Consider the following 203,657-nt stretch of genomic DNA (forward strand, 5'->3'; position numbering starts at 1 on the left):
GCTCAAGGAAGGCAAGTTGCAAGCTTCTGGGAGGAGCATCTAGCGATGATCAGAGTGGTGGGGTTCTGTCTAAGATGCCCTGGTAGCAGCTGAGACCCAGAAAGGAGGAGGGAACAAAATAGGGAAAATGGGGCAAAGCTACGTACCCAAGACAGAAATGGGAAATTCCAGGCCATTTTCCTGGAGAGCTGTAACAAAAATATAGATGGAACTTAGGCCTCAGGGAGAAAAGATATGGGGAACAAAATCCCCATAACTTAGCAATATTAAAAGCTGCATAAAAACATTTGGAGACACTGTGACTCCTTTTCAGCGTGGGAGCGAGTATGAAAGTTGATGGATTACATTAGGGTCTTCTGTGGCCTGATGCAGACTCTACTCTGGAAGAAGCTTCCACGAATGTCCCTGAAAGTATCTGGTCTCGAGGTCGACCAGGTGGCCCATCTGACCAGCCAGGCTGATTTATTGGCAAAGAGTAGTGAGGATGTTCATTTCAGCCAAGGCCAGGGACAAACGAAAGTCAAGAGCAAAGGTGGAGCAGAGGCATTTGTCCAGGAAAAGCAGATCCTGCTAGGGGTGGGGATTAGGGCCTCTGAGAACCTTCATCTTGCTCCAGTTTGCCCAAAAGGCAACAATGATACAAGGTTCTCAAAAAACAAACAAACAAACAAATACACAGAATGGGGCAATGTTGGAAGTGCATTGCAATGTAAAAACAGTGATCATAAAGTCACTTGTGCTGCAAACACTTTGGGAAATGCCTTGAGGAGTCCACCAAGGAAGGGCCTTCTGTAGAGTGACAGCACACGGAGACCTGAGGACGGAGTTCTGGGACACCCTGTCCCTCCGGGCACTTGGCAAAGAGCCACATGGGACGGCCTTGTCAGTTTCGGGGTCGGTTTGACTCTGGGCAGTTGTGGCCTGTATACAAGACTAGATACATAATAAAAACTGTCTTATTTCATTATTTTCTCTCTTATGGCTCCAATCTGCCACCCGCTTTTTCCCCCCTGCTGTTGTCACAGTGAGATTCACAGCCTGAATCCCTTCCAGCTTTCTGAGGCAAGGTCTGTGGCTCTCATCTTGAACAAGGAAGTGTGACTTGGCATCAGACTTTTTTTGAGGAGCTGGAGCTAAGAATGTGTGGAGGAGGGGTGAGGAGAAGGGATCAAAAAGCTCAGAAATGAGAAGAGAAGGACGGGTGGAAGCAGAAACACAAAAGGACATTCATGTAACTGGATTTCCTTGTCTTCATTTCCTGTTTCCATGTGCTCCGTTCTACTGTATTTCCTCTTAGCAATAAGAACCAAATTATCTCCCAGCTCACATATTTAATTAATTTTACCAATTCAACCTTGGCGCCACACTCATAGAAAGGTAATAGGGTTAATGCCTCAGGGCGGCTTTTTTTTTTTTTTTTAAGCTACATGTTAGTGATATTCGTCCTGAAACAATGTTTGGCACTTAAACCCAGGCACTTGATTTTTCAGGTTTTCACGATTACCCCACCAAAATCAGGTTGAATGCAAACTGCTCTTGTCTAACACGGTTGTGCAGACGGTGATTGTTAAGCAACTGTACTGCTACATTTTGCGCCACACAATTTCACTGAAAGGCAGATTGATAAAAATCAGCCCAGCCAGTTTCTCTCCCCCAACAGGACAGGCCTTCAGGGCGATCTGTACCTTTCGGCCCATCCCCCCAGGGGCACTCCACGACCTGGTCTCCCAGGAAGATTCGCTGGCATTTGTCTAGGACAGATACGTCAGGAAGTGACATGGCCAGAGGTGCAGGTGGGGCCTTTGCTTTGGAAGAATAGCTGCCGGGCCATGGGGACCACCACGTTGTCCCGGAGTCCCAAGGAGAGGGGACTCTTCCCTCATTCAGCATCTCACAAACACGGGTTGCAGGACCAAGCGTGCCTGGCCAGGGGCTCTGCCACCACCCAGATGAGTTATCCTGGGCCTGCAGGCTCCCTGGGCAAGGAGGCGTCAGGCAGGAAGGCAGCTACAACCCAGTGTAGAAGACGCAGAACCCAAAAGGAGCCCAGACTCCATGGGAGCACATCGGAGCAGAGCCTGCACCAGGCTGGGGTGGAGCAGGAGTCAGGGAGGACTGCCTGGAAGAGGTGAACTCCGGCGCCTCCATCCATTCAACTGAAATTCAGTACTTATAATGCCCCTCCGCTGCTCTGAGTGGTGAGATAGAGCCGTGTGCCTAACACTCAAGGTCCCCCTCAGTAGAAACTCACTTTCCACTGGTGGGCAGGGGATTGTGCCAGAGAGCTACCTTGGGACCAGGGAGGCCTGAGGAAGTGATGCATAAGCTGAGGCCTAATGATAAGATGGAGGGAAGGCTTTTCAAGCAGAGGAAATGGCCTGCAGCGACCAGCGGCAGGTGCTACTGGAGAACCAGGGGAAAGCCCAGAATGTGGTGGGCAAGGAACAGCAGGTAGGGACTCAGGCCAGAGAGAAGCCAGGCCCAGATCACACAAGACTCCATGACTATGGTCACAAGTTGAATTTGATTGTATGCATCATGGGAAGTTCAGGGTTTTAAGCCAGCAGCAGACATGATCAGATTCGTGTTTTAAGGGATCATCTCAGCTGCTTGGTCAGGCAAGAGCACGCACAGGAGAGAGTGCTTGAGAGAAGCAGCACGTGCAAAGGCCCTGGGGCTGAGGCCTTGCGTGTGGCTGGGGCAGAGATACAGGCTAAAGCCCGACCACCAAGGTGCTCACGTGCCACTGGAGGCCTCCACGCAGGGCTGAAGCAGCCCAGATTTCCTCAGCTCACCCGATGGTTTTCGGACTGGTGGGTGGGATTAAAGTCATGGATTCCCCAAACAGCAAGGACCCAGCGTGTGGAATAAATTCTACCTTCAAAGACCCAAAACGTACAGTCTTTCAGAACTGCTAAAACAGATGAACAGTTTTTACTTTCTTACACACAAACAAGAGTTTTCTCATCCTCCAGAGTCCAGTGGGTAAAGTAGGGGAGTAACGACGTTGTGATTGATGCCATTCTTTTATTGATATTGTTATTTCTTTTATTTGCATTCACACTGATCACTCGCCTCTTTCTTCACACTCCAGGCTACTCTGATTTTCTATCCTTCTTCCTTGTCTGCTCCTTTTCAGATTGTTTTCCCACCTCCTCTCGTCCTCTCATTCCCCTGAGTCTGTCAAAGCCCGGTCTCCAGCTACTACGTGTCTAAGGACACGTCCAGAACCCTGCTCTGTGGCTGCTCGATGTGGTGTCACATGGGCATCTTGGACCCGTGGGGTCAGACTGCTCACCATCTTCCCCAAACCATTTCCTTCTTCTGAAGTTCTCCATGGCAGAGCGGCCCCCACTCACCCAGACCAGAGCCCCCATCATTCTCGACTCTTCCCTCTCCCTAGACCTCCACGCCCACTTGGTCAATTAAGCCCCTTCTGTGCTAGTTCCTCAATGTCCTTGGCGTCTCTTCCACCATCCCCTCCCCACAACCACCATCCTAATTACAGCTCTCACTCACCTAAATACGCCAGTCTCCTCGTCTGCTGTATTTACTTTTTTTTAAATATTTATTTATTTATTTATTTATTTAGGCTGTGCCAGGCCTTCGTTGGGGCCCCGTGGAATCTTCATTGCAGCACACAGGATCTTAGTCGCAGCATGCAGCGTGCATGCAGGATCCGGATCCCTGACCAGGGATGGAACCCGGGCCCCCTGCACTGGGAGCCCAGAGTCTTCCCCACTGGACCACCAGGGAAGTCCCTGTATTTCTTTATTCTCTCAAACTCCCTAAACTCAACTTATGCTTCTCAAAGTAAAAAGCCACTAGCTTTCAGTTTTTTCAGCTTCCATCCCAAAATATGAAGCCAATGAAAGTGTGGAACAGAAGAAACAGCAGCAGGCAAAAGTCTAAACCTTAGGGTGAAATCTAAATATGTACTGTGCACATGGTAGACGATTCCCGCCTGACCTACTGAGCACTTAGAAATGGGCCTGTTCTAAATTGAGGTGTGCTACAAACGTACAATATACCCTCTACAGACTTTATAGAAGAGAAAAGAAGGTAAATAATTTTTATACACAGTACACATAGAAATAACACTACTGTGATATTTTGGGTTAAATAATACATATTCTTAAATAAAACATTATTAAAATTAATTTCATTTGTTTCTTCTTGCCTATTTTTAACTTGGCAACTAGAAAATGTGAATTACGTATTCAGCTTGCATTTTGACGACCACTGTATTTCAGTTAAACAGTGCTGTCTAAGTAACTAGGGACCTGTGGCAATAAAACTTAACGCCATTCTGAAGAAAGTATTCCCAAGGAAGCAATGGAAGGCAGCAATGAAAAGACAAATAGCCCAGTGGAAAAAAATGAGCCAGGGATTTGGACATACATTTCTCCAAAGATATAAAAGAGCCAACACGCGATATCATTACTCATTGGGGAAATGCAAATCGAAAAGTCACAATAATACACTGCCTCATACCCACCAGGATGGCCCAAAATTTTTTTTTAAAAAAGGAAACTTATAAGCGTTGGGGAGGATGTGAAGAAACTGGAACACGTGTACATTGTTGGTGGGAATGCACAGTCCGGTGGACACTGTGGAAAGCAGTTTAGCAGTTCCTGGAAACGTGACTCAGGAACTCTCCTAGAGAGATGAAAACGTACGCACACAAAAAGTTGTACAAGATGGAAATCCCTGGTGCTCCAGTGGTTAGGACTCCATGCTTCCACCGCAGGGGTTTGATCCCCGGTCAGGGAACTAAGATCCTGCGTGACACACGGGGCGGCCCAAAAAAAAAAAAATTAAAAAGTTGTACAAGAACGTTCACAGCAGCCTCATTCATTATAGCCAATAAGTGGAAACAACCAAATATCCATCAACTGATGAATGGATAAACAAAATATGGTATATCCATGCAATAGAATATTACCTGGGAATTTTAAAAAATGAAGTACTGGGACTTCTCTGGTGGCACAATGGTTAAGACTCCGTGCTCACAATGCAGGGAGCCCGGGTTCAGTCCCGGGTCAGGGAACTAGATCCCACACGCGTGCCGCAACTGAATTCACATTCCGCAGCTGAGGAGCCCACCTGCCACAACTAAGACCTGGTGCAACCAAATAAAAATTAATTAATCAATTTTTAAAAAGTGAAGTACTCATGTGCTACAACAAGGATGAAGCTTGAAGACGTGATGATCAGTGAAAGAAGCTGGTCACAAAAGACCACAGATTTATGATACCTTTTATATGAAATGTCCAGAACAAGGCAAATCTAGGAACAGAAAGTAGATCTGTGTTTGCCTAGGGCTGGAGGAGGTTGTGGGAAAATGGGGCGTGACAGCTCATGGGTCCAGGGTTTCTCTGGGGATGATGGAAATGTTCTAAAATCGATTGTGGTGGAGGTTGCACAAGAAACAGACTGCACTTGTTACTTCTGGGAAGGGGAACTCGACAGCTGGGGGATGAGGGTGTCCCTATATACATATACTTTACTATACGTCCTGTGTGCATAGTGGGTGTTGTACCTCAGGCATAATAACCTTTTCACAAACATATCAATGAAATAATATTGTCAAAGAAATCACATTAGGAATGACAAAAGGGTCATAACTACAACAAATCAGAATATATTTGAGAACCTCTTTGAAATACATAAGCAAATCTAGAGGTAAAGGGTAATTTTTAAGAAAATATACATGTCAAAAACTGACTCATAGAAAGGCAGAGCACCAGACCATGCTGATGGCCAGATAAGAAACTGAACGATAGCAAGAAATATACCTCATCCCCCTCCGCCTCCAAAAAAGCATCAAATGCAGGCAGGATTGTAAGTGAGTTTTTCCAATCCTTCAGAGAAAGATAGTCCCTACTCACAGGATGTTTCCAGGCATAGGAAGAGAGACAAGGCTTCCCCATCATCTCGTGAGGATAAATATTACTGTCCTAAGAAATGCGTGAGGAGCAAACTGGAAGGAAGGAAGGAGGGAGGGAGGGAGAGTGGAAGTAGCCCACTAGTGGCTTTCCTGACCCGCACGGCTGGCTCTACCTGTGAATTGTAATTGGCTGAATTTGTTGTCAACATTTAAAAACTGGGATGTTTTTAGGGAATTCCCTGGCGGTCCAGTGGTTAGAACTCGGCGCTTTCACTGCCGGGTCCCTGGGTTTGATTCCTGGTTGGGGAACTAAGATCCCGCCAGCTGTGTGGTGTGGCCAAAAAAATAAAAACAAAAATAACTAAAAACAGGGATTTTTTTCATAAAAATCATACTGACATAAGATATATGTAACAAATGTAGGAGAGGATTAGCAGGGTAGTTGTGTGTTTAATTCCTATAAATCAGTAACAACGGTGATGGTTATGACTAATGTCGATCAAGTAGCGCAGTTAGCATTCACCAGGATCACAGAAGAAGATGCCAGAATAAAAAGCAAAGGATATAAAAAATAAATAAAATTTTTTTAAAAATAAAAACTAAAAAAACTAGATACTAGTCCCAGATTCCAAAATTAAAAAAAGACAAGAACTAAAAAGGAAAAAAAAAAAACAAAGAATATGAGTAGGCAAAGACAGATATCCGAAGAGACTCACCTTCCCTAATAATGAGGGACGTAAAAATTCAAACCAAAATGGGATGTCACGTTTACCCGTCAGAGTGGCAAAACTTAAAAAACCAACAATAGTGAGTAAGAGTACAGTTTAATATTTTTATTCTCCACTGGAGGGAATGTTAAATTGGTGTGACCTTTGGTGGGACAGTTTGAAACTACTTATTAAAAATGTAAATGTTTATACCTTTGAACTCCAGGAACTCCATCGCTGTCTGTTCCAGAGAGAATGTATTCAAACAGTCACAATACTGGTCTTCTGTGGCTGCCTAAAAAAATACCACAAACCTAGCTTAAAACGACACAAAATTGTTATCTCACAGTTTCTGAGGGTCAAGAGTCAAGCACATTTTAATTGGGTCCTCGCCCAGGATCTCGCAAGACTGAAGTCAAGATGGGGCCCCCCCTCCGTACGCTTTCACCTGGAGTCCAAATTCCCTCTGGTCAATTTGCTTCCTGGAGCTTGTAGGAGGGAAGGTCCTGTTCTTCTGCTGGCTGTCACTCTCAGCAACTAGAGGTCACTCTCGGCCTCTTCGGCCCCACACTCTCCACATCTCTCCTTTAAGGGGTCCCTGTTTACACCAGGCACACTCAGGATAACCCAAGCCCATTAAGCCAATCGCAGGAGTCCCATCCCATTTTACGTGTGGATTTCGCCCACGCTCGAGGGAAGGGGATTACCTGGGGCAGAGAAGCAGGGGTGGGCATCTTGGGGCAATCTCGGAATGCCACCTGCCACACCCGTGGTCAAGGGTCTTCCTGCCAATAGAGTTTGTAAAACTAAGACAATAAAAGCAACCTAGAAACTGTTAAGTAAGCTATGAATGGTTAAAAAGACTGTACATCCACGCTACAGAAAATTGGGCAGCATTATTCATTTGAATGAGGTAGATCAATATGGCATAATACTTTTTAAAAAAGGCAAGTTATAGAAGAATGCATACGATAGGATTCCATTATGTGTAAACAGATAAATACTGACTTCCTGCCTCCACTCTTGTTCTCTGTAATTCTCTTCTGCTGCCAGAGGCCTTTTCAAAATTCACATCTGATCCTGTCACCAGCCCTGCACCCACCCTGCCCCCCAGCCTAAAACCTGACCTTGGATACCCGTCATTCTCAGAAAAAAGCCTAAACACATCCTTATACTGCTGCAGCCGCAGCTCCCTGGGTGTAGGGCTCTCCCTCCACCACCGAGCCCTCACCAGCGCCGTCCCTCTGTCTGACAGGCTCCCAGTCACCCCCTTTCACTCAGCTAACTTCAGGTTCATTCTTCAAATCTCAACTCAAATGACACTCTGCCTTCCCCAATTCCTCCCTGTCCCCCAGACCAGCCAAGGCCCCTCTCACAAACTCTCCCCACGACCCCCAGTAGACACAAAGTTCCACAAAGACAGGACCTAATCTGGGTTTGCTTATCATTGAGTCCCCTGGTGCCGGGTACACTGCCTGGCCCAAAGTAGGCACCCAATCAAGACTTGCTTCATGAAATAACAAATTCCCTTCCCCAAGTCCTCCAGATTCCCCTTCTCATGGAAGCTTCACCTTCCTATGTATGTCCATCAGACATCCCCTCATCCATGCGTGTATGTCTCCCAGCTGTCAGGGTCCTCCCAGCCTTTGCCCACAGACCAAGCTACCTTTCCAGACCATGAGGCTTCCCCATATCAGGGACTTGGCGATGAGTGAGCTAATGGAGCACAAATCTGCCTCTCCCCTCTCTCCACTACCCTCTGCGGGTGTCGTGTTTGGGGGTGGCCTGGGCCCAGGAGGCTCACTGCAGGGGGCAGGCGCTCTTCCCACTGGGCTCTGAGAGAGCCAGACCCCTGAGGGGCAGAAAGGGAGGGAGTCCCTCTCTGGAGGAAGAAGATGGTCAGTGGCATGTCTGGCAACAGGCGACGGGCAGTCCAGCATCATGGGGGCCCAATGCCAAGGACAGGACATCTCACCGAGAGGAGACCCTGTTCTGAGTAAGAGATCAGGGAGGGGTCCCATGGGGCCCGTCTCAGGACAGGACCCTGCACTGCTGCCCACTGGATCTCAGGCCAGATTCCAGTCCTCTCCCCACCTCTGCTAATATTGTCTCTGCAACTAAAATGGCACTCCACATACCCGAGTGGGTGACCTTGAGGAAGGCGTTCTGAGGTCAAGTCCGGCCAAAGAGCTTTGCTTTCCCAAGACAGTTCAGAGCAAGGAGGAGCCTGAGCCAGTTGGAGAGAGGACCAAAGTCAGTGCCCATGTCTGAGTGACCCACCCCAAGGGCCAGGCTGGAATGCTGAGAGCTGAGAGCGAGAAATTAGTGGGAGCAGGCAGCTCAGAGGGAAGCGTGTGGATACAGCCCTCAGGCTGGAGCTCTCCATTACGTGGTCCCTGATGCTCAGAGGGGAGGCTGCTTGAGGGCCTGGTGCCATGCTGGGCTCAGTTAAGCCTTCCCTGGTCCTCGGCAGGAAACATCTCCCTTCTCTTTCCAACCATCAGGTGGAAGCTTATGAAACCACTGATGTTCCACCGTGTTTGTCCTACAAGATTTCACATGGTTCAGTCAAACAGACCGGGAGCTTTGGACAGCAAACCCGTCTGTTGTTTTCTTCTGTTCCTCTGTAAGCCTTACTGTGTAGTAGATGAAATACATACAAACCAAAGGAGTTGTTGGTTTTATGAATTTAATTCTACTTTGCCAGGTAACTCACTAAGTCATTTCTTAGCGAGTTATTCTAAGAATAAACCTCATTGTGCACAGGGGGCAGGGGGTGGGGGGAATGTTGCAGGGAGGCAGGGGGACACCTGCCATCCAGGTGCAATAAATACAAAGAGAAAGGGAACTGAGATCAGCTAAGAATCGCTGGGGCCACTGACTGTACTTTTATTCACTCTTTCATTGACTCACAATGACGGTCTCGAACGGAAGATATTATTGGTCCCTTTTCAAAAACTAGAGAATGTGCCTTATAGAATAATCTTAAATAAAATAAACCACACGTTCCTTTTTTTTTTTTTTTTTTTTTCTAAATTAGGGAACTGAGGTTCCCAGATATCAAGAAATATATTAAGCACCACACAGTTAGCAAAAATGACAGTTCTAATTCAGGTCTATATGGTTCTAAGGGCAATGATCTTTCAACCCCGCCAGTGAGGAGCGTCTTTTATTTCATTCATACCTAGTGAATGAACACACCCTGCAAAAGATGCTTGTTCAGAGGAAAATAAAGACACAAACACAAAGTTTACAAAGAAGAAATCACCAAGAGTAAAAAAATGCCTCCTTAAAGATTCTGATAGTATTATATAGTTGTTTTTTTTCCTTTTGTAAAAATGGTCCATTCCAGGATAAAATGTGTATGACTCCTGTGACCCGTGTCATTGCTCTGTATCTGTTCCATGTGTTCCAATTCCAATTTGTGCGGTTTTCCTCCTCATTTTCTGGTACTCAGGAACTACAGGCTCTGCATGGGTTTCTGGAGGCACCTTTCAGGGAGATGTAGTCTAACCTGCCATGCACATGGAGGTGCTTTGACCAATACTGATGCATTTACACATCAGGGCCTTGCTTCTGAGGCAGTCCACATTTTGGCATACATTAATGTTGAAAAAAATATACCCCTAGCAGCAAGCAGCTCTCTCCTGCTCACTAGCGCCTGTCTGTGAAGGACAAGAAGTGAAACCTTGACCCTGAATTGGAAGCCCTCTTGGCCAGTGTTTTCTGAGCAGTTTCCCCTACCCCCTCCTGGCTCCGTATCCTCTTCCTCCTTGGCTGCCGGAATCTGAGAAATGAAGAGCCACGGGATGGGGCAGGATGTAAAAGGAAATGATCAAGTTCAGAGAGGAAAACCGAGAAATGGAAAGCTGCCCCGAGAACTAGAGAGACTGGCCCCCTCCAGTAAGGAGAGGCGGTCAGAGGCACCCAGGCAGGAGTTCAGGATCATCACTGTGCCCACACGGTTACTGGGCACCGTGCATCCATGTGCGAGGGCCCCTGAGCCCAAATTGTGGGCCCTGGATCACGCTGTTCCTCTCCACTGTGATGTGATGTGATGAACTCAGGTCCATCTGACTTGTGAAATCTAGACCCAGATCTTACAAAATGAAAGGAAGGCAAAAACTAGGAAAATGCAACGAAAGCTATTCAGCAGAGGTCTCAACATAAAAACTCCTCCTGAACAAGTGTGTTAGAGTTTTCAAGAACATCAACCCTTGCCTTTACTGCCTTTATGCTCAGAAGGGAATGTGTGGCACCCACCGGGAAGCATCTCAAGCAGCTATACCGATTGCAAAAGAAAAGTCACTGCCCAGTGATAAAGGGGAAGGAGAGGGGAAAAGAGCATTTCAGCACTTTAAAAGCACAAAAACAAATCACTGTCCCCACCCGCCTTGCCACCATCTCTAAATTTCCTTAGTAAAATACAGTTGGAATTAGAGTTAAATAAACCCATCCCAGTCCCTCCCCTTGTTTGGTCTATGCCACATAATCCATTTGTTGCCTGGGATCATATCTGAGCTTTCTGCTTAAGTTATTTGCATGGGGATAAGAGAATCAAAAGAAATTTAAGGTCTGTGTTGAAGTTTCTGGAGTTGTATGTAGGAAGCTGGACTTCATTCCTGCAAAATAAAGTAGCTACTTCATTTTCTAATAAAAAAAAAACTCCCTTTGGAAGCATTAAAAGAAAAAGAAAAACACCAATGCTTTGGAAAATAATGAAGCACAAGAAAGAGCCTCAGGAGGGCAATGTAGCAGGTGAGTTGGCCTGGGAGCCGACCTCAGACACACCCCACACGACAGCCCTGGGGAGGAGGCGCCCAGGGATTCCTGGGCCTCATCTGGGTAAATCTCATGATTTCCAGCATCACCTCTGGGATTTGTAATGAAGTTCTAGCCTCAAATAAAATTTTCCTTAATTGGCTTCAATTAAAGAAAAATATTGGCGGAGGTGGAGTCATTCATAAAATGGAAACAACATGACAAAGAAACTTCACCCAAATTGGGAATCATTGACTTATTTTGTGACTTCTTCCTCAGATGCTGACACCCACCAAAGAAAATTCCCTTCTCCTCCTGTCTTTCCTTATCCAAATAGTTCAGGAGAACACCTTTCACCTTTCACCTTTCACACTCCAGGACTCATGCAACAAATATCCAATCTCTGTCCACTCCTAAGTTTGTGCCAGGGTCAGGCAAAATCTAACAGGATCCATCTCTCTCTCTCTCTCTCTCTCTCTCTCAGTTGCATATGTATAGGAGAGGAGTCTCCACTCAGCTGATCTAACGGAAGCAGTTCCACCAACACAGCATCATAACCAAAAGCTGACAGTAAGAACCTTTCTGCAAAATACCAAGAAAATAGCACATGAGAGCACACACACACACACGTACATACACACACATACACACACATACATACACACACATACACCACAGACACACACATACACACACCACACACACACATACACAGATACACACACCACATACACACACACACACACACACACCCCCCACCTTAATCAAACTGTCAGACCGCTCCCAGCAAGCTTTCTACTTCAGAGAAACAAGTATATATATATATATGTAGTTGATGTATTATTTATTTATATATTATTATTAAATATATGTATATACACACACATACACATGTATTTAATCATTTGGGGCTGCTGATTGAGGATATACAAATGAGGGAGTGTAGATCTTCAGCTGACATGGGTGATAAGGAATCTTTTCAACTTGCCTAACATAAAATATAGGACCGGATGGTAAGATAATGGCTAATATTTTCTGAGCACTTGCCGTGTGCCAAGGTCCCGGTGCATCATCTTATTTAGGCCTCACGACAATCCCACGAGGTGGGCGCCATTATCATTCCCACTGTACTGCTGACCACCTGAGACGTGAAGCATCTAGGCAGTGGCAGCCGCGAGCTGTGCGCCCAGACGGTCCTCCCGCGGAGCCCACCTTCTCAGCTTCTAAGCTGCCCGCCTCCCCGTTGAAAAGAGGGACAGAGCCCAGGGTAGACGTCAGGAGCCTGCCCTGGCCTCAAGGCCTCGTCTGCTACTCGCCACCCCCTTGTTCTAAGACACTGAGTAAAGTGGAGAACGAGCTGAAGATGTTGCCCAAACAACGTTCTACCACCGTTTTCTGGCTCTTTCATTCTGATTTTCCAGAAACCTCTGACTTCCCTGAGTCTTAGGGATTTCTGGGGAAGGAAATGAGGCAATCTGTGCAAAGGAACATTACGAAGTAGAAAGGGCTGTGTCAGATGCTGGCAACCTATCAAAAATGAAGTCAAGGTTGTGACCCTTGATACAGGGCCTGAGGGACAGGACCAGGGGAGGGAGGAGGACCACGGTGTTTCCCCAGCTCCCAGCCAAGACAGCAGCACCAGCTCCTGTGTGTGTAAACTGAATCAACTAAGTGCACAGGCTCACACATGGCAGGCTGACCTACACAGTCTGTTAACATTTATTCAGCGCCCAGTATGTACGAGGCTCTGCACTAAACATGGTCCATCTCAGCTCTGTCTTCCAGGAGCCGATGATCTGAGGACATATGGGACAAATCATTGTGTAAAGGCCTCCAAAATACACATCAGAAATAAAAACAAGAATGGACTGTTATTAAAGCTCAGGGAGGGTAAGGGGACGTCCCTGGTGGTCCAGTGCTTAAGACCCCACACTTCCACTGCAGGGGAAGCAGGTTCGATCCCTGGTCAGTGAACTAAGATCCCACATGCCGCAGAGCGTGGCCTAAAAATAAAAATGAAATAAATTTTCAAAAATTAAAATCAAAATTAAAAAATTAAAAAAAAAAAAGCTCATGGGAATGGGAGAGAAAGAAACAATGGAGCTGGGTGGAGTTAGGCCAGGAATCCGACAGCCTTAAGGCAGCAATGACAGGGCTTCTGGGGTAGGGTGGCCCCTTGGTCTTTGTCACACACACATTTGAGAGATGAAGCATCAGTACCACTCCTGCTGTGCATTTTCCATTCTCCCAGGGGGATGTTCAGCCTTCTTCCAGCCAGAGGAAGTAATGCAGTAGAGAGCACTCAGTGAATATCCGGCCTCAATCAATGAATGGGGGAGTCTTGTATCCTATGGGTGCATGTCTTCAAAATCTTTTCATTTACTCAAGTCCCTTTTAAAAATAGGTCCACAAATTCTTTGATATTCTTTGCTTCAAAGAGTGGAGGCTAACTTTCCTCCCATCACATGCAACTGTTCTGCGTCACTTTTAGTGTATGCACTGTGGCCAGCGTGGCTGAAATCGTGGTCCACCTGAGATTAGGACACACGCGGCACCCGGTTTCCTTGCTCTTTCTCTCTGATCACTGCCTCTGGGGGAGATCCCTGCCAGGTCACGAGGGCCCTCAGACAGGCATTTGGAGGAGCTCATTGCGGAGAGGTCGGGGGGGGACACCACAGGTCTCCCGCCAGCAGCTGTGAGACAGAGCCTCATCACGGCTTCAGATGCCTGGTGACATCATGACGGCAGCCTCCCAGGGGAACCACCCAGCAAAGCTGCTCCCAAAATCTGGACCCGCAAAACCTGTAGCACCGTGAATGTTCTTCGTCTCAAGCCAGTAGGTTGTGGGGTCATTTGTTATGCAGCAGGAAATACCTGATACAGGTCTCTACCCTGTCATCTGCAAAGATCTGGAGATATAGTGATAAGATAATTCTCTGCTCGCAGGGCTCAGTCTAATTAGTAGCACAGACAGAAAAACAAGCAATAGAGAGTGGCACATGCTCTAATACAAAGCGTGAGGTACCAGGGAGAGGGAGGTGCAGGGGAGGCTTACCTGGCCATTCTAGGAGGTCAAAGCCAAGTGAAAAGGAAGTTCACATCTAGAAGATAAGTAGGCGTTATCCAGGTGTGTTCGTATGCTGGGGCTGCCGTAACAAAGGACCACAGACTAGGGGGCTTAAGCAACAGAAATTCACTATTTCTCAGTTCCAGAGGCTGGAAGTCCAAGATCAGGGTGTCCACAGCGTTGGTTCCATCTGAGGCGGTGATGGAAGTATCTGGTCCAGGTTTCTCTCCGTGGCTTATAGACGGCCACCTTCTCCCTGTGTGTCTTCACATCGTCTTCTCTCCATGCATATCTCTGCATCCAAATTTCCCCTTTCTCTAAGGACACAAGTCAAATTCGATTAAGGCCCACCCAAATGACCTCGCTTTAATCTGATTACCTCTCTCCAAATAAGGTCACACTCTGAGGTACTCAGGGTTAGGACTTCAACATACAAACTGGGGCTGGGGGCAGGGGGGAGTGTGACGATGGAGGACACAATTCAGCCCGTAAGACCAGGTGAAGCCATGTGAGGAGAGGGGCGAAGAGTCTAGGCAGACGGATTAGCGTGTACAAAAGACTATACAGGCAAGATGGGGCCCGTGAAATTGGAGAATTATGAGTGCGAACTGCGGGAATAGAGCAAAAGCTGGGGCCAGATCCAATAGGGTCTTATCAGCCCTGTTAAAGCATTTACATGTGGTCCCTAGAGCAGTAGCAACCACTGGAGAGCTTTAAGCAGGGGAGTTGCATCATGAGATTTGCATTTTGGAAATTTCACTCTAGCTGCCCGGCTGAGAGTGGACTGGCAGAGCAGAGATTCACGAAGGGAAGACCACTAGAAGGTGAGCCAGCACCTAACTGATGATGGTGCGTGAGCTACGGTGGTCGTGATGGGACGGTGAAGAGACTGGAGTGCTTCTAGAGTAAGAAGCAACAGAACTTGTTGGAGGAAGAGCTGTTGTGGGGAGAGGGAAGGGGAGAATCAAAGACGGCGCCGAGTCCCCGACTCAGACAAACGGGGGGCCGGTGGTACACGTTCCAGAGGAAGGATGCGAGAAGAGGGTTCCGGGAAAAGAGGACAAGCCTGGTGTTGGATCTTCTGAGTTGGAAGTTACCGTGAGCCACACAGAATCGATGGGTATATGTTCCACACCTTAGAAGAAAGATCCAATCTCGAGATAGAGACCTAGAAGCATTCCTGTCAAGCTGATCACCTGGTCATGAATAAGCTCTCTGAAAACCACAGTGTCCTGGACCAGAGAGTGTGTATTCAGACAGCACCAGCACTGAAGACACAAACAAACTGCCCCGAGAGAGAGGAAGAGGACCGGAAAATCAAGAGAATAGACTCATTCGAAAGACGGCTGTCGGCCTCACATTGTGCTGCAGGTCAAATAAGAACCATGATGTGCCCTTGAATGTAGTGACAAGGCACAGTGCTGATGACCTTGGGAAGCACCTCAGCCTCAGGGATGCTCATCGGGGGTCTACGTACCCAGTAATCTTAACAGTCTTAGGTATGCTAGAAAGATTTTTTTTCTTTATAAATAAAGGGGACGTACTCAGCCACTGGTGTCACCCCAAAAGTCCCTTTGTAAGCAGGTACCCCTTATTGGATTGGCAGAATAGCTCAAAGTTTTCCCAAAGTCCAACAAGAACTCCCTGAGATGTTCCTGAGTTAGGCTGGTCTCAGAGGGGCCTAGTCCTGAGGTTTCAATGAGCTTCAAAACACAGCATCCAGAAGGGTGGGGATATGGGGATTTATGTACAAATACAGCTGATTCACTTTGGTGTATCTCAAAAATTGGCACAACAGTGTCAAGCAATTATATTCCAATAAAGAGCTTTAAAACAAAACGAAACAAAACAAAACAAAACACACAGCATCTCCACGCAACGTCCTCCCAGAACACAAGAAACGAGTTCTTCACAGGGAGACATGGGGCAGAGGACTTCATTTCTAGTGCTGTCCCACGTACAGGCAGGGCCCAGTCCAAAAGGGCCCCTGGCAAGCTTTTCTTTCTCTGCACAGCACAGCCTGGCTGCCTAAATTTGAAATTAGCTAGCAACCCTGCACTCAGGACTTAGCCTCTCAGGACTCTACTCCCTCCCTCACCAAGGGCGAAGTGAGGATTACATGAGATGACCTAGCACAGTGCTTGGCACATGGTAAGCGCCCAGAGAAATATTTTTGCTTTAATAAATAATATCCTGCTGTTGATATGATGAATATTATTAGTACTAGTTCCCAGGCACCTTCAGAAATCTTTCCCCTCGCACTGTCACTTATGAGTCTGTGGGTCCTTCTCAACCCTCCCCATCACCACCTGCACCTCCACCCCATGGCTGTGCCCCCAACCCTGCTCTCAGAGAACGGAACCCAGTCTCAATTTCTACTGAGACGCCCAGCGTCTAGGGTGCCTGGCATGTGCTGGTAAGTAAATAAAGCTGGGGGAATGAGTTAATAAATTCCAAGTGTATCTACCAACATGTACTTATGAGAGCAGAGAAAACACTGCTTCCAGGAATGGGAAAAGTGATCTATGACAAACCACCAAAAGGTTGGTCCAACAGAAGAGGGAGAGACCTGAGGTTTGCACCCTGTTCTGGGTGGGAGGCATGGAGTGCCACTCTTCAATGAAGTTCAGAAAATGAGCAGAGCAGCAGAGCAGCCTGACCGCACAGCAGGAAGAAAAGATAACAGCCCTGTGGGGTTTTGTTGGTCTTTCACCCTCGCAGGGGAACTCCCTTTAGAGGCACCAGAAGCAGGAGAGTAGTAACGACAAAGGCATATCTCTTGGTAAACGCCGAAGGCTGCAAATTTCTCACACATCATTGTCAGGAGGGAGAAGTGGCGGTGCTGGGAACACCAACCAACCAAAAAACCCCCAACCTAATCCAGCAAAACCCAACAAATTACATGACATTTCAGACCCAGCAGGAGACAAAACACAGACCCCCAAAGAGGAAGTGATGTATTCACCGTGGCCAAACAATGAAGTCAACACTTTGAAAGGGGAAAACAAAATCAAGTACAAAAGGACAGTCGAAACTCCTTAAAAGAACATGGAGGATTGTGTCTGAATGAGGTGCCCTTAGCAGCACCCCAGCCCTTTCCAACAAAACTGCTCTGTCTCTCATTTGCACTTACAAGCTACCAGGTTCTGAAATGAGCAAAGAGAAATTAAAGTCTCCTTCCTCTTAGAAACAACACTTCCTGCAAACGACATAACTTGAGGTGTGTGGAAAAAGAGGGGAAGGGGAGGTCACCGAGTAGATAGGTGGATAGTTGGGAAGAGGACCCCAAAGACTGAATGCCTTTTATTCGGTGTATGCCTAGAGTTGGCCATAAAGATGTAATCTTCCAAGTAAAGATGCTCTGCAGTTCTAGGACCTCTTAATTTATCTCCAACTGTTTCACATCCAAGAAACATAAACATGAATTAGGTGTTCCCAGCGCCTCTAGGGGAATTCCATTTCCAACCTTCATTTAACTGAGAAACTGAGGTACCAAGAAATGAAGGAAAGGGCCTCCAAGGTGACAGTGTGAGTCAGCAGCTGGACCAGGAAGCCGGGGCTGTGACTCCCCACTTCCTGGTTTCCTCTATAAATATTAGAGTACATTCGCACCAAGAGGCAGCTTTCCAGGAGAGCAGGCACGAAGATTCAGGTCTTTCTGGGGAGGGGCAAGATACCTGACACCAGGGCCCCGGGGTCAGCTGAGATGGGGCTTTCCCCTTCCTTCACCAGCATCATTCAGCCTGGAAAAGCAATGTACCGAGATGCCCTGACTTCCTGCTCCTTCAATGAGCATCCTTCCCCATCACTATTCTAAAGCAGCGTCTGCACAAATTAGCCACACTCTTTGTCCCTAGAGCTCAGGAACCCGATCGTGCCCCAGCGTGTGCCAACGGCTTCCTCTGTGTGCCGGGCATTGTAAAACACTGGCATGTGCTTCGGCAAAGAATTGTGCCTTTCTTAACGGCCACCAGAAAGTTTGTTTGGCGATCTGTCCCTCTCAGGCGAGAAAGGAAAAGAAAGAAAAGCAGAGGCTGTGGACTGCTTATTATCAGCTTCCAAAGCTGAGTGGAAGTTTAACCAACTTCAAGGAAAGTACACATACGCTAAGCCCCGAACTGTTTGAGGACTTTCCACTTTTTAAGGCGCTGGAGCTGGATTGTGGAGCAAAGGGCAGCAGTGGTTATTCTAGAAGTTATGTCATAGATGGTGCAACATTACCTCTGCCTACTGGGATCTTATCAGCCATGTGTGTCTGCTCTATTTTGAGACCCATCAGAGCCTGCTACCTCGGACATGGATCCTGTTAACAAGTCAGCGTACGGCTGACGAGGGTGTAACCTGCCTCCTCTGGGCAGAAGCAACAGCCAGAGCAAGCTGTCTCCCAGCGGCTGACTTGTGGTTTGAAAAACTGCTTTTTCTTCAACATGAAATGTACAGGCATAGTGTAAAACCAAATCAACCAACAAGGGATAAAAAAATACACAGACACACCTTTTGACTTCGAGCTCTTTGTTATTCAGGCAACAGGACAAACAGTATTAAAAAGTTGAGCTCTTTCCACAAGGCAGGGCTGAGAGCTGGAATCCCAGGCAGGCAGGCAGGCATGTCAGGCCCCGGGCGTGCAAAACTTCGGTTTGCTTTCCTGGTCTCCTGTATGGGAGACCCTGGCTTCTCTCTTTGCCGCTGGCGGGCAGCCAGTTCTCAGGGCTTACCCTCACGCTGTATTTCCAGCTATTTCCATAAAGCATGCAGCCTCTCGGCGGGGTGAAGGACGTCATCTGCCTTCAGAAGCAGGGCTCTGGTCTTCCCCTTGTCCAGTCCCCCAACCCCACCACAGCCCCCGCCCCCAGGGCCAGCACAGGGCTTGCTACCTGACACCTAGCACTTTCTCTCTGCAGGGCTGCTTCCTCAGACCCAGAAACTGCTGTTTCTGGTCTGGCTGAGACATGCCCCTCCCTCCCAACTCCCAAATGTAAGTGGCTTCCTCTTATTTTTGTACCAAGGAAGTGGTGACGGAAGTCCAGTGCACAGGAGACATTGTAAGATGCCAGCCTGTCCTCCTGCCTGCCTCTGGTTTTTGTCTTCCTAGTAAGAGAAGGCGAAGAGTTTATTTTAGGCAGACAATCCTATTGGATTTAAAGTAGGGGTGGTGGGAGTTCCCTGGTGGTCCAGTGGCTAAAACTCTGAGCTCCCAATGCAGGGGGCCCAGGTTCAATCCCTGGTCAGGCAACTAGATCCTGCATGCTGCAACTAAAGATCCTGCATGTCGCAACTAAGACCCAGCGCAGCCTAATAAATAAATATTAACAGAAAAAAAATAAAGTAGGGGTGGTTAGAAAGGCTTCATCTCCATCTATCTCCAAATGAGAGGTACACTGAAAAAACGACCAGATAAAGTCCTCGGCCGATGGTAAAACGACTTGGGGTCCTGAGAAGAGTTTAGAAGCCGAGAGAGAGTCCCACATCCAGACACCCAAGAGAGGCTAGGGGTGAAGTACAACCAAGAAGATGGCCCATTTTTTTAGCCACCATATGTGTCGAAAAGGGGGACCATTCAGCTTCCACAGGCCATTACTGACTTAATAGCTTTTGTGTGCAAATCCTCTTAATTAACTTCCACTTAGACAAATAATAAATAAGCTCCACTTCTGCAGGAAATCGAGGACTCATTTGCCTCGAAAATAATTTCCCTCTCCTTTAAAGAAGTAAGACCTAAATAAGTCTTTCAAAATCTGTCCCCCCCCCCATGACTATTTCTAGAAGTGAAAAGTTAGAAAGGGAAGAATAATTAGGTTAAGTCATAACTAGCCCAGTGCCATCTGTGCATAGAATGTGCTGATGATCTTGGTAACAGTTAAGCCACTTACTAACCTCCTATTCGCTGGGAGGGTTGAAGGAAGAAGTGACGAATGATGGATGGTCCAAGGAAACAGCTGTTGTTATTTTGGTTCAGTTTACAGCAATTCTTGCCTTTCTAAAGATAAGAAGAGGCAGGTGCTTAAGGCTTTGGACCCGAGAGCTGGTAAGGGGGACCCACAAGAGTTTAAACTCCTCTCTGAGAAGGAAAGTGAGTAGTCTGTGCCGGTTAAGGGTTTGGAGCCATAGACCTAGGTTCAAATCTTAATTCTGTCACTTAAATAAATTAACCTCTTTAAGTCTCAAATTCCTCATCCGCAAAATGGAAGAATAAGAGTATTCGGCGGGTAGGATTGTTGTGAAGATTAGCATAACAGGCCAGATGCAGGGTAAGTGGCAAATAATTACGGGCGAATAAATGAAATGAAGAGGATTTGTTAAAAAATAAGACTCTTCCAACTAATCCCACCTCCAGTTATGATCTGGGAGCTCAGTATATCATCCTTCACCCTGGAACCCCACTTGGCCACAATGCCATCTGCTTGTTTGCTGTAATAGTCTAAGATTAGAGTCCAAGAAGGAAGGAAGGAAAGAAAGAAAGAAAAGAAAGAAAGGAAGGAAGGAAGGAAGGAAAGGAGGAAAAAAGCGAGGGAAAGTGATAAAGAGCAAGTAGAGAAATGTAGAAAATAAAAATTCACTCTGTATTGAGTCTTCCAAGACATTCCGAACAGCATTTGTGTTTCTGACAAGAACCACTCAATTTTCAGTTTCCATTCCTGTGAAAAGTTCCTGCAGAGAGCTATATCCTGGGTCATTCAGGCCGATGATGTACACAGATCGTGAAAGGTTTTCTTGGCTTTGGACCCAAAAGTGAGTATGTTAGGTAAGTATTAAAAAGTGGCAAAGAAGGTATACCTAGAACTTCCAGTTCTGATACCAAACGATAAAACAAATTGGATGAGGGCATTGAACCATCCACGGCACCATGTCCGCTCTTGTGTCACCTACTATATAATTAATCAACAACAAAAAAGTATTAAATGTTACATAGAAAAAGGCTAGAGAGAGAATTTGCTTTACCAAAGTGGCAAAGAGCCTCTCACCTAGAGAGCAGGTTCTCCTTTTTAACTCCCTTCCAAATATAATAGTTGTACTTTTAGTACTCATTAATTTAAAAGATACATAAGAACGAAGTGATACTGTAAAATTAGAAAAGCTTTTAAATGAGCTTGTAGTTTATTCGTTAATGACAAACACATACATTTGGACAGAGTACTTTTCTACGCCAATCATTTTCTTATTCAGTCTATGGAAAACATCTAATGCATATAAAGCATCCCTTGCAATAATTCAGTATCCCCGAGGGCATATTCAGCCACCAACCGGGAACCACTGACTTAGAGCAGAAAGCTGGATGGCATGTTCAACACCTCCTTACAGTGTTTTTGGAATTTAAGCAAGATGAGATGAAATTACTTTCCCCTAAACATCTGAGCACATGAAGTTAGTCTCATCCTAAAATTAGTTTCATTCCTATGTGCTTGGAAATCCCACCCATGTTACAGTTATTCAGCTCTCTACCAAACAAGAAGTATTGGCAATAAAATGTTTATTGAATGATAGTGAATTTGCTTATAACCTCTGGGGTGTCTACCCCCTTTAATTCACCGCATCCGTTGTGTTGTCGTCGTGAGATTTTGATAGTTTCCAGATACAGGTATACCTTATCGAATAGAATGGGGAAAAACCCCAAAGTCACTCAAAAATAGAACCAAAACTGCAGTTACTGCATGTGTTTTAAATATATTACCCATACAATTAAGAATACAGTATTATAAACCAGCTCTATAAATCTTACAATAAAAACAGTAACACACCAACGCCTCTTAGCCACAGAGAGGCCCTTTGTAATAGCATAGATTCCATGGTGATGTGGCTTTGGGATTGACTTAATATTCCCTGGGAAGAGCGTTAATTGAAATAAATCAGAGCACATCTCCTTCTGCATACCTAAAACGAAAAGGAAAAAAAAAAATCTTCTTACAAGGCAGAAGCAGCTCAGCATGGGCCTGGCTTCAGCGTTTCTGGAAATCCTTCAGATTTTTACTGCCATTTAAAAGGGCTAAGAAAATCTCATTTTCAGACAGGGCTTCAGGCATTGTTTTGTGGAGAACACAATTGAGATCCTTTGCCTTTCAACTTCAAGCCCAAACTAACCAGGAGTGTGACGGAAGATCTGTGTAAATTGTTTGCAAACTGTAAGGTGCTAGCCTATGCAAATGTCAGCAGTTAAAACTACTGATCAGGCTTCTCCCTAACCTTGACTCAACTGTTAGGAAAATAACTTTGTGAAACTTACCGCAAGAAGGCTATTTCAACATTAGGAAGAGATTTTTTTTCTTGGGGGTAGAGGTTGGGGGAGGAGGACGAATAAACTTTTCTTTTATAGAGACTGAAAAAGTCTTTCTATTTTGGATGATTCTGAAGACACACAAAAGTGGAGAGAATAGAAACCCTCACATATCTACTTCCTAGTGTCAGTATATGGATTCAGAGTTTTCATTCCCTCTCGTCCCCTACCCCCCCACCCCAAAACTGGATTATTTTAATCCCAGACATCATATAATTTCAGTGCAAATATTTCACAATATACACCTAAGACACGAGAACTCCTTTTTGGAAACAGCACAATCACAAATCCACTAATGGTTAAACCGGTAACAATAATCCCTTAATATTCTCTAATAAGTAGTCAGCCAGTGTTCAAATTTCCCCAAATGTCCCATATTTACTTCTTATCATATACCTCTTCAACTTTTAAGGATCATGGCTGTTTTTAAGGAACTCGCATAGCTGAAATCCCCTTGCAGTTCCTCTTAGAAATATTTCTTTAAATAAGTGCTTAGTCATGGGGTATTTTATCACAGATTCAACAAGCATCCTGGGCCTTTATTGAGATGGGCCCACATATTGTTCCACAGTGTAGACAGGCTCTACTAAGACTTTTCTTACCACCTCTTACTGTAGGGAGGCACCTTATAGTGTAAAGAGCTGGGACGCAGGAAACCTTGATTGTAATCTTAATTCGGTCATTATATAATTGTACCACCTTGAGCAAATCCGTTTTCTTCTCCGTCTCAGTTTCTAAGCCTGTGGAATGAGTGGGTTAGCCTGTGTAATCCCTACATTTCTTTCTGGCTCTTAAGGTTCAACATATTTGATTTGATGTTTAATTCACTTCAAATACTCTATTTTCATGATGTGGTTTGCAGGATGACAGCATGTCTATTATAGGAGAGAGCATGAAATCATAAGACCACTCAAATCCTGACTTTAGCTTCCTTGGGTAAGTCATTAACTTTTCTAAGCCTCAAAGCTATACTGTATTACAATTATTTATTTTACTTATTCATCTGTCCTACCAGAGGTAGACTTCCACAGAGTGGGAATTTCTCATATTCATCTTTCTATCATCGAAGCCTAGTGTCTAGAACCTGGTAGGAACTTGTAAAGGAATGGTTGGGTTTGCAACCTGAGGGTAAGTGACTGCTCCATCTACCTTGCAGTATTGTATGGTGAAATGCGCTAATATATGAACATGCACCTTTTATATTACATACTAAAAATATTAAATGTCATTATTTGTATTTGAAACATTCCAAGTAGAATATTTTATTTACTTATGAAAGTCTGACCTTGTCTCTAACCTTTGTTAAGGGATGAATGGTAGGCTTTTTTTTTTCTTTCCTACGTTAAGTTCCATCTCTTTGGAAATTTTTATATGCCTCTTTCTTTCCTTCTTCTTCTTTCTTCTTTTTTAATTAAAATTACACTTCTAGGTACTCATCACCATTTTTTATTTTTTCCGTAATGATCTTTTGGGGGGATTTTTTGGAGTAATTGGTTAGTAGCTTAGCACCAATCTAATTTAAATAAGGCATCTTTATTAACTTCTACAAATCAAAATAATGCAGGAGGACTTCCTAGGTGGCGCAGTGGGTAAGAATCCGCCTGCCAATGCAGGGGACACGGGTTTGATCCCTGCCCCACGAAGATACCACATGCCGCGGAGCAACTAAGCCCGTGCGCCACAACTATTGAGCCCATGTGCCACAACTACTGAAGCCCACACACCTAGAGCCCGTGCTCTGCAACAAGAGAGGCCACTGCAATGAGAAGCCTGTGCACCACAAGGAAGAGTAGCCCCCACTTGCCACAACTAGAGAAAGCCCGTGTGCAGCAATGAAGACCCAACATAGCCAATGAAATAAATTAATTAATATTAAAAAAATAAATAAATAATGCAGGAGGTAGTGTAACAGCAGTTGTATATATCAGATACATGAATTTTCTGATGAACTAAATGTTCACTGAATTAGTTCCCTAAAGATGATCCTGATTCAGTTTCTACTACAGCTGAAGGGGAACAGTTCTGCCTATGATTTCCTTAAATGGGCTCTTTCTTTTTTGTTTTGTCACTGTCTAGTTTATCACTGAAAGATTCCTGATTATCCTCAGGCACGATTTTGAAATGTGAACATTTCCCTTCACAGTGTTCCAATCTGGGACAACCCCTAGAGCAGTATTTCCTGAAAGGAATATGAGTCCTCAGCAGTGATGCTCACAAAACCAGTGATTGGACAGATACATTTAAGAAAGTCTGCACAACCTCTTCTTGGTGATTCATAAACACCTTAGCACACAGACTTGAGAGGCCTTGCTATAAAGCTATGTGTTGCATTTCTTGTTGTATAATAAATAAACTTGTTTAACTCAGCATTTCTCAAACTTCCTAATTTCATGTTCCACTAAAAAAAGTGCACATTAAACTAGGACTCAGTGATAGATCAAACAGGACATTAGAGAAGTCAACATGTGAAAATACATGATGCATCTTGGAATAGATGAAATGTGAACCTTTTTTCAAACATCACCTATGGACATACTGAGGATCTAGTGTTCTCTGGAACACTTTGGAAGCTATGCTTTTACAATTATTCCAGAGGAAGACAGTAAAAGGTTATTTTTTTTTTCCCATTAAGTAAAAGAACTAAAAATTTTGAAGTTAAAAAAAAGAAAGATGGGACTTCCCCGGTGGTCCAGGGGGTAAGACTCTGTGCTCCCAATGCAGGGGGACCGGCTTCCATTCCCAGTCATGGAATGCTGCAATTAAAGATCCCATATGCCACAAGGAAGAAGATTCCATGTGCCGCAACTAAGACCCAGGCAGCATAAATAAATACATATTTTTAAAAATAAATAAATGAAGGTGATTTTCCATGAAAGAAAGACAACTGGCCCTCCCTGTAACCTGTGGATTCAACCAACTTCAAATAGAAAATAGTTGAAAAAAAAATTCCAGAAAGTTCCAAAAAGCAAAACTTGAATCTGCTGAAGGCCAACAACTATCTACAGAACATTTATTGTATTTATAATTATTTCTATTACATTAGGTACTATAAGTACGCTAGAGGTGATGTGAAGCGCAGGGGAGGATGTGAAGTTATATGCAAATATCACACCATTTTACATGAGTCTTGAGGATCCCTGGATTTTGGTATCTGCAGGGGTTCCTGGAACTAATCCCTGGATTTTGGTATCTGCAGGGGTTCCTGGAACTAATACCGCTGATACCAAGAAACCACTGTACTGGTCACTCGTTTTTGGTGCAAAATAGACCTTGTTCAGTTAAAAAGTAACTTCCGGGTCCACATCAGAATCTAACTGTCCTGCTGTCCTCAATGAACACGTAAAGCTCTTTAAATTAAAATGGCACGTAATTAAATCCTCCAGCCGGTCCACAGGTAGTTGACTTTCACTCGAAGTCACCCCTTTGCCTCTCAAGAGCCCCACACCCTGAAATGACTCAATTTCCTAACACCACCATTGAAATCCCTAGCACTTTCCAAGCAATAGGCCTGGGCGTAAAGCATCAGTAACTCTACAGTGAGTCAGATGAAGGTTGCGAGCGTCGGGGGGGAGGTTGGAGGATTCGTACATCGGCTTCCAGAGAAAGGGTGCGGCGGCCGGCGGGGCACTGCAGGCTCCGGGTGCAGGAGGGTAAGGGCCCGGCCCAAATCAGCCCGTTTACATCCTTCCCCATTTTGCCAATCCGCCTCCGGAGGGGGTGAGGGCAGGGCTTCAGGGACGGCGTGTCCCACCCCGGGCTGGCCCAGGCGCTCCATCTCCGCCCGATGCCCAAGTTCAGCCCCTCCGACTGTCTGAACTGGACGAGTCCGTCTCTCCGGACGCGAAGCTGGGGCTTTCCCCGGGTCTCCGGGCTGGCGGGACCGGCCGGGGCCTCGCGCCGTCCTTCGGGACCGGAACAAACAGCCACTGCCCCGGGAGGCCGGGGTCACCTTCACCCCGCCTCGCCCCCATCTCCCCTCCCGGGGCCGGCGTCCCCCGCCGGGCTCCCTCGGGCCGGGAGGGACACCCGTGCGAGCTCGGCCGCGCTTCCCGGGGCGCCGCGTCCGCCGCCGAGATGCCGGCAGCCCGGGGCGGCCCCGCGCGGCCCTCTTCCTCTGTGTCCACCCGGCCGTTTCCATGGCTCCGCCGCCATCCTCCGCCCCCTTCCCCGCGCAGAGTCCGGCGGCGGGGGGCGTGCGCGGCGCCCCCACCCGCCCACGCCTTACCCCCGGGGCGGCCCGGGCCCGGCCCCCGGCCCGCTCCCCGCGGGGCGCAGCGCAGCCCCCGGCCCGGCCGGCGGCGCGGGGGAGGGGCGCGGCGCGGGCAAAGTTGCTGAGTCGCCCCGCACGCTCAGAAGTTGCAGCTGAGACGGCGGCTGCCCGCCCCCTTCCTGGCCTCGGCGGGTCGGAACACACACCCCACCCGCCCCCGCCCGCTACCTGCCCGCGCGCCCGCCGCCCCCGCCCGGACTCGGCAGCATCCCCTCCCGGCGCCCGCGAGGAGCCCAGGTGTCCAGCGACGTCGGGCCGGGGGCGGGCGCGCGCCACCTCCCCGCTCCGTCCGGGGGAGGGGGGAAGGGGGGAGGGGGGGGTCCAGGATCCCTTCCAGCCGATCGCCGCGCGGCCGGGGCGCTCTTGCACTAAGCAGAGCTGCGCAACGGGGCAGGGGTCGCCCACCGGCCCCCGCGACCTCCCCGGCGAAGCGGGCTTTGCAGAGCGAGAAGCGGGCAGTGTTCCCATCCCCTCCCGCGGGGCGTGGGGGGGGGTTCGCCTGGGCAGGCGGGAGGGGCTCCGCTAGGGGCTGAGGTCGCCAACAGGTGCTCGCGAGCCCATGTGACGGGGGAGGGGCCGCGCAGGGGAAGCCGGGGTGGGGGCGGGGGCGGGCTCCCTTCCTCCCTCCCTGCCTCCCTCCTCCCCCCCCCCGAGTCCCCCGCAGAGCCCGACACAGGGTGCACCCCGCCCGCGGCGGTCCAGGGATTGCTCGCGGGGGGCTCTCCGGAGCGCTGGTGTCCTCGAGGCCTGCCCGGGAGGAGGAGGAAGAGGAGGGGGAGGGAGGGGATGCGAAAGTGGGTCAGGAATGTAACTGGACGCTGCGCGCCCCCACGCACCCCCCCCGCCCGCCCCCCCCCCCGCCCCCCCCCCCCCCCGCCCCACGCGGCCGCGGCGCCCGCGCCAGCCTTGGAAAGCGAGTCTTTTGCTGTTGTGGTTCCCCAGCGTTATCGGTGGACGGTTACCAGGGGATCCCGAGGGATGTGTTTCCCTGTGCCCCTTTGGGAAGAAAAACTTAGTTGCCTCAGTAACCGAGTTTGGCTTGGATGCGGTGATGCAGGGAATGCTGTAGGTGAGCCTGGCCGCGAGGAGGCTGCCGCTGCACTGGGGGGTGAATTAACTCTTCTTATGACTGAACCGAGACGTGAAAGGAAAGCTGGAGAGGAGGTGGGTTTTTGCCCTGTTTCGTGTTTGTTTTCTTACCGTCTCAGAGAACATAAATTCAGCGTTTTCGCGCTAGGGTTTGAGCCTCCCACATGCAGGCCCGAGCCGCCTTACATTCACCAAAGTTCTTCACAGACGCACCCTCAGTGGGTACAGAGGTTTGAAGTTGGGATCTTCGAGATGGAAGGCGCAGGGGACAGTTGCAGTTTTGTATCTGGGGAAGGCCCGTGAAACAAACATGAAAAGGCCTTTATTAAAAGGAGAAGAAAAAAACGAGCTCAAGCCCCCCCCCCCCCCCCAAACTTAGCCCTCCTCCAAGGAGGAGAAGTGAGAGCAGCCCAGTGAGTTCCCTCCCCAGCCGGGTGGCACCTCACACCCCAAGCATGTGATCAGGAGAGGGAGGATCCACATTTTAAAGTGATGGGCTTTGAGTTTGGATGCTGGTGGCACAAGCAGAGCCAAGGAAAGCATGATAGTAAACGATGAGACTGCTAGAGGGAAGCTTAGCATTATTGAGTTTGCAGCCCAGACTTCTTGAGCACCCTTCCAGAGCGTTGTCGCATTTTTCCTTCTGCTGGTTTTGTCCAGGGGACCTCAGTTACAGAGTGTAGGGCAGGGCTGCGGAAGCAAGGCCCAAAGAGCCATGAAGCTTCAGACCCTGGAAGAAACTGCTGGAGTTTTATTCAGAAGCCAAAAGGGGTGTGTTATCCTCTAAAGAGATCTTAAGAGTTATCAGAAAAGCTCTCTGACTTAGCAATTGATGTAAATTTCTGTTTCCAAGACAACCCTAGATAAAGAAACCTAAATTGAGGTGCATTTTACATTAAAGAGTCTATATCCATAGGAAGCAAAAACTGATCAATTGAATTTTTATAAATTGAATCATATTCTCCGTTTATATGTAAAAGAGGCGGTTTTGTGGTGAAAACTTTTGTGGAGATCTAACCATCCCTAGTCTATTTTTATTTTATCTTTTAACTTCACTGAGCTTTTGCATTCGTAAAATGGGAGTAAGAATAATAATGGTTGATCTGCTTTGGGGTGGTAGACTGGACTTTTTGTATTACTTTCTAGCTAGAGGATCTTCAGTCCAACTGGCAGAAGTTTTTATTTTCGCTTATGGTGTTTTCCTGAACTGTAGAACAGCCAAAGTTGGAAATGGACCAACTCCATACACTGAATAGTCTTGCATTTGAATGAAAATGGCAGAGTCATACAGAACTTTTCTGGAACCTTGAAAAAAAATGAAGACATTCATGATCTTAGATTTGGTCACCCCGTTAGGGAGCGTGATTTCCTTCTGTGTGAGATAATGAGACTTTCAAATCTTGGTTCAAACCAGCATCGTTGCTATAGAAATGAACTGAAATTTTAAGTAGAAAGTGAAGTGGCAGACTTCCTTTTTTCCTCCCATCCCTTCTCCCCACCCCTCAATTTCTTTTGCATTCAGGAGACATTTCTATATAGGGTGATCTTCATTTTAGTTATAAATCAGATTTATGAAGCAAGTTAAAGAATAAATATCTGTTAAAGGATTAACAGTAGAGTCCTTGATATTGTGTGCTCTTGTATATTTAAAACATTTGTTATATAATTTGGGGGGCAGTTTTCAAGATATTGCCTATGTTGTAGCAGGTTTTCACATAGATTATTTTGGACAATGCATTTGTAACCGTTTACTCACTGCCACCCCCAAAATATTTTTTTCAATGAACATGTGCTTTAAACATTTTAGCCACCTACTTTGTATAGAACCATGTTAATTTAAGCACTGTGGAGATTACAGAGAGACATATTCATGTTCCTAAAAAGACTCAAGTCTAATATGTTTTAGTTGAGGGGGGGAGGGTCACAGCTAGATGACAAATATAAGGAGTTTGTTCAGGAGTTACATAAAAACACCAGTAAAAAAATATGTGCCTGTATGCTTAAAAGATGATGAGTTCATAGATGAAAGTTAAAATGAGTTGAGCAGTAGAGTAATGAGAGAGTTAAAAAAAGGTTTTTTCTTCTATTTGTTGTCTAAAATGTTATCAGTGAACCTGTATTGCTTCTGTGTAAGGATGATGGTTTGCTCTTTTTTAGGGAGATGTTGCCAGGCAGCTAGCGTATGATTGACCGTCAATGGGAAGTCAGTCATCAAATGCTCGGGAACTTCTAGGGAGGGGCAGAGAGCAGAGGGTGAGAGGGAAGGTAAAAGGGAGAGGGCACACCCTTACGTAGCAAAGGCTCAGATGTGGCAGGGTGCCAGGCATGTCCTGGGAGGGTAGCTGTGAGGTGGCAGCCATCAGGAAGTGCTCCTGAGGGAGTTGGTAGAACTTGAACTTAGGCCTTACAGGATGTACACGATTTTTATAGCTAGAGAGAGAAAGGCATTCCTAGTGGTAGAAGGAAGATAAGGCACGAGGCAGGAAGTTGCAGGGCACGTTTGGGGAATTTGAGTAGATCAGCTTTGCTGCTAGAGATAGATCAAGTATGAAATTTGTCATTTGAATGATAGATTAGGGACAGACCAATTAGGGACCTTGAGTGCCTGGGCCAGGTTTGGTGTTAGGACTTTATCTGCAGGTAATGGGGGATCATGACAAGATTCTGAGCAAGGGAAATACATGGTCAGAGTTGGATTTGGGGAAGGTGAATCTTGTGAGTTTGGTTGGTGTGGGAGTTTAGGGACCACAAGTGGCTGTTGGCCACTGGGACCCAAGGGCCTGGACAAGGGTTGTATCAGTGGGACCTGGTTGGAAGGTGATACTTTGTGAGTTGTTATAAAAGGAAAATTGACAGTACTTTATAGTGTTTGGATGTGGACTTGAAGTGTCCAGGATGACCGAGGGTTTAAATCTAGATGCCTTGGCAGGTGGTACTATCAAGAGAAATTGGTACAGGAAGCCAGTGTTTAAGGTAAACTGAAGGGTTGATTTCAGAAGTGGAATTGGAAGCCGTGATTGGCAGCTGGGTTTAGGTGATTTAGGGAAGATGGATGGGTCTTGGCTGAAAGTAGAGTTGTGAGTCATCTACATAGAAGTAGGTGATTATTGGCCCTAAATTTGAACTTGGTGGCAAAGGACCAATTTTAGGGAACGATTAGAATTTATATATATATCTATATATGTATGTATACATTTCAAAATTCTCCTGGGAATTCCCTGGTGATCCAGTGGTTAGGACTCTGTGTTTCCACTGCAGGGGGCACAAGTTCAATCCCTGGCTGGGGAACTAGGATCCTGCAAGCCGCGCAGCCAAAAAAATAGAAAAAAGAAGAAAAAATTCTCCTCCTTCCTCGTAAAGCACAAGAAGGTACTCATTCCTGTGGCTTTAGTTAGAGCCAATCTACTGAATCAGCATTGTTGTAACTCAAGTGCTTTATGCAGTAGCTCCCAAACCCAGCTCAACAGATTAAGGGGTCCCACCCCATAGGCACTGAATCAGAATCTCCTGGCCTGCCAGGCTGTGTTTTACGTAAGCATTACAGGCCACTCTAATATAGATTCCTCCGGGGAACCAGTGCCTCCGCCAGTTTGTTCTACAGTCTGAGACCTCCCCAGAGCCTCCCGTCTCTCCCTGGGAGAGCAAGCGATCTTCCTTTTCACGTGTTGGTTTCAACCTGTTCTTGTGCTTTTGTATCTGATGGACAGCCATTGATAGGCAGTGCTGGAAGTTGTTTATATCCAGAGGACCTGCTGCTTTCCAGATTTAGCACAGGTTTGGAAGCCTAGATGGATGTGTCAGAAGAACTCTGCCCTGCTAGGTAGGAAGGAGGTTTGGGTTGAAGCACGGTACACGGGGCTGACTCACACTCGTCCATCAAAGTATGTTGAGGTGATGCAATAAACGGGGCCCCGGGCAGACCACTTCCTGTACCTTTGGATACGCAGACCCAGGGCGTGGTGTTTGGCAGTATTCTCAGGAGGAGACTCAGGCTGATCCTCTTCAAGGGAGCTAAGTAATCAGAGGTGAGGCCAGGCAGGCTGTAGGCTCGAAACACCAGTCTGGAGTTTAGAGAACCAGCCTGCAGTTGAGAGAGATATGGACAGTCAGAAATTCGGGGTTGGATTTCTCAAAGGCGACGACCATTCACAACTTTTTGAAGGAATACCTGTCTACCTGTGTATCTCATTGCTTCCTTGTCACAAAAAAACAAATGGTGCTTTTGAGCAGCAGCAAACATGTTGTCACTTTCAGTTAACCAGATGCTGAGTATTGGGCTGCAAGTTGTCATTTGCTCTTTATTTTCCTTTCCTGTGTGTAAGCTATAAAGAGACAAATTCTCATGTCCGATTACATCTGGTGGACTAGCAGGCACGTGCTAATAATTAAAATCGATGGCAGAGTTTGGAGGGGCAGCGTCCTCTTCCCGCTTACCCCTACGTACAGAATTTAAACTGTCTGTATTTTTAAGTCTCTAACTGTTAAAGCCAATGGTGTGGGTTTTTCTTAACTCCCACCAAACAACAGTAGAAAATGATAGAATCTGGGTTTTGTTTTTTTTGTTCTTTCATTGCGGTAAAATGCATATCACATAAAATAAACCATCTTCAGCATTTTTAAGTCTGCAGTTCAGTACGGTTAAGTACATTCACGTTATGCAGTGGAATCTAGGTCTTGAACTTCGTTTACAATATAAGGGAGGGGCTTCCTAGGTGGCGCAGTGGTTGGGAGTCTGCCTGCCAATGCGGAGGACATGAGTTCGATCCCTGCTCCGGGAAGATCCCACATGCCGCGGAGCAACTAAGCCTGTGTGCCAAAAAAGAATATAAGGGAGTATTCTAAAAATATCAAAATGAAACCCAAGGTACCCAAGAAACTGTGAGTGAGAGAACATAGGATAAAATTCAGACCCTTGGAGCACTCAGGTGAGAGGTGAGAGATGGCAGGTCAGGTGAGGATGGCACTTCTGCAGGATGGGCTTGCCCCAGAACATGCTTTTCAGCAGCTAGTTGTGAAGTTAGAGTACGAGGGAAAAGGCAGTTTTGTGCTTGAGATTTCTTTAAGAAGCCAGAAATAGGGCTAGCATCTTGGTACACAAATTTTAAAGTTTTCTTGAAGCTCTGACAGCAGAATGAGAGAAAGATTTCAAGGGAGAATTTACAGAATTTAACTTACACAAGTGTGTAGAGTCTGCAGAGTTCGCTTTGTATGCTCTGTGGCATGTATAGAGTTTCGTATGTTTTGCCCCCTCTTGCTGTACACGGAGGGGTAGGTAGTAGGTACTGCTGTTATCCTGGTTTTCCTAGTGAAATGTATCGTATTATTATTTATGAAAATATGGGTATCAACCACCAAAAAATATTTTATTTTATTTATTTATTTTTGGCTGCATTGGGTCTTATTTGCAGCACTTGGGGTCCTCATTGAGGCACACGGGATCTTTTGCTGTGGTGTGCGGGCTTGTCTCTAGCTGTGGCCTGCAGGTTTTCTCTTCTCTAGTTGTGGCACGCGAACTCAGTAGCTGTGGCACACAGGCTTAGCTTCCCCGAAGCATGTGGGATCTTAGTTCCCCGACCAGGAATCGAACCCGCATCCCCTGCAGTGGAAGGAGGATTCTTAAGCAATGGACCACCAGGGAAGTGCCACCAAAAAACTTCTAAGTGAGCAGGAACCTCTCAGTTGATGAGCATGTCAGTGATCGCATGGTTACATGAAACTGTTTTTAAGGTGAAATAGGTAAGATTCACAAGGAGGATCGGACACATCATTGCTGTTCATTGAAGTTCTTACCAACCCAAATCTAGTAGCAGTTCACGGCTTTTTTCTTTCCGCATTAGAACATTTATTTTCACAACCCCTTACTGTTTGCACTCATTCATAATACCCACAGAACAGGTTTGAAGCTACTCAGTCCAACAGGGTGTCAGCTGCAGTTCCAAAGAAGCTGTGGGTTCATGTGTTACCAAAGGAGAGATGCTTTCATTTCTCTCTCACAGCTTTGGAAAATGATGGCTTGTTTAACAACCCTCCATCGAAAAAGTGCTGCTGAATTTGAGAAAACTCACAGGATGGCTCCGAGTTTATCTTATTCGTAACTGCTTTAGTAAACTTTTGTTTATCAGTCCTGAGAAGATGTGTTAAAACCAGCTTGGCAACTTTTTTTTTTTAAAATATAGCATGCTAGAGGGCCTTGAGGAAAGAGTCTTGAAACAATATCAGCATTGGAACTAAAACGGAATGGTTTTAAACAAGAATCCTCATATGTTCCTCTGCGTTTGGAGGACTCATCTTTTTAAAGCCAAGATTTCATGGTAGGACTGAATTACCAGTGGAAGGTTTTCCTATGGTAGCAATAACAGGCAAAGGCAATTAGAGTTTCACCAAGAACTTGGAAGATGGTTCCTTTTGTGTGGATACCTACATATTCATAATCCTATACCCATGCATAACTGCAATGTAATTTACTGAATTCTGTTTAGAAGCAGTCTTTATATAGATTTTTGAATACTTTGCACTTTAATGGTCTAGAAATACAGATTTCAGATGAGAGCTCTCTCTGAAGGATTACTTTGAGAGTCACGGAGTTATTTTTTCTAAGGTACAGTCACAATTTGAAAGGTATGAATCAACAGTTTTGTATTGCAGTTTTAGAAGATGTTTGTCCTTGAAGCCATGAGCTTCAACTGATTTGCCGGAGGAAAGTGGCAGTTAATTCATATTGCGCCATCACCAGTCTACAGAAAATGAAAGTTCAGATGGTCCTGGGAGGCTCCCATATCTCAATTGTGAGTTTTCTCTTAGAGCTGAGTTCTTATGTCCGCCTAGAAAAATACTGCAGCTTTTAAAGTAAACGAGCCAGCAATCGACAGGTGCCTGTCTTACGGTGAAACCCTGTGAGGGCGAACGTAGGACGTTTCTGTGCCGGGCATTAGTGCAGAACCATTTGCTCCATCACTGTGCCCTTTGCTTTGTTATTTCTGTATTGAGCAGGGCCTTCTGCCTCCTGAAATGTCAGCCTAGCCCTCAAACTCGTGTGTGTTTTCCTTTTGGTTACCTTGGTTCTGGGCCAGCCTCGTATGTGACACATCCAGCACAGGCAGCAGAGTTGCTTCTTGACGTCGAGCTGTTAATCTTTTTATTATTTCTTGTCATTTCCTGTCACTTCTCCCCATGATTGATCCTCTTGAGCCCAAGGGGAGGAAAGCGATGAGAATGACTTTGAAAACAGCTTTGAAAAGGAGCATTTTACGTTGGACTTGGGTCTTACCTGAGCTCTAAAATGATGGGAAAAGCGGTCTGCTTTGCAGGGCAGAAGCTCAGCCCTCGCGCCGAGTGAGCTAGATTCGAATGGGCACTTTGCAGGAGAAGTGAAGAGGGCTTTCCTGGTGTTTTTGCAGTGACTCAGATGTCCAGGTGTGTGGTGTGAGGGATGGTGAGAGCTCACAGGTGGTCTGCATTTAGTTGGATGGAAAGGCTACGGAATGGGGTCCTCTTTCCTTTGGAATTAAAAATACAATTCTTTTTGAGTTGTAGGCTTTCTTGTATATTCTCTCCCCAATATCCCCTCTACCTCACATGCAATTCACTAATTCTTGCTTTGGTTTTGGAAGCTCTGCCTCTGCCCCGCCACCCAGCCTTGGAGCATACCAATTCACCCACTGGAATTTGAGAAGAAAATAGAACCTCAACTGTATTTTTAGCTTGTCCTCTTTTTTTTTTTTAACTTTGTTAAAATTGTGGTAGAAAGATATAAAATTTGCTATTGTGATCTTTTTTAAGTGTACAATTCAGTGGTATTAATTACATTCACAATGTTGTGCAACCATCACCACTGTCTATTTCCAAAATTTTTCATCACCCCAAACAGAAACCCTGCACCCGTTAAGCAATAACTCCCCACATCCACCTTTACCCTCTAATCTATTTTGTCTCATATGCCTGTTCTAGATATTTCGTATGAGTGAAGTCATACAATATATGTCCTGTGGGGTCTGGCTTGTTTTATTTGGCGTAATGTTTTCAGAGCTCATCCATGCTGTGTCATGTGTCAGTACATCGTTTGTTTTTATGGCTGAATAATATCCTATTATATTGCCTATGTATACTATACTTTGTTTATCTGTTCATCAGTTGATGGACATTTGGGTTGTTTCCACACTGGCTATTTTGAATAATGCTGCTGTGAACATAGGTAGAAAAGTGTCAGCTGAGATCCCTGTGTTCAGTTCTTTTGGGTGTATGCTGAATATATACCTAAGACTGGAATTGCTGGGTCGTGTGGTAGCTCTGTGCTTAACATTTTGAAGAGCTGCCAAACTGTTCTCCACAGTGGCTGTACCATTTTATATTCCCCATAACAATGTATGAGGATTGCAATTTCCCCACATCTTTCCCAGCCCTTGTTCTTTTCCATTTTTTGTTTATAGATGCCCGTGTGGATCTGAAGTGGTATCTTGTGGCTTTGATTTCCCTTTCCCTGACAACTGATGATTCTGAGCATCTTTTCATGTGCTTATTGGTCAGCAGTATGTTTTCTTTGGAGAAATGTCTATTAAGTTCTTTGCATTGTCCGTTTTTGTATATGTTTTATAATGCCTAATAGTAGTATATAGTTTATAAATTAAAATATACATATGCTTGGATATATGCAAAGTGTTTTTTAAGATGGGAGATGTACTTTTTAAAAGTCCATTGTTATGGACTGTAACAATGATCTCTTTTATTTCTTAGTGCCTAACCTTAGCAGGAAAATGCTGATGAAAATTCCTCAGCTTTCTGGGGGAGGGGGGCGGAATCTTATTTGGTCAAATATAATGTGTTTATTGGAGCCTCCATATGAAACTAACCACAGGGCCCCAGGACTATCTTTTGGGATGCTTTCTGTTGGCACTTAAGAAAGTAAATCTCCTTGAATGGTTTTCAAGTTAGACTTGCCTATGCTCAATCCTGTTTTGTGGTTAATAATGGCATTTCAGGGTTCTAGTGTATGTTATGAAGAGGTGGAAATGGTTTTCAGGCCATGTCACATAGGGAAGCCAGAAGTCATGGAATGAATCTAAAGGGAGAGGCTTAGCTCTAAAATAATAATAATGATGATGGTGGTGGTGATAATTATTATTATGTCATTTATAAAACTAATTTGACTGTATAAAGCGATTAGCTCTGGGGGGATTGAAGTGGGCTATTTAATGAACCAGTAAGAGCACTTTAGGGCTTCCTAGGTGGCGCAGTGGTTAAGAATCCGCCTGCCAATGCAGAGGTCACGGGTTCGATCCTAGCTCCAGGAAGATCCCACATGCCACAGAGCAACTAAGCCCGTGTGCCAAAAAAAAAAAAGAGCATTTTAGACCTTGAGGGTTGGTTTTTTTTTTTTATACAGATTGGTTTTCCCATTGTTCTATTCTCTGAAAGTAAACTTTGTGCAGTTACCCTAAAATGCCAACTTCTGTCAAGGGCGTGACATCACCATCCTAGCACATCCTGGTGTATTTCTTGGAAAGTGTCCACACTGGCAGGCGTTTTCCAAATAAAACATTTGTTTCAGTAAACAAGTGTTTTACCCAGCAGCCCAAGTGGAGAATTTTAAAACCAGTGTTTGTTTTGCCAGCAAACATTTTGTTTCAATCCTTGCAGCTAAACAAGTGGGTAAGATTTAAGTGGCCTCCTAGTTAAAACAAATGTAGAACCAATCTCAGAAAACTTCAGCTGAGCAGAAATCTATTTGCCGTTAGAGTGTGAGTTTAGACATTCAGGGAAATAATTGGTACTTTCTGTAGAGTTCTCTACTTAGTTTCAGTCAGAGTGAAAAGTCTTAGGTTTGGGTAAGGGCTGTGAATTTTTTTTTTTTTTTATTAAAGGCAAAAGAAGAAGTAGAAAAGAATCACTAAAAGTATTAGTTTTGCATATTTAAATCTTATAGCTTGCCTTTAAAATGTGACTAAACCATCATCAGGTATTTGCTCTGCATTCGTTACCTCTTTTCTAACTATTTTGATGGCAGTTCCTCCAGTGTGTCCTGTAATCCAGCATTCACGTTAATTATCAGCATTTGTCTTTTGACTTTTATAAAAACGGTAGCGTAATCAGACTTTGGTGAGCTGTTGCTACTTTTATTTAGGGTTCCTTGTAGTTGAACATTCTCACTGTCTTTAATGGATTATATTTTGAAATATATCTTTGAATTTTTTACAGTTGAAAGTTTGATTATGATGTGCTTTTCTTCTTAAAAATCAAGCCTCTTTCCCATTCAGGACACAGGTGGTTTTGCACCTTCTTAAGGGGATAATCAGAAGTTATGAAATATAGCATATATGCAGAAGAGTACAAAAAATAGATAAATATATATGCTTTAATTAGCAAGTGGACATGCATGTAACCCCCATCCAGATTAATGGGGGTTAATGGGGGTTCTAATTAAAGAAATAGAACATGACCTTAAAACATCCTCTGCTTTCAAACCACCTCCCTTTTCCGTCCAGCTGTGTAGGTATCCTTAAATGACATCATTTAGTTTTGCAAGTGTTTGGTGTATATTTCATTTTACTTGTCTGTTTTCATCAACGATATAATCACAAGACTTAGCCACGTTGATGCCTGTACCTGTGGTTCATTTGTTGTCATTGTCCAGGGTTCCTGTCCTGTTGATGGATGTTTGAACTGTTTCCAGCTTTTGGCTCTCATGACAAAGGCTGTCCAGAACATTCTTATCTATCTATCTATCTATCTCCTAGTATAGTTGTGCAGAAGTTTTTCTGGAGTACGTGGGGTGTGGGCGGTGGATTGTTGGGTCACAGGGTATTTGTATTTTTAATTGTATTTAAATGTATTTAATATTTTTACGTTAACTCTAATTCCAACCTGTTTTCCAAAGTGCTGGGTTCAGTTTGTGCTCCTTCTAACAGTGATTGAAGTTCTTACTGCTCCACATCTTCACCAGAACTCCGTATCATTAAACTTTGTCATTTTGGCCAGTCTGGTGAGTCTGAAGTGGTATCTTATTGTGGTTTTAATTTGCTTTTCCCTGATTAATAATAAGGCTTATTGGCCATTTTGATACCCTTTTTTTCTTCCTTTTTTTTTTTTTTAAAGATTTATTTATTTATTTATTTATTTGGCTGTGTTGGGTCTTTGTTGCTGTGCGCAGGCTTTCTCTAGTTGCAGCAAGCGGGAGCTGCTCTTCGTTGCTGTGAGCGGGCTCTAGGCGCGCCGGCTTCAGCAGTTGTGGTGCACGGGCTTAGCTGGTCCATGGCATGTGGGATCTTCTTGGACCAGGGAATATTATTAGTTGATTATAGGTGTTGCAAATAACTTCTCCCATTTTGACTTGTCTTTTTACTCCATTTATGATGCCTTTGGATGCTCAACAAACTCTTAATTTTAATATTATTAGTCTTTTCCTTTATGATCAATACTTTTCTATTTTGTTGAAGAAATTCTCCCCTCTCCCAGGTTCGCGAAGCTATTCTCCTGTGTTCTTTAGAGTTGTGCCTTTCCCATGTGATTTTATTGTATTTTATTCATCTGAAACTGATGTTTGTGAATGTCATAAGATAGGGGACTGTTTTCGTTTTTTGTCTCATGGGATGTTTGGCTGTGCAGGCACGGTTTCTCTATTTATTTACGTGTCCACATAACCTGGAATACTCACTACCTGTCACCAGCCACGTGGCCACTGGTGCCACGTCTGTTTCCATGCTCTCTACTCTATTCCACTGGTCTCTCCGATGATCCCTTAATTATCACAGCCTCACAGCGAATGCCTGGGAGGGCATGTGCTTCCATTAAGCATGTCTTGGTGTTCTTGGCTTTTTGACCTTCTATATAAATTTTAGAAACAGAGTAAATTCCCTAACAGAACCTGTTGGAGTTATTATTAGGACTGCACTGAATCTGTAGATCTGAAGTGCTTACAATAGCGAGTCCACCACCTTGGAAGGCAGTGTGTAGTCTTTAAAGAAGAGTGCCCAAGATAACAAAAAATAAAAATGAAACGAGAATGGCGCCCAACTTCCTGCATTCAGATCCCGACCCCACCTCTTTCTGGCCACGTGGCCCTGCAGCACCTCAGTGAGCCTCAGTTTCCTTATTTGTAAAATACATAATAGTACCTACCTTACAGGGTAATTGATTAAATGTGTTGCATATAATATGTGGAAGGTGCTTAGAATACTGTCTGGCACACAGTAAGTACACGTTATATACATATTATACACGAGTGCTGATTTCTCCATGCTTATTTATATCATTTTCAGCGTCCCAAGAAAGTTTTATAATTTTCTGTATAAGATCATATATAATATATAAAAAATACATTGCTACATATGCACATAACATATAGAAATATGTGTAATAATATTCCTGGGAACCTTAACTATTTTGATGCTATTGTACATGGTGTTTTAAAAGTCTTTTGGGGGTGTACAATATTACTGTGTTTTTCTTTAGTACATTTTGTGAGCTGATTATGGTTATTTTTGATGAAGAACTATTAAGTGTTCGTGTTGCCTAAGATACTGCTTGGAGCAGGCAAGAAATGTGGATGCTTCCATCTGGGTGATTGCCTGTCACTCTTGGTCTCATGGGATTGAACATTTTCCCATTTTGCATAATTTTATTTTTTAATTTTTTTTAACTATGACTATCTTTATTCTTTCAGACTTATTTATTTTTAAATTTAATTAATTTATTTGGTTGCACTGGGTCTTAGTTGCTGCAGGCGGGCTTCTTAATTGCAGCACGTGTGCTCCTTAGTTGCAGCAGGTGGGTTCCTTAGTTGTGGCATGCAAACTCTTAGTTGCAGCACACATGCGAGATCTAGTTCCCTGACCAGGGACTGAACCCAGGACCCCTGCATTGGGAGTGCGGAGTCTTAACCACTGCACCACCAGGGAAGTCCCTGTTTTGCATAATTTTAAACTGTTATACCCCCATTGACATCTGTTGTTGAAACCCGTGTGAGAATTTTGGCAGTCTGGTTCATTTCATCGTGCGTATCAGGCTGCTTTCAGTTCATTATATCTTTTCAATTTACAAACTCATTCTAGTTCCATACTTGATTGTGCACTTGAGACCCTTTTGGGTTTTATTTCCAATGCTCTTTCTTTTCCCTAAATTCCTAAAGATGCCACAACCTTTGAGATTGGAATCCCAGCTTTGCACCTTGACTTGCATCCATTATATGAAACAGTTCTCTGGATGAAACTCACGTTGTCCCTTTGCTGTTTGTCACATGTGTCACACACATCTCTGAGGAGTTACAGTTTTTTTAGAAAGGAAAGGGAAAAAGATAATATATATGTGTATATATATAAACAGGTTCCCTTCAACTTGTCTTCCTCTGGTTTCAGTTCTCAGCCTCTGGTCACGTGGTGGTTCTGCCCCATGTGGGAGGCGAAGCCCCAAGCTCTGTATGATTTCACTTTGTGTCGCAGGAGGCAGAAACTCAAAATGAAACCAGTGAGAAAACCAATGTGTTCTTAATGGTTTTTACCCAAACCATAAATCCGTCTCTTGGAGGGAGAGGGGAATCACCCAGCATTTGATCCGGTTTCTCTAGGGTGCTCCAGGCGCTATTGTCGGTTCAGTGATTATCTGCTGGGACTCACTCAGGGGTTTGTTGAAAATGCAGATTCCTGGGCCTGACCTAGACCAAGGGAACAAGACAAGGGGGAGGAGGAGGGGGCAGGGATTTGCATATTTCAAAGAATTCCCTGGTGGTACTGACAGGCAGATGAGACCTGGTAGCAATGCTGATGGGGTGGTAGGTGCACATTTTCATTGATCACCTCCCATTTAATGGACAATTTCAGAGAGATTTAAGAGAAGATCGCTGATGCCTCTTAGGTCCCATGTGTCAGGTACTTCATGTTTAAACCTATGAGTAGACCACTCTTATTCGCCCCATTTTACAGAAGAGGAAATGGAGGCACAGAGAGGTTAAATAACTGGCCCGGAGTTACACATCTGATGCGGAACTGTCATTGTCTTTGTGGATCCTCAGAGCAAAATCCTACCCTTTGTTAATTACAAAATAAGCTGGACTCCAACAGAAGTGGAGCCAAGGGGTCTGTTTGGATCAGAACTGTGCCTTGATGTTGTGTGCTGTGCCTTATAGTTATTCATTCCTGTAGCAAGTCCTTACAGGGCATGTAGAGTCCCCGTGGCTTGGGTGGGGATGCCACGAAAGGAAGGCTTATACAGGAAGTGACAGTGTATCACACCAGCTCGTAACATCTTAGCAGACGCCTGAGGATAGATGAGAGGATGGTGAGGTGGAATAGAGGGGCTACTGTCCACTGTTACCTGTGCCGGGCTCTGTGCTGAGTATTTACGGGTAGTTTTTCATTTATTCCTCACAAGAACCCTCTTCATTGGCTTCTGTTGATCATTGATTGAACAGACTTAGCGACATAAAGAAACTTGCCATGGTCATACAGCTTCTAAGTTGTGATAGGAAGATAATGCCTACCTCTGTCCAGAACCAGCTTTGAACCACTGTATACAATCAAATAGGATTTTCTATTTTCTAGAGGAGAATTACTGTCCATCTGCTAGTGACCCAGACAGTCCAGCGTCGAAGATCACTCTGAGGTTTAAAGAGACCTTCTCAATGGCTTGTAATGTCATTCATCATTTACTTGGCTTCCCCGCTTTGTCCCCTGGTTCTGTTGTCATTGCCTGGCCCCTGGGCCAGGTGAGAACCCTTCAGAGATAATATGATGCCCAGCTTCACGGCTGATAACAAGATTGATAGATGTCTGGGCAATGGAGGAGGCCCAGGACTAGTTTTTGAAGGGACATCCTAGCTTTGCCCATAAGTACACCATTTGCTGACCACTGTGTGGGGGCGGGGTGGCCTTCTGTGCCCTGAGCGGGCTCCTGAACTTTCATGAGAGGATGTTCAATGTGCCACATATGGGTGGGTAGTCAGTGTGATTGTTTTTGAGCCACTTCACAATTGTAGAGTGTTTGGTCACAAAGAAACCTTAGAAATCACACAGCTCAAGTTCTGCATCTTGCTGAAAAGGGAAGGAAAAACCTGCGTGTTAAGAGACTTGTTCCTGGTAACTGGTCAGTGGCAAATCTAGAACCCAGTTCCCGGTGCCCAGCAGGGCACCTTCCTTCCACCTCTTTGATCTGATTTGATGCGGCTCTGCCCTCATCACGCTGAATCATGTCGTGAGTAAGAATTTCAGCTTCAAAATGATTCATATGGTAGAGCTTTCTTTTTAAAGGCAGACTTACCTTCCTTATTATGTATTATTTAGGTTAGTGATGAAATTATGTTGTGTTTCTAACTGTACGATGGTGCATGTTGGGAGAGACTTTCTGAAACATTACCAGGCCTGCTGGAGAGCTTCACATCCAGCGAAGTGGAAAATCTCCCTATGGGTACTCCATTTGCTTATACAGGTTTTCGGTGGAGAAGAAGAAACCCTAACAGAAAGATCATAAAAGGCAGCGGTACATATCGTTATGTGGACATCTTATCACGTTTTAATCATCTACGCCCCTGACCTTATTATCAAGGCCTTAGACGCACAGGTGTGGGTTGTACCCTGTGACCCCAGTGTCTTTGGAGAATGGGCATGTGAGTGGAGGAGACCCAAGAAAGAATCCGTTCATTAAGTTCACTATTTCATTCATTAAAAATGATCCCGCCAGGGACCTCCTGGTGGTCTAGTGGGTAAGACTCTGAGCTCCCAATGCAGGGGGCCCGGGTTGGATCCTGGTGTGGGAACTAAGTCCTGCAGGCTGCAGCTAAGAAGTCTGCACGCCCCATCTAAAGATCCCGCATGCCACACCAAAGGATCCTGCGTGCTGCAAAGAAGACCTGGCATAGCCAAATTAAATAAATAAATGAATAAATAAATAAATAAATAAATAAATAAATAAAGAAAGTTAAAAAATAATACTAATCCCACAAGCGTGGACCAGTTAATACAGTAACATCAGGGCCCACGCCTGTGACTCTTCTGCTTTTCTTCCATACGAATTTTGTCATATGACCGTTGTCACAATGACTTCACACTGAGCTGTAGAAGAGCCCATGGCCCTTTTCTTTACTTTTCAACATTTCGTTGAAGTGTACCGTGCACACAGAAGAGTGCACGTAGCATAAAGGGACAGCTCCCTGAATTTTCACCGGATGAACACCCCCGCCCCCGCCGAGAGCTTTTTTTTTTTTTAAGAAAATTGAGTGTTGATCTTTTTCTTTTTTTTCTCTTTTTGGCTGCATTGGGTCTTCGTTGCTGCTCACGGGCTTTCACTAGTTGTGGTGAGCGGGGTTTACTCTTCGTAGCAGTGTGAGGGTTTCTCATTGTGGTGGCTTCTCTTGTGGAGCATGGGCTCTAGGCATGTGGGCTTCCGTAGTTGTGGCACGTGGGCTCAATAGTTGTGGCTCACAGGCTCTAGAGCGCAGGCTCAATAGTTTTGGTACATGGGCTTAGTTTCTCCGCAGCATGTGGGATCTTCCTGGCCCAGGGATTGAACCCGTGTCCCCTGCATTGGCAGGTGGATTCTTAACCACTGCGCCACCAGGGAAGGCCCCCCCCCCCCCCGCCCCCGAGAGCCTTTGAGGACCGCAGACCTGCTTTCATAATCTGCTGTCGCCATTTACCATCCGTGTCACCTTGGGCAAGTTATGGGACCTTTGTGCCAGTTTTCTCACCTGGCAATAGCTTTTCATAGGTATTTGTGGAGAGTAAAGATAATATATGTAACTCACCTAGAGTTCTTGTTCCTTTCCTCTAATCCCAGGAGAGCCTCTGCAAACCAACACCCTCAAAGTGGGTTACGTGCGTGGTAGTTGGAAGTGTGTAGTGTAAAGTAACCACTCACGTGTATCCAGACACGTCGTTGACAACATGGACCATAGAAAACAAATGCCTGTGACTGATTTTGGCCCAGTCTCTTTGAGGGCTCATTGGAACAGCTTGGTTTGAAGTAGGTTAAAGTTTCACCCAATTTACTTATTCACATATACCCTGCTTCATTCCAAATAGGGATCATTAAAAAATGCACAGTTCACTAGTATTCGAAATAAATAAGGAGGTAAAAATGAAAGGGAGGGAGAAAATTTTTTTTGTACTTTTAAAAGAAAAAAGAAAAAAAAAAGAAAATATAAATGAATGAATAAATAAATAAATAAGGTGAATCAAGGCTAAAGTAGAAATGTAAGGTAAAGCTTGGGATGAGGCCTTTCTCACCTTCTGACATGGCCCACACTCTGTCTTCGGAGTGTGTTTCTCTCTAAATAAACTCTAAATAAACTTCTTATCTATCAAAAAAAAAAAGCTTGGGATGAGGTTAATACACAAAATGACGTTATGAAATCCAGAGCATTTGCTAGATGTGGCCTCGAAGCAGGCTTTGGCTGCTGAGCCAACGGGGGGTTGATTAATAGTAACACTTCAAGGGCCCTTGTGATGTGAAAACAGACCAGGAGAAGCATGAGTTTTTCCTTGGCGCCAGGTTGTTCCTTCTGGGGGTCTTCACAAAGTGAGTTTGATGTAAAGGGGTGGGATGCCCTGTAACTGATCAAGTTGTCTGCTTGGTGATGCTGTCTTAGCCGCTGCCTCGCTATGTGCAGGTGGCACAGAGCCAATGCCTCATTTAGTAGAAACAGTTTTATAAATGACCAGAAACTTATGAAATTCTATTCTCCGATTTATTTCAGTGATGCAGTGAAAATTAATACAGGCTGGTTACACATAACCGAGAAATCCACTTGTGAAGTTTCTAAACCTGCCAAGCAGCAGTATGGTTTAGGCTGGATGGAGCAAGAAGAATTGTCAGTTACTCTTCTGAAGAGGACTCCGGGGAGGGAGCATGATTTTTAGGATGTGCCTGGGAAAAGGGGGTAGGAGAAACTGAAGTGAAGGGGACTTTCTCAGTGTGAGCTGCAGTCTGGGAGCCAGTACAGGCCTGGGCCTGCAGGACTTCACTTTGGAGAGAGGAAAAATACGCTTCATTGGAAAAGTTATAGACCCTTCCCACCCACCGAGGAGCAAGTGTGGGGCTAGGATGAAGAGGTCAGTTTGGGATAGGTTGGGTTTGCAGCCCCCCAACTTGGGAAGTTATATTTTATTTTATTTTATTTTTTTATAAATTTATTTCTTTATTATTGGCTGTGTTGGGTCTTTGTTGCGCACCGGCTTTCTCTAGTCGCCACGAGTGGGGGCTACTCTTTGTTGCGGTGTGCAGGCTTCTCATTGCGGTGACTTCTCTTGTTGCGGAGCACAGGCTCTAGGCGCTCGCAGGCTTCAGTAGTTGTGGCACATGGGCTCAGTAGTTGTGGTACACAGGCTTAGTTGCTCTGCAGCATGTGGGATCTTCCCGGACCAGGGCTCAAGCCCATGTTCCTTGCATTGGCAGGTGGGTTCTTAACCACTGTGCCACCAGGGAAGCCTGGGAAGTTATATTTTACACACACACAACACACACACACTCACACATTCACTCTCTCTCTCTCTCCCTCTCAAATACGATCCTTATCATTATATTAAGTAGAGTGTCTGGTAGATTCCAGGCAAATGAGGGCATATACACAGAGGCAAATGATGAAAAATGGGGTTTAATTTTCAAATTTGAAACTCAGATGTTTGTCAAATAAAACCACCCTTAATAGTAGCAGCACATATGGTGTTTTCTTGTCATTGCTGGTACAGCAATGGGTCTCAGAGTCTAGTTTGGAACCTTGGGCATCCGTGATGTCCTTTCCCATGGGTCCATGAGGTCAGAATTATGTTTATAACAGTAATGAGATGGACTTTTTTCACTCTGTCTCTCTGGACTCACCCAGAGGATAGGTGATGCATGATATCCCTGCAGACTGCAGAGAATCCTGTCACCTCCTAAATCCAGGCAGTGCAGGAGATGTGCAAAAAATGTAAGGCTATGTACTCTTCTCATTAAATTTTATTTTGGAACATACGGTTATTTTTCATAAAAATATGCTATTTATATTGATGTAATGGGCTTATCATTATTATTTTAGCTAATTACTTTATCCTGTTTTAATTTCTAATGTGGAAAATACTGACAACTATAAACCTACATAAACAAAAGCTCTTTGGGATCATCAATAATTTTAAGACCAAAAAGTTTGAGAACGCCTATATTAGAAACATATTTACCATAGACATTTTTGGTTTTTTTGCCCGCGCCATGCAGTATGCGGGATCTTAGTTCACCGACCAGGGATCGAACCAGTGGCCCCTGCATTGGGAACTTGGAGTCTTAACCACTGGACCGCCAGGGAAGTCCCTACCATAGGTTTGTTTGTTTTTTTTTTCTTTAAGAGCTTTTATTGAGATACAATTGATATACAATAAACTGCATATATTTAAAGCGTACAATTTGATTTTTTTTATTAGTAATGTATGTATGGCAATCCCAACCTCCCAATACATCCCACCCCAACACCCTCCACTTTCCCCACTTGTTGTCCATGTGTTTGTTCTCTACATCTGGGTCTCTATTTCTGCCTTGCACACTGGTTGATTTGTACCATGTTTCTATATTCTGCATGTATGTGTTAATTTACAATATTAGTTTTTCTCTTTCTGACTCACTTCACTCTGTATGATAGTCTCTAGGTCCATCCATGTCTCTACAAATGTCCCAATTTCGTTCCTTTTTATAGCTGAGTAGTATTCCATTGTATATATGTATCACATCTTCTTTATCTATTCATCTGTTGGTGGACATTTAGGTTGCCTTACCATAGGTTTTTGATACCATGTGCTGATAATGGTACACAAAGTGTATACATCACTGCCTGAACACAAACCTACAAGTATACACACAGAATTGTTCCAAATAGTGGTGGCATCTCTGCTTTATTGACATGTTCCTACCACAGATATTTAGTTGGCACTGGGGTTACGGCAATTCATAAAACAGACAAGGTCTCTACCCTCATGGAACTTACTTGAAACTGTGTCAAGGAATCAGAATTGTTAAGGATTTGCAGCACGTCAGAAGTCAGTGTATACTGCAGCTCTGGAACCGGTAGAAAGTGAACCTCTGAGGGAATGAATATCACTCTTTGCTGTGGGCAAGGCCCTGTGCTGAGTGCTTGCGTGTTACGTTACTTCATCGCAGTCTTACATGGTACACATCGTCATATGTCTTTACAAGTGGAGGCAGAAACTCAGGTTAGATCGTTTGTCTGTGTTGTCAGCTGATAAGAGATAGAACCAGGGTTTGTACATTTCTGTAGTACTTTGTGTTAGATAGTCTTTCTTTTTTAAAGGAAACAAGCGATTTGCCCTTTCTGTCTCCCCACATCCACGTGGGAGGAAGGGCCCGGCCTTGACCTACTGCTGCTGTGCATCTCATGCACCACGTTCTCGTACAGATGCGGAGAACAGTGGTGAGGAAGCCTTCACATCCAGGCTGGGACTCTTCCACTGCAGATGCAGCCAGGTGCATTGTCCTGACATCATCTACAAAGGAGTTTTGGACAGTGCGGAACGCACCAGCCGAGCCCACCCAGAGGGTACCAGACACCCATAAAATAACCACGGCAAGGCCTGTCTTCTTGTGCCATCGTTCTGCATAGCCAGTTAAGACTGCAAATCACTTCTTTGCCAGGACAGGTAATTGCTTAAGTGTCTCCTAGAGATGACCTTTCTGGGCCTGTAAATGATTTAACTTGGACCCTGATAGGTGGGCTGGGCCTAATCTAGGGGCCACCTTTGTGGAGTCAAAGCCCATTTCAGCCACTTGGGTTTTTGTGGCAGCTGCCACGGTAGGTATTTCTGGTCCTGAAGGAGCTTCCTCTGAGCTGTGTGATGTACCACACCCTTCCCCCTTGCATCCTCTCAGAGAACTTTCCCCATCAACTTCCAGAAAGACTTGTGACCTGTGGTCAGAGCCCTGCGTGGTGACTGCTTGGTGTACCAACCCCTCCAGAAAGCAGTCTAAAACCCTGTGCACGATTCTGGAAGCTTTCAGAGGCCTCAGGAACTGGAAATAAGTCTCTTCTAATGGAGAGCACGCATGCATACACACCCACAAATAGTCTTCATTTCAGGATTGAATCAGGGCCTCTGCCGGCCAGATTTTCAAGTTGCATTTTAACTACCCTCTTGTCGCTCTATAATTTGAAACACCCACCATTCGTGCAGCCGGCGAAGCCTGCAGAGGCCACGGTTGGCCATGCATGGGAAATAACCATTGATCATCTCTCTGAATTCAAAACATGCATTTCGACCAGTTTCCTCTGGGTGGTTTCTTCTCTTGAAAAACGACTTGCTTTAGGTAGCTCTCATTGTGCAAGGACTTCTCACATTCCTCTCCTTTCCCGGGCCTGCTCCTCGCAGCACTGTAGAGCCGCAGCTGTCTCAGCCTCCATCTCTTGGCCAGCTCATCAACCGTCCTTAACCTTTGTCCTGTTATCTTGGTGGAGCTTTGGTGCACTTGTGGTGCAGCTGGAAAACAGTACTTCTGTGCTCAGAATAGTGGTTCTCCAACCTGCTGGTAACTCTTTCCACTGTGGGTTAAATCAGGGCCCTTCCCCAGCTTTCTCCATGTCTTGGTTTTTTGCCTTTGGGGAAAGAAAGAAGAGCCATTCCAGGTGGGTCTTTCCAGCTGAGGGTGTTTTCAGCTGGCATCTCAGAAGATGGGTTCCCAGCTTCTCCCTGGCCACACCAGGCATTTTGTAGTCCTCTCACTTCCTGTCCTCAAGGCAAGGCACGCAGACAGGGTGAGTGGCCTTCAGCAAAGCAGGGCACTTCAGAGGTGTCTGAACAGAGCAAGTTCAATTTGTTGCTCAGTTTTAACCTCCGCCCCTTTGAAGAGAGTCCAAATCCTTATTTCAAGTAGAGGACAAGCTAGTGAGAGGGAGCCCACTGGAATGATTTCGGGAACAGCAGTGATAAAGCAGGGACTTGGGAGCGAGACAGGCTGACTCTGACCTTGGGAGATTCAACCCCTGCTAACCCTCCTTCTGCACCGTGGGAGCATACATCTGCCTCCAGGGGCGGTGGCAAAGGTGAAACGCCATCCTGTAGGCAAACTACGTGGCTCAAGATGGAGTCAGGGCTCTCGGGACATGTGTAACTTTCGTTTGTACCCAGCTTCATGATCCAGACCTGTTTCCATGCAAGCTTCTGTGGTTCTGAAACTCACTACAATCAGCATTAAAGCAGTAAAGCTGTGGGGTATCCTCACAGGCAGGCACTCCACGGCATGCTGCCGTGCTCCCAGCAACGTGCGTCACCCGGAGAACTTAGAGAGGCCGGAGGCAGAGGGGAGGCAGGAGGAGACTGGGGCAGGGGAAAGATCTGCATGTGTTTGCACCCCAGCCTGCTGGCCGCCGAGGTGCCTTCTCTCTCCCCGACTTCTCTTACCGCCGGACAGGCTGCCGTCAGACCACTGGGGAATCTGCATCCGGGCCCCGCCTCCGGATGACGCAGCAGCTGCTGGTGGTGCCTGCACGGCCACGTGGCCTTGTCAAGTGCCTTCTGGCTGCTGTGAGCGCCCGGGAGGGCTTTCAGATTTCAAGAAGTGAGAATACTCAGCTCTGGGAGCCGGGGGAGGGGCCCCGAATGCAAGTCCCAGCCTCATGTAGCTGTGGACCTGCAGCCGGTCACTCTCTGACCCTAGTCTCCTCTGTGCATGAGGACTGGGAGTTGCGTGTGCATGTGCATGTACGAGACCCGCCAGGCCCCGAGATCCTCCCCCCCCCCCCCCCCCCCCCCGCCCCGGGGACCGAATGCGTCTGAAACCAGCTCTGCAGGCCTCCTCCTCCGAGGCAGCACCACCTGCCAGGAGGAGCACCTGGGGAGCGGGCCCTGCCTGCCAGCGCCTCTGCGGCCCTGACGCGGCTTTGAGAAGTTGCCATTTTTGGACCCTGTTCTACACAACTGTGAGCAAGCTTGCTGGAACAGCTCAGCCGTTCCCGGCACAGCCCGGGGACCCCACTGCTTCTCACGCAGCCCAGCCTTTCTCAGCTTCCACCTTGAACCTGCTTCTCCTCTGCCGCACGGTCTGAGAGCTAGAAACTCATCAATGAATCTTTCACTTTCAGTGTGCCCTTCCTGAATGAGTCCTCACTTGGATTTTTTTTTTTTTTTTCTAACTTTGCTCTCTGATCTCAAGGGCCACTCTGACAGAATGCTCGTGTTTAAAAAGAAAAAGGCGGGGCGGGGGGGCTGTTTTTTTTTTCAACATCTCTTTCTCTATTAATCAAATGACTCTGGTTTACCCTAAACGCCTTACACGGGACTCATTTAGAAGACTAGAGCCGTTCGTGAGAAAGTGAAAGTAGCTGATAATCCTTTTTTATATGTGAAAAAAACTGGCGAGCCATTTCAACCTTTTTCCTCCTGGTAACTCAGAAAAAAAATCAGCCCAGGGACTTGAATTTTTGTCACCTTTTCTGTTTCCCTCCTTGTGCCCAAGATAAAGATGTCAGAGGAGATTTTAGGTGCCACCGTCCTGCTCAGCTCCTTAGGTAGGAGGAGTAATTGGCTTTTTCCTTGAGAGGAAGGCAGTACAGGCTGTGTCTGAGCTATTCTCTTGCAAATCCCCGTGGGTGCTTAATGGTAAAGTCTGACTAGCTTCTAGTCTGGACCCTCCTCCCTTTCCTTTGAACAAGGGCAGTGCGTCGCTCTTTTTCTGCCCAGCCCTCACACTGAAAAAATCCAGTAGGTGGCCAAAGAGTCTTTAGAAGACTGAAGACAGAGCCACTGGACCGGGTTTTAAAAAGAAAAGTGTGCTTGGATCTTTGTCCAGCGAACAATGCGGGAGGCGCTGAATGGGACCCCGGCTTGGGGACAGGTGACTTAAAGTAGGCAAGTTCCCAGCTGACATGTCTGACTGTGGCTAAATGACTTTCTCAAGATAATCCCCAAGCATGGCGCTCGGACGGCTGAAGCAAGTCCTCAGACCAGACCTCTCGGCTGGCCTCGTTTCAGTCTCTGATGGTTGATGTGGTGGTATCCCCTGCAGCCCCACCCAGGAGCCCCTCCAGAAGGCTCTGCGGGACAGGGAAGGACTCCGCCGGCTCTGAGGGAGCCCAGCCCCGGGAGTTCTGTGGGCTGAGAACTTTGCCCCTCTGTGAACGCCTTTTGTAAAAAGTTCTGAGCTGCGGAGATGGCGATAAGGCAATTGCTGTGCCGTTTGATGGTGCCAGCGTTCAGCTTCCTGCAGTGTCCCGTGTGCCCCTCAGTCCTGTGAGGCCTGAGAAGCTAGCATGACACTGTCCTCGGTCACCTGTCCGGGGTCTGGCTTGTGTGCGTCCCGCTTCCCCAGCCACAGGTGTGTGCTGTGTCATGAGGGATGTGCCCAGGGGCGATCCTCCTCCAATCAAAGAGTCCCTGACTGTCACTTGCCTTTAGCACTCGTGTGGCAATGGTCTTTATAGATATGGTGGTAAAACACACGTTACGTATAATTTACCATTTTAGCTGTTTTTAAATGAACAGTTCAGTGGCAGTAAGTACATTCACATTGTTGGGCAACCATCACCACCATCATCTTCAGAACTTTTTCATCTTCCTACACAGAAACTGCTTTAAACACTCACTCCCCATCCCCCTCCCTCACCCCCTGGTAACCCCCATTCTGCTTTCTGTCTCTAGGGATTTGACATTCTAGGGATGTCCTATAACTAGAATTATCCAGGATCTGTCCTTTTGTGACTGGCTTATTTCACTCAGCGTAATGTCCTCAAGGTTCCTCCATGCTGTAGCCTGTGCCAGAACTTCATTCCTTCTTGAGACTGGATAACGTGGTACACATAGACCCGTTTTGTTGATCCATTCATCATCTGTGAACACTGGGCTGTCAGCTTGTGTGGATGATGGGTGTCCAGATATGTTTGAGATTCTGCTTTCAATTCCTTGGGGTATAGATGCAGAAGTGGAATTGCTGGATCATAGGGTAATTCTATTTTTAATTTTTTGAGGAACTGCCTTACTGTTTTCCATAGAGGCTGTTCTGTGTTCCATTCCCACTGGCAGTGCACAGGGGTTCCATTTTCTCCACATCCTTGCTGACCATTGCTGTTTTCTGTTTTTTTGGTACTAGGCCTCCTGATGGGTGTGAGGTAGTGTCTCATGGTGGTTTGGGACAGTGGTGGTTTTAATGTTGGTGTTTGGTGGCATGCAGAGCTGAACCCCCCTGCTGTGTTTCTGTGCCTTGGAACAGGCGACAGGAGAAGGCTCCCTACCCTGCCCGGTTGCCTGGGGCCTGGATCTGAGCCCTCGCTCTGGTCGGCTCTAGCTAAGCCCTGCGGCTCTTTGGGCAACTGCAGATAAGAGACACGTGATCAGGGCTGCTCTTAGCTCCATCCTGGAGGAAGGAGGTTGTAGCCTTTTGGGGTGGGTTGGGATTCCTTGAAGATCTTTCTTCCAAGCATGTGCGCAGAAGCGGAGGCACTTACTTTGATCAGTTTGCTGGGGCGTGTGCTTTCGTTGGAAGGCTAACTCACCACTGACACATTTTTTAGTTTTACAAAGATATCCTGCTCCTCCCGCTACTTTTTTAAAAAGAAGCTCACCTACCACCAAACCATTAGTGTTCAGGGTAAATGGAAAAAATGCAAGACCTACTTATCACAGGTTTATGTTTTAAGTGGAATGATTGCTTCTTAGATGATTTTGAACATTGTGGCTCCAACCCCGATTTCTGGTTTTATAAAATTCTTTGAGATTCTGTAAGATGAGGAGATAACATAAAGTTCATGCAGGTAAGAATGTCTAATTAAATTAATAAGATAATAAAGTGATGCAATTACATAAAATTTGGGAAATAGAAAAACTAGCACCCATTCTCATCACTTTGACAGTCTCTATCATTTTGGTACATTTCTTTCCAGTCTTTTTTACTTACTTAAAAAAAATGATTGTAATAATATGTACATAAAGTGTGTAAATAAAGCTTTCCAAAAGGTTTTGCCCATTTACAGTGCCATTAGCTGTTCAGCGTGTGAAAGCACCCTCTCATTTCGTTGTATCTTGGTGGACTTTGGGCATTTCTTTCCCCTAACTTTATAGAAAAAAATTTTTTTAACTACTGGGATTATTAATTTATATTTCTTTGATTTAAAAAAAAAAAGTTGATGTTTTTCCTGGTCTATTTTTTGCTGTTTTAATTTTGACACGGAAAAGTTTCATATTTCTACGTTGTCAAGTTATCTATGGTCTTTTTTTTAATGTCCCTTTTATTTCTAATTTTGTATGTGTCTATCCCTTATTTGCATTCAAGTTTTAAAGTTTCTTTCCCCTCCAGTGGTATGATACATTTTTTTTTCTCTCTAGGAGTATGACAAATTTTCTTTTTATCTTATTTTTCAGATTTAAAAATATACCCGTATTTAACTAGTTAATTCACGAGGAATTTATTTGGTTGTATGGGTTGAGGTAAGAATTTACCTATTTTCCCCTGTATTGCTAACCAAATATTCCAAAAATTACTAGTTGCTGAATAATTCTGTCTTGTATCATAAACTGACTTCTAATCTATTCTGTTAATTAGTTTTTTTCTTGCACAGTTCCCATGCTCTCTTAATTATAGACATAATTGTTTCAATATCTAGTAGGCCTTCTTCCTGTAGTTCTGTAGCAAAATTTTCTTTACTATTCTTACATGCTTGTTTCTTTTAGGCTCACATGGGAACTGTTTTGTTATGTTTCTTCCTATAAACTATTTTGTCCAGTTGGGGTTTTGATCAGAATTGCAGTTAACATATAAATTAATTTAGAATATACATTTCAAAAATAAAATTTTAGCCTATCTAAATCTTGCTTCATCTCTCTTTACTTTTTATTATATCTATGCCTAGGTTATGTCTAGGTCGGTTTTTTTTTTCTTTTATTGATTACACGCAAACCTTGTTGAATTTGTTGGTTTCTAAATGCTTTTTTTTATTTATTGTTTTTTCCTTTTAAAAAGAATTTTATTGAGATATACTTGACATACAATAAACTGCATATATTTAAAGTGTACAATTCGATATGTTTTTTGTATCAGTCATCTATTTTATGTATATTAATGTATATATGGCAATCCCAATCTCCCAATTCATCCCACCACTTCCCCTCCCCTTGGGTTTTTTAAATTGCACTTTTTTTTTTATTGTACTTTTTGATGGTTATGGCTTTCTTATAGGAAATGTGTGTGTGTGTGTGTGTGTGTGTGTGTGTGTGTGTGTGTGCATGTGTTATAACTGTTCCCTTACAGAGCAAAGCAATAACATATTGAAAAGAACGGTCTTTGGAGTCTTTGGAATGAATCAGGCTTGGGTTTGAATCCCAGCTCTACTACTTACTAGATGCCTGACTCTGAGAATATAGCACTGCTGTGTTGATCATATAGGATCTCAGTAAATGATAGCTACTTTGATTAGATTTCTCTTGAATATAGTTTTCCATTTATTACTTTGGGCCTTCTATTTACACAGTGTTATCAACAATTAATGATAATATGAACTTTTTCTTTCCAGTATTTAAATCTCTTTATCTGTTTCATGTCTTATTACATTGGCCAAAAAAACTTGTTGAACAATACTAAATAATTTTTTTCTGTCCTGGAGAATTTTGTTCTTATTTTTAAAGAAGTTCCTCTAGCTTCTCATTTTGAAGTATAATTTCCTTACGAAGTATATTAGTTGGCTGTGGTTGAAATGGATACTCTTTATATGTTGGAGAAGTATATTTCAGTTCTTACTATTTAAGTGTTTTTAAATTAAAAATGAGTTATCTTAGGGACTTCCCTGGTGGTCCACTGGTTAAGGCTCCATGCTTCCAATGCAGGAGGCAAAGTTTCAATCCCTGGTCGAGGAACTAAGATCCCACATGCTGCACGGCTCAGCCAAGAAATATTTTTAAAAAATCAGTTCTCTTGGAAGATTCATACAATTCGAACAACTTTATCTACAAATTACAATATTAATGTTACCTAAGAGGAAGATAGAAATTAAGGATCAATCCTGTCTTGAACATACAGGTTATTATTTCCTGCAAAAATACCTGTCTCTGTATGAGGTCTTCATGAGTCCTCATGGATTTGAATACTGAAAAGCAGTTAACCTCCTTGAGGATGGGGTGGGGTGGGGGACGGCATCTTTCCTTTAGTGGCCTAACTACCAGTTTCTTCATATATAGAAATCTGTACCTTGCTTTTATATCTGGTTTGGGTTCCACAGGAACCTTTTTATCTTTGATTCTTACTTTGAATTCCCATGTATACCAAAACTTGGAACATGTAAGTTTTAAGTAGAAATCATATTTAAATTCTGCATCTTAAACTAGGTATTCTTCTGGTTCAAGTTTATGTATTTTAATAATAATCGTTTTCCCAGTGTAAAGTAATATATATTCATTCTGGAAATTTCGAAAAATGTGGACAGCCACAAAAACAAAAATAATGCATACAGTTTTATAATTTTTTCACTTACTATATTTTGAACATTTTTCAGTCTTAAGTAGCCTTAGACTTCATGATTGCTAATGGTAATATGTTATTCTATCATATGAATATTTTACCGTTTATGTACTAAAGCCCTATTAGGAGACATTTAGCTTGTTTCAAGTTTTTCATGATGGCAAGTGATCTAATAACAACCATCTTTATACAGATATCCTTGTATATATCTCTTTAGAAAAGCTTCTCGAATTCTTTTTTTGGAAGTGGAATGGCTGATTGAAAGAAGTACACATTTTTAAGGACATAAATTTTCAAATTTCTCTTCAGGATAATTGAAAACAATATCATTGCCACAACAGTGTATATCTATTTTCCTCAGCTTTGCCAAAATTACATGTTGGAATTTAAAAATTTTTTTTTGCCAATTTGATAGGGGAAAAAAATCTTAACTACAAGTTTTGATTTGCATTTCTTTCATTACTATAGATGTTGAACATTAAACGTGTTTATTAAGTATTTATATGTTTTCTTTTGTGAGCTGCTTCTTCGTATTCTTTGTCCCTTTTGCGGTTGAGGTGTTCTTTTTATATTGACTTGTAAGAGTCAGTAAAGCATAAAAATTAAGAGTAAAAGCATGAAACTCAGAAAGAGTTCTAGGTTCATATCTCTGTTCTGCTACTTATTGGCTATGAGACCTGGGGTATGTTACTTCTTAGCCACTCACTGTCTCCACTTCTTTATTTTAAAAGTGGAACTAAGTGTATCTCCCTTATTGGATTAGGCTGAGCTATTGTGTGCAAAGCTAACACATCTTATACACCTAATAGTGTGGCTTTTGTTATATTGAGGCTCTTTACCAACTCTGCTGGTAAATATGCTTTTTTCCTAGTTTGTCATTTCCCTTTCATTTAGCCTATAGATTTTTTTTAAATGTATTTAAATTTAAAATTGTTATGCAAATGAAAATGTGCATCTTTTCCTTTATGGTTTCTTCCTTTTCCCTAAAAACCCTTCAAACCCCCCTCCGCAGAGACCAGGCAAATATTTACACAGTTTTCTTCTGATTCTTTGATCATTGTATGTTTTACATTTAATTCTTTAATCTGTTTGGAATAGGTTTTAGCCTTTGGTGTAAAGTGAGTATGAAGTTGGTATTTGGTGTGAATTTTTTTTCCTTTTCAGTTGTTCCAACTCTGTTGACTCAGCTACCCTTTTCCCCTTGCTGATCTGAAGTGCCATCTTTATCATATACCAGATTCTTCTAGGTTTTCTGTTTGGTTCCATTGATCAGCCTAGCATTGCATTGGCACTGTGGCATAGGATGGAGCACACCTGCGTTAGGTATGTTCCAGCTGTACTGCCTGCTTCATATCTACATGCACTTATCTCACCTCCCTCCTATTTTTTTTTTCAAAACTGAAAGTTTGTTTCTCTGTGCAACTACAGACTTACAGCCTGATCAGGATATAGATTTTCCTGTCATTCTAGAGAGTGCATTAGAAAACACTTGGGCTCTAGGCTCGGAGGACCTGGGTTCCAAACCTGCTCCACTCACGAGCTGTTCAAGTCAGGCATATTAAATACTCTGTGTGCGTCGGGTTCTCTCTGAAGGAACCATGGGAAAATCAGCACTTATCCCAAATTCATCTGAAATAACAGGACCAACTTGACCAATCAGAGAGTCACATCACTCAGGTCTATCTCTTTCTATAAAAAAAGCCATTGTTTTAATGGCTGCAGGAAATTTCTAACTCAGTATTTCGGTTATTTTATCTTGTCTTTTGTCATCATAAGATAATTTCAATAACATTGAGCAGCTTTCTAAGTACTTTTGTATATACACATGCACACGCGTATAAATCCAGCTATATAAACATACTCAGAAATGGATGAGTATCATGTAGCAGTCAAGAAATAATGACCTCGATGTGGACTATTCTGTTTTGTTTTGTTTTTTTAAATAAAAGATTACGTAGGGAACTTGATGTAACCTTAACACTTTCATTGGATTAAGACGTGCGTGTTTGATTGCAACATGTAAATATTAAGCATCAAATTTTAAAATAAATAATAAGAGCCACAGTTTACTGCGTACCTACCATGGGCCAGATGCCTTTTTTTTACAAAAATATTTATCTATTTATCTATTGGCTGCGTTGGGTCTTTGTTGCTGTGCATGGGCTTTCTCTAGTTGCCAAGAGCGGGGACTATCTTCTTTGCAGTGCGAGGGCTTCTCATTGCGGTGGCTTCTCTTGCTGTGGAGATGGGCTCTAGGTGCGCGGGCTTCCGTAGTTGCGGCGCACAGGCTTAGTTGCTCTGCAGCATGTGGGATCTTCCCGGACCAGGGATCGAACCCATGTCCCCTGCACTGGCAGGCAGATTCTTAACCACTGCGCCACCGGGGAAACCCCCCAGATGCCTTTTTTGAATGCTTCATGCGTATCACCTCTTTTGATCCTCCTGGCTTTGCCCGGGAGGTTATGACATCTGTTTTGTAGTTGAAGGAGCTGAAGTTCTCCAGAGTTGGACACCTGTACTAGTGACAGCTGGTGAGTGATGGAGCCAGGATGGTACCCAGGGCTGTCTGACTGCCCACTTCACGCTCTTCACACTGTAATGGGCCACTTCCAAGTATATTTGCAGTCCTTGTCTTGCTTTATAAAGTCCAACTGCTAAGAAACTGGAGAAGAAAGAAAAGCTCTTCTTTTAGTTGAAGCCTGAAACTTGAGTTCCAATTCAGGAATAAACCATGACCCGATACACAATGGAATGGCTGTAAGGCATAGGAAATATGAAGAACTCTTACAACTATAGTATAAAGATAAATTGTGGAGAAGAGAAATGGATCTGATGTGGAGAGAGCTCATGTTTTAAAATTTGAGTTGCCCATATTGTCTATCCGATTCTGTAGATGATTGCTTCAAATCCTTGACTCTGATGGAGACATTGAAGAGAGTGACCTTAAAACATAACACCCTTTAGCCTGTAAGACCCCCTGGGGCGGGGATCTTGTGGGCTGTATTGTATTCAGAGCCTGGAACATCATCACTGCACCCAATCGCTGGTTGAGTAACGGCTGTCAAGTTTCTGTGGTCACATGAACAAGTAACAAAGTCAGCCCACACACGCTAAAATATCTTATTTTTTGAGCATGGACTCCATTACTTAGCTGAGGTGTGCCTATGAAAAAGTGCCTGAAATTGCTAAGTCCATTGCCTTGTAGGAGACAGAGGCAGTGGGTAGAATCATCCCAAGCACCAGATATGACTTTCTTTCTTCCCGAGGGAAAGAGAGAGCATTCTCTGTCTGTTAGGATAGACACGTTGTTTTCAGTGTTTGCAGCGGTCAGCATCTTTCATGGCTATCTAGTTGTGTAATGTAATGCAGCTTCTGGAGCACTTTTTACAGTTGAAGACTCGCTGATCCTTTGACCTGGGAACGTGGGGACCTGGTCCGTGAACAGGAGGACCAGGGGTCAGTGTTATCAGAGATATCACTGCACCGTCGGTGGGCTCCACTGACAAGTACCGTCTGGGGGTCAATGTAACGGAAACTGCAGAAGTTTTACGTTGCTTCTGCCCCCCCTCAGGGGAAGCCACAAAGGTGCACATACTCACTACTTACTGGAGAAATATTGATTTCATTTATTCGTACTCTGGTTTGTGACGAAAGAGCGCTCTCTGACAAAGAGACAAATGTTGAACGCTGAGTACATCTTTTAGGGAAAGAAAGAATCTGCATCCGGTGAGAATAGAGTCGTTTTTTTCTAATATCTGCCGCGGGCCAGAAGGAGGGATGACCGGCCCTTTCTGTGGAGGGGGTGAAGTTAAATCATTTAAAAATTCCATAAGCAATAAACGTATGTCATGGAGGAAAGGTTGACTGAAAAGAGTTTCTTAACCTTCCCTGATATTATGATATCGTTGAAACAACTTTAATAGTTTAGAAGTATGCTAACAATGCATCAGTCTAACACCCAACTGAGCATCAGGACATCAGCACCTTTTGGCTTCTGGGCAGCAAAAGGAGATGCTGGTCCTTTATGCTTAGTTTGGACACATTTCTAACAACCTTGGTTATCCAGCTTCCTAACCACGTAGATTAGAAATGATCAGTTAGAAAGGGAAGAGGAGGTTGCTACGGGCCGGCACACTGAGTTCAGAAAGAAGGGACGAGACGCAGCCAGATAGTGAGGGAGGAAAAACAACTAAAAGCAGACACAGTTCTCAGATAGGAATGTCATGTGGAGGCCCAGGGGTTGCTAGCAAATAGGTAGTGCATACCTGTTGAGGTGAACCGTTTCTTGAAGATGGGACCATCTTGTGGCCTAGTATAAATCTTGTTTATAAAAAGTTATCTTTATTCGACAATCCAATAAAAGATTTGAAGCTTATAATAATATCATTTTATGCAGATATTAACTTCCTGACTTTTCAGAAAAGGAAGAAAAAGTGAGGCGGTGCAGAATATGTTTTAGAAAAACTTTCTGCTCCAAATGGTTAACCTGTAAAGGGAAAACTGTCAAATGCCAGATATCGTGCATTCCCCGAGGCATCTGGGTAGCTGAAGTAATAATGTACTGGGGGTGACGGAAGTTGTGTAAAGGTGGCCTATCCCTGTGATGCTACACGGCTTGTCTAAAACGGAGCATTTAATTGGCTGCATTACTAACGGGATTTGGACATTTGAAATGACATCTCACCCCTGCCTCTTAGCCTTCTGCTCTCCTTGCCAATCCTAGGCAGACCTTCGTCCTGCAATTTCCCCTGTGCTGTCTCAGCCTCTGGGCTGAGTGCTGGGGTAGAGGAGTCATTAGCTAAGACAGGCCCCGACTTTCAGGGCACCCCACGTGCATTGAGGCTGTTCACCCCTTGTCCTAGGAAACTTGAATTCCCGGGCTTCTCCACAGCACTGCCTCTACTTCTGCACCTCGATGGAAACTTTGTCCTTAGAGATGTCACTTCCTCCCAAAGCCCTTCCTCAACAAGACTGGTTCTCCCAGTTCACGGGGAGGCCGTGGGGTCTCTGGCGTGTTTTCTACTCTGCTTCCGCACCAGGCCCCCCATCGTCTTTGGGTCTTTGGGTCCCTCCTTCCTGTATCATTCAGCTCAGGCTGCTGTAACTAAGCCCCGTGGACGAGGGGGCTGGAACAGCAGGAGTGTGTTTTCTTGCAGTTCAGGAGCCTGGAAGGTGGCGATCAAGGTGCTGGCATGGTTGGCTCCTTCTGAGGTTTCTCTCCTGGGCTGGAGATGCCACCTCCTCCCTGTGTCCTCATCTGGTCATCCTCTGTGTGTCTCTGTGGCCTGATCTCCTCTCCTTATGAGGACACCAGGCCTATTGGACTAGGGCCTACATATATGACCTCATTTCACCTAATGACCTCTGTGTCGGCAGTACCTCTCACATGCTGAGGGGCTGGGGGCTAGGCCTTCAGCATATGAATTTGGGGGGACACGGCTTTGCCCATGCGGGATTCCTCCTCTGACGTTGGTGTCACCTGTCAGCACCTGCTTCTTCTCACCTGCACCCCTGCCACCTACAGAGCCTCCTAGACAAGAGCCCAAGTGACCAACTTCACATTCCTCCTCTCGCGCTCCGTCCTGTCCTCACTCTCAGTGACAGGAGCCTCCGTGTCAAGGACTCGTGTCCTGTCCTTCCTCTGTGTCCTCGACCCCACGAGTGGGATTTCTCTCCATCTCACGAGAGTCCCGTGCTTCTCTGTCTCCCCTGAGGTCTCCGTCCCTGTTTCCCACCCCAAGACCCCCTTTCTCCCCTCACCCGTCACCTCACCCTCGTGGCCACCGAACCTGCTTTTCTTCCTCTGCCTCAGGGCCCTTGGCCACTCCCTGTTCTCACAGCCTCAGGCCCCTTCCGGCGTCATCCCCCTGTGATGGAGTTTGCTCACTTCACTTTCCAGCTGTCAGTAACCCCTACCACGTGTTTTGTCCCCGCCGTGGCTCCGCGGCACTGAGGCTAACACAGAGCTGAGCTTTCCTGCCACCGATTCCTGACTTCTTCTCGCTTCAAGCTTCAGCCCCCTGCCGCTCCCCTTGCTCTGCTGCCCTGCTGCTGTCCACAGTCAAAGCCATCGCATGGGAACTCCTGCCACCTGACGCAGTAGTTATGTTTCTACTGTCTTTTCCCCTTCCCTCCTCCTGTAGGCTGATCTCTGTACTAGTTCTCCTCTGCCATAGACAGACAGACAGACAGGCAGGCAGACACACACACACACACACACACACACACACACACACACACACACACCCCTTCCTTCAAAAGCTGTGTTCTGTTTCATAGTTCTGTATTCTCTCTCTGGATCTGCATTCCCTTCCTGTTGACATAAATGTCTATGGAGAACAGAAAGGGGTTTGTACCCGAGGTTTAAGTGCAGGAGGGATGGTTATAAACCAGATTAGCAGTATGGAAAGCTGGCCATTCGCTTACCTTTCCAATGAAATCCTTGTTAAACAAGGGCACAGACAACAGTGGCCCTTCTGCCAAACTCCAGCCAACAGTATTTTATTCAGGTTAGTCAAGACAGTGGGTGTTTTTTCTTAGCAAACTATTTAATTCTCCATCGACTAACAACAGCAGGGGTGATGACAACAAGGCAGTGGGGTCCTGGGGTGTGCAGCTCAGCCCCGCGGATCCCAGCCAGCCCAGCCCGGGGACCCTGGGACTTCTCGTCGGTTCCATCCGTTGCAGGCTGGGGGTGGTAAGGGCACCGGCCAGGCTGGAGGACTGAGGGGATTAAACAAAATACATGGGGCGCTTATAGCCGTGCCTGGAGCACAGTAGGTGTTCAGTACTTACAAGCTGTGTCATGTTGCTGTTGTTACTTTCCTTTCTCACCCCTCCTTTTATCACCTAACTTCTCGGCCTTCAGGCCTTCACTTCCTCTTCTGCCAGTCACTCCTTAACCCTTGCTTCCTGGCCTCTGCCTTCCACTCTCAAGTCAGTTTACCTTCTCAGATCTCACCCCCTTTTCAGCTACTTGCCTCGATGTCTCTGTGATTTAACACCACTGACCACCCTTTCTTTTTTGGCAGCGCCCCCACCCCAGCTGTTTGCTTCTTTAGAGGAAAGGGACCTAGAGCTCTTGTCACCCCCTCCTCTGCATCCACCTCCTGGCAGGCGTTTCCCTGGGGTCAGCTTCTAGCCTTTTACCGCCTGTCCTCTCGGCCCCTCAGATGCCTCTCCAGGCCTTATTCCTGGGCCCAGCCTCCTCTTGTCTTCCACACATCACCCCCCACTCCTCACCCCCAACAATGCGCAGACCCACAGGGCACAGGCCCATCCAGGGTCCCAAACCGAGACCCGGGAAGCCACCTTCTTCAGGTCTCTTCTTGCTCCACAAGCAGCTGGGACCAAGCCCAGGGGAGTCCATCTTCTTCACCGCCTCCCACCTCGAGTCCCTCTGTCTGTCCCCCTCCTTTTACTTTAACGCCTGCGCTGTCGCCTGTCACTCTACCGATGCTGCAGTGGTTTTCCTTCATTTGATGCCACACCCCACAGTCAGTGCTCCAGAAGCATTTTTTTACTCTCTCCCACATCAGATGGGTCAAATTCTATTGCAACTGTGTCCTAATTGCATCTCACATCAATCCATTCTTCTCCACCTCTACAGCCAGCAGCTGACAGGGTCCTTATTATTTCTTAGGTGGGCTCTTCTATTAATTCCTAACTAGCCCTGTGATCCCAAGTCTTCCAGACCCTTCTCCATGGTCCCACAAGGGAGGCTCTGTCTCCCTCCTCCTTAAGTCCTTTCAGGTCAGCTGCGAGGTGTACACTGAGCTCTAGGCTCTCCGGCCCACGGGCCATTTCTCCAGCTCCATCTGTGGCAGCCTCCCCTCCTCCCTCTACTCCAGCCACAGAGTCAGGTGTTTGCAATTCAGAAAACTGACCTTGTTTTACGCCTTTGTGCCCTTGTGCTTACTCTCCGCTCCTTCTGTCTGGAGCGCCCTGCCCCCTCCTCTTCCAGGGTCGGGGGCAAGGGGACACCTACATGTCTCGTGATATTCAGCAGATTGGGTCATTTTATCCCAGGGGCATTCTCCCAACATCCACATCCTTTTTCTCCTCGATTCTCTTCCACGGCATAGCTCTGTGGTTCCCTTATTTCTACCTCCAGCTCAATGTCACCTGCTCTGTCACCTTCCACCTACAATGGGCTCCTACCTCTGACTTTCTCATTAGTCATTCGTTCTCTCCATCACCCAGCTGGGACCCAGGCATCATCTTGGCCCTCACTTCTTCACCCCCCATCCCCAGCCCACCAGCTGCTTTTCTATCAGTTCTTCCTGTGAAGTGGCTTCTGATCATCTGTTCTCCATTCCTCCCCTGCCCCGCCCTAGTTCAGGCCCTCGTCTCTGAGGTTGTCCATGGACGGTGTTCCGGGCTCTCTGTGGGCTAGCCTCAGCCCATTGACTTCCACTCTCATCACCTGCTCTTCCCGTATGTGTTGTGATCTGGCCACACTGGAATCCTTACAGGTCCCTGAACAGGACCCATAACTTGCTGCCCCGGTGCCTTTGCATCTGCTGTTTCTAATCCACAACTCCATCTGTGTAATTTCTAGCCATTCTCCATGGCTCAACCCCATTGCTTTCTCCTCTGTGAAGCTTTCCCCAATGACTCTTATTTGAAGTGCTCACTTTTCTTGGAACCTCTGAATTTTGTACCTATTTAATGATTCTTGTTACATGTTGGCTTGCATTTCATGATTATTTCTTATGGATGCAGAGATACGCCTATAAACTCTTTTAAGGCATGGATTATAAATTATCCATTTTTGTATCACTTCTCCACTATAGAACCTAGCACAATTTCGTATACGTATATATATGTATGTATGTCAGCTTTGTTGAGATATAACTGACATAGTATGCAATTCACCCACTTAAAGTGTACATTTCAGTGGTTTTCATGTATTCAGTTTTTTGTTGTTGTTTTTGTTTTTGTTTTTTATTCAGAGTTATTAAACCATCGCCACAATCAATTTTAGGACATTTTTATCCCCCCCCAAAAGAAATGCCATACGCATTAGTGGTCAGTCCCTATTTCCCTCTAGACCCTCAGCTCTAGGTAACTATTAGTCTGCTTTCTGTCTCCATAGATTTGCCTATTCTACACGTTTCATATAAACAGAATCAGGACAATATTTGTCCTTTTGGGTCTGGCTTATTTCATTTAGTATGTTTTCAGAATCGATCCATGTTGTAGTATGTACTTCATTCCTTTTTTACGACTGAATAATACTCCATGTGTGGATGTACCACATTTTGCTTATCTACTCATCAGTTGATGGTAATGCTGCTATGAACATTCTTGTACAAGTGCCCGTGTGGATGTATGATTTCATTTCTTGTGTTATGTACCTATGAGTGGAGTGTCTGGGTCAGATGGTAACTCTGTGCTTAACATTTGGAGGAACTGTCGAGCTGTTGTTTAAAGTGGCTGGAGCGTTTTACATTTTCACCAGCAGTGTGCAAGGGTTCCGTCTCTCCACTTCACACTTGTTATTATCTGTCTTTTTTATTACAGCCCTCCTAGTGGGTGTGAAGTGGCATCTCATCATGGTTTTGATAGCATGACTCTTTTTACCTATTAGATGTTTGATAAATATTTGTTGGATCAATGATATTTATATGTAATATGAACAAACAGACCTTTGGATGGCTTGTTTGACTTCCAAGTTTATGAATTAGCTAGAGAAGATGAACACAGAACTCAGTATCTTTAGAAGTCAACTTTCAAAAGTTACTTTTAGACTGTTTTCTCAACTAAACAGGTTGCCAGTATTACCTAGGTGACATTATCAAGGTGATTTGTCATGAAAATTCATGTAGCATTGCAGGTTTGAATGTATTTTACAGAATAAGCTAAATTACAAGCAAAATTCCAACTGTTGTATGGTTCCTACTCAAAACCTACCACTGAATGGGGGGGCCAGGAAAGGTAACTCCTGAATGGGGATATGGGGTGGGGGTGGAGGGGAGGCTTAGAAAAATGCAACTGCTGAAGTTTCTTTGGGTTGAGTTTTCCTCAGTAAACAGTAGACCCTGGGAAACGTAACAGGTTCTGAAAACTTAATTTTCATGGCTCTGGACGTCAGAGAAACACCAGCTGAATCAGTTCCCTCTTGGGCAGCTGATTATCTCAAGTAAGAGGTAATGGTCCCACTGCTTTTGCTTGGTTCCAGGGAGTTCTGTGTTGGCCAGAACCCATCCATCTAGTCCATCCCTAGGTAGACACTTCTGTCTGCAGCCCTGAAAGCCAGAGTTGCACTGAAGGTCAAAAATTAAAGGCCCAGGACTGGGCTTACAACTTTGTATGGTGTGCAAGTGTATTCAGAGGAGCTGGCATGGAACAGGGTCAAAGGTCATAGTAAGTAGCTAGTGACCAGCTTTCCGTATGTATAACATCATCTTGCTTAACAAGCCTCAAACGCATAATTGTGCAGTAGCATTCTCTGCACCTAGTTAAGAGGCCCCCGTCATCCTTAGAATTTGGGGTGTGTGGTGTTTGTTTTCTACAACCACAATCACCCTTATCTGTCTGAGGATGTTTCCAAAGGCTGACAACAGGCCCCTTTCAGAAGCTCGGTAGGAAAAGTATTAACAGTTGGAAACATGTCAGCTGCTTCATGGAGGAAGCACACCCCAGGCCTGGTTTCTCTGGGCTCGGTGATAACTTGGGCTGCCCAGCCAGGGCGAAGCTGGTGGCTGGAGCCCTGGAGATGGCGAGCAGCTCGGAGGAGGGCCCCTGCTTTGCAGAGTTGAAACAGGAGCCCTCTGAGAGAAAGAGATATTGCATGTGGCTTCCCTGATGCCTCGGAGGGCGACGTGGATGACACAGCATCAGCCGTGCCATCGCGGGGTGGGGACACAGTGGCGGCCCCCTGGGGGCAAGGCAGCCCCCGCTTAAGCATCAGTTGTGGAGCGTGGAGAAGGGAAGGTGACAAAAGCCGAGTCAGCGTTGAAGTTGGTGGAGAACACGTTCCCGGGGCGACAGCCCCAGAGCGACAAGGACGGGCCCTGGGCGAGAAACGGCCCGAAGTTGGGGGCGGGGTGAAGCGCCAGTTCCTTAATCTCCAGCCCCATCGTCTGCTTGTCCCACCTGGATGCAGAGCGAGGACCGCGAGGAGAAAGAACCGCGCGGGTGGGGTTTACCGGCCCATCTGCCTCTGAGACCAAGAGGGGCGGTGCTGGGCCAGAGAACCCCCCCCACCCCCCAGGGTACCCCCTCCCGGCCTCCGAGGCGCCCCTCTCGCACCTCCCAGGCATCGCTGCCTTTCCCCCTCCTGCGTTGAAATAGTGAAACAAACCACTGAGTGAAGTGATGGAAAGCCAGGGGCGGGGAGTCGCCCGCAGCGAGGGGCTGGAGGGGAGGGGGCGCGGTGGTCCAAGAAGGTGGCCGGCCGGCGATCGCTGTGCTGGTCAGGTCGCACTCGGCTGCGGCCGCCAAGACCCTTCCCCCGGGGCGGCCCGGCCCTCCCCTGGCCCGGGGCGCCTGCGGAGGGCGTGGGGGCAAACCTGGGGCTGCGGTGGGGGTTGGGTGGGTGACTGCACCTCCATCCGTCCCGGGATGGGAGCTGCGGTCACCCGGCTAAAATCGGGGCGGGGGCTGCGGTGGGGACCGGCGGGTACCGCGGTCCCCCCCCACCCCCCCCAGCCGGAGCGCCGCCGCCGCCGCCGCTCAGTAACACGTCCCCAGGAGACTCGCAGGAGCAACACGTGATGTGTCTACTTATCAGGGTGAGAGGGGGAGAGCGAGTCTCCGGGCGTGCGGGCGAGCAAGCGGGGCGGGGGGCCGAGGCGGGGGCCAGGACGACGGCTGGGGCGCCGGGGTCGCCAGCTCCTCGCCCACCTCCCTCCCTGAGGGAGGAGAGGAGGAGGGGAAGTGACTGCGGAGTTGATGAACTTTGCACATCCAGAAACGCCATTTTGATTCCTTTTCCGGAACAAGTTTGCATCTCTCCTCGTTCTCTCCCCGAAGCCCACCGGTCCCCACCGCATCATGCCTGGGAGCCAAGCGCCCTGCCCGGCCGTGAGTACGCGCCCGGGGTTCCGGCTCGCGGTCCCTGGGTGGCAGCGAGATGTCTGGGGCTGAGCGGGAGCGACCTTTTAAAGAACTTTTGGGGATGGGGAGGGTGAAGTCTGCAGAGCGCGTCGTACTTTTTAAACTCAGCGTTTCCCGGAGCTGAGGACCCGGGCGCCCAGCGCCGCGCTACGTGCGCTCGGGGCGGTGGGGCCGGCCCGGGATGAGCTGGGCAGCCCTCTCCCCTCCGGCTGCGCGCCGGGCCGCTCCTCCTCCTCCTCCTCCTCCTCCCCCTCCTCCTCCTCCTCCTCCTCCCCTTCCTCCGCTCCTTTTCCCCTTCCCGAGCTGCCGGCTCTGCCAACCAGCTCCCAGCGCGAGCCGCCGCGGCCGCCGCACCGCCCCGCCGCCAGGACCTGATGCGCATCCGTATTAGCCGTCCGAGCGCAGGAATCCGGCCCGACCCGCGCCGCCGCGCCCGCCGCGGAATTTATTTTTAACCAGCACCGCCGGGACTCGGATGGTGCGCGCACCGCCGGCCAGAAACATCTTCCCAGCGCTGCTCTCCATCTTCCGCCCTCTCTCCCCCGACATCCTCCCCCCCATGTGGGAGGGGAAACTTTTCTCCTACATACTTTCGAGTCCCTCTTGGGCCGAGGAGCGCGGAGATGACGGCGCCCGCCCGCCGCCGCAAGGTATCCGGGGGGTGCCCGCGCGGGGTGCCCGCCCGGGGTGCTGGCTCGGGGGTGCCCGGCGGGGCCGCGCGGTGGGAGCATCCGCCGCGCCCTGCTCTGCGGACTTTGATCCTCCCGGGCGGACGGCGCCGGCCGGGAGGGGGCCGCGGGGCAGCCCTGCGCCCTCGCCGTTCCTGGCTCGTGGCTGGTGGTCACGACGACCCCCGCCCCCGGGGGACTGGGCGGAGGGGGGGGTCGCGTCCGCGCGCATTGTTCCCTTGCCCTTCCGTTGGCGGTGTACGTGTTTTCGTGGGAGCCATCGGTGTGGAGCGGAGCCTGCATCGCTGTGGGGGGGGGGGGACCTCGGCGCCCGGCGCCGTCACGAGCACAGGAAGGAGGCCGGGAGCATCCGAGGCGGGGCCGGCCGCCGGGGCCCTTCGCCGCCCAGCTGTGGAGCGCGCTCGGAAACTTTTGTCCGCCGCCCGCTGGACCAATTTTTTTGCGAGCTGTGGGGCTTCGCCGCCTCCTCCCATCCCGGCCCACAGAGCCGAGCAGGGGCGGGGTGGGGGGGAGGGCCGGCGTCGAGGGTCTGGGGACCCAGGGCGCGCCCCCCCCACCCCCCCGCCCCGCCTCGCCTCGGCCCGGCCCCCCGCGCCCCCTCCCCGCTCGCGGTCTCTTAGGAAACTGCGACCTTCACGGTTGCTAAGGAGCGGGGAGGTCCTTCCCGTCGCCGGCCCCCTCCCTGGAAGCGGCGCGCGTTCTGGACGCGGCCGAAGGTCGCGTCGAGGATGGGGGGGGACCCGCTCCCCGCCGCCCGCCGGGCCCGGGAGGCGCGGGAGTGCGGGACGCGGCGGCCCAGCCCGCTCCTCGGCGTGGCCGCTGTTCTTTCCGGGCGGGGCGGGGCGGGGTGGGGGGACCCGGGGGCGCGGGGACCGGCCGGCGGGCGGGCCGGTTGACAGGCGCCGCGTGCAGCTCGTCCAGCGTCCGCGGCGCATCCGCGATGGGTTATAAAAGAGGAGGAAAGTATTTCTCCTTGCTCAGCACATTTGCCCTCCCTCGCTCCTCACTGGTTAGAAGATAGAACGTGAGCCCAGATCCGGACGAGCAGTTCACATTCCATTACGAAATTCTACACGGCTTCAGAGCCAGCGGCAGCACACATTCGGGGCACTTTGGAGTTTTTTCGGCTTCTTTTTTGGGGGGGCTGGTGGTGGTGGAGAAAGATAGAAGGGTGAATAAAAAACATAACTTTGGGGTATGCTGAAAAACCTGCCGGAGGGTTCTCATCAGCAGAAAAACTCACCCTCGTGCTTGTTTTAGCGTTTAGATTTTAGATTCTAAAGGCAGTGGAAATAAAGTTTGCCTGTTGCATAGGGATGCTGGAAATAGCGAGGTATTTCTGTCTGGAAGAGGAGACTTGAGGTGATGTCTGCAAAGGCTGAGTTGTTCATGTGCATCCTGCATTTCTGAGATCGTTTTCTTTTAGGCATGCAGTGGTGTGTGCACGCGCGCGCGAGTGTATTCTGAAATAAATTTAATTGATGTGGAAAGTGGAGACAAGGGAACTGCAAAGAAAAGAATGGTTTTTGTTTTGGTTTGGGTTTTGTTTTGTTTTGTTTTGTTTTCTTCCTTCTCCCCATGGTTCTTATGGTCCTTAAAAGCATCTTCTAGGTCTGGTGCCTTTTCGAGTAGGCAGGTATGGTTCTAAGACATAATGTAACCCGGAAGTCTTAAGTTAGAGGCTGGAGTCTTGGCTGAAACTTCTTTTTTTCTCTCGCTTTCTTTTTTTAAACGTTTAGTTCTTTTCTTCCTTCAAGAGTCATACAGACCTTTTGAAGGAATGGGTTCAAATTATTCTTCAAGTAATTTATGCAAAGGTGAGCCACTAATTTTAGTTTTGGGGTTTTTTTTTTTTTTTTTTTTCTTTCTTTTACCTTTGCCCTTCGGAGGGAGCTTCTGGGTACCCGCTGATGGATCTTGCTTTGATGTGTTTTCAGCTTTGGTTACACTGATGAATTAAACATTTGAATGGCTTTTATCAAGTTTTAAATGTGTGAAAAAACACCTTCCTTCCCACTCCCCCCCTTTTACAAAAGAAAGGGAGAGCCCTTTGATTTGGTTATTTGTTTACCTTGTGCTCCATTTTAGGTTGTTAATGAACTTGCACTGTTTTATTCTTCTTAAAAGTACTGCTAAACAGGTTGCATTTTAGGATGTTTTGTTTTTAAAGAGGATTTGCCGGTTGTGTGATACTCTTAAGAAATGCTGGTGACGTTTATTGTCATATGGTGTATCATTCTCTGGGTTTTTTTACATAGCACTTGACTTCTCATCAGAAATTCAGAGCCTCAGCCCTCATGGCAGACAAGTGTTTGTTGTGTGATGGGGAAGATGGGTCTGACTCAGCTGGCACAGGTGGGGCATCCATTCCTAACTGTTTACATCATCTGACAAATGGGCTTTTGATGGAAGGGTCTTTTATTTTAGATTTCTTCAGGCAGGCTCCTGAGGTCTCATTCGAAGGGTGCATTCTGTGTCCAACGTGGGTACAGAATGTTGAAGGAGGAAAATAAACCTACCTAGTTAGTCTGCATGCCATCAGTAGTTGTTGATTGGTTCTCTGCTGTATGTCAGGCCCTACAGAGTTGGCATTACGTGGCTTGCAGTTTTACTTAATTTTGAACTGCTGTGCTGGTCCACTTCCTAAGATCACTTCGGAAATTTTGCTGGCTGTGTTATGTCCAGTTGTTAATGTCATTTATTACCTTCAGTGAAGGAAATTTCCTGGTTAATGAAATTAAGAAAAAATTCTACCCTTTTAGGGTTTTGTATGGCATAATTAACATAAAACTTAACTTCTACAGAAAACTGATTAAATGTGCTCACCAGAAGTAGTCAGAAGTGAATCCTTTTGATGTTTCTATTCATTACCCTTCTGAAAAGTAGGTGGTGCTTAAAAGGTCATAGGATAAGGGTTGCTAAGCAGCTAAACAGAAGGATGCTAAAATTAACCAAAGCATTTTTGAAAGGGAGTCCTCCCCTGTTTTACATTATTTAACTAGATTTAATTAATTTCTGAATCCTCCATGTCCTTTGACCTAGGAAAGTAGGATGTTAAGTTTGTTTTGGTTTTGTTATCATATTTAAATAATCTCTCTTTTGTAAGTGTCTTTTAATTGAAGTTCATGCTCTCTGACCAGCTCTGGTGTCAGATGGCAGCTCGTCTGGGTGGACGTCTTGTCTGTAACCTGTGTGTTCAGGTTAAATCCTCCCTTCCCTAGGGAATGTGTATGTAACATCACCTTATTTCATTTATTAACAGATTGTTTAGTTTGTTTTGGAAAACCAACCTAATCCGTGAAGTGATGTCTTTATTTTGCTCTTTATTAAACCGATTTGTATTCGAAAGATAGAAATGCAGTAGGGTATCAATAGAATGAAGGCAGTATAGTCTCCTGATCACAGGACAATGGTCTTCTTCCCTCTTTACTGAGATTAGATTAAGTTTTTATAAGGCTCCTCTTCACTCCACCTCCCCATCTCAGTTTATTTCAGCCCACTTGATACCTTTTTGAAAACAATTATATTAGGTGTAGAGTATCTTTGGAACCATGTGTTGGAAAGCAACACTGTAAGGATCTTGGAGTTTTTCAGTGAGATAAAGGGTTGCAGTCTAACCGAAGCCATGGTTGGTAACCATCATTTCTTGGTTGAAGAGTGAGCTCACTCTAACTTAGAATTTACCTGCGTCAAGGTTACTTGTGTATATCTGACCTACTGAACAGGCAAAGTTGAGTAATATTTTTTATATCCAAATATAATTAAGAAATTAGATGGGTTTTTTTTGGCTGGGGGGGGGGGCAGGGTAATTGAGTTTTCTTTCTCTCTTTTAGACTTAGAAAGTGGTCTTTGAGTAGAAATAGCCCTGGCTATTTCTTCAAAAAGCAGGGGTCAGCCTGTGATTTCCACACCCTGGGGGGGCCTCCTCATAAATCAGAGGTAAAAGGTGTACCATCTGAAACACACAGGGAGGCATACGATGTGCTTTCTGAAATGCATCACTTATTTTTAATTTCCCCCGCTCCCATGGAAGGCAGAATACAGAGAGGAAGACCATCTGCAGTGTTTTCATGATGACTGAAGTGGGAGAGTGAGGAAGATGGGGCACAGAGGTGACAGGCTTTTTCCTTTTCTGGTAGCTGTCCTCTGGGACAGGGTCATCACTGTGCTGGTCTCCGTTTCCCTTGTCACCTTCCCTGGGTGTCACTGTTGGTAGAAAAGGAAGCCGAGTGTAGCTGGCGTTGGTTGGTGGAGATGGGGTGGGGCGGGGAGGGGTTGGGGGGCTAGCCCGGAAGGAGGGCGTGAGGAGCTGTCCCTTCCAGCTACTGGTGCATCTTGTTTCTGATGGTCCTTGGGCACAGGTGAGGCAGTCTGCCCATCAGTAAAGGTGGCTGCCAGTGAATAGGTGCTTCAGACAAAAGAAGTGGGAGAGGGTGGAGACTGTTTGTTCAGTGTGATTCAAGCAAGCAGTGCTAATAGAATTTGAAAGCCTCTGTAAAGTCCCCGAGTCTGGGTACGGGTTGCTTCTGCTCCTGTGGGATTCACCTGAGGCCTTTCAGACTCAGTGAGGGCGGGTGGTCCCGCTAGGGTGGAGAAAGCCCAGTCAAAAGCCCCACATTCTTTGTCAGCTGGCCAGACTGCAGAGAAAAAGTCTCAGTGGGGGTAATTAGATAAAGCTTTTAAATGGCTCTATTTGTTTTTTCCCTGGCTAGCTTGGTATCTCATCTCTTCTACCCCCTCTTTGAGAGACTGCAGGGTAAGATGGTTTTAAGAATGTTGGCGGCTTTTAGTGGTTTCATTACTTGTGAAATTTCATTTTTCATCAGGGCGGACTCTGGACAAAGTTAACGTCACCCTGCTTTTGTGAAGGCCTTGAACAAAGATTTGAATTTTATCCTCAGGGCAGCTCGGTGAGGGCTGGGGGGGTGTATTAACCCATTTTCCAGCTATGCCAATTTCCACCCGAAGGCTGGTTATAAATCAGGCCTAGGACCCAGAACGCCCAGCCCCAGTCTCACTCCAAACAACACCTGCTTTTTCAAGTCAGCTTGGCCTGGGAAGACAGAGCATTAAATATACAGGGCCTGTTTATCTGTGTGTGTGCTTTTTAAATGAGACCAGATCCTTTCACAATCATTCTGTGGTTGAATTTGAAGATGTAAGGCAATTAAAAAAGAAACTTTTTAGCCTTTGGCAGCCGTTTTTCTTGATGAACATGATTATAGACTTTTTTTTTTTTTTCAGTAAGTTTTCTACCTCGTGGGATCATTGTAAGGATAAAATAAATGTTCCAGAAAGTCGAAATCTATATATGGAAGAAAGTGGTGTATTTTGAGTTCAGGAAGCTTTGTGGGTATCCACTCTGGATTTCCTTTCCAGAACTGTGCACGATTCCAATACTCAGGCAGAGTTTATGTTTGCTTTGAGTGACGAGAGACAAACAGGCTGGCAACTTCTTCGTGGAGTTCACGTAGGGATGGATTTTAAGGGAAAGGCAGGTGGTACACTTTGGATGCCCCCTTGAACTCAGTGGTTCTCAGCTTGGTGGTTTCCCCCCAGGGAGCATCTGGCAATACCTGCGGACAGTTCTGATTGCCTTGCTCGGGAGAGGGGTGCTATCGGCCTTTAGTGGGTCGAGGCCAGGGATGCTCCTGCCCATCCCACGATGCACTGGAAGGCCCCACAACAAATGATTTTCCAGTCCCAAATGTCAGTAGGTGGAGGGTGAGAAAAGCTGCTTTAAAGGTACAGAAGTCGAGGCCTGTGTCATGTGTGTACACAGCCTGGCGTTCTCACTGTCCTGCGTGTGGCGTATTTGGGGATCTGGAATTTCATAGAGCAAGTAAGCTCTCCTTACAGGCCTGTAAGGTGCCGGGGTTGGCAAGTTCAAGGTTTCACAGAAGATTGGGGGTTGGGGAAACATTTAAGTGGCATTACATATATTAAAAAACCCCATAGTAAATAAAAGTTCCAGAACTCATCTGCTTCTAAAACAAACCAGATACATTGGCGCTGGGAAGCTGCTCTGGTGGGTGGCACTTGTTCACTTATTTAGGAAACTAGCTCCGGCACTGTCATCCACCAGTTCTCCCTCATGTTTTCAGTTATGTGGAGGGTACCCCCACACCCCATCTCTTTTTTGCCTCAGTGTTTGAACTAGCTCCTACTTGCTTGACAGTTCATGTTTTTGCCCTTGTAGGCTCGCTTATTTTGTTTTCTTAAGTTTTTGCAAAATTCTTATGTAACTCTCCACCCTTTTTATACAGCAGTGTTTGGGAGCCTGGTTTTCTGTCCATACATCTCCTCTTGAGCAGGTGGCCTGCAGGCTGCTGCTTTACCAGGGAGGGATGGGGAGGGATTCGGGGGTGGGGGAAGAGACAGTGGTGATTTTTATGTTTTGGGGACTTCCGGAAACAGAAAGGTGGTTGATTTAAAGAAAAAAAATTGTGGTATACAAACATTAAACTCCATTTCATCAGACCAGACATGTCCAGCACAGTGGCAGGAGCCATCTTTTAGCCACAGGTGCCACTTGCCTGACCCTTGCCCTGGTCCACCCCACCCCCCATCTCACAGGCAGGAGGCCAGGAGGAAGTTTTGGAGCAAGAAGAAAAGGCAGGAAGAGGGGGGACGATTCCAGCATGGGCAGGGGTGCCTGTGGTGGGAGGTGACAGTTGCCCCCAGAACGGTCTGGGCTCCCACTTACCTAAGAGAAATGTTTAACGTTTGCAGGCAGCTTTCTTTACATCCTAAACCAGAGGACATACTGTCAGGGTCCCGTTCACGTCCCTCTGGGCTGATGGTGTCAGCGACCGGCTCGGAAGCTGCCTTTGCCATCCCATGCCTGGGTGGTAAGAGCTGTGCTTCTGGTGCTTTGCTGCCCTCTCCTCCAACCTATAGAGCGGCCACTCCCCGCTCCCTCTCTCCATTTACAGCTTTTGCCAGGCTCGGGATCACCTACAGGTGCATCGGAGGGAACTTGCAGGAAGAAAAGTCTGTCCCCCAGTTCTCGAGGGTGAGCTGAACGTCAGCATCCACCCAGTCTTCCAGGCCAGTCCCTGACTCTGGTGTCTCTCAGCTGCCAGCAGTCACCAGACCCTCCTTGAAAGCCCTGTCCAGTCTGACTCCAGTGTCGGCTGCCCACTGTCCTGACCTAGGCCTTCATCATGTCACAGACACCTCCCAAGTCAGTTTCCTGCCACCTTTGTGTCCTTCCTCTGGTCTGCCCTCCGCTCGGCTCAGAACACTCTAGCTGCACATGGGGTTGGCCTGCTGAAAAGCCTGTCTTGGCTCCCTGTCGTCTGCAGGAAGAAATCCAAACTCCTCGACTTGGCACACGAGCACCTCCATCGGCAGTTCTCGGACTGTCTTCTTAGTTTCAGTCGTTCCCACTCTCCCTCCCTCCAGTTTCAGTCCTTCCCACTCTCCCTGCCACACTGAAGGAGCTCGTCCTGTTTTAGCTTGTCTGTGGACCCTTCATTCTGTTTTGTCCCCATCCCCTTCACCTTGCGAACAACATTTCTTAACTCTTCTTTCAAGACCCATCTCAAATACCACCTCTTGCAGGAAGAATCAGGTACTCCATCCAGAATAACCCTTAGCCCATCAGGCCGGTCCGTCTGTTGTAATTTACCTGTTGGCATGTTTTCCCCACCTGGAGAGTAGGCAGTGACTTCATCTCCTGTACCTAGCTCAAGGGTCTCATAGTTGATGCTTATTAATTGTTGTAGGATTCATTTCCAAATACAAAAAAAAAAAACCCAGAATTTTTCTGAAGAGGTGCGTGTTATTTTTGGAGAAGAGCACATATAATTTGGAAGATAAGTCCCAAATATTGGTACAAATTAAGAGAAGGAAACAGAAGTAAATTAACATTTTTCAGCAGACCCATCCTGCAGAAATTGGATGCTAAGTGCACACTGGTGGGAAAGCAGTTTGAATTACAGAAATTTAAAAATAAAAGTTTGCTCAGCTTAATTTACCCAAAATTAAAGAGGAAAAAAAACGTTGTTAATGCCTGATTGCACTAAAAGCTGTCACACTGGGGCCCTTACTAATTATAACCACTTTTCATGGCTCTTGGTTTGAAGTTTATATTAAATAGGAGAGATGGGCACACAGATCAAAGACCAAAATCATTTCAGAGCTCCAATGTGTGGGCCCATTTTCTCTGCTTAGTTAGATTTTTGTTTCATTAGTGGTATGAGTTAATAGGAGTGTTGGTCTGTGTATAATTTAACTTTTCTTTTTTCCGTTACTCCTTGAATTTTAAACAAAGTGCCAAACCAGAAACCTACAGGGTACAGATCTTGCTTTATTTGTGTATGTGTTCGCAGTATACGTACGTGATAGAAATTGATTATAGGTCATATTTATAGAAAGAATCATTTTCACTGTTTTAGGGGAGGTTCCTTTATGCTGAGACTTTATTGTGTAAAAAAAAAAAAAAAAACCCGAATACACAAAATCATCTCAAAATCTTTTCTTGCCTTCCTTCTAAAAGAGGTACATATGTCTTCAGAAATAGGGGAGATATAAAGATGGGGTGAGAGAGAGAGGGGTTTTACTTATGGACCCTTTTGTACCTTTATGTTTTTAACTGTGTGGATAGGTTTTCTTTTCGAATAAGGAATTAAAATTTTTTTTCTTTTTAAATTGGAAGGTCTTGGTACCCTTTATACAAGTTAAAAGCCTAGTTGATTAAAAGTATATTATTGCTGTCTTTAAATATTCCTTAATGTGCTTACCTGATAACTAGAGTCTAGGCTCAGATCTGGCAGATACATTCATATAATATTCATATAATATTCCAACTTCATCTTATTTCTAAGGAGGCATGTATATTTTCAGCTCTGATGTGAAAAACAGATTTTTTTAAAAAGCCATTTTCTCTTGCACTTTAGAGCTTTTCACTGTTTTGAGGGATAATGATATAAAACTGGTTAGTGAGCATCTTAAACAGGTTTTCATGACTTGGTTAGTTAAACCTGTATTGGATCAAACGGTTCTACTTAAAAATTTAAACCAGGTATATTTTAAAGGCGGCTCAACTCACACGTCTCTAAATTAAATTTGCTTTTAAATCATGAAAATAAAGTTTCTGAAAACCACTTGTTTGAGAGTTTAGTAAAGCTTTTACAGCCCCCCTTTCCTGAAATATTGTGTCAAGTTGGATTCAGTATCAGATTCAGTCTCCTTTTGGAAAACAGGCAATTTCCACCCCCACATTTGCAAACCTCATAGTGGGTTGTGTTGTTGTTTTTTTTTAAACCGCTTATAGATCTTTATTTATAGATTTTAATGTATGCAACAAATTTGAATTTCAATGATGGGCTGGCTCTGATAAGCACCAGCAGAACTAGGAGGAGAAAGGGAGACAGTTGCTAGCTTCACAGACATGGAGAGAGACACTGGACCCCTAAGTTGTCTCCCTCTGTGCTGGGTGTTAAGTATGACAAGATCATGTGATGTGCGCTGTGGGGGAGGGGCGGAGGATGTTGGGAGGCAGGTGGAGGGGGCATCCCCCCCCCCCCCCAGTGGCCCCTGAGCTAAAGCCTGAAGAGAAAGAGTGTTGGAGCACAAACAGCGGGTCCTGAGGCCCTGAGGTTGGAGAGGAGTGGAGCGTGTGGAGGGAGAGCAGTCCCAGGCTTGACGACGCGCATGGTGAGGTGGGTGGGGCTAGAGCTGCTGCTTGTAGCTCACAGGTATTTGGAGGTTTTCCTTAAGAACTCTGGGAAGCCTTGCAGGGTGTAAGGCCAAGCACTGGCATGATGGGATTTGTGTGTTTAAAGATCACTCCTGCCCAGAGTGGAGAATAAATGAGAGTAGAAGGGAGCAACTGTCTGCCTTCTGTGTGCAAGATCCTCGAGAAGGTTAGTTTCGCACAACTCTGAAAAGCAGTGGTGGCTGGGAGTGGGTGGCAGTGGAGGTGGGGAGCCTGGGTGGGTTTGATAGAGATGGAGGCCAGAGGAAGGAGTTGAGGCCGGGTGGGGGATGGGATGGAGGATGGGCCAGATGATTTCCAGGTCTCTGGCTTCCGTGGCGGATGGCTGGCGGTGCCTTTCTCTGAGATGAGATTGCTGGATAAAGCAAGGTTTATGAACCAGGTACATTCCCTGCCCTTTAAAGAAATTATGTTTCTGAATTTGATCAGCACTTTCTACTGCTTTCATTGGTGAAAACATACTATACTTGGTATAGCTAGCTCATGGAAAGGACTTCTATAAAAATGAGAAACAGAAGTTAGGTTCTTACCTATGCCCCCCCGCCCCACCACTGCCCCCTTTTTTTCTTTCTCTCCTTTTAATTTCCTGAGACCACAAGAAACATGGAAGAGTTCTCTGGTGGCCTGAGCTTCTGAATGGTTTTCAGATGAGACATGCTGCTGAACTCTTAAGCATATTTATGTTTCTGTTTGTTTTAGCGATGCTTTATCTCTTTGACTTGTGAGCCTGGGGCTCAGGCACAGAGGCTCTGGGTAAGAACCAAGGTAGGACACTCAAAATTGCCCCAGCCTTCTATTGGGCTGGCCAAAAAGTTCGTTCAGGTTTTGCCATAACATCGTACAGAAAGAGCCGAACGAACTTTTTGGCCAACCCAGTACTTAGGAGGGTCAGAACTCTTCTCCTGACCTGATTTTCCAACTTATTTCTTAGTTTCTCAGTGGTCACTGATGCTCTGAATGTCCTAGAACCACATCAGTGTTTTGCTTGACCAGTAATCTGTGTGAAAACAAAGTTCCTTCAGTAAACAGAACTTGCGTCGTATCTCTACGGGTGCCACAGGAAGAGACTTCATCCTTCCACGGGGCTGGTCTCCACTGAGCCGCGGTCCAGCTTGGGTTTGAACACTCTGGTGATGGCCGACCTGCTCCCCACCGCCCCAAGGCAGTCCTTGGGTTTTTACTGCGTTCATTAACTTTTTTTTTTTCCCTCAAGGCAAACAAAATCTTTGTGGAACAAGCTAGAAAGTGGTGTGCTTTCCGCTGAGTTGGTAAAAACTAGGAGCTGGAGTGCAGGCTGGCTGCCTTGTGCAATCTGACCCCCAGAGTCCATCGGGGAGTGCCACCCTCCCTACTTCCTCCTGCACTGGAATTCCTGCTTCATGGGGGCTGGGGGGTGGGGAGGTCCTGCCCCACTTGCCTGCATGGCCATCCCCTTGGGGGTGAGCTGGGGCACCTTCCTTAAACCATCTCTCGAGAAAGCATTAGCAGTGCTCCTGGATTTGGGTAAAGCTTTTCTCTCACGTCATACAAATGACTCATCAAAATTTCAGGTGAGCCCAGGATGTTCCCCCAGATGCTTCTCTTTTATATGGCATCAGTACTGACCCAGGTAACCTGACCACTGGTCCCCAGAGAGCGCTGCCCACCTTGGGGAGAACATGATTTAACATCTTTTGCTTAAAGAGCACGGATGTTGCCGCATCTCCTCAACCTCACATCCCATTTGTACAGACGCCACACTGTATTCCAGCCCTACATTTGATAAGGTGAGCTGATGAGGGGAAAAAAGCTCAACAGAGACCTTGCCCCTCCACTTCTTTTAGATCATGCAGCTTGGTGAGGGGATTCTGGGAAGGGAACTTGAGAGACTGGGTTTACACATCTTTTTGGAAAATTTAAATCTTAAGGTACAATGCACACAGCTCCGTCCCTCACCTCACCGTGATCCAAGCAGAAGTGCAGACTTGGAGATCTAATACATTTGTTGCAAAAATAGCTTACTAGGGATGGCCTTGTGATAGTGAGTGTCCAGGGTTGGTGTGGGTAGGATGTCCAGTAGCCAGTTTCTGGTGACAAAGGTGTATATATATATATATGTATGTATATATATATGTATAAGCTCACTTTCAGATAACACACCCATAATTGCTGGATAGTGGTGACAAGTCACACTATCTGTTGGGTAATTTCTTTCTTTAAATGGTTGTGTATTTAATCCCTGGTGTTGGTTCTTTTTTTTTTTTAAGAACTTTTATTGAGATACAGTTAACATACAATAAACTGCATATATTTAGAGTGTACAATTTGGTATTTTCCGGTGTTGGTTCTTGAAGCGTTTAGGGATGGTGAAATTATTATACTTAGAGAACGTGACCAAAATGGCCCGGCAGCTTACTTCATTGTCCTCTTTATGGCAGATGGCGTTCGGGGAGGGCTCCTTTGGCTTGTCTCCGGGAAGTCAGGTTACTCCTGCTGTATCTACAGAAAAGGGCAGACATAGAAATCCAGCCGCGAGCAGCAGAAACGATGACCGGGTTCTTCATATTATAAACGAACCTACCGTGCCTCCGGAGACCTTCGTGTTACAGACTGCCCTTGAGGAAAGCATCACTAGTCAAAGCCCACCTGTATTTGCTTTGTATCAGAAAAACCAGACGTCTTTTCCATTTCTCTTCTGCCCGTGTTAGACTTTATCCATATTTGACTCCAGTCTGATAAGTCAAACATCCCAAGTTATTGCACTGTTTCACCCTTTTGTGGTTGTTAGGCTTTTCATCTGGAAAAACCCTCAGTGCGAGAGTGGTGGGGGAGGCAGTAATGTGAACTAAGGTTATCGAGCGCGTACCCGTTATGTCGTCCTAAATTCTTTTTAAAAAACTGATTCATTAATTTTTGGCTGCGTTGGGCCTTTGTTGCTGTGTGTAGGCTCTTTCTAGTTGTGGTGAGTGGGAGCTACTCTTCGTTGCGTTGCGTGGGCTTCTCATTGCGGTGGCGCTTCTCATTGCGGTGGCGTCTCTTGTTGCGGAGCATGGGCTCTAGGCACATGGGCTTCAGCATTTGTGGCACGTGGGCTCAGTAGTTGTGGCTCGCAGGCTTTAGAGTGCAGGCTCAGTAGTTGTGGCGCAGGGGCTTAGTTGATCCGCAGCATGTGGCATCTTCCCGGACCAGGGATCGAACCCGTGTCCACTGCATTGGCAGGCGGATTCTTAACCACTGTGCCACCAGGAAAGTCCTGTCCTAAATTCTTGACGTGGGTCATCTGATTCATTCTTCACAACAGCTCTTTGCCCCTGTGATATAGGTATTGGGTTGGCCGAAAAGTTCGTTCCGGTTTTCCTGTAGCATCTTACGGAAAAACCCAGACGAATTTTTTGGCCCACCCAATACAGTAATTATCCCCATTATTCAGAAGAGGAAACTGAGGTGTGGCAAGGCAGCCAGCTGGAAGGCATCAAACAGTGCAGCCCGGCCCCCAGAGTCCATGCTGCGGGCCACTGCTCAGCTCCCTCCTACGGTGACATAACACAGTCACCAAATAAATATCCCCTGAAAACCTGCTGTGTGCAGAGCCCTGCGGTACACAGCCAGGGGAAAGACAGGAACATGTGTGCGGCGAAGCGGCGGGCTTAGCCTGGAAATAGATTAAAACTTAACCTGTGAAGGGGAAACACTAGGAGAACATCAGTTGAGTGATACTCTCTGGGCAGCTTGAAAAAAAAAAAAAAAAACTTAACCTGTGAAACAGGCCCTTCTATCTGGTATTTGACAAAGTGAGTTAGAGTATCACTTCTGTGGAAGATCAAGGGGGAGGGGAGTGTCGCTGGAGAGAGGCTTGCAGAGGTGCTGTTGGTTGACACATCAGCCAGTGGGAGTGACTGCCCCGGAGCCCCCGGCGCCACGGAGACCCTGCGAAGAGTCAGGGAGGCCCTAAACATCCTGCTGGGGGACACAGTTTCTCCCACGTTCCCATCAGAGGCTCCAGGGAACAGAGAGGGTGGGCCTGCACTTGGGGCTTCTGCTCTGTGTGGTGGGTAGTGGGGTGCACTTCTGCCCCTCAGCTTCTTTCTTGGGGACACCCACTTTTAACCTCACTGAAAGTGGTGGAGCTTCCTTTCAAAGTAAGGCCACTTGGGAAGACCCGGAGCAGTGTAAGCTCTGAGCGTCTGCGGGGTGCGGGTTGCCTTGGGTTTCTTGGAGGGCCAGTGCCTCAAAACAGGTCCCTTGTTGTTTGATGTTATAATGGACTATTATTTTATTTAATATATGAAATCAAGATTTTGCCTCAGAGTTAGTATTGGGGGTCAGGATCCGTGAGCTAAGAGGCCCAGTGGTCTGTGGTACCAGGGATGTCGGTGCAGTAATTGAACTGATCTAATTACTAAGCTGATGTTTGAGTTTGTCCATATTCAAGGGAGATAGCCTTTAGGAGGTGTTTTTTTGTTTCGTTTTTTTTAAGCAGTAGGAGCCACATGGCCTGCAGGACAGTGATGGAGGATGCCCTGTCTCCCTTGGGATGTTTCTGGGGCAGGGGCAGTCCCATGTGCACTGTTCCTACCCTTTTGTGGGGGCCCCCAAGCAGGTTGTGGAACCAGCAGGTCTTGAATTGCCATGAGCTGAGCCCTTGATGGTCTGTTTCCTGTTTCCTGTGGGTCTGTGGAGGATTGTTTTGAAATTTAGTAACAAATAGAAAATTTCAGCCTTGTGTGCTACCAGCTCTATTATAATGGAGCTAGCTTCCTCTTACTCCTGCTGTTATTGTTACTGTGGTTATTTTGCTCGTGGCAGTTTAATGGGCCCAGCAGAAGAGCAGTGAACGAAGTCTGGGTTGGAGGGCCAGCACCTCGTGCTCTTTCTCTCTCGTGGCTGCAATGCTTCCGACACCTCCCCCAGGCACTAGGCTCCAGGGAGGCAAGGAAGCATAAGGTGTGGTCCAGCCCTGAAACTCACCAGTGCGTCATAACCGGCAGAGACACCAGGACAGGCCGAGGACCTGGCAGAGGGAAGTGATCAGGAAAAGAGGAAGTGATGATGCCCTGAGATGTGCAGGGCTGGCCACGTGGAGAAGGGTGTAGGGAAAGGAAAACGAACTTCTAGGCAAAGAGCAGTGTAAGAACAGGCCCTGGGGAACGTGAGGTTTATCTGGGGCAGCGGGGGTGAGACCAGAGAGTGGGCTTGGGGTGCTGTGTTGAGTTGGGTTGGAAGGGGGTGCTGAGATGTATCTCTGGCAGCGTAGATGGCCAGTTGTGGAGGTAGTTGTGAGCCGGGAAGTGCTTTGAAGCCAGGCCATGATGTGAGCAGTTCTGTCCTGCTAATAACCCTTTAGAAAAATGAGGCCATAGAGGAGATGCATCCAGCGGAATGAACTTGGACATTGGTGCCATATTGAACCAAATATTTCTTCCCCTTTTTCCAAGAGATTTTTTTCAGCTCAGGACATGTGCGCCGCTGTCTGAAGGAGTGTTCAATGATCACTGAAAGGTGGAACCTTTGTTTTCAGGAATTAGAATTCAGCTCAACAATGTTTAAACTTCCTTGGTTGTGTTTTTACTCCTTGGTGCTTACTTAAGCTCATCAGGCAGGGAATTACAGACAGACTCATTTCTCTTCCCTGGAAAATACTGAGGATGGGCGCTAGGAGCCCGGGGAGCCACTTACTCATTAGGATCACCAGGTTGTTGGCCAGAGCGATGCGGGCAGGGAGGGCTAGCCCCTGTGCGGTCTTGATGAGCCTGTGGGTGAAGGTTTCTGGGAGCCATGGCAGGAAGTAGAATCTGCTCACAAAGGCAAAGCTGCCTTGAGCGGGGCCGTCTAGTGCCTGCTCTGCTCACCTGGGTACCGTCTGCCCTCCCCCAGGTACTGCTCTGCCCTCCCCGTGTTCCCAGTCCTCTTGCTGGGATGCCACCTCCTCCCACAGGTGAGGTCGGGCAGGAGACGTGCGCTGTGCCCACAGGGATGCGGGGTGTGAAGGCAGGGAGCGGGCCCCAGAGACCCTTGTGGTTTGTTAATTACCCTGGAGGCACACACTGCCTTTTCCTCTGGGGAGGACAGATCCGTGTTTTAATATGCGTGACTTTATGCGTTTCGAGGCCTGTACTCAGGGACTGAGGGACCTGGCTGAGAGGGTTGTGAAAAATGTGGGAAGGTCCCTGCAGATTGGGCAGGTTGGACGGAATGCGTACCTTAAAGTTAATAATTTCATCACCTAAAACTGATTTTTATATGTTACGATTTTATGAACTGCTGGCAACCTCTCCTGTTTCGTTTTGTTTCTGACCAAGTTCTCTCACTAGAGCTGGAATCGTGCGGGAGGAGGTGGGATGCTGTGAGCTGGGGCGGGGCTTTGGGGGGCCAGGCTGGGAGTTGGCGGCGGAAACTGGGGGATGGGGTGGGGGGGTTGTCAAGTGTCAAAGTGCTGAGTGGGTTCCTTTTGCCTGTGACCAGCCAGGTTAGACTCACTGGGGAAGGAGAGCCCCGCTCGGGCCCAGGGCCTTGGGCTGGGTGTCAGACTGCCAGTGTCAGACTGCCAGGAAGCTTTAGGCTATATCCACACTATGAAGGATATTCTTTGGTTATGTGGGACCTCATGACACCTTGGTAGCTGGAGAGCTCCCAGCCCAGCAACTCTGAACCTTGATTTCGTTCATTTGTCTTCATTCTTTAATAGCTGGCTCAGATTTAAGCACGGCACCATTATTTGAGGGCCCCTACGTTTAGGACACTAGGTGTAGGCATGGGGGAACCTGGTGGTCCCTGCCTTTGGGAGTTTACATCATGAAAGGACGCAGTGCAGTGTGGCCCCCTGAGCTGTGCATACATGGAAAGGCTGCGGTCCCAGCGGGAAGGGGCAGGCTGGGTTTGGAGCTTTGGGTGCCTCTTGGGGTTGAGGACCACGTCCTGGAAAGTGGTGGGGTTGCAGGGCTCCCTGGGGCGGGGTGGGGGTGGGGCAGAGTTGGAGCTTTCCCACTGGCCATGGGAGGGAGTCCTAAGGTTTTGCGTAGAAAAGTGACAGGTGGCCTGATGAGGCTTTGGCAGCGTCCTTGGGTGGGGCAGCGTGGCCACGGCTGTACCTCGGGGGGCTGCTGGGGCTCCTTCACTGCTGATTTCTGTCCCAAGGCAGAGGGCGCATCCCCGTCAGCGGGTACAGCGTGTCTGTCGCCCAGAGCCAGAGGGATGTACGCACGTGGGGGGCTTGCTTTCTTTACAGCCGAAGACTTGTTTAAAAGCTGACTCACACACTCTGGCTTAATATTTGACTTCTTAGTTACCAGCTCCATTGAGCCGCCTTAAGAGGGTGAAGGGTGCCCAGGGCAGCAGGAGCCTGGTCCCAGTTTGGGCCCCGACACAGAAGATTCGGGTTTAGACCCCTGTGTTCTGGCTTATCTCTTTTGGGGGCTTGTCCACTGAAATCATGGGTCACATTTATAATGTCTGCCTATTGATTTATATGTTAACGCTAGTTTCCTGAAACTAGGGCAGAAAGGTTTTCCTGAGAGGTGAATGAGTACCTGCCCTGGCCCCAGGTGTTGCAGCCCAGGGTGGGGCCTGAGCCCAGGATGCCGACCCTTCCCCCGCATCCAGTTTTAAAGTCTTAGGCTTTCCATTGAGGTATTTGCCACAGCCCAAAAGGTGCCCTTGCCTCCCTAATTTGGGGCAAGGGGAGGTCTGGGGCACACTCAGCACCTGTGCTAGAGGCAAAGCGCTCTTCTGAGTCTTCTAACCACCCCCCGTGGCCTCCCCAGCTCTTTTCTCTTGAGCTCTGGCCTGGGGATGCCATCGTGGCCACCTCCCCATTCATTGGTGCCGCTGACATTTTGAAGAAGCAAATCCGGACCGTCACATGTGGCCCTGTAAATGCTTTTCGTGCATTTACATTGTTACATAGTCCTCACAAAAGCCCACCAAGCGGACGTCATTGTGCATATTTTGCAGGTTTGGAAGATGCTGCAAATCATACCGGGTCCCCTTAAGGTACAGAAAGAGGCACTGTGCCCTCCACTTTTTGTACATTGTGTCATTTGACCTTTGCATCGACCTTTTGAGGTCTTTGTTACCTCCATCTTACAGATGGGGAAGCTGAGGCTTAGAGAGTAAATAACTTGCCCAAGGCCACTCCAGCATAAGTGACTTTGAGTCCAAGCGGGTGTACTCCAGTGCAAGTGCTCTTAATCTTTACTTTTCTGTATTTGTTTATTAAGTAAAACTTTCTAGTTTGGGGCTGACTTAGAGCTGAGGGCTTCTGTTGGATTTGTTTTCTAATGCTTTTCCCATTTCTAAAGAGAGGAGGAGGGGTAATGTTTACCAAGCACCCTCTCCGTTTTGGGCATTATTATTTATTTTTCCTTGTACCAGAGTATAAGCTCCATGAGGGCTTTTTGCTCCTTTTTCTCTCTTTATTTATTCACCTAGGATCCCAGACGCCTCTCCCTGCGCCTAGCGCAGCCTGGGTGCTCAGTCAGTATTAGATGAATGAACGAGTGGGTCATTTTACCCCCGTCATAGGTGGATGCATTCCCACGTAGCAGTTGGGTGACTTGCCCACAGGCACAGATAACTCACACCTCAGATCTCTTGTTTTTTCAGTAGACCTTTTTTACACACACAAAATTTCGGGAGTAATCAGATCTATGTCATGGGATTGGAGGGCATGATATAAAACACTATAAATACCTACCAGTGTCTGGCACTGCACCAGCGTCCTACGAGTGGCGAGTGGCGTTGCGTTGGTTGTTTCAAGCCTGTTGTCTGTGTTCGCCTTGCTTTGGGGCAGGGTTGCCGTGATTAGGCAGGCCAAAAATGTGCTGGCCGCTGAAACTTTAAAAAAGTTTTTATTCATCTAATATTGCTATCCTGACTGTACTGTCTGTCAAGCGATAGAAGTGGTGAAATTGGTGAAATCAGTTTAAAGATACCCTGGGCAAGTGGTCACGACTAGCAAGATTTTGATTAAGCTGTATTTGCATCTTCTCTGTTTCTGATCAGAATATTGTACTGGAAGGGGCCTCGGGGTCCTGGCCCAGATTGTCTCCTTCCACCCCCTTAGTTTACAGGTGAGGAATGTCGGGCCTGGCGAGATGCTGGGGCATGGCTAGGGGAACCTCCGTCTTACATGGTCAGCTCTCTTCAATGTCAGCGATCCTGCCAAGTCCAGATGGCTGGAGTTTTGTATTGGGGTGGGGGTGGGGGGGTCGTCTGAACATTTCTGTGGTTGAGATACCATTATTCTTGCCAAGGATGTTAGTGAGTAGATGATATCAATACCCCTAAGTATTAACAAAGGTTTTTCCCATGAGGTTTTTTTTTTTGCACATTTAACTCATATTCACCATAGAAAAATTCTAAATGAACAAAAAGGAAGGAAAATCTAGTAAAGCACAGAAGAAAGTAAAATTACTTTCATGAGCCATAAATCACCTTGTATATCTTGTTTATCTGGCTACATACACTTACTACAAAAAATGGGATTTATTACATTTGTAGACAATAAAAAGCCCATTTTTGTACATCTTTGAATTATACTGTGTCTATTAAAAATTTAATGTGATAAGTATTTTCTGATGTATTCAAATGTTCTTTGCCGTGAAAATCACTTTATTTTGATGTGGCATAACTTGAGGATGAGGGGGTTGTAGTTTAGTGTTTTAATTATTTTGCATTCCCTGGGCACTCATCAGTCCTATGTTAAATGAAGCCAATCTAGGGTTAAATTTTTTACTGTTAATTATGAATAGGTAATAGGAAATGGATTTATTCTAAAGAGGAAAATGCTGAACTGACAAAATGTATTTATTTATTGATTAGCCTGTGATCTGTCATCCTATTGCTCCAAACAAACAAGAAACACTGGTGAAGAGCAAATTAAGCAGTTCAAAAGGTCCTTCTAAAAGGTCAAGTTCTCTTGAGAAGGAGGTGGGTTCCATCTTGTATAGGACACTGAGGTGAATGTTACGTCTGATGGGATGTGTTATGTACCTGTGGTTGTATTTTCAATTGGATGTTTTACTTTAATCCATGTCATGTTATTTGGACATTTTAGTGTAGTTATTCCCAGTCTTTTCTAATATAAGGACCTCTTTTAATGCAAAAAATGTTTCTAGAGCAAGCATAAATTTTAGTTATAATTTTAGATTCTGTTCGGAAGCGCTGATAAAAAGTTCTTAAAGTGGAATTTTTCTTTATTAATTACAACAACATCTTCATACACTTGCCCAATGATAGTACATGTGTGTACGATTTATGAAATTCGTAAATGCTTGATGGGCCTGTGAATAAGTGGACCCTCTGAAATAGCTCCTAGGAGGCCCCTGCCCTCGAGGAAGGTAGAGCCTGCATATGAATCACTCTAAGGTCTAATGTTAGGAAAATAACAGTCAGATCCCTTCGGGCAAGGAGAATTCTCTAACTGCAGGAACAACTGTGTAGGTGGAGGGTCCGAAGTTAGGAAGATGCATTTTGTTCCCACCTGCTCACTATTGAAGTTTCCAGGGGGGTCCACCCCACCTCGCTCTCCTTATCATTTCAGAGGGAGGAGTGTTCTTGGAGAAGCAAATTGAATCAGGAACACTTCAGCAAACCTGGTGAACTATCTTCCTTGGCCCTTTTCGTGAATTTCATATGATCTGCTACAGAGAGGGCTGGATTTGTCAGCTAGGAGACTAAGGTCCTAAACCCAAGCCCAGCCCTGCTTAGCGTTAATAGAAAGATGTTATACCTTCTGCCTCACTTTTTCGTTCTGTAAAATGGGCAGTATCTCTTTCTTTTATCATATTCTTAGGAGGTGACATAATGATGTCCCCAAGCTGCATTTTCTTTCTTTTTAATCAGTGAAAGCAAACCGGAAAACCTTTGTGAGGCTAGAAGCTATTGTCTTTTTATATAAAGGAAAAGTACCGTAAAACTAGGGAAATTCTAAGCATCCTAAAAGCTGCTTAAAGGCAGGGCAGCAGCCAAAGACCTGCCAGTGGAGTGAGACCTTCCTCAACCTAACCTCCATTCTCCTAGTCGTGTTTTTTCTCTCGTAGTAATTGTTATTCAATAGTGATGCCTCTAAAACACTAGTCTTCCGGCTCTGAGAACAAAGTTCTTGCACTGTTTAACCATCCAAGATATGGGTGGGAGAGGAAGCTGCCTCATTTCTGATGTGTCCATATTATCTGATGAAGAAAAATCATCCCAATATTCACCTTTTTTAGGAGTGAGGTCTGGGAACAGGTCTGCTTAAATTGGTTTTGTTTTTTTATTTTTGTTTTTTTTAAGCTTTTATTTATTTATTTATTTAATTTATTGGCTGCATTGGGTCTTTGTTGCTGCGCGTGGGCTTTCTCTAGTGTCGAGCCGGGGCTACTCTTTATTGTAATGTGTGGGCTTCTCATTGTGGTGGCATCTCTTGTTGCGGAGCACAGGCTCTAGGCGCGCGTGGGCTTCAGTAGTTGCAGTATGCGGGCTCAGTAGTTGTGGCGCACGGGCTTAGTTGCTCCTTGGCATGTGGGATCTTCCCGGACCAGGGCTTGAACCTGTGTCCCTTGCGTTAGCGGGCGGATTCTTAACCACTGTGCCACCAGGGAAGGCCCTCTGCTTAAGTTTTATGTGGTGTCCGTGTGTTTTCAAAAAACATTGACCATCATCTTTATTTCAAGCTTCTATAGCCTTACCAAGTTACTCTAGAAAATAAATCTTAAGCAGTTTCTTAGCAAAACAGGGTGTACAATAAGCCCGTATCAGCTGGGCCTGATATGGAAGAATTGCTTCCATGAAGTGGACCTGGTGAGAGTGTGAGTAGAGTCAGCTGGCCTCAGCGACAGGGCTGTGGCCACTGGTAGATTAGAACCAGCAGTCACCACAATGAGGCTCCCAGGTATCCCTGGAGGGCGATGGTCACTTCGATGGGTGAGGACCTCACAGAGGTTTCCAGGGGCAAAAGCCCTCCAAACATCATTTCAAGAATTCCAAAGCAGTTTCACAATTCTCATTCTAAGAGACCTTTGATTTGGAAGGGGACTCCATCAGCACCTTCTCTTGCCTTTGATTTATAGATGTTAGTGATTATCTTTTCGAAAAAAATAGAAGTGAGTTACACATTCTCTCCTAAAGATTTTAGTTTAGTTTATTGTGAAGAATTTTTTTAATTAGCTGGGGTTTTCTCCCCTTCGGTAGCTGCTCACGATGACTAGGCAACATGGAGATGATAGGAAATAACTGAGCTTTTTGTAAGAGGTGTTACTTGCGGAGGAGGTTATGAGTACATACTAAACCTAGGAGTACATAAGAAAAGTATTCTCTGAACCTGCCTTCCTTTTTGAACAGGAGAAAAGATGATTTTTAGGCGTAAGGGTGCACAGAGTAATGAATAACACTCTCTGTAGCCACCGAAATCTATTAAAGCATAAATATCTTTATTCAAAATGGACTGAGTTCTGAACCCTGATGCTTTCAAGAGTGCTTTATTATCAGGCGGCTTGTGAAAAGCACATTGTTAATCAGACCTGTTGTGTTTCCCACAGAATTTCATTCAAAGGTGTGCATCACTTCACATACCATTGACAGAAACTTGGTAGAAATCCTGAGGTGGGGGGAGAAGATAAAGCCACCCTGGCACCTGGGCCTCCTCCTTTTCCTTCCTTTCCTAAGTCTGCCTCTTTGAGATGATCTTTGAGAAGATGGAGGAAGCTGCTTGAGACTGGGTTCATCACCCTGCGTCTCCCTGCACCTCTGGATCTGGGGACAGGAGTGGCTCGGTACTGGAAGTCCTTCCCAAAGCCCTGTGTGCGAACTCTTCCTGTCCCTGACTTTCCAGAGGAGGCCTGGGAGGCCGCAGGAATAGGGAGGTGCCAAGAGACTGCCTCCCCCGTCCCCAGGTCCCCCGGGGAAGCAGCCTCCTTGTGGAATAGGGTGCAGGGAGGGGGAACCCAGAGCAGAGGGTGGACAGGCAGGTCATTGTTTTGGTCACTGTCATTGTTTTGGTACGGACCAGGCTGTGGTTCGGAAGTCATTGTCTGGCTGTTGGCTTTTCCTATTTAGAAGCTGGCATTCATGCCATACATTTATGGTTTGCTAGCACTTTGAGTATTACATGCACATACATTTTTGGAGTATTGAATAGGCAGTAAAATGAAGGCAGATAAAACTAAGCAGGCAAATGCTAAGATAGTTGCTTTCCTGATAAACTGAAACTAGCCTAACTGGCCAAACTGTTTGGACTCATTTGCCCAAGCTACTCTAGGTGGTAATTTTTGTTTGGTGTACTGAAAAAAACAATGACTCGGAAAGGTGCAGTATCAGAGAAGGCAGTGCAAGGCTCCCATCCTGCTCTCTGTGGTGCTGGAAGGGAAGGATGGAGAAGACTCCTCCTCTTCCTCTCCCTGCCCTGGAGCCGCAGCTTCAGTTTTGAGAGGCTTGGTCTGGTGCTACGCCCAGCGGTGGTATTCTAAAGTATTTCTCAGTCGTTTTTAGGATTATCGGTCATTGCTTGCAGGGTTCCTTTTCATTTTCAAGGGCATCCAGTCTAACCGTTTAGCTCCCTTTCAAAAGCCTCCCTCCCTCCCTCAGGCCCAGTCAGGAAGATTAATAATGTTAACTGATTTACTGTCACTGCAAAAAAGCATTAGTTAATTAGACTTTTACACCTCAGTCAGATGGCATTAGACCCTCTTTGTGCACTTTAACTCAAGGATGTTAAAGACCTAAATCTTTGAGAAAAGAGAAAAGAAAGGAAAAGGACAGGCACTTTTCCAGTTTAAGCTGCATGTTGGTCCATGTTAATTAGGCATTTGTCCCTCAGTCTGGAGGTGACAGAAAATGCCAGTTACTGTGGTATTTAACTGACATCAAACTCCTGTCCAAATAATTCAGTTGGGTTCAGCCTTCTCTTTTAATTGGTGGGAAGGAAGACTTAGGCACACACCCAGAATAAGGAAGAAACTGTTACTTATATTTAACATTTAAAAATTTCATTCTGAAGGATCTGAAGAACACTTGTGTATGTGTGTGTTTAACTATCCAGTTGAGCTTTTTAAAATCAATAACAACAGAATCTCCTCTCACACTTTAGCTACCCCAAATGATTAGCCCTTGTAAGTGTTTAAGAAAAAGTTTAGTAATTGCTGTTATCCAAGGTCAAAAAGTGGTATGCTATTATCTAGGACCCTTATGGATTCATACATGATTGGCACTGTTTTAAAAAATTGATATTTAAAAAAAGTAAATAATTGATACTCAGTTTTCTAGCTTAAAGTCAGATTTCTTTATCGATACTAGAAATTCACAGGAGGGTTAAGGTGCCAAGCAATATACATGTTTTAGAAACCAACATTTACTGGCATAGTAAAAGAAAAATGACATGATGGTTTTGTAGGAGTAATTAGATAAAACACGCTTTCTTTTTTTTTTTTTTAAAGATTTTAAGCAACTTCTTCCTAGTTGCTGGAGAAGGTAATTCTCAGTGACAAGAGTGTAGTTTACCTTATTCATGACGTTTGTAAAAACAATTCCAAAAATAATGAAAAGATTTTCTTCTAACTAGGGGTAGCCTTGTTGGACTTTCAGCCTTCCTGGCTTTGTCTTTGGTTTCTAGCCAAAGGTTCACACGTTTGAGAGCGCTTCATTTTCAGTACTGAACTACTTTTTCGTGCACTGAATGAATGCAATATGTTAACACTCCTGTACGGCCCAGAATTGCTCGGCTGCCCCTTGGCCTGCCTGCCTGGTACTGGCTGAAAAGGTACCATTGTTTGTTCTGCAAACACTGGGTGATGTTTGTTTCCAAGGTGACTGGTTCTATTGCTGCCCTTTAAGCAGGGGGGGGATGGGGAGAGAGAAAGTTGGCTTTAAACACCTGAGAGCATCCTGTTCAGGATACAGTCTGTGTGTGTGTATGTGTGTAAGTTGAAATATTATTTTAATTGAGGTAATGGGAGGAAAAGATAGATTATCAGTAAGTTAAAAATATCAGTAAGTTCCAATACACAACAGTATACTTAGAGTGAAGGTAATAGTATAAGAAATATTAGAATTAAAGATCTGATTAGACTGAAATTAACTGTTTTTACATTTGAAAAAGTAAAAAGTCAAGGGAAGAAAAAATATTTTAGATGACATCCATTGAAATGTTAAATTTATTTTTGCATGAAATGTTCTTCAGCTGTAACTTTTGAGCAGCTATTCAAATGAATAAATTGAAAGTAATATCATTAAAATTGGTTAGTGATCAGGTAGCTGGACCTTCCAAAAGTCAGAGAGAACAAGAGATATAAAGAGATTGGTTTCAGTCTTAAGGTCTGTAAAGAAAAATCTGGAAAAATCTTAAATGGTCTAACTGTATTTGTGTCGAAAATTTTCCAGAGGGATAACAAAAAAGATGAAAAGCATCTTTGGGTGATGTATAATTGAGGTATTCATCAGTAAGAGATTTTAAGTTCAAATTAGAAAGAAAGAAAAAAAAAGATTCCTCTCTTCCTGGTCCCCCACCCCCGTTTTTATTTTTTTTATTGTGCATGGATGCTGTTAACAGAACTTTGCCTTTTCACTCCTATCAGGTTTAGTACAGTTCATGCCCAGGTTTCAGTAAACATTAACTACTTTTATCAGGCCTTGCAGTGCAGTGAATGGCTAGCAAAGAGAGTGTACTGCAAGAGACAGATGAAAATGAGAGAGTCCAAGGTCACATGGATGTTGAATTTTTTAAAATTATCGAGAATTTAGGAAAAAGACATCAAGTTTCACACTTTCCATATCCTCTCTTCAGTTACGTGGGCCTGAGACAAGACTATTGGTCTGGCCTTTCTATGTCCTGGGATTAAAACAGATTTCTTCAGATGTCCCCTCTGAATGGCAAGGCAAGTGATTTAAAACATAGTATTTTCATTCCTTTCATTAAAAAAAAGAAACATCCCAGGACTGCCTTCTAGGATGAAAGGTTCTCAAGGTCCCAGCAAAGCAGTTCTGTAGCATATATCGTGATAATTCTGACGCTCTCTAATTTTATAGGGATTTCCTTTTTTGCTGTTCTCAAAGATTATGTGGAATTGCCCTCTGAGCTCTAATTCCACTTCCGGAGTTAGCACGGTTAAGTCTGCTAGATGACATATCGCCACACACAGAGTAGACGTGCTCGTCTGGGAAACCATGTAAGATTCTAAAACTTTCGCCCTTGTCTCCTTTCCGAAAATAGGGATGTGATGTGTGCTTCTTTCTAGCGAAAAGGATGTGCACGTAGTGAGAACTACAGAGACAGTGAGAACTGCCCTCCTCCCATCGCAGGCTGCCCCTGGGCGTCGGTGGCAGATACTGAGGGTGGGGCCGCGAAGCGCGCCCGTGGGTCGCGTGGCCTCCCCGGAGCGAGGCGCCGAAGCGAGGCCGGCAGGGTGGGTTTCGGTCCTGGGCTCCCGGCGGACGCAGCGGAAGGCGGCCGAGCAGCCGGCCCACCTCGGGCCGCGGAGCCTCCGTGCAGGGGGACCGCCTCAGCACAAGTGCGTTCGTTCGCCTAGCAGAGCGCGCGGCGGCCGTCGTCCCGGGGCGCGCCCGTGCCCGTCCCGCCGCGGCGACCGGCGGAAAGCGGGCGGACGACGGCCGGGCGACGGGGTCGCGGGACGCTGCTCCAGCCCGGGCCTCCGCGCCGCCCGCCCGCCCGCCTCGGCGCCCGCGCGGGGTTGCCGCGTGAGCGGGCGGCGGGGCCGTCCGTCAGGGCGCCGGGCGCCGATTGGCCGGTCGGCCGGCGGGGGCGGGGCGGGGGGCGGGGCTCGGCCGCCTTCCCGCGGGGCGCGCCGGCGTCGCTTCCACGAAGACCTTGACGCGCTCTCCTCAGCCCGCGGCGGCGGGGCGGCAGGCTCGTGGACGGCTGGAGACCTTCGAAGAGCCCGTCTAGTAATTGAACTCGTATTTAAAAAATGGGTTCCCCTCAGGGAGAGATTAGAAAATGTGTGCGCCCTCAGTGAAGTCCTCCCTCTTTTTTTCCCCCCTGGTGTTCGTTTCAGGCCATTTAGCCTGTGACCTCCTGAGTTTCCAGAAGTCTCGCATCGGCATGAGCGTGCCCGCTCGCGCTGTGTAGTTAGTGCGCAGAGGACTCCACGGGAAAGGCTTTGGTTTACCTGAGGGCTGTTTTAATGAGAACAGCGTGTGACTGAAAAAGTGTCCGCAGAGCCTGGACGAGGAGGAGGAGGATGAGGAGGAGGACGAAAGAGGAGGAGGAAGAGGAGGAGGACGGAGAATGAGGAGGAGGACAGAGAATGAGGAGGAGAAGAAGGAGAATGAGGACGAGGAGGAGAATGAGGAGGAGGAGGACGGAGAATGAGGAGGAGGAGACGAGGAGGACGGAGAATGAGGAGGAGAATGAGGAGGGCGAGGAGAAGGAGGAGGAGGGAGAGGAGTGTAAGGACAGGGATGAAGAGGAGGAGGAGGAGGGTGCAGCCCGGCTGGGGGACGGAATGGGTGGAGGGGCAGGGCAGGGGCAGCTTCTGTGTGGTGGAACAACCGGGGCTCCCCGGAGAGAAGCAGGGCGGCGTCTGGTCCTTTCTCTCGTTTTCCGAGGCTGTTGTCTCTTTCCGATGTGACCCGCCTCCTGCAGATGGAGGCCGACGGGCAGCACAGAACCAAAAAAGCCACCTTGGCCTCAGGTTTTACATCGCCCTCCCAGCAGTGGCGGGGCAGACGCCGGGCCCCTGTCCACCCCCCAGGGTCCATCCACATGGTCATAGTAGGGATCAGCCCACTTAGTTGGGGCGCCGGCTCCATGTTCTGTGCTTCAGGCCCCCGACGGGGGCCACGGCAGGGCCTGTGGGAGCGTTGGGCCTTGCTCCTGGGGGCCAAAGGCCACCTGCCACTATGCCCTGCCAGGTGTCCCTTGGGTCCCCGCAGGCCCTGCCCTGGGCTGACACAGTGGGCATGGGGGTGGCCCCTGCCTGCACCCCTGTGCGGTCTTGAGGCGGTTCATCCACCCAGGGCACTGGCCCTCCCTCCATGAGCAGCTCAGTACCCAGAGCACTTCCGGTGAGCCTCCCGCTCAGTGACTTGTCTCGTTTTTGGTGTGCCTTCTGGGGTGATCACTTTACACTGGGCTACAGCGTCCAGAGTCTTAGGACCAGGGAATTCAGATTCAGTAGGTCTGTTGTGAGGCTGGGGTTTGTCCATTTGAAAGTTTCCAGGGTGATTTTAACGAGGATCCCTAAAAATCAGCTTTCAAAATGGTATTTGTAAACAGGTTACTGGTACGTTTATGTCTGATGAGACGAATGCATTTGAGGCACTGGGATTTTTTTTCTTTCTTTTAATAGAGTTAGGAAATGATACATAAACCTTGAAATTCTGCTATCTGATGCTTGCTTGTTGCAACCCCGAGTTTTCTATTAAGGGAAGTATTGTGGTACCTGTGCTAGACCCCTGATAGGCCATCTGCGCTGGCAGGTGTAAATGCCACTAATTAATTTTTTAAGAAGTTGGCGCTCTGACAGAGTTATCAGGGATGCTGAGTAGCTGGTACCAGATGTTTCTTTTGTTAAGGCCGTGGAGAGGTAACGTCACACACAGGTAATAAAGCTGCGGACGTTTAATCCCTTGGTCTGAGGCTGTGGATTTAGGGATGCTGAATATTTTCTTTGAAAAGGGTGGATGGAGGAGGGGAGGGTGTCGTCCTTTCTGGTTTCTACTGCCCACCCGCCCCCCCCCCCCCATCCCCCACAGCTCTTGCAGTATTATCTTTTGTAGAGGTGTTTACTCAATTATCATCAGTCCCAGCTCTTGTTAGAAGAGGGTAAATGGTACTTGGGCCTCTTTATCTAGACCCTCTTGCTCACCATTTTGCCACAGCTGAAGGGACAGCCTGTGCCTCTAACTGAATCCAGTCTTTTTTTCACTCCTTGACTGTGAAACAACAGGAAAGTCGGCCGCTCATCATTGCGTGTGCAGACTTTACAGCCTCTGAACAGCCTCTGCTCTCGCAGCTTATGAATGCACCATTTGTTGTTTCGCGCACAACTGTTAGATACAACTGGCCTTGCAGCCCACTCTGCCTGTGACCAGAGTGCATCACAGTGGCCTTTTTTTCCCCTTTCTTTCCTTTCCTTTCCTTTTTTTTTTTTTTTGCTTTTGCATAGGCCAGATTTTTGCTTTAAATACCACCATTTTGTCCACACTAGTTTCTTTGACCCAGCTTACATTTTTCAAGTGTAAGTTTCAGAAATAAGGCTTAATTTGCTCAAACTGTTAGTATAGGGGTTCTGAATAAGTACAAGTATTTTACTTTATTAAAGGAGGAGATTATTTTTGTGGCTTGGTTTTTGCATATGTGCTTTCTCTCTTTTTTTTTTTTACAATATCAAAGAACCGTGTGACTTTGAAATTTTATTTTAAATTACATTGAAGTTAGAAAGTTTGCTTTTTTCCTAGATTATTGTATCTCCTAAGCTTTACAGAAGATCTCTTTGTCATTGAGTATTGTCTTCAGTTTAGATTTTAAGGGAAGCTGTTAATACAATGTAGTTTTTTAGAGTATTTGAATATTATCATCACAAATGACTGTTTATCACTCTTCTGTTCTTGAAACAGGGTTCCATCCCCAAATGATACCATTAATGTTAAAATTTTCATTTCTGTTTTGTTTCTCTCACGTATACATTCTTTGACCCTGTAATAATATGTTATGTATGCATACATTGGCATTATTCCTCCTTTACATTTTATTTGGTTGTATTTTAGGTGAAAGAATGTATTAACATTTTTTTGCTGTGCTTTCCATGTCTTCAACAACTGGACCAAATTGTTAGCTCTAATTGCTTTTAGGCCTTGCTCTGGCTAAGGAGACACATTTCTGTTAAAATAGCAGTAAACATCCTACAGCAACCAGTACTACAAACCTTGGCCTCCTGGAGCATCCAAAAATGAAACAGCCATTTGTTGAAAATGAAGAAGCTTTCCGTATTGAATTTTAAAGTAGATATTTAGTTTTCAAGAGCTGTATTCACTGTGTCTTTCAACCAGGATATGGAGGCCCCAGGTTACACTTGCATTTTTGTTAAGGTTGAGACATACACAGGTATGTTTGAGGAAGAAGGTGTAATCGTGTGTGAGACTCATGCTTTCCTTTTCATCTCACCATTCAGGCAGGGAGAGGAGTCTTTCTGTTAGGATGTCTCCCACTACCTGAAGAGTCCTTAAGGTCAACGTAAAGGCGAAGCGGCTACAAACAAGTTAGGGGGAAAGTGAACCTAGGCTTTAGGGCTTCCTAGAGCAGTTTTCTCCCCTGGAGTCTGCTCTTAATTTGTAGAGCACGTTTTCCTTGCTCTGCAGTGTTTTTGTGCTTGGTTTTGATCTGCACCTTTAAGCTGGATAAACTGTCTTTGGACTTTTCTCCCTTTACCGTGGTTTCTTGACTGCCCTTCTCATGTGATTAATATGTGTGTTGCTTAAAATGGCAACTGAAACATCACCAGGTATTTTCACCAGGTAGAAACTGCTTTTCCTGTGTCAAAACAACCAGTGTGGCTTAGTTGATGCTTCTGTTGCTAAGCAGGTAAATTTCTGGTCTGCCGACTGTCTGTTAACCCCGTAAATGCCTAATGTCAAGCAAAAAACAGCAAGAAGAAAAACCATCTTTTGCTTCCTTCTCACATAGTGCTTTGTTCCAGTGGGTGAAAGCTGGGCCTCTCTCAACCTCACCTCCACTTAGCTGTGTGGAGGACCCAATCCATATTTCCGAGGGGAGGAGGAGAGTTAGGAGATGGAGAGGGCTGGGAAGTTGGTGGAGAAGACGCCCGGGAGCTGGCAGTGGTCTCCTGCTGCAGGATACAAATTATGGGTTTGAGTCCAGTCAGGAATGGGTTTAGCCTTTTTCTTTGGGACTTTTTCTCTCCAAGTCTGCCTTCAGTTGCAGCCTGGCTGTGGGGGAAAGAAGAAAGAAAGGGCCGCTGTATGCATCCATTTGCCAGAAAGGAGTTAACAGAGCACACCGCAGAACAGGTTGGGCAAGACTGTTAAACCAGTGATGAAGCCTCCCCCTTCTCCTCCTCTCCCTCTCTCTCTGCCCCTCTCCTTCCTCTGCTCCTCTCCCAGGACTTTCAAACATCTTCAGATTATCCCCTGCTCCCCCGCCCCCCTCCCCACTTCAGTGTCTGGCTTTCCCTCTCCTGGGCAGGACATTTGATGTGATGAAAATACTTTGTGGCAATGAGGAGCCTGTGCAAGAGGCCTCAGCCTTGCCAGCTGTTTCTGGAGAAATCCATGTCTGTGCCCTTCGTCATGTAACATAGGCCCCATTCAACAGAGACATTCTTGAGTGTGCATTTATGCCTCTGCGGGATAGCAGGGTGGAGGGCCTGCGTTGGTGGGGGGAGTGGGCGATGGGGAGAGGAGGAGGCGAGGTTGGGATGGGGATGTGGAGGGCAGCGAGGGGGAGTCCCTGCGCGCCCCGAGTACCCATCTAAGTCATGAGACGTTGCTGCTTTGTGAAGCATCTGTGGTTTGCTTGGATTTAGGGAGGTCTTCTGGCCGTCAACTTGGAGAAACTGAGCTCTATAAAAGCCAGCTCTGGTCTAACATAAGTTCTGCATGGTGTTTGTGTCTAATCCCTCCGTAAACATACCATATATAGTCATGCCAGAGCTCACTATAACACACACTGCAGGGGAGGCTCTCCTGATGCTCCGAGCCCGGCGCTTAGAAGCCGGCTCAGGCTATTTCTGGTGTGTCGCCGCTTTCTGTTTTCTCTTTTGGAGGGAGGAGACAGGAGGCTTTTTTTCTTTCCATCTTCGCACTGTTTGAAGCATGTTTCTGATCCTAGTGTGTCTGACACTGTGAAAACTCAAGAAATTGTATCATCACGTGAGGAGAGACTGAATTGTCTTTGTACATCTGTTTTAGAATAAATCCCTTGTTTTCCTTAGTATCTTTCACACCACACGCATTTCACATTTTATGGTCCCCGGTCCTCAGCTGCTTGTTTTTGGAGCATCTTTTAACACTGTGAGGGTGAGCTCCCCCCTTAGCCTGCATTCTTTGGTGGCTGGTGGAGAAGTTGCTTTCGCGTTTCCTCTGCATCCTCCCTGAGCTGTCCTCATGCGTTTGCAACATTTCACCTTTGCTCTGCCGGAGCACAGCATCAGCTCTCCACAGAACGGAGGGCAGCCGTTTTCCACTTGGCAGGACTGGGTCTGTGGAGCAGAGAGAAGACTGTAATAAGAAAGAAATGCAGTTTTTTTTTTTTCCCTACCCCCCTGCCCCCCGGAATACCTAGGATATGGCACCTCAGCTTGTTGGAGTGAGTGAGCACTGGGAGGTACTTGTGGTTCAGATAAGAAACTTCTTCCTTTGCCTTCTCTTATTTTCTATTCCTTCCTTCCCCCCTCCCTCCAAAGGGTATTGCTTTTCTTCTCAAGCCACGCGTATTGATAGCCCTTGAAGAAACAGTGGTTTGCCACGCTGGGATGTTTGGGTATTATGTAAAGAGACAAGATGGGCACCTTCTCTGCCTTGTTTTCTTTCATTGGCCTCATCAGAGTGAATTATATCTGACTGTGTGACAGTTAATTGTACCATCCTTCCCGTTTCTTAAGCTGATAAGCCCCTTTCTGTCTGCCTCCATCAGGCCTCTTTGTTTGAGGAGTTCCTAATGCAGTAGAAGAACAAAGTGACAGTTTTCTTATTTACTAAAGTTTCTAAAGCACATTCATTATGCTCTTTATTGTATCATTTTTAGGACCTTATTCCTTTAACTTACATAATTGAATTGTTCCAAGTAGTTCAGACTTAAAACTTCATTAAAAATATCAGTGAGCCAAGAAAAAAAAATCAGAATATTTTTTACACTATGTGTTCTCATTTCAAGCTGGTAACAGTGCTTGGTAGATAATGTTCAGAATAAGACACTGGGTACTGCCAGAGTACCAGTTACCAGTTATGGAAACAGCAGTTGCTTAGCTAGCATTCGGTTGACTCAAAAGTAATATATCACTTATGTGGAGATCACTTATTTGGCTTTCTGAGGACCAGAATCTTTAGCCTGTGAGTGAGGGAGAATCAGCAGGGTGGAGGAGGGGGATTATGCAAAATAGAGTTTTCAGAAGCCAGGCAGGTATAGGCAGTCCTGGTAGTAACTCTCCTACCCTTGATTCACAATGGGCCTTTTAGGCCCGCACTTTAGCACTATTTATTCTCACTCTAGATACAGCCCTAACCACCTTATCTCCCGTTTTCCAGGCAACAAGAAATTAGAGGCCAAAACTGGTGGCTGGGGTTGGAGAAAAGCCCTCAGAAGGAGACGCATTGAGAGCAGCAAGAAGGGATGTCGGGGTGAGACAGGAGAATTCAAACAGCGTGGCTGGTTGCCACCGAGGGACACTGGGCAAAGTAAACAGAGGAGCCTTCGGTGTTATTTCTTACAGCTGTATATATATCCACACACTCTCAATCAAAATTTCAGTTTAAAAAAAAAAAGCGTGGCTGACCATGGTCCTTGTGGTGTGTGGTATAGGAGCAAAAGTGAAGGAGGAGAGCTATTACACTAGTTTCCGAAGGCACCTTTTGTAATAGTTGTTTATTGTAGTGATCCTGAGTCATCGCCCAAAAAGGTTAGCTTAATCATACATTGATTCACCATGCTCTGCTTAAGGAGATGGGAAAGTTTGAAAGATACTTTAGAGTGATTTACACCCAGGAGTTTTGTATGGAAAATTAACTTCTTGATACTTCCCCCCACAGCTGTCCTTAGTGATGTGCATCTGCTTTATGAGTTAATGTGGAGTGATATCAGACTTCCAGTGGGTTCAGATATATAATAAATATTATTTATTTCGACCAGATTTTCAGGAAAAAAAAGTGATGCATTAACAGATTCAGATGATGTCCAAATCCCATCACAGGGTTGTTTTTCTGTATTCCTAACAAGAATTGTTCTTTCTTCACATTTTTAGTTGAAGTAATATACAGAGCGTCATAGAGTTTTTAAAGCCGGGACCAGAGAAGGTCGTCTATCTGGTGGGCACCATAGAAGTCATAGATACCCCGGGAGATGGATTTTCTGTAGAAAAGGAGTTCCGAGTATAAAGGAACCATCAGAAAACTTAAATATTTAAAAAAAAAATTTTAATCGTAAGCCATCAAATGACAAATGGAAGGGAGGAGTGTTTGTTTTCCCCCTCATTCCAACTATAGGCTCATTCTAAGAATCATAGGATTTAGAGTTGGCAGGGACTTTAGAGGTCACTTGGCTTGTTTTTATGAGTGTGCCTGTATTTTACTTAGTATTCTTCCACAATTCATGTCTGTGCCCAGAATTGAACATGTTACCTGGAGTAGTGGCCATGTGGCTTCTTTGGCAGGAGGGCTAATCCTAACTTGAAAAATTAAATGTGCTCACTTGGCAGAGATGATTATATATATATTTTAGGTTACTTGTTAATTTTATTCTCAGTAGCTCCGTTTTACAGATGAAGACCTGTGTGGTACTCTGTGGTGCTACAGCAAAAATCTCTCGGCATCATTAAGTATTTTTGGACATTTTCATGGAAATCCCAGAGTTGAAAACTCCTCAGTGTAGCTAATACCTATTAGTAGTTCCGAAGCATTTTTTAAATTAATTAATTAATTAATTTATTTTATTGGCTGTGTTGGGTCTTTTTTGCTGTGCATGGGCTTTCTTTTTAGTTGTGGTGAGTGGGGGCTACTCTTTGTTGTGCTGCATGGGCTCCTCATTGCCGTGGCTTCTCTTGTTGCAGAGCATGGGCTCTAGGCGCGTGGTAGTTCAGTAGTTGCGGCACATGGGCTCAATAGTTGTGGCTCATGGGCTTAGTTGCTCCGCAGCATGTGCTGTCTTCCTGGGGCAGGGATCGAACCCGTGTCCCCTGCATTGGCAGATGGATTCTCAACCACTGTGCCACCTGGGAAGCCCCCAAGCATTTTGATTTTACCTGTTTAAATATAGAGCACTGCTGGACCTAAGTTTCAATAATCATACTCCTAGGTGTATTTTAAATATTCACGTATTAGCATCTCACAGTAGTAAATTTAAGTCTTTTGTGCACTTAGATTTGCTGTAATGCATAGTTAACAAACAAAATGGTCAATGTAGACTTCTCTGCTTCTGAATCAAACAGGTTTTGTGTTTTGGTTTTGTGTTTACTTTTTACCAAGAGAAAGTGTTCCTTTTGAAAATATAATTTTGAAATTTGAAATTTAGTTTTGAAATTTGGTCTCCTGGGTATCCATGGAAGCTATACCTCCTGATTGCCATGCTGCTGGTGGAAAGCATTCTCTTATGGTTAGACGGTTGTGACTCAGTTGGGGAAGGAAAATGTATATGAATTGCATATAAGAATTAGTTCTCTGGATGTTAGATGCTCACAGCAGATGGGAAAGTAATAAAACCCACTACTTCCCAGGAAGCAAGGAGCGGGTCTCATGCTTGCTTTTTGGGATGTGGACAGTGCAGAGAGGGCTTGCGGGAGGGAGGGAAGGGGCGTGGCAGAGGATGGAAGGGCTTGGTCTCCTTCTGTGTGATGGCCTGTGAGGGCCTGCAGCTCCTTGCATGGCTCAATTGAGATGGTGTGCTCGTGGCATCCACTGGTGGGTCGGCCTCAGGGACACCTGTTGAGAGGTTGGGATGGTAGGGCTAGAGGTACAGGGAGGGAAGCATCTAGGTCTGGGTTTGAGCAGCTGTTGGCTGCCTGGAGCTCAGCCTCTGTGAGTCATAGGCACAGAGGACTCATTTGTGGGTCTGGAGGCCCGTGAAGAAGGAAGGGAGGGTTCAGTTAATACTCCAGTGTCCCCAGAGCATTTTAAAGGCACGACAAACTGTGGGGCAGTTATTAGCAGCTCAGTCCATAACGTTCATTGTTTGTTTAAATGCTTTCCCCCCCCTTCACGTAATCCTGATGTTTCATTTAAAGTAAGTGCTGTGGGTCTGCTTTAAAAACCAACTAAAATGGCTTTTACTGGACATCGTGTTACTTGTAAAGGAGGAGTTGAGACCCAAAGAGAAGAATTTGGTCAATTGATTTAAGGTTGTTGGAGGATTAAAGTGTTACTTGATTGCTGGTCTTATCCAGGATTTTGAGATGTCAAGGAAAAGTGGACAATGCCTGCTTGTGTCCAGGGGATTCCGGCTGTCATGTGATCTGCAGACCAACCCCCGAGCAGCAGCGCGGGCAGTCTCTGTCCCGAGGAGTCCACAGAGAGAGCGAGCTGCACAGCGCGTGGGATGTGCTGGCCCCAGAGTCGCATAGCTGAGAACGGGTTTTGGTCGTAGCCTTAGGTCCGCATAAAAGTTGCACATCACAGGGACATGACATTTGTATGGCCTGAGATTTATTACTTGGGCACAAGTTGGAGGAGGAGCAGCTCTGCTGAGGAGCAAGCTGCAGTCCTGTTCCTACATGGTGGCTGCAGGGCTGCCTCATGGAGAGAAGCATCCTGTGACGCTCTCGCATGAATGAGTCCAGGACACGTGGACAGTGGGTAGGAAAAGTCTGCCACCACAGACCTCTTTGGGTATAAGCAATGGAAAGGGCCTTTGGCTGTATAAAGCATCATGATTATAAACTCCCGGGACTTTACTTATAGCTTGATTCTCACTTAGGAACATGATTATGGAAGAAATAAACTGAGCGAGTTAGACTACAAAAATCACGAGATTACTTTTCTCTGGCTTTCATTTTCTAAATGTGGATGTTCCTATTATGTCTGTCTTGCAGATGTGTACATAGCGACTCAGATGTGTGGATATATTCTGAGCCAGCTATAATGTGTACAGTTAGCTAACTTGCTGAATAATGGGGGATTTTCAGGAGCCTTGCAGGAGGGCACTAGCAGGATGCGCCGCCAGATTTCTTTAGCTCTGTGATTAGTAGTAGACCCACCTGTTGTCTGATTGCACATTATTCCTATTCTCCTGTGTCCTAAGAGAAGGTTCCCCAGGGTTTGCTCCTTAATGAAAAGTAGAGAAGTAACCCTGATTTAGGGTATACATGGAGACTTTATTGTTCTCCCCAGTGTCTTCAAGGTTGTATGGCATTTTTTTTTAAAAACATTTTTTTTAAATGTTTAAATTTTCAGGTTTTCTTTCTTTCTTTTTTTTTTATGACTTTTTCATGTCTCCTGAAAGAAATGAAAAAAGAAAAAATATCTACTCACCAATAAAACCCAGCAGTTGCCAAATAGCTATAAAACATTTTAGATAAATTAGTGTTGGGGCCTTTATATTATTTTTAACTCTGATTTTACAGCTGAGTTATAATATGTGACCAAATGCATTACATGAGTGTTTACCTTTTTTTTTTTTTCTCTTTGGCCACGTGGAAGTACCTCAGGAGGTGGAATGTGACACACCCAGGGAATGAGGCGCTCAAGGGCCTAGGAACTTGAGAAGGCCAGGGCAACAGGGCCCTTCGTCTCCAGCTTAGCTCTGCTGGTGCTAATTGGGGAGCAGAGAGCCACTGAGCTCCTTCAGAGATGAGTTTTAAAGTGTGTGTGTGTGTTTGTATGTTTGCGAGAGCACGCACTTTGTTTCATGGGACTTTTGACCCGAGTCCTTTAGTATATTTATTTTTCACATTTTCAGTACTTCTTAGCATATTTAGCTTTCTAAACTATTGGCAACTGTTACACAATCATGTTGCAGTGAAGAATTTTTATATCTGGTGAAAAACAGACCCAAAATGGGAATATTAAAAACAAAAAACAAAAAACACCTGTTTGATGAAGTGAATGAGAGTAGGGTAGAAATCCTAGCTAACTGATTTTGTTATAAAATCCCTCACATCTGTGTTTGATAGGGTGGACTTAAGACTGATGTGAAGGTCCTTTTTATAACGGTGACAGGAATTGTTTTAGTGGGCTTAAGCTATCAAACAAACTTTAAAATCTCAGTGGCTCAACCCATAAAATGTCATTGGTTTTCATGCGAAATCTGTTGCCGGCCAGCAGCTCTCTAGAGTAGCTCCCTTCCCAGCAGTGACCCAGGGTCCAGGCTGCTGTCATCCTATTCGCCCCCCCGCACTGCGCATGTTTCCAGGTTGCCACAGTAAGGGGACAGCCAGCAGGCCACACATCAGCTTTTAAAAGCTTCGGCCTGGAAATGATGTGTGTCATCTTTGCTCACAGCCCATTGGCCAGAACTTGTGTGATCTACTGCATGCAGGGGTGCTGTATAGGGGTGCTGTGCAGGGGTGCAGGTGTAGGCACTGTGGAAGAACATGTGGATGTTCTCTGAGCAGTAAACCTCTTTGCTGTTCTCCTTACTTTATCCCATTCAGTCTCACTGTGCAGATAAGTAAACCAGGTGAGGTTAGGCCTGAAGCATAGAACACAAGGAGTTAACTGGTCCATAGAGTGGGGTGGTTCTCAAAGTGTGAGCCTCAGACCAGCAGCAGTGGGCATCACCTGGGAACTTGTTAGAAACACAAATTCTTAGGCCCCACCCCAGACCTTCTGAGTGAAAAAGCAGAGGTGGGGCCCAGAAATCTGTGGCAGTACACGCTCCCTGGATGCTTGCTAAAGTTTGAGAACCATGGGCCTAGGTGAACAGAATGTCTTTAGCGCCTGTTGGACTGATAATTAGCAGATCATCACTGAAGTGCTCATATGCGTGTGGGGAGTGTGTGCTCTCTGTCCCAGACCATGTTAAAGCACTTTGCAGGCGGAACTCCTCTGTCTCTCACAACAGCCACATGAAGTAGGTATTGCCGTTTTCTCCTTCTTACAGATGAGGAAGGAGACGGGGAGAGGTTCTGTAACTAAGGGCGGTGCCACCACAGCTGACAAGTGGAGGAGGCAGGATCTGAACCCCGGCAGCGTGGCTCCCGAGTCCACCTCTTGACTTCTGTGCTGTCCTGCTCGCTGCTTGCTGATCACACGATGGCCACCCTGCAGTCGTTTTTCACTTCTTCCTGATTGGAGACCGTTTGGCAGAATGAGCAGGAAGTGTGGTGTGTCGGTGGCAGTTCACGTTGCGAGCTGAGCCCCCTCACCACAGCTTCATTCGTTGGTGGTTTACATGTGTGGTGGGCTGCCTGCAGCGTGGCCAGGCCTGGGGGTGCACGGCCAGGCGGCAGTGGCCCTGTCATTTAAGCCCGAACGGTGTGCAGCATGGGGCTGCTGGGGGCAGAACGGAGTTGCTGGTAGGAAGTGTTTGCTCACAGAGAGGCGGTGCAATCGCACCAGAGAACGTTTTCTTCAGTTAGCCTGTGTGTCGGCTTTGAGCTGTGAGAGAAGCTCTGTCCTCATCCCCTTCCCTCCTGATTCTTTCCTTTTCCATCATTGTCTGCCGTCTCTGAGATGCACGTCTGGGGCCTGATTCCATGAGGTGGTCTGAAGATGCTTTGTGAGCTTGAGTAGAGAAATGTGTTTTTTCTTCCAAGAAAATTGATAAAAGGGTTCTCCTTCCGCTTGGGAAATTCAGGTCATGTTAGATGGTATCTAACCTTTTGAATTTTGACCAGATTGAAACAGATTTTCCAAATAGCATTGAGAACAGCATTTCAAGGAGTTCTGTTTCCTTGCATCTTTTTCAAATTTTTAATGATTAACTGCATTTTCTTTCTTCCCGGTAGGTCTGTTGTGTGTTTTTGCTTAGGTGTGCTCTGCTGGCCCGTGCGTTCCTTTGCCTTGTCTCTTGTGTTCTGCAGCCTAGAACTGAGCCAGCTCCTGGGCAGCCCTGCCTGGGATGGTACCAGCTTTGCCTGTAGGTAGAGGATAAAGATAGCATCACCCTTTTCGGTTTTCATGTAGGCTGGGAACAGCTGCAATGCTTCGTATAGCTCTGAACACAACATCTCATTCCAGGGTTGCTGAAATTTTTAGTTTTCCTGTGAGAAACAGTTGCTTGTCCACTTGAGTAACTTAAGAGAACAGAGATGGTGGAGGGGGAGGGAGGAGACCATTCATGTGTTTTTTTTAAAGATCCAGGTCCTTCCTTTCCTTTCCCTTCATCCATTCCTTTGCCTTCATCACTTTTAACAGTTTCATTTGTTTAGGTGCTCTAACAGTGGTATAGATAATTGAAGTAAATCTTGAGTCAGATCTAAACAAAAGAAGAAAGAACTGACTTAAAAAAGAGCAACTGAACTCACTTTAATTGAATCACAGGGCCTGCTTGCAGATTTGCCGGGACCAGCTGACCCCGAGAACTCTGGTTCTCAGGGTGGGCTGCGTGCCTCTTAAGAACAACTCCTGGGTCCTGAATGGGTTCCCAGCTTCATTCCACATGGAGGTGCATCTGATGGGTTAGAATTGCAAAGTTCAGCATGGTGGAAAAAAAAACACCGTGAAAGCCATTTGGGGTGGGTTGGGCGTTTGGAAAGGGTTTTCTCTCCCCTAGCAGACCTGGTGCCTTTGCTGTTTGTAGATAGAATCCACTTGTTTACTGTTGAGGAAAACACCTACATGTGTGAATTGGGCATCTGTTGGAAGAAACGTAACAGGCTTGCCTCAAATAGCAGGAATAAAAGATGCAACCATTTGAAATAACATGGTTTTCCTCCCTTCTCCTCAGCCAGCCATCCAGAATAGGAAACAGGATGCCAGACTCACCCTGAGAAGGAGGAGAGGGTTCCAGGAGGCCTCCTGACTCCTCCCCTAGGCCCATTCTTGTTCCTCAGCACCTTTAGATCACATGATTGTAAAGGCCTAAGCTAAGAGCACCCCCCACTCCCCACCCAACCCCCATTCAGCCACTGAGCTCCTTCCCTCCAGTTCCCTGGGGTCCTTTGCTCCTGAAGCCATCAGTTCCCCTTTTCTCTTCCTCCTACTCACAGCATATGACCCTCTGCCTACTTTCTTGAGATTACTAATCCGCAGACTATCTGAGTACCTACTGTGTGCTCAAGGTTAGGACCATCCAACTGTGAGCTTCCTTCAGCTCCCCCTGATGTTCTCTTTATTGCATCTTTCAGACTCACAGGGGTTTTATGCCCCTTCATTGCTAATGCTTTCACATTTATTTGGACACCACGTTCTCCTTCTTCCTGGGGACCTTGTTTCTACCAGCCCTTGTTCCTCTGTCTTTGGCTCAGAATGGGTGTTCGTGCTCCTTCCTGGACCCTCTCATCTCTGAATCTTAGCTCAGCCGGCTCAGGCCTCCCTTCTCCATGGAGGGGTCGATCCCACCTGCACTCATGAGCCCTGATTTCTCACCGATGTACCAAGATCTTCCCTTATCCCACTCCATTTCTTCACTTGCCAAGTGTGAAAAATAATTGAGCCCAACCCCCTTAACAGTCAAAAACTTCTTCCCATCACTATGCTAGTGCCCCAGGAAATCTAGCCTATGGCAAGAGTGACTTCCTGCTCAGCTCCCTCTGCTCTGCTACCTCCAGGTCTCTGCAGTTCTTTGAAAGGCATTCAGGTTTATCTTTCCTTCTCCATTCCCTTTGTTCCCATTTCGAGTCTGGTCTCCCTCCCCTGCGGTCCCATACCATGTTCAAACAGGTTTCCTTAAAACTCTGACATCATCCTCTTGGTGCTGCCCCGGCCCAGCTTTCCCAGCTCCCCGTGACTGCCCCGGGCACCCTCTGCAGGCAGGACCCAGCTCCAGGTCCTCTCTGGGTATCAGCCTCTCCAGCCTCTCTTCCACCTCCACACCCCTCTACTTACATGCCAGTGGCTTTTCTGAACTTAAAATTAGTACAGTACTGCATACACAACACTAAATTTTCTTAGCTTCTCATGGTTTCTTTTCTCCTCTCACCTAGGTGGTGAGCTCCCTGAACACCTCTTCTCCGCCCTCCGCCCCCGCCACTCCCTGCCTTCCCTAGTCTCATAGTAGATGGATCGTTCCTAATTGAGGTAAAAATCATCAGGAAATATTTAAGGGCCTTAGGTGGAGTATTTTCCCCCCCACCCTTTGAAAGGAGAGTGCAGGTCTCATTTGTTTATTTTTTCAGACAGGTTTTTTTTTCTTTTTTAACCTCTGACAGCTTAAAGGCCAGAAAAAATTGGTTACTTTTCACCTTCAAAGGACACATGAGAAAACTGGGACCAAGCCAGCCCCCCCAACACCTTTTAATCACAGCCACCGCAGTCACTTTTCCCACTCCCCTAGTTGTGACTCTTGAATTTTACAACTGATATAATCCTGCCTTTTATAGCTGCTTTATTTTATTTATGCATTGCAATTTAAGTAAGACTGCATAGGGGGAATCAGTTTTAATTCTTGGTTCCTATTTAAAAGGCTCACTAACGCCCCCATTACCTTTTGTTAATTGCAAAGCAAACATCCTCCACAAGACCACCCTCTATTCTGGGACTCCATTGAGATTCCTAGGAATTGCTAGTGCTTGGGCCACATTTACACCTATACATGGATCTTAGAGAAAACCTCCTTGGTGCCTTTGGTGGCCTAGAGATAGTGATAATATGCACTGTTTTAACCTCATAGCATCAAGAAACGAACATGGTTCCATCAGCTATTTCTGGAATAATGGGAGCAGAACAAAACCACGTAAACACAGTGACGTAGAGAGGGCTCACAATGATCTCTCCCCCACCTCCTTTCTGTAGGATGAATTCTGTCCTAAGGTGGTAACTGTTTACAGTAGGCGTTGGGAGCTTGTTGTGGGAATTGATGTCACTATGATTAATCTCATCTTCATAAGAAAAAGGAAGGTTTGAAAATCTGATCAAATTTATGGACTTTTCCCCACCCAAAAATGATACCACATAAATTTTACATAGTTTCAAGGGTGTGAATCTTGTGCTTGTGTGTAGAGCAGGGCTAATCAACCTGAGCATATCACCCCGGTAGGTGGTCCATATTAGGCCTGGATTTATAGGACAGACTAAACAGAAACCTACTGTGCGCTGGGTGCTGGGCTGTGACTAAAGATAACATCAAAAGGGAGAGAGGGAGGGAACAGTTTTACATCTTAAAAAGGAATGCAGTTTGATTACTTTCTTTCTTGTATCTTTTAAAAAAAACAAAAAACTTTGTTACAAAAATCAAGTTTACAGTGACATTAAATTATACTTTTATTTTTGAAGAATCACTGTAGTTCCATGACACATATCTCATTTCAGGTTGCCTCTTCCAGACTTATCCATGAATATGTTGTAACATGGAATGCCTAAATGTACTAGCTTGCTTTTTAACCTTGGTCTAACTTACATTTTCCCATGTTTTCACACATTGACCTTCACGAGTGAGGTGGGACCAGGCCTGAGCAGGTTTTGGGTAGATGGGGCAGGGAGCTGATGACTCACCTAGAAGTCAGCCTAGTTTAGGAGATGTCCCTCTGTTGTTGGTTTTGTGGGTTATCTCCCATTATACATTGAAACTCTGATAAACCCTGGGAAGAGTGAAGAATCTCAGCAAAGTAAGTTACTTCTGGGGTCAGCTCACTGCCCTCCCATGCCTTCCAGTTAAAACCATACTAGATCATCTTTATTCTTGCTTTAGAGCTTAAAAACCTTGGGAAGCAACTGAATTAAGGACTACAATCTAATAGTCCTTAATCTACTACAATCTAGTAGTCAAGATTACTGGAGGAAGAAAATACCATAGACCCATACTGTCCAATACAGCAGCCGGCTAGCCACATGTGGCTTTTTAACTGAAATAAAGATTTTAAATTTAGTTGCTTTGTCACATTAGCCTCATGTCAGATGCTCAGTGGCCACACGTGGCTGGAGGCTACCAGACTGGACAGCGCAGAGATTCTTTTCATCTTTGGACAGCGCTGCTCTAGACTGTGTCAATTTAGTAAAATGTTTTATCCAGCATCTAACATGTTCATTTTATAGTGAAAGAGAGAGAAGGATGGATTTTGTTTTTCTCTTGTTTTATATTTAGTAAAAGTTTTTGTGTAAACTTGTAACCTGTAAGTTAAGGCTTTGAAAGCACTTTCCCCCACATCAGCAGCCCATTTGACAATGAATACGTACATTCATATGGCTACATATGTTATGTATTCCGTTCAACCACAAATGTTTCATCTTCCTGTGCCTGCCAGCCCCCCCCCCCATCTCCTTTCCCACCTCCTCCAGAACCTTCTCCTTTTTCCCATCTGCTCCTTTCTGGCTAGGGACAGTCTTTGGTTTTCTTTTAAACAGAACTCCTTGCTTAATCCTGCTACTCAGTAACCAGTCCCTTCCTGCTGTATTCTCTTTGTTCTCTCCTGTACTGGGAATTTTTCCTGCATCACAGTTAACTGCCTTGTGGCCCACTCTGTTGCCAGCACAGGAAGCCCAGCGCCTCCCTGACCTTCACCCTCACTCCTGGCAGCCAGGTTGGTCCCTCAGTGATATTTTCCTGACCCCGTGCTCCTCACGTCCGTCCCTTAGACTGTATTGCAGTAGCCTCCTAACTGGGTTATATGCCTCTGATCGTCAATTTTTTAAACTGCTGCCAAGAGTTTTTGAAAATATGGTTATGATTATTTCATCCCACAGTTTTTTTTTTTTCAAAGGAGGGGTGGGGGCTTCAGTGGGTTCCCACAGCCACAGGGTAAAGTTCATTCCTCTGAGATGGAGCCTTGACCTCAGCATCGTTTTGCCGGCCCCTTCTTTGCCATTTCCCCCACTCCACTCTTCCTCCTTTTGCACAGTGGGCTGCTGTAGTCTGATGGCTCCCAAGGGTTTTGTTTGCATGGGCCAGAGACCGAAGGCAAAACTTTGGCAGTTACACAGGGGATTGCCATTTTTTTCTTTTGCCAAGTAAGGGCATTAAAAAACAGTCTCAACCATCTACTGTCTTTATCATTTCCTCTTAAAAGGGGGCATTTTAACCTAAAAAAAAGAATGCATTCAGCATTGTGAGAATCTCAGTAAGTCGTCTGATTTTCCTCATTTTGCTGGAGAAGGGTGAAAATGTAGGCTTTTAGGAGCTACTGCTCTCACAGCACCGTGTCCCATCTGGATGTTCCTCTAGGGTCTCCATGCTTGTCCCTCGTTCATTTCCTTCTGACTGGAATGCCCTGTCTTCTGAGAGCCAGATCTTTCTGCCAAGCTCAGGTTTGCTTTTGCCCCACTGCTCTCACGCTTGATGACTTACCTCTGGGGAGCCCTGCAGCCTTTAAAGCTTTTGGCTCATGATCCTTTTTCCCTCCAATTGGGATTTATCTCTTTGTGTCCCATCTACTCTATCTCCCTAGCCTGAGTGTCAGCCTTTGAGGACGAGGGCTCTGTCTTCCAGCTCTTGGTGGTTCTAACATCTGGAACCTGAGTAGACTAATATCTGAGAATGAGCATCATCCCATTGCAGGGTTTCACAATGATACCGAATCTTGCTGTTACATCTAGGGTACAAAAATAGTATAGAACATCTAACTCATTTTAACCCCTTGCAGGGAATGCACATTTCCTGTGCGCTCGCCCAGGCTTTGGCTCGAGCACACTGAAAGCAGCAAGGATGGGTCTTGAACTCAAACTGTGGGAAACTAAAGACACTTTTTTTTTTTTTTTTTTGAATATTTTACTTACTTATTGGCTGCGTTGGGTCTTCGTTGCTGCAAGTGGGTTTTCTCTAGTGGCGAGCGGGGGCTACTCTTTGTCGTGGTGCTTGGTCTTCTCATTGCGGTGGCTTCTCTTGTTGCAGAGCACGGCCTCTAGGTGCACGGGCTTCAGTAGTTGTGGCACTCAGGCTCAGTAGTTGTGGCTCGCAGGCTCTAGAGCGCAGACTCAGTAGTTGTGGCTTACGGGCTTAGTTGCTCCATGACATGTGGTATCTTCCGGGACCAGGGCTTGAACCTGTGTCCCTTGCATTGGCAGGTGGATTCTTAACCACTGTGCCACCAGGGAAGTCCCTAAAGACACTCATTTTTTAAATGAAACCTGTTTGGTGGCTGAAGCCTGGCAACTTTGACAGACTAATGTGTCCCTTTGTTTTCTCTTTCTTTGAGCTAAAAAAATTAAAACAGCATTTGCCTCATGTTATGAATGTGAATAGTAACATTTGACTATGAATTTGAGTTGTACAGAATATGTGACTGGCGTCGGCTGCATGGTACTTTCAAAATCTCCACGTAAGGCCAGCAGAACTAGAATTACTTTGCATATCCGTCTTCCAAACTGTGATCCCATTACATGAATCTTGGCTAATAGGGTAAAAAAAGACATCACCACAATAAGTAGTTTCTTTTCTTTTTTTTTTTTTAATTAATTTATTTATTTTATTGGCTGTGTTGGGTCTTCGTTGCTGCACACAGGCTTTCTCTATTTGCGGTGAGCAGGGGCTACTCTTCCTTGTGGTGCACAGGCTTCTCGTTGTGGTGGCCTCTCTTGTTGCAGAGCATGGGCTCTAGGCATGTAGGCTTCAGTAGTTGTGGCACATGGGCTCAATAGTTGTGGCTCATGGGCTCTAGAACGCAAGCTCAATAGCTGTGGTGCATGGGCTTAGTTGCTCCACAGCATGTGGTATCTTCCTGGGGTGGGGATCGAACTCGTGTCCCCCGCATTGACAGGTGGATTCCCACCCACTGCGCCACCTAGGAAGTCCAATAAGTAGTTTCTTGAGGGTGAAACCTTGAAGGGGTTATTCTTGCCTTGGCTACAGCACACCATGAGGGGTTAACTATGAGGAATAAAGAGCCACTGAGGCTTTTCTCTCCCCTCACATCCCCATCTTGCCTGTGAACAGCATTTTCACTATGGCCAAGTAGTAAATTGCTGTATAATCTGTTAGACCTTTCTTTTCCCCCACTTAGGAAAATTCTGTTTCCAGATTGGAAACCTGCTAGGATGTCCCTGGCCTCTCGTATAGTTTTGGGAAAGTGTCAGTTACAATTCCAATCTGTTAAGTAACCAGGGCCACTCTCTTGAGTTATATTTTTACTTCTGCACTTTCGTTGTGGGGCTGGCAGAGCATGAAATTGGGTTTGTGTGAACATGTGCGTGCCTGGGTACAGTGTACTGCGTTTTCTTTCCAGAATTGTAATGAAGCATCTTAAAGGGCTTTGAAAAAGTTTCCTCGGGCATATTCAGGGAGCACGGTAGATGCTGTTGTTTCGCAAGTTTTGTATTTTCTTTGTCTGTACAGGTTGTTCCTGACTTCATGGCTGGGAGGAAATTGAGGATGTGGAGCACTTGCCGTTTGGCCGGTGGGGCCGAACTGGTTAGCTGGCTCCTGTTCTCAGATGGGCCAGTGACACGGCCCAGTCCCGTGGCAACAGGAGAGGGGCCGCACAGGAGGCAGCGTGCTCGGTGCTGCACGGGGGCAGCGTGGTCGCCCTGGGCTCTGCACACTCTTTTAATTATGTTATCTTGCCTCATAAAGAAAAGATCCTAAAAGTACTGGCTCCATTTTGGAATGTTGGCGCAGGAATTGGTGCTGTGGGTTTAATGCGTAACCTGGCTTCTGTCACTCATTTGCCACCATTTTCTCCACGGCCTTGCATATGTCACCACTCTGTCACCTCTGTCCCGCCCAGCCCTCTTAACCTCTGAGATTGTGAGGGGTTAGGGGACGTTTGTTTAGGGCAGGAAGTTTTTTCTTTTCTTTAATTGGCTTTGGAAAGATTCTTATACCCAGAAAGGAACTCTGGGGGACTGTTTCAAGCATCTGATCTTATCGTCCTCAGAACCTATTAACTTCACATATGCTGGTGCGATGCCAAGAAAATGGAAGTCCTGGCCTTGAACGCAGGGAGTCGGGGCCTTCTGTGCTCTGCTGTGTGGATGCCCTCTGGTCATCCCACCCCATAAGTGGCACACAGCCCCACATCCGCCTTGGTTCTTTAAGAGGCGGAGTTTGGTCCTCGATATTGTCAGGAATGCTTGTAGCATGAAGCAGGTGGAAGTCTTTTGAGATCAGAGCTAGGAACCCCTGGGCTCCCCGGCAGAGTTGAGTCTCATATGAGAGTTAGGCCTGGGAAGGACGTCAAAGGTCATGGCCTGTCCTCACCCTGCAAATGAGGGGTCCGGTGTATCCTAGGCCATTTACTTATTGTGCAGGGAAGCACGTGGTGTGCTGCCTGCGTTCCAGTGCTTAAGGAATGTTATTAAATGCTACCGAATTATTTTAATAATAGCAGTATAAACTCAGACTTTAACTGGAGCTACTGTAACTAACTTCTGGGGTTTCTGGACTTTGATGAAGAGAGCTCTTAGGTTTGCTGTGGACGGAAAGCAAATATGTGCATGAGCCCGGAAAGCGCGTTGTCCTTGGAAGTGGCGAGCCTCTCCCACACGGAGGCACGGGGGTGCTGGTCCACTGTACTTGGAGGCTTTTAAAGCTGGAGCTGAAATGGATGCTGGGTGGGTGTTGCTCGGCATTGTTCCAAGGTTTTGGAGGCCAGTCATATTTTAAACAAGTCCAACAGCCCTTCTAGGCGAGCTGCAGGAAATCCAGCCCCTGGCTTCATGTTGCGTGGTCAGGTCAGCGGGAGATAAAAGGCTGGGACTGTTGGAGGCGCGGCCCCTCCTATCACTGGATGGCAAACTGTTAAGGGAAGATAAAAGGGAAGAGCAAGGATGTTCTTTTTGAACAACACGAGGGAGCCTTTATCACAGCCATTCAAGTGAAGGCGGTGAACAGGAGACCCTCAGCTTTTTGGTTTAAGTGTGTTAGAGAATTTTGCTGGAGAAGCACGACGTGGTTTCCCAAATGCACAAGATCAGTTTTATGTCATGGAACTATTGGTAGAGGCCAGTCTTTTTCAACCACAATGGTCCATTTGGCTGGGAATGTTTGTAACATTGGTAAATGTCAGCTTAAGTTAAATGAGCATTAGCTTGGGTTTCCAAGTCTTTGTGCTCCAGAGGTTTCCCCATGGAGGTGTGTGACCTGCGGGGACAGGAGGAAGTGTCAGGCTGGCCTGGGGCTGAGCAGACAGCAGAGCCAGCAGGGAGCGCAGGAGGCCAGCACCGTTGCCTGGTCTCCTTTGATTTCTCAGTGGCGGGTCCTTTCCCTCTGCTGCTGGCTGGCTTCTCGCTCAGGTCTGAGAGCCTAAGTGGGCGGGGAGGGGGAGAGGACCTGTCCCACTGGTGTGAGTCTCCCCTTTTCGATTTTCCTTCTTGTTCTTTGTCACTTTGTGGGGAGTTTAATGGCTTACAAAGGGGTAATCACTTTCTCAAGGTGGGGCTTGTAAAATGTGATCCCTCGTTGAAGAGCCTGGGTCTGGTCAGTGGCCCACGTGAGCTCAGGCAGACACAAACAACAAACATGCTTTGGGCACAGTATGCTTCTTTCAGACCCTCTGGGCTGGGGTTCGGCCCTTGGTGTTTGTTCAGTTAGACACCCCAGAAAGTGCAATTGTCGTGAACTAATCAGGCTTCTGGCTGTTAGAAACACCACAGGAGGGTCTGTGAGCCTGAGGCTTCCTCCAGGACCGGCTGGTCCACCAGTGCCTTCCTCCCCAGGTGCTGGGGGAGAGGGATCATGGCCTCACATGCCCCCTTCCCTCCCAGCAACCCACCCTTCCTGTAGCAGCTTTTGGGTTTTGCTCAGTTGACTTTAAGCAACACCATTTGCTTGCTAGTGTTTTTGGTTGGTTGGCTTTGTGATAAACCCATATCAACTTCTTGTATCTCAGAGCATTTGTTTTTCTTCTTAGATAGAGTGGTGAATAATTTTCTTGGAGGCAAAATACAGGGGAAAACAATCGCCCATTAGGAGGCATAGCCCTGGGAGCCCCTGATGTTGGGCACAGTAAACTCAGAGTCATTCTCAGCTGACAGTTTGTAATGTCTGCTCACCCACTGTGAAATTTTGACCCCAGCTGACCGCTTTTCCGATGGGCCAGGCGAGGAAAGATGTGATCTCCTCCTTCCACTGAGCTGTTAGGGTAGAAGCGTTTCTAACAACACTTTTATCTTCCACAAAGTCATTTTGGTTTTATAAGGGGCGTCGTGCTGAACCCGCCCTGAATTCTGGGAATGTGCAGCCCAGATCCTAGGTTAACCACCTGCCCTGGGGGTGCCTAGCTTGCAGCCAGGTCCTCCTCAAGGGAAAAGTTGAGAATCCTGTTTCTGCAGCCTGACCCTTTACCGAGCCTGTCGGAGAGGAGAGACCAGCCCCACAACCTCAGGGCCTGTGAAAGAGTTGCAGGATATTGCCTAAAACTCTCTGCAAACTGCTATTGAACTTTACCCCAGCTTCCTTCCCAAGCTGTAAATGTGACTGAAGGCGCTGAGGCCCACGTCAGAGGAGTGTCCAAAACAACCCAATCACTACAGTGCAGCTACTGGGAGGCTGGGCAGCTTGTTGGGTGTCTGCTGCACTGTGTTCGGGTTCTAGAGCCAGGAGAGGAGAGGTGCAGGAGAGGGTGGGGAAGAGAGCCCTTGGGTCCTGTGGGAGCCACGATGCAGACATGTGAGGCCGACCAGGATTTGTTTCAGCAGGACCTGAAGCCGGAGGCGTTTTATTTCCTGCTGGCCACACAGCCCCATGAGCTGGCAGCAGCTGTTCTACTCCTAATTGTCGATGGGATTGCATTTGTGATAAGCTAAATTATATTTATATTTCATTGTTAAACTCTGGGGGCTGGAGCAGAATTTTTTTTCTTTTTTAAGATCATCAAATTGGGCCCTGCCCTCCAAGTGTTGGCAAACCAAGAGGAGACACACCGTAGGCAGATGGAGGGTTTGGGGAGGGCCGACCCAGGGCCCAGCTAACCTGGAGTGTCGGGAAGTGAATAGTGTGACATCAGTAAGCTCATACTTGAGGTGCCATGCTGTTTATAAAGTGTTTTAGTTAATATTCCTTTGATTGATTTCTGTACTGTAAAGTATGGAGGACTGGTATTACTAGCTTCGTTTTCCAGATGAGAGAACTGAAGCTCAGAGACTTAAAGTCTCTCCACTGGTGGCAAAGCTGAGTTTCCAGTCCAAGACTGAAGACACCACATTGTGTGCTCATTGAGCTGTGCTGCTGTGGTTTATTCTCCTGGTGCGTCCTTCTGAATTTTACAGTAGGGCGAAAGGGGGCTGTCCTCTTAGAAGTACCAAAGGCTGATCTGACTTAGTCTCCCACCCTGAGAGGATGGTTGTGGTTATCCACCCTCTGATTGAATACTTCCAGAGGCAGCAAGCTCATTGCTTCACGGGGCCCCATGGCATCGTGGGCAGCTCTAGTTGTTCAAAGCTCCGGTATAAAGAATTATGGAGTCCCAGAGCAGCTTCTTTGTGTCTCCTGCCCAAACCTTGTTCCCATCGTGGTGGACACGGGGGAGGAGTGTGCCCTGTCTTCCACGTGCCAGGCCTGCACATGTCTCCAGTTCCTTCGGCCATTTCTTATTTTCTCCCTGACTTGGTTGCCCAGTCCTCTAGCTTGCTGATTGCCCTTCTCTGAATGGTTTTTCCATGATCCTTTTTGTGGCATCGGAAAGTACAAGAATTTCGGGAGTCAAACAACCCAGGCTAGAATCCTGGCCCTGCCCCTCCAGAGCTTTGTTAATAGCCAGCAAATAACCTAACCATTACCTGTAAGATGTGGGGAAGGATTGAATATACGTAGTAAAGTGCCTAACACATTTTCTGGCCCAGAGTTTATGCACCAATAGTTAATACCCCTTAGTTATTAGAGAAGGGATACACTGAAAGACATGTAATTGGATAAACGCTAGACTTGTGACATACTCTGTCTAAAATCCTGTTTTCTCTTTTAGCAATAGCTTTCTTTTCTATTTTAAAATTCCTCAGCCAAGGTAAGATGTGGAAGCCTCTCCCCACCCTTCCTGATGAGCCAGCAGAGCAGATCTAAGGGTGGGGTGGGGTGGGCGCTCCTGAACCTTATCCCCTGCAGGGTACTCTTGTGAGACATCTCCTGCCTTAGGGAAGACCCTGCCCTACCCTGCCTTGCCCTGGGGGTAGGTGAGGGTGCCCTGTGTCCTCTGCCCCTCTGCTGAGCCTGAGGGCTCCCCCACCTCCTTTCTCACCAGCTTTCTTGCAGAGTAGAGAACGATGTAGGTTTCTACCAAGTTGGGCAAGAAGGTGATGAAATACCAGATCCTGGTGGTCAGGAAAAGGCTGGTTTACCTGGGGAGAGGGACTGGGCGGTGCCTGAGGGCCGCCAGCTTCTCCCCGAAGAAAGGCCACTGGGAACAAATGGCTGCCATGCCATGCGGCAGCTGCAAAAGTCATGGTTCCAAGTCTGGCAGCACTGAGATGAGATCCCCTGTGGGGCGGGTGGGGGTCGGGGGTGGGGTGGCGGGGAAGAGCTGCAGGAGTGGAGTCAGCTCTTCACAGGAAAGCATGTCATCAGGACCGGCCCATTTCCTCTCTCTAGAGAAGCCAGGAGCCCTACGGAGGGATGCAGGAAAGAGAGTGGGGACCGCAGGACTGTTTCATCTAGCATGTACCAGGAAATCTTTCCACCTTTCCAGCGGTTCCTGTTTTAAATAGTGAATTTACTCTGACTCACGTAGATAGGTTTGGTGAGCAAGAACCCTGTCTTCCCAGTCGACACTTGCCTCCCTGCTCAAATCGTATGTAACATGGCAATTAAAACGTCCAAGTGGTTTTTATTTTTAAAAGAGACTGTCCCTCTCCCTGAAGGTGCTTGACAGGTAGCATCTGCAGCAGGAAGGAGCAGCTGCTTTAGGCCATAGGAACAATCTCCGTTCCATTTTTCTCCCTCCATCATGCGTCCCATTAAAAGAGAAATTGCAGTAGGTGGTGAGCTAGTTCTGAGGCTGGGGGAGCTCTGGGCCTGCCTTCTGCCGCTGCAGCACATTTACTGCCAAGAGCAGCAGAGAAGGAGAGACATCTGGGGGGACCATGAGGGTGTCCAGGGCCACTGGAAATCCTGGCCAGAGGGCTCAGCTTTGGAGACCATCCCACAAGCACCCTGGCAGGAGCTTTTCCACGAGCAACACCTGTTTAGTGAATGCTGGAGAGGGGGTTTTGAGGATCCAGATCTGCCTGGGGGCCCAGGCTGAGTGGCTTTGCTTTCCCTGCTCTGCAGGCTAGCCCTGCCCTGTCTGAAGCTCACATCCCACCATTCCCACTCCTGAGGAAGCTAAAATAGGCCCTGCATAGATTGGTCCCTCTCCCCCGTCCTTTTGTGGTAAGCAAAGCTAAAGTTAGAACTGGGGTCTGAGTCTCTGCTCCAGTGCTCTAACTTGATTTTTGCCCCCAGTGGGTGTGATAAACCAGCGGCTTCTTCCAAATCCTCATAGAAGGCAAGTTTTTCAGGGAGATCCTTGGTTTTGTGTTGCCCTTCTTCCAGAATGTCATGTAAAGCGCTAGTTCTCAAAGCTGAATCTAATCCCCTGGGAGCCAACACACAGACTCCAGGGCCTGCCCCCAGGGGAGTTTCTGATGCAGCAGTTCTGGATGGTGCCTGAGAACGTGCATTGCTTCTTTCTCTCAGTCTGAGATGTAATTGACGTACAGCACTGTGTCAGTTTAAGGTGTACAGTGTCATGACTGACTCATATTTATCGAGACTCTGCATTTCTAAGCAAGGTCTGTGATGCCGAAGGACGGGATGACATTGGGGGGTGGCTGTGTTGGAGGGAGGGTCAGTAGTAGTTAATCTCCTGCTGACTAGATGAGACTAAGATTTCCTTCGCGTGGTGTTTGCTTAACTTTTGATCTGTGCAGTTCTGCAACTCACTCTCTACTGTCTTTGCTCCCCATCTCCTGCTCCCACCCCAGTACTTCCTACACGTGAGTCTCCTTGGAACTCCAGGTCTGCACTCTATTCATGCAGAAGCAGAAGGGCCGGAGGACTCAGCTCGAGCTCCTGTTGGTGGGTCAGGTGGATTCACCCTCTCGGGCAGGATTGGGCTGTTTGGGGTTTTAGGAGCCTGGTGGCTTCCTCCTAGTCGCCTGCTTGGAGACCCACAGGGTGTAGCACGTGGATCCCCGTCCCTTTGCACAGCAGGAACCATGCGTGGGCGCAGATTCCACAGTGAACTTGTTAGTCTGGGGTGGGAGTCCAGCCCTCCTCCTGCCAGAGGTGAAGGTGGGAGCAGACAGTGCCTTTTTCCTGCCTAGAAACAGGCAGAAATGGGAGGCCAAGCACAGAGCAGTCTGGAGGGGCAGAGATGATTCAGGAGACAATTGTTAGAAGTCTGAGAACGTGACTGAGGGAGCGCATCTGTTCTCTCAAGCCCTGTGCCAGGAGTTGGAAATGTCCAAAAGAAACTGATCAGACTTTAGAATCTGAATTCACTTTGCTCGCCCACTGTGGTCTTGGGGGCTGTCCAGTGGGACTCGCCCTCACAGGGTGGTTGTTACGACGATTAAATGAGATGATGCACTTAGCATGTGGCAAGCAGTGTTCAGAAGGTGTTAGCTACTCTCATCATTAGTCTTCATTTTAGTCTTTTAGTCTTAGCGTTGCAGAGTTAGAGTTTGGAACAGAGTGCCTTCGATTGATGGCAATCAGGGAGGCTTCATGTGAAGTGGCCCCTGAGGGATGGGATCAGGGGAGGGGTGCAGGTGTATGTTCTGGGGAAGAAACTGAACAGAGTGTGGGGACCAGTGGGCAAGAAGGCAAGAAGGAAAACAGGCGGGTTAAAAAGTCCTTCATTAAAAGGGGGCATGTTGTTGGGGCAGAGCTCAGAGAACCCACCAGGGGAGGCCACGTACACAGTTGTGGGACCCAGGGTTGCTGCCCTCCCCTCACTTCCCTGCTTTACTCTGTTGAACGTGGTGAATGCCGGGGGCGTGGGGGAAGATCCAGAACTAGCTGGAGCAGCTCAGGGTGCCTGATTGTACCTGGCCTGCTCGAATGCTCTGCGTGACACTCCAAAGCCTCATTTGACCAAAGCCCATGCCAGTGAGGGGGAGGGGGCCATGCATGGGTTGCCACCCTACCCAAGGCATAGACTGAACCGTCAGCCAAGAAACACATCAACTTCCTGGAACTCAGAGTCGTCATCACAGCTGTCGGCTTTCAGAGCACACGTGAGGCTGTCCTGGTTAGAGGAGATGGTTTTGCCCTGAGCTTTGCAGGCATGGCCATGGTGCACAGCTAGTCTGACTGGGTTTCATCCCCAGCCTAGCCAAGGCTTCTTCGTCAGTCCATCCTAAGAAAGATGTCCTTGCTGCTTATTAAGGTTCCTAGTAGCCCAGAGCATTTTAGTATCTGAACTCCTCTAAACTCACACTCTTTTAGCCCGCCTTGGTTGGCCCGAACCGGCTGTTCCAATCAGGGGATCAACTATCCCAAGTATTTGTGGACGTCTGTATAGGCTCAGCACTGCCACTGTCCTGGTTCACTGTTGTAAGGCTCCCCACCATCTGGTTTGTGGGCTTCTCCTGTCATCCTAAGCATCCATGCTTACCCCATCTTTCCTGAGGGCCTTAGGACAGATTTTAGATTTCACTTCAAGAACCCTGCGGGTTTTCACAAGCTGGAAAGCTTTGTTTCTAGATCATCTTCCCTTTTATCTTTCATCGCTTTTTTGCTATCTCATTGGACCTGGAGACAGGATCCTTAATCTTTTCTTTCTGGCTTCACATAGCATTGTCCCTTATCTCCTTGGGGGCTGGCCTTCCCCTCCCCCTCATCCTCACAGAAGGACCTCTGCCCTCTTCAGGCCATCCTGCTTCCATGGATCTGGGCAGAGACTATGTGGGAATGCAAATCCAGAAATGCAGTATCCTCCCTCAGGAGCCTGGGGACCCCCCCCCCCCCACCAGCTTCCTGGAGGTCCTGTCTCTAGGGTACAGCCTCTCCTCGTGGGTCTTTCTTTCTTTTTTCTTTTCTTTTTTTTGAGGCGGTGTTGATAGAGGTAAGGGGTCTCTTGAATTTTCTTCCAAGAACTGTCCTGTACTTTTCCACTGAGTTTTGTGAATCCCTCAGGCCTGGTTGAACCCAAAACAAACAGGGTAGTGACTCTTCTTACTGAGCTTAATCGCAAGACGTTCTTGGTATTCAGATCATTTACATCCAAGATGAGAGGTTGGAAGTTTCAGGGTTAAGTCTGTCAGGTTGGTCCTCTCCTCTCCTTGGTTCCCCATGTGGATTGAGGTTACTTGGTGGACTTTTTAAAGTATCTTTTTTAGGTGAGGGGAGGGAGTGGGTCCACATTTTAATGAGGGTCTTAGTTATATTCTGAAAAATTTTAATTCCAGAGACCTTTCTCTCTGACGTGCGTTTTTATTCATTATGTATAGAATTGTAGTTCACTTTGCTTATTTGGAGATCTTGGCAATTTCTAGGAAAAAAACCATAAAGCTTTTCTTCTCCGTACTTTCTTCCTAATGATATTTGCCATTAATATAAAAATGAATAGCAATATAGGGAAATTTTGTTGGCTTTTTTTTTTTTTTTAAGCAGTATGTAATTTCACCTTAGGCATCTTTAAACTTAGATGGGTGGAGATGATCTGAAAGGATGTTTTGTTTGTGCATTTCTGAAACCTCATGGGAATTGTAGTAAGATGGCCTTGATTCATAGTTTAAAGGAAGGTGGGTTATATATCAAGTAAAACCGGGATTCTTACCCTACTTAATCCCGAATGAGTTTCTAGGGTCTCTGACCCCCTTGATACTGAAGGAAAATGTTGGGTGTAGAGTATGTCCTTTTATGTGTGGGAAGGTCCATAATTTTCCTCAGATCCTCAATGAGGGTCTTGCCCACAAGAAACGGGTAGTAATAAGGGTTCCTCCAAGTTTAAGGGTGGGGGGGTCTTTGGCCATTCAGGGGCTGTCCCTGTGAGTTAGTCCTTGTTTCTTTGATACTCTGTTCAAAATCCAAAGAACTTTTCAAAAGAGAAAGGCACAAAGAAAAAAGATGGAGAATTGAAGCAGTGAGGTGTAAAGAGAGAGAAGCTATTGTGGTGTCAGAAATCATTGAGGAGATGCTTCTGATAGGAAGGGCTGGTTGGAGCTTTCTCACCCCCAGCAGACTGGTCCGCCAGGAGCTTGCCTGCCTTAGGTGCTCAGTAACTGTGTAGACAAAGTGAGTAAGATTCAGGATGATAACTGGGCGTGTGACATATCAGGCAGCTTTTCTGCAGACACTCCAAAAGGGTTTGATAAAAATGTATTGAGCAAATGTTTCTTGACAGGTTTTTCTCCATGTGGCAGTCACTTTACTTCTTTACTCTCTCCAGTTTTGTACTCTTCAGAGGCTGTTTCAGAGACAGAATGTGCTGGACAGGTAGTTCTGGGAGATGCTATGTTCCAGGCTTCTCTAACTTTACAGAGGGCCAGACAGAGCTTTCTCCCAGGTCAGGGATTTGAGGCCCCTGACACCCCAGAGAAGACTTTCTCAAACTCTCTCTCTCTTTTTTTTCCGGCCGCACTCTGCGGTGTGTGGGATGTTAGTCCCTGACCAGGGATAGAACCCGTGCCCCCTGTGTTAACCACTGGACCACCAGGGAGGTCCCCAGGCTTTCTCAAACTCTTGAAGGGTGTGTGTAATTTGAGGAGTTTTCTGTATTTTCCTTATGGAAAGGAAAAGATACATCTTTGGTCCTATTTGAACTGTTACGGACACTTTCCCCATCAGTCAGGAAAAGGTGTAATAGTCACTTGTTTACATTAAGGGGCTGTTTAGTTCCATATGTTTTACTTTCAACTGTCCTCTTTTCTACCTCTGTTTCTAGTAGCACTTAGTGCTGTCTTTCCTTCTCTACCCTCTAAGGTGGTGGTCCATCAGCATCTGCTACCAGCATGCCATTAAGATGCTCAAAGCTCCACTGGCAGCCGTTGGTCTCAACCATTCCCACATGATGTTGCCCTTGATGTTGTTGGGGCATGCTTTGGGCGTTCCTTCCGTCCAAGTCACACTTGATTCTAGTTGCTCTTGCTTGGGTGGAATTGACCTAGTTGATGGAAGCTTGCTTATAAGTGCAGGCAGGGGATGAGAAATGCTGTTGTCCTAAATTTGTGACTCCTGGTGGTATAATTGGAGAAGATGAGACAGGACCCTTTCTGGTCTGGACTCCCTCTTAATGTCACCTTTTCCTGTTGTTGTAGGTTGCTCCAGTCTGCTCCAGAGGTGGTGGCTTTGAGGTGTGACCCTGCCCACGCTTGGGCCCAGCCAGTGCCAGCTCCTCAGTAAGGAGAGCCAGCTTGATAAAACGAAGAAAACAGGTCAGTTAAACTTAATTGACTTCCCTTGAGTAACAGTAGCTTTGAATGTTGTCTTCCCTCCCCTCCCTATGTCCCCATTGAGTGGTCCGTCCCTCTGCTCAGCATTCTCCTGAGGTTTTGATGCAAAACCACTGTGAAATTCTCCCTGTGAACTGCTCGTTCTTCCCGACCTAATAGCCTGGGGTGTGGGATGAGAAGTCTCGGAAAGCGGCCACGGGTCTGGCTCATAGGAAGCAGTGCTGCAGGCACCCCTGTTGCCAGCTTCTCCCTTCCCACCCCAAAATTTGGACTCTTTGCGTTTAAAACTGAAACACCAGGCCAGTCCACTTGGCCATGTCAACAAAGATGGCGATTTCCTTTCATGTCTGTGATTTGGGAGCCTCATCTGGGTTCCCAGTCCTCTCTGGTTGTAGCTAGAAGAGATTGTACTAGAATGGGACCAGAGATTTTTATTTTGTTTATTATGGTTATTATTTTTTTTTATTTGCAGTGATGGAGCTGATGTGTAGGATGGTGTCAGGCAGCAGAGGAGAGAATGAAAATATTAGGGCTATAAATATTTATAAAGAAAAATGTTCTTTGTAGATGGACCTTACACTGTTAGGTTTATCTTTCATCCCCTGAGATTGAGTATCAGAAAGTTTAGGTTGGTCAGTTCGGGTTATTGCTCTAGTGTGGTCCAGGGTCAGGCATGGGGTAGGTAGAATTGACTAATTTTGGCCACTGGCTTCTGGTTAAATTAGTACATAAATGAACCTTAATGTTAAGGTAGATTTTTTTTTTTTCTGACTGGGAACAATGGGCTACATTGTTTTACACCAAGTCCCTTCCCTTCTTCCTGTTCCATCCTCTCTAAAGGAGAACTCATCATAAGAGACAAGCGTAAACTGGAGGAAAATCTTAGAATTGGGTTGCTTCTGAAACAGCTTTTCAGGGATGAGTCCAATGACTGTTCTTTTCAAACAGTGTAACTGCGAGTTTCACTTTATTAATTGCACTTTCTGATCATAGATGAGAAGTCTCTATTTTAAAAAAAATATTACTATTTACTTATATTTAAACTAGGAAAAGAAAGTAAATGTAGGTGATCTTGGCATCATCAGTGAGTAGTGTCACACTTTACACTTTATCCCAAAGGAGGAAATAAATTTAGCAAATGTCTTCCTGTGCAGACAAAATGGGAAATGGCAAGTTTGCATGACTTTTCTCCTTTTCCACTTGGGATATAAGCCCATGCAACTTTCAGCCCTTAGATTGGTTAGCTGTTGTGACTATTGCTGGGTTTTCTGTATTTAGGACATTTAGGTAGTTTGCAGGAATGTATCTTTGATGTTATAATGATTGTGGCAAAAATTCTCACTGGCACTTTGGCTCTTTTTTGGTGAATATATTTTTTGTTAGTTTTCATATTGACTATTTCCCTTCTCTCCATTTTCTTTCCCTACTCAGTAAAAGAATTAGAATATGTTTTTTTGTAACTTATAATTTTATATTTATCTAAAAGATGTTTGCTCTAATCTATTCCTGGTCTGAAAAACTACCACATTTTTCTTCTCTAAATGTAATAATAGGACAAAAGCAAGATCATCTAAACTCCCACTATAAATTGATAGGAGGGTTAACTTTATTTTTACTGACACAATGTAATTACAATAAAGAGGATTTCTAGTCATTTATTTTATAATTTGCTGTACATTTAAACAATGGGGGATATATATTTAAAAGAATGAAATGGTTTTGGTATAGAAGGTGTCTCCTTACTTGAATCAAGGAAATAATCATACTGGTTGATTACAACGGTTCTGGGGAACTGATGATACTTTTGTTAGAAATCCTTTAAGAAAGAAAATGAAGTGTGTGTGTGTATACTTCTGTGTGTGTACTTGTGTTCAATGTTTTTTCCTAGAGAGGAATCTCCCAAATAAACTTTCAAAGATAGTCGAAATGGGAGGTTTTAAAGCACAATTTTTAGTAAGTTTAAATGGTCTTCCATATGGGGAAAACTAGATAACAGCTTTGGGGTTTGAGGGGTTGTTTGGGTTTTTTTGTTTGTTTTAATTTTGGACCAAGATTTCCTCTTTTAATGGGAAAGATGTGAGGGGTAAAGCTGGATCAGTGGTCTTAACTTTTGTGTTTGGTAGTTAGGCCTTTTACTTACCATTTGCAAAACCATTAAGTTCATATCTTCAAAATGTCTACTAACAAGGAAGGCACATTTTGTCTCTTGACAAGGAAAGTCCTGTTCCTGAGGTTCTCTTTGGCATTTGGGTAAGGGTTTAGCTTGGGACTTGTCAACTGATGGCAGCGTCACTTAATAAAGTTATGTTTGCAGGCTTTCCTGCTCTGCTGCGGGAAACGTTTGCAGCTGCTCTGGGTGTTACATCCTAGATCAACCTAGGATGAGTTGGAGGAGGAACCACAAGAAATCACATTCTTTCTGGTGTTGTTCCTAAGTATTCATGTTGCTCCTGAGGTCATGAGCTTGATCTCTGAGGCAGCTGTGGACTTGCAGAATTTAATGCACACTGGAGGATAACAGGATACATACCTAGAGAGTATCTTCCCAGATAAAATAAGGGAAGCAGTTTACCTGGAGACTTATTTCTGGCCGTACCTATAGCCATAGCACTTCTATGGAAGAAGCATAACTAGAAAAGGCCTGCAGAAGTAAAGTTTGATGTGTCCATGGGCTGTAGTTTTCCCTTCAGTCAATCTATTCTTATTACCAGGTTTCTTTGAGGTCTGACTAATCCCTCCTAGACTTGGAGCCTTTAGTGAATTCCTTTACTGCCTTATCTTTGGTTAGTTTTAGGTGGAGGCCAGGAGATGGTCAAGTGGGAGTCTGAGAGTCCTCGTGGGGGACAGCAGTAGAGTGTGAAAGTTTGCTGTATGTGTGTAAATATGAGCTTCAGAAAATAAAATACCACAGAATCGTTTTGGCTGTTGGAGTGAGGGTGACAGCACTGTAGGGAATATCAGTTAAGGGTGAAAAACAACCACAGAATGTGGTTTTGGAAGAAAAAGAAGACTTAGATGTCTCTTCTCATACTGCTGCCTGTAGTCTCGTGAATACAGTGGTCTGAGATTATGGCAAACAAATGGTTTCTGTTTTTTCTTCACTGAACATTTTTGCCTTTGCTTCCCTTCCAGTGTCAACGAGTGACACCAAGAGAAGAGAAAAAATAAAGAAGTGAACCCAGCCTCATTTCCTCCGCCACGTGGACGATCACTGTATCAGGGGACCGTCTCATAGTATATCAGCTGGGGTGGAGAATGGAGGTAATTGGCAGTAAGAGCCGGGTTTTTCTTCTTTACACTTTCTGGGGGTACAGGTATATTGCATACTTGCATGTTTTAACAAATAGTCTTTTTTATGCTGATTTGAAATTTGGTTATAGTGTTGGGTAATAGCATTGGCTTCTCAGTTGTCCTAACAGTTCGGGCTCCCCATTAAAATCATGGTATTGTAGCCTGGAGTTAAGTGAAAGCTGAAGTTTCTCATCCTTAGTTGTTGGGTCTAGAATATGCACGTAGTAATGAGTTAGGCTGTTAGGAGGGGGCTAGTCAGATGGCAGCTCCTGGGCTTCCTAATTGCTGTAGCCTTTCCCACTCTGCCTAATGAAAGATTGGGAAAGGCAAAAGGACCTGCCTTGGGCAGCTTCATTGGTGGCTTAGAAAGGAAGCAAGATTATCGGTTTGGTGTGACAGCTCTTGGTTTAGATGAAAGCTTAAGTCATGTGTGTCAGCCTGAATTGAAGAAGGGGTTTTAACCCGACTGCAGTGGTGGTAGCCATGGCCACTGCCACCTGGCTCTGACAGGAGCCTAAACTTCCCAGTGATCACATCAGCAATTTCTGATTTTCAGTTCTATGGCCGAGGCTTCCTAGAAGCTTAAACCCTTGTCCCAATGACGTCAAGTTCACCCGTTGGCTTGGAAGGTTCAGACTTGTCTTCCATCAACACTATGATGTCAGCGGTAATGAGCGTAGGGAAGGTCGCCGAGAATGGCGGGAGCCCCCAGAGCATCAAGTCCCCCACGAAGACCCCAGGACCAAATCGGATTGGCCGAAGAAACCAGGTAAGGATTTGTGTGCCTGGTGGTGGCGTCCTTGAGAGCATTGGGAGAAGGATGTCCCCTTCAGCCCCAGCTTCCTAAGCCAGAACCTTGGATGTAGTCAGCACTGAACAGACATACCCAGAGGCCATAAACTTTTCTCAAGAGCTAACATCTCATAGCTTATGTCAGTTTTCTTTCATAGAGAAAATTTTCCATGCCATGGTGTCATTATTGGTGAAAATATTATTCTCTGCCCTGTGATTTGATTTGAATGCAAGCCTTCTCCACAGGACAGGCAAGGCAGAGAACTCAACTTATTCCTCTCCTGTGACGTGAGTTGTTTCCTCATCCACACAGCTGGTTAATTGGGGTTTTGATGCCACCTCCTTGATTTTTTTTTTTTTTTAAGTGTCTCTAGATTAGGTAGCGATGAGTCCTGGTTCTGCTGGAGCTGCCCTTTGGCTTCCATCCTTGACAGAGCACACGATGGGGCTCCAGAGAATTCCGCTCCAGATGCCATTTATTCCTCTTGAAACTTCAGAGACCACTAGGGGTGGGGAAGAGTACATGGGAGGGCAGGGGTGTTATGCAAGACCGTGTCTCCTCCCTTGGGAACTAAGATGAGTGTCTTAATTAATGTACAAATGGGGCACTTGAGAAGGTGTTGCTGTCCAGCAGCAGCATACTCAGCGGCACTCGAAGCTCAAGGAGTGAGGTGAGCTGTTCTCTTCTCCACTGTGCGTCCACGTGATGTGAACGTTCCGTGTTTGGCTTCACTGATTTAACGGGGTCCCACCAAACCCTCGGGAGAAGGCAATCTTCTGAGTTTGTCCAAAGACTGGGGATGGACAGGGAAGTAAACCTGTTGGGCTTTTGTGAGTTAATTTTTCTTTTTTTATTAACACTCCCATAGTGACTGTCCTTATACAGAATTGTCTGAGCACAGCGTGATAGTTTTCTATAAATTTGTAGAAGTACAACATGAATTATGGCTTTTGATACAGTGTGCCCTCCAGGAAGAGTTGTCCCAGCCTAAAATCCCTCCAGCAGCATAGGAGTGTCTGTTTCTCCACCTCTTTCTCAAGGTGGAAGACTTGGCAAGAGTCAAATGATGCTTTAGGTTTGAAGCATTGATACTTTTTCTCTCTTTTTCCCCTTGTCTCTGTGTGCCTCTCTTCCTATGGCTACCTAAGAAAATTCTCAGCCTGTTTGACTGTGGCCTGAGCCAAGAAGGAGTGCTAGCTCTGGGAAGAAAAGGTTTATTTCCACTCTCATGTGACTGTCCATCATCCATCCATCTATCCGTCCATCCCTCCATCCATCCCCTCATTTCACAGTATACACCCACCTTCTCCTTCCAACCACGTACTGCACCAGGTGCCAGGCTCTTCCTTAAAGAGCCCAGCATCGCCCCAGTGCAGGCAGAGTTGGCCCAAATCCAGGCTCTGGTCCCTTCCCAGTGATTCAGAGACAGTAGGTAGAGCTGTAGCAGGGACCCACGGCACCTCCATGCCTGCATGATAAATGGAGGTGGCTCCACAGGGGTGCCTGGGCCATTTTCCACCCACCCACCTGTGTCCTCTGGGGTTCCTCCGGGCACTGGCTTAGTTTTTGAAAGGAGGTCTGGGCCAGAGGTCGGATGGGAAAGACAGTGCATTAAAAAAACAAGCGCGATGCAGGAGAGAGAGTGCAGAGTGCATCGTCCTTACCTGGGATGGACAGTAGGGCTGAGAGGGTGCCCTGGGGAGAAGCCCAGCAGCTAGCAGAGTTCCAGGGCAGATTAGCTACAGCCGGAAGCTAACAAGGGTGCCAGATTGTTTCATTATGGAAGGGTTAGTTATCACATTAGCTGCTAATTTTATCTGTCAGCTCAGGAAGCATGCTTCTTCCACCAGCATGGCCACAGGCACTGGATTCAGCACTCTCCAGTAGGGCCTCTTCCAGCATCACGGTGCTCCCTTTTCTGTTTGATTTGTTTTTAAAAATAAAATCTGAGTCTGGACACTTTCTTTTCCCAGCGGTTATGGGTGTCGCGGACCTGTGCTGTGGTCTGCAGCGTGCCACTGCCCACCTCTGGGAACGATCGGCCTCTGCTTCACGGTGAACCCAGAGTCCATCCCATTAGCCCCAGGAGCCACTCAGAGTGTCTGGTGTCTACCTCAAGGGGAACACAAGATGATTTTTTTAAAAGAAGTTTGCATCCTCGAGCCTGGCTACTTGGAGGCCTGGCTTTTTAACATATATTTCCATCCTACCGATGAATCTCTTTTTTAAAAAAATAAAAAACAACACTTTTTGGACTTCCCTGGTGGTCCAGTGGTTAAGACTCCATGCTTCCACTGCAGGGGGTGCGCAGGTTAGATCCCTGGTCGGGGAAGTTCCACATGCCGTGCAGTGCAAAAAAGAAAAAAGCCCACTTTCTTATTGCTAATCTAATAATTTAACAAAAATACCCCAAAGACCGAGTTTGGGCCCAGCTGTGAGGCATCCCTCGTTATTATGCGAGTGCTCTCACTTTGTTGTTACTACTTTTGGTTTTGGTTTTTCTGTCTGGTGGTTCTTGGCCCTCTCCGTTCTGACTGTAGTGCAGCGGGCTGAGACGCGCTCTGCCTCTGAGAGCAGTGGATATGGGTGATGACTGGGCCAGGCTGCAGGGTTGTGTTTTTGTTTTTGTTTGTTTTTTAAATTGTCTCCGGGTTAATCAACTTCCTTAGAATTCATATCTGTGATTTTTTTTTTTTAATTTGAGGAAAAAATGTGTAGCGTACCTATTTCTCAGACCTAAGGTCACAGACTAGGAGGTGTATGTATATTGCTTAAAATGAGGCTTGTTAGTCTCTGAAGAGTCAGAGGGACCCACTGTAGAGCCGCGTGCTAGACCCTGTCCTGCGTTCACTCCACCCCGTCTGGTGCCATTTGTTTTTATGGTCTTCAGGGTGACTTTTATTTTTGTCATCTGTCATGAGCCAACCACAAGGGTGTTTCCTTTCTGTGCCTTGGGGTTACTTCTTTTTGGGTCAGACTTATATAGCCTAGTGGTTTAGGGCATGGGCTGTGGAACAGCTGGCCTGAGTTTTAATCCTGGCTCTGCTGCTTAATAGTTCTCTGATTTGGGGCAGATTACTTGCCTCTCTGTACCCTAGTTTCCTCATCCCGAAAATGGGATCTATCATAGTGGCTATCTCTTAGGGCTGTGTGAAAAAACACTATTCTGTGTGTGCAGAGTTTAGCACGTAGTAAGTGTTCAACAATTGGTATTGTTTGCAGGGAACAGAAACTCATTCAAATGAGTGCAAGAAAAAAGAGGTCTATTGAAAGATGCCCGGGAGTCCAGCCCTAGCGATGGCGCCCTCCCTCACTCCTGTTTATGCACAGTGCTGAGCAGGGGCTCACAGAGAGTAGAAGGGTCCTGTTGACGTCCAATGGCACACCGGTGGGCACTGGGGCCTTCCACCCTCGGGACGGTGGGTTTTTGTCCTTCGAACTCCATTCCCTCTCATGTGTCTTGGGGGCCTCAAGACTAGATGGAAACTAGTGACTGGAGCCTGGGTCAGACTTGAGGAGAAACACATCCCTTTTCTAGCTCTGCTGTGACTTGATGCTTAATTTTTCACCGTCACTGATGATTAACTAGATGGTATCTAACAAGAACTGATATTTATTGAGCACTTACTCTGTACCAGGTACTGTTCTAGTGTCTTCCACATGCTGATTGGTTTAATCCTCATCACCACATAATGCGGTAGATGCAATAATTTTCCCTATTTTACAAATGAGGAAACTGAGGGCAGACCAGACAGTGACTCGCCCAAGCTCATACCCAGCCAGGCTCCAGGGCCCATGCTCTCAGCTGCTCTGTTGCTATAGCTCGTGTCTATAACACACATGAGAGACATGCGTTCACTGTGAGTTGAGATGGATTCTTCCTTTTATTCTCACTTTTCAGGAAACGAAAGAGGAGAAGTCTTCCTATAACTGTCCCCTGTGTGAGAAGATTTGCACTACACAGCATCAGTTAACTATGCATATTCGCCAGGTTTGCCGCTGCTTTTGTATTTTCTTTGTTAAGAGAGGGGAGGGGATTTTATCTTAACTGCTGTTTAATTTAGATTTAATCTAACAGTTTTGAGGGGTGGTTATGAAATAATTTTTGTGTGTCTGTGTTATTGTCACAAAGTCCCAGGTCAACACAGAATGTCTTTTCAGAATTTAGCGAACATCTAAGTAACTAACCACATATAACAGGAAACTTTTCATCATGTGTGACTTGTCAGCATGAACCAAATCTCCTCACAGTACAGTGAGGTGATGGATGTAGACCTTGACGCTGTATATTGCTGTGAACTTACGTCATGCAGCAGGGAATTGCCTTGATTTGGGATCTCTTTCGGCTTATCTTCTTTGTCATGAGATTCATTCTTCTCCCTTGCCTGCTATGGCTGGTTTGTGACAAGTACTACATCTAGAACAGTGAAAGGTTGACAATATTCAAATCATAACGTGGTACTGAATAACAGCATCATTCAGTAACTTGGATTTGGATAGAAATGTTCCTTCTTAACATATTTAAGAGGCCAGAACTCTCTAGACCAGGCAGGTTTCAGTTCTCTTTCTCTGACAGCTAGACTGAATCATCAAACTAGAAGAATTCATGTGAGGACCAAACTTCACGTTTGCCTCATAGTTGAGTCTTTCTGCTCATGTTAGTGTTTGTGGTCAGTTCATCTATATGTGTCTCTAAGGAAGACCTGCAAAGACTCCACCTCTTTCTGAGCCTTGCAGAAGTACTTGTCAAAACTGGAACACAGGAACGGAAGATCAAACAGAATATTTATTTGCCTATGGTCTTGATAGATTTTGATGTTCGGGAAGATATTTTAAATGAAAAACAACAAAGAAAATAGCTGAGAAGTGTTAGCTTTTTTTTTATTTAAAGCTCTGAATTTGCATTTTATAGTCACCATGTTTTGACTTGTCTTCCTTAAGTGACCACTGCCATCATTGCTTTCTGCAGCACAACACGGACACTGGAGGGGCTGACCATTCATGCAGCATCTGTGGGAAGTCGCTGAGCTCGGCCAGCTCCCTGGACCGCCACATGCTGGTTCACTCTGGGGAGAGGCCTTACAAGTGCACTGTGTGTGGCCAGTCTTTTACCACCAACGGGAACATGCACAGGTGGGTGAGGGCAGCCTTTGCCTGCTAGCTAGAGCCTGGAGGTTGACAGAAAGCAAAGTAGCCTAACAGCCATCTTGCCTAAAGGCGTGAAGAGTTCTGTTCACTGAATGGAAAAGCCAGAGATGGTTTTGTTTGCCCACCATGTACAGTCTCCAGTGTGTCAGAGGTGTCTGCTCAAAGAAACAGAAGTACCTGGGCTAGGTCTTTGGCCAGTGGGGGAATCTTTAGGGTTGATCCTTTGTCCATTGGAGTTTCTTTGCTTGGGTGCCAGAGGTGGGCAGCTTATCAGACACAGAGGAACCCTAGAGGATTAGCAGAGTAACCCTTGCCTTCTTAAAGCTATTTATATACATGCCTACCAGAGAACCCTACAGGGTGAAAAATTGCTGGAGCCTGTTGAATGACTAGTTAAGTGGGCTGGTTCTAGAGCTTCAGGATAAGATAGGATAAAATGAAGAAAGAGAAAATCTGATAAATGTTAGGAATTTACTTCCTGAGGGAGAAGGAGACTCACTGGATGTGGGAGAGAGCTCAGTGGTGGGCATATTAAAATGTTGTGGGAGGAACCAATGGAAAATGTACTTTATAGAATGATTACTTATGTTTTAAGGGGTTAGAACAGACTTTTTTAAATGCTTTCTTTTTTTGCACAAACATTTTTAGGAACATTGGAAATCTAGGAAAACGTTTTAAAGGGACTCAAAATTTTACCTTTTCAAAAAATCAGGCTATTTTTATTTTTCCAAATTCCCCTTTAGGCATTTTGTTGATTTCTTTTAAAACATTTTTTTACATATTTATTTCAAAATAAACTTTACATAGTTGTGAAATTGATGTTTTATCATATATAAATACTCAGATGAGATGGTCCAGTTTATTCCACCTAATACCATTTTATGATCCACTGAGGGTGTATTTGGGACATGCTGGTATAGTGTTAAATTTCTGGCTTTTGGGAATTAGGCTCCTGATTTCAGATCTCAGCTCTGCTACTTGTAAATTTTCCATCCTTGAGCAAGTTGCATAACCTTTATACCTCACTCTCCTCTTTAAAATGAGATTTTTCATAGTATTCACTTCTTTGGACCAGGATGAGGATTAGGAGATGAGTTTAGCACACGGTGGGCAGTCAGCCAGTGTTATTTGTTACTGTTATTTGCATGTCTGCGTGATGCTGCAATAGTTAGAATCCTATGGGTTTCTCAGGCTGAATTCCTAGAATTCCTAGAAGTAGGGTAGAGTATGACATTGTAAAAGGTATCAGTATTTTAAAGGATTTTGATGAAGTGTTTTGGTTTTTGTTCCATATAAATTCCAATCCCCTTTGCCCCTCGTGTCCTCCCAGGAGTGTTTTTGGGTGTAAAGGAGGAAGTGAATACTGTCAACGTTTTTTAATATATTTTACATTTTAGCTTTTTGCTTTTTACCCTCCACATCAGCCTGTTCACATCATTCTACCTTCTGTCTGCCGTTTCTTTTGTTTTGCCTGCTCCTTTTATCCCCCCTGGAAAAAAAAAAAAAGTCCTTTGTCCCTTGTGTATTTGACCTCTCAAAATCTGGCCCTAGAGGTTTAGCCTGTTCTCTTCTTGGGCGGTTTCCCCACTTTCTCCTACTCAAACTTAGGACATTTTCATCACCCCAAAAAGAAACCTCATACCCGTTAGCAGTCACCTCTCATTACTTCCCACGCTCCAGGCCTAGGAAAACACTCATCTGCTTTCCCTCTGTGGATTCACCTATATTGGGCTTTCCATATAACATGTGGTCTTTTGTGACCAGCTTCTTTCACTTAACATTAATATTTTCAAGATTCATCTATGTTGTAGCATCTATCAGGACTTCGTTATTTTTTATTGTTGTATAACAGTCCATTGTATGGACAGCGCCACATTTTATTCACCTTTTTATCAGTTGGTGGACATTTTAGTCGTTTGCACTTTTTGGCTATTATGAATAACGCTGCTGTGAACGTTCCTATACAGGCTTTGTGTGGACACGTGTCTCATTTCTCTTGGGTAGATACTTAAGAGGGGAATTGCTGGGTCATGCAGTAACCCCACGTTTAACATTTTGAGGAACAGCCAAATTGTTTTCCAGGGCAGCTGCATCGTTTCACATCCTCCCCAGCAGTGTGTGAGGGCTGCAGTCTTACACACCCTTGCCAACACTGGTTACTATCAGTCTTTTTCATTACAGCCGCCCCAGTAGGTGTGAAGTGAAATCTTGTTCATAATTTTAGTTTTAATTTAAGTCTACAATTAATTTTAAGTTGATATTTGTGCATAGTGTAAGGAAGGAATCCAAGTTCAGTCTTCTGTACTATTTGTTTAAAAATTTCTTTTCCCCCATTGAATTGTCTTACCACCTTTATCAAAATTCATTTAACTGTCCCATCTGGGGTACCCAAAAAAGAAAAGGAAAGAAGAAAAATTCAGTTACCCATGCTGCATAACACAGGGTGATCAAATCGATGATGGGTGATGACTTAGAGGGGTGGGATAGGGAGGGTGGGAAGGAGTCGCCAGAGGGAGGGGATATGGGGATATATGTATAAATACAGCTGATTTCACTTTGGTGTACAGCAGGAACTGGCACAACAGTATAAAGCAATTATATTCCAATAAAGAGCTTAAAAAAAATTCAGTTAACGATAAGCTTAAGGATGTATTTCTGTACTCTCAGTTCTGTTCCATTGATCTGTATGTCTGTCCTGAGGCCTAACACTGTACTGACTAGTGTAGCTTTTGGTAAGTTTTGAAATTGGGAGGTGTGAATCTAAACTTAGATCTTTTTCTAGATTGTTTTAGCTATTCTGGGTTGCTTGCATTTCTGTGTGAATTTTAGAGTCAGCTTATCAATTTCTGTAAAAAAAAAAGTAGCTGGAATAATTATAGGGATTGCAAAATGTGTAGGTCAGTTTGAGGGCATTGCCATCTAACTGTTAAATCTTTGAGCGTGGGATATTGTCCATTTATTTGGGTCTTAATGGAGTTCTTTCCACTATGTTTTATTGTTTTTAGAGTACAAGTTTTATATTCATTTTGTTAAATTTATTCCAAAGTGTTTTATTCTTTTTAGTGATATAAATGGAATTGTTTTCTAATTTTGTATTTTGATTGTTAGTTGCTAATGTATAAAAATAACAATTCAAATTTTATATTCGTTTTGTTTCCTGCAACCCTTCTGATTTTGTTTATTCGTTCTAATAATTATTTGGTGAATTCCTTAGAATTTTCTATATCTAAGATCATGTCACCTGCAAATGGAGATAGTTTTCCTTTTTCCTTTGAAAGCTGTTATTTCTTTTTCTTGCCTGCTAGCCTGGGCTAGACCCTCCAGTGTGATGTTCAATAGAAGTGAAAAGAACAGACATCCTTGTCTTATTCTGATCTTATGGAAGAAGCATTCAGTCTTTTCACATTAAATATGCTATTAGTTGGAGGTTTTTCATAAATGCCCTTTATCAGCTGGAAGAAGTTCCTTTCTCTTCCTAGTGTGCTTGGTGTTATTTTTTTTAATCATGAAAAGGTGTTAGATTTTGTCAAAGGCTTTTTTCTCCATCTGTCAAGATGGTTGAGTTGTTTTTGTCTTTTATTCTGTTTTGGATGTTAAACTAACCTTATTCCTGAGATAAATCCCACTTGGTCACAATGTATAGTCATTTTCTCATACGTTGCTAGATTGGGTTTCCTAGTATTTTGGTAAAGATTTTTGCCTATATTTATAGGCCAAGAGATATTGATCTGTAGTTTTCTTGTGATGTCCTTGTGTATTTTTCTATCAGGGTAATACTAGCCTCAGAGTGAGTTGGGAAATATTCCCCCCTCCTCTGTTTTTTTTTTTTTATTTTTATTTTTTATTATTTTATTTTTTTTGGGGGGGGTACATCAGGTTCAATCATCTGTTTTTATACACTTATCCCCGTATTCCCTCCCTTCCTTGACTCCCCCCCCTCGAGTCCCTGCCACCCTCCCTGCCCCAGTCCTCTAAGGCATCTTCCATCCTCGAGTTGGACTCCCTTTGTTATACAACAACTTCCCACTGACTATTTTACAGTTGGTAGTATATATATGTCTGTGCTACTCTCTCGCTTCGTCTCAGCTTCCCCTTCACCCCCCGCCCCCTCCCATACCTCGAGTTCTCCAGTCCATTCTCTGTATCTGCTTCCTTGTTCTTGTCACTGAGTTCATCAGTACCATTTTTAGATTCCGTATATGTGAGTTAGCATACAATATTTGTTCTTCTCTTTCTGACTTACTTCACTATGTATGACAGATTGTAGTTCTATCCACCTCATTACATATAGCTCCATCTCATCCCTTTTTATAGCTGAGTAATATTCCATTGTATATATATGCCACATCTTCTGTATCCATTCATTTGTTGATGGGCATTTAGGTTGCTTCCATGTCCTGGCTATTGTAAATAGTGCTGCAATAAACATTGTGGTACATGTTTCTTTTGGGATTATGGTTTTCTTTGGATATATGCCCAGGAGTGGGATGACTGGATCATATGGTAGTTCTATTTGTAGTTTTTTAAGGAACCTCCAAATTGTTTTCCATAGTGGCTGTACCAACTTACATTCCCACCAACAGTGCAGGAGAGTTCCCTTTTCTCCACACCCTCTCCAACATTTGTTGTTTCCAGACTTTGTGATGATGGCCATTCTGATTGGTGTGAGGTGCTACCTCATTGTGGCTTTGACTTGCATTTCTCTGATAATTAGTGATGTTGAGCATCTTTTCATGTGTTTGTTGGCCATCTGTATGTCTTCTTTGGAGAAATGTCTATATAGGTCTTCTGCCCATTTGTGGATTGGGTTATTTGCTTTTTTGGTATTAAGCTTCATGAGCTGCTTGTATATTTTGGAGGTTAATCCTTTGTCCGTTGTTTCATAGGCAATTATTTTTTCCCATTCTGAGGGTTGCCTTTTAGTCTTTCCTCTGTTTTTTTGGAAGAGTTTGTGAAGAGTTGGTATTTATTTTTATTTGAGTATGTAGTAGAACTCATCAGTGAAGCCATCTGGGCTTTTATTTCTGAGAAGTTTTTAAAGTACTAATTCAGTTTCTTTACTTGTAATAGGTCTGTTCACTTTTTTCTGTTTCTTGAGTCAGTTTCAGTAGTTTATGTCTTTTCTAGAAATTTAGCCATTTTGTCTAAGTTATCTAATTAGTTGGCATGCAGTTGTTCAAAGTGGCCCCTCACAACCCTCTTTATTCTTTAAGGTCAGTAGTAATATCTCCTCTTTTCTTTCCTGGTTTTAATAATTTGAGTCTTCTCAGTGTTTTTCCTTAGTCAGTCCAGCTGAACATCTGACAATTTTATTGGTCTTTTCAAAGAAACAACTTTTGATTTTGTTGATTTTTCCTCTGTTTTTCTGTTCTTTACTTCATTAATTTTCCACTCTAAATATGGTTGTTTCCTTCCTGCTTGCTTTAGGTTTAGGGTTGCTCTTCTCTTTCTTGTGTTTTAAGATAGAAGATTAGAACTATTTATTTGAGAACTTTTTTAATATGGGCATTTAAAAGCTTTAAATTTCCCTATAAACATTGCTTTCATCATATCCCGTAAATTTGTGTGGGTTGTGTTTTCTTTTTCATTCATCTCAAAGTATTTTCTAATTTCCCTGTGATTTCTTCTTTGGTTATTTAGGAGTGTGTTCAATTTCCACTTATTTACAGCTTCCCATACATTCCTGTTATTAGTTTCTGATTCCATTCCATTGGAGCTTGAGGCCGTGCTGTCTGTGACTCCAAGTTTCTAGTTTACTAAGGCTGGCTTTATGGCCCAGCACATGATCTGTCCTGGAGTGTGTCCCATGTGTGTGAGACGTGTGCTGCTGCTGTTGGGTGGAGTGTTTTCTCCATGTACTGTCAGCTCCAGCTGGTTTATACATTGTTCATCTTCTGTTTCCTCATTGATCTTCATTTATCTTTATGTGCTCGATCTACCTATAAGGTTTGTACAGTTGTTGTCCCATTTTGTAGATGAGGAAGCTTGCTTAGGATCAGAGTCAGTGCCGAGGTTTGAACATATAGGCTGTCAGGCTTAGAGGCCACGAGGAGTAATTGATCCAGCTTTCATGTCACTTTGCGTATGAGAAAAAAGTGCCTCTTTCATAATAATCCCATGTTGTTGTAGAGCATGATTTTCAATGTCAAGCTGTTTGAGCCACCCTACTAGCATATTACACTCTCTTTGGTGAGCATGGAATCACTTTTTATTGATTTTTATAATAGTGTGTTGTTATAAATTATATTGAATTTTTCATAGCCCAACCCGATATTACCCTAAGATACATTTCTCATTTATGCACAATGTATGTTGGAGTTGTTTGTAAATTACTATTTATAAGTATTTTTTAAAGCAGGCTTTATGGATGTTTGTGCTAATTTTGAATTTTGTGCGAGTTTTATTGTGAGTCATCTTGATTTGGAGGAGAGGAGGAATTGTTCGGGGCTGAATTCTAGTCCTAATTCTGCAGAACTTTTCAGAGATTTCTTGATTTTTCTATACTTTACCAAAATGGCATGGTAAAACCTCACTTAGAACTTGTACTCAAATGCAGTGTTTGAGAAAGCATTGTGAAGGCCTACAGTGTACTAGGGAAATGTCCTAGGTGAGGGATGTTTGAGTTTGTATTTTCAGAGCTGAAGGCACCCTTGTGATAATCTTTGAGAGGTATGCATTCCTGGCTGTGTGACCCTAGCAGGTTATTTGACCTCTCTGTGTCTTGGTTATTCCTCTTTAGAAGGTAGTAATACCTGTACCAATGGGAACATTGTGGAGATTCATAAATTAATACATGCAAAGCACTTAGGATAATGTTAGTTAATTAGTACTTATAAATAAATTTAAATAAATGGTCACTAATGTTGTATGTGCCACAGAAGGAAAATACAGTGACTAACTATTCATATATTGTTTTCTCTGTAGAAAATTGCAAACAATGGGTTAAAAGAACATTTGGTGTTCGATAATCAATCACAATCATTACCACCTTCATTTGTTGGTGAAACTGTACTTTTGAAAAAAAAATTGTAAAAATGTGAAAACACTTACAAAAGTGTGCCAGAGAGAGTAGAGTTAGATTTATTTATCCCAGTGGATCTGTTCCAGAATTTGATACTCAAATGGTGAGCTGTGATCTCTCCTAAGCACATACCTGTGTTACATCAGTCAGGGTCTGGAGCTGCCCTGGGATGTGTGTGCAGGAATTAAAAAGAAGAGTGAAAACCTAAATCCTGATGAGCTGCATCCTTGCTGGACTTTCAAAGCCTGGAAGGAAGTCAGTAGAGTGTGTGTGTGCTGCTCAAGACCAGAGTTCTGTTTCTCATTTTCCTTTGGCTGCTGCTGCTCCCCAAGGTCTGTGGCCACAGCTGCCGTCAGTAGAGCCAGGAGCTCACGGTGGGGGCTCTGGAGCCCATGCTGAGCCCAGACCTGGGCACCCACCCCCAAGGCCCCGTTCTGCCTTGTCTCTAACCAGCTCTGGGCCCCCTTTCCTGTGCCAGTTTCGTGTGACACGGCTCTGTGCTCTGATTTTCAGTCCCTCCCCTCAGGGATGCAAATTCAGTAAGATTCCTGCTGTGACGTGAGTCCCTGTGGTGCGGGTTCTCCAAGGCCTGATTCCACGAGGCTAGTCTGGGAACTCCTAGTGCGCCTTCCCTCGGCCTCCTGCTCACCTCCTGCTCCGAGGGTCGTCTGCACATGTGCACGCGTGCCTCACACCTCTGTGTGCGTGTTCTCCTGGATAAGCCCCGCCTTCCCAGGGTTTACGGCTGATCAGCCTGTGTAGAAGGCACATCTGGGCTCCACCCTGGGTTTTTGTTGCTTCCTCACCCAGAGAGCCTCATCACACATAGCACAACATGGACCCCAGAACTACATCCTTTTCAGTTTCAGGTTATTTGTGGCTGATAATGAGGTACTTTTTGCAGCCACCCACTTTATAAAGCAGCTTACTCTATCTCCTTTGGCTGCTAGTCATTTAATGAGTGTGTTTGTTATCTTTGTTTATTAGGCTAATCAGCCTTTTTGTAGAGTTTCATTTACCTTAGTTTTATGAGAGGACCATCAACACACAATCAACCCAGTAGAATTATTATATTGGTAAAAGAGAAACAAACTTCACAGAATCAGAGAGCAAGTTAAATTATATTATGTGTTGTTGTGTTGGTAGTTGCACTGTAGCTCTGATACAGCCCATAAGTTATTATAATTTAATTCCAGTAAATACATTTAAATGATATTTAAAAGTAATTGTATATTTAGTAAGTCAGGAGACTAGAGTGATGCAAATTTTAGCTCATTTTGAAAAAGGTTGGGGGAGAGACCTTCTCAATTTGTTACCATATCTGGTGCAGTTTTTCAAGTTGCCACTTCCCTGTCTGCAGATTCTCATGTTTGTAAGGTTTGAAAATCCTTTATCCCAGGCCTCTGTAACCAGCACTTAGTTCCTGAGCAGAATAACAGGCTGCCATCACAGTGCAAAACCTGTATCGTGGAAACATCACCGTGGCTCCAGCTTTGATCTTCCCAGAACTCTTTTATCAGTTGCTCTCATGCTGAAAACTTGGATTGAGCGGTGCTTGTCTTCCAAAACAAACTTGGGAAACTGAGCCAGAGCACGCCCTCTGGGAGAGCTCAGTGTAGGAAAAAGGGCACTGAGCTTTGCAGTTTGCAAAACTTTCCAGAAAGTGCCGGACGGCAGAGCTATGAAAAAGTGATGATGCTTGAAAGAGGATTGCAGCGGATCTCACTTGGGAAGAACCAGACCTCTGAAATGGTTATTTTTCTTCTGCAGACTATAATTGCCTTGGAAAATAGGAAATTAATTTCCACTTTGCTCCTCATCTTACAAACTCTAGACTTTTAAGCTGTAAAGAAAGTCTTGGAGTCCATGTCATGTTGAGGACACACAAGAGAGAGGCCCTGAAAGGAGCAAGCTTTCCGGGCTTCATCCTTTGGGAAATACATCCTTTAGAGGATGACATGTCCTCCAAAGAGCCGGGACGTGTTACCATTTCAGGCATGTGTTTAGAAGGTGAAGGTGAGGCCAGGGACATCCCTAGAGTATCATCTGGTTGTCTTGCTTTCCTCCTGCAATGGGCATGCCTTTGTCCATTGCTAAGTACAGGAGGCACAAGCCCTGAGGATGCCACTGGATAATGGACAGTCTTCAGGAACAGAGGCTTATGTGTTCCTATTATGCTGGAAGAAAACATTCGCTGCACAGAAATGTGACCTACTCCGTGACAAATGAGACCACGGAGGCTCTGAATTTAGCACACTACTCTCAGATGCTGAGGCACGGCCAGCCCTTGGCATGTGCTACTGAACTTGGGTATCTGAACAGGTGGCCGGCATTGAAGGACAGAAGGAAAAGAGATAGGACAGTGTCTTGGAAGGGTCACTTCTTTACTCTCCAAGCCCAGCAAGAGGAAGGGCCCTGTGAAAATCAGTCATGGTAATAATTGAGTTTCTGAAGGCCCCTGTCACTAGTTTTGTACCTGCTACTTCTCAAGAGTGGAGGTGCCCATGCAGAGGCTCGGCCAGTTCCTTCTTGAAATGAGTCTTAATCACAGGTGCCTGCTCCCTGGCATGTTCCCTGGAGGGAAGGAAGGTATTGAGTCCGCTCACATTGGAAGAAATTTATTTTAGGATAAAAGTTTGTGGGCACCCAATCCAGGACGATATGAACATTTTGTTTCCTTGGAAATATTTCTATAAAGAGAAGGGAAAAAATGATTATGTAATAACACTTTTCTTATCTATAACCAAGTGTCTGTTCCTTAGGGGGAAAGTCAAATCAGAAGAAAATACCTTTCAGGGATGCTCAGAGGTCTGTACACATTCAGGTCCACTTAGAAAATGATAAACATTGCAGCCCTCTAAAGATTGGTGAGGGGTTTGTGTGAATGAGATTTTAATGTCATGTACACAGTACAATTGTATGAACTGTGCTGCACTTGTGATCCTCATAGCTGGCGGGTGTTCCGTGATTATTTGGTAGTTTCTTGGTAGTACTTGGGTGTCAAGGCAGTTTTGGTATATTTAGTACTCTACTGAAATGGTCAGACATGCTTTGGGTATAGTTTAGAAAGCCTTTTCTATTACAAGGGTTGAAACTTTCCTCTTTTTTTAAAAAATATTTTTTTTATTTATTTGGTTGCCAGGGTCTTAGTTGCGGCAGGCGGGCTCTTTAGTTGTGGCATGCAAACTCTTAGTTGCGACACGCATGTGGGATCTAGTTCCCCGACCAGAGATTGAACCTGGGGACCCTGCATTGGGAGCATGGAATCTTAACCACTGTACCACCAGGGAAGTCCCAAAACTTTTTTCTTTTTAACCAGAAAAAGTCATTGAAGTACAATACCCCATTCCGTGATCATTCCACTTAATGCTTTTCACTCTCTTTAGAGTCTACACTATTAAGAGGCCCAGAATTTTCCCCTTGAGAATGAATATTTGTAAATCTATTTATCACAGCAAAGTGTCGAAGTTACCACTTTCCCCCAATAGTATTATTAATCTTTCACCAAATGAGTTTATTGTTTGATTATATTTAAATGTTTTTAGCCTTTCTTCACATCTCATTGGCTGGAATTGAAATTTGTATGCTTTTAACTTAAATAGTTGTTTACATAAAGGCAGACTCTCTGTGGATCCTCTGAGAGCTCTTCCTTCCTCTCTGGCTATGGCTGATAAAGGATGCGCCACAGAATGGGGAAGAGGGCGTCGGTTTCTTCATCTGTAACAGGGGTGAAGTTTTGCTCACAGAAGTTGTTGTTATGAGGATTAAGTGCTATAATATATACCCAAGCCTCTGGCTCACATAACATATTAGACATTAGATATTCCTTTCTCTTCTCCCTGAGGAAAGTTCCCCCTCCATGACAGTGAGCATGAGTATTTATAAATCCAAGAAAATAGACTCAGTGCCCTTTGACCATGAGGAGTTCTGGCTGTGCCATCGGAACGTGGCGGTGAGTGCAGGGTTTTGTGTGTGTGCCATGCGCCTTTTCTGAAGTGTGCATGTCCTCATTATTATCTGAACACGTCTGCTGTTTTGGATTGCTTGTTCTACTTTTCGTGTGGATTTGCACTTATACTATTATGTGAGAGTCTATGGTCCTTTTCAGAATTCTTACTTTACATTTTAGAAATTTGCTGGTAGTAGAAAGCTACCACTCTTCTCTGAGAAAAAGAACAGATCAGAGTGATTTGTCACAGAATTTTATTCTTCACATAAGATACAAAGTGTAAGAGAATAGCAAAGGTGGAAGTTGACTGATTTCAGTTGACAGTCTGTTGGGCAGCCTGTTTTATGTTTGCTAGACTGACATCCTGCAAAATATTTTTCCTTCCGCTTTGTGTTTTCTCTATTCTAATATCCCGTTAACCCCTTCAGCAGAGCTTATTTTATTTATTTATTTATGAAAGGATATTTGAAATATGTCCTCATGCTGCCTCTCACTTCTGATTCTGCGTTTTCCTCTGAGGGACTGTTTCAAGTTCACTTATGCTGGGGAGAGCTTGTTCATAGGACTGTCAGAGCGCAGAGAGTTGGTAAACACCAGCCAAGTGTTTTTCTTTGTGTCAGTTTATGATCTGCTTCCTAACTAAATTGTTTCTTAGCATTTGGCCGACTGGATGCTGAAGGTTTACAACCTAGCTTTTCTTCTGTTTTGGCAGAGGTGGTATTTGTCTATCAGTTTGTTTTTGGAGATGAAGCAGACATGAAAGAAATGTTGGGTGCAGGTGCTATGGTATTTTTGACTTATCTTGTCGAACTGTTTCGAAAGCTCGATTGTACCAGGTAAAACTGGTAAATGGCATCAAAATCTGGAGCATCCTTGCTTGCCCACACTTGAGCAACCTGGCAGTTGTGCACGCTGGGAATCAGGTCACGGGAGGCAAGGTGTGTTTGCTGGGGGGAGACGCGGCACGGAGAGCTGGCCTCTGTTCCCCTCTCTACATACTCCCCTCATCTGATGGCCCGAGAACTTTGAGCAGATCCTGAGTGTGTGTCCCGTTTAGTTTTATAATGTGAAAGTAACAAAGTGAGGAGGAAGGGGGGGAGGAGCCCGACTGCCAGCGATGGATCACAAACTTAAACCTGCAGGGCGCTGGCTGCAAGCCATGCAGCACGTCCTGCTTTATACCTTGCATTTTTCCGCCTTTGTTTAAATATTCAACCTGTCCAACCTGTTTGGGCTGAACAAGCTGGTGCTAGCAAACATCGAAACTGTCAAGTTTTTTCTGATTTGTTAAGGAAGGTGATTAGCAGCGAATTCTGCACCCCCGCCCCCCCAAAAGTGAACAAGCAGCACAAAAATCTCAGCACGTGTGTTCACCACCCTGGATCCTCGCTCTCTTCCTCAGGGCGTCGTGTATGTGCTGGTGGCCTTTCTCCTCTGCTTCCTTCAGGGCTCTGGGTTGATGGAGAGCTTGTTGGCCTTCAGTGGGGGAGAGTTTGTGTTTCCTTAAACCGGAGATGCGGTTGCACAATGGGTTCACTGGGATGGCGCGACTGTACTCCAGTCTCACCCTCCGAGCTTGTATAACCCAGCGCCCTCGGGAGGCTGTGCTGGCTTTGCAGGTGGGAAGGCTGAGGTCTGCGATGGCTCAGGATTCAGCCAAGGGCACAAGCACGTCTTGGACCCTCTTTCCCAACCCCTTTCCCCGCAGCACATCATGTGGTCCTGTGTGTCACCCCCAGCCGGCCTTCATCCCACTTAGATAGTGGGGACTGTAAGCACCACAGACACAGACAAGGGCTCTGTGGTCTAGTTGGTTTTCACGGGTGAGGTTTATCTCTGGAGCCCTGTTCATTTTCTCTCTGTCTCTTGCTGGCCCCTAAGTTGTAGAGGATGGTGTCCCTGCAGTGGTGGTGACCTCCTGCACCCGCACCGACACCTGCCTTCTCCTTGCAGTGTGGCAGGCCATCTTGAATGGCCTGGCCCGAGTACTTCCCGTTCCTCCTTTGGAAAAGACTGAGGAGCAGCGTGCAGTGCCTTGGTCCCCTTATTACCCAGGTGGTCATCTCTTCCTCCTCGCCGAGAAAGGATGTGAATGACTGGGTTCTGCCGTTGGGTAAGAAGGTTAAGGTGAACCCCCTTCAGGGCCGAAGTGAGAAAAGGTCTGAGTGCCTTGCGTGTTTCCATTCTACTGTAAAGTGTTGGTTTGGGAATTGGCTTGCCTGTGGTTGTTTAGCTGTTTGCTATGGAGGGGCCTTCTGTGGGGGTGGGATGGGGGGATGGCTGTTGCTTCCCTCAGAGGTGATGGCTCCAGGCTGAGGACCTCCATCACCCAAGACCAAAGGTACGAGTCACTCCTGGGACATGGCCAGCTCTAAGTGTGGGAGAGGCCCCCAGGCTGTATGGGAAGGTTGAAGAAATGGAGGAGTTTGGCCCAGAGAAAGGAAGAGTCCATACAACATGATGGCTGCCCTGAAATACCTACCTCGGGGCTGTAAAGGGGGAAGTGGTCATTCTCATTCTCTGGGTTAACACAGGACGGCCCAGCAGGCCGATTTCAGCTCTGCGTAAATGAGAGAGTTCTCTTTGCATGAGAGAGCAGTTAGCTCATCCAGCCTCTGGGGTCTTTAGTTTGTTTTTTTCAGAATCTGTAATTTTACATGAAAATAGGTAGTGAGTATCTTTGTGGGTATTATAAGCAAGGGAGCAAAATAATATATGGAGAGTATTATAGCAAATGAAAGATTATTTTAGCAAAACAAGGGCAGGCAAAGGGGGAGAGAAGTACAGGAGGGTACAGGGTATTTGGATTCAAAGGCATGGCTGTTAGGAACAGGGTCTAGAATAAAGACTTTTTACAAGTTGATATTTATTGACATGGGCTGACTGCCAAGCTCCCTGCACTGGATTTGAAAGTCAGGAGAGGAGGACGGGTTTGAGAGCACGCGGTGCGGGCCCTCTGTTGTCTAAGTAGATGGTCGATAACCAGAGAACGTTGTTCCTCGATTCTGTTCTGAAGTCAGCGGCTCCCAGTGTTGGCGTGGAAGCCGGGAAGGGACGCAGCAGCCAGAGCGGCCTTTCTCCAGTGCGAAGGATGGCCGAGAGAACGGGGACGGGAGGGGAACATTCTCCAGACATCATGACCCCGTCCCTGTCCATCAGTGAGGAAGTGTTTGTACCAAGGTCTCCCACAAGACTAAGGTGCAGAAGGAACCCAGAGATGGGGGAGCAGACGTCGGGAAGCTGGAGCCGGCGCCCTGAGTCAGGCTGGAGAGCCTCTGTGGGCTGAGGAGCGGTGGAGGGGAGAGTGCAAAGGCATTTGTTTGTTAATGAGTAATGTGGACCTGAACCCCGGGTACACCCTGCCTTGAATTAAGACTCCTTAACTTTTCCCACAGTTTCGAATCATCCTCGCACTGGCAGCACCAGAGCACTAGGCTGCAGTCAGGAGAGAGAGTGTCTGCTCTTGGGATGTGTCTAGGGAGAGTTGGGGGGACGAGGAGCTGCGGGGGAAGGCTGACGTGTCATCTTCTGCCCCTGAGTGGAGGCAGGGGTAGTGGGAGGAAACCTCCTTTGTTGCAGCCCCCACTGGCCACGTGGCCCGTGGCAGAGGCCCATGGGGGGGTGGTGGGGGGTTGCTGGGAGCTCCTGACAGAGGATTCCTGCAGCCGGCTGGTGGACAGCGGGGGACGCTGCCCTGAGGTCTGCCTTCTGAACTTTCCCAAGGGTGCTGTCTCTTCAGGCTGCAAGGCTGCTTACTTACACCATCGTCAAACCTTCCTCCACACCCTGGCACAGCTGGCGTGACCTGCCTTCTGGATAAGCATGACTGAACCCGAACAACACCCGAATTACTAGAAGGTGCCTTTGGGCTCACAGGTGGAGCCACATGGGGAAGAGCTCCCCCCTCCCCTGGCCCCTCGTCCATCTCTGTCTCCATTCCCCACCCTTTCTTGCCAGCACAGGGCGAGATTGACTAAAGGGCGTCACTCTCGGCTCTGCACCCTGAAACTCCTCCCCTCAACATCTGTTAGGGAATGCACACAAGTCTTTACTTTTCTTCAGCCCAAAAAGTAGGTTGTAGGGCTGCGATGCCTCTTAGTCTCATTCATTCCCTCTTTGGTATCATAAGACTTTGTTGTAAAAGCAAAGTTAGCACGGGGTACGGACAGGGAGGTGTCTTATAATCAGGCTGAAAAAACCTGTGTGAACCTGTTGACTTCAGCCTGGCGGGGCCCTGAGCAGTGCAGGGTGCTGGTTTTGTGTACGGTTCGTGTCCTGTTTACTGAAAGAGTGACCTTCCTCATGATGCCATTCACTGAGAGGATCAAATAATTCAGCCCCTAGATCAGTAAACCTATGCGAAAATTCAGACTGAGAAGCAAGCAAACACTGGAAGTGTCTAGACCTTGCCTGAACTTGACCTTCACTCACGAATTAGACACGGGAAAGCTTGAAGAAGCTTTGAGATCTGCCATGGAGACACCTTCTACTAGGTGGTCCTTTAAACTTGTTGAAAGTGTTTCAAAGGATTTTACCCTCAAGATAAGAAGGTTAAATTTCCCCGTTTTTTGTTATGTATTTATACCTGGTAAACTTGTGCAGGGCTGCTGGTAAACTGCAGAGTGAGCCTGGGAGAGGTTTAATGCTTGCATCCAAAAAATGTCAACATGGTAGTCTGATAGTTAACTGACCTGTGACCAGTGCAAATGGTTGAAAAATTTAACTGGGATCCAGTGGTTGTCATGCTTGAGCAGGCATGGGTATCGCTGGAGGGAAACCCTTGGTGCCAGGCCCTGGCCTCCAAGTCTGCAGGTCTGCGACCAGGCCTGGATTTGCATCTGTAACAAGCCCCTGGGTAATGCCAGTGCCTCTGGTCAGTTTGCAAACCGGTGCTCTGTAAGACTGGCAGTATTATCCCCATTTTATAGATGCAGACTGAAGCTAAGGTACCTGAGTAACTAGCGGAGTCTCCGTGGTTACTAGATGGTTATTAGATGGTAGCATTTAAAATGTCTCGATAGGACTTCCTAGGTGGCGCAGTGGTGAGGAGTCTGCCTGCCAATGCAGGGAACACGGGTTCGAGCCCTGCCCTGGGAAGATTCCACATGCCGCGGAGCAACTAAGCCCGTGCGCCACAACTGTTGAGCCTGTGCTCTAGAGCCCCTGAGCCACAACTACTGAGCCCATATGCCGCAACTATTGAAGCCCATGCACCTAGGGCCCGTGCTCCACAACAAGAGAAGCCACTACAATGAGGAGCCTGCGCACCACAATGAAGAGTAGCCCCCGCTCGCAGCAACTAGAGAAAGCCCGTGTGCAGCAACAAAGACCCAACGCAGCCAATAAATAAATAAATAAATAAATTTATAAAATGTCTCGATGCTCTAGAACTGCCCCGAGAGTTCATGGCCGTCACATGGTCACCCCACCTACTATATCATCTCCCCATGCAGATTTGCTTTTTCACCTGCTAAATTCCTGCTTCATTCTCAGAGCAAGCCACTGCTTGAACAGTTAAGGGTTTACCTCCATTTCCAAATCACACCTAAGAAAGGTCAGTAGAAAATTCTTGTACTGTATTTGGAACTAGAAGCGAAGAAGTTGGGGGAAGAGGGAGGGATGAACTTTAGGAATCCGTCTGTCTGCTCTGAGTTACTAGATTGGCATTCAGCTCTTATACAAGTGTAGTAGTTTTAGCTCTGATATATTCAGTATTCTTATAGGCAGCCCACCCTAGCTAAAATGGATCATTTCACATTTTAGAAGTTAGATAATAACATTTACAGGAGGGAAACTTTGAGCTGAAAATATACCACCCCAGAATTCAGAGTGAGCTCTGATCAGTACTAAAAAGTACTCAGGTTTAGATTTTTTTCCCCCTTGTTTTCAAAGCATCTCCAATATTTGTTATTGTTCATTTACTGCAGATTTAAGAATGGGGGGAAATTTCACTTGACTTCTGAAAGACTTGTGTTAAAATTCCTTCCTTAGACCACAGTGTGGCAGGATTTCTACAGTTGATGTGGCATGCCTCCAAAGGAAATTTCTAGGATTATATACAGAAAGCAGATATTTACTTTGACTTTACATTAACTTCTCCTTATTGTGGATGTAGGTGTAGTTTTGAATGCATAAACACAGATGAGTTCCAATAAGAGAAGAAACTACCCTGTGTCCTCATGTTGATCTTTGGGGTATTCCTCATTGAGGTCCCTTCACTGTGACACTGTTTTCTATACAATCTCGTGTCAGGTTTGCACACATTAAATTCTAGTAAGGTGAGTGGAACCTGAGGACATGTGTGGTAGTGACGCTGCAAGGGTGGCAGATTTTCTGTGTACACTTCATCCATCCATCGTCCACCCGCCATTCATCCGTCAGTCAGTGGTTCAACAGTTACCGATTCATTTGTTTACTCATCCAGCCAGCCGTTGGGCAGATATTTACTGACCACCTACTATGTACCACCCGGGGCGAGTGCAGAGAACCAGAGAGACAAGGTTATAATGAAACTTTTTTCAGTCTGAGCCAAGGAGACAGTCCAGTTACTGGTATGTGCTGTGAAGAAAGTAAAACTGGGTCGTAGGCTGGAGAACATGTGTGCTGAGTGGGCTGGGGCGCTGGATGTGAGGGCAGGAGCCAGCCCTGGAAGGCCTGGGGTGGAGCAGCCCAGACAGAGGGCACAGCAAGTGCACCCGCCCCAGGGCCAGGCTGTCGGATGCGTTTGAGGAACCCGGAGAGAGCACTCACCTCCGAAAGCACCTTGGGATTGGGATACGGTGCCAACAAAGGAGGCCCAAGAAGTAGGCAGATCTCAGAGCAGGCCATCAGAGGCGTTTAGTGGAGGAGTATATGATTTGACCCATGTTTCAGAAGCTTACTCTGGCTGCCTCGCAGAGAATGAACAACAGGAGGGCAAGAGGGAAAGCAGGGCAGCCAGTGTAAAATATTAAGACCAGCCAGTCAGGAATCTTGTGGTTGTTGGTGTTTTTGCAGTGTATCCGTCTGTGAGTTAAAACGGTACATCAGTCCTGGTGCATAGATCTTTGCACTTTGTCCAATTATTAGTTTTCAAGACAAATTTCTAGAAGTGGAGCTACTGGAATAAAGGGTATATGTATTCAAAATTCAGATCCCTGTCACTCAGCTACTTCTCAGAAAGGTTGCTACCAGTTTTCAGTCCCATCCAGTGTTGAGAGGCAGCTTTCTGTGCCACAGCAATACTGCATATTTCTCAGCCTTGCCCACATGGAAAGTGAAGAGCTGCTCACTGCTCAGGTGCAGAATGGAGGACACAGGGCTTGACAGCAGTTTGAATGAAGAAATCACAGGGATCTGAGCAGGAGCTGAGGGTGTAACGCCGCTGTTAAAAACACACATGGGCTGGAGGTTGGGGGGGCAGGGGTGGGGAGGGAACGTCCCTAGCTGTCCAGTGGTTAAGACTCCGAGCCTCCGCTGCAGGGGGTTCAGGTTCGATCCCTGGTCAGGCAGCTAAGATTCCACATGCCATGCAGTGCTGCCAAAAATTTTTTTAAAAGGCGGGGGGGGACTTCCCTGCTGGCACACTGGTTAAGAATCCGCCTGCCAATGCAGGGTACGTGGGTTCAGTCTTTAGTCCAGGAAGATCCCACATGCCGAGGAGCAGTTAAGCCCGTGAGCCACAACTACTGAATCCACGTGTTGCAACTACTGAAGCCTGCGCACCTAGAGCCCGTGCTCCACAACAAGAGAAGCGCACACACTGTGAAGCCCTCGCACAACAGTGAAGACCCAACACAGCCAAAGAAGTAAATAAGCAAAGTAAAACCTCACACCTGGGAACCTCAGCTCCGTTTACACAACCCCAGGACGTGGCCGTCCCAGCCCTGTGTGTGCCCTGCACTCAGACAACATCCAAATTGGTGTTCATTTCTGATCTGGCATTTCATGAAGGCTCTTCGTAAACTGGAGGGTATCCCAAGATGGCTAGTGAACAGTGTGACCATTAGAGCTGGGGGGCACTGGCTGAAGGAGCCAGAGTTGTTCAATTATAAGAAGAGAAACTTTGGAGAGACGCAGTCCTCACCTTGAACTATCTGAAGGGCTGCCCTGCAGAAGAGAAGGTGGACTGACTCTTTGTCAGTCCACTGAGGACAGACAGACATTTAATGGAAGGATGGAAGTTTTGACTTGACACAGAGAAGCTGGTTTTAACAGCTGGCCCTGTTGAAATGGAGACGTCCTCGTTGCTGGAAGTATTCAATCAGAACTGAATGATGATCCCCCCCAGCGCGTGCTGCTGTGGAACGTTCTGTGCTATGTGGGTGGTGGGATAGCATCTCACCTCCCTTCCAGTCCTGGGGCTCGTTGTAATTTGTTGATTCTTAGGGTACGTGGAATTTGGATGAATTAGCCCTTGAAATAAAACCTGAAAGAAAAACAGACTCAGATCTTCTAAAGAAGAGAAGTAGGCTCATCTCCCTGCCCACCCTCCTCTCTGTTTTGGCCACACTTTGTGGGGAAGAGGCCATTAGTGGCTCGTCATGGTGACTCGCTCCACTTCCTGTGAGCATCTGGGAGGAAGTGGACACTCATGTGGACACTCCTGCTATTGGAGGAAAGAAGAGAAGGGGTCAGGGTAGGGAGAGTCTTTAACTGCAGATCACATCCAAATTCAGAAATGCCTGGAGCTCCCAGCGTCTGGCAGCTCAGTTATTGACTGAATCAAGTTCTTAAAAGAGCCTCCAGAGTTTGGTCATCCCATAGCTGGAAGGACAGACTGGGAAGCCCCCATGTCTTGGCCAACAGGCATGAGTTAACCCTGGAATGGAGCATTCTAGGTAACTCCAGAATGAAGCTCCAGCTGGGCTCAGCGGGGAAGCCGGAGTGGCTAGTGTGTTCAGAAGCCTTGTACTTGCCACCAAGCCCCAGAGACAGCCTTGACCTGGTTTCATCCCCCCGCCATTAGCAGTAACACAGGACTATAGGTGGGAGCATCCAGGCCTGACCTGTGGGCCCTTCATTCTCCTGTTGAACGTAGGTTAGAGTTTGGCACCAACTACCTGACTGGGCCACAGTCACTTTGAGAGGAAGTGTCCTGGGTTCAGGGAAGAGCCTTGAGATTCCAGCCTGTGATCTAGAACAGAGTTGCAAAGGCTTGGCTTTTAAACGCAGTTTGGGGGAAAAGCACAGACCTTGGAGTTGGCACACCTGGGTCCATCCCAGGTGTGAGGCCCTGGTGCATCAGCCTCCGCACCTCAGTGGCCTCATCTGCAAAATGGAAATCATAGTCTGGGTGAAGTTCCCAGCAGATGCTCACTGAGTCCTCGCTCACTGCCCCCTCTTCCTCTGCTCTGGGAAAACAGCTTCTTGTCGTAAATCCCAGGAACTAGATAATGAAGCATCAGTCTTGTGACCATTAGTGTCATATGGTAGAAAAGATGTACTGATAGCTCAAAATGAGCTTTTGAACTGCTTACAGCTGTCAGTCTCTGATTTCCAGTATTCTCAGAGGTTCTCGTAGCCTCATGTTTATCTGCACAAGTAGTCTATTGGCCGTAGAAAAGGGTATTCGTTTTTAAAATTAATTTTGAGTGATTTCTTAAAAGGATGGGTTTGGTACTAATTTACATCCCTTAGGATTATCACAGTTACTCAATTCTTAGATGTCTAAAAATTTTTTTACGCTTCTAAAATTGGAATGTGCCATACAATAAATGTGGAAAGAAACTTGCCAGCCTTTCTTTTTTCTCCAAACACTGATATTAAGTGATGGTCTCAACTCCCAATAGCCTTGAAGTAGAAGGGATACTTAGAACAAGACTGTCTCCATTAACTTTCTCAAGGCTTTAGGTGACTGAGAACTAATAATAAAGCATCCTTCTCTAATAATCTAAGCAAGGAATTATGTGGATGTGGGCATGATGGTTTTCTGTGATTCTATTCCATTTCCTCACATGGGATCTGTCTGGCCCACCACAACGACTCCCCCTAAGTGAACAGAGGGTTGGCCTGAGCCTCTTTCCCTGAATCCCATTTCTCAGAGGTTAGGCCATGTCTCGCCTGCTGGTGGATGGCTGGGCTGGTGTGCTTCAGGCTGAGGCTAGTGTGGTCAGGGACTGATGTGGGGACCGCTCCACCTTCTAGAGTATGTCTGTAGGGCCCAGAACCAGGGATGTCCCAGCTCTTACCTCCACACACTCATAGAAAGAGGACTCGTGGTGCCTGGGGGCAGAGGTTGTGTGGGTGGGACGTTACCTGACTGTCTTGGTGAATCACTGGCCCGAGAGCCTGAGCTGCTGCTGCTCATGGTTCACGAGCTCAGTCCTTTCATCCCCAGCCTGTCTCCTGTCCAGAAGGTGCAGCAAAAAGTGAGCTTGAGCTGAGCAGAACTTCTTTTTAGAAGTGTGACAGGATTGTTTATGAAAACGTTGCTGCCTTTTCCCATTTCTGAGAACGTCTCCAGTAAGGTAATCCCATCAGAGAGTTATTTATGAAAAGCTGTGGCTACATTCCCACATCTGGCACAGTTTAACCCCGGTCAGAGATGATGATACCAATGATGATTGTCATTAGGAAAAGTAAACCTTTAATGTCACAAAGCAAGGAAATTGAGACTGACTATCTTTTTGTAAAGTCATTCTTTCTTCCCTATAGCTCCTGGTTCCTAGAAAGTTTGTTTTAGAACTTGGTAACGTAAGGTCACTTAAGTCAGGTCACCCATAAAACTCTCTTTTTGGAACAGACATATGCATACTAAGGTAACACTTTCTTATACATGTATGCCTGGTCCTATAGATGTCGGGGTTGCAACATGTAACTTATCCCATTGTCCCAGCTACTCTCATGATCTGCAAGTCCATGTGAGACCTTGGAGAGCATGGGCAGGCATTCAGGTCTCAGGCACTTCAGACATCTGCTCCGTCAGCATTTCTCAAATTTGACCCCCAACATGTTTCCAAAGGCAGAAGAGAGAGAACACATTCTGCTGGTAGACAGAGGGGGGGTTCTGGGGCCACAGAGTGACTTACAAATTAGTGGTACCTGGGACTACTTTTGTCTATAGAATTATGTGTCCTAAAATAGTACAGCTTGTCTGAATAAGTAGAACAGATCGTCAGATAGTTTTTCATCTCATTAGTGCCAGTGAAGTTCATGAATATCTTCCAACAGACAGCAAGGCACTGAGCCACATTTTTGGATAGCACTTCGTTGTGAGAGCTTTAAGAGGGGTTCAAGGAGATTATAAGGTTTTCAAAAAGAAGTCACTGTATAAATTCTACCGCGTATCTCTTAACTAAGGAAAATTTAAGTGCCAGTGCCCAGATGGAAATACAACATCTTAAATAAACCAACTGAGTTTTTTGCTAAATTACATTGTCTCTATGTGTTCTTTTCAGACATATGAAGATTCACGAGAAGGACCCCAGCAGCTCTACGGCTGTAGCCCCTCCATCCCCACTGAAGCGCAGACGGCTGTCCTCCAAAAGGAAACTGAGTCACGATGCGGAGTCAGAGAAGGAAGACCCAGCGCCTGCTAAAAAGGTCCTCTCTGCCCCCAGCACAGATGTGCCTGCCCATGGGACTCTTGGCAGAAATCCCTCCAGCCTTTATTTTCACAGTTTGGGGACTTGGCAGACACCCATCCCAAGCTTTTAACCTGTGTTTCCTCACACTGTGTCATCAGGTCTCTGGAGAGAAGAGTACCTGTTTGCTCTTCTTTTGTGGAGCCCCCTGGCTGAGCCCACTGATGATTTGGAGAGCTTGTTTTATTGTTCCCAGACGTTTTTGTTTCTCCAGCTAGAGTGGAAGCTTCCTAAGCATTAGGGACTCTTTTGTCCTCACTCTTTTATTCCCAGTCCTGGGAGATACTAGGTGCTCTGTGAATATTTGTTCTATGGATGAGTGGGTTGAGGGTGGGTGGGTGGGTGGTAGTGTTCGGTGAGGTTTTGTTATGTGAAGCGTTGGTCAGTAGCATCCTTAATACCTAGAAGGGAGGCATCCTTTTCCTTTCAGTTTCTGGATTTAGTGTTGGCTTCTCGGAAATAAACCAGGTGGGAGCCCTCCCTTATGACTTCATGTTTTTTCTTTCACCTAAGATGGTAGAGGACGGGCAGTCGGGGGACATGGAGAAGAAGGCTGATGAAGTTGTTCACTGCCCACTGTGTTTCAAGGAGTTCGTGTGCAAGTATGGGCTAGAGACCCACATGGAGACCCACTCGGATAATCCTCTCAGGTAGGAGGGCGGCCAGGACAGGCTGTGCTCCGGGGGCTCTTCCTGGCAATGCGTGATGCACCTCACCCCCCACTCCTCCCTCCTGGGCTGTGCAGCCATCAGTGAGGCCGATCTGAGTGCTTGGGGGTGGGGGTGGGGCTGAGAAGGGGCAGAGCAGGTGGCTGCAGCCCCAGGAGAATTCACCAGGGTCACGGTGCTTCCTGCGCTCCTGGCAGGGGCCCCTGGGCAGTCCCCGTGAGCCCCCGCCCACGGGCAGCCTCCTAGTACCTGGCTTTGGGCAGCAGACAGGTGTGTGTTAAGGACGAGGAGGGCAAATCGGGTGCTCATGGGTGTCTGGACTGGGCTGGTGGCACAGAAACCTAGGAAAGCATTTGGGGGCAAGACAGAGTTCTGTCCTGCAGGACACCGGACCTGAATGAAGCCTGTCACAGTAGCAGTGATAGGTGATGGTTCCGCTGGTCCAGGCTCCATGTAATTTTTCTGATCCTCAGCAATCCCAGGTGGACCTCCAGCTGAATTAGGGGCTGGAGTTGGGGGAGCTCGGCTTTCCTTCCCTACTTTCTTCCCTACATTTTTATCAGGCAGAAAGTCCTTTGTTCCTGCTGAGCAGGTATTCTCTTCCTCCAGAACTGCCACTCTGAAACTGCTACTGCATCATTTTTAAGGCACTGTAGGGGAGCCTCTGGCATTGTGAGACTTGAAAGTAGCACTTTCTGAGAGGCACAGCTGAAGGTTCCCAGAGCAGAGGCGAGCACATACTTGGTTGCAGCTTTGGGTTTCAGTAGACAGCTTGGGAGTGTAGAAATCTCGACATCTGTTTGTCTGACTCATCGATACATGGACCAGATATTTCCTTCCCAGGGGCATGTGTTTGGTTGTGACTTAGGAGTGAAAAGGTCTGAAGCAGTTAAAGACGTTTGTGTTGGGGGAGAAGCCTAATTGTCCAGTAACTTAAAGCCGTGTCAAATATCATTATCCTTAATCACATTAGCTTGACATTTTTCCGTTAGAGAAAAAAGAATTTATGAAGAGATTAAACTCAGCAATTGAAGTGCTAGAAAATGTCTTTAGGTGACTGTGCCGTCTTGGGAAATTGCAGGATGTGACGAGTGGATGTGGACTGGTGGTCAGGACCCTGGGTCCCAGTCCCGCCTGTGCTCACATGGGGTCTGGACCAGCTGCATCTGAACCTCGAAGAAGAGCTAGACCAGATTGTCCTTGTGTTCCCGTTCAGGCCTAAAATTCTGTGACACTGAAACCTGCCTCTTAACAGTTGTTCTTGTGTCTACCAAGAAAAAGCACTTGGCTCTTCCTCTCTTAGGTCCTGTCATTCTGAGAGATTCAGGAACTTGACTTCATGGTTTCATTAACATCCACAGCATCCCCAGGATGTGGTCTGGTGGGGGGTGGTGGCTACTGAAATAGCTCTCTAGTCCCAGGACCTGAGCAAGCAGAGGTAAAGTGACCAGACGAGCCTCACATGGTGAGTGGACAGAGGCAGAAATAGCAGCTGCCCCTGACCACCCCTGACCCCCATCGGTGCTTCTAAGCCAGCACTGCAGGGTGCCTGAGTCCACGCACTGCTCGTCTCTGGGTTCCTCCCTAGGTTTTCTTTCACTTCGTGCTTTTTCTGTGATCAGATACCATCTTAGGAACTACTCATTTACCGTCTCCTAGATGATTCTGTCCAACAGGGAAAATAACTTGACTCTCAGGAGAGATTTCTGGGCAGCTGGAACCTGCACAGCATAGTGCATAGCAGTGATAGAGGAAGATCAGGTGTCCCCTTCTTAAGTGCTGGCCAGGACCAGGGCATGGGCACGCCACGCCTGGAGCAGGGCCTTCTGGACAAGCACCTAATCCGGGGACCCGCTGGGCTTTCTACTCTGAGAGGATGCAGATGGGAATTGCCTTGGACACTGGCTCACTGTTTTACGTGATTTGGTGCATAATTCACTTGCCGTGACTCCAAGACTGTGAAGTTAAACCTTAAGTCCTCCCTTGCCCACTTGGTAATAGCATCCTTTGTTTGGGGAGGGTGGACTGGAGGAGTTCTGTAGCCTGGCAGGGACAGGCAGTGGCATGAGATGAGGCTGCCTTGCATCCATGGTGGGGGGAAAGCAGGCCGTCCCCTGTCTGGTGGCTGTTGCTGTGGGGGTGGGTGGGGCTTGTGTGTGGAAACCAAAGGAGTTAATTACAGAACATGGTTAATTTCCCTTTTCTTCTCTCTGCTCTGCCCTCCACGTAATAGCCTGCTATCAGAGGATGCCATGGGGGCAGGCATGAGCCGGCAGGGCCCATCCTCAGTGAACTGTGACAGTAGCTAGTGGGAGAGACTGCTTGTTAACCCAGAGCTAAAATAGGCACCAACTCCATTTGCAAACCCCAAAGGCAGCAGAACCACAGTGGGATGCTACTAGTTTAGACAGAAAGTTTATAACTCAAAACAGCTGTTGGCTTCTTTCTCTCCCTCTCCTGCCCTTACCCCCCACCCCCAAAGCTGGCACAGTGCCCATTGTTCCTTAATAAAAAGCGTTGGAAACCTAAACTCACGTAAACGCCGAGGCCTTTCTCGTGCAGTCCCCTGTGTTTCAAATTAATCAAGTGTAAGTGTAGAGCACAAGGAAGACACGAACTGCTGTAGCGATTCTGGCTCCAAGTGTTGGGTTTGCTTTCACCCTGGCATGACCAGCAGTGACTCTGCCCCTCTGTACAGCCCCCCAGACAGGAGAAGCAGAGGCTTACTGAGCGCTAGCACTTGGGACTGGAGGTGACAGACAGAGTGCTCAGTGAGCAGGTGGATGCAGAGAGGACATCCCTGTGTGAGGCTGTCTCGGTGTTGAATATCGTGCCTGGTTATAAGAATAGAACAGAGTAACAGGCCATCTGCTGCCCTGAGTAAAGTTAGCTGGGAGGGAAGTCCAGGTCAGCGCCCACCAATGCAAACAGGAGGAGGGCCATGAGGGCCATTTTAAGTTTTCTAGTAGCCACATTCTAAAAAGTAAGAAGAAATAGTGAAATTGGTCATGCTTTGCTGATATACCAATATATCCAAAATACGGCAGTACAGAAGTTGTCAGTGATGTGATTTATATTCTCATACAATCTTTGCCTTCCGGTGGGGGGGGACAGGATCGCAGCCCATCTCAATGGAACAGGCACATCCAAGCCCCCAGCAGCCCACATGCAGCTGTGGGCCAAGGACAAGCCTGCCTGTAGCTGGGAGGGCTTTGTCGCAGACAAACCCCACCCCTCCATTTTGTGTCTGAATGACTAGTCTCTGGCTAATGGGGACCAGGCTGAGATGGGACATCTAGGTAGTCATGGTGGCACTATGGCTGCAGCGGGGGTGAAATTTAACAAAAACTATTGATGAAAGGAGATCGAGTAATAAACAATCTTTAAATTATTTCAATTAAAATGTATCCAACAAATGAATGAGTGCTTGTTGTGTGCCAGGCACTTGACCAGACTTAAGAAAAAAGCAGTGATGGTGGAGACAGGGCCACTCGAGGAAAGTTAGATGTGATTATAACAGAGTGAAGTGGGTCAGTTCAGGGCCTGACAGACCAGCGGCCTGTGGTCCAGCAGAGGGAGTGATTGAATAGTGGGTCGGATCGGTTAGTGGAAAGCTTCCCTCGGCATTTTGCATCGGATGCTGGGGTGCTTCCCTGCACTTGCCTGGGGCAGGCCCTCCTCCGTCCATTCTGATTATCGATCCTGGTTGTCTGTGAGGAAAATGTTAAGTCTATGTCAGGAGTTAGAAGGTGGGGGACCCGAGTGGGCTCTGGGGGCACGCGGCTGCACAGAGGGGAGGGCAGGTGCCTGCAGGTATGGAGGGCAGGCTGCAAAGGGGCAGAGGTGCCAGAACCTTCTTCAGGATTCTCAAGTGTTCCACAGAGTGGTCGATTCCTTTCACTGCACCCCATCCCACTCTACACACTCCCATCACCTACAGGGAGACCCTAAGACTGATCGACGTGGCGCTGGTCCCACACTGGTTAAATGTCATCCTAAAAATAGGGAGAGGGCATATAACGGAATACTCATCAGCATCTCATATTTAAGAGTCCCTGGGGTCTGAGGCTCAGCCAGGTGAAAACAGATTTAGAACGATGCTGGGGGCTGAGGGCAGGAAAGACCCATCCCCTGACTGGCCAGAAGCTGGAGGTGCCTTTGTCAGGGCAGCCCCCGTCCCACGCTGCCCAAAGGGCCTCTCTGTGACTCAGCCTTGCAGAGCGGGCATGGCCACTGGCTTCTCGGTTCACCCCAGCCCGCCCGTTGAGCAGTCCCTGGACCTGCCTGGCTTCATACTGCATTGCTTTGGTCGAACAGACCTAACGGGGCGTTGGGACGTGGTGTGCAGCCCGGCAGATTCCTGGTTGTGGGGAGGGCAGCGGGGGTGAGGCTGCTGCTGGCCAGGGCCCTGTCACAGGGCCGTCACTGTTGCTCCCAGCAACTGGGAGAGATTAGTGCAGCTGTTGGATGTCAGTTCTCTGGCTGGGATGCAAGGGAGGGTAGGCAGGAGGGGAGAGGAATGTCTGAACCGGGTGGGGCTCCGATGAGAGGTTGTTTGCACTTACCCCTTCTTGCCTCTGGAGACAGAACAGGAAAAACGAAGCATGAAATCTCTTTAAAAAAGGAATGTCAGTCCCTCGATTAAAACACTATAATGAGCAAGAAATTCTGTGTCTCGAGGAAGCAGCCTGGGTGACTGCCACTTTCTCAGCAAGGTCTTTCACGGGTTCTGATGACAGGGCCAGTCAAGCCATTGTCTCAGGCCCAGGCCTTAAGGCTGTGACGTGGGTTGTAGAGGAGCTGGGTCACCTGCAGTAACCGTGCTCTGAACATACAGCGCCACAGCTGCAGCCTGACTGGTGCCTGGCCTCTCCGTGACCTTGGGCTTAGTTTCCCCGACTGGAAAACACACTTGGGGGCTGTTGTGAGGATGAAGTGGGGACATCCAAAGTCCTCAGACTGTAACAAACACTCAGTGAACATTTACTAATGATACTGTTATTGGGTTGGCCAGAAAGTTCATTCTGATTTTTCTAGGATGTTATGGGGAAACCCGAACGAATTTTTTGGCCAACCCAATATTTAGAACGTGTGTTGTTTTTAATATTTTAAACCTCGCAACACTTACAGTTATGGGTTCCTGTTCCAGGGAAATAGAGAAGGAAGCAAATGCCAGGGCTTTTCCAGGTGCTATTTACTTACAGAGAACATGGAAACAGCTTTGCCTTTAGTCTTTATCATTATAAAGAGCCACTTTTATCTAATTTTGCTTTTGTAAAGATTGGGTAACTGAATGGCGATTTACATTTGGTTGAGTCCTGCCTCCCAAATGTTGTGATCCAACTGTGCAGAAGCCAGACAGTTAGCAGCTTGAAAGGACTTGATATTTTTAAATTACAGAACTGCACATCATTTCCCTTAGATTGTTTTGGGGAAACCTGAGATTCTAAAGAAATGCGTTTCCTGATGTTTGAAATTTGCCAAAGCAGTCTTTCAAAAATATGTTTAGCGTAGTGAAAAAAGAATTTTTTTAACCCTTTCTTGGGGCAGCAGGGGTCATCTGTCTGTCCCTTAACTGGGACATGTGATAGAACAATGTGGAAGTAAAGGGTCACCAAATGAATACAGTATTACTGTAGCAAACTCCAGGAGGAGTTAGCCCCACAATTGTTTAGCCTATAGCTCCTTTTGCTGGTGATTTTGCCTCTGCATTTACCTTGGCTTGACTCAGTCTTCTGTGTGTGCGAGCTCCCCTCCATTGTAGCTCCTTTGGGAAGATTACTCCAGCTAGTTGGTTACACGTTCCTGGTTTCACAGCTGATGCCTTTAATCGTGAGAGTTAGTCCTGCTAAGTCACTGTCAGCCCTGCTGTGAGCTGCTCTGTGGACAGCTTCTTCCTGTATCCCTCCTCCCTGCACAGTGCCCGTGCCGTCATAGCACGTGCACCACGCCACAACCCTCCCCAAGCCCAGAAGTCTGCAGTTTTCTTGTAAAAAGTAAATAAGAAGGAAGGGCATGTGTTGTAAAGAACGGCTTCCATGGGGCTCTGCCCCATTGGGTGTGCTGTGGTACGTGTCAGTCCTCGATTCAGTGACTTTGGGATCCTGACTTTTGTTTTTTTGAGACTAGTTGTGAATCTGGCCATGAACAAGAACATCGTTCACTTGCATTAAAGTCCTTTGAGAACTGAAAGGACAAACCCCAAGCTAACAAAGGAGAGTACTTCCTGGACCTCCTGGAGCCGCCCAGCCCGGCCCTGCCCTGAGCTGTGGCTGGCAGGGTGGCTTCAAGATCAGTGCAGCTTGCCATTCTCATGGGAGTCAGCCTTCTCTGACCACACTCACAATGTGCTCTTCCCGGCACGGCCAGTGTCAAGGCCAGAGCCCATGTGCTGAGGGGCTGTATGACTTTGATTTCTGGAGGAGAAGGGACAGGACAGGCTGTGGGTAAGCACGTGGTGAAGGCGCTCCGGGATCACAGTGCCTCCCTCCAGCCCCAACGCTGGCAGCCCCCAGTCCTGCCATCTGTTCCTTTGTATACTGGGGGCCACAGTGGAAACTTGACTCACTCCCCTGCATGCTGCCAGGAGGCATTTCCCTCCCCTGGGACCCCCAGCCCAGCCCCTCTTGCCTCTGCTTCTCACCTCCCCAAACCCCCTCAGTGACACTGCAGGTACTGCCACAGCAGACAGAGCAGATAAGCTGCAGACAGCTGCTTTTCCCCTCTGCTTCCAGAAGCTCCAATCCTGCACGCCCCCAAACCTCAGCTCTGCCCTTACCAACTACCCTGCGTACACTAAACTGCTGGAGCCCCTGTCCCGGGAATAGGGCCACCCTGCAGGAGGCAGGACCCTGCAGTTAGGGGAGCTGGGACACTCTCCCAGCGTTCTGAACTAAGTGTGCTTCCTTTTACATGGAAGCATTCAGTAACGCGCTGGGATTCAAGTGTTTTTCTGGGTGAAGTGGGCTCTGGATACAGAAACTGTTCTGTGAGCTGAACGATTTGGGTTTCACATATAGGTGATCATCCTTCTTAAGTCAAGGGCAGGCAGAATGTCCACATTAGCGTCCCTGTGTTTCCTGAGTGATCTCGCCTTAAATTGTCCTTCGGGGTTTTTCTTCTGATGAATTTTTGTTTTCTTTATGGTAATCTATTTCATTATGTGATTTAAAAAGAAAAAAAGTTTTGTTCTCAGAAGAGTGGAGGGAATTTTATTAGCTTCTTTAAACCCTACAGCTAGACACACTCTCCCCCACTAAATGCATTTATCTTACTGACAGCGAAGTTAGTTTCCATTTGGAAAAGTTACCCTCAGTTTCCAACTTAAGGCCATCTCCGTTGCCAGAAAATCCGAAAACAGCCTCTCGGATCTATAAAATTTCCCTCTGGCACATCATCAGATCACTGGCAAAAATGAAATTGTCCTCCAGCACCCACCTCAGCTGTGACTCTAAGTACAGTTCCACTCCATCCAAATATTTTATAGTGTGCTGTTCACAAGTTCCTGGCAGGGTTGAAAGATCCCCCACCCCAGGGTTGAGGGGAGAGTGGTGGGGACCACCCGATCAGTGGCTGCGGCCTTAATGAAGGTGACAAACCCTAGCGAGGTTAGCAGATAGCCCCAGATCAGTGCCTGCGGCCAGCTCTGCAGCCAGCAGCAGCTCCCGCAGATTTGCAGTGACCTCCACTGGGCCTCGGGAGGAACCGGGTGTCTGGTTGACAAAGGCAATCTCAACGTGTCTGGGTGACAGTTTTCCACAACGGTTTCATTTAAAGTCTGTCTGCAGATAGAGGTCCGAGTGTGAGATGGGAGGCACTGTTTTTCCCATGAGGGTTCTTTCCTTCCTTTTAACCAGCCTCTTCATGTGCTTCTGATTTCAGAGCAGATTTTTTTTCCGGCTACTTTTCGAGACGTTTGTTTGTAAGATGGTAGTCTGTATCATTTCAGAAGTGAAATAGGAGCACCTCGGTTGAAATCCTGTGGAAACAGAGGTGTGATGGGTGGAGGGCTTGTTTCAGGTCATTAGGAGGCTCCGAGTGCGGTGCAGGCTGTGGCTCCAGAAGGGAACCAGGGTGATGAGGAAGCAGGGGGTGTGGGGCATAGGCAGGACTAGAAAGAACACACATTTCTCCCAGTGAGGCTCCAGGTTAAACCACAGCAGTGGAAAAGTTCTGCTGTTCTGTGACATTCTCAAGAGCAAAGGGAGAGAATACATCCTTTTGAAATTAAAATTCCATTTTTTCTGCGTTTTTGTGTTTGCTATAACTTCCAGGAAATCAGTGATTCCTGATTTTTTTTTTGTTCCTAGCGCTATGAAATAGTGGTTAAATTTAATCTAGTACCTTGCAGTTCTCTGAGCATCTTGTTACCTGTTATTCACGGTAACTCTAAAGATCCCCACATAACAGATGAGTTGTTCATAGATTCGAGATCCTCCTGCTTAATTCTCACTGTAAGTTACTTTCCAAACTTGTCTAATGTAAGAGGCACCTGGTGTGCTTGCTCATATACAGATTCCTGGGTCCCTCTTCCAGTTATTCTGATTCCAGTCCATCTGTGGTAGCCCTAGGAATCTGGCTTTTAACAAGGTCATGAGGGGATTCTTATCTCAGGCACGTTTGGGAAATTCTACACAGCAGGCAGCTGAAATACAGATGAAACAAGTTGTCCAAGGTCACACACTCTGACTCTCTGTTCCCAGCGTCTCTGGTCCCCGTGTCCATCCCCCCATGGCTCCACACCTGCCTTCCTCAGAGGACGCAGCCTGTGGTTGGCGCCGGGTAATTCCGCCATGTGTGTATCGAGAGCCTACTACGTGTGAAACTCGGTCCTAGATGCCAGAAACGGGAGGGGTTTGAAGGTGAACGAGAGAATGAGGAGGAGGTGGACATGTCTAGGCAAATGGTGCAAACTCAGCGTTACTAAGAATCCATGGCTACAATAGAAGAGCAGTAAGTCCTCATCGCCACCTTCCGAGGCCCTCTCCATTCCCTCATGTAACCCACGTGGGATGCCCTCACTCAGAATACTCGCAGCCAGTAGGCTCTGCACTGATGCCATAGTCTCAAAAGAAGAGAGTATCAGAGAGATCTCTGGGGCACGAGGGCAAGATAATAGGGCTTTTCTTTGCTCTTCCTTTAACATTTTTCTATTTTTATATTTTATAATATGCCTGGTATATCATATATGCGTGTAAATATATGTGTCCATATAGATACGTAAAGATACATAACATGTACACACATTTCTCCAACAGCAAGCCTATATGCGACAAATGCTCAAAAACGTTTTAACTCTAAGGTTAAAAGTTAAAAGTTAAAAGTTCAAGAAGCGTGCCCCCCAACTGCTCAGGCCCACCTGCTCACCTTCTGCAGTTGACATGCAGGCCGCCAAGGGTCAGTATTATTCCTCCCCAACCTGTTTATGTCAATAATATGTGTAATTATTTGCTATAGTTTAATTAAATTTTCTATAAGCCAGCAAAATATTTTTTTAAAAAAAGAATAGTCTCTGTGAAAACTAAGTTGGGCAGACTTGCATGTAATCCACATTGGACAAGTTTTTGTTGCTGCTGTTATTGTTGTTTGTTTTGCTGTCAAATTTAGGATGAGAAAGACAACTGTGAACAGTTGAGAGAAATAATCATAAGAACCTAGGATGCTTGCTTTGCAAAAATCTAAGTTCTTGCTCTACCGTAAAGCATCTAAAACCAGAAATCAAAGGTGCTGTGTTATGAGCGTGACCCACACATGGATCTTCACTCAGTGGAACTAGACTCAAACCTAAGTCCTTGGTCCCCATCAAAGGCGGGCCAGTGAATGTACAGTGGACTCTTACTACACAGAAGGTACCTTCTGTAAAGTCCCCACGTAAAGAGAGTTAGTGGACACTGAACCGTTGTTCCTGAAGGAAACACAGGATTAGTTTCCTGCAAGCCTCTGGTCACGTTTTCATCAACTAATTGATACATAACCTTGTTTTATTAAGTGTGTTTCTGTTTAAAGACACTCCGTTTAGTATATACCGTTGACTCAACATTGAACTCAGCTGACAGAACTGTAGCTTACGCCTGAATGGAGCTCATCTAACACACGTATTTTCTTTCTTTCTTTCTTTTTTAATTAATTAATTTGTTTATTTATTTGTTTATTTAATTGGCTGTGTTGGGTCTTTTTTGCTGTGCACCAGCTTTCTTTTTAGTTGCGGTGAGTGGGGGCTACTCTTCGTTGTGGTGCGCAGGCTCCTCATTGCTGTGGCTTCTCTTGTTGCAGAGCACGGGCTCTAGGCACGTGGGCTTCAGTAGTTGCAGCACATGGTCTCAATAGTTGTGGCTCACGGGCTCTAAAGCACAGGCTCAATAGTTGTGGCACACGAACTTAGTTGCTCCGCGGCATGTGGGATCTTCCTGGAGCAGGGATTGAACCTGTGTCCCCTGCATTGGCAGGCGGATTCTCAACCACTGAGCCACCTAGGAAGCCCTAACACACGTATTTTCTCCGCGAAGCATGTCACAGCTTTCTTGCTCTTGGGGGCACTGGGTGGCACTTCAGCAGTATGCTTGGGGACCATTTTAAACACAGAATCATCAAGGAGAGGCACTAAAATGCTAGCAGTGTGGCACTAGAGAGACAATGAAAAGGACATTTGTTCACAGTAGGAGCTGAGACAGGAGGGCAGAGCGTCTGCTTGTCTGACCCCAGCAGGGAACGTGTGCGTTGGGCAACTCACATTCTTCCTGCTCTGGTGCTCTGTTGCATTGCCTGTCCAAGAACAAGCTGCAGGTATTGATTTAGGTTTACAAATAAATTTTAGCAAGTAGGCAAATCACAAACACAGAATCCACAAATAATCAGAATCAACCGAATATGTTTTCGGTTGAGTAAAATATTAAATGTGCATGATATTTTTAGTGAGGTCCCCCCGCCCCCCCTTACCCGACTTTGATTAACGAGCCTTTCTGTGCCGGACAGAGTGAGCCCTCCTGTCTTCCCACGGCGAGCGAGGACTAGGCCTCCACTTCCAGTGTGATGGGATGATCATGTGCTCCCTGGGTTGCTAGGATGAAATGAGCTTAGGTTTCTGTTGCAATGTCCCAGCGCTTGTAAAAATTAATTTTAAACACTTTGCAAATATTCTACATAAAATATATGTCATCAGTGCTAATTGTTAATTCGGGAAGAATGAGTCATTGTGGACATCAGGTGGAAAATGCCTGAGGTCCCGCTGGGTGCCAGCTCCCTGCTGCCTTTGCACTTGTCCTATCTTTCTTACCTCCTCTTAGTCTCCCCTGTCAGGGAAGGCACAGACCAGCTTCCAGACAGCTCTCTGGACCTCACCTGCTTGTGGCCCAGAAAGGACAGAGGGGAAGAGGAAGAGGTGGGCAGGGGGCGGAGAACATTTGAACAGGGCAAGGGATTGCGGGAGGCAGGCCCCAGGAGAGACGACAGCTGCACTGTGTGGGCCCCTGGCGTGAGAACTTTCCATACCTAAAGGCGTCTGGGTTCTCTGTGGCCATCCCTGCCCCGAGCCTTTATCACAGTCAGTGAGCTTAAGCAGAAGTCCCTCACAAGGGGTTGTGTTTTGAGTGGCTCGTGGGAACCCAGCATGCTAAATTTAATTGAACGATGACAGGAATCTTGGTGGTGAGGTGCGGGCGCGTCAGTGGGGGCGGTGGGGGGGGGGTGATGTCGAGGAGGTGGGGACACAGGAGCACGCGGTTGTGCCCGCCACTGCCTGACACGGGGAGTGGAGCTGCACATATTTGGCGCTGGTCTCGGCGTTGCATGTGAAGCTCAGCTGCTTCACGCACGGGTGATGCTGTTATCTCTTTGACTTCCAGAGAAGAATTTCAAAGCAAAAAAAAGTTTCCATTAAGGTGTATGCAGTGTAAGCTCAGTCAGGTTGCTGTACCCCTCACAGAGAAGGAATGCCACAGGTTCCTTCTCTGTGAGACAGGAATAAGACCTGCTGTAGAGCTTTTGTGAATGGCACGTGTGTGTAGGTGTAAGTAGCTGGAAAGAGACTCTGTCCAGTGGCGTTGCCTGCAATCCTGGGAGAGTGCGCCAGGTCTGCACTGCCTGACGAGGCTGAGCCCAGGATGTTTTAGTTAAATTTAAATAGGGCTCTCGTGGCTGCTGTATTCAATGCAGGTCTAAAGGATGTGGGTGACGTCCTAATGATTGTTGGTTTTTAAGACGGTTCTCACTGAAGACCTAGAAGACAGCACTGGTGTAAAACGTGGAGGAAACGGAGCCACCGTTATAAAGTGGTGTTCATTACATGTCCATGTGGTCCAGGAAGGGTCAGGTATATGTGAAGTCATCTCTGAAGTGCAGCATGATGGTCTTTTCTCTTTCCATGGACCACATTTGTAAGAGTCTTTCTAGGATAGGGAGACGGCTTTGTGGGTAGGTGAAGGTAGGAGTATGAACAGGGCTCACGTTTTGTCTTTGCTTCTTCCTGGCTGTGTGACCACCACGTTGCTGAACATTTTTCAGCCTCAGTGTTTTCCTTTGGAAGATAAAGGTGAGGATGCCCACACACCTGCCGGGTCGTGCTACCCCTGTGGGGTGCCCTTGCACTTAGCATGGGCTCAGCATTCGGGAGCTGTGGTTATTTCTTAGACAGATGGCAATACTATCAGAATTGAATACATAATTGCTGTCACTTGCTACCATTTCAGTTGAAGGATTTGACTTTCGTTTTATCCCAGTCACATATCAGGGATGCTGATGGGACTGTTCCAGCTGCTGTGGAAATTTGTGCTTTGGGGCTTCTAAACGTGTGTGATCATCAGAATCCATGGAGCTGGGGGAGGGAAGAGTTCCCTCTACGTTATGTAGTGCAGGTAAGAGCGAGTGACCTCAGGTTCCGCTCTCTGCTCTGTTCACACCTGTGTCATCTGCAAAGACTGGGTATCCAGAGGCTGGTAGGACCTGATTTTTTTTTTAAGGAAGAGTTTTTGTTGCTCACTGTGAGCTGGCTGGCTTCTTGATGTTATATCCTTTTTATCTCCCTCCACTGAAATGAAGCAACAGAAAACATAGTATGGCTAACGGACGGCTGGGAGCTCCAACGTGGCCACCTCCTGACGTCCTGTGCTTTCTTCTCGCAGATGTGACATTTGCTGCGTCACCTTCCGCACACACCGAGGACTGCTGCGCCACAACGCGCTGGTCCACAAGCAGCTTCCCAGGGACGCAGTGGGCAGGCCTTTCATCCAGAACAACCCCTCCATCCCTGCTGGCTTCCACGACTTGGGCTTCACCGACTTCTCCTGTAGGAAGTTTCCTCGAATTTCTCAGGTATTCTGATCAGCCCGTGACTGGCAGCCACCTCCACGGTCCACAGAGCTAGACAGACTTCCTCACCTGAGGCTTCCTTTCCTTAAAATGCTGTCATTTGGGTTTTGTCTGTTTAATAGCACCTCTCTCTTGAAATTCGGCTTGGCCCTTTCCATCATTGAGTTGTTGAGTTGAGAGGGGTAGGCGACCTTTTATTTTTGTGTTGAATTTTATGTTAACTGGTGTGTAAGTCTAGCTCATCAGTACTTTTACCCATCTGGGGGGCATTTGGGTTTAAAGTTGTGAATTGTTCACTCCCCCACCCAGCCCTAGCTAAATTGGATTTGTATTTTTTAAATATTTCTTTTAATATCCATATCACAGCTAAATATTTCTAGTATTGTAGTTTCTATTCAAGTATTTTGGGTCAGTGTTAGCCTGAACTGTATTTGTTCTCTGCTTATAAAACACCTGCTAAAACTGCTTTGAAACTAATTTTTTTCCAATTTAAAAAACTTGAGGTGGAAGATATCAGCAGAGAAATTCTTCCAGTACAGGAGCCGCAGGCTCAGTGACTTATTCCATATGTATATGCCCATGTGCATACATCCCTGTGTGTACACCCGTGTGCATGTGTCCCTGTGTGTACCTATGTGTGTACACTCATGTAGCCCTCCTCCCCCGTGGTGTCCCCTCCCATGCAGCCCCCTCCCCCACAGCCCAGAAGCCAGTTCTCCACTGACAGCAGGTAGTTACCATCTGTGAGGTTTGCAAGGCCCCCGTTTTTAAAGAGAGAATTAATCCTACCCCTGTGGTGTTATTACTTAACTGTCCTTCGGTGCTGCTCTGCCGAGACCCCTGGGGTTTGGCGAGCAGGGGAAGGTGGGCTTCCCACGTGCCGTGGAGAAGGGCCGGGTGCCTGGGTGGCTGTGCAGTTTGGTGATCCTTTCTAAATGCTCCTCTCTGTTCCCTTGCTTTCGCCGGCCCGGCCTCCGTGCAGGCCTGGTGTGAAACGAATCTGCGCAGGTGCATCAGCGAACAGCACCGCTTCATCTGCGACACTTGTGACAAGGCCTTCCCCATGCTCTCCTCGCTCACCCTGCACAAGCAGACACACGTCGCTGCCGATCAGGGACGGGAACGGCTACAGGCCAAGGCCCTGCCAGGAGACGCCCCGGACCAGAAGGTCTTCCTGGCCGTGCTTGGCCTGCAGCACACCGAAGATGCCAGGCCTGTGCCAGCCGCGGAGCCGCCGCCGGACGACAGCCAAGCAGTACAGCTCCAGACGCTCAAGTGTCAGCTACCTCAGGACCCCGGCTGCACCAGCCTGCTGAGTCTGTCTCCTTTCGAAGCTGCTTCCCTGGGCGGGTCTCTCACCGTCCTCCCGGCCACCAGGGAGAACGTGAAGCACCTGTCCCTGCAGCCCTTCCAGAAGGGCTTCATCATCCAGCCTGACAGCAGTATTGTGGTCAAGCCCATCTCTGGGGAGTCGGCCATCGAGCTGGCAGACATCCAGCAGATCCTGAAGATGGCAGCCTCGGCCCCCCCTCAGATCAGCCTTCCACCTCTGTCAAAGGCCCCCGCCGCCCCTCTGCAGGCCATTTTCAAACACATGCCCCCTCTGAAGCCAAAGCCCCTGGTCACACCACGGACGGTGGTGGCCACCTCTACACCCCCGCCCCTTGTCAACGCCCAGCAGGCCTCCCCCGGCTGCATCAGCCCCAGCCTGCCCCCGCCGCCGCTGAAGCTCCTCAAAAACTCGGTGGAGGCGGCCTCCACCGCCCACCTGCTGCAGTCCAAGTCGGGGGTGCAGGCAAACACGGCCGCCCAGCTCTTCCTACAGCAGCCACGCCTCGAGCTGCCGGGTCAGGCCGAGATGAAGACACAGCTGGAGCAGGACAGCATCATCGAGGCCCTGCTGCCCCTGAGCATGGAGGCCAAGATCAAGCAGGAGATCATGGAGGGGGACCTCAAGGCCATCATGACGGGCCCTGGCGGCAAGAAGACGCCAGCCATGCGCAAGGTGCTGTACCCCTGCCGCTTCTGCAACCAGGTGTTCGCCTTCTCGGGGGTGCTACGCGCACACGTGCGCTCCCACCTGGGCATCTCGCCCTACCAGTGCAACATCTGCGACTACATTGCCGCTGACAAGGCTGCACTCATCCGCCACCTGCGCACACACAGCGGTGAGCGGCCCTACATCTGCAAGATCTGCCACTACCCATTCACGGTCAAGGCCAACTGCGAGCGGCACCTGCGTAAGAAGCACCTCAAGGCCACACGCAAGGACATTGAGAAGAACATCGAGTACGTGACCAGCAGCGCAGCGGAGATGGTGGACGCCTTCTGCTCCCCGGAGACGGTGTGCCGGCTGTGCGGCGAGGACCTCAAGCACTACCGCGCCCTCCGCATCCACATGCGCACGCACTGCGGCCGCGGCCTGGGCGGCTGCCCCAAGCCCCGCAAGCCTTTTGAGTGCAAGGAGTGCAGCGCCGCCTTCTCGGCCAAGCGCAACTGCATCCACCACGTCCTCAAGCAGCACTTGCACGTGCCCGAGCACGACCTCGAAAGCTACGTGCTGGCGGCCGATGGCCTGGGCTCCGCTGAAGCACCCGCCGAGGCCTCGGGCAGGGCGGAGGAGGCCGGCGCCGCCCTGGGCGAGTGCAAGCCCCTGGCCGCCTTCCTGGAGCCCCAGAACGGCTTTCTTCATGGGGGCCCTGCCCAGCCTCTGCCCACCCACGTCGCAGTCAAAGTGGAACCCTCCAGCAGCTTCTCGGGGGATTTCAACGAGCCCCTGGACTTCTCTCAGAAGGGCCTGGCCCTGGTCCAAGTGAAGCAGGAGAACGTGGCTTCCTTCCTGAGCCCTTCTGCCTCGGCCCCCTATGACTGCTCCATGGAGCCCATCGACTTGTCCATCCCCAAGACCTTCAGGAGAGGAGACAAGGACGCCGCCGCTCCTGGGGAAGCCAAGAAGCCTGAGCAGGAACCTGGGAGCAGCGAGCAGGCCACGCCATGTGCACCATCCTGCCCTGCCCTGCCGGTGACCTTGGGCCCCGGCGGGGTCCTGGAGAAGCCAGCAGCCCCTGCAGCAGCAGCCTCCGCGGCCAGCACGCTAGAAGCCCCCGCCCCGCCCCTTCAGGGCTCCGTGCAGCTCGCCGTGCCCATCTACTCCTCAGCCCTGGTCAGCAGCTCCCCACTCGTGGGCAACTCCACCCTCATAAGCAGCCCAGCCTTGCTGCGGCCGCTTCGGCCCAAGCCCCCCCTACTCTTGCCAAAGCCCCCTGTGACAGAAGAGCTGCCCCCACTGGCCTCCATTGCCCAGATCATCTCATCTGTGTCCTCGGCCCCCACCTTGCTGAAAACCAAGGTGGCTGACCCGGGGCCCGCAAGCACTGGCACTAATACCGCAGCCGCAGACAGTGTAGGGGGTGCTGTCCCCAAAGCCACCGCCGCCACCACTGATGTCACCAGCCCGAAAGAATCCACTGATTCACCCCCTGCTGCCAACAGCCCAGAGGCAGCGTCGCCTGCCGATCAGGGACCAGCTGGCTTGTCAAAGAAGAGGGGCCGGAAAAAGGGGATGAGGAGCCGGCCGCGCACCAGCAGCAGCGGGGTGGACCTGGACTCCAGCGGGGAGTTCGCCAGCATCGAGAAGATGCTAGCCACTACGGACACCAACAAGTTCAGTCCGTTTCTGCAAAGCACGGAGGACGACGCTCAGGAAGAGGTGGCTGCAGCCCCTGCAGACCACGATGGGCCCAGCGATGAGGAGCAGGGCAGCCCCCCGGAGGACAAGCTGCTGAGGGTAAAGCGCAACTCCTACGCCAACTGCCTGCAGAAGATCAACTGCCCCCACTGCCCCCGGGTCTTCCCCTGGGCCAGCTCCCTGCAGAGGCACATGCTCACACACACTGGTAAGAGGGCTGGGGGTGCTGAGGCCCAGCCACCGGGGTGAGGGGCAGTGGGGGTGGGTCCAAAGTGGGGCCCTCTTCCTGCCTCCCTGTTCCTAGCTTCCTTTCCTCCTCAGTCTCCGAAGCAGCGGGCTTGCCTGATGGGGCCGAGAGTTGTTCCCTGCGTGCCTGTTTCCATCATCTGGGCCTCCAAGGGCTGCTGGTTTAGGGAGGGGTTAGACAAGGTGTTCTTAGGGGAGATGGTCCTGGGCCATTGCTTTCCCTCACTTGGTCAAGAGAGTATCTGCTTGGAAAAAAAGGGCACAAAATGAATGCTGTAATTGTATCTAGCCACTATCTTTTCTCTTTTCTCTGTGCTCCCATGATGAGTTCATACTCCAGTTTTCAACGTAAAATTAATTCCATGTAAATCCACTTTATGAGAAGTTTTGAAAATTTTCTTGAATTATCATCACTAAATGAAAATGTGTGGGAAAAAAAGAGAGAGAGTACCTGCTTGGTCATGCACAGGAGGCAGCTAGGGGACCGGGGCTTTGGCAGAAGAATTTGCATCCTCGATGCAGCTTTTAAAATTGCAAACGTCCTGTGAAGTTCTTTTGACTGCCGTATTTGTAAAGGGAAATATTACAGATTTTGCGGTGACGTTTCAGTTCACAAGGCGTTTACATCTTCCCCTGTTCCTTGTGAACATCAGCGACGGTGAAGTAGTTTAGAATTTTTTTAAATTTTTATTTATACTAAAGTTGTCAGCTGTTTCAGAGAAAATATATGCAAATATAAATATTATTCTAAGCAACAGGCTTAAGTTGCCAAAAAGATGTCCCAAAAGTATTTTTCAAATGTTTTCATGTATTGGTTTTTAAAGAGAAGTTTAAGATAATAAATACACTTTAAATTTTATACCAGGTAGTTAGTAGTCAGATGACCATACAATTCCCATCTTAATTATGAGTTACCGAATATTCAAACTGAATATTCAAATAGGATTTATCTTTTTGAACTAAGGACAGATAGCTTGGGCAAGATTCTTAACCTTTTGGAGATGACCACCCAAAGTATTAATCAATAGGACCTAAAGCAGAATAAAGAATTGTATGGTACAGGATTGCCAGGTAAAATACAGGATGCCAGTGAAAGTTTGAATTTCAAATAAGCAACAAACAATTTTTAGTATAAGTATTTTCCACACACTATTTGGGATATACTAAAAACTTATTTGTTGCGTATCTGAAATTCAGATTTAACTGGGCGTCCTGTATTTTTAGTTGCTAAATCTGGCAGCTCCGGGTAGTCCAGATGCTCACGACGGTGTGGAGAGGGGAAGATGGTGGGGGCGGGGTGAGAGCCACACTCTGTACCCAGGTGGAAAGGCTTCATTGAGGGTGGATCCTTCCTGGAAAGCTGTTTCTGCTAACAAGGTGGGATGTCGGGGGGCGGGGGGGACGGCAGAGCTGTTCTGGGCACCAAGAGTGCAAAGGAGACGGGCAAGGGGTGAGGGACACACTGAGGGGTCTCTCTGAGGCTGGCCGCCACGTGGACGCGGCATCTCTTTCCAGCGTGGTGGGGCCTCTGACCCAGGCATCCGTTAGGAGTGTCTGTCCATGGAGGACTCATGTAACAGGAGCCACAATTCCTAGATTTGTAGAGTATGTGCTGCATTTTCAGGCTGTGGGTTTTCTTTCCATTTGAAGTCATTTAAGCCTGACAAAGTAAGGGAGCAGCTGGAATGAGGAAAGCAGTTTAAAAAGAAGATATTTCTTAGAAGGTGCCCCACACAGCAGACTCTCTTGCCACCCTTTTTGGGTGGCACCTGTTTGTCGCCTGCAGAGTCTCTGGAGAAGTGAGTATTCCTGTAACCGCTTTTGAGCAAACACAGATGGTCTGAGTCTGATGAGGAGCACTCTCCCTGCCGGCACCACCTCCCCTCCAGCTGGGAGCCCTGTGCTTGGCGGGTACCATTGATTCTCGAATGTTCTCTTCTCTTCCCTGCAAGCCGACAGTCTCCCTGAGAGGACTGAGCGGCCCGTTCTTCCTCTCAAGAGTAGCGCTGTGTCTTTGCAGGTCCTGATAGAAGTTCCTTTTGAATGCCGAAGTGTCCTCGTTGGTTTCAAATTTGGTGGCATCAGAACAGAGCAGGGGAGCTGGGAGTTAGGTTGAGACGCGGCGGGTGGGTGTAGGTGTGAACATGTTCTGGTGCTTCTCCCCCCACAGTCACTGTCCCCTGATGGCTGTGTCTGCTTCCACTCTGTCCCTCGCATCCTGTGTGCTTGCTGTGGGGGCTGTGGGCTTTGTCTCTTGAGGGGAGCCTTTGAGTGGGTAGAGAAACCTTCCAGAGCTAGCCTTGGTGACTGTGCCGTGAGGGCCATGCTGTCCCCATCTTGCCGTGACGAAATCGAGGCTTAGGGAGGCTTGAGTAATTTGCCTGCAGGCACTCGGGTGACGCATGGTAGTGCTGGGGCTGGGAGCCAGGGTCCGGTTCTGTCTGAGGATGTGAAGGGCCTGCCTCTGCTGCCTCCCCGTGTCCTGACACATCCCAATGCAGAAGATTGGGAGGTGGAACACAGATGTGGACCACGAGCTGTTGACCAGAGACTTCGTGACCACGGGATGGTGTTAGCCACCTGCTTGGACCTGGACAAAGGCTGGTGCCCACTGGGCTCAGTTAACTTCCTTTGCTCTTTCACAGCCTCACTTCCAGCAACAGTCTCAGCATCAGCTCCACTTAGGAATTTTATAGAGCACTCAGCTATGTCTGGTGCAGTGCCGGAGCTGGACGGAGCCTGGGAAATCGTGTGACCTGCCCACTCTTCCCGCATACGAAGGTTTCCCTGGGAGATGGCTCTGCTCTGGGACCTCCGAGTGCCTGCCTCCCGGCTCCTGGCATCCTGTGAGGTGCTCCATCCTTAGTCCTGAAACAGACAGAGGCTCACGTGTAAGAGGACAGAAATTAAACATGGACTCTGAATGAACCCCGTTAGTCAGGGAAGAGGTGGGGGGGGGACAGGGAGTGGTAGTCATTCCAGCCAGAGGCTTTGAGTGATGTCCAGTTTTAAATTGCATTGAGGCAAACTGCATCTTTAGAGTTGACCCTTTCCCAACCTCAGCGAATGCAGAGACTTCTGACATCTATACATTGTCTCATAGACATGTTTCCAGTGCACCCCGCCCCATAAACGGAGAGCAATAAGTAGCCCAGATGTTAAATTTCCGCCTGGGGGTTCACTGTTGCTCAGGCAAGGGGCACGTGGTTTCAGCCCTTTCTCTGCATGGCTTAGGTTCTAGGAATCATGTCTTAGAAGGAAGCTGGCTTCTGCTGGCGTGGTCTCCACACACAGCTGAGTTTGCTCCTTCCACTCCTCTGCTAGCCTGTGGCATCCTGTTGAGGGAGGACCATCCTGGTTCCTTCCCTTCTCGGCCTAAACAGTGATGTCTCTTTAGGAGAAGACAGCTCACAGTTCCTGCCTTTCCCCCTCGTGAGCATCCCGTGTGTTTTGAGGCCACAGGTAGAGGAGAGGGTGCCAAAAAATGGTTCATTTCCGCCCCTTCCTCCTTGTGAAATGGTGGGGTCGGGACCTGTGATGGCTGATGAGCCCTCCAGCTCTGACATTCCTGGTCCCCTGCCTTGCTCACTTTCTCATGGTTGGTTTTACTGCCCTTTTTGCCAGCCTGGGGCCCACCCTACCCACCTCTCCCACCCGATGTTCACAAGCCACCAGCATCAGAGTTGATTTCAGTGAGATGTACAAATCTCGGTGGGGAAAGCTCTTCTGATACCAGAAGTTGTGTTTGGCTGCTTTTAACTTTCTTAAGTGGCAGCTCTGAAAGCCTTTACCTGGCCAGCCCTGCGTACACCTTTGCCAAATACTGAAGGAAAGAAAATACATGAAAGAAAGAAAGAGGCCTGGACCACAACGGCGGTGGGAGGCGGTGGGGGGGGGGGGGTGATGGAGAGACATCTGAGGCTATGACGCCAGGTCATCAAACTTACTCTGGTTGTTCATCCTTTACTCCTTCCTGCCCCAGTGCCTGCCAGACAGCGTCATTTCCTGTAAAATTTCTCTCTTCACTTCTTGACTGTTCCGTCAGAGTGAAAACTGGCTGGCTGACATTGCAGGGTGGGGGTGGAAGCATGTCACAGTTCTTGGTGCAAAGGTAGCTCCTTGTGGTTACAGGTACATTTAGAAACACCCATGCTAAAGCAGTCTTTTGTGACTGTTACCAAATGAATAAAATCATTGGATACTTTCCATATCGATTACGAGTCAGCAAGGCTTTTCTGAAACCTGTGTGATTGTAAAACACTAAAAGGGCTCTTGTTTTCCTCTGTGCATGCCGTCTGGAGAGCACATTGCTATTTAAAATGTGTGACTTACACAGTGAGATGGGGACTTTGAAAGACTCCTGTTAGTTGCCACTTTGGGAATCTTCCTAATTGGATATAATACTTTCAGGTCTTTGAATTGTTTTCTAAATTTAACCTTAACATGAGTCTTCATCAACATGGGACATCGGCCTGGCTGTTCAGACCAGCTGTAAGAGTAAAGCATTTACCAGTGTGAAAATTAGAGAGTAAATCATGTAATAGGAAGAAGCAAGAAACTAACTGCTGTATTTGAAATCAAGAACCAGATCACAGTTCATAGTCACAGCTTCTGACTTCTTTTCTTCTCCAGCCTGGTTCTCTTGCTTTCAAACTGGCCTGACACATCAGGGAAGCTGTGATGTTACCTTTGACAATAAAATGCTAGTCTTCATGCAAAAAGCGTGATTTTTGTTTTGTTTCTTTTTCTAATGTGGGCATTTTTATGAATTTAGCACAAAACACCTACAGCCTTTGTGAAGCAGTCGGGTTCTCCAGTTCATTCTCTCGGGCCCAAGTGGAGCTCCTTAGAGGTGCACTTGCCTGGTTTCTGAGGGTCTGATTCCACCCTCCCCGGCTTCTGACTCCATGGTCTTTGATGGTTCTAGGCATCAGTGTTCTTAAAAACCTCTAGCCGTGATTTGGAACTGTCACGCAGGAGGGAGTGGATGTCCCCTTTCTTTGGTTGCTGCTGATGCTCAGCCTTGGAGTGTGGGGATTAGGGGTCACACGTGGCAAGCTGCCTGTGAGTGGCGCCAGCAGTGCTAGTCCTTCCTGTGCTGTGAACCCTGGGCGCCAGGACCACGCTGTCTGTTCCCTGTGCTGGTTCTGTGGTCCGTTAATGCTCATCTAAATCTAAATGGAAGGCTAAAGACCACCCCACCACCCCCTCTTTGTGTTTCCAGGGAGCTGTGCTGGTTGACTTGCCTGCCGTGTCTTGATGCGTGTGTGATTGTGGCAGCCCTGGGATTATGAGACAGCAGTGCTGGCTGCAGCTCTTGAGTCCCGTTTGTTGGTGCACAGAACCTTTTCCCTGTAAAATCAGAAACTGGGAACTTAGAAAGTGGCAGTTGGGGTGAAACAAAAGCATCCAATCTTGCAGTAGGTGATGGCACACCTCCCCTGTCCTGACGCCCACCTACTCCCTTCCCTGGTCCCTCCTCTTCTTTCCTTCTCTTCATCCTCTTGGTCTGCCCTGGCTTTGCCCCCTTATCCGTCCACGCAGACAGAGACCAGGTGCTGAGGAGCCTGCAAAAAGAATCCAAATGGAGGAGGGGAGAGGCTAGTCAAAGCAGATAACAGCCGGGGAGAGATGGGCAGGTTGCCCATTTGTGGGGTTGGCAGGGTTGGGGGCTGCTCAGTGACTCAGCTTCACACACGGGTTGCTGAGTGGAGCACATAGTCTTTGATCAGACTCGGGGGCCTTGTTGGTCATTGATCCACCACCAGCAAGAGTGTAGAGTAAGGGGGACAGAGAACATTCGTGCGCCGAGCAGACCTCCCTTGTCTTGCTGGCTAGGACCACAGTGACCTTGGGCAGAATTCAGACAGGAGGCACCCTGGGAAGTCAGAGCTCAACACTTCCGGTCCAGGTGGGAGGGCCAGACCCACCAAGGTCAGGAAGGGGGCCGGCCCCCAGAGACTTCCAGAGGGCTCAGGATTCCTCCAGGAGGCCCAGGCACTGCCCTTCATCCCATTCAATTCCCCACGTCCACAGTGCTTGCCAGGCTGGACATTATCAGAGGCATCTTCTCTTTGTGGTGGACATAGGTGTTCTCCTGCTGTGCTCAAGTTCCTTCACTCACGTGTGTTGTTGTTGTTGTTGTGTGAGATTTTAATTGTAACACTGTTGTTTCACTTGCATCCTTAACTTTTAGTATTCTGAAGACAAGTCCTTCATCCCACTCAGGATAAGGGAAGGAGATCATTTGAGTTGTTGGTGTTCTCAGTGTAATTTTTTTTTAAATGTATTTTGTTTATTTTCTTAAAAGAAGGGGGTTGGGGGAGAAGCAAATGCCAATGATCCCAGGAGAATGAATCGAAAGCAGTTTTTCTTTTCGTTGCAGTAGAAAGCCAGGTAAATATGTATTTTTTTTCCCGCTTCAGGTCAGAAACCTTTCCCTTGTCAAAAATGCGGTGCCTTCTTTTCCACCAAATCTAACTGTGAACGCCACCAGTTGCGCAAACACGGAGTTACCGCCTGTTCCCTGAGAAGAAACGGGCTTGTCCCCCAGTCCACAGAGAGTGATGCTGGAGCCCGTGATAGCACAGGTAGTGCCTCCTGGTGGTGGACAGGAGGGCGCCACAGGTGCCCGTTAGCTGCGCCCTAGCCTCTGTGCTGCAGCTCGCAGTCCCCCCTTTTCTGCAGGACCCTGCAGTGTCCTGCTGGCATCCCAGCAGCAGGACGGGTGTTGGGGCCACGGCAGTGCCCCCAGGCTGCTTCTCTGAGCTGCTAGGGAAGATCTTTCCCTCCCCTCTCCCCCTACAGATGCCTGTTCGTGCCCTTTGCCCTCTGGAGCTGGGCTGTGCGAGAGGGTGTGCGGTCCAGCTCTTCATAGGAACACGTCTAAAAGGGATGTGAAACCGCTCGGGTGTTGTTTTCCAAAGCCCCAGCGTCTGCCGCATCTACAGGGCAGGGATGGACCCACTTGGGTGTCTGGGTGTTGCAGGAACTAGTGATGCCCCACCCTTGACAGGGAGGGGCTGGGCTGGGTGGGGTGTTTTTCTTTTCAATAACTCTCTTCCCAGTAAAAAACTTTGTCTTGTTTGAAAAAGCACTCTGCATGTCCTTTCTTTAATCACATCTCTGCTTGACCTGAATCCGGGTATTATTCTCATGTGCTGATATGTGCTTCCTTCCTCCAGCCCCTACAGAGCAATTAACGGCTGCCCCATGCATCTCCTGCCACTTTTTTTTCCCTTATAGCTTCTTATTTACTCATGTCCTCCATTCAGTACGTTCCATTATCTTCGACTGCTGGGGTTTTGTGTTCCTCACCCCCAAAAATAAATAAAACAAAAAATCGGCTGCTGCGGGTTACTCAGACACAGGGCTGGTTGGCTGTTGCAGATGTGGGTTCAGTTTGGCAAATCTTAAAAGCTTGACATTTCCCCATGTTTTTGAAGCCAAGGAGATTCCCCCAAAATTGTTTTTCTAGGGTTATAACTTTGTCCCGTGCTTCTTTCCCTCAGACTTGGGTGGGGTTGGGGGCTGTGTTGCCTGTGAGTATGGACTGGAGGGTTGGGTTTTAATGCCAACTCCCAACCCCCTTGTCCTTGTCTCAGTTACAGGGGGAGAGGGGCGCAGTGAATGGGCAGCCTTTCCAGAATAAAGTTGGTGCGAGACCATCTGCTCTTTTCCCACACCCCCCACCCAGCCTGGTGAAACAAGCCCTTGAACGGCCAGGCCCTCCATTGTGGTCAGACCCTCTCAGGGTTTGAAAGTGTAGGTCAGTTTGCCGCCCTTCCTCCAGCTTCCAGGTCCGTTTGACTTGTCAGGATCTGTGAGTAGAGAAAGGTACAGGCGCCCACGGAGTCTTGCTACGACATGGGTGCCCTTGAGCCCACGGTCGCTGGGTGACCTGCTCTTCCACCCCAGGAGACCAGCAGCGAGGCTGGCAGCACACCTTCCCTGGACGGCCCCTCTCAGGGTCTGAGGGACAGCCGCCACGTCCCGTTCTACCTGCCCATTTTCTCAGAGCCCCTCAAGGTCCCAAAGGAGGGAATGCAGCTGATAGTGGAGGTGGCCGAGGGCAGCTGGCAGACAAGTCTTAAAGTGTGACAGCCGAGTGCTGGATGTACACTCTGGGTTCAGCATCCGGATCTGAGTGACCAAGCAGCACCAAAGCCAGGGCTCCCGCAGACGCAGAGCTGATCAGAACTTACTCGTAGCTTCAGTGCAGCACCACGTCTTCATGGTGGGTGGATTCACTTTCTAAGTTGCAGTTATGAGTTTTGTTGCCAAGTCCCATCAGCGCTTTCCTTGCCCTCACCCTGCCCGGAGGTTGTGTAGGTTTCCTTTAAGGGACAAAGCCTCTGGAAAAAGAAAATTCAGTGAGAGTTGTAACATGAAACCAGCAAAGAGAACGTATAGGTTTGTGGTCGCAATCCTTGGTGAGAAAGAGGGCTGAGAGGTAAGATGGGGAGAAGGAGGCTCAGGGAAGTGGAGTTCAGTGGTTTCAAGGAGAACTTTTCTAAGCTAGGTGAGTGTGATGGAGGGAGTGAAGGTTTCTTTCAGGCTCCCTCCCATGAAGTTAAAAGTGAGGCTTTGGAGAAAGACCATACAAACACAAAGGCAGGAAATGACCGAGGCAGTTCTTGAGGGATTTCTAGGTTTATGTGCCTAGGTTGCATTTTCTTAAAATCCCAGAACATATTTTGCAACATAGGTCTGACTTTTTCAGTCACGTAAGGTCTCTCACAAAAATGCGCTTTAGATTTCCCAAACGAATGCTGAAAGGGGCACATTGATCATTCAGAGCTAGGCAGAAACTTTAATCCACTTTCTTATGGGCAGAGGTACCCTGGCCCACTCTGCCCTCGGGGGATGCTTCTGTTGCTCAGATGATGCCTGTGGGAGCCTTCCTAATTGTGGGCACCTGCATGTGACTTTTCAAGTCAGTGTAAACATCATCGACTTTTTTTTTTCGGCCTCACTGCGTGATTTTCAGGATCTTACTTCCCCGACCAGGGATTGAACCCAGGCCTGCAGCAGTCAAAGCACTGAGTCCTAACCACTGGGACTGCCAGGGAGCTCCCAAACATGGACCTTTTGAAACTGTCCCTCGGCGGTGGCCCCCCTTGCTGGCCCAGAAGCCCCACTCAACCAGGATGGACTGCGCCACAGGAAGTGCTGCTCTAGGCGAAGTGGAGACAGAGCCCCTTCCTCAGCAGCTGTGCCCCTGCCCAGTCAGATAGGTATTTAGGTCAGTAGTTGGATAACATGAAACTTCTAGGAAGCAGTAGATACTTAATTGTCAAGCTGACATGAAAGTCTCAATGCTTACATAGGAGGCGCTTTGGGGTTCTTATCTACTGGTGTCTTAGGTTCTGTCTGCTCTCTAGCAGTTTTCATAGCCTAGCATCATAAGTGAGGGACAGGCCGACGGTGACAAAAAATCAACACGGATTTCTTCCCCTTTTTTTCTTTTATCTTTTTCCTTTTTTTTTTTTTTTTTTTTTTTTTGGCTGTGCCTTGCGGTTTGTGGGATCTTAGTTCCCCCAGCAGGGATTAAACCCATGCTCCCTGCAGTGGAAGCACAGTCCTAACCACTGGACCACCAGGGATTTCCCCAAATCAACATGTTTTTAAAACCTCATCAGCCCAGCCATCTGCATTTAGAAGGGTGAGTGGTTGAGGAGGGCGCGATCACGATAGGACCTGGCGTTATAAGTTGGATGTTCGGGAGACAGAAGAGGCTACACCTATTGTTCCCAAGAACTGCTAAGAAAAGATCTCTTGGCGTTGCTCAGAACTTGGGGCTCCAGCTGCCTTACTAAAGCACGCCCCCTTGTGGACGTTCTGTAGAACACAGGCAAGCCCTCTCTGCTCAGCAGACCTGTGAGCTGGCCTCCCATTTGCCTTTAGGGGGAACTCTTCATTATCCACACTAAGGGCGGGCCCAGGACTCCGAACCATCTGATCTTAGTATATTATCTTCGTGTTTTTACTTGGGTTTGGTTTCAGAATTCACTATGAATTTTTTTCAGAATTTATCATCTTAAATATGTCCTACTACAGCTAAAATTTTAAATAATCCATGTTCTTTGGTGGAAAAAAATTAAGTGAAACAGCCTAGAATATACTGGGACAAATAGGAAGTAACAAGAGATCAACCCTCCCCCTCACTTTTTTTTTTTTTTTTTTGGCTTTAATGGAACCAACACATAGGAAACCAAGCATTCTATATATTTTTATTGTGGAGTCTATACCAAAATCCATTTAATAGGTGTTCTCTGAGTGATCCAAGAAAATGAGCATCTGGTTTTTTCCTTGGAATATGGCCTAGATGTTGGTGGATATATGTCAGGAGTCATCTTTAATCTTTTGGATAATTGTCAGAAATCATTTAAATTGTCAAAATTTAATTCAGAAATTTTATATTCACCCCACAATTACTTGTTTCCTTCTGAAACCTTTTAAGATATTCAAACAGTGGCTGCCAAAAAGTAGTCAGAGTAAAAGCAGTGAAGAGAAGTAAGTGGGAGAGTCACACGGACAGCTGTAGGTGAGCCGAGAGCCCCCGGCAGTGTGGCCGTGGCAGGGCAAGCGTGGCTCCTTTGCCCCCAGCCCAGGGCTGCCTTGATGGCAAATCGTGGAGCCATGGGCAGGGGTCGGTGTGGTGGTGGTCTGCTCACATCAGGGGAGCATACAGGTTAGACATGTGAGCCTGTGATGGAAGGAGACCTGGCACGATGAGGGAGGTGCACGTCATGTATTTGCCAAGAAATAATGTTTATCAGCCTGATGCCGCAGTGGTACATTGGCCGTTGCATCTGCAGTTAATAGTTGGGCTCAGCAAGCTCCAGCTTCACTGTCAGAGCACAGAATAGAAAATGGGCTAAGACCTTGTTCAGCCAGAGTGCAGAGGAAATGGAGCTTTTGATAAATACCATCATCTCTTTGGTGTCCATAAGGTTACCACAGGGCCAGCCCTTAAGAAGGCCGATAAAAACTGGTGGACTGGGCTTCCTAGGTGGCGCAGTGGTTAAGAATCTGCCTGCCAATGCAGGGGACACAGGTTCGATCCCTGCTCCAGGAAGATCCCACATGCCACGGAGCAACTAAGCCCATGTGCCAAAAAAACAAAACAAAACAAAACTGGTGGGCTGTCCACATCTGGTTTTGCTGTGAGGAGTGGACAGGTAGGAAGCAGTTGAGAGACAGGAGATATTTTCATTCCCTACATGGGGTCCTGACAGCAGCCGGAGGGGGGCCTGCAAGTGTGTATACAGGTGTGCATGTGTCTCCTGTCACCTGGGGCCTGCACTAGACACCAGGCGCGAGTGTGCGTACCACATACACAGAATACTTGCTTTGGGCCACTTCCTGTGAAACGCTCCCAAAGATACGGTGTGTGGGGGGTGGTCCTGTGTATGCTGCATGTTTAGACAATCTCTTTGCACTGGAAAATAACTTCTACGGCTCAGCTTTCTCAACCTCCCTCATGCTGCGAGTCTCTGGAATGTGCCAGCTGTCCTCTCTCGCCGTCCCTTCTGTCTGGCTGCCCTGAGCCGCTGGCCCCTGGGGGCCCCCAGCATCCCTGTGTGTGCCAGTGGAGGGGGCCAGCTCGCTTGGGGGAGGGGAGGGCGGGAGTTGCAGGCACAGCAGCCCTGTGACCCTGCCTGGGTGTGTGCGTGTGTGTGGAGGCTCCTTTTGCCTTTTTAAAATTAACCCCCGATTCGTCTTGGCCCTTGAGGGATGTAAGGGGTGAGGAGGGTTTGGGTGAGAGAACTCCTTGCTGGGGTTGGGACAGGCCCCAGGGGGTGGGTCACGAGGGAGCCCTCGGAAGGGGCGTGTTTGGTGGCCCGCGTCTCAGCCTGCCCCGTGCTTGTTCCTCAGACAGCCAGTCCGACGCGGAGGCATCGGCGGCGGGAGGCGAAGTGCTGGACCTCACCTCCCGGGAGAGGGAGACGCGGGCCCCGGAAGGAGCCGCTGAGCCCAGCCCGGTCCCCGACGAGCCGCTGGCGGAGGAGGGGAAGCGGCTGGTAGCTGCGGCAGCGGCCGGGGAGGACGCGGAGCCCGAGGAGGAGCGCACGGAGGAGGAGCAGGACGAGGATGCGGACGGCCCCGAGGAGGACACGGTCAGCAACAAGAGCCTGGACCTCAACCTCGCCTCCAAGCTGATGGGCTTCAAGCTGGCCGAGGGCGAAGACGGCGCAGGGTGCGGCGGGGGCCCGGCCGCACAGGACCACCAGCACGCCTGCCCCGTCTGTGGCAAGAGCTTCAAGTTTCTCGGGACCCTCAGCCGCCACCGCAAGGCCCACGGCCGCGAGGAGCCCGGGGACAGGAGCGCGCCCTCCCGGGAGCCCGAGGGGCTACCGCCCCCCACCCCCGAGCCGCCGCAGGGGCTGGCCGAGCCCCCGGCCCCCGAACCCCCTGCCAAGGTGGCGGCCGCGGCCGAAGCCCCGGCGGAGAAGCAGAGCGAGGAGGCCGAGGGCCTGTCGGATGGGGACGGGGAGGGCCCGGCCGAGAGGAAGTCCGCAGAGAAGAGTGACGATGACAAGAAGCCAAAGACAGACTCCCCCAGGAGCGTGACCAGCAAGGCGGACAAGCGGAAGAAGGTGTGCAGCGTGTGCAGCAAGAGGTTCTGGTCCCTGCAGGACCTGACCCGGCACATGAGGTCGCACACAGGTGAGGGGCGGGGAGGGGAGGGCTGCCGGCAGAGGCGGAGGTGGGGGCAAGCCAGCCGGGTTCCTGTCCTCCCGCCCCAGGGGGCAGCAGGGAGCCCTTGCTGAGTCGGGTGGGGGGGCGGGCAGGGAATTAGTAATCCTAACGGGTTGTCCTCTTAGGACTTGAAGGGCCCGGGCTGGTACAGTGGGCGGTGGAGTGGGGTTTTGCAGAGCTTTTTTTGTGTGGTTTTTTTATATATATATAAATTTATTTATTTCTTTATTTTATTGGTTGTGTTGGGTCTTTTTTGCTGTGTGCAGGCTCCCTTTTAGTTGTGGTGAGTGGGGGCTACTCTTCGTTGTGGTGCGCAGGCTCCTCATTGCAGTGGCCTCTCTTGTTGTGGAGCATGGCCTCTGGGCGCATGGGCTTCAGTAGTTGCAGCACATGGGCTCAATAGTTATGGCTCACGGGCTCTAAAGTGCAGGCTCAGTAGTTGTGGCACACGAACTTAGTTGCTCTGCAGCATGTGGGAGCTTCCTGGAGCAGGGATGGAACCCGTGTCCCCTGCATTGGCAGGCGGATTCTTAACAACTGCGCCACCAGGGAAGCCCCTCGCAGAGCATTTTGATCAGCTTGTTAGTCCTCTGAGCTTGCGTCTTCCTGTCTCTAGAAGGGGGATGATGGCTGCCCTGTTTTATGGAAGCATCTAGAAGAATGTGGGTTTGGGGTGGGGAGGGCTGGGGGTGTGGCCTGAGGATCAGGCCACAGGGCTCTGCAGGGCTCCCTGCCTGGGGCCTGTGTGGGGAGGCACCTGGGTTTTATTGTCAGCTGGCAGGGGTTAGGTCAGCCATGCAGCGAGAGCCTTGCTTGTTCGCAGCTTTGCAGCAGCCGGGACTGAACAAGATGGGACTGAACAGGATGCTCACCTAGTTGCTGCCCATGCCCGTCTTTGCTCCTCCTTTAACCCACCAGCTCTGGGCTTGAGGCTACAAACCCCAAAGCAGGGGCAGTCGTTTGGTAGAAAGGAGGCCTGGACGTGCTCATGAAGCCAGAAGCTGCAAACGTTTCTTCCCCCCACCAAACAAAAAAGCACCCTGTTTCTTGGTCTCAGCTTCCCTGCCCTCCCAGTGGCTAAGGTGCAGACACACCCCCCACCCGCGGCCCTGCACTGGGACTTGAGGGCCCCGGTGCTTGGCTTCCGACAGAGAGGTTCTTGGGCTTCTGGCAGGTGGTGCCCTCAGCTGCTCTCAACTCTGTGTTTGTGAGCAAGAGGGGAAGCCTCAGCTGTTTTGAGTCAGCACACGGTGTATCTGCAGCTTTGACTTGGGAGGTGCCGCCTTGCAGGGTCCTTGGCGATGGTGCCTGTCCCTGGGAGGGACCCTGCTGCTGTCCTTCCACGGGGTTCTTTCAGGCCCATCTGGGTGTTTCTGAGGTTCTGTTTCTGGGACTGGTTCCTAGATCAGGTGTGAGAAGCCTGGGCTGAGGGGTGAGGAGACAAAGCCATGAGGGCCCCCACGCTCCTCCATCCCCATTTTGCCGGTTCAGGCAAATAAGGTTTCCTGTGAGTTGGAGAGAGGCCCGGCCCAGCCCCGCCACCCTTCTCTGGGGGTCTTCCCCTGCCCTCGTGTGGAGCAGGGAGGTGGGAGCCATTGGCCTGGCTGACAGCTGTGCATCTCTCTCCGTTCTCCAGGAGAAAGGCCCTACAAATGCCAGACCTGCGAGCGAACCTTCACCCTGAAGCACAGCCTGGTTCGCCACCAGCGGGTCCACCAGAAAGCCCGACACACCAAGCACCACGGGAAGGACAGCGACCGAGAGGAGCGGGGCGAGGAGGACAGCGAGAGCGAGTCCACCCACAGCGGCAACAACCCTGCTTCGGAGAGCGAGGCGGACTCGGCCCTGCTTGCCAGCAGCCACGTGGCTGTCACCCGCAGCCGGAAGGAGGGCCTGGCCCCCAAGGACGCCGGCCGCAGGGAGGAGAGGGTGGCGGGTCGGACGGCGGGTGCTGGCCAGCCCGAGGCCGGCAGGAGTGCTCCCAGGGCCGCGGTCACAGGTGGCCCCGAGGAGCAGGTGTCTCAGGGTGACCCTGACCGGGAGAGCCCGGCGACCCCCGTGCAGGACCTGCTGGAGCTGCCCGGCAGGAGGCCCGCCCACCCCCTCCTGGCCGCTGCCGATGGCGCCTCGCTCCTGGGCCTGGAATGACGGCCCATCCTGCCCCCCAGTGCACAGACGAAAGCCAGCAGAGCAAAGTGTCCTGAATCTATACTTCCTGAGGTGTCCTTGGTGCCCTTCAGCTGTGGGGTGGGGGGTGGAGAGAGAGAGAGAGGCAGGCCGCCTCGCTTGGTGCCATAGCCTTGTAGGCCCATGCACAGGTGCAGCACGTGCGACTCGAGTGCCTTAACTACTTACCAGCCCTTTGGTGTCGTCCTGGGTGTTGTGTTTTCCCAAAATGACTTTTTAGAAAAACAAAGCAAATATTTTAATGAATTATTTGGAGAGTACCTTTTCATTTAAGCATTAACGTTACCATCTGTCTTGGTGTGTGTGAGCTTGTTTTTGCGAATCTGTGATAGGAACATTTGTTCTGTGAGCTGGAAACAGAAGAAAAAAAAACATGCCCTTGGATACCCATGGCCAATAACTGGAAGAAAGTTATGTGAATTTCATATAAATTCCCAGAGGAAATGTGGATACGATGCTCGTTTCTCAAATAGACTTTTTTTTTCCTTTTTTTCTTTTTTTTTTCCCTCTGTTTGCTGCATGGTGGAGCTGTAATTTGGTCCTCAATATGTTGCAGGATGTGGTTCATGAAGGTTTCCAATTTGGTTCAAGCTAAAACCAGAAAAGATTCTAGCTTCGACCTCGTACATGTTTCCACTCTCTCAGCATTAGACATGCCATTACTGTTCAAGTTTCGAGACAGAGAAGAGTTACCCTGGCAACTGAAGCGACGGAAAACACGCATAGATGTCGTGTATCTGGTTCCCCCCCTTTCGGTGTATGTATTAATATTATTATTGTTATTATTATTTGTAGTTCATCAGTTTGCTGGTCTCCGCAGTCAGCAGAAACAAATGGGCAATATTTGTCCTGGGCGCCCCGGGTCTCCGTGTGAGCGTCCGCCCGCAGCTGTCCTGGGCTCCCTCGGGCGGTGGCTCTTCTACTGTACTTAGACATGCCTTTCTTCCGTGACTGCAGGACCCAGCAGGGGCCGCGTGGTTCTCCCGCCGCCCTCAGGGCTGGGGGGCAGCCCAGGGAGGCGAGAGGCGGCGAGGTGCGCGCCGGGGCTTCCGGGAAAGCCAGGCAGCAGGACCTCACTCGTGGTCTTTCTGCCAAACCCAGCCCAAGCCTCACCCGCCTGTGCTCCTGTCCTTTGCAGAGCGAGGAGATACTACTACTGGTAATAAAACTGCACATGCGAGATTGAAGAGGAAAAATAGATGTATGTTTACCTTCCTGTGATGGGGGCTGGTGCTTGAAGATAAACATGTTCTCTCTAGTTTCTGAATCACCCGAACCCCTGGGTGCACAGAGGTGGGGTTTTTCTTTGGTGAGCATCGTTTGCAGGCAATAGACCCCCTCACTGTAGCCGCCAGCAGTGAAAAGAAACAGATCCTACTGTAGCTGGGCTGTGCTCAGCGTCCTGTCCTCCCGCCAGACCCCTGGGACACCCCAGCCTCAGTGCCTTGGGCCTCCCGTGCCACCCCTCCCGGGACCCTCGCCTTTTCTGGCCCCCAGGCTCCTCTGTCCTTACACTTGTGCCCACCACAGGGACCCCCTTCCTCTCCACTTCCTCGCCGACTCCTGGTGGCCAAAATCCAACCCCCCAGACTTCAAAGGAAGCTGTGTGTTCTTGACATGATACAAACATGGTATCTTTGCATGTGAAAGGAAAAAGGTTGAGGTATATATGCTTTTTACCTGTATTAGGGATGTGTGAACCTGTTTCTAAATGAGGTTGTATTTACTGTAGGTGAACACGAATCAGAACCAATGACCCACACCCCGTATCACTTCATACCAGGCGTGGTGTGCTTAGTTAAAACCAGTTCATTCATCCCTTAATTTTTTATGACGATTGTTGTTATTTTCGTTATTATTATTTGGGGTTTCTTGTGTTTTGTTTCTCTTCGCAGCTCTCCACACTAAAACTTGGAATGTTGTGGGGAGAAGCCACGACTTAACTCTACGCTGGGGTGAGATGTAGCAGGAACCAGCCTGGCAACGCGGCCGGGGCTGCAGCTCGCAATAATCACTATTGATGTAAAGCTTTATTTTGCCTTCATCTGTACCCTCATAGTGGACAAGGTCTTGCCACGTTTTATCAGTGAGGTTGAGAGATGTATCAGTTGTTTGTTGTTCTGTCCCCTCCCCCAATATTAAACTGTGAAATTTGTGATTTGTTTAAACTCTGGGTGAATCATAGCTTAGTTTGCATGTCCAGCTAATTTGTTTCTATACATTTTGTTTGATTCTCTTTCTCCTCCTCTCAGGGCTTTTACAAAAAAATATATATATATGGATCTTCTGAAAAGTTTTTTGAGGTGCAAGTTTCTCTCTCTTGTTTTTCTCTTTGATTTATGGACACGATGCTGAGATTCAATCACTACATGAAACTCCCGGCTGTGAAAACAAAACAAAAAACCCAAAGGGCTGTTTTTTCCACCAGCCCCGGGGAAGCTATGTGACAGTCGGATGCCAGTTTCAGAAAGTTTCACCGTTCTTTCCACCCTCTGTTTCTCTCTTTCCTCCAGAAGGAAGTTGATCCTAGTGATTTCAGCCCATGCATTAAACAGGAAACAATAATAAATGTGTAGAATTCATATTTTTCTAAAGGGAACTTAAAAACTGCTGCTACATGTTATGTACAAAACTGGTTTATGCCACATGAACAGAGAATCACAAGTTCGGTTTTGGTACTTTTCGTTCCTCTTTGTATTTAGTTGTATAGTACTTCCAAATTCAAAATGAGAAGAAAAGCTGTTCTGTATCAAACCATCTAAGCAATAAATGTTATATTTTAAAAACAGCAGGTTGCCGGCCACATGGCCTGTCCTCTGATTTGCTGTGATCCTGTCAGCTTGTCCTGCCCCCAGGCTGCAGGCTGCTGGGGATGGGTCATTGGTGTCTGTGACCATGGCGGGGGGGCGGGCCTCAGGCCTGCTCGCTGCCAGCTTGGCACCTGTGGTAGCCACTAGAGCCGTCACCCAGATGGCATCTCTTAAGTGCTGCCTTGTACCCTCATCCTGGCTTAGCCAGGGTGGTCTCTTCCAGGGCCCCGCGTGGACGGCAACAGCCACTCAGTCCTGGGTCGCAACGGCTGAAGCCAGGGGCTGTGTGTCTGGGCGGCAGCTCCCAAAATCCACTTTGCCTTTCCTCCTCCCGCAACCTGGGTGTTTGGGACTGAGTTGCCCCCAGGTAGAGAACTCCTGTGACTCAGAGTCTGCTCGTGTGGACCAGGGGGGGGGGGGGGGGCCGGACAGGATGTGACCCCAGGGCTGGGGAACAGAGCAGGTCAGAACCCACGTTTGGGGGGGATCAGCCGTCGTGAAGCAGCGACAGGCAAGGTCCCCAATCCAGGCTGGGAAGGTTCTCAGCAGCGCTGAGGGAAGCGGGGTTGTAGAAAATGCTTCCAGGGCCCAGCAAGACAAGAGTTGAGTGCTCTGGTCCCTAAGGCCTCCAGGCCCCGCTGTCCGGGCCTGCCTGCTGCCCCGCCCCGTACACACACCAGCCCCACGAGACGGGCTGTGGTGAGATCCAGTGAGGGGTCCTGACTGGTGTTAATAAAACCACCACATAACTCGGGAGTGATTGTGACCGAACCAGACGGCTCACAGGAGACAAGCCCTCCCACCTCTCCAATCGTGGGGGGCAGGGTCGCCTCTGGCCACCGAGGAGCCACATTTACAGCTCCTCCCCTTCCCCGTGGATGGGGTCATGGCTGGCTGGGAAGGTGCGTGGTCCGTGTGAAGGGCAGAGGGGCAGCCCCTGTGGAATAGGATACAAAAGGTGGGGGGTGCAGACCCCAGGGAAGTGCCCCTCCACCCACCGAGGTCCGTGTGTCGGCACACGCCCTGGGGGGTCTGGGTGATGCTGGAAGACGCACACAGGAGGGGAAGGATGGAATCTGTCAAGAGTGAGCCTGTGAGGTAGGAAAAGGAGATGAAGCTTGTCTGCCCTGTCACCCTCTGCTGGGGCTGTGAGCCGACTAGGGCCCCTCCCTCCGGGAGCTGAGCTGCGGCCCCTCCTCCCAGAGCCCTGCACCCCCAGGCGCCCGGCCACCTCCGCCCTGCACTGCTGACCCCAGCAGATGGGGAGGGCGCCCAGGCTGTGTGGCGTCTGCTCATCCAGGCAGCTGTCCTGGAAGAGGGAGGCCACGGGCACAAGCAGGGCAGGCGCTTCTGGCAGAGTTTATATTTTGGCTCTGATGGCGATGTATAGAATATGCCTCAGCACTGAGTGGTGTGTGCATTGGGTACATACGTGGGCTTGGCTTCTCTCATGTCATCCCTTCAAAGAATCCCGGTCAAGCACAGGTGCCCCCAGAGGACCGAGGTCCGTCTTCGCTGAGGCCCTGCTTTGCGTTCTGCTTGCTCCCGTTAGACACCCCCTTCTTGGTTTACCTTCCTTATCAGGAGATGGGGAAATGGAAGGCGTTCACGTTTCAAAATCAGTTTGACGTTTGTAGCTGTCAAAACATGGATAAGGCCTTGAACTGAATGGAGCTTTCGGGGTGTTTTGCTTGTTTTTTCCTAGGAACCAGTTACCCTGACGGTGCGTTTATTCAACAAGGTGTAGCCTGGGCCGCCACCGTGCACCTGGCAGGGCCCTCGGCACGGAGAACACAGGGAGGGGCAAGACAGGAGATTTCTTTCTCCGTGGAACGTAGGTTTTAACAGTGGGAGACAGGAAACGGCCTAGACCAGGAAGATATGGAGTCAAGGCAAGTCCAAGGGAAGAGTAGCCACGAGGGGGCAGACACAGTGACCTGACAGGTGTCAGGACAGCCAGCACGAAGAAAGTCACCCTCCCAGACCTGCTGAGCGGACACCTGCATGGGAACGCTTCAGGGTGGTTGGTCGGGAAGGTGTGGGAGTCTGGTCCTCCTGGGGAGGGAGGCGAAGCCCAGACAGGGTGTTGGGCTGTGTGGATTCTGGGCCCTTCTGGCATCTCTTCCCCATAGGCCCTGCTTCAGCCACTGCCTGAACACAAGCCACCCAAAACTCTTGCTTGAATTTCTGCATTTTTGCTCTACTCTCAGATTCCAAAGGCTCCTTGGAGGGCCCTCCAGTGTGCCGCCCAGCCGCCAGCTGCTCGCCTGGGTGCCAGGCCGCCTGGGCCCCTTTCCACCACCAGCGCCCGGAGAGGCCGGGACCTGGGGAGAGGACTGGGTTTATTTTAAACTTGAAATTGAAGGTTACTCTTCAACAACAACAACACAGGCCCCTCCAATTCTCGGCTGCCAGATCAGTGTCCTAAATAAGAAACCAGCAGGCACTCCTTTCCCGTTTTGCTTTTTGGGGAGGAAGCCACAGCCCAAGGAGGGAGGGAGGTAACTGCCTGGCTGCTGGCGGCCTCCACCTCGCCGGAGGTGGCGTCAGGGAGACCAGCGTGGCCGCAGCAGCTCCCCAGCCTACCTTCGGCCGGGGATGGGGGCAGCTCTTTGAAGTCTGGAAAATTTGGGAGCTGCAGGAAAATATGGAGAAAAAATTAAAGCAGGCATCTTGCTTCTCAACACTATTTTTCCTTTTGAACACTGCTGTTTTAGTTGGGCCCAATTTCTGTTCCTTCCTCACTCTCAGACGTGTTTATATAGCACTTTGCACGGGGACGGCTTGTTTTCCTGTGGGTTTTGTCTCGTCTTCACCCACGTCCAATGAACTGGGAAGGAAAAAAGAATCCTAATCGCCTGAGAGCAGAGACGAGCGTGAAATGCTTTGCCCAGGTCAGCTGACTAGTGGGTGGCCTTGTTAGGATGAACTACCCACCAGAAAATGCTAAGAAGGAAGGTGGGCGTCGTAGGGGGTTGTGATGCTGTGTGGTATCCACTGAAGCAGCAGTTATGGAAAACTGGGAGCCCGTGCTTCTCAGACATGGAAGCAGGTGTGATGTGCGTGCTGCCACATGTTCCCAAGGTCACTCTGAATTCCTGACTTTTCCAGGTTTCTTGCCGCAAAGCAAGGGACATCAGAACTTAGGGGCCAGATTTCGTGGGTGCCAGGGCTCTGCAGGGCCGGCTCATCTCTGCTCCACAAGGTGTCTGTGGGGCAGAACCTCCAAGACAGGAGGTCCTTCAGTTCTGCAGTGTGGATAACTCACCCACACACACCCACTACAGGGAATTCCAGCATTGCTTGTTAAAAATCCCATCTCCGACCTACAGATTCAGGATCTCGGGAGGGAATTAGCAAATTCCCAGAGAATTCTGAAGACCAGGAAAGTTTGAAAACCATGGTCCCAGAAATGACAGACAGTCCCAGGCTCCTGCCCATCAGCTGTGCCGCCAGCTACCGCTCAGGAGCACCGAGGCCTTGCCTGGGCTGGGCTGACCCTCTGAAATCTAGGAAATGTGCCTGCACCTCTGATGGACTCTTCTCCATCCCGTGTAGCTACTCACCCACCTGTATCAGCACAGGGACCCCACCCGACCTGGGGACCAGGCCCTGGCCCAGCAAGTGAAGCTCCAAGAAGCTATGGCCAGACCTTGGCACCGAGTTCTGGGATCAGGTGCTTCCACCTGAGTCTCCTTCCTGGAACTTTGGGCCCCTGTCTTCCGATACCTGCTTGTCCCTTTGCCAGGGCTGGTCAGCAATTGCAGGACCCAGAGCAAAATGAAAATATGGGGTGGAGGGCGGGGTTTGTTCAAAAAGCAGGAAAAGCCTTTCTCCCTCCTTCTCTCTCTCTATCCCCCTCCCCCCACCATGGTGTTTCTTATTTACTGTTTAAAATCCCCTCCCTCGGGCACGTGGACTGTAGTGGGTGCCCATTAGGTGCCTAGGACCTCAGGGCAGCCCCGAGTGCAGACCATATACACGTCCCGACCAGGCCTCCACCAGGACCAAGGGGCCGTGGTCCCTAGGGGAGAGTGGGAAGCAGATGGCCACCAGCGCGGCGGGAGATGGCAGGAGGCAGGTTGATCAGGAGCCAGCCCACTGGCCTCAGTGCAAGTCCCGATGACCTCGCCAGCACAACCCAGTCCACAGGATCGTGAGGACTTGGGAGGGGCCCTGCCCCGGCCCGGTGCCTCCTCCTCAGTGCTGTCTAGTCCTCCTGCTCCAAAGCGACACCTGCCTGACGCCCCACCCACCTCCCTGTCCTCTCTTGTCTCTAAGTCCTCACCTCTGGGGCCCAGAACCCAGAGCTGTGTGTCACTGGACTGGCTGTGGGTCTCGGGCAGCTGCCCCTCAACCTCAAGCCCCAGCTTATTTCTCCCTGGGGTCTGCACAGTCGCAGTGGCCAGGGGCGGCTTCACAGTCAAGACCAGGGAGGTCGGGTCGGCCGTCCTGCCGTGTCCTCCACAGTCCTGTCCAGCCCCCGGTGACAGCCCCATCACCCAGGACACCATCCTCCCAGCTCTGGGCTGTGTGGGCCTGGGGTCCATACCAGCCAGCAGAAGGGCCGGCGGCCTTGCCCACATCCTTCGGGAACCTTCCAGATCGTTCCCACCTGCCTTCCCTCCCCGCTCACCAGCATCAGGGCCCAGGTCCTACCCCACCTGAGGGTAAGTGCTGACTCTCCAGGATTTGCATCCTGCTGGAGAAGATGGGGCTAAAGGCGCCCACATTGTGACCCTGAGTGAGGGGACAAGGGGCCCCTCGGCCTCCGTGGGAGAGGAGAGTGAAAGCAGAGGCAGCGGGGTGTGGGCAGAGGTGGTGGAGGGCACGGGGTGAACACGACAGGAAGGAAACACTTCCTCATTTTTGTTGAACGTGAACTGCACTAGGCCAGCTTTTCCTGTTATGTACTTTTTTTTTTAAGACAATTTTTTCTTTTAAAGAATAGTTTTAGGTTCACAGCAAAACGGAGAGGAAGGTGCAGAGATTTTACCCTCAGCCCCCGCCCCCATCCTCACATCCCCAGCACGGGGTGTGGGGGGAGGGGTGGGGAGGGGGTCTGTTACAAGGGATGAACCTGCACTGTCGCCATCACCCGGAGCCTGTGGTTGACACGAGGGCTCACTCTCAATGGTGGACGTCTTGTGGGTTTGGACAAACGTCCACGACATGGATGCGACACCACGTCTGGAAACTACCAGACTAGTTTCACTCCCCCCATCCTCGATGGTCCCCACCACCGGCCCCTTTTTTCTTCTTCTTAAGTTTATGTGTAATTGGGGGAGAAAGAAAGAAGCAAGAAAAGCGTGTTGATTGGCTTCTTGGAGGTGAGTTTCACAACGATTTCCCAAAGATCTCCATCACCTGGAGGGGGGCGGGGGCGGCGCGTCCCTCCTTCCCCCGCTCCGTGACCGCCTCCGGGCGCCGGGACGTGAGGGCCCAGGTACGAACCCCAGGGTGAGGGAGGCCCAGACTCTGCTGCGCCAGGGTCCGGGGGCGCGGGCGGGGGGGGGCCCGGGCGGGGGGCGCGCCCGGGGGCACGTGGGGCGCGGAGGACAGCGGCGGGGGGGGTCAGTGAAGGCGGACTGTCGGGTCCGGGCTGGTGCTGGAAACGTCCCGCGGGGCGTGCAGGGCGGAGCGGAGCCGGGCGGCCCAGGGAGGAAGCGGCTGACGTCGTCCGGGCCCAGGTGAGGGGATGGAGGGCGGCGGGGGCGCAGCGGGGCGCGGGGGCGGGGAGCCGCGGCCGGGCGGCCGCGCGCTGGGCCTGGAGGCCGTGGGGTCACCTTGTTCGAGGAGCCTTTGATGACAGGGCACGAAACACCGCTCAGGCCGGCTCTTGCCGACGCGGCATCACCGCGAGTCCGGGAGCGGGGCCCGGCGGGGCCCCGGCAGCCCACCCTCCTGCGCCCCGGCTCGGCCACGCCGCTGCTCCCTCTCGCCCGGGCCCCGGGGGTGACCTGTCCTGGCCGGAGCCTCGTGCCCACCTCTGGGCCACATGCCAGTCTTGGGGCAGAGGGCCGGTCGCACGTCCCTGAAGTGCCCGGATGGAAAGTTCCGCGGGGGGCGGGGGAGGGGCGCGCAGCAGGACGGGGTGGGGGGGGGGTTGCCCAGCCCCTGCGGGCATCCCGGTGGGCAGGCATCGTGGGGGCACGTCCGCAGCCGGATTCGAGTGCTGCAGGAGCTGAAGCTCTGGGGCTGGATGGAATCGTCGCGGGTGGAGACGGGGAGACAGAGCAAAAGAGAAAAGAAACGCGGGTTGCCAGCAGCTTTCCGGGGTTGCCCCTGGGGCAGAGAAACCACACGCCCTCCGCCTGCCGAGCCTCCTGTAGCAGCAGGAAACAGCACCCTCTCTGTCCCTGGAGAAGGGTTAGCCTGCTTCGTGGGGAGGCGCGCGCGCGCGTGTGTGTGTGTGTGTGTGTGTGTGTGTGTGTGTGTGTTTCAGGCAGGGCTCGCAGTCACCCGTCTCTTCCTCCCCGTGCCCACCGGCGCTCGGGCACACACACCCAGTGGGGCTTCCTCCGGGCCGCCCCCCGCCCCCAAGTTGAGCACTTGCTTGGTGTTTATCATATAGTGGAATGTATTTGTCCTTTGTCCCTTTTCCCCCTTTTTCTTTTTTTTTTTTAATTTTTTCAATTTTTATTTCTTGGCTGTGTTGGGTTTTCGTTGCTGTGGGCAGGCTTTCTCTAGTTGTGGCGAGCGGGGGCTGCTCTTTGTTGTGGTGCGCAGGCTTCTCAGTGCAGTGGCTTCTCTTGTTGTGGAGCATGGGCTCTAGGAGCGTGGGCTTCAGTAGTTGTGGCGTGCGGGCTCAATAGTTGTGGCTCGCGGGCTCTAGAGTACAGGCTCCGTAGTTGTGGTGCACAGGCTTAGTTGCTCCGCAGCATGTGGGATCTTCTCAGACCAGGGCTCGAACCCATGTCCCCTGCATTGGCAGGTGGATTTTTAACCACTGAGCCACTGAGGGAAGCTCACCCCCGGCCCCCCCTTTTCTTTTTTTAGCTAAGCTGTGTCTCCTCAGCTAGGCTCAGCAACTCAGTGTGTATGTTTTCGCTGACCGGGAGAAAGCCCGGCTCGGGGAGCTGTGTGGTCTGGGCAGTGGGTGGGGACACAGGTTAGGGCCTCATCCCTCAAGCAGGGCAGCGCCAGGACTGGGGTCTCTGCCCTGGCCACGTGGACATTGTGTTGTCAGTGAATGAGTCTACCCACTGCAGGGGGATAGGGGGAATGGGGATGCCATCTTTTATGGCTCCCACCCTCCCAGGTGCTGCACGTGGTAGGCGGGGCTTCTCTCTGGGAGGCTCATTGCAGTCACCTGGGACTGTTCAGACCCCGTGATGGGGCCCCACCTGAGGCCAATTAAACAGTCCCTGGGTGGGGCTACATGCTGAGGATTTTAGAAGCTCCCTGGAGGTTTCTCCTGTGCAGAAGGCTGTGCCTGCCCATCTGTGGATACCCTGAGGGTGACACAGGGTCAAGCTAATGGAATTTGGAGCCAGACAGACCTGGGTTCAAATCCCAGCCTCACTGTCTGCCTATGATTCAGCTTCTCTGGACTTGACGTTTTTATCTCCAAAATGGATATTGAGTTTCCCAGAACGTCAGGTGCGTACAGAGCTTCACATACATGGAAACTGCCTAAAATAATAGTCCCCAGGTCTCCTTGAGAACTGAGGCCTTCACTAAGTAGACCCTCAGCTTCTGTTCCAGGGATATGTGGGGACAGGGAGGCCCTTTTGATGGTGCTAGGTCTGGGATGGTGGCAGCCGTAGTCACGTGGAGCTGCAGACGGAGAAGCCTTAATTTTCCTTCTGATTATAGAGGACGGGGTGCACAGTCTCCCTGACACGGCTGTCTTAGGGCTCCCACATGGTACACAGGGTTGTCAGCTATCATCTGTGCATTTCAGGACTCTTCGTCTTCTGAAAGGCAGCGGGGACCCTGAGTCGGGGAGGGGGCATTGCAGTGGGGGGTGTTGCTGTCAAGCCCGTGCCAAGTCCCTCTTTCTGACGGCAGCCCCGGCGTTGCTCCCCACCGGGTCCCTGCCTGGAAGGGCCTGGGCTCCTTGGCGGTCCACGAGGAGCCATCTGTGGGAGGCAGGAAATTCCCAACACCCAGTGTGTGTGTGAGGAACGTGCACCGATGAGGGGGCTGCATCTCTATTGTGTCCCAGGGTTGCTGGGCCAGGCCCTCTGCACTATGTCACATCGCGAGGCTGGTGTTGGCTGGGAAATTCTGGGCCCAGAGTTCAGTTTTGTGCTGATACTAGATGTAGAGGCTCACCAAGAAGCCGCTTAGAATTCCAAAAATTTCCAGAGTCTGGAGGCTGCAAATGTTACATGTTTATCTGAAGATAAAGTTAACTGGATCATGAGGTAAGGAGGGGCAGCTTAAACTTGAGAGGTGGTACTTAGACCGTCAAAGCCCTCAACCACGTATATGTTCAAGGTGATAGCAAAGCTAGAGGAAAACAGAGGAAGAACACGCTTTGATGTAAATAACAGCAAGATCTTTTCTGATCCACCCCCTAGAATAATGGAAATAAAAACAAAAATAAATAAGTGGGACCTAATGAAACTTCAAAGCTTCTGCACAGCAAAGGAAGCTATAAGCAAGATGAAAAGACAACCCTCAGAATGGGAGAAAATATTTGCAAACGAATCAACAGCCAAAGGATTAATCTCCAAAATATATAAAGTTTATCCAGCTCAACATCAAAAAAAAACAAACAGCCCAATCAAAAAATGGGCAGAAGACCTAAATAGGCATTTCTCCAAAGAAGACATACAGATGGCCAAGAGGCACATGAAAAGCTGCTCAACATCACTAATTATTAGAGAAATGCAAATCAAAACGACAATGAGGTATCACCTCACACCGGGTAGAATGGGCATCATCCGAAAATCTACAAACAGTAAATGCTGGAGAGGGTGTGGAGAAAAGGGAATGCTCTTGCACTCCTGGTGGGAATGTCAATTGATACAGCCACTGTGGAGAACAGTATGGAGTTTCCTTGCAAAACTAAAAATAGAACTACCATATGACCCAGCAATCCCACTCCTGGGCGTATACCCAGAGAACACCATAGTTCAAAAAGACACATGCACTCCAATGTTCATTGCAGCACTATTTATAAGAGCCAGGACATGGAAGCAACCTAAATGTCCATCAACAGATGAATGGATAAAGAAGATGTGGTACATACATACAATGGAATATTACTCAGCTGTAAAAAGTAATGAAACTGGGACATTTGTCGAGACATGGATGGACCTAGAGAGTGTCATACAGAGTGAAGTGAGTCAGAAAGAGAAAAAAACAAATATTGTATATTAACACATATATGTGGACTATAGAAAAATGGTACAAATCAACTGGTTTGTAAGGCAGAGATAGAGACACAGATGTAGAGAACAAAAATATGGACACCAAGTGGGGAAAGCAG

The 203,657-nt window shown here is 47.5% G+C and overlaps 1 protein-coding gene across 10 annotated transcripts; it reads left to right on the forward strand.

Annotated features, from left to right (window-relative positions):
- Positions 1-26,257: 26,257 nt before the first annotated feature.
- On the forward strand, positions 26,258-194,187 carry RREB1 (ras responsive element binding protein 1). 10 transcript variants are annotated; one of them, XM_057698436.1, is made up of 14 exons: positions 68,841-69,164; positions 122,428-122,521; positions 126,709-126,825; positions 129,976-130,104; positions 130,691-130,903; positions 134,829-134,918; positions 135,897-136,060; positions 158,424-158,568; positions 159,123-159,259; positions 172,393-172,582; positions 173,562-176,475; positions 182,939-183,103; positions 188,394-189,185; positions 190,855-194,187. In XM_057698436.1, the coding sequence occupies exons 5-14, from the start codon at positions 130,733-130,735 to the stop codon at positions 191,364-191,366; spliced, it is 5,280 nt and encodes a 1,759-aa protein (XP_057554419.1). In that variant the 5' UTR covers positions 68,841-69,164; positions 122,428-122,521; positions 126,709-126,825; positions 129,976-130,104; positions 130,691-130,732; the 3' UTR covers positions 191,367-194,187. The 10 variants fall into 10 exon arrangements, with proteins under 10 accessions (XP_057554415.1, XP_057554418.1, XP_057554416.1 ...); XM_057698432.1 differs by lacking the exons at positions 68,841-69,164; positions 122,428-122,521 and adding an exon at positions 26,258-26,344; XM_057698435.1 differs by lacking the exons at positions 68,841-69,164; positions 122,428-122,521 and adding an exon at positions 27,136-27,201.
- Positions 194,188-203,657: the final 9,470 nt, after the last annotated feature.

Source organism: Hippopotamus amphibius, chromosome 11 (assembly GCF_030028045.1).
Source record: "Hippopotamus amphibius kiboko isolate mHipAmp2 chromosome 11, mHipAmp2.hap2, whole genome shotgun sequence".
NCBI classification, from domain to species: domain Eukaryota; kingdom Metazoa; phylum Chordata; class Mammalia; order Artiodactyla; family Hippopotamidae; genus Hippopotamus; species Hippopotamus amphibius.

Bases quoted from the DNA above. Each gene is read 5' to 3' on its own strand.
- RREB1 (XM_057698432.1), top strand. From the start codon at position 130,733: ATGACGTCAAGTTCACCCGTTGGCTTGGAAGGTTCAGACTTGTCTTCC. The intron at 130,904-134,828 runs GTAAGGATTTGT...CTCACTTTTCAG, and splicing joins GGATTGGCCGAAGAAACCAG to GAAACGAAAGAGGAGAAGTC. The intron at 159,260-172,392 runs GTAGGAGGGCGG...TTCTTCTCGCAG, and splicing joins CACTCGGATAATCCTCTCAG to ATGTGACATTTGCTGCGTCA.